This window comes from Canis lupus, chromosome 8 (genome assembly GCF_003254725.2).
Source record: "Canis lupus dingo isolate Sandy chromosome 8, ASM325472v2, whole genome shotgun sequence".
Classification (NCBI taxonomy): domain Eukaryota; kingdom Metazoa; phylum Chordata; class Mammalia; order Carnivora; family Canidae; genus Canis; species Canis lupus.
Window position 1 is genome coordinate 63256671 of NC_064250.1, and position 256944 is coordinate 63513614.

General features: G+C 42.4%; 4 protein-coding genes, 1 long non-coding RNA gene and 1 pseudogene across 14 annotated transcripts; 2 read left to right on the plus strand and 4 right to left on the minus strand.

The window, feature by feature from the left end:
• Positions 1 to 2932: 2932 nt before the first annotated feature.
• Positions 2933 to 23563, minus strand: DDX24 (DEAD-box helicase 24). Of its 3 annotated transcripts, none has more exons than XM_025444131.3 (9): positions 23435 to 23563; positions 20856 to 21572; positions 13439 to 13948; positions 12195 to 12348; positions 11404 to 11919; positions 9939 to 10014; positions 7204 to 7392; positions 5561 to 5690; positions 2933 to 3481 (listed from the first exon to the last, which is right to left on the minus strand). In XM_025444131.3, the coding sequence occupies exons 2-9, from the start codon at positions 21565 to 21567 to the stop codon at positions 3210 to 3212; spliced, it is 2559 nt and encodes an 852-aa protein (XP_025299916.1). In that variant the 5' UTR covers positions 21568 to 21572; positions 23435 to 23563; the 3' UTR covers positions 2933 to 3209. The 3 variants fall into 3 exon arrangements, with proteins under 3 accessions (XP_025299916.1, XP_025299917.1, XP_035576027.1); XM_025444132.3 differs by lacking the exon at positions 23435 to 23563 and adding an exon at positions 22975 to 23133; XM_035720134.2 differs by lacking the exon at positions 23435 to 23563 and adding an exon at positions 22533 to 22668.
• Positions 23564 to 39277: 15714 nt separating this feature from the next.
• Positions 39278 to 43814, plus strand: LOC112657265 (uncharacterized). The gene is made up of 4 exons (XR_003134935.3): positions 39278 to 39601; positions 41823 to 41852; positions 42927 to 43086; positions 43594 to 43814. It is a non-coding gene; the product is annotated as an uncharacterized LOC112657265 (long non-coding RNA).
• A 7435-nt stretch (positions 43815 to 51249) lies between these two features.
• Positions 51250 to 53179, minus strand: IFI27L2 (interferon alpha inducible protein 27 like 2). The gene is made up of 4 exons (XM_025443232.3): positions 53022 to 53179; positions 52856 to 52885; positions 52244 to 52405; positions 51250 to 51653 (listed from the first exon to the last, which is right to left on the minus strand). Exons 1-4 carry the CDS (start codon positions 53026 to 53028, stop codon positions 51454 to 51456), a joined length of 399 nt encoding a protein of 132 aa, XP_025299017.1. The 5' UTR covers positions 53029 to 53179; the 3' UTR covers positions 51250 to 51453.
• A 35911-nt stretch (positions 53180 to 89090) lies between these two features.
• PPP4R4 (protein phosphatase 4 regulatory subunit 4) lies at positions 89091 to 188023 on the plus strand. Of its 7 annotated transcripts, none has more exons than XM_025443048.3 (25): positions 89091 to 89351; positions 90847 to 90920; positions 121672 to 121774; positions 136881 to 136983; positions 140833 to 140906; positions 143246 to 143352; positions 144162 to 144269; positions 151740 to 151861; positions 152237 to 152359; positions 153577 to 153746; positions 154088 to 154207; positions 156505 to 156582; positions 157686 to 157769; positions 158357 to 158539; positions 163263 to 163368; positions 164448 to 164595; positions 167867 to 168011; positions 170139 to 170180; positions 170277 to 170351; positions 175999 to 176068; positions 176506 to 176592; positions 176877 to 176970; positions 178050 to 178120; positions 184364 to 184511; positions 186886 to 188023. In XM_025443048.3, exons 1-25 carry the CDS (start codon positions 89226 to 89228, stop codon positions 186908 to 186910), a joined length of 2586 nt encoding a protein of 861 aa, XP_025298833.1. In that variant the 5' UTR covers positions 89091 to 89225; the 3' UTR covers positions 186911 to 188023. The 7 variants fall into 7 exon arrangements, with proteins under 7 accessions (XP_025298833.1, XP_025298836.1, XP_025298835.1 ...); XM_025443051.3 differs by lacking the exon at positions 136881 to 136983 and adding an exon at positions 140166 to 140313 and having other exon boundaries at positions 152336 to 152359; XM_025443047.3 differs by lacking the exon at positions 136881 to 136983 and adding an exon at positions 140166 to 140313 and having other exon boundaries at positions 89092 to 89351.
• A 17222-nt stretch (positions 188024 to 205245) lies between these two features.
• Positions 205246 to 229907, minus strand: LOC112657444 (corticosteroid-binding globulin-like). Of its 2 annotated transcripts, none has more exons than XM_035720091.2 (5): positions 229700 to 229907; positions 216684 to 217312; positions 210171 to 210441; positions 207129 to 207276; positions 205246 to 205809 (listed from the first exon to the last, which is right to left on the minus strand). In XM_035720091.2, exons 2-5 carry the CDS (start codon positions 217291 to 217293, stop codon positions 205624 to 205626), a joined length of 1215 nt encoding a protein of 404 aa, XP_035575984.1. In that variant the 5' UTR covers positions 217294 to 217312; positions 229700 to 229907; the 3' UTR covers positions 205246 to 205623. The 2 variants fall into 2 exon arrangements, with proteins under 2 accessions (XP_035575984.1, XP_025299265.1); XM_025443480.2 differs by lacking the exon at positions 229700 to 229907 and adding an exon at positions 223072 to 223189.
• Positions 229908 to 243528: 13621 nt separating this feature from the next.
• Positions 243529 to 243920, minus strand: LOC112656888 (resistin-like beta; annotated as a pseudogene).
• Positions 243921 to 256944: the final 13024 nt, after the last annotated feature.

Genomic DNA, 256944 nt, shown 5'->3' on the forward strand with positions numbered 1-256944 from the left:
GTAAATGCGACCTTGATTTCTAAATTGGTGACGTCCTACCCTGCTCTGGGTAGGAGTGCTAGGATCTGTAACACACTGGGAGGATGGGGGGAACACTATGTGACTAGTATGTATCAGGATCTCCATTTTCAAACTGAAGGGTATGAACACAGCACGAGGCTGAATGCCCTTGGCTGCTCCAAGGCACTGCAGGATGGCCTGCGCCTCCAGCTGGGCTCTCACACACTGCACAGGCAGCAGGTGCCACTTTTCAGCATGTGTTCACAAAGGCAGATTTCTCTTTGGCAGACTAGCTGGAGAAATTCCATCTCAGACTTCCTTGCTGTGCTTCCAGGTCTGAAGCTCACCAGGGCTCCTAGGATCTCTCCTGGGAGGAGGGCCCCCAGTTTAGGCAAATTATGTGCTTCCCCCTTTTTTCCACAATATCTCTGGTCAAATCCAAGCCATGGCTCTCTGCCCTGATATCTGCCCTCAGATCTGAGGGCAAACACAAATGGAGAAAAGGCAGTGGCCGAATTCAGGAACTTGTTCAAATCAAGTCCTCTGGGGAAGTCACTGAATGCCAGCGGGACTGGCTGCTGTAGCAAGCATACTTCCTGCCTGGATAATTCTCCACCCACCTCACCAAGCCACCCATCTCATTCCAGACCAAAAGCAGGGAGGAGAGATGCTTTTAGAGCCTATCTTTATACCTGCATGTTTATTATTTTCTTTCTAAAGGAAACTTTATAAATAGGACTGTTTAGTGACAACAAACCATCCATGCTTTTGACTGGGTTCCTATTTTAAACACAAAAGGGAGTTCTGGGGCCAGACTCGCCTAGGTTTGAATCCCACCTTTTTACCTCTTTGAGCCCCAATTCCCACATCAGTGAAATGGAGACAATACCTATGCAGCACAGGATCATTGGTTAAAGTGGAACAAGTTTATGGCTGAGTACTGAGACCTGACACCCAATGCTCTGAATGTGGGGAAACAGAACACTTGCTGCAACATGGGCAAATATCACCTTGGCAGGAAACTGTAGCTTCCCACATGGGGAAGTATCAGGGGCCGTTAGAAAAGTCTAAGAACCATTCTCACACTGTGCAAAATGGGGACAGGAGCTATGGCTCAGTGGGTGGCTGCCCAGGGTCAAGGGGGGGGCCAGGCCCCATTGCTTCTCCCAGCAGTTGGTGGGAACATTTTCCTAGCATTAAAATGGTTTCCATGACAACTTCTGTCCTGGTTTCTTAGTATTTGGTATCCAGTATGCACTGAAAATCAACACTCTCCCACACTGCTTATGTATGTGAATGGATTAGCAGGGGAGAGTGGGCTCTCAGTTAGTGGAAGATTACGTACTCCGGAAGTTCTGCCCATGGGCTGGAGGTACCAAAGAAACCAGAGGAATGACCAAAGCTTTACCTCATCAAGTCAGAGCACAGAACTGCCTGTGAGGCTAACCTCCTTTATTTTTGCTAACCTTATCTTTTAAAACCTATCCCTTTAACACATGACCCCACCAAAAAAGAGAATTTGCTGCTGGAGGACAAGGGTAGGATGTCAGCAGGCATCAGTGGGTCTGTCTGGGCTGTAGCCAGCAGCCTCAGGCTTCTCGTTACTCAGGTACTAAGGTTCTTTAATGCTGCTCAAAGCTCCACTGTATCATTTGGATAATGGTGAGTCTCCTGCCATCTTCTACCAGCTGTCACTCAAGAACTCATCTCACAGATTAGGATTGTTTTCTACTGCATTCTCCCTGGTTCACTGGTGACCCTGGGGAGATACTTCCTGGCAATGATGCTACCCTTTTAAAACTGAAACAGTTTTCTGAACATGCACTGGGCCCACAAGGAAATACCCACAGTTTTAATCCCAGGTCTGCCACTTGGTGGCTCTGTGATCCTGATTAAGTCTTAACTACTCAAGTGTCCGCCTTCTCAACCACAAAAACGTATTAGCACTTGCATCTCAGAGGATTGTTAGAAACTAAATGATAAAATAGATGAAAATGACTAACAGTGCTGGGTATCTGGTCAGCACTCAAGGATACCCGACGCTGAGTTCAGTCAGGCTGTCCTGTTGTGGTTACCCAGAGGGGCTGAAGAACATTGCTGCCATCCTGCCAACCTTGTCAACAATGAAGCCAAGGGGATACCCTTGTAGAAGCCCAGACTTAGCTGTGAAGAAATCTATGCTTCTCTGGCAAATTGTGGCTACTCACCTAGACTAACCTAAACAAAGCTGGGGGGTGGGTGTACTAAGAGGTCACTGGTTCCCTCAGCACATATTTATATCATGCTCTGACGTAAGTTCCAGGGCTGTTAAGGGGTGATTTAAAAGCCTATGCTGTCAAGGAGCTCAGCAGAGACTATACAGTGTGCCAAGTGTTATGGAGAGTTGGTAAGCACAGCTACTATGGGAGCCTACCTGAGGACACTGTCCCCTTCAGGGACCTAGAGAACATGTAGCTGTGCTCAAGGATGGAAAAGGCAAGCAGGCGGAGGGAAAAGCTTATAGAAAGGCTCAGGACAAGGACATGTGGGACTGTGGGCAACAACCACTCTGTCACACAGAGGAGGGGAAGGGAGACAAGGCTGGAGAAATTGTCTAGTGCCAGACCCCAAGTGCCTCACAATGCCAGACTCTGCATACTGTTACTGGCTTCCCCACAAGTGGGTATGATGTTAAGGATGCCTGTGTTCTCTTGGAACCCAAGGATGGCAATCTCTTCCCTGCCCATCTTGCAGTGTGGCTCAGACAAGACAAAAGCTGTGAATAGCAGAGAGATAAAGAGCTATTAGGGTTGTGGAGAAAAGTGGGACCACAAGTGAAGACCTACCACTCCATCCACACTGTCCAGTGGGATCAGATGCACCCCACATGCATCCTGCAGGAGGATTAGGACAGCTATACATTCCAGCCAAAAATTCAAGAATAACATGCTGGTTCTGACTACTGTCTTTAATTGAGGAAAACAAGCTGAACATACTAGAAGTCTGTACACACTGGGACACAGAAATATATAAGCTGCTGCATAGAAATTTTACTCCAAAACAACACAAATATGCATGAAGTCTCTCCTGTGATGGGGGCTGGCATGGAAGAGGGAGATTTTTATAACCAGGGTTGATGATGGAGTGAAAGGCAAAGTGGGAAGATTTCCTGTATAACCAGAGAACACAGAAACAATGTGCAGTCACTAACAGACTGACCTGGAGGGCAGTTAATTTGCACTTGTACTTGGCTGCGGTTGTTCCGGCTGCTGCTCTTTTGGCTTCTTTTTCTTTTTCTTCTTCTGTTTAGCGAGGCAGCTCAAAGCAGACTCACCATTTCGTGGGGTAGACATGAGTGTGGGCAGCTTGCCAGACTGAGTTGGATACTTGGTTTTCAGGTCATCTTTGAACAATGGCTGGGAAAGTAAATGGCGCAGCTCCTTCTTCAGGACCTTCATCTGCTTTTGTCTCCTACGTTCTTCTTGCTGGTCAGTTTTTCTTCCTTAAAACACAATACAAAACAGACCATATTTACTATGATTTGTAGAAATGTTTTGTTTCCCTTGATGGATACTTGTGATGAAAAATGTTTTGGAACTCTTGGGGAATCAAGGCTCAAAAGTTCTCTAAAGACGCTAGTATTGGCTAACTTCTAGCACAGTTTGAGAGGGATACTGGGGGGGGGGGGGCCACTGGGTCCTTCACTCTATCTATTTATCTATCTATTTATTTTTATTTATTTATTTACTCCGTGGATCAATAATTTACTATGAGTTATGACAATACTAAATTTGGTCAATTATTCATGGACTATAAAGTATTTATAAATGCTACCTTAATTTAAAGCATTAGCCATTAGAATTCAAATATTAATAAAGCCGGTGCCAACTTAAAGGAGGAAAGGAAGGGCACGGATAACGAGGGCGGCTCGGGGAGGGGGAGGGCTCCTGGCTGTTACTACGATAATTCCGATAACGGGTTGTCCCTGGGAGCCCCACTTCTGGGGCAGGCAGAGGTGTGGGGGCCCCTGGGGTGGCCTGGGGATCCCCTCAGAGCGGGAGCCCGTGCCCTCCGGAGGGCAGGGCAGAGCCCCTGGCTGCCCAGAGCCTGGCTCCCCCTTCTTTTTCCTGCTGAGATATGCGGAGTCTTGCCAGGCCTCGCTGGGCACCTCCTTCTACCAAGTGCAGTGCCCCCATTAGCCTTGTCCACCCGCCACACAGGTGGTTCTCGAAGGGGCCACCCAGAGGCCATGGCGTGGAGGGATCCGGTCCTCAGAACAGCAGGGCCCCCACGGGTGGACCCCGCCTCCTTCACTCCATTAAAAAAAAAAAAAAAAAAAAAACCCTCTGAGACAGGAATTCTCTCAATTTTACCATCAAGAGCACTTGCTAAAAGGTCACAGAGCTAGCTAGCTAGCTAGCTGTCAAACTGCAATGAAAACCCAAGGTTCCTGACTTGAAGATCAGTTTTCTTCCTACAATTCACCCATTTGCTACTAGCTAGCTAGATAGGGTGACCTGACAGGTACAAAGCCTCCAGGAGACTGTGAACACCATCCGGCAGCCCAGCTCTCCTATACCTCACTACCAGCACTGTGACTACACCTGTGGAGGTGGGTGTGCCCATAAGGGCTCCATACCAGCTGGTCCTTAGGAAGTGAAGCTCAAGCCCCAAGCCTGAGCTATCAGGAGGAACAGCTAACTGTCACCAAGCCCACTGGTCTGGTTCCCAGCTTCTGTGTTGACAGAAGCAGACAGCTTAAGTCGGCCTCTGAATTTGTTGGCTTTGGCACTCAGATGCCACACTTGTGGGATGGAAAGAACACTGGATCTAACTCTGGTATTGTCAGTTCTAGATTTGGCTCTCACTTCTTAGACTCAAGAGCTTTCTTAGAGCAGGGGCCACACAGATTCATCCGTGAATCCTTAGGCTTTTGCCTATGTTCAGAGTAGGGGCTCAGGAAAGGCTGGTAATGGAGCCATTTCCCTGTGCAAACTGCTGCTCTTCTGTGAGCTTCTGGTTTCCATATATAAAAGGACAGTAATTCCTGCTCTGTTTATGTCACGAGACTACGGAAGTCACATGAGATGATGACTGGTGCAGGAGTAACAATAATGATCATAAATAACAATTTAAGATGTGTCAAATATTATTAGGCACTGGCACAGGCACTTTATTCTCATTAATCAATACATCTTTGCAATAACCCCATGAGGCAGGAATTTATGACCCGTACCTTATAGATGAGGACACCCTAAGTACAGAAGAGAGGTTAAGGGTCTTGAGCTAGTCACACAGCCAGTTAAGGGAATGGACCAACGGTGGTCACAGAGCCTACCCCTCATGTCACTACCTTTCCATATGAGGGAGACAGCTGAAGGCTCCAGACAAATAAGACAGAAGGAACAAAGGCCAAGGGCTGTATGCTTAACTGGGACTACAGCCTGTCACAAAAACAGAAAAGGTATCTTGCTGATTTTAACAGGATCCGTGGTAGTGGCAAAGTTCCAACAGGACAAAAGTTGAAGGAAAAAACAAATACTGAATGTATTCTTCAAGTCCCATCCAGCCCACCACTCACCCTTATACATCTCTTCTTCCAGCTCAATCTCAAGGGCAGCTGCTGCCTGTTCAATCCAAGAGTTGTGTAGACAAGCCTGGAAGTTCCGATACTCTGCTTTCTCAATCTGTCGAGCCAAATGGATTCGTTCCTGGGGAAAAGGAATAGAGTGTTCATTTGACAGAGCATTCAGGCCTCTGGGAAGCAAGGGCTCATATACTTTGTGTCTTTAAAAAAAAAAACTCTGGAGGGCAACCCGGGTGGCTCAGCGGTTTAGCGCCACCTTCAGTCCAGGGCGTGATCCTAGAGACCCGGGATTGAGTCCTACATCAGGCTCCCTGCATGGAGCCTGCTTCTCCCTCTGCCTGTGTCTCTGCCTCTCTCTCTCTCTGTGTCTCATGAATAAATAAATAAAATCTTTAAAAAAAAAAAAAAAGGATTAGCTCCCATCAAAATGAATTTGTTCTGGTTCCTGATAAAAGCAGAGGGCAGTCATCACATGAGTATGCACAAATGAAATCACAAGAGCTAGCTTTCCTAACAACAAATCAGGAGAGCCCCACTTGTTGGAAGCTCACCTTGGCTGGACTGCCAGTCTATAGGTGTCCCAAGGGAACTCTTCCCCAGATACCACAGATAGCTTCCATAGGGACCCTGACACACTCCAACAGCCCTGAGTTAGGGCCCCACTGTGACTGATCAGAGGGACTACAAACTCACAGAACTGCCTTCCCTTTCTTCCATGTTGTTCTTGCCAAAAACACTTCAACTCCGCTCATGGGTGATGGAGTCAGACCACAATGACAGTAAACACAGAAAAAATGGAAGAGATCTTGTAGTGTGAGGGAAAGGAGCCATGGGAAGAGTGGCTCTCAACCCTAATGGGAATTCTGTCACCTTCATCCTTCCAAGCTCATCTCCCACCATATTTCCCCACACAGCTAACATTCCTTCTGAGCCACAGGAGCCAAAAGTCCCTGAATTCTTCTGTGCTTTTGCTCCCCCACTCCTGGAATTCTATTTTCCTCTCTACCACTCCATATGCAAGAGGCTTGGAAGAAACCTCCTCTCCTACCCATATAACCATAATGCCCACCAGACCCATGGTGCTCCATTTATACCTGAACTTCAGCATGGGCTTGGTCTACATCACAAGCCAGTGGACCTCCATGGAGAAAATCCACCTGGTTTTGGTACCTAACACACGGTGCCCATAGTCAGCAGCACCTATTCCGCTGAATGCTTGCTGAGTTAAAATAAAACCAGCAATGGTAGGAATTCCTGGCATTTGCTTTACAGATGTGACAAAACTTAGTATCTGCCTCAGCAAGACAAGTTGACCTTACTTCCCTACAACTACCAGGTAGCCACACTCACTGTCCTTGTCCAGCGGAGGGAAGGATGGTGGTGGTGGTGGAGGCAGTGAAGGGCTCAGGAAGAAAATTCCTCATGTTTTTGGCCACTCAAAAAAACCTTTACCCTTCTGCCATGTATAGTACCCCTATTCCTTTTTTTTTCTTTTTCTTGTTTTTATGACCTCCCTATTCAGCTGTTGGCAGAATCATTAGTTTTCAAGGGTCCTGCTGCCAGGGCCTCACAGCAAGGCAAAAGTGCAGCGGCATTCCTTCCCTCATCAGTACTAGGTTTCTAAGTTTTCTTTTTACCTTGACCGCGTCCATGTACTTTGTTTGCACAGGGAACAGTGGGATGTCCTCATCTTTCTTGAGGGTTTTGTAAATCTTCTTAAAGTTGATCGCATCCTCAGGCCCAATCAGCATCAGGCTGAGGCCTTCATTGGTGGCACGAGCAGTACGACCACTTCGGTGGACATATATCTCTGAAGTACGAGGGACCTGCCAGAGGAACAGGGAAATCAAATGCATGGTTATCAGCCAGCATTGCTCTTCTCCTTAGGGCCAGCAACACAATGCTGGGTCTCTCTCCCTCCCTGCCAGGTAGCCAGAAACCTCTCCAGCACTGTGGACATATCCAACCCTTTTCCCTTAGCCCTCATGTTTCAGGCCTGTTCACTATGGTCACTAGGTCTACCCTCCACGCCCCCCGGTCCTGGCTTCAGGCCCTCATGACTACTCAAGAGAACAATGAGAGTCACTTATTTTGTCTCTAGGCCTCCCCACTCCCCTTGACCCAGCCCAAAGCTGCCACTGTAATCTTCCTGAGTCAAAGCTCTGATCTTAATTCCCACTCTAACTAAAGAAACTCCACTGATTCTTCATTAACTCTACATGAATGATTGACCATGGTAATCATAACCAACATTTACTATGTAATTACAACGGGCCAAGCAATTCCAGCACTTTACATGTATTATCCCACTTACTCCTCACAAACAAGAACGTGAAATACTTTCATGACTATCCATATTATAGACCAGAAAACTGACAGAGATGTTAAGCAATTCCTCCTAGGTGAAGAATTAAATACTGGAGCCAGTATCCGAACTGAAGCAGTCTAGCTCCAAAGACCATGCTTACCCCTAGGCTCCATTGCTTCTACTCTAATACATACTGGATATTATTCACAGATATGATATAGGTGCTGACAATGCCTCCCTCCCGTGCACCCATGGCAAATACCACTAATCTAGCAGTTTTCTCCACTGAACCCAGATAACACTACCAATTCCAATGAAGCTCTAAGTACTGCTCTAAACTGTTCATAATGGTGCTAGAAATGCAGTTTCTTAGACATTCTTCACTTTCTTTCCCCAACATAACCCCTACTTGTAGCCAACTGCCCACTTCCACACCATTCTTTCTCCTTCCCTTCTACCTCTATACGCCCAGATCTTCCTCATCCTTAAATGCAAAGCATCTTTTAGAAAGCCCTTTCCAACTTCCCAAACTAGAAGCTACCATTCTCCCCCATATTTTGCAACCTTCTAGTATCTCCTGCCTTAATTTATGGTTGTAGTCATCTCCTCTCCTTTAGTGGGTCTGAGATTTCTCAGGGGACAAAACTGTGTCTTGTTCATCTGGATATTTCCCACAAAGACTGGCCCAGTCTCTTCCCCAAAAACGAAGAAGAAAGATCTGCTAAATTGAATTGGCACCCTGAAAGATTTTATTTGAGAGAAAGAGGAGAGAGTGCATCTGCATGCATGTGGGAGTGAGCAAAGGGAGAGAATCTTCAAGCAGACCCCCAGTGAGCTCAGAGCCCAACACAGGGCTTGATCTCACTATCCATGGGATCATGACCTGAGCTGAAATCAAGAGTCATATGCCCAGCCAACTGAGGTACCCTGGTGCCCATACACCCTGAAAGATTTTTTAAACCATGAAGAATCAGAAGGAAGAAATAATAACACCACAATAGCTACCACTTCCTAAGTAATTAACACTGTGCGAGGGGTTTCATCAGCAGGAACTCATTTAATTCTCATGGTAACCCAAGAGGTTAGGCTGCATCATCACTTCCAGTTTACAAATAATGACAAGTGAAACCAGAGATGTTAAGTAACATAACATCTGGGTTAAGATGTTAGCCCAGCCCAAGCTAACAGACTATGAAGCAGGCTATAAGCATTTGAACCTTACAAGGGTAGCCCTGAAGCCTAGACTCCTAACCACCACTCTATGTTAGGATTTGCCAGGTGCATACACTAATATTGTCAGTATTAAGAGCAGCTAACATTTAATAAGTGCTCAGTGCTCAGGATGTGCCTGGTGTCTAAGCTGTTCACCCATTAACTTATTTTACCTTAATAAGAACTTAAAAAGGGACGCCTGGGTGGCTCAATCAGTTGTGTCTCCTTCAGCTCAGATCATGATCTTGGGAGTCGTGAGATCAGGCCCCACAATGGGCTCCCTGCTCACTGGGGAGTCTGCTTCTCCCTCTCCCTCTGCCTTTCCCCACCCTGCTCATGCTCACTCTCAACCTCTCTCTCAAATTGTAAAAAAAAAAACAAAAACAAAAACAAAAAAAAACTTAAAGTAGACACTGTAATAACTTCCATTAAACAAAGACTGAGGCAGAAAGAGATTAAACAGCTTGCTCAAGGTTACACAACAGGGATTTAAGTCTAGGCAGGTCCTATCACCACACTCTTCTATTTCTCTCTACCAGGGTAACCAGTTCACATGCTACTATGCCCATTCCATAAAGAAAGTAAGACTCTAACCTGCCAATATCAATTAGTTTGCCCAAATCAAAGAGAGAGGGGCTATGTGGTATCAGAAGTGCCAAGGGGTTTTTTGAGAATAAATCTCTTGAGCTTTCCAAAAATGACAGCAGCTAATCAGTCACGAGATGACGACAGTGGTACTCTGCTGCATTAGGCCTTGAGGCCAACAATTCCTCCTCCCTCTCTTTCCTCCCTTCCCAAACCTTTGCTTAAAACATTTCCCATTCAATGCAAAAAAATCCCTAATGCCCCCACCTGGTAATGAATGACATGCTGGACTTTAGGAATATCCAGGCCCCGAGCTGCCACATCTGTTGCCAGAAGAACACAACTGTGATAGAGAGACAAAGCTCGTTAATAATAACTAATAGCTATCATTAATCAGATTCTTAACACCTACTGAGTATTTGATCCTGATCAAATAAAACATAGAGGTAAACAGACTTGAAAAATGAACTATACAGAGTCCACGCTACCATGTGGCTAAATACAGACAGACCTATCAGGTGACCCCACCCCAACATACCCATAGGCTCTAAGTGACCAACAGACTACTTACAAGTAGGCACAGTTACTGAAAAAGGGAGAATGCCGTAGATGGCCATACTTCCTCATCTCCCTTTAAAAACATCCCCACTTACTGCCTCATTGCAGACAGCCTCTCCTCTGCTGGCCTGCCCACCCACTCCCTTGTGGTGTATTCAATAAACTCCTATCGCCTTTGTTCTCCCTCAGGTGAATTCTTTCATCACCTGCACCATTGGTTTCCCCCCGATTGTTGCCCCACATTTGGGGGCCCCCACCTAATCAGACAGATGCCCCACTTAGACACCACATAAACCATTAACTTCTACCTAGCAACATTCCCAGGGAGATAAACCTGATACTTGTTCTAGAAACTAATCACCCTGTAACTTGACATTATACTGGACAAAAGTCAACTTAGGCTTAACCTCCAATTCTCAGGCCCTAATCCTGAAAACATGCACACTGACCCTGGTCATCAGTCTGACCCAAAAGGAGATGCACAATGACAGCATGGTAGGACAAAGCATGAGCTCTGGGTCTGACTGCTTTGTCTGAGGCCCAGCTCTGTCACTTTCAGGATGAGAAACTGTGGGCAAGCTGATCTGCTTATCAATTTATAAAATGAGAATAATGACAATAAATGATAAGTGGTATTAAAGCTAACATTCAGCAAATACATACCTTGGGCCAGACACTGTTCTAAATGCTTTATATGTATAAATTCCTTTAATCTTCCTAACAACCCTCTCCATTAGCTTCTACCAATATACTATTATGCCAATTATGAGAAACTGAAACACACTGAGGTAATTTGGCCAGCTAGAAGTAGCACAGCCATGGCCCTGATCTTAAGCAGTCTGGTGCCTATCTGTATTCTTAACCATCAATCTATTTTACTTCTCAAGGATGTTAGAACTGAATGAATGTGGTACTGTATCTAAAATGACAGTATGATACTTACTCAATCAATTGTTAAATGTTCCACAAAAGTAGGTACTATTATCATCATTACTTATAGGTAGGAAAGTTTCTGTTGAGCATTATCAGCAACCAAACGCATTAGATGAGAGTAAGCCTGCTTCATGATGTGTAAAAAAGAGCTATCTTCTATAGCTTCCCACCATCTCACCACCATCCTGGCAACCTTGACCTAATGGCTAGAACCTGGGTTCTGGGTACAGGCCTGACTTACTCTTCCAGACGAGCAAACTGCTCCAGGTTTCTCAACCTCTGCTTCTGGTGCATGCAGGCATGTAGGGTCAGTGGCATGATATCCAGGACTTTGAGGAGCCCAGAGAGGCGTTTGATACATGAGATACTGTTGGCAAACACTAAGGTGCGGCCTGGATACTGCATCAGGAAGTAGTACAGATATAAATCTTTCTCATCAGTCTCACAATGAATCTTGGTCTCTGTCAGTGTCTCCACCGTGGCCTCATTTCTGGTCAGGTCAATGACCTTGGGCTTGCCCCGCATACCAATCTTCTGCACAAAGAGGTCAAGTTTGGCAGTTTTGTCAATTTTCTTAGTGTGTTTCTTGTGAAGGATTCGAGCAGGAGCTTGATGTACCAGGGTCAATGTGGCAGAAAAAATAAGCGTCTGTCTCTTTGGGTTGTACTGGGAGTCACCAAGCATCTCTAGCAGCTGTGAGAGCTCAGCAAAGTGGCCTTTCTCAACCATCCGATCAGCCTCATCGACCACCAGGCACCTACAGATCCAGAGAGATCCACATAACTTGAGGAGTCATTTATATAGCACACTTAACTACCATCTCCACCCTCAACACAGAAATACACAAACACCACCACCACCACCAGGGGCTCAATTAATCTCCCTCATGCAAGGTATTCTGAAGGCCAAACTCTGGCTGGTACTACACCATGGCACTTAGTGATAGGGAGAAGGCAGTGCATACACAATCATGTTACCTCAGGCCCACAATAGAAAAGGGAGTGAAAGAGAAGGGGAGGTATTGTCACTTACCTGAGCTGCCTAAGGTTGCTCAAATGAGGGTGCTTTTCTTTAATTAGCTCCCAGAGCCGGCCCGGAGTGGCGACTACAATCTCTGGCTGGCGGTTCAGCATCCTCTGCTGTTTCTGGGTAGACATTCCACCAACCAAAATAGCAGTTTTAATTCCTATAGTACACAAAATATAAGACCCTGTTATTCAGTTTGGCTGCCTATTTTCTGCCATGGCTGACACAGGCAACCCCAGATTAACAGAGACAATCAATCACCAGAATAGCTCTCCTCTCTTTGGGAGGTGTGGGGGATGGTGAGCCAAAAGAGCGAGCCTGGCCTGCCTCTTGGTACCACTCCTAGAAGGCATAATCAAATCTTCTATGGTCTAGGCCTTGCCTAGTTCCCAAACTTCATTTCTTTATATTCTCTCCCCTTTATCAACAATAGAAGAGCTGGATTTGAACCCAGGCATATATACATCCAAAGTTCCAGGAAAACAGTAGTGTACCACAATGCTGGAAATGATGTCACTCTCAGCTGTGACACATATCCCTAGAAAGTCCTGCCCATCTCCCTCAATTCGAACTAATATGAGCCTCCTCTAATGCCTATTGTCTGTTCTGTTCTGTTCTCTGGGATGACTTCTTAAGGTATCCAAAGAGGAAAGAAAACACAGGATCATGTAGGCAAAATACTTAGTAAAGTGCCTGGCACATAATAAGAGCTTGGTAAGTCACTGTTGCTTACTATAAAGTTGCAACTGTTGCTGCTTTAAAGTTAAAATTCTTATGGAGCAGCTTTTCCAGAAAGGAATTCCACGAGAAGATATATGTTAGTGCCTAAGACAGATGTCCGGCAAACTTTTTCTTAAAGGGTCAACAGTAAGCATTTTGGCCTTGTGAGCTAAACCTGTCAGAACTACTAACTTTACTTCATTCCTCCATCGTAATGCAATAGCCATAGACACTATGTAAATAAATGGGTGTGGCTGCACTTTACAAAAAAAAAAGGTACTTTGCCAACTCCTGCCCTAAGCATCCACCACATCCAATGAACTAACTTCTTTGCATCTAGAATGGCACAGAAATGTGTCATCCTTGGGAGAATGGAGAAAGTGTCACTCAAACAGTTTTCTATAAGGCTTAATTCTCTGGCAGGTAAGAGAGATTTCCCCTTAAGGGAGGAGCCACAGCTCATTCATCTTTGCCACCCCAGCATCTAGGATCCTCTCAGGAAGTATTTATTAAATCGAATTAAACCTCACCTGTAAACTTGGCCACAGCATCAATGTGTTGCTTGACCTGGACAGCGAGCTCCCTAGTAGGAGTCAGAACCAGTCCAAGGAGAGGGCGCTTTGGATGTACTTTACAAGTGGTCATTTTGCCACCCAACTCTTGCTTCAACCTTCCAGTCTCTTCTTCATCTAGCTTTTCCTCTTTGTCTTCATCCTGTTTGGGGATGGTATTCTTGATTAGGGAAGAAGGTCCTTCACCAGCATCATCATCACAGAAGGGTAGCATCTGGTCTGAGACAGCAGCTGAAGTCTTGACCTTGCTGGGTGTTGCTCTAGCCTTCACTCCAGCTTCACTGGGCAGGGCTTCACCCTCTATTCCAATCTCATCAGGCAAAACTTCAGACTCAGTTCTAGCCTCCGTTCTGGTCTCACCAGGTAATGCTCCTGTGTTACTTACAGCTGGAGTACGTTTATTTTTCACCTGCCACTGGAGTACTGTATGGATCATTGGAATGGCAAAGGCAAGAGTTTTTCCACTTCCTTAGAAGTAAAACAAAAACAAAAAAGTGTGAATCGATAAACACACTTACTTTTTGTCTAGGCATCTTTCTTTTACACAGAATAAGGGAACCTGATAGCCAAGTGCCACCATGACCAACCCAAAGCTCCTCCACTCAGCACAGGTTCCCCAACAGCACTGCAAGCAGAAGGCATCTGGAATTAAAAGCCTGAGAAAAAGTCTAGCAGACTAACACTGAGGCTTGAGGTCACCAATGTGCATTATACACAAAGTCCAAGCACCAAAAATCTAAACAAGTTTTGTCATTATTTTGAAAAAAACACCACCACATTAGGGTGTGGGGAATGGAAATCTATGTATAGTTTCCTAAGACCTTTGGTGGAGAAAATGGGAGTAGAAGACAATTTTCTTAGTTTTTGAGAAAATTTAAAATGACCACACTTCTTTCTATGCCTTAACATTTTCAAACTGATTTTTGAATGTGTATGAAGCCCAAATTCACATCCTCTGGGTGGTTAATACAAACAAGACAGCTCAAGTTGAGAATTTAAAGTAGTTACAAAGTTATAATCTCCCGGCTAAAGCAAATAAATGATCTCTGGTGGAAGAACCTTTATCATAGGCCTCAAAGAATTCTCACAAGAGGCACATGGGTGACTCAACTCCTGGTTTCAGCTTGGGTCATGATCTCAGTCATGAAATTGAGCCTCAAGTCAGACTCTACACTTAGCGCAGTCTGCTGGAGGTATTCTCTCTCTGCTCCTCCCCTAGCTGGTGTGTGCTCTCCCAAATTAATAAATCTTAAAAAAACAAAACACCTATTGAAAAAAGAATTCTCACAAGTAATTTTCAAAGGAAAATGAGCAGCACTCAGTAAAAAAATAACCCACAAGACACTATAAACAAGAATTATAAGAAATAAAAAGATCAAAGGCCCTTAACACTTCAGATAAAACAGTACTTTTCATCAGAAACCAAAACTAGAAGACAGTATCTTTATTTGAAGACATAAAAAAAGAACTGGACAACCTAGAGCTCTAAACTTAGCAAAAAATTCCTTTCGAAATAAATGCAAAATAAAGACGTTTAGGGCCACACAAAAGCTGAATCACTTATCATCAGCAAACCTGAACTACAAGAAGTAGTACTAAAGCAAGTCTTCCAAGCAGAGGATGCTACTGGATGAACTTCCATGTCTGTACAAAGGAAGAGTACCAGAAACAGTAATAGTGACATGGGTAAATATGAAAGATGTCTTTTTCTTAAATATATTATTAAGTTTAAACTTTTTTAACCTTGGAACTATTAAACATAAAAATGTATTTTGGATTTCTAACACATAAAGTGTAGAACAAAAAGCATAATGTAAAGGAGAAGGGAGATATAGTCTTGTAAGATTCTTGTACTATATGTAATATAACACATTACTATTTGAAGATGGACTATGACACGTTGAAGATCTGTACTATGAATCTAAAAAGCAAACACTAAAAGGATGTAACAGTTACAACTAAGAAGATCAATAAAGGAAATAAAATTCCATCATAAAAAACATTCAGTCCAAAGAAGAGGAAAAACAGAATAGCAAAATAACAAATTACAACTCAATTATTATCAATAATCACATTAAATAGAAACGACCTCAACAAATAATAAACAGCCAGAATCATGAGACAGCAAGACGCAACCTATGCTCTCTCCACAAACACCATTTTATTTTATTTTTTACTAGGCTCAGTTTAATATAAAGCATATGATAAAGGATACAAATGAAAAGCCAAATGAAGAGGCACATAAGACAAGGTCTGGGAAGGTCCCAAGGGCTTCTGTCCCTGTGGAACTGGGGGTACACCACCCTCTCAGCACAAAGATGTGTTTACCAACCTAGAAGCTTCAAGAAACCCACTTTAAATACAATGACGTAAGTTAAAAGTATAAGTGGCATCAGCAGGCTCAGTTGATAGAGCTTGTGACTCCTGATCTTGGGATTGTTAAATTCGAGCCCGATGCTGGGTGTGGTGATTACTTAAAAATAAAATCTGAAAAAATACAAGTATGCAAAACACACCATGCTAACATTAATCAAAATAATACTAGAAAAGGTACATTAAGGGGATGCCTGGGTGGCTCAGTGCTTGAGCATCTGCCTTCAGCTCAGGGTGTGATTTCGGAGTCCTGGGATCGAGTCCCACATTGGGCTCCTTGCATGGAGCCTGCTTCTCCCTCTGCCTGTGTCTCTGCGCCTCTCTGTCTCTCATGAATAAATAAATAAAATCTTTAAAAAAAAGGTACATTAATATCAGATTGAGAAGATTTTAGAAATACTATGGGGATAAAGAGGGCCATTTAGTAATCAAAGGAATAAATTAATTTACAGGATATAATAGTCCTCAACATTTATACACCTAAATATAACAGAGCTTCAAAACACAGGAAACAAAAACTAATGAACTGCAATGAAATCTATCACGCAAGAAAAATTAAGTAATACAAATATTTCTAATACATTAAGGCAATTAAATTCGTAGTTAAAGCCCATCCTACAAATTCATCTGTGCAGGCACAAATGAATTCTACCAAATATTTAAGGAAGAAAAAAAAAAAACCAATTCTGTACAAACTCTTTCAGAAAACGAGAATACTTCAAAAGTCATTACAAGGCCTGCATTACTCTGATTCCAAAACCAAAGACATTACTAGAAAACTACAAACTAATATCCCATGAACAGAAACTCAAAAATTATCAACAAAATTTTAGCAAATCAAATCCAATATATAAGTGGAAAAATACACTGTGACCAAATATGGTTTATCCCAGGAATATAAGTTTAGTATTTGAAAATCAGTGTAATTTACCATATTGACAGACTAAATGAAAAACCACTTCTCTTAATAAATGCAGAAAGAGCATTTCAAAAAATCCAACAACTGTTCCTGATAAAAATGTTCAGCAAACTAGGAACTGAAGAGAATTTTCTCAATCTGATAAAGGGTCATCTATGAAAAACCTAGAATTAACATTATACTTAATGATGAAAGACTAAGTACTGTCCCCCAAAGATCAGGAACAAAATAATGGTGCCTGTCCCCATACCACTTCAATTCAAAATTGTACTGGAGGCTTTAGTGCAGTAAGACAAAAACAAGAGGCATCTAGACTGGATAAAAACTATAGAACATCTGATGTACTCTTTAAGAAACTACTAGATGGGAGGCACCTGGGTAGTTCAGTTGGTTAAGCATCTGACTCTTGATTTTGGTGCAGGTCATGATCTCAGGGTTGTGAGATTGAGATCTGTGTTGCACAGAGTTGGCTTGGGATTCTCTCTCTCTTTCTCCTCCTGTCCTTGCATTTTTTCTCTCTCTAAAATGGATGAATAAATAAAATCTTAAAAAAAAAGGAAAAAAAAACCTACTTGATGGTACCAAGTTGCAGGAAATAAGGTCAATATACAAAGCTATCACATTTCTATTTTTTAAAAAAAAGATTTATTTATTTATTTATTCACATGATAGAGAGGAGAGAGAGAGGCAGAGGGAGAAGCAGGCTCCACGCCGGGAGCCCGACACAGGACTTAATCCTGGGACTCCAGGATTGCGCCCTGGGCCAAAGGCAGATGCTCAACGTTAAGCCACCCAGATGCTCCACATTTCTATTTGTTAGCAACAATCTGAAATAGAAAAATTTAAGTTGCCATTTACAATAGCATCAAAAATACGAAATATTTAAGGACAAATCTAATAACCAATGTGCATATACTAAAAACCACAAAACAAAAGACCCCCCCCAAAAAATGGATATACTACATTCATGGATAGAAAGATTCTGTATGGTCCAGACGTCATTTGTCCTCAGTTTGCTTTATAATCAATGCAATCTCAATCCAAATACCACCTGGCTCTCTGTAGAAACTGACAAGTTGACTTGATACAAAGGCAATTTAGTGGAGAAAAAGATACTTTTTTAAATAACAATGCTGGATATCCATATTCAGGGGAAAAAAAGGAACTGTGATCCACACTTCTCACTGTAAACAAAAGTTTACCCAATAAAGATCACAGACTGAAACATAAAACTTAAAACTAGTAACACTTCTAGAAGAAAACACTGGAGAAAATCTTTGTGATCTTGGGTTAGGCAAAAGGTTTGTAGATAATAAGCACATTCGTAAAAAGGAAAGTGATAGAACTTCATCAAAATAAAGAACTGTTCTTTTGAAAGGTACTGTAAAGAAAATAAAGACAAAGACACCGGGAGAAAAAAATCCTAAATCACATATCTGATAAAGGGGTATATCCAGCATATATCATGAATTCAGTAATAAGAAAACAACAATCCAATTAAAAAATGGGCAAGATAAGAGTGCCTGGGTGACTCAGTCATTAAGCATCTACTTTGGCTCAGTTCATGTGATCCCAAGGTCCTGGGATCAAGCTCTAAGTCAGGCTCTCTGCTTATGGGGAAGCGTGCTTCTCCCTCTCCTCATAACTCTCTCTCACAATCTCTAACATACCCAGTATTGGCAAGGACAGGGACCAATTCAAACTCATGACTTGGTGGGTATGGAAAACGGTATAATCTCTTGGAAAAATTCCTAGAAAGTAACATTTATTATAAAACCTAGTTCTTACACAGGTGTTTACCAAACAGAAATTAAAGCATATACCCAAAGACTAACACACCAATATTTATGATAGTTTTTTAAAAGACTTTATTTATCTATCTATCTATCTATTTATTTATTTATGGGGTGGGGAGCGAGCACACACATGCACAGGGGGTGGGGGAGAGAGGGGAAAGGAGAGAGAATATCAAGCAGACTCCATGCTGTGTGGAGTCTGATGTGGGGATCATTCTCACCACCATGAAATCATAACCTGAGCTGAAACCAAGAGTTAGATGCTTAACCAACTGAGCCACCACGTGCCCCTATTTATGATAGTTTTATTTGCAGAGCCCAAAACTAGAAAGAACAAAAATATCTATTAACAGATAGGTAAACTGTGCTATATCCTTACACTAGAATATTACTAATAAAAAGGAATGAACTATTAGCACTTGCAATAATATGGCTGAATCTCAAAGTATGCTGAGTGACGCAGCCAAACACCGACCCCCTCCCAAAAGTACATAGTGTATGATTCCATTATATAAAATTCTGGAAAATGCAAATTAATCTGGTGACAGAAAGTATATCAGAGGTTGTCCTGGGGATGGACAAGGAGTAGGGCCCAGGAGAGACTACAAAAGGGGCCCAAAGCATCTTTTGGGGGTGATGGATATTCATGATCTGTTTGCACAGCAATTTGTCCACAGCCCCAAAAGTCCTTGTGAATCTTGGACCTGCAGATTCACAGCAGTCTATGGGGATACCCAGTAACAACTGCAGTATGAATCCAAATGTCAGGCTCTAGCCACAGTGGCTGATACAACTTTGCCTCTGCCTCCAGACACCCATTTCCAGGCTTCTGCAGAAACCAAAGCAGTGTAGCAAAATGCTTAAGAGCACACAGACCTAGTCTAGAATTCAGGTACCACTACCTTCAGCTGCGGTTTTAGGGATATTGTCTTTTGTGAGGCTGAGTTTCCTCATCAGTAAGATGAGAATGATGCAACCTCTCTCAGGGTGATTTTGAGAACTGAGTTCATCAATATAATGTACTTAACACAGTGCATGATACATTTTAAATGCTAAAAAAGAGTTCTAATTTATTATTATTACTTCCATCCCCTGGGGCTTCCTCACTCTTCCACTTATGTGACTCTTCTACAAGACCTCACCGAGCGTTTTCTGACCACTCTTTCCAGAAACCCAAGGCACAAAGTGTCTAGATGGTCTAGTTCTATACCATACCATCTAACAGTCACTAGCCATGTATGGCTATCAAGCATGTAAAATGTGGTTACTCTAAATCGATGAGCATCAAGTTCGAAATATATGCTAGATTTTGAAAACAGTATCAAAATAAGAATTAAAATACCTCAATTTTAATTAACTACATACTGATATTTTTATATAATTGATTATATACATCATTAAAATTAACTTTTACCTGTTTTTTTACCTTTTTAAAATATGGCTCCTAGAAAATTTAAAATCATGTACGTAGCTCATGTTATATATTTATTTCTATCAGTTACTGCTGGTCTAGTTGGACTTAGTTACAAGCAGTACAAGCTCCTCCCTTCAGTTAGTAATTCAGTCTATCGAGGTCTAGTCAACCCATCATTGCTTTATAAAGTGTTAGGTGGCCCAGGGAATGAGGGAACTTTAAATACTGCCTAGACCCAACAGTCACCTCGTGCCAACATCTACCTACAAAATCCACCTAATGGTTTTCTATCACACAAACCCTTCCAATAACAATAAACTCACCAATTCCCAAAGCAGCCCTTTTATCTCTGGACAACTCTTTGAGAATCAGACATTTATTCTTTATACTAATGAAGATCTACCTCTCTAGATGGCTAATCTTAACCCTACTTTACCCCGAGCCATTTAAGGTGGCTCAAGAATACTAAAAAACCAAACCAAACCAAACCAAAACAAACAAAAAACTACCATTTGCAAGTCACTTACAATGTACTGTGTAAACTTTACTTTGGCATTTACATTTAACCCACAAGGCTAAATAAAAATAAATAAATAAATAAGCAAGCAAGCAAGCAAGCAGGTACCGGCATTATCTCCATTTTATAATAGGAACTACAGGGATCAGAGAGGTAAAGGGATCTATCTGTCCAGGGTACCAATCAGAAAGTGGCAGATTTCAATCCAGAGCTGCCTGACTTCTGAACACCTTCATTCAACATTGCTTTTGTGGTTATGTCTCCAAGCTCCTCTCTCCCCAAGCTACCCAACCCATTAGCAGCCGTAAGTTTGACCCAGAAGCAATCTTACCCCAGGCAGCTAAGGATGCCCTTACCCGTCTCAGCAGCCCCAAGGATGTCCAGTTTGTCACGGATGGCAGGTGCCAAGGTCAGAGCTTGGATTGGCGTGGGTGCAGAGAAGCCTAGAAAGCTGAGTGCTCGGAGAACTGGCTTGGGTACAAATAGATCTTTCCAAGCTGTTACATCTGCCTTATGGTCATGCATTTCAGGCATCCATGTCTTTGCTTTTTTGGGCACCTTTGGAGCAGTACCCTGGGAAGGCTCCAATTTTTTTTTTCCTTTCTTTTTTTTCTTTTTTGGCACAGTCGGAGCTGAGCCTTCCGATACCACCTCCTCTATCTCTGGATCAGGATAAACTGTGCCATCTCCCTGGGGCTGTGGCCCAGCATCTCTGACTTCAAACTCTTTCTGCACACTGGTTCCTTCAGTTTCCGTGTCTTTATTCTTCTTCAACTTTATCTTTTTCTTTGAGGAGCTAGACTCTCCTTCCTCCCCTCCTGAAACAGCTTGTGCCTTTCTCTTCTTGGGCTCCTCCTTGGAAAAGAGACTGGAGGAATTTTTGGCAGGGGAGACCAACTGGTAATCTGTCAGTTCCTCAAAGCACACCAAGTCATCCATCTGTCCATCTGCAAACATATTTGGGTCAATCTCCACCTGTTTCCATTTTCCCACAACTTTGATCCCCTTTGTCTGAAATCTGCCATAGCTTGGTGGCTTTGGCCTTGATTTTGTCTCCTTCAACTTCATGGTTGCTGAAAAGAAAAGGAGAGAAGTGTCCCATTAGGTCGGCAACTGCAGAACACAGGGTTTTGAGGCAACACATATTTTGTGAACAGCCTACAGAGTTATCAGGCCCTACAAAGAAGTGAAGACACAGAGATACAGAAAGAAGATCAGAGAGAAGAGAGATACCAACAGAGCAGGCAAGTTGGCCTGAAACAGAGGATACGCGGGCAGCCCCGGTGGCTCAGCGGTTTAGCGCCGCCTGCAGCCTGGAGTGTGATCCTGGAGACCAGGGATCGAGTCCCACACCGGGCTCCCTGCATGGAGCCCGCTTCTCCCTCTGCCTGTGTCTCTGCCTCTGAATGAATTAAAAAAACAAAAAACAAAAAACAGAGGATACTCACGAGATGGAGGAGCACAGATGCGAGCGCCAGATCTGGTTTGGATTCCAGATCCAATACCTACCGCTTGTGTGCCACTGGACAGTGGTGCTTGTTCCTCCCTGAACCTCAGTGTTCTCATCTTTTTTTTTTTTTTAAAAAGACTTTTTTTTTTATTTATGATAGTCACAGAGAGAGAGAGAGAGAGAGGCAGAGACATAGGCAGAGGGAGAAGCAGGCTCCATGCACCGGGAGCCTGATGTGGGATTCGATCCCCGGTCTCCAGGATCGCGCCCTGGGCCAAAGGCAGGCGCCAAACCGCTGCGCCACCCAGGGATCCCTGTTCTCATCTTTTTAAAAGGGAGAGGGATCCCTGGGTGGCTCAGCGGTTTAGCGCCTGCCTTTGGCCCAGGGCCCGATCCTGGAGTCCCAGGATCGAGTCCCACGTCGGGCTCCTGGCATGGAGCCTTCTTCTTCCTCCTCCTGTGTCTCTGCCCCCTCCCTCCTTTCCTCCCTATCATAAATAAATAAATAATAAATAAATAAATAAATAAATAATAAATAAATAAATAAATAAATAAATAAATAAATAAAAGGGAGAGGGAGCACCTGGGTGGCTCCGTGGTTGAGCGTCTGCTTTCAGCTCAAGGCGTGACCTCGGGGTCCCGGGATTGAGTCCGGCATCGGGCTCCCCTCATGGAGCCTGCTTCTCCCCCTGCCTGTGTCTCTGCCTCTCTCTCTCTGTCTCTCTCATGAATAAATAAATAAAATCTTAAAAAAAAATAAAAAAGAAAAACGTGGGGAGTTAAGGGGGGGTGAGGGGGGTCTGGGGAGGCCGGCTTCACTTAGAAGGGCTCCAGCCTGGCCCCCAAGAAGGCAAATGCCTATTCCCGCCATTCTGGCCTTCGCCCGTCCGGCTTTCTCGTGACACTGTCAGTGATCTGCAACACATTTCAACAGAGAGGCCCCTCGAACGGAACCGCATCCACGGTCTCTCCCTTTCCAGAAACACCAAGGGGCGGCGGGGACAAAGGTAAACGGCAGTGCACACCCGGACCGGCTCTGGGGCTGCGGAGGGCGTCTCCATCTGTGTGGGCCTCAGTCTCCCCGCCTGTCAAATGGGGATGACGACGGTATCCTTCCCACGGGGGGTCGTTCCACACACGCACAAAGAAGTGACGCACGTCAGCGGCCGCCGGGCATGGCGCCTCGCGGGCTCGGCACGTCGGCGCGCAGGGAGGCTTCACCCACCGCCGCGGCCCCGCAGCGACCGCACGGCACCGGCTTCCACCACGGCGGGGGCGGTCAGGCGCCCGGGGGCGAGCGGCCGGGCCCGCGCCTCACCGCCTCACGCACGACGCTGACAGGCCTGACAGGCCGACGCCGCCGGGCCCGGACGCTCAGGGCAGGGACCCCCGGCGCCGAGGCCGGCTGCCGCCCTCTCCGGGCTCGAGGACCCCACAGGGCCCCCGGGAGCCCGCCCCCGGCCCCGCTCGGGCCCCGGTACTCACCGCGCGGAGACCCCGCCGCGGCTCCCTCACGCGCCGGCCAACCGCCGCGCACGCTCCCACCCCTCTCCTCGGCGGCGGCGTCCACCGCAGTTCCGGGGCGGGGCTTGCGCTCACGCACGCGTGCGCCCTGGGGCCGGAAGTCCCGCCGCTTCCGGCTAGACCCCGCCGCGTCCCTCTCCGCGGGCGGCGCGTTTCTGCAGTGCGGCTTGGGAGGCGGAGCGGGGAGAGCCGCCGTGCGGCCTGCACGGGCCCACCTGGGGGCGCCGCTGTGCCCGCCGTGCGGCCTCCGCCTCGGAGCCGGTGCTGCGCTCCAACGCGCTTCCTTCTATTTATTTTTAGTGCATTGGCTGTCCGCGAATGCGGCACCTGCTGTGTGCCTGGAGCCTTGCAGATGTTTTAGCATCTAATTTACAACCCACCCAGCCTATATCAGAGGTGCTGTTTTCTTCGTTGTTTTTTTTTTAATATTTATTTATTTATTTATTTGTTTATTTATTTATGCATGAGAGACACAGAGAGAAAGAGAGGCAGAAACACAGGCAGAGGGAGAAGCAGGCTCCATGCAGGGAGCCCGATGCAGGACTCGATCTGGGGGTCTCCAGGGTCACGCCCTGGGCCAAACGCAGGAGCTAAACCGCTGAGCCACCCAGGCTGCCCCGTGTTGTGTTTTGTGTGGTTTTTTTTTTTTTTTTCATTCTGTTTTCTCCGGTATTGTCTCTGTTTTTTTTTTTTTTTTTTTTTTTTCATTGCTCTCTGATGGTTATTAGGCTAGGCCGGCCCGACTCCAAAATGCCAAGCTGAGCTGGCTGCTCTGTTAAATGCAGAGACATCAGCTTCACGCTAGACAACCACCTTTTCCATGTGGGCATCACCACCCCATGTGGGAAACCTTTCCCATAGGCTGTCTCTAGCTGGTGACCTTGGGAAGTCCTAAAGGAATTCATGAAGTTTAGGTCTAGTGAGCCTCCCCACCCTGCCTTGGAGCCACTGTATGACCGAATTTAACTCATTGGAGGGCACCCGGGCAGCTCAGTGGTTGAGCATCTGTCTTTGATTCAGGGCGTGACCGTGGGGTCCTGGGATGGAGTCCCCCAAGAAACTCCCTGCAGGGAGCCTGCTTCTCCCTCTGCCTGTGTCTCTTTGCCTCTCTCAAGAATAAATAAATAAAAATCTTAAAAAAAAAAAAGAATTTAACTCCTTTCTTGAGGGAACTTGGCAGTGTGCCCCTAAGAGCGTGGGTGCATAAAGCCTTTGCTCCAGCAGTGGTCTGAAGAAGTCTGATCATGGCTAGTGACTGAAGCTGTCCAAATGGCAGAGGGAGGAGGAAGGGCTGCATATCTCTACCTGGCAAGACAAAGGTTCCTGTCCCATCCAAGCTAGTTACACACCTTGGAGGACTATAGTGTTGTCCTGACGGAACTTTGCCTTAACAAGGCTATTTGGTGGGGAAAGGGTCTTCAGCAGAGACTGGCTAGAAATAGGGCCCTTGAGGTGGAACTTGAGGTCAAAATGGGTCATGGTGGAGATCCTCAGTGGAGGTCTCTGGAAAATTGACAAAAGCATCTGTATTAGAGTTTTTCAGCGGAACAGGGATAACAGGATTTGTGTATATAGAGAGGACTTTAAGAAATTGGGTCACTGTGATTGTGGAGTCTTGGCATATCCAAACTCGATGAGGTAGGCCAGCAGGCTGAAAACTCAGGGAACGGTCCAAAGACAGTCAACTAACAGAATTCCTCCTTGCTCAGGGGATGTCAGTCTTTGTTTTATTAAGGCCTTCAACTGGTTGGATGGGGCCCACCCACACTGTGGGAGGTAATCTGCTTTACTCAAAGTCCACAGATTTAAATATTACTCTCACCCAAAAAACACCTTCATGGAAATGTCTAGAATAATGTTTGACCGAATTTCCAGGCACAGTGGCCCAGTCTGGTTGATGCATAAAGTTAACCATCACAGCATTCTAGGAGAGAAAAGAGTAGCTTTTGTTTGGACACCCTCCATCTTGGAGGAGACAATTCTACGGATAGCCAAGAAAGATTTGCAAACAGCACCAGCTAAGTTAAAGTAGCTTTTTCCCCCTCCATCTCTTATGGCTTTGTTCACTTGACCTTGTAAAGGCACGAAAAGCAGCCATATGAGGAGGAAGTAGACAAAAGAGAGGTGAGCAGGGGCAGCCCGGGTGGCTCAGCTGTTAAGCATCTGCTTCCAGCCCAGGGTGTGATCCTGGAGACCTGCGATCGAGTCCCACATCAGGCTCCCTGCATGGAGCCTGCCTCTCCCTCTGCCTGGGTGTCTCTCTCTCTCTGTGCGTCTTTCATGAAAAAAATAAATAAAATCTTTAAAAAAAAAAGAGAGGTGAGCAGATTACCTCCGCTCTTCCCAAGTCTGTATTTCAGAGCCTGAATCAGACCTAAGCTGGGGAAAAGGGAGAAGTTATAAATTTGCACGTGAGAGGGAAATTTTGACATCAGAATAGTTGGTGTTTTGTATTCACCATTTTTTCCACATTATAAGAGGGGTTTTCCCCCTGATTATTACAGTCAGATATTAAAATGGCATTCTCTGAGTCAGTTTTAGTGGAACCACAAAGAGAAGAAAACAGTAAGTGCACAGTTTCCTTGCTCTCCAAAGCAGGTTCCCTGGAGAGTGTCAGACCTGACAAGGAAATCGTCTCCAAACCAGTGTCATGATACTTAGCTCAGTACCTAGTTCAAAGTATTAAAGGATTGAAATTGAAGAGGCCGAGAGACAGAATTTCCTTGCAGAAGAACATTGCTTACAATTTGTGGCTGAGGTTAAATAATGTATAATTTGACTTAATTTATTTCAACAAGCATCTCCTTCTTCCGGATTCCCAGAATGTACTCTGTGAAGTAGAGCACTTTCAACTCTGCAGTAGATTGGGAAATTTATTTTCTTGTCCTATTTCTCCTAGATTACATGCCCCTCAAAGAATTTCCCTCAGCATCCTCTTGGTATTCCCTAACATGCCTAGCCAGTGTCTGGGTGACATAGCGAATCATAGCTGTTTGTTGAATGAATGAGTGAGTGAGAAACCCATTGACCTTAGCTCGAGGACAGTTCTAACTTTTGCAGTTGAACCCATTACCAAAAGTGACAATGAGCACTGACTTTGGCATATAGCATCTGCTCAAAGTTCATAGCAGCTTTGTTACAGCCCCATACTAGGAACAACTAAAATGTCCTATGACAGGTGGATGGTTAAACTGTGGTATGTGCTAATCACTTTGTAATATATACATATATTAGGTCATTACGTGGTACACCCTAAACTTACAGAAAGTTGTATGCCAATTATATCTTAATAATTCCTATGGTACATTTATTCAACAACAGAAAGGAATGAATTAGTGGCACACACAGCTTGGATGGATCTAAAGGGTATTATTTTCAGTTAAAAAAGCCCTGTCTGCTGGGCATAGATAGAAGAGTCTGAAAAAGACAAAATCTGGGGGACCTGGGTGGCTCAGTCGGTCAAACATCTGCCTTCAGCTCAGGTCATGATCCCAAGGTCCTGGGATCAAGGCCTACATTGGGCTCCCCACCTCCTGATCAGCGGAGAGCCTGCTTCTCCCTCTCTGACTCCCCCTGCTTCTGTTCTCACTCACTCTCTCTGTCAAATAAAGAAATAAAAATCTTTTTTTAAAAAGAAAAGAAAAAATTGTAGGATGGAGAACAGATTCATGGCTTTCAGAGGTTAGGAAGGAGGGGATAGTTAGAGGTTGAACATGTGGAGTATCTTACCCAGAGCTCCTAAATCCTTCGAAATTTCCTAGGTGACAGGAACATCTTTTTTCCTAATGGGATGATTATTAGTGAGCCCTTGGGTGGGGGCTGGTCACCAGAAACACCAAGTCATGATTAGAAGCTTGAAGCTTTAAGCCCCAATCTTCCAGGGAGGGGAAAAGCACAGAAGACTGCATTGATCATGCTTACTTGAGGAAGCCTCCATGAAGTCCCTAAAATGTGGGGGTTCCTAGAGCTTCTGGGTTAATAAACAGGAATGCATCCATGCTTGTCCTGGAAGGATGGCGCACCCAAACCATGGAACAGAGGCTCCTGTGCTGAGGACCCCATCTTATATAACTTTTCATCCAATTGTTCATTTGTACCCTTTAATAGCCTTTGTAGTAAGTCAGTAATAGTAAGTCAAGCATTTTCCTAAGTTCCGTGAGCCTTTCTAGGGAATTGTCCAACCCAAGGAGGGGATCATGGGAACCCCCAGTGTGTAGCCAAGATGGACAGAAGTTGTGAGTAACCTGGAACCCATTTCTTAAGATTAACATCTAAAGGAGCCAGTCTTGTGCGCCAGAGCCCTTAACCTGTGGGGTTAATGGCAGTTAGTATTAGAATTAAGTTAAATTGCAGGACACTGAACTGCTGTCCATACAGAAATGGAGCATTGCTTCATATGAAAAACCCACGTGTCTGGTGTCTGATGGTTGAGTAACTGCAGTACAGAAACTGTGTTTCCAGGTGCCTGCGTGGCTCAGTTGGTTAAGCATCTGCCTTTGGCTTGGGTCACGATCCCAGGGTCCTAGGACGGAGCCCTGCACCTGCTCTGGCCTTCCTCCTCAGCGGTGTGTCTGCTCCTCCGTCTCCCTCTGTCCCTGCTGGAGTGCTCACTCTCTTTCTGTAGTAAATAAATAGAATCTTTTTTAAAAATTTAAAAAAAAAGAACTCTGTTTCCAAATGCTCAACATCACTCTTGGCATCAGGCAAGTACAAATCAAAACCACATTGGGATACTACCTCACACCAGTCAAAATGGCTAAAATTGACAAGTCAGGAAATAACAGATGTTGGTGAGGATGCGGAGAGAGGGGAACCCTCTTACACTGTTGGTGGGGATGGAAGCTGGTGCAGCCACTCCAGAAAACAGTATGGAGGTTCCTCAAAGAGTTGAAAATAGAGCTACCTATGACCCAGCAATTATACTTCTAGGTATTTACCCCAAAGATACAAATGTAGTGATCCGAAGAGGCACCTGCATCCCACTGTTTATAGCAACAATGTCCACAATAGCCACACTATGGAAAGAGCCCAGATAGCTATCGACAGATGAGTGGATAAAGAAGATGTGGTATATATGTATTATATATATGGAATATTACATATATGGTATATATTCAGCCATCAAAAAAAAAAAAAGAAATCTTGTCATTTGCAACGACCTAGATGGTATTATGCTAAGTGAAATAAGTCAATCAGAGAAAGAAATTTTTTTTTAATTCTTTTTGTTTATTTATGATAGTCACACAGAGAGAGAGAGAGAGAGGCAGACACACAGGCAGAGGGAGAAGCAGGCTCCATGCACCGGGAGCCCGACGTGGGATTCGATCCCGGGTCTCCAGGATCGCGCCCTGGGCCAAAGGCAGGCGCTAAACCGCTGCGCCACCCAGGGATCCCCGAGAAAGAAATTAACATGATTTCACTCATGTAGAATTTAAGAAACAAAACAGAATCATAGGGGAAGGGAGGGAAAAATAAAATTAGATGAAATCAGAGCAGGATACAAACCATAAGAAACTCTTAATCATAGGAAACAAACAGGGTAGCTGAAGAGGAGGTGGGTAGGGGGAGAGGGTAACTGGGTGATGGGCATTAAGGATGTGATGTGATGAGCACTGGGTGTGCTATAAGACAGATGAACCACTGACTTCTACCTCTGAAACTCATAAGACACTATATGTTAATTGAATTTAAATTGAAAAAAATAATTTAAAAACGAAACTGTTTCTCACTCAGATGGTAAAAGTAACTTACACATGAGTCTTCATAATTCATCCAGCACCTTGCCCAGACCTCTGAAGAAGCTTCATGCACCATGCATTAAAAAGTAGAAAACATACACAAGTACATACACATAAACACAGTATTTGGGTGTCCCTTTACCACCATTTGGTAAGTTGCCTTTTTTACTCAACAATACCTAATGAACAATTCCCCATGTCAAAAAATGTAAATCCACAACTGTGGAGGTACAACATTTTATTTACTTGATTTCTTCTTGTTTCAAACATTTGCTGTCATCAGCAACACCATGATAACCATTCATGTGCTGGTATCTTTGTATGCGTGTCTGATTCTTTCCTTTTTTTAAAGATTTTATTATTTATTCGAGAGAGAGAGAGAGAGAGCCATAGACACAGGCAGGGGGAGAAGTAGAGGGAGAAGCAGGTTCCATGCAGGGAGCCTGATGTGGGACTTGATTCCAGGACTCTGGGATCACACCCTGGGCTGAAGGTGGCGCTATACCACTGAGCCACCAAGGGATCCCTGTGTCTGATTCTTAAATGAATTCTATAAAGCAAAATTTCTGAGTCAAATGGAGTGGAAGTTTTTACTACATGTTTCCGTGTCATTAAGCAGAAAGTACATATCAGAATACACAGCACCCAGTAGGGTAGGAGGGTTCACCTCTCAGCCTAGGCTAACGCTGATTGTTATCAATCATTTACTTTCTGGAGCAGATTTTGAGGATGTACTCAATCATGTCTGTCTTGTCCCCCGTCCCAGACTCTATGACAGAAAGCTAACCACCGTGTCCTGCATAACACCAGTTCTGCAAATGACCTGGATTGTGCCACACTGGCTCCCCTGTGGCAGAGCTGGAAAGTAGAGGGGAGCAGGGGCAGGATGCACAGGGCTGTGCTTCCACTGCTTTTGCTGCCAAGCACAGTCCCAGGATCCGGTTCTCATCAAGATGCAGCATTTTTCTGGCATACATGACATGTGAGGCAGTTGGGTCACAGAGCCAACAGGTGATCACGGTAGTGGCTGCTGCACTGTTGGTGGTCCAGGTCTTCAGTGTCATTCTGAGGAGCATGTCCTTCCTGGATGTTCAACCTAGAACCTCCTCCTCCTCCAGTCTTGGAGCAATTTTGAAGGCAACTAATTCCCTGGGTTAAAAGCCATTCTGCTTAAGTTAGCTGGAGTGATTTCTGTTACCTGTGACCAGATCCTGACTAATGGACTCATAGGTGCCGAAACACCCACACACTGTTACACCTTTAGAAAATTGTTTTTCTCTTAGTGAGATTGAACATCTTTTCAAATATTTATTGGCCGTATGTAATTCTCTCCTTGGGAAGCACCTCTTCTAGTCTCAGAGTCTCTCTTTAAAAATAGTTGTTGTTTTGTTTTGTTTTTAACAAAAAATTGATTAATAAGAACTTTTTGACAATGGGATACTAACCGTGCAGAGATTTAGGTTTTTTCCCCCTTTGGTAGGTCACTTGTCTCTTAACCTTGCTCATGGTGTTTTTAGTACCACATGTGGTCTAATGGTACCATCTTTTTTTTCTGCCCCACACATTGGCTTTGCAGTTATCTTCTAGTGATGGAAAACTCAAAGAAACCAATCTGCTGTTTCTCCCAGTGAGGAATGTTCTTGATGCCTTAAATTCTGCCTGGAAGGTAGAGCCAATACTGATCCTATGGCTGCTCCCACAATCCATCCCTGCAAACCTCTCTGCTGCTCATCCCAAAGACAGTGGTCATGCAGGATCCCAGTGAAGTTGGAGCAGTTTGGGGGTTGTACCAAAGCTAAATGGGACAGGAGTCTATGAGTTGCACAGGGCCCTGGGTCTGGCCACCTCCTTTCTCATCTTGCACAGGAGGCAAAGCTCGGGACATTCAAGGGTATCTCAAGAAAGGCCTCAATTGCCTCCTGATTCTACCACTTGTTTTATTTCCTGCCTCTCCTTTTCCCCCCAACTTCACATCGAGATGCTCGTTTTCCTGTCTCTCCTTCATTCTTTCATTCAAAACACATTTACCGAGCTCCTGAGTACTGACCCAAGAGAAAAAGACAGAAAAATCTATGCTTTCGTGGGACTTATTCCATCAGGGACAAGAAACAGTAAATGTAATAACAGGCATATTTTCTGAGTGCCTGTGTGTCACCCGACTAAGGCACATCAAGCTTAATGAACTTGCCCAAGGTCACAGCTAGTAAGGATTCCAACCCAGGCGGGTGGCCAGAGATCATGCTCTTCACCACCAACCCATGCTGCCATATGGGAGTAGGGCTAAGTTCCTTTTGGTTCTGAGTTGTGTTCTCTTTGCATTGAGCTCCCCCATCGAATCGGCTCTCCAGTCTTGGGTTTAGCTTGAGGACAATTTGGCCTGGAACCTGAGTCCCTAGCCCATGGTTCAGTTCACAATTCCCTGGTGATTGGGGATTCCTTCCCAGCTCCAGTCTGCAGTCCGCATTTACTTGTCTGCTGGGTTAGTCCAGGCTGAGAATTGCTGGTGGTGTGCCTGGCCTTCTCTTGGCCAGTGGCAGTAACTTTTCCTGGGGACTGCTGGTATGTTGAGGCACACAGATTTATCTCACTTTATGTAGATAAAGGCTATTGCTAACAGGGATCTCCAAAGCCAGAAAGCCACAAAAATTGGTGGGCATGGGTTAAGAACCTAAGACCTATCACCACCACACCCAAAGACTCCTGTGTTAGGATAAGTTGGTCATGGAACAGATGAAACTGACACCACATCGCACACCAGCCTCACGAGAATTTCCATGAAACAGGGTACACTATAAAAACACTAAAACACCAACCCAGCAGTACATCCCTTTAAGGTATTAGTTTTGGCCCCGAGAAACCCAAACGCTTAGTCAAAAAGATCCTTAAACTCTAAAGAGTAAAATGCTCCACTTTCTGGCACACTTGCTCATTTTATGTCTAAGAACTAGAGTCCCGGAAGCTTTAAGTTTCTACAAAAATGGCAAAATCTTGCTATGCTCATTTTGTACTCTGAGAACTTGTCCTGGTAACCATCAGGTTGGGGGCCCCAAGCTATGACCAGATTGAAATGCGGGTTGTACCTCATTTTCAGCTAAGATCCTAGCAAATTGCTGCTAGCCCTTGGGGGAACATTACAATGGTCATCATGAGAAATGTTCCAGTTAGATAAGATCATTTAAGAAGTGGACTTAAAAGTCCCCAAATTAAACAAACAGAATGGGATACATATTTTAATGGTTATACAAATCCTCCAAAATTCCAAAATAGCTTTATTGAAAGATGTGTTGCAAAAACTTAATGAAAAATTGGGGGCTCCTGGGTGGCTCAGTTGGTTAAGTGTCTGATTTTTTTAAAAAAGATTTTATTTATTCATGAGAGACAGGCAGAGACATAGGCAGAGGGAGAAGCAGGCTCCCAGCAAGGAACCCAATGTGGGACTTGATCTTGGACCCCAGGATCCCCCCTGAGCTGAAGGCAGACACTCAACCACTGAGCCACCCAGTCGTCCCGAGCGTCTGATTCTGATTTTAGCTCAGGTTATGATCCACTCCTGTGCATGGAGCCTGCTTGAGATTCTCTCTCTCCCTCTGCCCCTCTCTGCATCCCCCCAACTCATGCACGCTCTCTCCCTCTAAAATAAAACCTTTTAAAAAGTTAATGAAAAATTAAAGACGAAGTAGGAAAATCTTAAAAAAAAAAAAAAGGTGTGTGTGGGGGGGGAGCGCTGCGTGGCTCAGCAGTTTAGTGCCTGCCTTTGGCCCAGGGCGTGATCCTGGAGACCCTGGATTGAGTCCCGCGTCGGGCTCCCTGCATGAAGCCTGCTTCTCCCTCTGCCTGTATCTCTGCCTCTCTCTCTCTCTCTCTCTCTCTGTCTGTGTCTATCATGAATAAATAAATTTTTAAAATCTTTAAAAAAATAAAATAAAGACGAAGTAGGTACTAGAAAGAAAAGACAGTAAGACCCACATAACTCCTACTGCTCCTTCCTCAGTCTAGTGTTATAGAACAAAATTAACTGAGGAAACTTGAAGATCGAATTGGCTTTATTCAAATATTCCTGACTAGGGTAGCATCCCATCTCGCAAGCAGAAAGGGTCTCTGAGGAGCTATATAGGTATGGGAGATGTTTACAGGCAGAAATGGGTGGGACAAGGAAACTGTTAGTAAAAGGAAACAAAAGATTGTTTCAGGCCAGGTCACCTTCCTTTGGGGTTGCAGGGGCAAGTGGCTCCATTAGGATCTTATTGTTTTTTTCTCTCTCTTTTTTTAAAGAATTGAGGAGAGAGGGTGGATAGTTGTAAGATCAACGTTTGATCTTTCTGAGTAGTCAAGAGGGGGTGAAATCCGCAGCAACTGAAATAGTTCATCCACAGCATTGGAGGGAAGACAGAGTATATGGATACAGATGCTGGGGGTTGGTGGAGCTGACATGGGGCAGAGAATTATTTTCTGATTGCATCTAACTCCTTCATGAAATAATAAGTAATCATCTGAGTGTCAGTTGGGAGAAGACAGTGGGAGACGCTTTAGGAGAAGTTGAATTTACTGTTGGAATTTTGTAGAATTGCTGGATAAAACAATGCCGACTACTGACCATCTGTCTTTCCACCCAGAAATGACTTAAGCCTCAGTACCCGTTGTGAACACCCCTGAGGAATCCAGTTGGACTCCCCAACCCCAAATGTTGTTAGAATGGTGAGACTGATGACACTGCATGCATGCAGGAATGCACACATATGATCATACAGACACACACACATTCTTTATGTGAATTAGCAAATTTGCTGGTGTCGAATGTAGCTGATGGGGAGTGAATGGGTTCCTGAACAGGGCTACGGCTTGCCATCAGAGTGTAGCTGAAGCTAAGAAAAATAACACGTTTATATCACACCACCCACGTTGAATATTTGAATTTAAAGCACAGAAATTTCTTTTCCATCTATTCTCAACACAAGAGCTATAGTGAACCTGATGGTGCCATTTCTCTGTAAGCTTCTGAAATAACTTATTCAGAGACTAAGACCAAGTCCTTGCAATGGCTTATGAGGCCTCACATGGCTTGGCTCCCTGTCAGCCTCTGACTTTAGCTCCCAACTCTCTCCTTCAACTGCCTGCTGTAGCCACACTGGCCTCCTCCCTGCTCTTCTCATGCCTGGCTCTTTCCCATCTCTGTTCCTTCTACCTGGAAGAGGGGTTTATCTTGTTTCATCTCTCCCGGGCCCTCCTTGCTGGCTTATAAACTGAGGACAGGTACTTTGATCTTGTTTGGGTCTTGCTCTATCTCAGTGCCTGGATCGGTGTCTGGCATGATGGGCCTTCCATATAGACTTTCTGAATAGCTGAAGGTCTGGTCACTGCAAGGATTACTATTATTCTTAAAACCACCTTCTTGTCTTTTTTAGAAATCAATGTTTATCCTTTTGTTGTATATAACTGATCAGATTTCTTATGAACTTATTATGCAAAGAGTACATCCTATTCCCAAATTAAATGACAAAGCATTTTATATTCGCTGATGGTGGTGGATACATTGAGCAAATCTCATCTCTATCATAACTAGATTTTTCCCTTGACTGGTGTAGGGGCCAAAGGCAGGCTACTGCAAAATGTACCACTTGGGTATATTGATTATTTTAAATAAAAGTTACTTAGGAAAAAGTAACTGTACCCCTGAAAGTATTACCGAACCCACAATCGATCTGCCCACCTCACGACCATTCAATAAGTTGAGTGACAAGTTGTTGAAGCAAGGTATACAATTTATTTGAGAAAGCCCACTGGATGAGAAGATGGTGGGCTAATGTTCCAAATAACATCTTACCACCTCCATACAGGGAAGGGATTTTTAAGGTGAAAGGAAGAAGAGGTAAGCCTCAAAGTTTAAGCAGATAAAACAAAGGTTAATTAAAATTCTTTAAAGGAAATTGTAGGCTCCAGTTGCACGGTTATCTGTCTATCTTGAACAGGTTCCTGGTTGTGGTTGCTTGGTTGTCACCTGCTTTTGAGTTGGTGACAGTTGCATTTTTAAAGTTCCTTATAGAGCATTAAATATTGTTGATTGATTACTGGTTATTACCTTGATTACAATTCAAGCTTTAGATTGTGTTTGAGAGTTACATGCAGGAACGTTAACATAGTTTGCTCCATGTTGTAGGTCAAGATTTCTCCTGTATAGATTATCTTACTTTCAAACAATTTGAGGCAGAAGGGGGTGGGGGTGCCTTCAAAGTAGTGGTGGTTTTGAGACAGAGCAAGGACTGGACTTGGATCCCCTCAATCCTGACACCCAGTGTTCCTTGATAGTGGAAACCCTCTGCCCTTTGAGTAGCATATCCTGTAGGAATGTGGAAGCAGGATGCTTACCAAAGAGGGAACTCACTATGAAGCCTGGAGAAGACCCAGCCAAACCAGTCTGCACTGAGGTAGACCCCAATGCTGACTTTTCACCAACTTTTTCCTTCATTATAATGCTAAAAATCATACCCAAGAATGGAGATTTAACATACTAATGAGACATGCAATGCATGACAAATCTGTTCTATCCACTGCACCTGCATACCCAACTCCTTGTATCTCTTCGCCTACATGCATAGATGTCACTTCTTTCCCACCTTGGCCTCCTTAAACACTTTCCCTGGATTTTGTTCAGGGAGCCAGCCTGAAGGACCCTTTCCTTTGTACTATCTCCTTGATACTTGAACAGAAGCCCCAATAAAAGCCTTGCCTAGAGGGACACCTGGGTGGCTCAGTGGTTGAGTGTCTGTCTGCCTTTGGCTCAGGTCATGGGATTGAGTCCCGCATCGGGCTTCCTGCAGGGAGCCTGTTTCTCCCTCTGCCTGTGTCTCTGCCTCTCTCTCTGTGTCTCTCATGAATAAACAAATAAAATTAAGGGGGGAAAAAGGATCTCTGACCAGAGCCCCTTCCCCATCCCAGCACCCTGAAGGTACTCCAGAGCCCCTGATCATTCTCCTCCCTTGTCTCCACACCCCATCCCCAGTGTTATCCATCCTCCTCTTCCTGAGTGGATGTGGAATCCTTGGAAACCCTGTGATCTCTGTCAAGCAGGTGGTTCACACTGGGCTTCAGGATTGGGCTCCAGGTCAACCCACACCCCCATCCATCTGTCCACAAACATCTGCTCAGCACCTGCTGGATGGGAGGAGGGCCGAGGGGACCCATCAGACACAGCCCCTGCCTCATGGAGGAGACGGCGGTAGTCCTGATGTGATGACGCCACGTGCCTTAGCATGTTAGCTGGGAAGCAAGCAGAAGGGCTAAGGGTGGGAGCCCCAGGGTTGGCTTCTGGAGGCTGTTGCCCTTGACCAGAGTCCTCAGGGAAGCAAAGGAATTGGTCTGACAAAGACAGCCTACAGTTCCAAAGAAGGCACCCCTTGCCCAATGCTGGGCACAGCTGCCTCATCGATAAATGGGAATAGCACCTGGTACAATGGAAGAACCAACACCTGAATGGAAAAATGGAAGCAGGCAGGAAACTGGGATGCCACGTGGACACAGGGGCTGTGTATCCGCACCAGTCATTTTTGTCTTATCCAAGTCTTGCTTGGCCCTTGGCTGTCTCCAGTGAGCTTGCAGCTTGTAACTCTCCCTCCCTTGACCTGCTTGCACATGCATTTGCAAGACCACAGGTGCCTGGGTCACCAATAAGAGTCCCCAGGGGGCTCCCCCCGCTGCTGACCCTGCCAGGGCCACCCTCTCCTCTTCCCTACCTTGGTCTTCCAGGAGGCATTTTAAGGGCCTTGTATAAGGCCCTTTAGAATCAAAGCTAGAAGGAAGGCAAGCCAGGCAACCCTAGAGGCCATCTCGGAGCTCCTAGAAGATTAAAGTCTGCGAAAGTGACCCCGGGGCGGCTGTGGGCACACTGCCCCCCCACCTCCCCTACTTCAGAGGGTGCTGGCCGGGAAGATCTCCGAGTCTGAGGTGAAGAGCACTGTCTGGATGTTGGCACTGCCCGGTCGCCCCTTGTCCATCTTTTTAGACAATACAAATGACAAGCTATTTCCAAGTTTCATTCTCTAAACAGGGTCCTCCCGGTCTGGGGCAAGGGTGGAGTAAGAGGCGACTCCCCTGCATGCTCCAGCAGCACCCCCTCCATGGGCTCAGTGAACTGTTCTAAACACCCCAGAAAGCACATTTATGTTCCCAAACCTGTGGTTCTTGCACGACATATACTTCGTTTTGTATTCCCTCCTCGCCTCTCCCAAGCACACTCCTCTTCCTCCAGAACAGGACAGAGCTGCTGCTTCCTAAAGACAAACCAGCTTCTGAAGCCTCTCTGGGGGGCTCTGGTTGGCCCAGGAGCCCCGCTGCCCCCAGGGCCTGGGCCCTGGATCCAGGGTCAAGGGCTCAGCAGGGCTTGGGGTGGGGGTGGAGGGGGGGTGGAGGTGGAGCTTTCCCTCCCTGGCCAAGGGGAAGGAGTGGGGCAGCCCGCTACAGGGGCGAGGCTGGAGGCTCACGTTCCTACCATGCTCCCTTGCCAGACTCCTTTCTTCTGAGGCTGCCCTAAATACCCATTTTAGCCCGATTCCAGCTGTATTTGAAGGTTGAGACCACCAGGCATGTCAGAATTATCTAGTAACACCCAGTGCTGTCACGCATGTGGAGGGATAGATACCCTCAAGGACTGTTGGTAGGAGTCTAATTTGGTATGGACTTCTTAGAGAGTATTTTGGCAGCATCTATTAAAATGTGAAAGAAGTCTGCCCTGGGATCAGCCATTCCACTTCCAAGAGTCAATTCTGCAGGAATGGGTGCCCAGGGGCCCAAAGACCTGTGCCTGAGGATGTTTGCAGAACATGTTTGCAGTTGCAAAGGAACAAACAAAAACAAAGACAAAAAGACAAAGACTTGAGATGCACACAGCGTGGTAGGTAGCCCAGAACGGTCTGTAGCCACTAGAAAGGACATCATGAACCTGCAGGGGCTGACTTAGCTGGACCTCAAGATGGGTTGTTTCATGAAAAAAAAAAAAAAAAAGTCAAAGTTAGGTGTCTAGTGTGACCTCGTTTATGTCAAAAACAATAAAAAGAAGGAAACAAGATAAAGTAAAAGGGAGTGCTTGGGGAGAGTCTGGGAGGAAGGGCCCCCAAGCTGATTAACAGTGGAGATTTAGGAAAGGTTGTAGGATGGGAGAGGGTTAAAGGGGATTTCATTTTTTAGTTTATCATCTTACATTTTCTTGGAAGTTTTTTCTCGATGAGCACATACGATTGACAGTGAAATCACTCAACCCTCAAACATTTCCGCATGTGAGCCTCTGCTAAATAAAATAAATAAATAAAATCTTAAAAAAAAAAAAGCCTTGCCTAGAACTTTCATGTCACAAGTACACCATGAAGCAGCACATGTGAGTGTGTCTTTTCACAATATCAACTTTATTCAATCACAAATCAAAGTTAATGCAATTATAAAGCAGGTTCAGGATTCTGAACTCAATGAATTTCACTCTGTGCTTAACTTGGCTCCTTTCGTGGCACATAAAGTACAAGACACAAACAAGATACAACAAGAGATAAGAAGTTAATGAACAAGGGGCACCTGGGTGGCTAAGTGGGTTGAGCGTCCAACTCTTGGTTTCAGTTTAGGTCATGATCTCAGAGTCATGGGATCGAGCCCCATGCCAAACCCCCCAGGTTGAGCCCGGTGTTGGGCTTCAGGCTCAGCAGGGAATCTACTTGAAGATTCTTTGTCCCTCTCCCTCTACCCCTCCCTGCGCTTGCCCTCTTGAGCTCTCATGCTCTCTCTCTTTCTCAAATAAATAAATCTTAAGAAAAAAAAAAAAAGGGAAGAGAAAAAGAAGCTAATGAACCAAATGTGAAGTCAATCCGTAAACACACAATTGAGATGAGGCCTCTGTCTGGTCCTTACTGCTTGGTATGTCCTAGCAGAGGAGGATCTCTGTTATGTTCAGAGATCAACCAGGCGGAGCCTTTGACAGCAGTTGCCTTTTTGAGATGGTCAGACGTGAAAGGACGGGCGTCTGAGAAGTCTCCTGGTTTGCAACAAAAATCCTCTCCTTTTAAAGAGATTTAATCAGTCTTGAACCTTGGCCAACCTCTGGCTCTGCTTGTTCTCAGTTCTGAGTGTGTCATCAGGCTGTGCCGGGTGACGTTGATAACTGATTAGCGGCAGCACCCTTGGCTGACTACATCACTGCATGATGTGAGTCATTCCGTCTTGCTCTCTACATCCAGTTGCCAAAACCTGAGTAACAATTCTTCTACAGTTTTGATTTCCAGTTTCCAGTAAACGAAACCTATCCCATTGGCTGTGCTCTAGCCAAGAGGAGGTTGTTATAAACATCCAGTCAGATCTTCGGAAACGCATTTAAGCTCAGACCTTGGGGTCTGTTACCCCCAAAATTTGCTTCTGGGTAAGACAGGGAGGGGTGGGCAGGGGCTGCTCTTTCCTGTGGCCTCCAACCTCTGGTAGGTGGTGAGTGGTGGGTGGTGGGTGGTGGGCCCATGAGTGCAAGGGAAGCCTCTGTGGAACCACTCCCAGAACTAGGTCGGTCAAGAGTCTACACCTGCCCCTTGGCTCTGAGACACTGGGACAGTGAGCCTTGTTCAAGCCTGGATGCAAGTGGCCTAGCAGGGGAAAAAGACAAGTGTTAGGAAGAACCAAATTGGAGTCATTCCAAGCCCAGGCTTTGGAAGCAGCTGGACTTGGGGCAAGTGGTTATTTCCTCATCTATAAAATGGGGAGAGTAAGCTCTTTATTCTCGTTATCTTAAGTGAGGATGACATGGGATTGTTGAGCCCAAAGGTCAAGAAAGAATTCTTGAGACGTTTTACTGTATAAAAAGGTGGGTTTTTTTTTGTTTTTGTATTTTGTTTGTTTGTTTTTTAATAGCGCAGGGACAGGACCTGTAGGCAGAAAGAGCTGCACTGGGGTTGTGACAAGTGACTGATTCTAGGTGTTTTTAATTAGTGGGGGAGATAAATAGTGTAAGTCTCTAAGGAATTTGGAAGTGGGGCTTCCAGGACCTTGAGGAGCCAGCTGCTCTTAGGATAGGGTTACCTGTGGTCCTTAAGAAACCGTAAACACCAAGGCATAAGGCAGTCATGAAGTCCTTGAGGAATATGATGCTGTACACGTTTCAGGGATCTATCAGCGGGCTATAAGCTGTAAAGAGATTTAGTTTAAGCTACCTTTTTCTCACCTTTGTTTTCTCATCAAGGGGGTGGCATGAGAAAAGGAGCCCGGAGCAGCTTGACTATAGGATATATCTCAAAACATAACTGGCTCTTATTACCTAATTCTGGTGCCTTTGAAACTCCCTGCAGAATTTTTAAAAAGATTTTATTTATTTATTCATGAGAGGCACACAGAGAGAGGCAGAGACATAGACAGAGGGAGAAGCAGGCCCCCTGAGGGAAGCCCAATGCAGGACCCGATCCCAGGACCCCAGGATCACGCCCTGAGCCGAAGGCAGACGCACAACCACTGAGCCACACAGGCGTCCCCATTTCCAGGTTTACATATAAGGAAAATGTGGGACAAGGTCAGTTTGTAGTGCAGATGGGCAGTGAAGGTCATTGTCTTGGGGCCAGTCTCAGGGTCTTAACTGCTGGGGGTGGGAGGTCATTTCGGTTCCCACCGTGGGATGCTTTGCCCATCCAGGCTTCACCTGAGTTAAAAGATAAGCTGTAAGAGAACTTACTGCGTTCAGGTGTTCAACAGTGCTCACCCTGACTTGCCAGGCAGTGCCAAACAAAGCACATCTCTCTCCATGAGGATTTATTGCTCTCTGGAAAGATTTGCTGGACAATAGGAGAAAGTTCCATAATCTCCCACTAAGAAAACATTGACCCTGAACTAACAGCCATATTCAGGGAGCGTGGCACCTGGTTCCTTTGCTTGGACCACACCACCAAGCCCTAAAGCACCCAAGAAGGGGTGTGGTGGCAGCATGCCTGCTTTCCCACATCTGTAGGGGCGTGTTTGTTTTTTGTCTGTTTTTTAAAGATTTTATGTATTTATTCATGAGACACACACACATACACACACACACAGAGGCACAGACACAGGCAGAGGGAGAAGCAGGCTCCATGCAGGGGGCCAACATGGGACTCAATCCCAGGACCCTGGGATCACGCCCTGAGCTGAAGGCAGTCAACTGCTGAGCCACCGAGGTGTCCCTTGTTGTTGTTGTTGTTGTTTTTAAACAAATCAGACTTGGAAGATAGAGACAAAGAGAGAATTTCTCATCTCCCCCAAACAGCCCCCACCACCCAATCTGCAGAAGGTTTGAAAAAACAAAGCAAACACTGTGTGTGATAACTGGGTTTTCTAGAACAAGGACTTCAAACCCTGTCTCCAGATAACTGGAGGTCAAGGCACGCAAATCCATTTGGGGCAGGTCATTTGCATCTGGAATCAGATTCCCCAAGCAATCCTCACTGGGATCAGGGCTGCGGGGCTCCCTCCCCCCCAAATCCCCCTTGTCTGAATGAAGCAGAGAGGCATCAGGTGAGGTCATTTCTTCCCATCTCCCAACATGGGCAATGCCCTCCCGTAGGTGGGCTGTAGGCTCAGGGAACCAAGGGGAGGCCAGTGTGGAAGCACTCACAGAATGTTCTTTTGGTTTCTAGCCAAGATTGCGGCAGCTGTGTTAGGAGGAGGTGAGTGTCTCCAGAGAAGGGGTTCAAGTTCTCATCTGACCCCTGAACCTGGGACCTGGAGGGGCAACCATCCTCATCCAGGCCCAGGTCTGCCCCGGACTCATGTAGATGATGGGAAAGAGGTGGATGGATGGAGATGGGCAGGAAGCCAGAAACTGGAAACAGACAAGACGCTTGGAACGAGGAGTATCATGGAAACTCCACATGGAGGAGTCCCTGTAGGGACCCCATCCCTCTTTGCAGGGCGTTCACTCTGTGACCTCGTGTGTGTCTTTGAACTCTTTTGAGCTCCTGTTTCCTCCCGTGAAAAATGGGCCAATATTGCCCATTCAGTGTTAATTGCGAATGTTGCATAAGATGAGACGCGCATGGAGTTTGAACATAGTAGATGCACGGAAGAGACACCGCTGACTCAGTGCCCCCGGGTCTGGTGGCTTCTGCGCTCTGTGGTGACACCACGGAGCCCCAGAGTTGGGATGCAAGCAGAGTTTGGAATGTGCCCCTTACTTACGCTAGTCCCCTGGTATTAAGCCCAGAAGCTTACACGCCTCTCCTTGATCCTGCGGAGTCTCACTAAGACAAATCTGAGCCCCAGGAGACAAGCGACTTTCCCAAGGAAGGTCCTGTGGCAGCAGATCAGAGCCCACGGGGCCCACAAGCCCTGTTCCTACTGACCTCACAGGCCCTTCCCTCCACCTTCCCCACCTAGTTATTCTCCTCTTATTTTTTAAAAAAGATTTTTATGTATTTATTCATGAGAGATACAGAGAGAAAGAGAGAGAGAGAGAGAGAGAGAGAGAGAGGCAGAGAGGCAGAGGGAAAAGCAGGCTCCAAGCAGGGAGCCCGATGCGGGACTCGATCCTGGAACCCCGGGATCACGCCCTGGGCCGAAGGAAGGTGCTAAACCGCTGAGCCACCCAGGGATCCCCTAGTTATTCTCTCTTGACTCATGGCATGCCCAGAGTCTCTCCTTAGTTCAGAGTTCACCCCCAGGTCTAGGCACCCCCAAACCTGACAGTGGGGGGCTCCTTTTCCCTGAGCCCTCCTCTTAACCCAGCTCCTCCCTGTCCACAGCCTGCCCGTGGTGGCTGTGCCCACGGTGTTGGGCTCCATGGGCTTCCCCGGGCAGGAATCGCCGCCTCCTCGCTGGTGGCCAAGATGAAGTCCTCAGCTGCCATTGCCAAAGGGGGTGGAGTCGCCACCGGCAGCCTGGTGGCTACGCTGCAGTCCGTGGGTAAGTGTCCCTGGCAGGCCTTGCTGTGCAGGGCCAGGAGGACAGGAGTCTCAGGACCTAGCCCAGATCTGAGCCTCACTGACCTTCAGTCTCTGCTCCTTTGTGTCACCCTCCCTGTGCTCTCTGGGAGGTGTAGGGGGCAGGGAAGGAGCCCTGGCCCCGGGTATGCTGGCTTCAGGTTGGCTACCAGAGCGGGTTGGCTGGGTTCCTTGAGGATCCCCCCTACTCCCCCACCCCCAAACCCCCACCACAGCTCAGCTTTCTTGCTCAAAGAGTGACAACTCCCAGCTCCCAGTTCTGGGTTTCTCCTTTGGAGTGAGCGCCACAGGGCTGCAGGCAGCTGCCCTCCTAAAGCAGGGCTTTGGGGGAATAGCAGGGTGCCGGCTGAGGTCTCTGGGCCTCAGATCTTCCTGAGGGGCCTTGGGGTCTTTGACCTCATGGTTTTGTCCCATGGAGCTTCTCCGGTTCTGCCCTTCCCATTCTGCTCACCCTCTGCTTCTCCCCCAGGAGCAGCTGGCCTCTCACTGTCATCCAAGGTCATCCTGAGCATCGCTGGATCTGTCCTCATGTCCCGCATGGTGGGCTTGTACTAGTTTCCCACCTCTCCACCTGCAGAGAAGAGGGCCAGGTGGAGCCCCGCCCACCAGGCAGATGCAGGGAGGGACCAGTCCCTGGGTGACACTGCACCCCCGGAGGAAAATAAAGAATAAAAATTGTTGTTGCAGCCCCTCCTGAGTTCTTTCCTTCCTGCTCGAAGTCAGGGGGTTGGTTCACTCCTTTTTCCTAGTCTTGTGGTCACAGAGCAACATGGTGCAGGGGTGTGGTCCCTGCCCAAACAGGGGCCCAGTTTATGACTCTGTGCGTGACTCTGGGCAGGCCACCTCCTTTCTGACCCTCAATTTGTCTCTCTTGGGGTGGGAAGTTGGTCTAAATGACCTCACAGATCTCACCCAGGGTAGGTATTTGGCTCAGTTCCTGGGCAGAGTCAGGAACAGAGTTGGGGCAGAGGGGATCTTATCTTTGGAGCCACTACCTCAAAGCTTCATCTGCACATTTGTCTCACCCCTACCTGCTGTAGGGCTGATGGCTCTGTTCTAAGTGGCCTGGCTTTATGAGTCACTGCTCCATCCTGAAGTCAAAGTCCACACTGCCCAGCCCTTGCCTTCTCTCTTCAACAGCTAGAAGGGAAATCTAGTTTTTCAGGGACTCTGACGTTTCAACTTTAGGGCCCTAATCTCTAAATGTCCTCCTCCCAGAACAAGATTTAATAGAAACTTCTCTTTGCCAGGATGAGTTCAAATGCAGAGCATCAGATTTGCTACGTGCTGATTTGTTCCTCCTTCCCACAACTCTGAGCACCTGCTCTGGGTCCAGCACTGGCAAGGTGCCAGGGAACTTGGGCTTTTCCTAGACAGCGCTTGTGGTCTGCTGGGGACATGGACCAACAGGGAGACAGCATCGATGCCGTGCTCTGGTAAATGCCAGGCCAGAGGCCAGCCCGGGGCTCCGGGGCCCAGCAGAAGGTATAGAGAGTCTGCTATAACAAAAAAACCATAAACTGGGTGGTTTGTAAAGAACAGAAATTTATTTCCCACAGTTCTAGAAGCTGGGAAGTCAGAGATCAAACACTGGCAGCCCTAGGTTGCTGGTGAGAAGTTCTTTCCTAGATGGGTGCCTTTTTGCTGTGTCCTCACATAATGGAAGGGCCAGAGCTCTCTCTGGCCTCCTTTGTAAGGAAACTAATCCCACCTGGGAGGGCTCCACCCTCATCATCTAAGCACCTCCCACAGGTCCCACCTCCTCATATCATCATCCTGGGAGTTAGGATTGCAACCTGAGGTTTGGGGTATACAAACATTCAGACCACAGCAGGCGTGCTGGGGAAGAGAAGTTTGGGTTCTATCCTGAGGGTTGTGGAGAGACAAGGGTTTCCAATGTGACATGGATCCAATCACAGACCTATACCACTGCACACTCTGATCTAGGTGCTGTCAGCAGCCTGACAAGATCTCGGTTTCCAGCAAGAACCAAACTTATGAATGTAAGGCTCTGGACATTGAAAAAAAGTTGACTCATCCATGTCCACAGGTGGTACTTAGCTAGGTCACTGAAGCACACTGCTACCTAGCCATAGGAATAGGGTATTAATTCAATGCTCAGTTCTTTTTCTTTCTTTCTTTTTTTTCTTTAATGCCTTGGAGAATCTAATAAAGGTTGTAAATCCTCTCCCCCCACAAAATGCACACATTCCCAAAATAATGCCTCCAAATGTAAGACCTTTATTAGAACTTCTGAAGGCCATCCTTGGAGCTGAAGCACTCGGGTCTGCCCTGGATCTGGAGAGTTGGACAGGTCGGTCTCACTCCCTGCTGAGGCCCAGCTGACTGCTATTTGAGGCCACCCCAGACCACACATTGTTCTGAACTCTGTGCCCTGACCTCCTTTGCCCCACAGCAGTTCCCAGAGGCCTATTTCTGGGCTCACCTGGTTCTTCACCTTTGGCTGTCAGGTTTGGCCTCTGTAGTAGGTGGATTTCTAAGCATGGTGCCCAGTGACGCTCACTCTCACATACTCCCCAGCCTTTGGGGCGTCGGTGAGTCCTGTGGACATAAGATACAGCTTCCAGAATTCTGTTGACAGAAGGAGATTATGGGCAGATGTGTCTAAACTAGTCCTAGGAGCCTTTTGAAAGCAGAGAATGGGGACGCATGGGTGGCTTAGCGGTTGGGCGCCTGCCTTTGGCTCAGGTCGTGATCCCAGGATCCGGGATCAAGTCCCGCATCAGGCTTCCTGCGAGGAGCCTGCTTCTCCCTCTGCCTGTGTCTCTGACTCTCTCTCTCAGTCTGTGTCTCTCATGAATAAATAAATATACCTTAAAAAAAAAAAAAGCAGAGAATGTTCTCCACTCATCACAGAGGAGGAATCAGAGATTTGGAGCAGGAGGGGGATTTGAAGATTCTTACCACAGGCTCCAAATGAGAGCCCCATCAGACAGCACATAGGATTTTGCTCTTGTAAAACCCTAAGCAGAGAGCTCAGTGAAGCCGGGCTGGACTTCTGGCCTACACTATAGCATAATAAATGGGTGTTACTTTAAACTTCTGGCTTTGTGGTCATTTCGTAAGGCAGGACTAGAAAATGAACACAGGCTTGATACCTTCTCCCTTAACCAGCCTGTGGGTTGTTCACTCAGGAGCTGAATGAACAGATTCTGGCAGCCGCAGGGTTCCTGAAATTCCTGGCTTCTGTTGGTCCCCAACTCCAGGTCCTGCCTCTGTGACATTCCTCGTTTGCCTGCAGGAGGCCCAGGGTCAGGGGAAGCCAGACACATTCCCTGCTAACCATGTCCCGGCACACAGTGGCTAGCGTGCTGCAGGGAAGAGCATTGGGAGGCATATTCTCACTATGGGGATCTAGGATGGCTTCCTGGCAAGTCGGGCACCTTCATCAACTCCTTTGCCTTCAACTTCATCATCAACTCCAACATTTCATCAACTCCTTCCTTCTGCTCACATGAAGAGAGCACGCTCCACAGGGAAGGACTGCATTTCTGGTCTATCTTGCAGCTAGATGTGCTGACTGGACTGGGTTCTGGCCAGTGGGAGACGAATAGAATGCAGTATGCTATTCCCTGGGCATGCAGTTAAAGGGAGCAGGTGGGCCCACCTTTGCCCCTTGTTTCCTTCCCATGAGTTCTACTGCAGGCAGGGTCATGACCATCTTGAATCTGCAGATGAAGTTTCAAGAACAGCACATTATCAGGAAGGCAGAACAAGACTGAGGGTCTGGGGAGTCTGGGCCTCCATGAACAGAGCCACCCCTACCCCACCCTCCCATCCTCAGCTGAGAATCATAGACTCAGTAACAGAAAGAAACGAAGAAACTTCTTCTGCTTAAGCCAAGAGGGTCTCTTTTGCAGCAAAGGTGCATATTCTAGTGAATATGCCTACGCAACATATTCTAATGAACACAGTAGGGAACCTTGATGGCAAGCAATAGAGGAATCAGCCCAACAAAGGGTTGCATTTACTTGTTCCTTCTCCATTCACCACTAAAATAAGAGTAATGGGCTACAGAAACTTAGAACCGTGTGGGCAAAAAGAAGGAGAGAGAAGATGACAGGAATACCACTTTGGAGGCCAGAAATCACATGGACACATGGTTTCACTTAGTCCCAAGAAAGCTGAATCTTAAGTTGTCAGTGGAGACAGGGAGAAAGAGGCCCCTCTCTTCCGTGGAGGACCCCCCAAAGGCTCAGCTTCTGGAGCGTGGCTTTGGGGTAGACCAGCATAAGTCTGATGGATGTCTGTTAGGAATGAGGCTAATCCCCAGGGCTCCCCTCCAGTAGACAACTGACACTTTATTTTTGGCAAGTTTGGGTCTCTGGGACCAGGGGCATGAAGTGAGGCTGATGAACAGGAGCTTCATATTCACGAATGTTGAGACCCCCGGTCTTCATCAATAGGCACCCAGAACACTGGCAGCCAGGTTACTATGGCCAGAACAAAGGAAGAAGGATTCTTCTCGGGAATTTTACCCACCCGAGAAAAGAAATGTTCACATTCTGACAGATGGGGAGAGGGGTGCTCAATGAAAGGCTCAGCCGGGGGCATCTGGGGGGCTCTGGTGGTTAAGCAGTTGACTCTTGATTTTGGCTCAGATCATGATCTCAGGGTTGTAAGATGAAGGCTTAAGATTTGCTCTCTGCCTCTTGCCTACCTCTAAAAAAAATGTTAAGAAAGAAAAAAAAGAGAGAAAGAGAGAGAGAGAGAGAGAGAGACACTCAGGCAGATCATAGTACAGTCATAGGTTTGACATAGAGCCACTACCGCAGCAGAGCCCGACATCAGACATCTATGAAGGCTCAGACACAAAAGGGAAACAATGTCGCTGGCCCTTTATCCCCTTTCACCCCCAACCTTCCAACAGAAACACAGTTTCATCACTGATTTCCCCACTGAGAGCAGAGGGACCCAAGGGGGACCACAGTGGCTGGTCTGAAAATACAGAAGACAGTGGGTGCAGGAAGAGGCCCTGCGGTAAGGGGAGTATAGCCGGCCTAGGAGAGATGCTCCACTCTATGACTTCCATTAGCACCCAGTCTGGGTGAGAGAAGAAAGGGAGCCCCGCCACCATCCTGAGTCCCCACGGCCACTTCGGAGAAACCTCTACAGCCCCCTGAAGACCCACAGAGCAATTCTAAAAGTGCTAGAACAGGAGGATCAAAATGAGTAACATTAAAAACACATCTACCGTGGCCAACATTCTTTTTTTTTAATAAATTTATTTTTATTGGTGTTTAATTTGCCAACATACAGAATAACACCCAGTGCTCATCCCGTCAAGTGCCCCCCTCAGTGCCCGTCACCCATTCACCCCCACCCCCCGCCCTCCTCCCCTTCCACCACCCCTAGTTCATTTCCCAGAGTTAGGAGTCTTTATGTTCTGTCTCCCTTTCTGATATTTCCCACACATTTCTTCTCCCTTCCCTTATATTCCCTTTCACTATTATTTATATTCCCCAAATGAATGAGAACATATAATGTTTGTCCTTCTCCGATTGACTTACTTCACTCAGCATAATACCCTCCAGTTCCATTCACATTGAAGCAAATGGTGGGTATTTGTCGTTTCTAATGGCTGAGGAATATTCCATTGTATACATAAATGTGGCCAACATTCTAAGAAGGGTGATGCTGCTGCCTCTCTTTTATAGATCTTGTTAAGAGAACTAGTTAAGAGGCACCTGGGTGGCTCAGTCAGCTAAGTGTCTGGCTTGGGCTCAGGTCATGATCCTAGGATCCTGGGATCCAACTCCAAGTCCCGCTCCTTGCTCAGCAGGGAGTCTGCTTCTCCCTCTCCTTTGGCCCCTCCCCTGGGTCATGCTTGCTTGCTCTCTCAAATAAATAAATAAAATGTCAAAAAAAAAAAAAAGAACCCATTAAGAAATGATTCAAAGATCCCAACTCCTGCTGCTATTAAGATGGGCATCTTCCCACAGGCTGAGAATGGCTGGCTTTATGGGTTATTTCCAGATTTGGAGTCTTACTCTGGCTCCTTGCCCACCAACGCCCTACCACCTGCCTCCTTGAACAGCCTGTCTGTATTCAGGGAGATAAAATTATTTTTGAAATGGATCAATTCAATTGATGAAGAGGTAGGGTAGGGGGTGGGGAGGTAGGAGAGTTGAACAGTTTCAGCCACCTTCCGGCCGGCCCCAGCCAGAATCTCTGGAGTGCCTTTGGTAATAGGGATTTTCTAGAGAAGGAAATTGAGAAGACATTTTTTTTTTCAAACAGAAATTGTGCCAGGCTTTTTCCTGACAATTGCAAAGACTTAGGGGGCAGTCCACTGGTTTGAGTGATTTACCCCTTGAGTCCTTACCCAGCCTCAGAGCTGAGCTGTTTTCTCTGCTGGAATGCCCACATTCCTGTGGCATTGGCTGGCTGTGGCGAGACAGACCATAAAGCCTCTTGTCTGAGCCTCATTCTGAGGCGGGGAGAAGGATAAGGCCTGAACACAGCCAAGTTTCAGAAGCAATCTAATATGGCACTGCAGTCGTCCTGGGCTCAGCCCTGTGGGCCCCTGAGCTGGCCTGAGGAGAGGGCGGGAAGTTGTCTTGGGCTGAGGCTCCACCAGGAGGACTGGAGTCCAAGTGCTTTGTTTGGGATGTGACCCCAGGGGGCACCAGCCAGGAATGAAAGATGAGGTGGGGAAAGACACAGCCAAGAAAGGGCCCATTCATGGGTTGGCTCTGTGGCCAACTGAGGCTTGATCTCAATAGCCCTGTCCCGTCCCCAAGGGTAGGAGTTTCTCTCTGAGCCCTGGAAGGTTTGGCATTCCAACCTTAGGGGGAAACGTGTTCTTCCTCCCACCCTCCCCCATCCATAGGGATTGTCATCAGTGCTCTGGTGGTTTAAGGGTTTACTGCCCTACCCCCAGCAATGTGAGGCTTTTGCTCCCAGGGGGAGCAGGAGCGTGGGGCTGTAGCTCCTTCCCTATTTCTTCTCCGCGAGGGAAGTTTTCTTCAGGGTTTCTGCCTGCCGTGTCTTTCTCAGTGGAGCACCCAGCAGGCCTGCTGCTTCAGCTTTTAGGGGTTCAAGAAAAGGTAATTTTCCTATATATTTTATATTCATTTTAAAAATTATTTTTTGTATGTTGTCTGGATTTTTCTCGTTGCAGGTTGGGAGTGATAATGCTAGCAGCCCTTCCTGTTGATAGGCACACAAGTGGTCTATAAAATGCGGAGGGTGCCCCTGGACACCTCAAGACTACTGGGTGGGGGCAGCCTGGGTGTCTCGGCGGTTTAGCGCTGCCTTCAGTCCAGGGCCTGATCCTGGAGACCCAGGATTGAGTCCCACGTCAGGCTCCCTGTATGGAGCCTGCTTCTCCCTCTGCCTGTGTCTCTGCCTCTCTCTATGTTTCTCATGAATAAATAAATAAAATATTTAAAAAAAGACTACTGGGGTGTAAGCAGAAGTTTTAGAATTTCTATTTATGTTATATCTCATCCTCAAAAACGAAGCCAAACCAAAACAACAAACAAGTACACAAAAAACAACTGCAGAGAATGAGACCTCTCTGGCAAGAGGTAAGCTGTCACCCGGACATGAGTGGAGACAGGGGACACCGAGAACACTTATCACAATTGGAACTGGAGGATTTTTCCCAACACAGTGAGGTGACCATTCCTGATTCAGTCTCTTGCCCGGAAGCTCCACTGTGACATTCAGCATACTATGTTGGCCTGGTGGCTTGCTTGTCAGCCTCCCCACTGGACTTTGAGGTCGGGTGGGGAAAGGCCTGTGTCTGGCTCATCTCAGGATGTAGGGTTCATGCATGAGGAAGGGCGAAGTGTTTTGGGGTCAGCGGCTCATTAGGTATCCTGGCTACCCTTCACCCTGGCTGCCTAACTGGAACGTTTGTCAACGTCAACCCCATCGTGGAACTGAGGCCCACAGAAGGTCTAAGAATGGCCCTGGGTATATACAGCCCATCCCTTGTAAGACTAGGACTAACCAAAGCCTCCTGCCAACTTGATTCTGTGCTAAGTCAGCCCTGTCCTGGCCCCCTCCTTGATGCAGGTTGGGAGGATGGGGGATTCCATCCCCCTACTCCCCTCCCCCAGCAGGGCTGCAAGAGGCAAAGACAGGGAGACGTGTCTGCACATGACCTTTCTTTGTTTTGTTTTAAGACATTATTTATTTATTCATGAGAGACACAGAAAGAGAGGCAGAGACACAGGCAGAGGGAGAAGCAGGCTCCCTCCCATGCGGGACTCTATCCCAGGACCCCAGGATCACAACGACCTAGACAGAAGGCAAATGCTCAACCACTGAGCCACCCAGGTGTCCCTGTGCATGATCTTTATTTCTCATGCTTCTCTGACCCGACTGGGGGGTTTGGAGGTTCAGCTTGGGATTCAGTTTCTTCTTGCTGTTCCCCTTCAGCCCTGGGTTCTTCTGGGGGAGAGGAAGATTCCTTTTTTGGTTTTCCAAGGTAGGCTCCTAAACCTGACCCAAGAGAGGCCAGGAGGACTTTGGTTGACGTGCAGAGCCCAGCTGCCCCTGAAGAAGAGACCGAGGGTGAGCAGGGAAACATGCAGCGGCCAGTGGCCCCCCATCCCCGCTGGAGGTGTGAGGCCCAGACACCTGGATCCCTCCTCTAAGGTTCTGAAAATCCCCAGGGCTTGGCCTTGGGCAGAGGTCGCTGGAGGTGGCTGCCAAGTGAGGAAGTGGGACGCAGAGGAGTCAGCCACAGAGCCTGAGAGCGACAGGTCCCCTTACGGTCACACAGGAAGCCACTGAGGCCCAGAGGGGAAGGGACCCTGCCGGTCCACCCAGGTGTCAGGTCCTGGTAGGGCTGCACCCAGAGCCCTGGGCTCCTTCTCCCTCCTGGAGCTCCCTATCCCTCCACTGCTATGGAACCTCACTCAGAAGGAGCCAGAGACAGGACAGTGAGGGAGGCAAAGGGCCAAGAAGGAGGAGGATGTCGCAGCCTGGGGGGAGAGGACAGGCCGTGCCTCGGGCTCGCCTCTGGCCCGAGTCCACTCCTGGCTCTGCTCGCGTCCCTCCCATTGCCCCCTCCCCTCCTCCCCGTCCCCATTCCCTCCCCGCTCCCCCCCCTCCTCCCCCCTCCCCCCCAGCTCCCAACAAACCCACGGACTGCAGCGTAGCCACCAGGCTGCCGGCGGCGACTCCACCCCCGTTGGCGACAGCGGCCGCGGACATCATCTTGGCCGCCAGCGAGGAGGCGGCGATTCCGGCCCCGGTGAAGCCCGCGGCGCCCAGGGCCACCGGCACCGCCGCCACCGCCGCGACTGCGGGCACGCGGAGCTGGTCAGGGCGCGGCCGGGCCGGGGACCCCCCCGGGACCCCTGGGCGGTGTCGGGGCCTGTCTGCGCCGCGCGGAGGGGGTCCCGGGGCGGAGACAGGGGTGGGGGTGGGGGTGGGCGAAGGGGTCACCCGGGCCGAGGCGGGCCGGGTCTCTAACGTGGCTGTGCGACCCGGGGGGGGGGGGCACTGGCCGCGCGGGGCCCCGTGTGCGGACGTGTGGGCGCTGAAATACCCCAGAGCGGGGTTTCGCAGCAATCACCCCTCCCCCTCCCCCTCCCCCTCCCCGCCCCCATCAATGGAAATCTCCACCTGCCGGTTCGTAGGCGGCCGGGAGGGGCGCGCCGCCGGACAGGTGTCCTCTGGGGCGCAGGGCTGCACCCCGGGCCTCCCTCCGTCCCTACCCTGCCACGGCCGCGAGGCTCCAGGCCACTCACCTCCTCCCACTACAGCAAAGGCCGCCTGTTCTGGGGAGACGAAAATGGGGAGAGAGAGAAGGCGTCAGCTGGGTAGGAGGGGGAGGGGCCGGGGCAAGGAGCGAGGGTGCAGCGCCGCGTGGGGCTCGGGGTCCCGGGGTCCCGGCGCCCCGGGGGGGAGACTCACTCATCATCGCGGAGAGCCCCGCCTTCTCCCCGAGCAGCTCTGCAAACGCCTCAGCTGCACCGGGTGTTATTCCCTGGGCCAACCAATGGGGACACCCCCATCCCTCCCAGGGCGGGCCCTTTCGCGGATGTCAGCCCCAGCAAAACCCGGGGCGGTCCTCCCCACCCGCACCCCAGCTCCACCCACTTCTCGCGGCTGCTCCCCCCCTCGGCTGGCCTCCCTGCGCAGCGCTGGTGGCCCCCCTGCCTGGTGCCCCCACCCAAGAGGGAAGCTCCCTAAAGCATCTGAACAACGGAAGAATTGTTTCCAGAAAAAAAAAAAAAAAAAAAAACCGAAAAAACCCCAAATGTAAAGAAAACACCCAATACAGATTACTGCTGCACAGCAAGGGTTTGAACTCTGGGGGGTCCACTTTTGTACTGATTTTTTTTTTATAGTACAGTACTGTGAATATATTTTCTCTTATGATTTTTTAAACATCACATTCTTTTCTCTAGCTTATTTTATTGTAAGAATACAGTGTATAAAACATGTAACTCAAAAGATGTGTGAATTGACTTTATATGAGTGGTAAGGGAGAAGCAGGCTCCCCTAGGGCAGGGATCCCCCCGCCCCATGCGGGACTGGGTCCCAGGACCCTGGAATCGTGACCTGAGCTGAAGGCAGATGCTTAACCGACTGAGCCACCTAGGCACCCCCCAGTTTTATTTTTAAAGTTAACAGAAGCTAATTATTTTCGGGTTTACTAGGCTTATGCAATCCTTATGTTATGAATTATCTTCGCACATTCTTGGGTTTTTTTTTTTTTAACATGGAGATGTTATTTTTTCCCTTACAATGTATAGGAAATATATATATATATTTCATTATATATATCTCTTAATTCACTCTCACAAATGTTGCAGAACTTTGTTTTGAGTTCAGCACCTTTTTGCTTTTCTTAACACAGAAAACTTTAATACCTATATAAATTTGTCAATATTTTACTTCTTTATTTTTGTCTTTGTTGCCTCAAAAGGTTGTTCCCGTCAGCTATCAGACATCATCACTTGCATTTTCTTTGGGTTCTTCTGGGGCTTCACTTTTTAAAATTAACTTTTTATCCATCTAGAATTCAGGTTGCTACATATACGGTGATTTGCATACCTATATATGTCCTGGTTTTTCCCGTGTCATTAATTAATCATCTTTCCTTTCCTCTTTGATTTGAAATTCTGTCTTTATATTCAAAATGCGCATACTGGCATATACACCAGTATAGGTGATTTGGAATTTCTCTTTTCTAATGAACTATCATTTCCTTTTGGCAACACAATCACACTGTTTCAATGTTTATAAATGTATGTTTGACTCCCATATTTTTGAGATAGAGATATTTTAGAGATAATATCTAAATTGGGCCTTAATATTTCTATTTTTTGGATAAGCACATGCTACACAAGGGGATACAGTGAAAAGTCTCCCTTGCCTTGCCATTTGTCCTTGAACTACCCAGTTCCATCCTTGAAAGCAATCAGCAATCAGTTTCTTATGTATCCTTCCAGAGATAACTTATGTTTATATAGTAAGATGTTTTTTTCCTTTTTTTCCTTTCTTGACACATATGATATCACCTTTACACATTATTCTGTACTTTGCTGTTTTTCCTTTATCAGTGTGATAAAGCAGCTATGTAGTTTCTATTGTATGGTTACACCATGATTCATTTAGTAAATTCTCTCTTGATTGACTTTAAAAAAAATGTATGTTTGATTTAATATCTGCTCGTTTTGGTTGAGGTTTTAAAAATATTCTGACTCTTCCTATTAATTCTTCAGATGAACTTTAAAAATATTTTTTTCAATTTCAAAAACAATCTTTCCTATTTTTATTGAAATTGAGCTAAGTTTTAAAATAAATATTCAGGAGAAAAGCTTTACAGAAACTATTTTTTACATCCAGGAACATGATAAACCTTTCCACTTATTCAAGTGGTTTTTTTAAAAAGTATTCCTTAATAAAATTTTATAATTGTTTTTATATAAGGACTAGATATTTTTAAGTAAACTTTATTTTTAAAGGAAGTTTTAGATTTACAGAAAAATTATAAAGATAGTGCAGAGAGTTCAAACATACTCCACACCCATTTCCCCATCATTGGTGTCTCATATGGTAGGGTACCTTTGTTAGAATCAATGAGCCAATGTTGGCACATTATTGTGAATTAAAGTCCATATTTTACAAGCTATCAACCTGGCTTACATGGTTGAGGTTAACCTTGAGCACCTGGCTGACCTTGAGACCTGGCTGAAGGAGTGTGTGTCAGGTTTCTCCACTGTGAAGTCACTTGTATCCATTCCTTTCCATACTGTCCTCTTGGGAAGAAAGTCAGTGCAGCCCACACTTAAAGATTGGGAAGTTAACCCCAAGACTGCTAGAACTCATACAGCAATTTGGCAGTGTGGTAGGATACAAAATCAATGCCCAGAAGTCAGTGGCATTTCTATACACTAACAATGAGACTGAAGAAAGAGAAATTAAGGAGTCAATCCCATTTACAATTGCACCCAAAAGCATAAGATACCTAGGAATAAACCTAACCAAAGAGGTAAAGGATCTATACCCTAAAAACTACAGAACACTTCTGAAAGAAATTGAGGAAGACACAAAGAGATGGAAAAATAGTCCATGCTCATGGATTGCCAGAATTAATATTGTGAAAATGTCAATGCTACCCAGGGCAATTTACACATTTAATGCAATCCCTATCAAAATACCATGGACTTTCTTCAGAGAGTTAGAAAAAATTATCTTAAGATTTGTGTGGAATCAGAAAAGACCCCGAATAGCCAGGGGAATTTTAAAAAAGAAAACCATATCTGGGGGCATCACAATGCCAGATTTCAGGTTGTAATACAAAGCTGTGGTCATCAAGACAGTATTGTACTGGCACAAAAACAGGCACATAGATCAATGGAACAGAATAGAGAATCCAGAAATGGACCCTCAACTTTATGGTCAACTAATATTTGACAGAGGAGGAAAGACTATCCATTGGAAGAAAGACAGTCTCTTCAATAAATGGTGTTGGGAAAATTGGACATCCACATGCAGAAGAATGAAACTAGACCCTTCTCTTTCACCATACACAAAGATAAACTCAAAATGGATGAAAGATCTAAATGTGAGACAAGATTCCGTCAAAATCCTAGAGGAGAACACAGGCAACACCCTTTTTGAACTTGGCCACAGTAACTTCTTACAAGATACATCCATGAAGGCAAGAGAAACAAAAGCAAAAATGAACTATTGGGACTTCATCAAGATAAGAAGCTTTTGCACAGCAAAAGAAACAGTCAACAAAACTAAAAGACAACCTACCAGAATAGGAGAAGATATTTGCAAATGACGTATCAGATAAAGGACTAGTATCCAAGATCTATAAAGAAAGAACTTATTAAACTCAACTCCCAAGAAACAAACAATCCAATCATGAAATGGGCAAAAGACATGAAGAGAAATCTCACAGAGGAAGACCTAGACATGGCCAACCGGCACATGAGAAAATGTTCTGCTTCCCTTGCCGTTAGGGAAATACAAATCAAAACCACAATGAGATACTACCTCACACCGGTGAGAATGGGGAAAATTAGCAAGGTAGGAAACCACAAATGTTGGAGAGGATGTGGAGAAAGGGGAACCCTCTTGCACTGTTGGTGGGAATGTGAACTGGTGCAGCCACTCTGGAAAACTGTGTGGAGGTTCCTCAAAGAGTTAAAAATAGACCTGCCCTACGACCCAGCAATTGCACTGTTGGGGATTTACCCCAAAGATACAGATGCAGTGAAATACCGGGACACCTGCACCCCGATGTTTCTAGCAGCAATGTCCACAATAGCCAAACTGTGGAAGGAGCCTCGGTGTCCATCGAAAGATGAATGGATAAAGCAGCTGTGGTCTATGTATACAATGGAATATTCCTCAGCCATTAGAAACGACAAATACCCACCATTTGCTTCGACGTGGATGGAACTGGAGGGTATTGTGCTGAGTGAAGTAAGTCAATTGGAGAAGGACAAACATTATATGGTCTCATTCATTTGGGGAATATAAAAAATAGTGAAAGGGAATAAAGGGGAAAGGAGAAAAAATGAGTGGGAAATATCAGAAAGGGAGACAGAACATGAGAGACACCTAACTCTGGGAAACAAACAAGGGGTGGTGGAAAGGGAGGTGGGCGGGGGGTGGGGGTGACTGGGTGACGGGCACTGAGGGGGGCACTTGATGTGATGAGCACTGGGTGTTATGCCATATGTTGGCAAATTGAACTGCAATAAAAAATAAAAAATAAAAAATAAAAGATTGGGGAGTTACACTCCACCTCTTGGAGGAATGAGTATCCTCATAAATTATTTGTAATTCATCTGCACAGATTTGTCTCTTCTTCCCTTATTATTAATTTGATCATTTGTTTATATCAGTATGGACTCACTGATATTTGTTTTATACTTTTTTGCATAATCCAACACTGTTTTGTTGCTCAAGTTTTTCCAGCTTTGGCCACTGGCAGTCTTTCCATTGGCTCCTGTGTCTCTTTGACATATCTCCATCATTGTGGAGTGCATACGTGTGTGTGTGTGTGTGTGTGTGTGTAGTGCTTCATCACTTTTTGGCATTACAAGATGCTCCAGGCTCATTTTGTATATTGCTTGTTCCAATCCTAGTATTGGAGTCTTGTTTTTTTTTTTTTCTTCTGATTGGAGCTTGGTATTAGCAACATCTGCAAGCTAGGTGTGATCATTGCTACTGGGGTATCATTGCTTCTAGGCCCTCTTATTTACAGAGCAAAGAAATATAGGTGTATATACTAATCCATGCATGTACACATATCTATACATATTTCTGTTTGTAACCACCTGGATCAATGTTGAGCTAAACAGGAGTTCATAATGATACCTCAAACTCCAACTCCAATGCATTACCTGTGGATCATTTTTGCTTCCTCTCTTTTCTTATCTTTTAATTCCCACTCCAGTGGGGAGAAACATTGCTCCTTTCTTCTATCATCCACTTACTTAAATGTTCAGTTCCACTATACAATAGCAGTATTAGAGCTGTTGATCCTAGACTACATATGTTTTTAAATTGTTTTTAAATATTTTATTTGTTTATTCATGAGAGATACAGAGAGAGAAAGGCAGAAGCACAGGCAGAGGGAGAAGCAGGTTCCATGCAGGGAGCCCGACATGGGACTCGATCCCTGGTCTCCTGGATCACACCCTGGGCTGAAGGCGGCGCTAAAATACTTTGAAACGTTTGCTACTATCCTGAAATGAAATTCATAGATAATATCATCCAGTTACATCCAATATATTTCCCAAACTTCAATATGAAAGAGAAATAAAAGGAAGTTACTTATATTAAACTAGTGTATATTTCAGTATTTATGTGCTTAAGCAGTATTATACCAGAAAATATAATGAATAAGGTGCTTGCATCTATCTAAGTTTTGAATGGACTTAATATTCAGCTGAAAATTATAGAACACTTTTTTATATTTTTATAATTTGAAACAAATGCTTAAGAAATATCTCCACATGTCTTTATCCAGTGATCTATATCTAATCATCAGAGATATGACAACTGCCAATACAGACTGATTCCAGTACCGTGAGTAACATTGCTACCAGCAACACGATTTTCCAAATGGTATCATTCTGGCACCAGTTATAACGTGTGGGGAATTTCACCCCACACCACCAAGTAATTCTCTGTACTAGTTGGGTGTCCTACAATTCAACTCCATTCTGACACTATCTCCCTAGAGATAGTGTCAAATCCCATGAGCTAAGGGCTCAGAAAGCCCCCCACTTCAGATGCCACTCCTAAGTCCGGGTTGTTACTTTGTGTTATTGACCAAGTGGAATCAGAGGTTCCCAATTAAATTGGATTAATTTTCTAGAGTAGCCTAGAGGACTCGGGAAACCAGATTGCCAGTTTATTACAAAAGATATTCAAAGATATGAATCAACTGTCAGGTCAAGAGATACATAGGGCAAGAACCCCACCCAAGGAGCTTCTGTCCTCGTGGAGTTTGGGGCTGGCATACCAGCAGGTGGAAGCATTTTGGCTCACCAACCTGGAAGCTCTCTGTACCCTCTCCTTTTGGGTTTTTATAAAGGCTTCATTACTTAGGCATGATTGGTGAGATCATTGACCATAGGTGACTGATTCACCTTGCAGCTCATCACCATTGCCTGGAAATGAAGGGGTGGAGCTAGAGTTCCAATCCCATGTTCCATTGTTGCTTCCTCTGAAACCAGCGCCCCCACCTTCGGAGGATTTCCAAACGTCACCACATTAACAAAAGCTTAGTAGTGTTTGAAAGGGATTTGTTGTGAATAACAAGACACGTATTTCACCTCCACAACTCTGAAGTGACTCCAGGGATTGAGCGCAAGAGACCAAATATTATGACAAAAGATACTCCTCATTGCTCTTATTGCTCAGGAAATCCCAGGAGTTTGGGGAAATGTGAGTCAGGAAACTTGTTCTAAGACCAAAATATATATTTAATATAAATCACAATTGTCACCAGTTATGAATAACTCTTGGTAATGTTCAGAACAAATCAAAGTACAATCTCGCTCTGGTTTGCAAGATAATTGCAATTACTGAAAATTCAAACTGTTATAACTATACAAAAAATACATGTAAAATTTGGTGACATTCTAGGCTCAGATAATTATGAGTTTTCTGCTTGTGTGAAAGGACTTTTGACATTTCTACAGGATGACTTTCAGTTGTGTGAGACAGTCCTGCATATTTCAGGATGTCAGGCATTCCTGGCCCCTATGTACTATTGGTAACATACTTCCATCAGTGGGACTACTTAAAAAAACAACAAAACCCCCAAATTTCCCAAATGTCCCCTAGAGGGCAGTACCATCTTATTAAAAACTATCTTCTTAGCTGGTAACTAAATAACGTAGGGATCTAGGGATGTTTATAATTATTTAAAGAAAAAATCAAGCAAACAAATGACAATATTACTTTTGGTACTAATTTTAAGAATACTCTGTGCATACTGAGTATTTAACTTGTGCATAAGAACTTGGTATATGTGACAGATCAGAATTATGATTTAGATTTTAATGGTACATACTTCAGTAAGAATTTAATACTGGGATTATAAAGTTGAAAATGATCCCATTTTTCAACCAATTTTGAAAATTTTGCTTAAGAATACTTGAAATTAAAAATTGTATAAGCTGGGATGCCTGGGTGGCTCAGTGGTTGAGTGTCTTTGGTTCAGGGCATGATCCCAGTTTAGGGATCGAGTCCCACATCAGGAGTCCTGTGAGGAGCCTGCTTCTCCCTCTGCCTATGCTCTGCCTCTCTCTGTTCCTCTCATGAATAAATAAATAAATCTTTTTAAAAATCGTATAAGCTTATTTGATTAGATTTCTATGATTCACCAATGTTTGCAGGCAGATTTTAAAGAAAGAAAATTTCTTTAAAAAGGCAATTGACTGTACATGCTAAAACCACAAGACAATAGGCTCCAATGGAGTCACTTATGCTAAGCCCCATGACACCAAACTGTGATTTAACTTAATTACAGTTTTGGCTCCTCCAGAAACAGAATCCTAACAGGAAATGGCTGTTAACCCTAGTTAAGTCATCCGCCTGATAGGTTCCTGACATGCCCTAAAGCAAAGTAACCTTGTGTTAATCATCCTGTTTTTTTGCATAGTATATCTTCCTTGTTCCTGCTCCCCTCTGCCTAGAAAAGTCTTTCATTTTATGCAGTTCACCAGAGCTCCTTTCTATCTGCTGGACTGGGTGGGTACTGTCCAATTTGAATCAATTCTTGTCCAGATCAATGCTTACAATTTTTAATATGTCTCAGTTTATCTTCATACACACACAGAAACTTTAAAAATTGATTACATTAATATATATGCAGCATTTGGTTAAGTTGTAAAGTCCTCTTAGATTTATATGTAGAATATTAAGTTTTTAATTAGACCTACTTAAGGAATATTAGCTTTTAATTCGTTTTTCAGTAAATTGAGTATTAACCTAAAAATCCAAGTCACAACTAGACTTTATTGTCTCTAGAAGCTGCTTCCAAAGATAACCTAAAGCTCACACGTGTACCAGTTACCTTCTCTGTTTCCCCTGAGCCTTTACTAATTTACTCCAAATTGCAGATAAAGACTATAAGCTTAAACCAAACACAAACAAGTATTTAATCACTAAGAGAAAAGATGATTAATTTTAATTTTTTTTTGAGAGAGAGAGAGACTGCACACACATGCACATGTGAGTGGGGAGGGGCAGAGGGAGAGGGAGAAAGAGAATCCCAAGCAGACTCCATGCTCAGCCTGGAGCCTGGGGCAGAGACTCCATCTCATGACCCTGAGATCATGACCTGAGCTGAAATCAAGAGTCGGCTGCTTAACTAACTGAGCCACCCAGGCACCTATTAATTTGAAGACATTAAAATTTAGAAGCTCTATCCAACAAAAGGCACCAAGAGAAGAAAGATAATCCAAGCCACAAGGTGGGAGAAAATATTTGCCGTACATGTAAGTAACAGTTGATAACCAGGATACATAAATTATTCCTACAAATGAATAGAAAGACTTCAGTTTAAAATCCTAAGCAATTTAGAAATAAAAGGAAGCTTCTACAATCTTACAAAAGTTTTCTATGAAGAAAATTAACAACAAATGTAATTCTCTATGCCTGCATATTGAGTGCATTCCCCTTTTGATTGGGAGGAGGCAAGGATGTGCACTTTGTCCACTTCCCTCCAGTATTGAACTGGAGGTCCTACCTAGCACAAGGAAGAAAGTCAGGGTTCATGGGGAAGATTGGAAAGGAAGCGTAAAACTTTCTTCATGTACAACTTTATGTTTATGTAGAAAGTTCTTAAGAAGTCCACAAAAAAAAAAAAATCCTGCTAAAACTAACAAGTGAACTCAACAATATTGCCCAAATCAGTTGTATTAATAAATGCTAGTAACAAAAGTCAAAATGATGCTTTGTAACACCAAAGGGGTTTCAAATGACATGATAGCATTGAAACTGGGAAACGCTTAGGAATGTATTATCAAAGGATGCGCAAGACGTGTACGTCGAAACCAGAAAATAATTGCGGAGAGAAATTAAATGGGACTTCCCCTCCCCCAAATGGAGAGAGTCACCATACTCCATACTCATGGGTTAGAAGACTGAATTTTAAGTGCAATACTTCACACACTGACCTATAGATTCAGGGCAATCCATCAACTCCATGCCAAGTGTTTATTCAGGAGAAATGAAGACATCTGTCCCCACTTACAGACTTGCACACAATGTCCCAAACAGCTTTATTCAGAATAGCCCTCTGGCTGAAAAAAACAAACAAACAAACCCAAAATGTACATTAATAAGTGAATTATACAAGCAATTATACAAGCATTAGAACACTTAGATGTTCTAGATTTACAACGTGGGGGGAAAATCAAAGCCGTCTGGTTTCCTACCACTAACCCTGTTCATGCTTTTGATGCAGAGCCAGCCTGCAATGTAGTCCTTAAGCCTCTACTATGGCCTCTACCTGAGGCCTCCTGCCTCTGTAGTTCTGGAAATTATATTGAGGTGTGAGTAAATCATCCAACTCCTAATAAAGTGAATGAATTCACCTGGGAGGTGTCATCCTTCAAGAGATGTGACAGCGGTGGGCGCCGTGCCAAGATTTCTGAGATCCTGGGTCCTCTGCTCTCACCAATACCTGCAGCCATCCCAGTATGGCCTCAGAGATCCCTTCTGACAGGGGACTTGGGGACAGCTGTCACTTCTGAGGAGTTGGTTTGGAGGGCCCTCTTGTGGCAGCGCCTCAAACTGAAGCCCAATTGCAGGTACACAGGGTAGCACACCTACAAGGCTGGCTCCACTGGGATGGAGATTTGTTTTGAGGCTGGAGCAGGCTTGTCAGGAATCTCAGGGTGAGCGGGCTGCTGGGGTAGCTTTTACTGGAGCAAAAGTTTGTACTGGGCGAGCAGAAGTGTCACAGTGACAGAGGTTTTCCAATACCATCTTTTTAGGACGGCTCCTCAACTCTCAGCCATGCCATTAAATGCTATTTCTTCCTCATTCACGGGGTAGGCTCCTGGAATCTATGTTTGTGAACATGGGCTCCCTTCCTGGACCACAGCAGTAGGACCTGGATGGGCACTTGGCACATCTGGACCAAGCAGGGTTGTTTTCCTGGAAACTTGGAAGGAGAGCAATACAGAGATACTAACCGGATAGCTGAGTCTCTGATAACATGGGGAATGTGGGGCAGCTGTTTGTTTAGTTCTACTTTGATATCTCCATGTGGGTTGAGTAAGAAAGAGAGCTGGGGAAATGGAGCAAACGTGCAGAAAGAAGCCAGGTGCCTACACGCACGTGAGAGCCTTCCCTGTGTTCTCCTTTCTGGAAGCTTCTGAGGTCAGGTTGCATCCAGCTTTTGGGCTCTGAGATGCTCCTAGAACTTGTCGGGCATTCTTCCTTATGTCTTAAGCTACCTGAAGCTACATCTGACCTTGGTGCTTATCTCTAGTCTGTTCATTCAATCACACGTTCATTTATTCATTCAGCAAGTAATTATTGACCATATCAAATAATACTGCTATAGAAACTGGGGAAAGAGAAGTGAACAAAATGATTTCTTTTTTACTGTCACGTAGGGGAGACGAACACAAAAAAAGCAAACCCATAAGTACATCACACGTCAGATGGTGTGAAGGCTATGAAGAAAAGTGAGGTAGAGTAAGAGGAACAGTGGATGTAGACAAAGCAGTCAATAAAGGCTTCTCTGCTTAGGTGGGACTTGAGCAAAGACCTAAAGGAACCAAAGAAGCAGAGGGAGCCATGTAGCAACTTAAGGAAGAACATCGGGTAGAGAGAACAGTAGTCAAAGGTCCTGGGACAGGGCGTGTTTGAAGAACATCAAGGAAGTAACTTTGACTAATGGAGTGAGTGAGGGCTGAAGATGAGGCCAGAGGGGTGGAGGGAACTTGAGGGGGTAGGCCGTGTGGGTATTGTCGGGTGGTGATACGGGGCCTACAAGGACTTTGGAAGGACTTTGGCTCTTGTTCTCAGTTGGATAGGGAACAATCCTATTGTTTTCAGTACATGTTATGATCCTACTACATTTTTAAAGTTAATAATCAGAATTTGGTTTTTATTTTGGGAGTCGAGGGAGATCCATTCAACATTCTGGAATTGCAAAAATTACCATAGGCCTGGTGGGTAACAACCCCTGGAAGGTGCAGGTCTGGGTCCTTGGGAGCAATTGGGATGTATTTGTAGGAAGAATGAGGGCTCACCCTAAAATGGGCTGGATTTCGGTTTTGTCCACTTGATATCTCTAGGCTTTCACACACTTGATTTGTTCTCTTTTAGGGGCTTTCATTTGTTTTCTCCCATGAGACAGAGCTGAAGGATGGGCCAGGTCTGATGTCCTCTTACTTGGGAGGAGAGACCCTTCACCCTGCCCAGTCTCCCTCCATGGCCAAGGGGGAGGGAACTGAGGGGTTATGGGGGGGGAGTTGGGGAGACAGCCTTACATTAGGACAGCACCAGAATCCATAGCAACAACCACACCATGTCCAACACAGTCTTGGGTAGGTCCAACCGCAAACCAGACCTGGGCTCCAGGCTTGGGGCAGGAGGGCTTTCCTCCACCCCAATCCCCAGTGGTCTTTCCCTTTGATGCCCCACGGAGCCCGGCTTGTGTCCTCCAGGAATGGCCCACTTTCATCTCTTCTACGTGGAGGGGACTAGCTTATTTTATGGTCCCCTTGGTCAGTTCCTTGCCATCCTGGATTGTTAGGTAGAACCCCTACTGGTCTGTGGGCTGAAGCCTCATGGTCCCAAAGTGGGTTAGTAGAGCCTGTGTGGAAGTAGAGTTCATTTATTTATTTAGTGACTATGTATTTACATATTCTACACATCAGACTTTGTCCCCAAAGTGGATTTAAGGGAGACTTGATCAAGAGCCTTTCTATGAGCAGTGGGGTAAAATATCACACATGCTGGATGCAAGGGAACCCTGAATCCCCCAATCTTCACTGATGCTCCACTGATGCTTCACTGATGCTGTCACGGGAAGATGAATGCCAAGACCATAGGTCCTCATTTGTACGATACTGAAACGTTTCCTCTTGAAGTGTCTATAATCTCACTATATAACCACTCAAAGAAGACTTTCAAAGTCTTGTTACCTGATACCTAGGACTTGAATGGTGAGACCACGCCTCCAGGAAAAATTCTTTAAAATTTTTTTTTTTAAGATTTATTTATTCATGAGACACAGAGAGAGAGAGGCAGAGCCACAGGCAGAGGGAGAAGCAGGCTCCCTGTGGGGAGCCTGATGCTAGACTGGATCCCAGGACCCCGGGATCACACCCTGAGCCGAAGGCAGACGCTCAACCACTGAGCCACCCAGGGGCCCCTAGTTTTTCAATTCTATCACATGCTGCATTGATTTGCTACAACCACCAGAATGCTGCAGAATAAGCTGTCCCTAACTATAGGGGCTTAAAACAACAAATTTTTTTTTTTTCCTGTGGCTCTGTAGGCTGGCTGGGGCTGTTCTGTTGATTTAGGCTTGGCTGGGCTGGGTGACTCTGCTTCAAGCTGTGATAGAAACATCTCTGCTTTTCCCTGATTGCCTGCGTGTTAGCAGGGGCAGCTCTGTTCCAGGTTTGTCCCTTCTGGCAGCTACCCAAAAGTGTTTTGTTTTTTTTTTTTTTAGGGTAATGGTAGGAATATGTGAGGCCACTTAAAACATGTGTGCTTGCAACTGGCTTCCTGTTGCTTCCATTCCCTTCCATTGGTCAAAGCAAGACACGAGGTCAGGCCCAAATCTAGAAGAATGGGATTACTCTGCCCCAAATGAGGCCATGGAAAGGGTGTGGATACAGGGTGGGGTAAGAATCAGGCCAGTAATTCAATCTCACACCTGGTCAGTGCTCAATATGAACTGTTCGTCCCATGTGTTGACTTGTATATTCTCTAGGTTTTGAATGTGCACCCAGGAGAATTTAAAACTACTGTCTCCGGGGACTTTAAGTTAAGGATGTTAAGTCCCTTGGTTTCCTCAAGGGACTGCTGTTAGCTGCCGAAAGCACAAGGGGCCAGTCTGCCAGTGGTACTCGAGAAAGATAGAGAAGCTCTTTCTGAAATATAAAAACTGAAAAGCCTCCACCAGCCATGACTTGGGGCTTTTAAGATCTGGGTCTGGAGCTCCATCACTATGGACCCAAAACATCCATTAACAGGGCCATTAGCATGCGGCTGCCAGGGACAAGGCCAAGGACGAGGCCTCTGGGCCAGAGGGAAGCATTCGATTCCTCTACAAGACTGCAGGGAAGACTAATAAGAGGCCTGTGCCAAGGGCGGGCCACACATTATCTCATTTAATGCTGGCCGCAGCCCTGGAAAGTGGTATTTTTAAACCCACGAAATGGAGCTCTTATATCTGTGCCGTTATAATGCCTCTCCCTGGGTAATTACTTGAATGGGATTTTGTTGACTGAGATGCACTCCATTTCCCAGCATTGCTGGAAAATTTTGAAACACAGGTCAAGTACCCTTACCTTCAAGTTATATCAGGAAGCTTGCTTCATAGGAAATCCAGTGTCATGAGAATATCTCCATTAAGTGAGCACGGAATGCCTCTGAGACAGGCTGCAAGACCTCCTCATCTGCCCCCTTTGGAACCTGGAGGATGGGGCTGCTTCACACTTCTCCCATTCCCTTGCTGACCTCAATCTTGGGTCTTTAAATTTTTTTTTTTTTTTTTTTATTTTTTTATTTATGATAGGCACACAGTGAGAGAGAGAGAGGCAGAGACACAGGCAGAGGGAGAAGCAGGCTCCATGCACCGGGAGCCTGACGTGAGATTCGATCCCAGATCTCCAGGATCGCGCCCTGGGCCAAAGGCAGGCGACAAACCGCTGCGCCACCCAGGGATCCCAATCTTGGGTCTTTAGGTGCCATGCACAGGATGCTCTGTGGTCTGGAAACAGGCTGAACGGGACCCGCCCCACCCCCCTAGCCCTCCTGGAGGTGTTGGAGGCCCTCACAGCCCTGAGCCTTGGGACATCTCCTTCCATCTGTGTTGGTTGTCACCTTTGGTTATCTGCTGTCTACTCTTTAGCTGCCTTTGTTCAACAGCTAATTTGAAGGTCCGTGTCGAGTGGCTTTGGTGGCTGGGGAAGAGATGGGGTGGAGGTGACAGAGGCCAGGCAGAAGGAAGCACTGAGCTATTTCCTGCTCTTCTGCATCTTTTATCTTTTTAGATTTTATTTATTCATCCATTATGAGACACACACACACACACACACACAAAGACGCACACAGAGGTAGAGACACAGGCAGAGGGAGAAGCAGGCTCCCTGCGGGGAGCCCGATGCGGGACTCGATCCCAGGACCCGGGGATCACGCCCTGAGCCAAAGGCAGATGCTCAACCACTGAGCCACCCAGGGGCCCCACATCTTTTATCTTCTTCTCCAACTCCCATCTGAGCTGTTCTCTGACTCCTCACTTAATTGCCCCCATGCCTGGAAAGTGCTCTCTGCCATTCCACCCTCTGCGTGCTCCCCTGTTCATTCCACATTCTCCTAAGACAGCAGTGAGGACAAGAGCCTCCAGCCATTTCCCAAGGCCACAAAGGCAGCCCGGGGCAGAGCTGCATCCCAGTTAAGGGGATCCAGGCTCCTACACACGTATCTCCCCATACCACTCACATAGTTGCCTATCGCAATGCTCCTCACATAAATCATCAGGAAGGGGGTGCGGGGGGTGGGTGGGAATTTGCTCCATAAAAATCAGATTCTGACTCAGCAGGTTGGGGGGGGGTCTGCATTTCTAATGAGCTTCCAGGCGCTGCTGGTGCTGCTGGCCCATGGACCACCCTTTGAGTAGCCAGAGTATATGGTGTTTTACGAAGAACTTCTATAAATATTATTCCTCTTGTTCGTTGCCACAACCCAGAAGTGCTGGCAGGGCAGGAGCTAGTGCATTTATATTTCATGGGTGAGGAGGCTTAAGATCGGAGAGCTGGCAGGCAGGACGTGTTGGAGGCCGTCTGGGTAGCATCAAGGAATTGGACCCCAGGCTTCTGATTAGCAACTCGATCCCTGGTTTATTCTGCTCAACGGTGAGGACACCGCGGCGTGGAGCTGTGGGCTCCAGCCTGCCCGGCACGGCTCTGCAGCTGCTACAGCCGCTGATGTGTTTGAGGTCACCCACAGCCCTGCCTCTGAAAGCAGCCTTGAAACTGCGGTGACTGTCCTATTATTCCGAGGTCCCGTTGTTCCTGGCCTACTGAGGTGCCCCAGTAAAACGTAAGACTTCGGGAAAAGTGGTGTGTGGCCATAGGTTGAGAACACGCACATCTCAGAGGGCCGAGAGCTCCCGGTTTCCCTGTATGAGATCAGGTGTGCTTCGTGAACTGTTCTTGGCTGTGGAAATGGGCCATATAAATTATACATCGACATAGCATACATCCTGCTGCAATCTGCCCGAAGGCCTTGCGATGGTGGAGATGACGGATCGCCTCACTGGGGAAGGGTGGGCTGTGCCGAGGCACCTGAGAGCATCAGAGAAAGACACCAGTTCGACAGGATGTTACCCCCTTTGATCCTTTTTTCTTGAGCCACTGTTCAGCTGGCATTTGCACCTGCCTCGCATTAGGGTATGTCATTTGTTCGTCGGTCCCTCAGGAAATGCCATCCATCCAACGAGTGGATGAGCTGAGTGCTCAGGCCATTCCTCCCTACAGCTCCTCTGTTTCTTCCCCGAGAAACCTGATGTCACATCTCGTCTCCACCAGCCTAACATGCATGCGACTGTGTTCTAGAGGGGCGCTACTCAGAGTGCCTGTCCGCTTCCACAAAAGCAGCTTGCACCATGCTGTAAACTAACACACCTATCACACCACTGAGAGTCTAGCAAAGTGGCTGACTTATCCTCTAGCATGGGGTTTTATCATCTCATGGACCCAAAGATAATTGTGGACTGCTGACCTGTGGGCCACATGCCGGGAGCCCTGTTCTAGAGCACTTTCTGGGCATCAGGCACACAATTAAATGCTGTGTGTGTGTGTGTATAGTATATACATATACATATATACATATGTATATATATTTAAATCTATGTGTGTATTAATTTCATTCATTAAATTATGCCATAAAATTAACTTTTTCTCCTTTTTGGTGTATAGTTCTATGAGTTTGAACACTTGTATGAGTTCATGTAACCCTGACTATAATCAAGATACAGAACAGATCCCTAACTCCAACAAACTTGCGCCTCCTATGCCTTTGTAGTCACCTTCCTGACCCATCCAGAACTCCTGGCAACCCCTGGAAGGTAGACATTTAGGTGGGGAGCCAAGTTGGACCATGCAGAGGAGGGTACTATCCTAGGGAAAGAAGGAGCATAGGGCTCTGAGACTGCACTGAGCAGAACTTAATGAGAATCAACTCCTACGATCAGGTCCCTTTCCTTACAGGCAGGACCTCAAAACTCTGCCCACATCTAACTGCAAAGGGCCTGGGAAATAGCACCTTTGCTCTGGACCGTCACTGTCTCGAACCTATCCTACAAAATAGGAGGGGTGACAATTATAGCCTCTGCCACAACAATGAAGTTCAGGAACTGTCTTGTTTCTTTGTTATTTTTTGCTTTTTGGAAACAAATCAAGTGTGAGGCTCCCTGCAGCACGCCCTGGCTCGACTGTCCAGAACCATGTGGAGAGAGACCCCTGGAGTTTTGCATTGTTCCCTTGATGCTTAGCCCAGCTGACAAGGGTGGCTCTTCATTCTCTGTGGCTCTGAGGAGGGGATAGAAGATACTTTTTCTCCCCGAAGGCCCGGCCACGGGACTCTGCCCTGCTCCCACCCCTGCCGTGAAGGCCACCGCCTTCATAGGATTGGCCTGTTCAGCACCTCCTCAGCCACCTGCATCCAGGGCGTTATAAGGCATTCTTGAGGAACACCCCAAATCTCAGGGGTTCCTGACATCGTCTCCGGAGCCTCAAGATTAAATATTTAAAATCAGTATGAATTCCTAAATTCACACTAATAATGATCTTAAACATCCATATATATTTAAAATAGTCTTAAAAAAAATAAATTGGACAGAGCCTTGGGGAAACTGACCAGCCTCTGACATTTAACTGAATCGAACATGGTTCCTGCAGATATTTACAAAGCAGATGTCTCGGTCAGGAGCCTGGCAAGAAGCAGAGTCAATTTGGGTAATTTCAGGAGAATTTAATACGGAAATCGCACTGTGCTTTGGAGGTAGTAGTAACATCAGGCGGGGGGGGGGGGGGGGGGGGGGGGGGGGGCGGGGGCTGTTCCCAGCACACAGAATTGTCCTGAGGGCTTTTCCCAGGGTCAATGATTTAATCCTGGGGGGGGGGGGGCAGGAGCAAAGGACCAGCAAAACCGCGGTGAGGACGGGGAGGCGTTCCAAGCCACTTTTGATCAAAGCTACAAGGAAGTGGATCCGAGCCAGTCCCTGCAGCGTGGAGTTGCTTGAAGACGACACGTTTATGTGAAACGCCCAGATGGAGGCCCGAAGCGGGAGGTAAATAACACTCCTGGATCAAAATGCACAATTTATGTGAGGAGCCAACAGTGGTGAGTGGCATTTCCCCGAGTGGGCGGGAGGGTGAGGAGGGGGGAGAAAGAGGGAGGAGGGGGGAGGAGGGAGAGAAGGGGAGGAGGGAGAGGAGGGGGGAGGAGGGAGAGGAGAGGGAAGGGAGAGGAGGGAGGAGGAAGTAGGAGGGGGAGGAGAGGAGGGGAGTGGAGGGAGAGGAGGGGGAGGAGGAGGAAGGAGTGGGAGGAGGGAGAGGAGGGGGGAAGAGGGAGAGAAGGGGGTGGAGGGAGAGGAGGGGAAAGGTGGGGGAAGGGGAGAGGCGGAGAGGAGGGGGAGAGGAGGGGGTAGGGTTGTGCATGTTCAGACAGGATCCGGATCAGCAGGAAGTCTGCCTTCCCGCCCTTGCTGGAAGAGAGAGAGAGAGAGAGAGAGAGAGAGAGCGTGAGCAGCGGGGAGGGGCAGAGAGAGAGTCTTAAGTAGACTCCACGCTCAGTGCAGAGCCTGAAGTGGGGCTCAGTCTCATGACCCGGAGCAGAAACCAAGAGTTGGGGGCTCAGGCCTGACTGAGCCCTCAGTGTGCACCAGCCAGCTCTCTTTAATCACCCCCTTCGAGAAAGGCCAGAAGAGGGAGGCCTCCGAGGTCAGTAAGGTCAGCGGTGGTCACCGTTTGCCAGGTCCCTCAATATGCACCACTATCCTGCAAAGTAGGCGTTGTTGTCCTTTTCTTATAGATGAGGAAACGGGAGGTCCAGAGAGGTTAAGTAACTCGCCCAAAGTCACACAGCTGGTTCTGGCAGAGCTGAGGCTCAATTTCAACCCGGTGAACTTCCTGTTCCACTATGTTGCCTTCCACAGCCGGAACAGAGACAAAAAACACGGGAGTGCCGGGGACTGGAACAGACCTCGGGCATATGGAATGGGAGGACACACACTGAGGAGGGGAGGAGCATTAGGGCTATCTGAGGTAGTTCCAGGAGGAAAGCAGACATAAATTGAACTTTGCAGGGCAAGGTGAGTTGCTATTAATGGGGCAAAGGGGAAAAGCATTCATGGTGGGGGAACAGCATAGCCAAGTGCACGGAGGCAGGGAGGAACACGGTGTCTACCACAAGCAGAGGCAACGATCCTGGTGAGAGCAGGAGGCTCAATTGAGAGGGACTTGCCTTAAAAAATATGGGGGCCAAGACAGTGGACTGGCCTCTGTGGTACTTAGGCATCGGCTCAAGTTCTTAATAGAAAGGCAAAGGGATGGAAACAGTGATTAAGGAAGACTAAAATCCGAGGTGCACAGCTGACCTGCCGCAGATGGGGCTCTGAAGAGTGCAGGTGATACAGCTCTATAAATTAGATATTGATAATAAACAATTTTCAAACCCAGTCATCATATGTTTTGCTTCTAGCATCAGGTCTATCTTAAAAAGGGCTGTATTAAAAAATGTAGCTAACATATAAAGTAGGTGTTTTTCCCTTTTTTCTGACTTAATTAATTTTTTAAAAAATTTATTTATGATAGTCACAGAGAGAGAGAGAGAGGCAGAGACACAGGCAGAGGGAGAAGCAGGCCCCATGCACCGGGAGCCTGACGTGGGATTCGATCCCGGGTCTCCAGGATTCAGCCCTGGGCCAAAAGCAGGCGCTAAACCACTGCGCCACCCAGGGATCCCCTGACTTAATTAATTTTATTTAATTGCCACTTACATTGCTTTTCTGGAAAACTACTCTTACCCTCTGTCCCCTCCCCACCGTGAAACCCATTGTGCCGACACAGCCATGAGAGGAGCCCCGTTGCTTTGACAATGGACATGGTGAGCACCTGTAGCTAACACCCTGCCGTCTGCCCCTGGACTGGCCTGAACCCCCAGCAGGTGCTGGAAAGGAAGGCTTGGTCTGGGGAGCCCCAGGGCGCTGATGCCTACAGTGGGCCCCAGGGTGTCAGTCTCTGCTTAAACCCACAGTGGAAGAGCTCCTCTTCCAAGAAATAGTGAGAGCCTGGAAGCTGCTTTTATTTGATTTTTATAATATTGTTAAATCAAAGTTAAACAAGCATAAACGAACTTTCCTCAGGGCTCTAGAAATGAGCAGGCTAGAGAGGGGTGGAAGCAGTGGCTGGGATAGTAAGGGGTCATCTGAGATGTGTGAGGGGGTGATAGTCCGAGACCATGGCCAGTCCATGTCCACGGAGAGTGAGGCTCTGTGCTAGGCAGGGGTAGATGCAAAGGTCAGTGAGGCCAAGTCTGTTCTTGAGTGGAGAAGCCACAGTTTGAGTCTTTAGTTGTCACCTTTTCAAGGGTCCCTTCTCTGCCACACACATACCTGTCCGCCTCAGGAATAGGTGCCTAATCTGGGGGCCCTACAACCCCATGTGTTCTATTGATTGTGTTGTTCCCCATACTGGATTGTCATCTGCTAACTTACATGTCTTCTGTGCTCTTGTCACTGCTCATACACCATTGCTTGGATCAACGTTTTAAAAAATTGATGGACCAGTGAAACAGGGTAAGGGAATTTAAATCCATGGAGGGAGTGAATGGCTGATGTTGAGTTATCTTAAGGACCATTGGCTTTCCTAAGAGAAGCAATTTAGGAAATTTCCTCTAGAAACTCAGAAAGAAACCATCTTGTGTGTTTGGGGGCTCAGGGTGGTTGTGGAATTCTAAGAAACTGCAGCCACTGACGGGCTAATGGATGCCTGGCCACCTGGCAGGCTGGCTGGTGGGACAGAGCCACTAGGAGGAAGCACCAATCACCTTTGACCCTCTTACTCCTGGGGAGGAGAACGCATCATGTACCCATCAGGCTTCATTCTCCAATGACCGGGAGAGGGAATGGCTTAGGGTGACATGACCACAGCCAGGGGAATGTTGCCCCTCTCTCTTCTGGTCTACTGACATAATGGTGTCAAGCCATAGGTGACCATGCTCGACCAGCATGATAGCACAGTATTTGAAAGGGAAAGAGAGGTGACCTGCTGCCACCCAGTTGGTAGGCATTTGTAGATTGTCATGTGAAGAATCTTTTGTCCTTTCCCCACATGATCCCGATTCTTCCTTGACCTCTCTTTTCTTTTACTGGTTCTGGAAAAGATTTCTTAGGCCTTGGGACAATAGTAGGCAAACTATAGGTGATGAAAATGCATTGCCACATTCCATTCTCCAATGTGACGTTCACTCCAATTATGTGGGCATAATGAGTTGACACAAGACACAGAGTGGTCATACACTCATACCAGGCGGTTATGGTTTCTTAGCAACAAACTAGAAACTGTTAAGTAGATTTTGTTTGTGTCTGGGCTCGTGTGTATCAGTAGCTGTGTAGTCACTGCTGGATGTAGATGGGCATTTTGTGCGTGTGTTGTTTTCTTCTCTAGATTCCTTTGCAATGCAGTCACCTAACGAAGAGTTTGAAAGGTCGTAGTGTTTCTGAAATTGTTTCATGGGTCTGGAGCTAATTTTAAGGGAAGCTAATCTTACCTGCTTATGTTTACCATTTAATGCGTGCTATGCTGTGAGTTAAAACAATTTACCTGGAGTAGCAGAGAGTAGCTATTCCTAAGAACTGCCTTAGTTTCTAAATCCAACAGTCCCCCCCTATTTTCTCTTGCTCAAATTATCTTTGAGGACGTACTTTATTTCTATTTTACCTCCTGCAATAGAGGTTCAGAGAGGAGAAGTCCCAGATCCCTTGGCTAGGATTAGGACTCAGACCCAGATCAGGAGGTTTCTCGTGTGAAACTTGAACCGCTATATATAGTGCGATTCCTCAAACATGATGGCCAGAATGATCTTGGGTGTCTGTGACACGTGTTATCACTAGGGCCCAGCATCAGGTGGTCATTGTTTTGGCAGACCCTACCTCTGGGTCAAGATGTGGGAGGGAATAAAGCCAGGCTCTAGACCCCATAGGCCACCCGGCCGGCCGCATCACTGGTAATCTATTGGTGTTGCTAAGTGAATGAATGCATACACGAATGAATGAGTGAGTGATTCCAATTCCATTCACAGCCAAGGTTCACACTCGCCCTGCACACTGAAGCAAAACATAATGGTTTCCATTACCCAATACTTGGGAGATAATTTTGCTGTAAACAATGGTACTTTTGCATGTTACCGGAGAATTGTAAGTTCTCATTGTTCAAATTATTGTTCTCAATAATTATTGTGGTGACACAGGGAGAGAAACGGAGCTGCCCCCTCTTATGAAACAGTGAGCCAGCATGAGTCAGGAATGAGCATTAGTGAGTATTGTTGCAAACAGGTGGCAACGGACTGCCTCGCTCTGTTTGCCAAGACAAATGCTATCGCAGTGCGCAGCGTTACAGATCCTTGCATGGTCTTGCTGAGAAATTGTGTACAAGCATTTGATATCAGCCGAATCCATTTTATCCTGAATGTGAGCCATTCTGACATAGGCTTACTACCAAGGTGCTTTGAGTCTTTTGGGCCACAGCATCTATTTATAGCTGGGGCTCCGAGTATAAAGGAACAAAAGCCCAGCTTCACCTCCTCATCCAACCTACACCCTCTGGAAGCACCTCATTGTGCACTCTTTATCTCCAACTTGCGCCTAGATGTGAGGTCTAGAGAGACCTTTGTGCTAGAGGACCATTATTCACTCTTTCATTTGTTTCCATTCATTAAACATGCCTATGTGTTCTCTCTTATAGTAAATGCTCATCAATTTTTTGCCAAGTGCCAGACACATTGGGAGATGCAAAAATGAATGTCATTCTTCACGGTGAAGAAGTCCCACTCATGGGACACAGTGCCTTTGGCAGTGGGGCAGATTTTATTTAAGATTTATTGGCAGAGAAGGGGTCGTTCCAACTCAGCAATGCCAACAACTCAACATTGAATATTGAACATCACTGTCTTTATTTTTTTTTTAAGATTTATTTACTTTTCATGAGAGACCCACAGACAGAGAGGCAGAGACAGGTAGAGGGAAAAGCAGACTCCCCACAGGGAGCCCGATGTGGGACTTGATCCTGGATCCTGGGATCACGCCCTGAGCTGAAGGCAGATGCTCAATCCCTGAGCCACCCAGGAGTCCCGAGCATCCACTGTCTTTAAAAGTCTTCCTAGGGGATCCCTGGGCGGCGCAGCGGTTTGGCGCCTGCCTTTGGCCCAGGGCACGATCCTGGAGACCCGGGATCGAATCCCACGTCGGGCTCCCGGTGCATGGAGCCTGCTTCTCCCTCTGCCTGTGTCTCTGCCTCTCTCTCTCTCTCTCTCTGTGACTATCATAAAAAAAAAAATAAAAAAAATAAAAAAAAAAATAAAAGTCTTCCTACTCCCATGGCTTGTGTTCCGGCTATTCCCACTCTCCCTTCTCTCTCAGCTGGGGATACTTGCATTCCTGCCTCCCGAAATAATTCAAGGAATACCTTTGATGGCTAAAGTTTCATTGATAGAATCCTCTTGAGTGTTACTCCCTCTCCTCCCTGTCCTTTTAAGGGAAAGGAATGAGAAGTATAAAGATTTGCTTTGGAAATAGCTATTTTTTTTTAAGCTCTTGAGTAACTACCATCAGTTTTGGTTTTATTTTTTTTAATTATTATTTTAAAAGATTTTATTTATTTATTCATGAGACACACACACACACACACACACACACACACACACACACACACAAAGGGGCAGAGACACAGGCAGAGGGAGAAGCAGGCTCCATGCAGGGACCCCGATGTGGGACTTTATCCCGGGACTCCAGGATCACGCCCTGGGCCAAAGGCAGGCGCCAAACCGCCGAGCCACCCAGGGATCCCCCAGTTTTGGTTTTAAAGCACTGTCATGGTCACTACATGAACCTGTACTTGTGAACAGCTTGCATATCTTCTTTCTCTTCTTAGATCGTAAGCTCATACAGGCAGAGACTTCATCATTTTGTATCCCTTTTCTTCTCTTAGCACCAAACATGGTGCTACGCAAGTATGGTGATGCTTTATCCATGTTCTTATTAGATCAAACAAGTTTTCATATTGGGGTTGAATAAAGGAGTCACTTCCTTTATACAACAGGATAAAGGATGTGCATGTGGGGCAGGAACCCAAACCAGCTTTCAACTCTGTTGTTGAAGGAATCGATGAATAAATCCAAGGTAAAAACGTAGCCTAGTGTGATCCTAGAGTCCTGGGATTGAGTCCTACATTGGGCTCTCTGCATGGAGCCTGCTTCTCCTCCCTCTGCCTATGTCTCTGCCTCTTTCTCTGGGTCTCTTGTGGATAAATAAGTAAAATCTTAAAAAACAAAAACAAAAACAAAAACAACGTAGCCCAGGAACAAATGTGTAATGTGGCCAGGTATATGCTAACAGAGAATGGTGAGGCTGGAAGCAACTGGCTGGCACTGCTTCCCTTCATTGCTTTGAAACCCAATTTACAAAACAAGACAAAATTTTGTGCTAACAAACATAGAATCCCAACCTCAGAAACTAATGAATGAGGGAAGCTCGCCTTCATAGACATATTGTGCTAATCTGCTCTGCTTGTGTGCGTGCTCTAGTGTCCCATTGGACTTGGCTTACAAAACACAGGTTCAAGGATAAAGTTAAGGACTTCAAGAACGTGACAGGAGAGCACGAACCTCAAGTCAGGGGCCCATCTGTGTTCCAGGCCCTCTCTGTGAGACTGTCCAGGCTGCAGGCCCACGAAGCTGGCCCTACCTGGCATATAGTAAGTACTCAATAAATATTTGGTTGATGAATGAACAGATGTCATCTTAAGCACAGGCCTCACTAACCAAAGCTCAATTATTGAAGTTAATCTAGAACCCAGTTACAATGGTGGAGGTGAGGGGCTTCCCTTACATGTCTGCCAAGCAATTCTCCATGACACCAGCTGGGTGTCCTACAATTTAGCTTAGTTCTGACACCATCTAACTGGAGGCAGCATCAGATCCTGTCCCATCCCACAAGACTGCTCCTCATTCAGATGGCAATCCCAAATCTGAGTTGTCACTGAGCTTCTGATCAATCAGCTACAAATCAGAGGTTCCCACAAGCCCTTCTTCAGGTTCAAGTAATTTGCTGGAGAGTCACAGAACTCAGGAAAAAAGTTTACTTCTGTTTATGGGTTTCTCGTAAAAGCATGTGATAAAGGATACAGACCAACAGCCAGGTGGGAGAGATGAGTAGAGCAAGGTATATGGACGGGGGGCTTAGAGCTTCTGGCTCTGTCTGGCTATGCCTCCCTTCCCACACCTCCCACCTGTTCACCAAGCTGGAAGCTCTCCGAACCCCCTGCTGTTGGGATCTTAGAGATGTTTTCTTACTTAGGCAAGGTCAATTGTAAACTCCATTTCTATCCTTCTTCCCTCTCTGGAGGATGGGGCTAAAAATTCCAAGCTTCTATCCATGGCTTGGTGTTCCTGGGGACCAGCTCCCCTCCATGAGCGCTCCCAGAGTCTCCTCAATAGAACAAAAGAAGCTCCTAGTGCTCTAATCACCTAGGAATTTACAAAGCTTTTAGAAACTCTATGCCAGGAACCAGGGGCAGAGAGACAAAGGTATATATTCTCTGTTATCTCACAATTGTCTCTTAACGGCAGACACAATAGAAATATTGGTCTCAGATAATTTTTAAAAAGAACTTCTGAGCCAAGAGTTTTAATCTTTTTCTTATATGAGTTTTGTTCATTAGCTGCAATACTGAGCAGATTTGTTTAATCAATTCTGTCCTTTGCTAGAGAGAAGAGGTCCTCAAGAGAGAGGAGGACAGAAATGGATGGGACATGAAAAATTCATAGTTGGGGGAAGCAAGTCCCTGCAAAGGAAAGATGAATTTTCGTGGTGTATAGAATTTGATCTATTAATAACCACTGTGCTGTGTATTACAGCCTCACCCCAGCTGATTGTCACACGGTTGCGAACAAATTTGTTGAGTCAATGCTTCTTCCAAACTTTGAGGGGCTGGTGAGTTGTACCTGTGTGCCCTGGGCTTTCATGCCTATTCACGTTTTGATGCCAAGGCAAATAAACACAACAGAGAGAGGTGGGGATGTAGTTTTCTCAAAGGGATAGAGGGGAAGACCCCAAATGGCAGACACCTGAAGTCCTAGTTTTATTTTGCCTATCTCCGAAATGAAGCTCATTGCTGATAGTCAAGAGAATCAGATTTATATCACATTTATTTATTCGTTCAACCACTAGTTGTCGAGTGTGTACTGTATGCCAGGCATTGTGTTAGGTCCCAGGGCTTTAAAGTGAAATTTGGCTAAGTCCTAGTTATCAGTCTATCCTCAAATGACAATGTGGTGGTGGGGATGGGGTGGGTGTGGGGCCCTCCCATGTCCTGGCACCTTGGTGAAATGACGGTTCCCAGCAGGAGCCCCCAGGTGCTGGAGGAAGTCATTGGACCCCACAGAGGTTGGTAAGCACAGGTCATCATGGCAACAGATGAGCCAGAGCTGGGACTGGGTGTGAGCGCCCCAGCTATGAGTGTATGTCTCCTCCTCCTCCTCCCCCTCCTCCTCCTCCTCCTCCTCTGCCTGGGTCCTCACCTGATGAGTCCTTGCTTCTGTAGGATCAGTATCCTGGTAGTGGGATTTGGCTGGAGAAGAACAAGCAGATGGAAGGGGGCTTCCAGGGCAGGGGAGAGGACACTAGAGACACTACATATTTGGATAAAATGAAAAGTGAAAAGCCTACCACTCATTGGCTCCTCATCGTGTGCCAGGCACTGTGCTATATACATTCCAGCTGCATCTCAGCTGATTCTCAGCATAACACTGTGTCCTTCCCCCATCAAAGAGGCAAGGAGACAGGTTCAGATGGGCTGAGCTAAGGTGGGAATCTGGGTCTGTCTGATTCCCACACCTGTGGGAGAAACGCCCATGTTGAGAAATGCCGTGTTTCCCACGTTGAAAAACATTGAATGGCAGTGGTTCTGAACTGCAGGTGTAGTGTACCTGGGGGTATGGCCAAAATCCAGATTCCTAGGCATGGCCCCAGACCTGCTGGATCAAGATGTCTGGAGATGGAGTCCAGGAATCAGAGCACCAAGGGATATTGGAGACTGCCTGGTCTGAGTGAGGCCTGGAGAGGAAGTGACTTGCCCCATGTCCCAGGGCTAGTTAGGACCAGGATCTGGGTCTTCTAAGAGGTGTGAAGGGGGTGTGTTCACAGAGAACCAGAAGAGGGTATGGTGGGCCCAACCACTGAAAATTGTTCTTCACTTATGATGCTAAGGCTCCATCTAACTGGTGCTCCAATCAAGAAAAAGAAAAGAGAAAAGAGCCCCAACTGGTGCTTTATTATATTTTCTCTCCAGCATTTCTGCCTGCAAGGCCAACCCACTTCCTAGCCTGGTCACCAGGGTAACCATCACTCCCACCTTGACATTCAAGTGCATACACAGCTTCTTGCACCCACATCCAGGGCCGTAGGACCCAGCCCTATAATCAGCCTCCTGCTGCCTCTATAGACAGCCAGCAGCATCAGCTCCCTGCTTTCTGGGCCCATCACCCCATCGCAGTTCTGCAGACACTCCCCCCCCACGCTCACACACTGAGTTCTGCTTCCCTCGCCCACTGCCTCCCAGGAGACAAATGTGCAATCTGCTCTCAGCGTGTATCATCACCTCTGGAGGGAGGAATCTGCCCTCCAGTTGGGACACAACCCAACACACACGGCCCACACATGAGGAAAAACACCCCCTCCCTGAGGAAGGGAGCGGTGGCAGTGAACGCCCTCTTTCCCTCCAGAGACAGCTGAGGGGGCAGCTGGAGTTTAGGAATGATTTGTGAAGTGATGATCAGGAGAGGGGCTGCAGAGACTAGGGAGGAGGACTGGGGGGAGGCTGGGGGCCAGATCCCATTGCTAAGGTAGTAGCTCCCTGCCTGCTGAGCCAAAGGGCTCCCTGCTCCGGACATCAGAGTCCCTCTGTCACTACAGACACCTGGCGTCTGACCCTGTAGATGATGAGTCTGGGTGCCCTTCTTCAAAGACCCCATCAGAACAGTTCCATGAAGCTGGGCTGCTGGGGCCTTGGGGTCCCCATCAGGACTTCAAAGGACCAATTCCATCCAGCTCCTGGACTCAGGGGCCCACCCAAGGGCCCTGCCAGCCAGACTGTGCTCTTCTGAGCTCCTGCCTCAACTGTTGGGGCTCATTAGAGCTCCCCACTAGCTCTCTCCTGCCTCTGTGCCACACACTCCAGCTGTTTCCCTCTTCTCTTATTCCTTCCCTTGGCCCTCCTGTCTCCCTTGTCTCCTAGGCGCTGAGCCACTTGCTGAGCCCTGGGGACCAAGGATTGGTTACCCTCCTTTCTCCTTTCCTTGCAGCCTCAGGCCGGCCCCTTCAGACACCTGCCCCATTTCCTGACTGGGCTAAAGCCTTCCTCCTGAGGGCTTGGGCTCCGGCTTCCCCAGAGGCTGCTGAAGGAACCCACTGAGACCATTAAAGTGCAAGAGAGTTGACTCCCCAGGAGCCAACTTTGACCAGTGGGAAGCAAAAGGCAAGAGGAAGCCTTACTGGTTCCCAAGCCTGGGCTTCCTCACAGCCTGCTTGGAGATGTCCTGTATGGGACCTGGCTGGGCCGCTGCCTGGGTTGGGGGCCCGCCTGGTAGTCCGAGTATTTGCTTCCCCTTCTGTCCTACCTCACCTCACTGTCCCTCACTCCAGCTGCCCTGGGATCTTACCTCTTATGGAAGTGTTAGCGCTCTAGCGTGCCCTCAGACTTTTCTAGAGAATCTGGGCTAAGTTGGCACTAAGATTCAATTAGAGCAGAATTCTCATTCCGTATCAGCTGGCCTAACTCCCTCATTCATTGGAGGGAGCTGAGGCCCAGAGAAGTTAAGTGATTTCACCAAGTTGACAGCCAGTTAGTGGAGATTCATTACTCCATTATTCATTACTTTCTGCCAATTCATTACTTTAACAAATAACTAATGAGCACCTGTTAGGCACCAGGCATGATTCTAGGCACTGGGAAGGCGGTGGGGGTGGGGGTGGGGGTGAATAAAATAGACAAAAATCTCTGCCTTTGTGGAACCCAACGTCCGAATGGAGGATTGGAGGAGAAAAACGACTATAACTGAGATGATTAGGTGAAATATTCAGAATGCTAGACTAATAAGTGCTGTTGGTGGTGCTGGGAGGTGTTATGGGCTGAATGGTGTCCCCCCCCCATTCATATGTTGAAGCCGTCACCCCCAGGTCCTCACCATGGGACTGTATTTGGACATAGGGCTATTAGAGATGCTTAGGTTAGAGTGGGATCTAATCCGAGATGACTGGTGTCCTTATAAAAAGAGAAAATTGGGGGGACACCTGAGTGGCTCAATGGTTAAGCATTTGCCTTTGGCTCAGGTCATGATCCTGGGGTCCTGGGATCGAGTCCCCACATTGGGCTCCCCACAGGGAGCCTGCTTCTCCCTCTGCCTATGTCTCTGCCTCACTTCCTGTGTCTTTCATGAGTAAATTTAAAAAATGTTTTTAAAAAAAGAGGATATTTGGACACACAGAGAGACACCAGGGATGCACACAGAAAGGAAAGACCATGTGAGGACATAGCAGGAGGGCAGCCACCTGCCAGCGTCAGGAGAAACCAGCCCTGTCTACACCTTGATCTTGGAATTCCAGCCTCCAGAACTGTGAGACAATAAATCTCCATTGCTTAAGTCACTGAATCTGTGGTATTTTGTGATGGCAGCCCGAGCAGACTAATATAGTGGGATTTTAATTTCATAAAAGGCATCCGGAGCTGGCCTCACCAAGAAGGTGACACTTGAGGAACATCCTGAAGGATGTGATAGCGGGAGTTCCCTGACAATCCGATGGAAGAGCATTCCAGGCAGAGGGAATTGCAGGCTCCGTGGCTCTGACTCGGATCAGACCTCGAGTGTTTTGAGGACTAGCAAGGAGGCCAGTGTGCCTGACAAGAGCAGCAGGGGTGGGGGAGAAAATGGGAGGATGAGGCAAGAGAGGTGAGAGGGGCAGGGGGGGACATCCTCTGTGTGAGATGGGGAGTTATTACAGAGTTTAGAGCAGTGGTTCTCAACTGGGAGGAAAGGGCATTTTGCTCTCAGTGGACATTTGGCAATGTCTGAAGACATTTCCATTTTTCACTTGGGTCGGGGGTAGGTGAGGAAAGGTCAGGATAGGATGCTGGCATCCAGTGAGTAGGGGCCAGGGGTGTTGCTAAATATCCTACCCTGCACAAGACAGCATTTCTCTCCCCTTCCCCAACTAAGAATTGCCAGGGCCCATGGAGTCACAAGGTTGAGAAGCCCTGTTGTTGACAGCATGAAGTGACTGAGTCTGACTTTCATGTTCATAGGATCACTCTGGCTGTGATTAATGGTACACTATGTTTTTCATGTTTTTTTTTTCTTAAATATTTTATTTGTTTGAAAAAGAGAGAGAGAGAATGAGCAGGAGGGGTAGAAGGAAAAAGAGAGAGAGAGAGAGAGAGAGAGAGAGAATCTCAAGCAGCCTCCATGCTGAGTGCGGAGCCTGACATGGGGCTCGATCTCACAACCCTGAGATCATGACCTGAGTGGAAAGCAAGAGTCGGATGCTTAACCGACTGAGCCCCCCAGGCACTCCAACAATACACTACATTTTTGTGTTGGTCATCTCCTTTTCTTTTCTTGGTCATTTTAACTACATAGGGATATTAGATGTGTATTACTGTTTTTGAACATTATGTAAGAGTTTCATACTGTAGGTAACTTTGCATTTATTGTTCAACACGTTCATGAGGTTTATCTTTATTGAATTATGTACCTGCGGTTCATTTCACCATCATAGTTTTCCATCGATTTGAGTATAAAATAATTGATCTATTCTCCTGTAGAGAGGCATTTGAGTTGCTACCAGGATTTTGCTGTCACAGTTTGTACTGCTGTGAACCTTCTCATGCAGATCTCTTTGTGCAGGTGTGCTAGAGTAAATGCCCTGAAGAGATTTGTTCCATTCAAGAAGTTAACGCCAAGTTATTTTCCAATGTGGTTTCCAATGTGGTTTCCACCGATCGGCATGACCACCAACGCTCTGCAAGAGTTCTTCTTGCTCTACATCCTTCCAATATTTGATGAGTTCAGACTTAAAAATTTTTGCCCATTTGGTGGGTGTGTCCATTTATCATCCTCTGATTATTAAGATAAGGTTGAGCTTCTTTTCACAGGTTTATTGGTGATTCCCCTTCTCTAAGGTGGTTGTTTGCCTATTTTGCCCATTTTCCTACTTAGTTGTCTTCTCTCACTGATTTTTTTTTTTTTTTTGGGAGTTCTTTCTGGACAGCAATCCTTTGATGAATTTGCCATGACTATCTTTTCCCAGCTGATTGTCTTGTCACACTGTCTTTGTGGTGTCTTTTGATGAATACCAGTTCTTAATTTTAAAGCAGTTAGGTTCATCAATCTTGTATTTTATAGCCTGTGCCTTTTGTTTTAAGAAAATGCTCCCTATTCGGACGTTGTAAAACTATCCTCGTGTATTTTCTTTTTTTAAAATTTTTTTATTTATGATAGTCACAGAGAGAGAGAGAGGCAGAGACATAGGCAGAGGGAGAAGCAGGCTCCATGCACCAGGAGCCCGATGTGGGATTCGATCCCGGGTCTCCAGGATCGCGCCCTGGGCCAAAGGCAGGCGCCAAACCGCTGCGCCACCCAGGGATCCCAATCCTCGTGTATTTTCTTGGAAGAGTTTGGAAGATCTTTCATGTTTAGATTTTGCTGTTGCTGTCATGGTGACATAAATGGACTCATCTAGGCTAGCAACGTTTCCAGTGGTGGAGCTTCAACTGGTCTTGCAACTGGTCAGGTCTCTGTGACGGTAGAAGAGGTGTGATAGGGTTCTTGTGGCACCGACTAGAGTCTTCATGCAGGAACCACAGTGCCAGATCCTCACAGCTCATCTCTCCATCTTGGTTTTGCCACAGAAGGAAAGAAAGCACTTGGTGTGCTGGTTCATTTCTATTTTCTTTAGCACTTTCCCGAGGAAGGTACCCTAATGGGTCCTGAATTTACTGACCTTCTTAGAGAATTTAGCCACGTCACTACCTATAGGTTCAAGCCCAGAGAGCTGCATTTAGGTTTTTAATTCACCTGACATTAATTTTTATGGATAGTCTGAGGTAGTCATCTAACTTAACCATTTTTGTCATATAGATAATTGCATAGTTTTAGTTTTGCTCTTGTAGCAAATTACCACCCATCTAGTGGCTTAAAAGCACACAAACAGTAACTTTATTATCTAACTTCTGGAAGTTATATCTGGGTTTCAGTGGGCTAACAGCAAGGTGTCATCAGGGCTACATTCCCATCTAAGGATCCTAGGAGAGTTTATTTCTTGTATTCCTTTTCCAGTTTCTAAAGGCTGTCCTCTCAGGTTCTGTTTTCAAAGCTCACCATGGCTGGTCAAGTTTCTCTTGTATCACGTCACTCTGATGCCAACCTTTCTGCCTCCCTCTTTCACTCATGAGGACCCTTATGATTGCATTGGGTTTAATCCAAGATAATCTCTCCATCTCAAAATACTTACATTAGGTACATCTTCGAAACCCCTTTTGCCAAGTAAGGTTACATAGTTGCAGGTTGGGGAGATGAGGACCTGGACTTCTTTTGGAGTATTTAATTCTAGAATCACAGATGGAACAGATTCAACCACAAGAATCAACAGATTCAGCACACAATTTATTATTATTTTTTTGATCCTGGGGATAGGGAACTGGTCTGATGGTAATAATGCTTGCTATGTGCTTGGAATTCCTCTAACCATTGTGTGCATAGTATCTCATTTAATTCATACAAGACTTTGTGCTGAGTACTACTGTTATTCTGATCTTAGAGATGAATAGAGTGGGGGATGGCATCGTTAAGTACCTTGCCCAGAGTAGGAAGGAGCAGAGTCAGGATTCTAGGCAGTTGGCCAGAGCCAATCCAGGCAGTTGGACTCCAAAGTCCATGCACTTAACTACTGTGCTTTTGTCGAATGAATACATGAAATGAATAAGTCTAGCTTCTCTTAGCTGTGTGCTCATGCCTAAAGTCATGTAGCTTCTCTGAGTCTAAATTTCATTACCTATAAAATTGGAATAATGGTGCAGCTCATCTGTACTTCACAGGATTGCTTCTAGGACATATTGAGATAAGTTGTAAGAAAGCGGTTCAGGTCAGAAAAACAGGGCTCCAAGACTCCTTCACTGCATGTCACTGGCAGAGCTGGGACTGGGACTAAGGTTTCCTGGCAGTCAGGCTGGGGCAGGGTATTTCTACCACTGGGTAATAAGCACAGCAGTTACTGATTCTAGTCACCAAGCTGACTTCGTCTCCTGCCCTGTAACAACAGCTAACATCAAAGCTATGTCTGTGGATTCAATCAGCTTTTCATTTAAGAATATTGTCAAGTCTCAGATCATGGTGTTGCAAAATATAGACATGAGGTAATACTTCTTAGGTGAAACAGGGTAAAGTTTAAAAATATTATTTAATATCAGTTACAAACCAAAGGGAAAAGAGAACAATTTCAGAAACTGGCAGAAAAGGGAGGTTCAGGGTATTGTTAAGGAAAACCATCTCCCCCTCGTCTCGGCCTCTTCTCCATCCTAATCTCTCCAAGCTTCCACCATCTTCTACTTTTTCCTTAATGTGGAGCAAAAATAAGAATACCTGGATTTTAGCCGTGGGGTCACCCACTGACCATTTTTGCTTTGAACTTCAGAGGCAATACTGAATTAAAAAGAGAGCAGAGTGGCAGAGCACTCACAGTACCAGATTTCAGGACATACAACAAAGGCATAGCAATAAAATCAGTGCAGAATTGGTATAGGAAGAGCTCTAGATAAACAGAGCAGTAGTGAGAGCCCAGAAATAGGGACATTTATCTATTAAGACTTGGCAAAGGACAGAGACGCTGTCACGTATCTGTGGGGAAAAGATGGATCATTTGGTGGGTACTGCTTGGCAAATTGGCTCACTACGTAGAGAACATAATATTGTGTTCCTGGTCATACCATATGCCAGGTGAACTGCAGATGAATTAAGACCTAACTGTGGGGGTGGAGGGCACCTGAGCAGCTCAGGGGTTGAGCATCTGCTTTTGGTTCAAGCCATGATACTGGGGTCCTGGGATCGAGTCACAACTGGCTCCCTGCAGGGAGCCTGGTTCTCCCTCTGCCTATGTCTCTGCCTCTCTCTGTCTCTCTCATAAATAAATAAATACATAAATACATAAATACATAAATAAATAAATATTTAAAAAGACCTGTGATAGGTAAAAGCATGAAGTTATTAAATATGGGAAAGTGTAGGAGGAGATTTTGAGTAGGAAAAATTCTTCAACGAGACCCAAAGAAATCTACTTCACCAGGCTAAAATTAGATGCATTTGTCTACATTAGAATAAGGATTTCCCCTATACTGTTGGAAAGCAGAGGTCAAGCTATCACGGTGCGTGAAAGATTGGGAGAAATACTTGCATTTTCCAAGGTATGAGATTAGTATTTAGAATATATAGGAAACTCCTTCAATTCACTCAGAAAATAATGGCAGAAAAATAGGCAGAGGATGCAAATAGTTAATTCTTCTTTTTTTTAGAAATGTAAATACACAATTTAAAAAAGTTTATATTTTAATTCAATTTGCCAACATATAGTATAACACCCAGTGCTCATCCCATCATGTGCCCTCCTTAATGCCCGTGACCCAGTTACCCCATCCCCCCACCAACCTCCCCTTCGCAAACCCTTTGATTCCCAGAGTTACAAGTTTCTCATGGTTTCTCTTCCTCTCTAATTTTTCGCCACTCAGTTCCCCCTCCTTCCCTCCTTCGCTTATGGACCCTTTCGCCATAAATAGTTAATTCACAGAAGGAAACAAATTTCAATGGTTCTTCAGTATACAAAAAAATGGGTCACATCACTTATCAATAAAAAAAAAAATTAAAAGAAATTACAATGTGATACTGCATTACTGATATCAGATTTCTGTAAATTAGGACACCAGATAATACCAAATGTTAGCATATGAAGTGGAAAACGGGAACCTCTCCGTCTTCATAGGCCACTGGTGGGAGTGCAAACGGGCGAAGCAACTTGGCAGAGTGAAAACAAGCATTGTAGACTCCAAGACCTGGCAATTCCATTTCTTTCTTATGGTCCATCAGGGACACGTGTAGTACCATTCCCGTATTGTCTGTGGTACAAGGAACTGCTGGCAACCTAACTATCCATTTTTAAGGAATTTTAAGTAAAATGTGTTAGATGCACAAACTGAATGCTTTTAGTGGTCAGGGCTAATGAGCACCTAGAATATATAGATAGCCCCACGGATAAATCTCCAAGAGATTACGTTAAGGGAAAAACAAGAAACAGAATGAGTTCTTGGCACGATACCTCTCATGCATTTAAAAAATAATACAAAAAAATACAGAAACTAACAGTATCTTTGGAGGATATACACATGCGCCGGGACGTAGCTTACACATACAAGAAAGGGTGCGCATGCAGCTTAGAGAAATGGGACTGCAGAGAGGGAACGTGTGGGAAATAATAAAACAGCTCTCGCTGGAGCTGAAGAGTATGATCAACATAACTTTCGCCCCTGACATCCAAAAAAAAATCGCTCCAGTCCCCTTCCCATTGCTTGATTCCATTCCATGGAATCAAACGTAGGCGACTCAGCGCGGCTGCCCAGAGCAGGGCTTTTCTCCATAAAGGACCTGCCCCTCCCTTGCACGCCCCTTGCCCAGCGCTCGCTTCCCTGCACCCCTGCACGCCTAGCTGCGCGTCACACAGTCAAAGCAAGCTCAGATTCCAGTTCGAAGGGGCTTCCTCTGACTTCACTAGCCAAGTCTCACTGATGGTTTAAGATTGGGTGCTTCCCCTCCGGGAGTCCTTTTCTGGCCGCCGCCCCGCCCCAAGTGCTCGCCTCATCCAGGACAGCATTCCCTGCACCCTTGCTCCCATCACCCGCTCGCACACACCACGTCGTAATTGCTGATTTGGGGTACACATCCCTCCCCCAGGGCCACAGCTGAGTTAGGGACGTCTCCTAACGCCCACAGCTGGCCTGCTGGGGTGGGCGACCGCGCGAACTAGCGGAAGGTCTCTCCCGCAGGTTGAAGACCACAGCAGCCCACCTCCCTCTGCTTTGCTCCTCCAGCCATTGGCTCAGCCTCGCCACTCCCGGCCCCCGCCCCCAGCCCGCCTCCGCAGGCTGCAGGAGGCGGGGGCTCTGCGCACGCGCCAAGGGGCGGGGCGCGCTCGGCCGGGGGCGGGGCCAGGGAGGCCGGAGGGCGACGCGCGGCGGTGCGGGCAGCCACGGCCCAGCGCGGCAGTTGCGTCGGGCTCGCGTGCGCGCGGCGCCGGGGGGCGGGGCCGAGGCGGGCCCGTGGCCCCGCCCCCGCCCGTGGCCCCGCCCCCGCAGCCCGCCCGCGCGCCTCGCCCCGCCCCCCCGCCTGGGCCGCCCCGCCCCCGCCCCTTCCCCCCCGCAACCCCGGCGGCGGCGCTCCCTCTCCCGCCGCCAGCTATAGCCTCCCGCCCGGCTCCCGCGGCCGAGAGCGGGAGAAAGTCCTGCCGGGGGGCGGCCGCGGGGCTGCTCCGGCCCGGGCGGCGAGGGGCCCCGGCGGTCCATGCATCCGCCGCCGCCCGCCGCTGCCGCTGCCGCGATGGATTTCGGTCAAAACAGCCTGTTCGGCTACATGGAGGACCTGCAGGAGCTCACCATCATCGAGAGGCCGGTCCGCCGGAGCCTCAAGGTGCGCCCCGGGGAGGAGGAACCGCCCGCAGGGCGCCCGGCGACGGGCCCGCGCCCCGACCCGACCCCGACCCCATCCCCTTCCCGAGGCGGCCCGGGACCCACTCGGAGTGCGGCTGCCCCCCGTCCCCCTGCGGCCGCAGTGTCACCCCGACCCGGCCGCCGCCGGGGCTCGCAGCCCGGACCCCATCCCCGGGGGAATGGCCCTTCGGAGCCCCGGGCCCCGACCCGACCCGACCCCGACCCCGACCCCATCCCCTTCCCGAGGCGGCCCGGGACCCTCTCGGAGTGCGGCTGCCCCCCGTCCCCCTGCGGCCGCAGTGTCGCCCCGACCCGGCCGCCGCCGGGGCTCGCAGCCCGGACCCCATCCCCGGGGGAATGGCCCTTCGGAGCCCCGGGCCCCCGACCCAACCCGACCCCATCCCCATCCCGAGGCGGCCCGGGACCCTCTCGGAGTGCGGCTGCCCCCCGTCCCCCTGCGGCCGCAGTGTCGCCCCGACCCGGCCGCCGCCGGGGCTCGCAGCCCGGACCCCATCCCCGGGGGACGGCCCTTCGGAGCCCCGGGCCCCAGCCCGCCCCCGGAGCGGACGGCCCAGCGTGGTCCCGGGCGCCCCCCGCCAGGCCCGGCCCCGCCCCCCTCCCGTCCACGCGGGATCCCCTTCCCCCAGCTCAGCCGGGCCTCCCTCCGCGGCTCCCCGCACCCGTGCCGCGGGCGTCCTGCCGCCGACCTCGGGAGCCCCCTGGATCCCCCGCCCCCGTCCTGGGTCTGCACAGGTCGGTCCTCCGGGACTCCGGCTGGGACCCCGGTCCGCCCTCCCTGGGCTCCCCTCCCCCCGCAGAGTCATCTGCATCCCAGCCCCCAGCCCCCGGCTGCTGGCAAACCCGGTTTCCCGACCGCCCCCTCCCCCAGCCGCCCTCCGCTGCTCCCTGGAGCTTTTCTCACTCCCACCTGCCGCAACGTCGCGAATCTTTGATTTCCTTCCAGCCCCAGAGTTTATTCCCTTCCCTTCCCCCACTCCACATTTCGTCTTTCTTCATTCTCTCCCGGCTGCAGTTTGCCTCCATCCCCTTTGTAGCATTTCCTGGGGGTGGAAAATGCTGGAGAAATAGCCTCGGGGCATTAGGGATTTTCAAAGTACGTGTGTATTTTATGCATGCATGTAAAATCGAGTTCGGCAATGTCCTGAAGCCACACTGTAATTCTCAAGATAGAACAGTTAAAAAAAAAAAAAAAAAGCAACGAACCCATACCCCCAACCCCCAAACTCCAAACTCCCCCCCCCCCTCCACCCCACAACCCAACGCTTCCTTAGAGACCTCTGTGGTTGAGGTCCGCACCTGGAGTCCGCAGACTCTTGATTAGTTTTCAAGGATGATGCTTAATTGTGAAACTTTTCCATTAGTCTGTACGTATATGGGGTTCGCGGAGGGTCACTGGGGTGGGGGGCAGGACTAACCCACGTGTGTGTGCATAATTTGTGTTTTGCACTTGACAGACACCAGAAGAAATAGAAAGATTGACCGTCGACGAAGACCTCAGCGATATTGAAAGGGCTGTTTATCTGCTCAGGTATTGGCCCCAAGTCTTTCCTGTGAATTTGTTGCTCGTTCCCTGTGGCAGCAGGGATGAACGCGTTGTGGTGTGTTCAGATGTAGTGTGAACCGCTTGAACAGAGTACTTTGGCATGCACAGCACGTAATTATGTTTTAAGTTAAGATTTTGAAAAAAAAAAAAAGATTTTGGTATGGGCTTAACGTTTGACAACTGAAATCAATTAAGACAACCAACTTCTAGACTATTTCTTGGAGGAGGAGGAGAAACAGAACAGCTAAGGATTTGAATTGGATCTCGTTTTATTTTATTTTATTTTATTTTATTTTATTTTATTTTATTTTATTTATTTCATTTCATTATTTTATTTTATTTTATTTTATTTTATTTTATTTTATTTATTTTAATTTATTTTATTTTATTTTATTTTTTTGGCTTTTATTTTCCAGCTTTGGTTGTTCTCCCACAGATCCAGTAAGTTGAGATGAGTCTTAAAGAATGTTCAGTGATTAATTTTAAGTTAATCATAGAGTATGAACTTATATTCTATTTACTAAGTAGAAAAAACCCACACACAAATAGAGTAGTTCAATTTGTTGCTCAGCATAGCCTGTTTATATTACTTCTGCTACGTAAGCTTTGTAATTTTGTCTGAAAGAGTTTAAAATTTAATTGAGCCTCTCTTATGCAAGTGTGATCTCCCAAGCTCTGCGCAATTGCTTAATCCAAGTGGTTATTGCAAATATTTATAAAATTTCTCTTAGCTGCTTAAGAAACTTTGGATTTAGCTTCTTAAAAGCTAATGCAGTGAACATTAATGAAATTATCTGTGAAAATACTTCAGAAGCAGAATTTTTTCCTAAGGTATTTTGTGTATGTTTGTTTTGAAATTTCTCTTTGACTTACAGCCACTTGTTTTTCGCTTTGGCAAGTTAGTTTTCACTTTTGTATTTTAGAACGGATTTTGAAAACTGCTGTTATTTACCTCCTGAGATATTTATCATCCTTGTTTCCTTAGCTTAGGTCAGCTTTGCCAGTTTCAGGTGCTGGCAAGTTTCTTGTTCTCCTTTCTAATTTATAGGTCATACTTCTAGTTCCATGTAATTCATGTAATTCAGTGGAGGGTCCTGTAAAAAGAAATCCCTCTCCATGACTTCCCTTTCCATGACTTCTCTTAATTATTCTTTAGCCTATTCATGGCCTCTTGGGTTTCTCTTCTTAGTCAGAATTGTAGCATGCTTATCATTTAGGCCATTCTCTCTAATAATTCTACCACTTGAAAATGTTTCTGGGCATTAGACCTTATGTTGGTGTTATTTCCCCTACTTTGGTAGTATGCTGTCATTATTTCTCCCCATTTATTTAAAAGAAAACTTTTATTTATTTATGAATTAACAGTATGTGTTTCTGGTGTTTACACAGAGAATAGTTCAATGCTTAACCTTTTTTGATACTTTATTGTGTTGTATTTGAATACTTTATTCTTTAGTAATTAACATGCTCAGCAGGGTGAACAATAGTTGTAAACTTCCACCTTTTCCCAGAGTTCTTTTGTTTGGAGTAGATAGACCATTGTTGAGAGTTTGGATAAGTTTTTAAACCTACAGCAGTTAATGATTTGTAATAAGTTCCTACTTATTCCTACTGGATTCTCTTTTTTTTGGCATAAACTCTGGCTTACAATTAGGAAATGGAGAGTCTTGCTCTACTTACTTGTGACAGCAGATACCTTATTCAGATATCAGTGACAAGGCTTCTTTTTTAGGAGAGCTTACTTGTTTTCTATTTTGCTTTTATTGTTAGTGAACCGGGTCATCTAAGTTGTCTGTATTTCTCAGACACAGAACATAAGTTTTATCTAGTTCTGGAATTTACAAAGCCCTTCAGAGACAAATGGGTCCTCTCATTCTTATTTTATTTTTAAAGATTTATTTATTTATTCATGAGAGACACTGACAGAGAGAGAGAGAGGCAGAGACATAGGCAGAGGGAGAAGCAGGCTCCTCACAGGGAGCCTGATGTGGGATTCGATCCTGGATCTCAGGATCATGACCTGAGCTGAAGGCAGGCACCTAACAACCGCTGAGCCACCGGGGTGTCCCAGGTCCTCTCATTCTTAGACAAGATTTTTTTTTTTTTAAAGAGATCTGATATTTTCTTTAGTTTCTTGTGGCTGGTCTGCCTTGAAGGAGGTTTGGAAGGTGACTCAGAAGGCAAACACTAATTTGGTTGTGTATAGGTTCTCCAGCAGAGTTTTTAGTATTTATACTACCTCACCGCCTCCTGGGGGAAAGTGGGATTTCACCTGTAGGCCAGCTTCTCAGCTTCTAAAAGCACACTGCCTGAACCGTTCTTTCTCCCTGGGATTCGGGGAGGGTGTGGGGATTGTCTTATAGATGAGTCCCGACTTTGTCTCTGTTACAGCCTCTTCTGCTATCTTATACTAGGCCTTTTATTTTAAACGTACTCTATTTTTTCCTTTAAATAAAATATTTAAATAAAATAAAAAGGTTTTATTTATTTATAAGAGAGAGCTCACATGCTGCATATGTGTGGGGTTTGGGGGGAAGGAGCAGAGTGAGGGACAAGCTAACTCTACTGAGCATGGAGCTCATGGGGCTTGATCCTAGGACCCTGAGATCATGACCTGAGCTGGAACCAAGAGTCAGATGCTCAACCAACCGAGCCACACAGGTGCCCCTTGTTTTTTTTTTTTGTTGTTTGTTTGTTTTTCATCTGATTTTCAGATTTTTGAGTGCTCTACCTTTTTCTTTGTATGGGATATTTAATATCCAGATTCCCCCCGCCTCTGTCTTTGAATGTCAGGTTTGTCTCTTTAGTTCTCTTATTTTGTATATTAAAACTCTTTCGGAATCTTAGGTTAAATTAGAATTCATGCAAATGTGTTTTCATCACACATGCTTTTATGTCAGTAGAGGTTCTGATAGCATTTAAATTGAATCTAATATCTAAAACATTATCTGTAGAGTACTGTCATCCAATGCAAAGCAAATTACATGGTTCATTATCTCACCCTAAAATATGGCAGATCAATTGTTAATGCAGTTTTCATAATTAAGCTTAGAACATTACGGTATTTGAAGACATGACACAGATGAATTTGTGGTTTTGCATAAATACGATGCTGATACATCCATCTGTGGCATTTAGTGCTGAAGCAGAACAGCTTTCCTAATAGTCACAGCTTGTGGCTTCGTCAAAATCATATCGCATCATCTTTTTCCTGTTCTCTGTCTTCTTTGCGATTTTGGCATACATTTTAGGAATGTACTTAAAATATGTGGATAATTTTGTTAAAGAGCCCTAAGTTTGTATACTGTGCTTCATTAGGTAGGTCTTTACTTACATATCTGTAATTGCCTACCAATTATTGTTTCCACTCAGTCCTTTACTTTTTGAAGCAGTCCTGCTGGCCTCTTCACTGTTATTCATATTCATTGTGTTCATCCTTAGCTCTGCTTTTTCTTGTCCTGGAGGACCTTTCATCATACCTGTTCAACATTTTCCATCTCCCGGATCCAGCTATGATCTTGCATCTTTCATAAAGCCTTTCTTAACTGCTGAAACCACATGGAGCCCAGACTTTTTTGAGCTCCCATATCACTTATTGATGCCTTCCCTCAAGTAGTGATGAATCACTACACAGTATTCCTTAACCTGCCTGTGCGTGAACATTTTCTTTCATTGTAAGCTCCCAGAGGGCAAGCCATCTGTTATGTTGTTGCTGTTTTGGTCTTTCTCATTCTGTGCTGTGATATAAATATATACTTCTTAAGGTGTTTTTATCAATTTAAGATGACCAAATGGATTAAGATACTTCTGAGTTTTTAAAAAATATTATAGGCAATAGAATCAATCAGAGTTAGGTTATAGCCTATTCTACTGTTTATTATCTGTGTAACCATGAACATGTTATTTATGGTTGTTATGCTCTCTTTTCTCATCTGTAAAATGGAAATAGCAATTCCTGTTTCCCAAGCTTGTATTATGTATGGAGCCCTGACACCGAACAGGTACCCAATTAATGTTAATTTCGTTCTGTGTCTTTCCCCCATCCCTACTTCCTTGTTACTTAAGTTCTCAGGATACATTTCAAATTTTTTAAAGAGGTTACGATATTAATTTTGCCTTCCAATAATTTAGTAAAGTAACTGGCAAGTAAAGTATGTCAACTGAAGTTTATGATCGATACTATTAACTTCTTTGGCTAATAGTCTTTATCAGAAGCCAGAATCTTCATGAATTATAATTAAACATTTTTAAGCCTGAGTGATAAGGCCAGCCTGTTTTAAAGATTTGTATTTTCTTACTAAATGACTTTATCTTAAGCAATATTTGCTCTTAACATATTGGATGCATTGTGTGGATTGGTTAGTGTTAACCTCACTTTTTTTTTTTTTTTTAAACATAACTGTTTTCTTTTTTTTTAAATTTTTATTTATTTATGATAGTCACACAGAGAGAGAGAGAGAGAGAGAGGCAGAGACACAGGCAGAGGGAGAAGCAGGCTCCATGCACCGGGAGCCCGACGTGGGATTCGATCCCGGGTCTCCAGGATCCGCCCAGGGCCAAAGGCAGGCGCCAAACCGCTGCGCCACCCAGGGATCCCTAACCTCACTTTTATGTGGGTTGTTTTTACAGTCGCTGTAACACTGCAAATTAAAAAAAAGAGATTATTTATTTTAGAGAGAGAGAGCACTCTGGAGAGGGAGCATGCACATGGGCAGGGTGAGGGACAGAGGGAGAAGCAGAGGAAAAGACAGAGAATCCCATGCAGACTGCCTGCTGAGGGCAGAGCCTGGAGCAGGGCTTGATCCTAGGACCCTGAGACCATGACCTGTGTCCAAATCAAGAGTTGCCTGGGTTACCAACTGTCCCCCCATCCCAGGCCCCTATGCAGTGAGTTTTAGATCATTTTGCACTTTGCCTTCCAGGGATAGCCAGGTAAAGTGCATCTTTAATTAGGAACTTTTCCCCTCTGCCCCGCCCCTGTCCCCTGTTTGAGGAGTAAGTGCTCCCCCTAGTGAAATCGTAGAGGGAGCTTTCTGCAGCCAAGTCTGAAAACGAACCAAAGTCCTATAAACTTGGCTACTGAGATACATATACAGTCACCTCTGGAGACTCTTGGCATTCAGGACTAGAACAGGACAGCAGTAAGATAGTGGGGAAGAACTTGAGGGATAAACTTGGCTACCTGGCTAGGTTTTGATAGTTTTATCTTTAAAAATACCTATTGTATTTGTTCTGCAAATGTGAAAAGTTGTGTGAAAAACTCCTTTGTATGGCCTTATTTCTAAGATCTTCTGTATCCCCACACTTCTTTTATTTTCACTAATGTCTTGATTTCTTTTTTTGATGCCTTCTGCCTTTTAGTACAGTTTCAGTAAAACGGATATATAAGGGATGTGTGTGTGTGTGTATATGTATGTGAGACAGAGGGAGACTGTGTATGTGTGTGTATGGGGGTGCTTGACTGTCTAGTATTACTTTGCCAAGTTTTCTTGAGTGATGTACAGAAGAGCATTTTTAATGCCTCACAAGTAGAATGGATAGTTGGTTACTTAATCCAAAAAAAATGGTCAGTGTAGGAAACCATAGAAATGATACCTACGTTCAACATTTTATTTTAATATAAAAATATGTTTTTGTTTGCCAGTCTTTTGTTGTAGGTCCACTGCCTTTTCTTTGAGCATAGGTCTGCTGATTATAGTTCAGGATCTGCTTTATTGCATTGATTACCCCCATGAAGCACTTTTAATGTCAAGTTTATGTTTCTTTAAAGCTAGGTGAGAATTGGAAGGTGGCTTAGGAAGCGTTTGGAAAGCATGGTCCTAGAGTTTTGTGATTTTCTACTCATCTTTTGCAAGTTGTCTTGTTTTTCCTAATTCAGTAGCAATTTTCTTTGGCAAGTTATCTTTACTGAGTGTTTCTAAAACTTTCAATTTAATTTTCATAGAAATGATTGTTTTTGCATCTCATGTTTCTGCAATATTTAATTAAATTATGTAATTGTAACAGCCAGTAAAATTGGGATAAACTGGTCTGAGAACAAATACAGGCAACTCTTGGTTACAAATCAACTAGAGCAGAAGCCTGTGAATATTCTAGAAAGTAGCCTATTAGCTATGACTTTCAGCCTGTCTTTGGCAAGGAAGTGGAAAGTGTTGTTTAGTTGGAAGAGTCTTTTAACACCATGCAGAGAGAGATACTGTTTTCAAAGTGTGCACTGTGATGACCTCCCTTCATCCTTGGTTATCCATGATATTTCTCTCTTGTTTCTGCATTGATTTTAGGCTGTGGTGTGGTCTGTTATTCATTTACGTTTGTATACTAAAAAAGAAAAAGAATTAGAAATCTTAAAGAGTTTCCTTCCTTCCTTCCTTCCTTCCTTCCTTCCTTCCTTCCTTCCTTCCTTCCTTCCTTCCAGGTGGAGAGGAAAGTGAAGGGGCAAAGGGGGAGGGAGAGAGAGAATCTTAAGCAGGCTTCATGCCCAGCAGATCATGACCAATCTCACGATCCTGAGATCATGACTTGAGCCAAAATCAAGAGTTAGATGCTTAACTGATTGAGCCGCTCAGGTGCTCCACAAAGATACTTTCATGGACATATGTTTTTGTCTTGTTTTTTAAAACAAGCTTTTTGAATATCTGCAGAAATGTGCATAAATCCTGAATATATAGCTTGTTGAATTTGCATGAATGAACACACCCATGTAACCAGCATACAGAACACAATCTACTATATATTAGCCTAGCACCTCTCTTGTACTTCTGTCCAGTTCCTTCTGTTCCTTGCAAAGGGTAACTACCATCCTGACTTTTAACATCATAGATTAGTTTGCCTGATTTTGAACTTAATATAGTAGGAACCATGTTTTATGCTTAGCTTTTACTGAACCTTTTCAAAAAGAGATTTGTCCATGTTGTTGCATGGATAGATTGTTCATTTTTCATTACTGTATAGCATTCCATTATATGCCACAATTTATTCATATAATATTCACATACAAGTCTCTTGGTGAATAGATGTGTGCTTTTCTTTTAGTTATTTTCATAGAAGTAGAATTACTGGTCATTCATGTATGCATATGATCAGTTTAAAAGATACTGCTAAACAGTTTTCCAAATTGTGTCAATTTAAACTTATACCAGCAGTGTATGAGTGACCCCAACCCTTAGTGTTTAGGAAACAAAGTGACAAACTTTCTAGTATATAAATTTTCTAGCATATTGATAATGAACTGCCTACTTAATCACCTGAAGAGGTTTTTGTTGGTTTTTGTTTTCCTGTGCCTGATTTTACTTATACCATTGAACATTTTTCTTTTCCTACAAGAATGTTCCCTGTAAGAGGTCCCATTTAAAGAAAATTGCCCAAATTATCATCCTCTGTGAAGATGATGCTCGAATAACTTGCCTTTCTACATTGAAGTAGGAAGCACTTTCATTTTTGTGTTTTAAGATAGACGGACCAGTGTTTCACATATTAAGAGGAGTATATAATGGATTCCGGTTGTATATCTTATTATTACTCAGGCCAAATTACTTAAGCCCTTGGCAAACCTTGAATTCCCTGTTTCGGAAAAGTACTAGGTCACTGAATGTAGGGGGTTTGGCGATTATTTCCATCTCCTTTGCCTTGCCTTTTGTTATGAGCATAACAATGACATGTTTCTTTTTTCCTATTTACTGAAGCTTCAGAAGGCTGTCTCTGTGACATCAGGAGAAAGCAGAATGCTCTCAAGGGATCTGTAGGAAAAGCTTAACAAAAAACTATTTTCATCAGTGAAAAGTGACCTATATCGTGTCATTGGAAAGATCTGGAGCTTACTAACATGATGCAATTATGAGAGATTTGGGAAGTTTTTATCTTAAGTATAGTCAGATATTAGTAATAGAAGAGATTTGTAATGTAACTATTACTTTAGAATAAATCTTATGAGTTAAGGTAAAAGATAGAGAATATTTATTGAGTACTTGTTAGGTGTTGGGCATCACCTGGGGAATGATAACATTACGCAGCAAATAACTTGTGTTCAGGAAGTAGTTGTTTAAGGGAGTGAATGCATTTTTCTTAGAGCTCAGTAGAAGAGAGGGCATCCCCAGTTAAAGTGTGTTGGGTGTTAAGAAGGCAGGACGTTGTGTCAGAAATACTTTATATTAAGACAGACCCAGATTGATTCTTAGAGGCTGGGGCTCACTCATTTACTTATGGAGAAACCTTGGGTAAGTCGCTTAGCTTCTCTGAGTCCAAGCCTCCTATTCTAAAATGAGAATAATAATACCTATACTGTAGGATTGTTAAGATTAGAGGAAATGTATGTAGAGGGCACAGTGCTGGGTTCAGAGTTGTATTTAGAGAAGGGTAGTTTTTTATTTTATTTTATTTATTTATTCATTCATGAGACATACACACACACACACACACAGATGCAGAGACACAGAGAGAGAAGAGGGAGAAGCAGTCCCGTGGGGAGCCCGATGCGGGACTCAATCCTGGCACCACAGGATCATGCCCTGAGCCAAAGGCAGAGGCTCAACCGCTGAGCCACCCAGGTGTCCCAAGGGTAGTTGTTGTTGGTCTTTTTAATCACCTGTTTGCAATTCAGTACATGATTTATAGATGTATGTATAGGGTATATGGAAAAATCCCATCTGGAAACTTCCTTTAGTTATAAAGTTTCTCTTCAGATGGTACCCCTTTGCAGTCAATCTTCCACTGTGACCCTGGGCAACCAGTGATCTGCTTTTTGTCATAGATTGATTTTTAGACGTATGTTCTAGAATGTAGACGTATGTTTTCATATCTCTTGGATGAATTCCTAAAATGGAACGCTGGGTTATGTGGTGAATATATGTGTGTTTTCATTTTTTATAGTTTTATGAGGTATAGTTGATATCCAATAAATTGCACATATTTTAGCTGTACGATTTGATGAACTTATATATATACATTTAAATATATTAAATAAACATAAATATGCATATATTTATATAAATTTATGGGTGTGTGTATATGTGTGTATATACATATATATAAAATGTATATATGTATATATATACACACTCATAAAGCTATCATCACAACTAAGGTAATGAACATATCCATCACTCTCCACAGTAACTTTTTTTAATATTCTCTCCCATTCCTCTGATCTCCCACTCTAGGCAACCATTGATTAACTTTCTGTCACTATAGATTAGTTAGCAATTTCTAGAATTTTATAGAAATTAATTGGAGTATCTACTTTTTTGTCTGACTTCTTTTACTCAATTGTTGTGAAGTTCATGTATACTGTTGCATGTGTCAGTTTATTTCTGTTTGGTGTTGATAATTATTCCATTTTAAGAATATAACATTTTGCTTATCTATTCATCTGCTAATGGACATTTGGGTAATTTCCAGTTTTTGGCTACTACAGACTTAAGTGGCTATAAATATTCAAGTACAAATCTTTGGTGGGTACGTGCTTTTTCTTCCTTCTCTGGTATACAGCTAGGAGTATGATGACTGGGTCATGTAGTGGATATTTACATTTATAAGAAACTGCTAAACTGTTTCCAATGTGAACTTATAATTTTACATTTCCAGGCAGTGTATGAGTTTGAGTTGCTCCATGTACTCATTAACATTTGGTATGATCAGTCTTTTTAGTTTTAAGCCATTTAATGGTGTTTCATTGTGTTTGTAATTTGGATTTCCCAAATGACCAGTGGCCTGTGAGCACCTTTACATGTGTTTATAAGCCAGCCATATATCTTGTTTGGTGAAGTATCTGTTCAAAACTTTTGCCCATTGGTTGGATATATGTTTTGCAGATATTTTTCCCAGTCTGTAGCTTTTTAATTTTTATAGAAGTATTTTTCCAAGAGCAAAAATTTTTTGCTTTGTTGCAGTCTAATTTTGATGGTCTAATTTATTGATTTTTTCCACTTTATAATTAGTATTTTTTTTGAATTATATTGAAGAGATTTTTATCAACTTCTAAGCAGTTTTAAGGTGTTAGCTCTTAATTTTAGGTCTGTGATCCATTTCCAGGCAAATGGTAAAGATAAGGTTCGAGGTTAATTTTTTTGCACTTGGCTGTAATGTGAAATGGAAAGGGCCAGTTTGCTAGTGTAAAAATCAGGGGACATAGCATCTTTGTCTGTGATCACATTTAAGTCACTTAAGTTCTTCAGGCACAGTTCCCCCCTCTTTCCTCCATATAATATAATGGGTTGTGCCTGACAGAATTTAAGGTTCCATCTTGCTTGAGCAGGGTATCTTCAATTGTAGGATAAAGATGTTGAATCCCAGTTTATTATTTCATCCATTGAGTGGTGCCATTGGTCATCCCTTTGGGCAGAAGGTCCTTGGAGAGGTGAATGGTTTCACAGTTTTTTAAAAAAGTGTCATTTGTAAGGTAAAGAGTCATATTTCAGAAGGTGCCTGTGTTTCATTAAGGATTGGATACAATAATATGATTAAAGAAAAAATACTGCTCATTTTGCTGAACTAGAAAATATCAGAAAATAGTTTTTCTTTCAAGAGTTCTACATATTATAGATTTGGTGTGGAGATGTTTGGGGCAGAATGAGAGTTATATGGCCTGCATAAAAATATTTTACATGTTCATGTATGAAAAATCAGACTTTTCAGTCTGACTGACTTAGAATTGTCATAGAAATTCTCTTGGTAATAAGTTTACAAACTTGTCTGCTTGGACATTCTCTTGGTAATAAAATTAAATTAATTTGCTTGAAAAGTAGGTAATCTTGAAGAGGGAAGGAATTCACAAAAGTACATACAACCTGGCCATATGGGGAAAAGGACACCTCTCCTTGAGGGTCTGATAATGGTGGGGAAGCGTGGGGTGGGGGGTTGGTTTATACATGTGGATGGTGTATATGTGTAACTCACATAATTTTCTAGTCATATGGAGGATTTTTCCAGAACTTTTCTGTTATTGGTTTCTAGTTTAATTCTATAATAGTCACAGAACGTTCTCTACTTTGCTTGACTTCTGAGGTTTTATGACCCAGAACATGATTGATCCTGGTGAATTTTCCATGCATACTTGAAAAGCGTGTGCATTCTGTTGTTGGGTATAATGTTCTATAAGTGTGAATTAGGTCAAGTGGGTTGATGGTATTTTTCAGGTCTTCTATATCTCCAATGTTATTTTCTATGTACTTATTCTATTAATTACAAAGATTGGAGTATTGAAGTCTCTATACATGCAGATTTGTCTACTTCTTTCAAATCTGTCAGTTTTAGTAGTTGTTCACATGTTTTGGTTTCTGTATTTAGGTACATATACAGTTAGGATTGTTTTCTTGGTGACATAACTCCTTTATAGTTATGTAATATTTATCTTTATCCCTAGAAATATTTTTTGTTTTGAAATATAGTTTATCTGATATTAATATACTCTAGCTTTTTTTTTTTTTGTTTAGTGTTTACCCAGTATATCTTTTACTTTCTTTTTTTAAAGTAACTTTGGAAGGAATTATTTTAGGTTTCTAGAACACTCACAAAAATAGTTCAGAGAGTTTCCATATACTTTTCATCAGTTTCCTCTAAAGCTAATATCTTACATAACCTTGGTACTTTTGCCAAAACTAAGAAATTAACATAGGCACATCACTATTAACTGAACTATAGATTATTTTGATTTCATCAGTTTTTTCACTAATGTTCTTTTCCTCCAGGAAACCACATTGCATGTAGTTGCCATATCTCCTTAGTCTCCTCTTGGCTGTGATGCTTTCCTAGTCTTCCCTTGCTTTTCAAGATTTTGATAGTTTAAAGAGTATTTGGTAGAATGTCTCTCAAGTTGTATTTGTCTAATGTTTTTCACATTATTATATTGGGGTTTATGGGCTTTTGGGAAGACTACCATGGAGGTGAAATACCTTTCTCATCCCATCATTTTAGGGGATACATGCTATCACTACAATTTATCACTGGTGATGATAATCTTGATTACTTGGTTAAAATAGTATCTGCCAGGTTCCTCCAAGGTAGAAGTGGTGAGAGAGGACGTCTCTTGTTTCTGATCTTAGGGGGAAGGCATTCAGTCTCTCACCATTAAGTATGATGTAAGTAGTCCTAATTTGCTGACAGTTTTTATTAGGAATGGATGGTGAATCTTGTTGAATATTTTTCTGAATCTAATTGGTATGATATATGGCTTTTCTAACTTAGTTTTTTTAATATGCTGAATTACACTGATCAGTTTTCAAATGATGAACCAGCCCTGCATTCTTGGGATGAAATCTACTTGGTATGAGTCTTTTAAAATATTTCAGGGCTCTATTTGCTACTATATTTTGGAGGATTTTTGCAACTAATGTAATGAGAGATATTGACCTACAGTTTTCTTATAATATCTGTGCCTAGTTTTGGTTTTAGGAGAATCCTCATGAAGTGATTTGGGAAGTGGTTTCCTATCTTCTGGAAGAGGTTGTGTAGAACTGGTAGGATTTCTCCCTTAAATGTTAATTTTTTATTTTTTTTTAAGTAATCTCTACTCCCAACATGGGGCTTGAACTCACAACCCTGAGATCAAGAGTCCCATGCTTCATTAGCTGAATCAGCCAGGTGCCCCATATTTCTTCCTTAAATGTTAGGTAGAATTCACCAATGAAACCATCTGGACTTGGGATTTTCTTTTTTGAAAAGTGTTTAACTAAAATTTCAATTATTTAATAGATATAGGGCTATTTGGGTTGTCTGTTTCTTCTTAAGTGGGTTTTGGTAGTTTTTTTCTTTCAAGTCCTTAATTGTATTCCATCTAAGTTATTGAATTTATGGGCATTGAATTCTCTATGCTAGTATTTCCTTTTATTTTTATTTTATTTTTTAAGATTTTATTTATTTTTTCATGACAGACAGAGAGGCAGAGACGCAGGCAGAGGGAGAAGCAGGCTCCATGCAGGGAGCCCAATGTGGGACTCGATCCCTGGTCTCCAGGATCACACCCCGGGCCAAAGGTGGTACCAAACCGCTGGGCCACCGGGGCTGCCCTAGTATTTCTTTTTAATGTTTGTGGGATCTGTACTGATATCCCCTCTTTGATTATCAATATTGGTAATTTGTGTTTTCTTTTTTTAAACTTTTTTCTTGTTTACATTTGATGTTTATCAATTTTATTGATCTTTTAAAAGAGCCAGCATTTGATTTCATTTTTCTGTTAATATTTTTTTTGTATTGTAATGTTTTCTGTATGTTTCATTGATTTTTATTCTGTATTTAATATTTCTTTCATTCTCCTTACTTTGCTTTTAGTTTTCCCTTCTTTAATTTCCTAAGGTGGAATCCTACTTTATTGATTTTAAATCTTCTATTGTATTACATGCACTTTAATGCTATGTATTTTCCTCTAGGCCCTGCTTTAACTGCATTCCACAAATTTTGATTTTTTTATGTCTTCATTGTCATTTAGTTGAAATAAAAAAACTTTCTTTCAGGGGTGTCTGGGTGGTTAAGCTTTCATTTCTGACTCTTGATTTCAGCTCAGATCATGACTTCAGGGTGGTGAAATCCAGCCCCATCTCAGGCTCTATACCCGCCCACCCAGAGTCTACTTGAGATTCTTTCTCCCTTTCCCTCTGCCCCTCCCCCTGCTCTTGCATGCTCTCCCCCCCTCTCTCTAAGTAAATAAAATGAAAAAAACCAGCAAAACCAGGGACACCTGTGTGGTTCAGTAGGTTAAGTGGCTGCCTTTGGTTCAGGTTATGATCTCAGGGTCCTGGGATGGAGCCCAGCATTGAGCTCCCTGCTCAGCAAGGAGTCTGCTTCTCCCTCTCTCTGCCCCTTTACCCCCAGTCACACCTTTCCTTGTGCTCTTTCTCTCAAATAAATAAATAAAATCTTAAAGAAAACAAACTTTCTTTCAAGACTTCTTTGACTCATGAGTCATTTAGAAGTTTATTAATTCCCACATATTGGAGGATTTTCCAGGTATCTTTCTGTTACTGATTTCTCATTTAGTTCCATTACAGTTTGAGAATGTACTTTGCCTGATTTCTGTGACTATCTCTTCTTTGCCCATAGCAGCTCTGATTTAATTTCTTAGGATTACCTTCTTTGCTTGGTGTGTACTCTAGCCATCCTATTCATTAAACATAACAGGTACACATCTACCTTGGATTTTGCTCTTGTTGTTCCTTTTGCTTTTAATATGTTTTCCCCAGAAATTTGCATTGCTAGGTCTATTATTTCCTTGACATCTTTATTCATATGTGGATTGCTTGTCCATCTCAGATAAATGGCACCATCATCTGCTCACAGGTTAAAAACCTGGGAGTGTCCTCAATCTTTCCTGTTCCTCATCTCTGATATTTAAGCAGATTAAGTCTTTCTATTACAAAATATGAATGCTTATAAGGTTTCTGTAGTTTTCTTGTATAGGCATTAAAAAGCCCCTGCATTTCTTTATTCAAGATGGTTTTTAAATATTGTATTAGCAGAAACCTGCTGAAGGGTCAGAATTCCAATGTTTTAGTCATTTCTTTTGATATATTAGTGGGTAAATAGATGTGACCTCTTATTTTCTTTTTTAGGAAAAATTTTCTTAATGTTCAAAAAAAGTATATATTTTATTAGTTTAGCTCTAGTTTCTTATTATAGGAATATATATGTTTATATGTATGTATTTACATACATATGTAAAATTAGTTGAGACTAATTTTGTTTCTTTTTTTAGGCAACAAGAGCTACAAAACTTGTGTTTTTCTTTTAATCCTTGTTGCTAAGAGACAGCAAGCACAGCCACTAACCAGCTGTGTGACCTTGGGAACATCATTTGGCATCTCTATTTTGTTAAGTGAGAAAGATGTACGTAGTCATGCTGTTAAGACCTTTTCTTACACTATGACTATACGCTTAATTCAGTGCTCACTGCAGCTATCAGCTAACCTCCATTTCTCTATTCCTTCAAAAATATTTACTTATCTGTAGTTTTAAAAAAAGCTCACAATAGGAGCACCTGGATGGCTTAGTCGATAAAGCGTTAGATTCTTGGTTATGGCTCAGGTCATGATCTCAGGGTGCTGAGATCAAGCGTCTGGCTTGGTGCTCAGAGCAGAGTCTGCTTGTCCTTGCCCTCTGTTTCTCTCCCTTCCCCATAAATAAATAAAATCTTTAAAAAAACAAAAAAAAAAGCCCAGGGTATATGTGTCAGCTATAATTCTTTTGACTTGTATTTTAAAAATATTAAAATGTTCAATATTTTGCATGTTTAAATGTGTGCTTCTCTAAATTCTTTTGTGCAGGTAAATAGTTATAAAAATAGAATGACTTGTTATTTCATCAAATCATTATTTTGTAAAAATAATTACATATTGTGATTTATAAGTCCATTTACTGCTTAGTATTTTTATAATTCCCACATAAGTAGCATGTGAACCTAGTCTTCTGGACAAGATACTAGAATAATTTAAGTAAGCTATATGTCATTTTTTATTCATATATAAGTAATACATTACTCATGTATTCCTATTTACTCACTGAATTTACTCACTGAATTATGTGGTATAATTAGCAACTGTATTTCCTTCAACACTATATTTCTTTTAAAATAATTAGAGGACTGGTAATTCATTTATTGCTGGAAGTAATAATAGGAATGTCTAAAATAATTCTTTAAGGGACAGAAGGGAGAAAATTGACTTTATTTCTCTTAAGAAAATATATGCATGAAATTAGTTAATTACTTAAAAATCTTAAAACAAAAAAAAAATAAAAAAAATCAAAGTCTTAAAACAGACTTTAATTTTAAGTAATCTCTACACTCAACATGGGGCATGAACTTAAAATCCCAAGATCAAGAGTCACATGTTCCACTGACTGAGCTAGCCAGATGCCCCTGAAATTAAATTAAGAGTTATTTAGGAACTCATAAGAAATACCATAGGACCAATAATTTTGTTTTATATAAATTAGATTCTTGCTTTACGGAGATATTGTCCTGACCCTGACTTGAACAACTTCCATAGTCTATAGGTGTTGATTTCTTCATTGTCACAATGTGAGCAGGTGAATTATGTTTTCACAGATTTGGAAATCATGTCATGGAGATGGTCACTGCTTCAGTCCCTCTTTAACACACTGCCTTCTATCCTATCATTAGCTTTAGAGAAGAGGAAGCTTTTCAAGCAAATTTTGCATATTGATTTTGGGTTGACCGATGAGCTTTTTACATTTTATAATTGACTTTGTTTGTGTTACATTTATTCTGATTTGGTACTTCATTTGCAGTGCTAATGAAGACAGGAACCACTGTATGTTGTTTGGAACTCTTTCTGGGTCATATTATCCACCCCTAGATTTCAATGACTATCTCCATGACATACTTTCCAAATTTGTGGTGATAGCCTTTGGTTTTGCTCATGAACTTTGGGCCAGATCTGCCTGCTGAGTGTCTCCACGAGGATGTCTCTGCTAGTATGGCTTGCTGGCTTTTCAAACTTAGTATGCCCAAAACTGAATTCACCACTTTTTATCTAATTGTGCCTTCCCTAGTCATGGAGCCTGACCATCCTTTCAAATCATCCTGGAGGGAAACCTGGGAATGAGTTTTACTCTTCCTTTTTCCTCCAGTAATTGGTTTTATATCAAGTCCTATTGATTTTACTTCTGCAAGAAGCCATTTCTTCTCTTTCTACTCTAATTCAGACACATAGAATCAGAATGCTTTGTTTTTATTGTTTTCTTTTTTTTATTTCCAGAGCACAGTGACTGGCAAATCATAAGCGTTCAGTACATCCTTATAAAACGATTGAATGATTCCCATCTAGCATGGAACTTTTGAACATACTGTTCCTTTGACTCTTTTTTTTCATCTATTTCTGCTCATTTTTCAGGTCTCAGCTCTTCAGGGAAGCCCTCCTGTGGCCTCCAAATTAAGTGATGTTCTCAATAGTGCTCTGTACTGTTCCTTGATAGGTCCTTGCACACTTGAGATGATTTACTTGATTGTCATTTAATACTTGTCTTCTCTGACTGTGAACTCTAATCAGGCAAGGGCTGTGTCTGTTACCACCATATCCCTGCCAAGGCTTAGTTCACTGTCCAGTATAGAGTAGGCGCTTAGTCTTTGCTAGCTAACAGGGTCTATGGCCAGGTATAAAGCAGCATTAGATTATGATGGAAAATCCAGAACCAGTGCCTGGCATCCAACAGGTCCTGATTAAGTACTTCCTGACTTATTAAACATATCAGTCCTCCTGTGTTCTGTAGGTCAAGTAATCAGGTCTCTTCCCCTTCCTGTGGTAGCAGTTTATCATCTTTTCTTCCTGTAAGTACCAGGGATTTGGCCTGCTTTTATCTCTTTTTTACTCTTCTATTTTCCCTCCTGGGTTTCTCTCTTACTAGGTTGGCAGCTATGTAAATGGAATCTTCTTAGCTATCCCTTTTTCCCTGCTTTGTCCTAATATGTCAAAATAGTCTTTAAAAATATTTTTAAAGAGATTTTTACTACTGTGTTAATGGAGAAATGGAAAGACTGATAAAAAAAAACCAAAAAAACAGATTACGGTGTTCCCGGAAATTTTCTGAGTTTGTGTAGTTACTCCTGACCTTATATTTTGCATACCTTTCAACATTTCTGCTGTAGCTTATTTATGTAGGGCAGACCTTGGTAATTTTTCCTTTTACTCTTTGCAAAACACTGTGGAACAATGATCTTTTACTGTTTTTTTTTTTTTTTTTTTTTTTTTTTTACCACGACCTACAATAAGAAATACATTTAAATTGTGACCTGACATGTACACACAAGTTTGTGTGTGTGTGTATATAACTAAAACTAAGTTTTAATAATTCTTCTTCTATGTATATAATAAGATAATATATCAAAGTTAACATGAAATAGTCTTGATATGGTTAATAATTGCCCCTTAATACGTTCATTCCACACCAGGACAAGTGAGGATAATAATGCTCATCTTGTAAACTGCTTTGAGATTTAATGTGGGGCACGAGGGAGAAAGGGAAGGTGAAAGTAATTCCAAGATGTATACCTGGAGAGTCAGAGGGCTGTTTGTCCCTGTGTTGGTAGACTGAGGGGAAAGGAGCTCATTAGTTGATATATGAAGTTGGAGAGCCACTCAAAAGGAAATGCTCTCGGTATAACTGGTGATACTTGGTTCCATCAAGAGAGGAGTTTGTTCTTCGCAATGAACATGCACCTTCTGCATATTCTATTAACGTGGCACCGTAATATAGAGTGGAAATTGTCAACTAAAGAATTTATTGTAACATGAATATTACTAAATCATGTGCTAATTTTTCTCTTGCAGTATTGTCAACTTAGACACATTTTTATTTAGGCTATGGGTTTAGCTACTTCTTATAATGTGATGTTATCCTGGGTATAGTGGCCCCAGGTTAGGTTAGGTATGGGCTAGAAGTCATAGGTTGGAGTCCTATCTGGCTCTAATCTTTAGTAGTTGGTTGGCTTTGGGTAAGTTGCATTTTTTGTTTTTCTGGGCCTCAGTTTCTTCAATTGCAAAGTATGGATAGAATATATTACTCTTATATTGTGAACATTAATGTGATTACATGAAGGGTCTTGACTGGTACATTGTAGATCCTTAAATGTTAATTTTTCCTTTACCCTTCCTTTGGTACTATAAAAAAAGTATAATACATTTCTCTATGATTCTAAGCATAATGACTAAGCAGGGTAGAATGGTTCCCTAACTATATATAAAGTTGGTACTTTGAAGATTTAACATTATTCAGAATTTGATTTTATAGTACTAACATAGGAAAGTATGCCACATTTGAAAGATGACTGCTATTGTGGGTTGGTACTCTGTATCTTCTGCTTTAGATTCCTGAGTCATCTTTGTCTTAAAAGAAGGTTTTGTCTTTCTTGGAAGTTTTTATTTTCTGAGGTAATCATTTAATTTATTTTGCTCTAGTCATTAAAATAAACTGTTTAATAATTTACTTGGAATAAAGAAATAACGTCAACTATGTGAAGTTTACTTTCTTGTTGGGAACTCAAAACAAGGCCTTCTGGCATCTGCTTCATTGTTACAAATTCAAACAGCATCAGTAGCTTCTGTGTTATATTTTTGAGTGTGAAATGAGAGCTGCTAGGATTAGGATCACAGACTGTGTATATACAAATCATAGTTTAACAGTAGCAAAGCTAGAGTTTTCAGATTAATTTCTCTGGTAGTGACTGATCATGATATGTCCTCATTTTTGCATAACATCTGTTCCTTCCCCTCTCCCTTTCCCCATGGTTTAAGATTCAATAAAAGGTGATGGTTGCTCTGCTAGGAAAAGAGATAGGACTTTTCCCTATACAGTCAGAATTCTTAGTGTCTGCATCTGTCCTCTTCATTAGAGTTTGAGCTCTTTGAAGGTTGAAGCAAGGTGCAAGGATAGAGAAAGGCAGTATTGTTAGTCTCCAGATGTGTTCTAACACTTGGCTCTAGTCTTCTTTGTGGGAAGGGCATGGGTTTCATAAACTAGCACAGATAGCCTCATTTTTGGAGACCCAAGATCATGTTTCTGAAAGTGCTTTGGGCAGTATGATACACTAAGCATTTCTGGTCCTTTTCTTGATTTCCCATGAATTATCATTCTGTTTCCCTCCGGCATCATTGAGGACCAGCTGTTTTTGAAATCATACGTTTTTAGAAGCATTACATAGCATAGTTATACAGTTTTCTCTAGTAATTCTCTATAGCTTAGGAGCAGGAGTAGGATAGAAAGCACAGATGGATGGGTTTGGTATTGGCCAGGTGCACAGGTTGAAAGAGAGGCAGTGTGGTACCTGGGTTTTGGAGTTATATAGTCTGGATAACTCTGCGCAGGCATCTTTCTAAGCTCTACTTTACTTCATCTATAAAATGGAGCTAATAAAAGTGTCTACCTCATAAGATTGTGAGCATTGAGTAATGTGACCACAAGCAAGGTGCTCATTTAGCATAATGCCTGACATACAGTGTGTCAGATACTATTTTTGTTGCTGTTGCTGTCAAGGAGGAGGAGAATTGAAGGAGGAGGTGATTGGTGAAGAGTGGCTGGAGGAAACAGCTGGGGAGATTCAGGTTGTGGAGAAAGAAAGTAAGGCATTATAGGAGGAGTATTAGAAACTGGAGAGTAAGAAGGAATTGACAGGTGGGATCTGGGTTAAAAAAATGGATTTAGTGATAGAGAAGTAGATGAGAATTATGGTCAGCAAGTGAGATCACAGGGTTTGAGACTCTAGAGATGAGCATTTCCAGGTAAAGGGAAGATCCAGCCTGTGACAGTGGTTGCTGATGTGAATTAGAGACAAATTCAGTTTAAATCAACAAAATATTTATGGAGCTTTTCCTGTGTGCTAGATATTGCACTAAGCGTTGGGGAATGGAAAATTTGGGCAACACATCACTGGATTAGAAGGGGTCAAGAGCTAGCTAGCTATTTGCCATTTACCTGAATGCTGAAGTTACCCATGACAATGGCAGGAGCTCAGGTGACAAGGAAGACTGGAACTTCGTTACAGCGGAAAATGCTTGAGTGGATTGACTTGTTTTTCATTGGTTTAAGATATTACTATAAATGGCTCTTTAAAATAGGTGCATCTCCCAATGGGAGTAAAATAATTAGTAACATTAATTTAGAATTTAGAAGATAGCTGTCCTAAATTCATTTATTTAACTAGTCTTTTTTTTCCCTTCCTCTTTCCTTTTTAGCCACTAGTGTACATATTAGATGATTAACCCAGTTCTTTTTGGTTTTAGAGGAGTGGTTTGCTGAGTGGGCTTGTGTCCTTTTTGTTTCTGAGTGAGTATCCTTGAAAGGGAACATGTCCCAAAGAATAGCGCAACAGAGACAAAAAGGAACAGCATATCTTGTAGCCAGAATGATGGTTCCTTGTGCCTTTCAGCTGAAAGGTGTAGGTTTTGAAGTTTAGGAACCTTACTTTTTTGTTGTTGTTTTTTAAAGTATGACACTGAATCAACATTTATTTTAAAATTACGTATATTTTATCAAATAGCAATAAAATGAATTTATACTGTCGATTTAAACCTATGCTGATTGTTTTTGGGTTCATGCCAATCAGTGGCACTCACATACTTCCACACGTGTTTGATTTATTTACCCAACAGGAGATAGCAGCAGGGCCATAGCACCCAGGAACTTCACAGGCATGCACGCTCAGTATCCCACTTTACTCTGGCCAGGTCTATCTTGTCCGTGTCTCTCTTGTCTGAGGCACAGCCCCTTCCCACGTTCCTCCTCCTGCTCTTCTCTGATGTGCATTTGAGATGACATGTTACTATACCCCTGCAAAACTGCTTTTGGCCACATTACTGTGAACATTGTTATGGAGAAGAGGAACCCCATTGCCATGACTAACAGCAGTAGCGCACAAATGCATTCAACATCAGATGGACCTTCTGCTTCATTTGGGCAAACTGCTACTGTGCACTTGGCTTGTTTCCCACATGTAGTCTAAAAAATGTGAAGAATTTTGCAGTCTCTTAAAAAATTTTTTTTTTTTTTTAAGTTCTTTTTCCATCATGGTGGCTCTCATACTATTGTCTCCAGACATGCAGCATCGGTATCACCTGGGGACTTGTTACAAATCAGGTGCTCAGGCCTCACCAAGATCTCCTGAACCTGACTCTTTCAAAGTAGGGCCTCGTTTTAAAGGTGCTCTTGGGGGATTCTGGTACCTGGTAAAGCTTGAGAACCAGCACATGGTGGTTACCAGCCTGTGTACATTTCCTTGAAATCTAGGACTTAATATATTTCTGCTAAGCTCAGGGTGTAAGTTGAAACTATGAAATGGTCATTGTAGGTCAACAATTACTGGATGTTGGCAATCTCACATGGTTCAGCTAATAGTTACTTTGTGTAAACCAGGGTTTCTTAGATATTTTTTGTTGAGTCGTGGGTATTCTTAGTTGTGGACCTCATTGTAGGATGTTTAGCAACATCCCTGGATTCTACCTACTGGATCACAGAAGCGTCTGTGAAGTTGTGATGATCAAAACTATTTCCAGATGTTGTCATATGTGCCCTGGTGCTCTGTAGGTAGGCGGTCGCTCCCAATTGAGAATCACTAGCTAACCCAGTTGCTTTCCTTTTCTAAGCAATAATAGCCAACGCGGTACCCATAATATATACATTTTTCTCCTTGAGTGGGAGAAGGGCTGGACATAAATTAACTATAGAAATTAGATTTTATGTTTAGTAGAGATTATGGTGATTACAGTTTAGCTTCACTTTTTTTGTATGTTTCTTCATGTCCTGTTTATGGTGATGTTACCAGTAGACTGTTAACTTGGTTCTCTAACATCTTACTGCTGTCAAAGTCTAATGGCATTCTGATTTTGTTTCTGAATAATTTGCTGAAGGATTTTTCTTTTTCTATACAGTCCAGTATTTCTCAGTGTTGGTTATGCTTGATTGATTTTCTCAGGCATATGGTGTGCTCTTTTAAATTCTTTTAAATTTAAAGGAAGTTTTCATTTTATAACTTTTTCTTTTTTAAATACCTCCCTTGCTTTGGATTTTTTTCTTTGGGGACTCCTTATTAAAAGTAGGAGCTGGTCTTTTTTCCTTACCTTTTATATTACTTTCTCTCAAATTTTTAAAATCTTTTTGTTTTAAAATTTCCCTTCTTTTCACCTTTCATTTTTCTTAAAGCATTATTTATTGTATTCATTTACCCTTATGTTCTTTCTAGTTTAGTGGTTTTTGAAATATTTTCTTCATTTCTTTCCTGAGTTCTATCACCTTATTTCTGAGTTTTCATAATTATGATTGATGTGGTTTTTTTCAATATCTTAAAACATTTTCTTTCTTTTCCTTTTTTGCTTGGGGAGAAATAGTAGTTACAGTTAGCTGTTTTGTGGGTATGTCTGTCTTTCACGGTCTTTAGGGATATTAGCCCAATCTTTATTCTCTTTTTCTTTTGGTAGCTCTATATGGAGTTAGATTATGATCCTCTGTGTTTCTCCTTTTTATGTGAAACTAGTTTTATAAACCTTAGAAGGAAGTGTGGTTCAGGGTAGCTTATCTAATTTCAGGATTCTAGAGCCCCTATATATTTATTTCTTTATTTTTACCTCATGTTTAAAATATGATGCTTTACTTTCTGAGGCTTCTGGGTTCTATTTCTCTACATTTATTTGGACCTCGTCTTCTTCCCTTTGTTGTCTTTTGTTTCTATCCTGTTCAGTTCAGATTCTGTTTCCTAGAATTTTTTTTTCAGTGTGGGCCTTTGTTCTAGATATTTTGAGAATTCATAGAAGACTACGATGTAACTCTTTGAGTTATTAGTATTATGGATGCATTGAACCCATCAGGTATTGGAGTGCACAAAATCATTCATAGTTTTAGCTGCTGTCTATACATGCAGGATCTTGGGTTTATGTGGGAAGTCTCACCATTTGGTTATGTTGTTGTGCATGAGTTTTTTATTTTACTCTCCTGGTTGCTCTTTTTTTTTATGGGAAATTCAGGAAATTTCAAAAACGGTGTCTACTATTGCCACCTTCCTAGATACCCTTCTACCAGTCTTTTTTTTTTTTTTTGTATTCATTTATTTTTTATCTTATACAGATTTATTGAGGTATTATTGAAATACAGAGAACCTGCATATTTAAAATGCAGTCTGATGAGTTTTGACATAGGTATATGCCCATGAAATCCTCACTGTGATCAAGATAATAAACCTGTCAGTCACCCCTGAAACTTTTCTTATGCATCTTGGCAATCCTAACTTCATTTTTTTTTCTTCTTCTCCAGGCAATGGCTGATCTGCTGTTACTGTAGTGAATTGTGCATTGCCTGTAAATTTAGATGAATGGACCCATACAGTAGTATGGCTTCTTTCACTCAGCACACTAATTTTGAAATTCATCCACGTTGTTGTATATCAATAGTTCATTCCTGGGATCCCTGGGTGGCGCAGCGGTTTGGCGCCTGCCTTTGGCCCAGGGTGCGATCCTGGAGACCCGGGATCGAATCCCACGCTGGGCTCCCGGTGCATGGAGCCTGCTTCTTCCTCTGCCTATGTCTCTGCCTCTCTCTCTCTGTGACTATCATAAATAAATAAATTAAAAAAAAATAGTTCATTCCTTTTTATTGCTGATAGTATTCTGCTGTATAAATATATCAGAACTTGGTTATCTACCCACCTGTTAGTGAACATTTGGGTTGTTTCACTTTTTGTCTATTACAAAACTATGATAAATATTAATGTTCAGGTGTTTCTGTGAACATAGGCTTTTGTTTCTTTTCAGTGAATATCTAAGAGTGGAATTTCTAGGTTGTTTGGTACGTGTGTTTGTAAGCTTTTAAGAGATTGTCAGACTTTTTAAAAATATGTACCATTTTCTATTTCCATCAGTATATGAGAGTGTCTTCTCTTCCTTGCCAACTTTTGGTTTGTTCAGTCTATAAATTCAGTCATTCCTAGTGGATGTGTAGCAGTTATCTTATTGTAGCTGTAATTTACCTAGTGATTAATTTTGTTGAGCACCTTTTTCATGTGTTTGTTTGCCATTTGTATATTTTCTTTGAAGTATTGAAATCTTTTGTCCATTATTATTGGATTTTCTTATTATTTAGTTTGAGTGCTTTATATATTCTAGATATAAGTTGTGTGTTGAGTATATATCTTGCAAATATTTTATGCCAGTCTAGCTTGCCTTTTTGTTTTTGTAGCAGTGCCTTTGGAAAGCAAATATTTTATCATTTTTTTTAAATGTGCTCATCACAAGTACCCTCCTTAATACCCAGCAAATGTTTTTAGTTTTGATGAGGTTCTTTTTGTTACATTTTTTCTTTTATTATTTATGTTTTTTGTGTCCTATTTAAGAAATATTTGTCAAACCCAGGTCACTGGGATTTTCTGCTAAGTGTTCCTTTGGAAATTTTATAGTATTAGCTCTTACATTCAAGTCTGTAATCTACTTTGAGTTAATTTTTTGTATATGCTTCAGCCTGGGGAGAGGTTTATTATGTTTTGCATATGGCTATCCATTTGTTCCAGCATCATTTGTTTAAAAGATGATCATTTCCTCATTGAATTGTCTTGTCACCTTTGTCAAAAATCAATCACGTATTTATGTTTGAGTCTATGTCCTGGACACTCAGTTCTTTTCTACTGATCTAAAGGATTATCTTTGTACTGGTGCCGAACTATCTTTTTATTGTAGCTTTATAATAAGTTGTGAAATAAGATGGTATTAGCTCTACTATTACCTTGTTTATATTTAAATTTGTTTTGGCTTTTCTAGATCTTTTGCATTTCCATATAAATTTTATTTTTGCTGTAGACAATTATGTTGTCTGTGAATAAAGCCGATTTGACTTTTTTTCTCTGCAATCCATAAGCCTTTAATTTCTTTTTATTGCTTATTGCCCTGGCTCAAACCAAACCTCCAACACAGTGTTGAATAAAAGTGGTAATGAAGAAAAAAGAAGAACATCTTTTTCTTGTTACTGATTAGGGAGAAAGCATCATTCTTTTACCATGAAATACAAAGTAAGTTGTAAGTTTTTCAAAGGAGCCCTTTTATGAAGGGCATTCTTTATCTAGGAATTTTTGGTTTGATGACAGTTTTAAATCATGAATGAATGCTAAATTTGTCAGATTTCTACATCTGTTGGAGATGCTCATATGTTTTTTTTAAAATTCTGTCGATTTTTTAAAATGAAACTTTTTATTTTGAGATAATTATAGATTCACATATAGTAGTAAGAACTAATAGAGATATCCACATATACTGTTTAGCTAATTTCTCTCTATAGTAACATCTTGAAAAACTATAGTACAATATCACAACCAGAATATTGATACAATCAAGTAAGATTTCTGTCACTGCCTACTCATGTTCATATCCCTCCTACTCTACACCTACCTATCTTCTTATAACAAACCCTGGAAACCACTAATCTGGTTCTCCATTTGTATAACTTGTGTCTGCAAGAATTCTAGTTACTTTGCCTTTCCATATAAATTTTAGAAAAATCTTGTCTGGGTCTCCCAAAATTCTTGTTTAGATTTTTGATATGAATTGCGTTAAATCTAATTTTTGTAGTTCATTTTTCAAGTAGTATTGTATTTGTAATTTCAATGTTAATTGTATTCAATTTGGTCAAATGTTTTTTCTGCATTGATTGATATGATCAAGGATATTTTTCTTCTTTAACTTGTTAATATGATGGATTACACCGATTCTGATTAATGAACCAGCCTCTCATCCCTGGAGTAAACCCCATTTGGTCATGGTGTGTAACTTTTCCTTTTACAAATCACTGTATTTTACTTGCTAATATTTTGTTAAGAATTTTTGCATCTGGGACACCTGGGTGGCTCAGCAGTTGAAGCAGCTGCCTTTGCTCAGGGCGTGATCCCGGGATCCCGCAATGGGCTCCCTACGTGGGAGCCTGCTTCTCCCTCTGCCTATGTCTCTGCCTCTCTCTGTGTGTCTCATCAATAAATAAATCTTAAAAAAAAGAATTTTTGCATCTGTATTTATGAATAATATTTCTCTGTAGTTTTTCTTTTTTTTTTAAAAAAATTTTATTTATTTATGATAGTCACATAGAGAGAGAGAGAGAGAGGCAGAGACACAGGCAGAGGGAGAAGCAGGCTCCATGCACCGGGAGCCCGATGTGGGATTCGATCCCGGGTCTCCAGGATCGCGCCCTGGGCCAAAGGCAGGCGCCAAACTGCTGCGCCACCCAGGGATCCCTCTCTGTAGTTTTTCTTTTTGGTCTTTGCCTGGTTTTGGTATTTCTGTAGTAATAGGTTCATAAAATAATTTAGGAAGTGTTTCCTCCTCTTTGTTTTCTGAAAAAGATTGTGTAGAATGGTGCTAATTCTTCCTTAAGTGTTTAGTAGAATTTTCCAGTGAAATTATCTGGACCTGGAGATTTCCTTAGGGAGTTTTGACATAAGAATTCAGTGTCCTTAATGATTGTAGGACTATTCAAATGATCTATTTCATATTGGATGAGTTATGATGGTTTGTGTGTGTGTGTGTTTTAAAGGAACTGGTCCAAAAAAAAAAAAAAAAAAGGAACTGGTCCATTTGGTCTAACTTGTCAAATTTATGTGTTGAATTATTTGTAGCAATCTCTTATTAATTTTTTGGTGTCTGTAAGGTTTGTAGTGATACCCCTTCCAACCTTGATATTGATAATTTGTGTCTTTTCTCATTTTTAATTTGCCAGTCTTACTAGAAGGTAGTCAATTTTATTATTTTATTGATCTTTTATTCCTTTTTTTTTTCTTGATAGAGAGCATGAATGGTGGGGGAGAGAAAATCTTAAGCAGGCTCCATGCCCAGTATTGGAGCCTGATGTAGGGCTTGATCTCATGACCCTGAGATCATGACCTGAACTAAATTCAAGAGTCAGATGCTTAACTGATGAGCCATCCAGGTGCCTTGATTTTATTGATCCTTTAGAAGGATGAAGTTTTTGTTTAATTTGCTTTCTGTATTTATGTCATTACTTTTTCTGTTTACTATTTCCTCCTGTTTGTATTGTGATTCCTTTGTTGTTCTAGGTTCTTGTGGTAGAAATTATTGTATATTTTTCCTGTTTTCTAATTTATGCATTTAGTATTATAAATTTCCCTCTATGCACTGCTTTGACTGTGTCCACAAATTTTGATACATTGTACTTTCATTCTCATTCAGGTAGATGTATTTTTTTTATTTTCCTGGGACTCCTTCATTGACCCATACATCATGTAGAAGTGTGTTAGTTTCCAAGAATTTTAGATTTTTAAATGATCTATTATTGATTTCTAGTTTGATTCCATTGTAGTCATAGAAGAATATGTATGATTTCAATTTGTGGCAACATATGTAGTAAAATATGAGACAGAGAGCATGAGAGACAGAGCATGAGCAGGAGGAGGGGCAGAGGGCAGGGAGAAGCAGACTCCCCACTGAGAGGGAGCCCACCACAGTGCTGGATCCCAGGACTCTGAGATCATGACCTGAGCCAAAGGCAGATGCTTAATTGGCTGAGCCACCCAGGCACTTCTTGATTTCAAGTTTTAAATATTTGTTGTGGCTTGGGATGTGGTCTTTTTAGACCTATTATCCTTTGGGCACTTGAATGTGCAATCTGTTGTTGGATAGGGTGTTCTAAAAATATCAGATCTTGTTGGCTGATGCTGTTGTTAAGTTCTCTTGTGTCCATGATAATTTTGTTTCCTTGTTTGATCAGTTGTTGAGAGAGGATTATGGAAATCTCCATCTACCTGTGTATGTGTCTATTTCTCCTTTTGGTTATATAGGCTTTTGTTTCACATATTTTGCAACTCTGTTTGGTGTATACACATTTAGGATTGCTGTGTCTTCCTGGTAGATGGTCTCTCTTATCATTATATGATAATGTTTCTGGTGATTTTCTTTCCTCTGAGGTTTACTTTATCTGGTACTAATCTAGCCATTCCTACTTTCTTTTGATTTGTGTTTCTGTGCTTTATTTTCAATCTGCTGCTATTATTCTATTCACGATTAGTTTCCTGTAGGCTGCATTTAGTTGAGTCATATTTTAAAATCCACCATGCCAATTCCTGTCCTTTAATTGATGTATTTAGACTATTTTACATTTTATGTAATTAATGCTATTTAAAAAATTAATGCTATTTTAGGCTTAAATGTGCCATTTACTTTTTGTTTTCTGTTTGTTTTTATGTTCCTTCAATGCAGCGTTTTGTCTTCAGATCTATTAGATTTCTAATACTATATTGTTTTTTGCTTAATTAGTGAACAAAATTCACCAGTGTTCTGTGCAATATTAAATATTCCTGACATCGGTTCATTTCATGAGTCATCCATTCATGCATCCTTTTAAGAGACACTTACTGTATCTCTGCTCTGGGCCAGGAGTTGTCTTATGACACATTACTTTCTCAGATGTTTCTCTTCTCCTTTCTCAGATATTTCTCTTCTGTCCCAGTTCTTTAGTGGCGTGTTTCCTGTGGCTGCCATAGGAAATCACCACTACCTGGATGGCCTAAAACAACAGAAATTTATTCCCTCATGGGTTTGGAGGCAAGAAGTCTGAAATCGGTATCACAAAGTCTAAATGAACGTGACAGCAGGACTCTAAGGGGGAATCTGTTCTCTGCCTCTTCCATCTTCTGGTGGTTGTTGGCATTCCTTGATTAGTAGCAGCATTGTTCCCATCTCTGCTCTGTGATCAGATTCCCTTCTCCTGTTCGGTCTGTCTTCTTCTCTGAGTGTGTCTTTTAAGGACACTTGGTATTGGGTGTATAGCCTACTTGAATAATCCAGGACGATCTCTTGGTCTCAAGATTCTTTTTCAAATTAAGATAACATTCATAGGTTCCAGGATTAGGATGCAGATGAATTTTATGGAGGGCCAACAGTTGACCCACTAGAAGTACAGTTGACCGTTGAACAACATGGATTTGAACTGTGCATGTTGGCTTACATGCACATTTTTTCGGTAAATACACGACAGTATTGTAGATGTATTTTTCTCTTATGAATTTATTCATAACATTTTATTATCTCTAGCTTGCTTTATTTGTAAGATTATAGTATATGATATGTATACAAAATATGTGTTAATCGACTATTTAGGTTATTAGTAAGGCTTTTGGCCAGCAGTAGTTATGTTTTGGGGAAGTTGAAAGTTATATGCAGATTTTAGACTATATAGGGGGGATGGCACCCCTAACTTCCATGTTGTTCAAGGGTCATCTAGAGTATATGTAACTTTAATTTCCCTTTTTGATCTTCTTCCCATCTTGGCATGGGTCCCTTCTTTTACTCTCTTCTCATTTCCTTTTTGGTTTTGTCGTCTTAAGTATTCACTTGGAGAGTGTCAAGGATGTCAAACAATTGTACTGACCTATATTTCACTGCCATATTGCAACGGGAAAAAGCCTTTCTTCACAACAGGCAGCTCCATTTAGAGTCAGAATATACTTCTTATTAACAGAATTTATTAAACTGAAGCCAATAAATGTAGTACTTTAAGAAATTATTTTTTTAATGTATGTTGCAAGTATGTGCACATGTCGCTTGACTAATGCTTTAAGAACAAAGACTTTTCTGTGTGGAAGTAGTTTCTCAGAGGAGTCCAAACACCTTTTCCAAGGTACTTAGGCCCCTAGAGTGTCACTGAGATTATTTTGGGAAAGCCTTAGTGACCTAATGAATGTTATATCAAAAAGGTACTGAATAAATATACCTCACTGACCTTTAAGGATAATTAATATATCTTTAAGAAATTTCTGGCAACTTTAGAGTCTAACTAAGTGCAACAGTGATTTTGTTGTACTAGAAGAAAGTTGTGTGATTCTGTGGTAGTCGATTTTGTTGCTGTGTGTGCTGTTGCCATAGTTATTAATATTTTACCATAATGAACCTTTACAACATCTCTATATGTTTTTTGTAAAGTTCAGTAAGTTGGCAGATCACAGGAAAAAATGAGGTAGAGTTTTAAAGGAAGTGTTTAAAAATCTCATCAAGACTTTCTGGACTTAAGACATGTATATAGAGAATCTGGTTTTAGCATAAGCATAATTAATATCTTCATGCCTTTGTTACAAGATTTACTTGATGAAATTTCAGGTCTGGTTTTATTTTTATATCTAAATGATGTGTTGAAGGTTTAAAACTTTGTCAGATGTCTGCATATTTATTATTAAAAGCAGATCAATCCCTGCTTTTTATATATAGTCGTGAGCTAGGCCTTCGGCTTGTAATCACGAATCTTAAATCTGTGTTTTCTCTGTAAGTGCTGGCCAAGATGTCCAAGGAACGAGTGTGATTGCAAACCTTCCATTCCTCATGCGGCAGAACCCTGCTGAGACGCTTCGGAGAGTCTTGCCAAAAGTCAGAGTAAGTTGGTGCCAAATAAGATTCGCATTTACCATTTTTCCAGTAGTGTGTTGCCATGGTCAGGAGGAGGTTTCAGAGTTTTGGATGGCTGATATTTTGTGCTTAATTGTGGAGCGGAGGAAGTATTATGATACATATTTTGAATCATAATGAAAATATTTAGGAAAATTAGCTGGTGAAAATGGGAAAAATCCAGATCTCAAGTTGTGAATGTTTCTTTAGTCGTATTCTCATGAGAGATATTTTATTTTCTTCAAAAAGACTGTTTATTTCAGAGAGGGGGGCTGTGGATTTGCGTGGTGGGGGTAGGGACAGGGAGAGAGGGAAAGAGAATCTCAAGCAGACTCTGTGCCAAGCATGGAGCCCAACATGGGGCTTGATCTTACCTTGAGGTAAGATCATGGACCCTGAGGCCATGACCTGAACCTAAACCAAGAGTCAGAATGCTTGACTGACTGTACTACCCAGGTGCCCTGAGATGTTTTATTTAAAAGTTAGCTTCTCAGTAGCTCAAAACAAAATCCTAATTAGTCTTAAGAAATCATAGCTATCTTAATTTGGTATTCTGTTGACTTAAATTTATATTAATAGTATTTCTACAACACTGATAATGAAATTTAACTAATATTACTAATAATCACCCTCTGGTAACTTCTAGAGAATCACTGAAATAAAGAGTGAATTGCGGCCATCATAGTTTTAGTTTTATATTTACTTATTGCGTCCTAAATTCTTTCAGAATTAGTTTTCTTGCTTTAAATTGAAATCTTTGATTTATTAGAATATTCTTTTCTCTGGCTATTTAATATTTACTGATTATTAATATATAATATTAAATTTTTGATAGTACTTGTTATTTATCTGTGGCTGTGTGCAAAGTGGTGTTCTTGTTTGTAAGAACCTGAGTGAGCAAAACAGATAACAGCCTGTGTGTCCTCAGGGAGCTCTACCTGCTATTTAGGGCCAGGGAGGTTATATACTAATGGGGACTATGTTTGTTGATAGGGAATTTTGTATATTTTGCTTTGGCTTTCTGGTTGGCTATAGCTTATTCGTAATTTTTTATTAATTTATATGCATTTAAAATATTATAATTATTAATGTGTTCTTGAGTTTCATTTTGAGGCCTCTGTAACATGGTTCTAGTTGCTGTGATTTAGGTCAAGGATATAGCATGTTATTTTTATAATGCCCACATTTCTATATAGGCATTGTGAGTGTTGTTGTTGTTGTTGTTGTTTTTTTTACTAGTTACAATGTTGAAATGAGAAAATGTTTATTTTGGATTTGCATGTGATTCAAAAGTGAATCAAGGTTTTTCATAGCTATTTCCCCCAGAATCATGCCATAATTTCAATGGAATTAAGTTTACACCATCCAGGTTTAATTTCATGTTCATTTTCAGTGATAGTAATTGGCTTAAGCTTCTTAGCATGAGACCTGGAAGTGCTAGTTAAATCATAGTAGAAGGGAACAAGTGGGTAGGTCCCCTTGACAAGGAAATATTGTAGATAAGTGAATTCGATGTAAAGCTAAAGACATAAAGCTTGCTATAACTCTGTGTTGAGCAGGCGAAATCTGGTCCATGGACAGCATACTGAGCAGCCACGGTTTCTTAAAGCAAGAATAAAAGATGAAGGGTGGAGAATAGTGGCTTTTAGAGGTTTCTAAATTATTTTGAAAAAATCCTTTTGTTAATGAGTTCACAATAAAGTTAGTTAAGTAATAACTCCTGAAAAATCTTAATTTCATGGGAACGGTATAAAGAATATTTTACATTCATATATGTGGCATATTTATACAGAGAATCAAATGTATATGCTAAAACCATATAACTGAGTTATAGAAGATAAGATTTTAATAAGCTTTTAAGGTAACTAAAGTTAATCCATAATATAGAAGGTTAACTGAATAAACGGATATAAAGAAAACGTATACTAATGAATATGTGCTAAGAAAGCCTTTACTTAGTGCTGAAAGATTTTATTCATTTCTCTAGTTAATCAACAAACAGCCATTTATTTACGATTCTCATTTATCCTGTCTTGTCCTAAAAACATACCAAAAGGGTAGAAGATAGTCCCAGATTAGATTCCATGTCAGGATGGCCTAAAGACTATGGAAAACAAAGAACAATCATAGGAGAATATTTACTTGAGTGATTCTGACTTTGTTTGAAGATACTAAAGAACTAAGTATTGAAAAGACTTAGTGGGGCAATAATAGTGACTTTTATAGAGGGTTTAGTATATAATGCAGGCGATTAAACATTTAAGCAACTCCATTTCAAGTTATAAAACCTGTATTATGTGCAAACCGTCACCATATTCAGATATTGTTAAGATTTATTGGTACTCACTGTTAGCATCTTCTTCAGTTCTACCTTGCTTCTGAAAGTGGTTACATTTCAAATGATAAAACTGTGACAGAAATCACACATAGCCACTTTATTCTCTTTTGCCATGGCCATAACTCCTTTGTTGATTTTATAAAAAAAATAATCTTGTATCCCAATGTGAGCATTTAGAAATAATGGTATCTCATTCATTCACAAATATTGACTGAGTACCTCCCATGTGCTGGACACTGTTGTAAGCACTGAGAAAACAGAGGTGAAAAAAAGAGAGAACTTGCCCTCAAGGAAGGTACAGTCCAGAGTCGGGGAAACAGACATTAAACAAGTAACTGTGAAGAACAGGATAAACAGACAGGATTGCCTGCTGTGCACTGGGAGGTCAAGGAAAGCCTCATTGAGGAGCTCAAAACCAAAGGCATAGGAGGAAGCAGCCATTTGAAGAGTCAAGAATGAATGGTCCAGGCAGAGGAAGCAGCAGATAGCCCTAAGATGAGAAAGCTGGTTGGAATTGGAAGAGGCACAGGTGGTTGAGATGCAGTGGGCAGGGGTGGGATATAACTTGAAAAGAGGTTAGAGAGACAGTCAGTGAGAGAGCACGCAAGAGGTGTTCTTTCTGAGGACAGCAAAAAGCCATTGAGCAGAACAGTGGCCTATCCCATTTACAGTTTATGATTATCATTTTGATAATTATGTGGTGAATGGCTTGGAGTGGAAGAATTAGGAAGGTACAGCACTAGTCCTTGTGATACGTGAAGGTGGCTTGGATTGGGCCAGCTAGCTGGGACAGAGGGGAGTAGTGGCTGTATTTGAGATATAATTACTGAGGTAAAATAAACAGAACTTCCTCATGAATTGGATGTAGGAAGTAGGAGATACCTTCCAGATTTCTGGCTTGAGCACCTGTATGGTTCTCAGTGTCTTTGCTGGATATTTATTAAATCCACGGGGAGCAATAGTTTGCATACTTACTAACACTGGTCTTCTATGAATGATTTACTTGTAGAGAATTTAAAGATGCAAACAATAAATATTTTGTATAAGAAACTAATCATTCCCAAAATTGTTAGCACATTCACAGCAGTAGGATAAGCAGCTTTTAGAGCTCACCCTTTGCTTTATCTTAAGAGCATCTGATGCAGTGATGGGGAAGCTCTTTCTGGCCTTATGTAGTGTAAAACGTCACCAATGATATTTTTATTGATTTTTTTTCTCGTTGTATTGCATTTGCATTTCATCCTTATAATACTATATTAACTGAACAATGGTTTTAAAAATAGGTTGCTATTTTCACTGTCTTAGAGATGAAGGAATTTAAGGTTAAAAATGGCAGAAACAAAATCAGGATTAGAATTGAGCTAATCCATAGTATTTTTACAATTCACTTTGTAAATTTTATCTGAAGTGTACAATGAATGATAATGCTATCAGGTCACTCATCTCAAGGTTAAGTTTAAATAAGACTCCAGAAAGGAAATATTTTGACCTCCAATTTAAATTTCTTAGATTGGAGATACTTTTAAATATAGTTGTTATAATGTATTCATGTTCTATGATTTAATCATACAGTATTTTTTGAAAAAGAAATAACTTTTTTCTATAGTCTATTGATTAAGTTTGAATTCTTTTCCACAATATAATCAATCAGGATCTTAGATGTTAGATTTCAATATTTGACTTGAATATCTCGTTATCAGGAAGGGAAAGAATTTGACTATCAAGATACATTTCTAAAATACTATGGTCCTTTATAAAATTTGAAGTGGTAGTGATATAATTATACCATGTAACATTAATGACTCCTTTTATAATGAATTGCAAAAAATGTCTCTGCCTGTTGAGTTATTGAATTCTTTTAATTGTTTTTATACTTATTTTGGGAACCCAAAATCTGTGGCATAAATTATATATTAGAAAATGCGCAATGCCAGGAACAGATAGAAATAAATATAGCTAACATTTGTTGAGGTCTTACTATGGGTCAGGCACTGTACTCTGTCAGACACTTTATGCATTTTTATTTTTTTATTATTATTTTTTTAATAATAAATTTATTTTTTATTGGTGTTCAATTTACCAACATACAGAATAACACCCAGTGCTCATCCTGTCAAGTGCCCCCCTCAGTGTCCGTCACCCATTCACCCCCACCCCCTGCCCTCGTCCCCTTCCACCACCCCTAGTTCGTTTCCCAGAGTTAGGAGTCTTTATATCAGAAAGGGAGACAGAACATTTTTATTTTTTGAATGGTTACAGCAGTTCTGTAAGGGGCACTGGATAGAGGAAGAAACAACTTAGTTGAGTAACCTGCCAAAAGTCTCAAAGCTAGCAAGTGGCATAATCGGGTTTGAACAGGAAGTCTGGCTCCTGAGTCCTCCCTCTTAACCATTATACAACCTCCTCATTAGCTGATCATGACTGCCGCAGATATATAATGTATAATTTTACTTCTCAAGCCTTAGTCTTCTCTCATCTGGTTATACAACAGCCTTCTTGCTGGACCTATCCTTTCTACTTTGGCACCTAGGGCCCACTCAGCCAGAGAAATCTTTTATTTATTTATTTATGTAGGAACAATCTACATTTTTTTGTGTATAAAGTAAAATTGTGTATAAAGTGTACAGCATAATGATTTAATATGTGTATACGTTGTGAAATGATTACCACTATCAAAACAGCCATCATCTCACATAGTTACCTTTTATTAAAACAGCCATCATCTCACATAGTTACCTTTTTTTCTTCAGATAGATCTTTTTAAAAGCATCAATCATATCTTCCTGCATGAAAATTACCGAAGTGGTGTGGTGGGCAGAGTACAGCCTCCCAAAGAGATCAGGTCCTAATTCCTGCGACCTTTAAATGTTCCCTTATTTAGAAAGTTTTTGTGACATAGTTAAGGATCTGGAGATGGGGGGGATTATCCTGGTTTGTCTGGGTAGGCCCTAAATGTCATTGCATGTATCCTTCTAAGAGGAAAGCAGAGGTAGATTTGACCCAGGCATAGAGGAGGGAGGAGAAGGCCATGTGAAGAAGGAGGCAGAGATTGGAGTGATGTGGCTGCAAGCCAAAGAATACCAGCAGTGACTAGAAGCCGAAAAAGGCCAGGAACAGATTCTACCCCAGGACCTCCAGAAAGCAGAACATTTTGATTTTGGCTAAATAATAGTGATTTAGGACTTATGGCCTTCAGAACTAAGAGAGGATACATTTCTTTTGTTTTAAGCCACTTGGTTTATTGTAATTTGTAATACCAGCCACAAGAAACCAATAAAAGTACCTTCCCATTTTAGGTAGAATAAAACTCCTCACCATGCCCTTAAAGGACCCTGTCTAGCTTTCTGAGCTCATCCTCTACCATTCTTTTCTCTTTCTTCCTTAAGGGTAAAATCTTTGAGAGTTGATTTGCCATAGTATTCCCAGAATCTAGAACCGTGCTTGACAAATAATAGACCCTAAACAATGACTTAAAAATGAATATCGAATAAATTTAATATTCTGAGACAGTAAATGTCTGCCTGAAAGACCAGTGGCACATTGGCCTGATCCACTGATGGCATTCTTGGATGGGAAGTAAAAAGAGGGTATCAGTAGAGTGATATGCTGATTTATGGTCCTAGAGAGACCTTTGTTTTGGGGAGTGGGAAAAAGATGTGTAATAAGGAAAGGATAAAAGAGACATAATCATCATGAGATTTAGTCATTTGAGATTAGCAGATGTAGTCTACCAGTCTGATTCTGAAAAAGATTCATTAGTTTTATTAATTTTACGTGGCATTATTTTCATTAATGGGAATAATAGAAAGAATATCATAAGTTTCTGCAAGTATGGTTATTTATTAGAGTATTTTATATCTACTGAGTGTAGGTAGATATTTTTTTAAAAAATACTTCATTTTAAAATTTTTAAAGAAAACCTTTACTGTGTAAATGTAGATATATGTGAATTAAAAATTTAGCTCTACCTACTTTTAAAATCTTATTTCAAGTGGCACAGATGTGTGGATAACCAATAATAATATAAGGAGCAACTTTCTGTGGGCCAGGCACTGTGCTTACTGCTTTAGACTCACCCTTTTAAACGTCTTACAACAACTCTATATGATGTGTTTATTCTCCTTTGGAGAAAATAAAGGCTTAAAATATTCAATGTTTGACTATAAATATTTTGTTAGGAGCTTTCTAGGAAGCATGAAATTATGTTTGTACAGTTCACCAAGAAAAAGAGAGATGGTTTTGACTAAAAGTATTAAAGAGCATAAACAGATGATACAAATTGCTTTTATCTTTGGCTTGCAGCTCAAAAGTGGAAGTACCTGTCTTCCTTAATGTAGGTGATGTTGCCTGAGATAAGTTAAAAGTTATGTTCTGAGATAACTCAAAAGTTACATCCTTAGAAAAGCAAAAGGATTTTGTGAAAGCAATACACTTATACATATATATAGCAAACAGAACATGGTGTTCCAGACACCACAGATCCTAAAAAGTCCACAGTGTGGTACTCTGTTGACAGGCTAAGCATTTAGAGACTCTCTAATGTGAAGGAAGAAAATGAAATAATGCCCATTAATGTAAGCTAATGGAAAACAACCATCAGGGTTAGAATTGACCTTACTAGGAGGTTTTATGGGCTAGGAAGCATAAAATTATATAACATTTTTTTCTAGTTCACTTAAAAAGAAAAAAAAAGAGGCTATATTAACCAAAGGAATTAGGGAAGATGAACAGATGATACAAATTACTCTTTCTTGTGCAGTTCATAGTTCAAAAATAAAAGTACCCCTATGCATTTTGAAAATGTTTGTGTTGTATCTTTTTACCTATTTGTACTTAAGGATAAGGTAGAGTAACATCATTAATTACATTGCAGCAATTAAATTCAATGGAAACATTTACCAAGTATATAGTTTTTCTGGGCATATATAAAATATTACCTAATATTCCTAATAAACCTAAAAATATTGCCTTTCAGTAAATTCTGTTGGAGACCAGTGTTTTCACATGAATTTCTTAGTCATGAATGACCTGCTATGTTTACCTTGCTTACCATAAAAATGAACTGGAACTTTTGAAATTCTTAATTAGGATATCCTTTAGTTCTGTGATAGTGGGACCATTATTACTATTTGAATATTGTTTCTGACATGAGGCACTTGAGTGATATGAAGGAGCAAATATAAATATTTTTATTTACAATCCTTGCAGAATTATAAAATAAAATATTTATATAGTGTACTGTAATAAAGATCTATAATGTTTGATATATAACTTGATGGATTAACTAACCTGTTGGCAGTGGTGAACCAAATATCCTAGAAATTTCTCAAATCAGAAACTCAAATCTAGAAACTCTAGATGCAATACAGCAAGCATTCTTTTAAATGTTTAGTGAAGCTTATAAGAGAGGAAGGACTATTCAGGGCTCAAAAACAAAGCACCCAGTTCCATATCTACTTAGGGTGTGGAAATGTGCAAGAAAACATTGCTCCTGTCCTAATAACAATAGGTTAGTCACAGAATCTATATAGTCATCACTTCTCTTGGCAACCAAGAAAGCTGAATTCACAATAGCAACACCCTTCTGAGGAAAGATGGGACACAGGGACACTGACTTTTGACAGAGTATAGAAGGAAGAAGTGGCTATCACATAAGGTTGTTAGAAAAAAATCACTAAAATACTGGAAAGTTTTTAAAGGTTGATTATGGGCTAGTACATCAGTTTAGAATAACTTGGAGCTCCAGACACAATTTTGCACCAACTAGCAGGCTCTTTTCCACAAGCCTCCTTGCCTTGTAGGACGTGAGACTTGAGAGACTCTCCCTTGCTGATGCAGCTGTGGCGATGAATGGGAGGTGTTTGGGGATGGGAACACAGTACTGTCCATTTCCTCAGACTGATCAACATGAACGTACAGGGAATTTCAGCAGAGAGATGAAAGCTACAAAATGATCAACTGAAAATGCTAGAAATAAAATGGATGATATCAGAGATGAAACATTCTTTCAATGGGCTTAGCAGGAGTTTAGACACATATGGAGAAAGAGTCAGTGAACTTGAAGGTAGAAATGATCCAAACTGAAACACAAAGATAGAACAGAGTGAAAAAAATAGGAGAGAGCATCAAATGGCTTTGAGACAGTGTCAAGTGATGATCTAATATATGTGCAATTGGTGTCTCAGAATGAGAAAAGAGAGAATAGGGAAGAACTATTTGAAGAAATAATGGCCAAGACTTTTCTGAAGTTAATGAACAACAGCAAACCAAAGATCTAAAATCCCAGAGAATCTGAAGCCAAATACACACACACACACACACACACACACGCATCATCCCTAGGCATATCATGATCAAACTGCTGATATTAAAAAATAAGATAGAATCTTGGGAGCAGCCAGAGATGAAAGAGACATTACAAACAGAGGAACAAAGGTGAGAGTAAAGCAGACTTCTGGTCAGAAATAATGCAGATTAGAGCACAATGGAATGTTAGAATTACTAAAAGCAAGGAAAAATATCAACAAGAAATCTGTACCCAGTGAAAATATCTTTCAAGGATGAAAGCAAAATGCTATTTTCTTTAGATAAACAGAAATTGAAAGGATTCTTTGTACCAGACTTATCCTACAAGAAATGCTAATGGGGGAGGGTTTCTTTTTTTTTTTTTTTAAATGAATTTTATTTTATTTTATTTTATTTTTATTTATTTATTTATTTATGATAGTCACAGAGAGAGAGAGAGAGAGGCAGAGACACAGGCAGAGGGAGAAGCAGGCTCCATGCACCGGGAGCCCGATGTGGGATTCGATCCCGGGTCTCCAGGATCGCGCCCCGGGCCAAAGGCAGGCGCCAAACCACTGCGCCACCCAGGGATCCCATGGGGGAGGGTTTCTAGGTAGAATTAATGTGATAAGAGATGGACGTTGGGTTTACATGAAGAAATAAAGATCACCAGCAATGGTAAAAATTAAGGTAAATATAAATGAAATGACAATTCTACACAAATTCTTCCAAAGAATAGAGGAAGAATTTTTGTACATGGTGTGAGGTGTGGACTTTTCCCCCATTAATCTATGTACAAAAATTTAAGTCAAAAGTAAGTGTAAGTCATCCTATGAGGCCAACATTGCCCTGATACCCAAATAAGACATAGACATTACAAAAACAAAAAAACTATAGGTGCATATCCCTCATGAACTTACATGCAAACATTTGAAAAAACAGCAAATCAAATTCAGCAACATATAAAAAGGATAATACATCATGACCAGTTGGGGTTTATCTCAGGAATTTAGAGTTGGGTCAAAATTCAAAAACGAATCAATATGAGTTATCATATCAACAAACTGAAAAAAAGGAAAAAGAAAAAAATACACTACCATTTAGTCATCTCAGTAGATTTAGGAAAAGCATTTGACAAAAGTCTAACAGTCATTCCTGAAAAACAAAACAAAACTCAGCAAACTAGGGATAGAGAGGAGCTTCCTCTGAAAAATTTATAGATAACATTGTACTTAAAAGGTGAAAGACCGAATGCTTTCCCCTAAGATCAGGAACTAGCCAAGAGTGTCTACTCTTACCACTTCGTTCAACATTCTACAGGACATTATAGCCAGTGTAGTATGGCAACAAAATTAGTGAAGGCACTCACATTGCAAAGAAAGTAATTATAGTCTTTAAAAAATATATAACATTATTATTTATGGCGGAAACTACAAAAGAAAAATAGAACTACTTAGTAAGTATAGAAAGGTTGGAGGATACAAGATCAAAATACAAATCAGTTGTATTTCTACACTAGCAAATTCAAATAACTGAACAACTGAACACTGAAGTTTTCTTAAACCATCATAGTAAGGTATAATAATACCTGGGGCTCAATCTGATAAACGATATGTAAGACCTGTATACTGAAAACTGTAGAACGTTACTGAGAGAAATAATGTAAGAACTAAGTGAATGGAAAGATGTACCATGTTCATGGAACAGAAGACTCTATATTATTGTCAGTTCTTCCCATATCAATCTATATATTTAGTGTAAAATAATAAAAATCCCAGCAGGTTATGTTTTTATTTTATTTATTTTTTATTTCTGGTAGGAAATGACAAGCTAATTCTAAGATTCATATGAAAACACACAGGACCAAAAATAGTCAAAACAACTTTGAAAAAGAGAAGCAAAGTTGGAGGGCTTTAACTGCCTGATTTCAAAATATAATGTACACCTACAGCAACTAAGACTATGTAATAATTATACAAAGACAAATCTGTGGGATGCATACAGAAGAAATATAAATCCCACATTGCTAGTGGATTTCAGCACAGGTGCAAGGGCAGTTTGGCACAGAGATGATAGTCTTTTCAAAAAATGGCACTGGATTAATGGGGAAAAAAATCCACACCTCACACCGTGTACAAAAATTTAACTCAAAGTAGATCATAAATTTAAACACTAAAATTATTAAAAAATTCTAGGAGAAAACAAGAAAATCTTTGTGTCTTTGGGTCGGTCAGAGATTTCATACATATGACACTAAAAGCATGATCCATAGAAGAAAAAGTTGATATATTTGATCTCATGAAAAATTTAAGCTTCTGCTCTTCAGAAGACACTGTCAAGAGAATGAAAAGAGAAGACCGTAGGATGGGAGAAAATACTGAGGGATCACATATCTGATAAAGGACATGTGTTCAGAATACATAAACAACTCTCCAAACTCAGGAAAAAGGGGGAGGGGTAACCAATTTTTAAAAATGGGCAAAAATTTGAACAGATATTTCACTAATAGTGAAATATCTGTTCAAAGAAGATTTGTGGATGGCCACTATGCATAAGCAAAGGTGCTCAGTCTCATTAGTCTTTAGATACATGCAAATAAATCTATATACTTGTTAGAATATTTGCACTAAAAATCCCTGACCATTATCATTTCACACATTTTTCTAATATCCTGCCTAACTCTCTCTCTGCTCTTCTATGACTCAAATTTCGCTTATATTAGACCTTTCATGGTATCTTCTATGTCTTTTACCTTCTTTTTCCATTGTTTTCTTTTTGTGACTCAGTCTGATTTATCCTGACCCATAGTTCAATTCACCAATTCATTTGTGTCTAAACTGATTTTGATTATTATACTTTTCCAATATAGAATTTCTGATTAGCTCTTTTAAAAATCTCCCACGTCCACTTGAGCCACATATACGTCAGATAACACCAATACCCACAGAATTTTTTGGTGCATTTCTGTTTTCTGTGGCTTCTTCTGGTTCTCATTCATCTTACCTTATCTCTTCGTGTGCCTGCAGTCATTATTAATTGTGTGTTTGATCTTGTGCTTGATAAATTGTTTGTAGAAATAGATTGAGTCCTAGAGTGATATCTTTCTCTAGAAAGGAATGTATTTTCTTCTGGGAGCCACTTAATTGCACTAACAATGAAGTCTCCGCTAATCCAGGGTCAGGCATTGGATGGTTTGAAGCTGGGCTGCCTATCCTGCAAATGCCAGTCAGCTTCAGGATCACCCTTGTCTTATCCCAGGATTCTTACTGGGGCCTCCATGAGACTCAAGCAGTCGCTTAACCTCTCAGCCTCTCAGGAACCTTTTCTAGAATTAGCAAGTGGCCCCAGAGGAAAAACAGCTTCCAAATTACATGCTTACCTTCCTAGAGTGCCATTGTCTCTTAGGTCTTGGATGGGTAATTATCCCAGTGATAAGTAATCTAGGATGGATAGTTTTGGCTGGGTAACCTTGTTAGTTTCCATATGCCTTTATGCAGATGAATTTTGTATTTTGTCCAGTTTTTTTGCATACTATCCTCATCAGGAGAGCTGATTAGATTGATCTAGTCTGTCATTACAAAGTTCCCTTTCATTTTACTCTTCTTGGTTTAATCTTGGAATAGTAACCCAAAATGTTTCTGTTTGTATATCTGCAATATACCCTGCACCATGACCTGCCTTCACCCTTACCCCCACAGAGAACAATTGATTGTTTTCTAATGATGTGTTAGGAATAACCTAGCACTTTAAATATTCTGCTAAAAGCATTTGTGATGGATCTCTTTATTTAAACTTTGAGTTCTTCAACTAAGTTCTTTTGTTGGGGTGAAATTGTGTTAACAGTAGCAGATCTCCACTTAAGTCTGTTTCTGTATGGGCCGTCTCATTGCCACCCAAGTCTTTATATATTGTCCACATAAATTGCATCTATTCTATGTAAATTCTCTATTTACAGAAACCTTTCGGAGCATCAGATCTGTAAGTGATAATGTTCTCTTTGTAAGCTCGACTTGGATGGCTCAGAGGCCTCTTAGAGTTGACAAGCTCAAAACTCAGCTCTGGCTGTGTCCCTGTGCCACATGGGGCTCCTCCAGTGTCCCCTGTCCTAGTATGTAACACTGCTAACCCCCTGGTTTTCAAGGTGGAATTTTGGGAGTCACTCTTGATACTGTCTCTTCTTTTATCACTCGCTTATGCAGTCCTGTTTATGTTATGCCTTAAATATTCTGTGGAATCATTCCACCTCTCCAACCACACCACCTCCATCCTCAACCAAGCTGCTTTGAGGGTTCGCTCGATTGAGGGGGATAGCTTTGCAAGTGATCCCTGCCCACCACCTCCCTCCACTTCCATCTTACCTCACTACTTGCTGACTCACTTTCATCTTTATAGTCAACATTGCTATTTCAAAGCATTTAAGACTACCATTTGAGTATTCTCTTGCTGAATGCATCTAAAGTCTTGCATAATTGGGGCTCTTTCTACTTTAGTAGCCTCAGCCCTTCCTCTCAGTCTGCTCTAGGCATACTGATCTTTCAGTTTCTGAATCCACCAAGCTCCTTCTTACTTCTCATTGCTGAGAGTGCTTGCTTTTTCACTCTTCTTGCTTTCCGACCTGTCTTTATCCCAGCTTTTGTCTAATTATCTCTTTCTCTTTGCACAGGTCAGTTGTCACTTCTCAGTGATCCCATCTCCCTAGAAGAAATCAGGTCACCTGTTAGATGTCCTTACACTGTCTGTGCTTCTCATCCTTAGCTCTTTTCACAGTTTTAACTATAGTAGTAACAGGTATATTAACATGCTAGTCCAGCTCATGGCTAAGTCTCCAGTGCCTGGCATGGTGCCTTGGATGTCACTAAATATTTGTTAAATGTTTGAATGTATAGAAGCAACAGGAGTCTCTCAAAGGTAGGGGCACAACGTTTTGGCTTGTCTCCAGTTTCCCAGAAAACTTAGTGTGATGCTTAATAAACAGTTGTGAATAAAATTAAAATTATATTATCAGAATTAGATCTTCATGGGGCTACTTTAAAGAAAGATCAGAAGGGACTAAATTAGGATAGACTGACAAGAAAGAAAACCCTATTTCTACCTGCTTATAGACGTTTGCCACTTCCCAGTGCAGCTTCCTCCCTCCAAGAAAACAGTTCATATTTTTATCAAAATATATTCAATTAATTAAATATAGTTACAGTGGATCTTTTGACATTGTTACTGACAGTACTGTATCCAGTAAATGAATATTTCTTTGATAAGTACATCTTTTCTTTGCAGTAGTATATAGATCTTTATTTACATTCTAGGCCTAAATTGTGAGATTACATGATTCTAATTTATTCTATGTAAAAATGGCTTGGCAGAGTGGTCCAATTAGAAGATCAGTTTTAAAACCATTGTTGTGAAATATATTTCTTTGTTTGGTGTTGTCATAATTTTCCACGGAAGGATACTTCATCTGAAGCATGTCTATAGTAGTGATATGAGAGTTACTGCTGGCATTGATATTTCCTTTATGGAAAGAGATTTTTGGGATATTGTTATGTGTACCTCCTCATGAACCTTGCTAATCACTGAAAAACAGATTTCAAGAAGGGTGAAACACATCCCTTTTATTCCTGTTCCTGTCTCCACTTTATTTTACCATTTTCTCTCTCAGATTTTGACTTTCAGGGTTCTTAACTAGTTTTCCCCACCCTTTATTTTAGTGTAGAGCATGGCAGTCAGTGATAGAAAAAAAAAAAGACGTATAGTGCATTGTTAAAGGTATCTGAATTGGCATGTTCCAATTATTCGTATTTAACGCAGTTTTAAAGTCCTATAAATATTACCATTTTATAGTGAAAAGAGCTGTTTACTGTTAGTCACTAAAAGTTCTCATGATTATGACCCTCAAAACCCCAGATATTTTAAATGTCCCAAGTCTTCAGTGTTTTACCATTTAAATTCCTATTATTTAACTTCAAAACAATTGATGACATTCTCTCTAGAAATATACAGAGACTTTGTAATGTTGGGCTCCTTTACCTTTAGCCAGCACCATTTGTTGTAAATATATTTCCAAATATGTGAATCCAAAATATTTGTTCTTGTAGAATACACCAGTGATTTATTCAATGCTTCTCTATGTTGGTATTGTAAAAAGAAATATCTTCCTGATGTATACAATGTGAGTTTATTGGAGACAGAGTAGTTGCCCTCTAGGCAAGGACTGTATTATGTTGTTTCACAAAACGCTCTCTTGTGCTATTCATGCTAACTACAGAATGAATTTAAAGAGAAGTGTCTAGGACATTCTCCTTCCTTGAGTGGGAGTCATTTTTTAAATTTGTGAAGATGTACCATGTACTCATTTATAAAATGTCTCATTTCATTTTTGAGGAATTCAGGTTGGAATGCCAGCCATACAATAGTATGAGGAGCATAACTGGCATTAAGGCATGCACTTAAGCAATAGAAGAATTTCCTTTTCAGTGTCTTCCAAGGTCCATGAGGATGCACACTTATTTACCCAGAGAGTATGGATCTCACTATGTTTGTCCAGAGGGTGTGACTCTGTGGAGGAGAACACTTACTGGTAAGTGTCAAACTCTTATCGTATTATTTTTCAGAAAAATATGTTTAGAAATCAGTTGATTTTTAGCAGTGATAAAATCTCTTAGTCTGTGCTGGTTTCTTAACAGTGGACAGTCCCAGATGTTGAAGTCAGCACAACAGGAGAAAAACCCAAATCCTGATAAGACTTGAGGATTTTTCGAAAATTAAATGCAAAATAGTTGGGGCAAATGTTGCTGCGGGAGTCAAGACTAAGTAATGCAGTAAGAAGATATGAAGTTGGAGAGCTTCTCATGTTCTTCTTTTGCATAAAGTTTGCATACGTACAAAACCCAAGACTCTAATGACTTAAAAGGGGGCAGAATTACATCTCTTGGAACTTAAAACAGCAGACTCATGTGAACCGGAATGTACACTGTGGCCCTCACAATATATTTTAATATTTCCTGCAAAGTACTTTCTGTTTCTAAATAAAAGCTGTGTGTTCTACAACCCGTAAGTGATGTATATTGGCCACATCAAATCTTTTAAGAGTGTTTTCCAAATCCAGAATGGTTAGTGTGGAAGAGATGTTTGCTTTTAAAACAGGGAGATATGGGAAGGCTGATTTCAGAGACTATTTGCTGCTTTTGCTTTACACCTATCATTCCTTCTCTTTTTCTTTCAGCCAAGAACTCTTAAGATATGTAATTGACTGTTGGTTGAAAAACTTTGTAAAAGTACACTTGTGTGTGTGATACAAAAGTCTGAACATGTGGTAGGGGTTTCTGGGAATTAACCATGCTGCTTAAACATTTGCTACAGTGAAGCCACCATCTGATCTCCCGTACTACCACATGAAGGATTGGGATTGCTTTAAGCCATGCCTTAATAAATGATGAATGGAAGTACAGAATCCACGAGGAAGAATTCAGTACTTAGCTCTGGCATCAGGCAGAAAGTTTTAAGAGTTGCCAGTCACTGGCTTGCTGACCTTCAGCAGAATATCGACAACTCCAAGTCTGTTTCTTTAGCTATAGAATAATAAACATGTTATCTCCTGGAATAATGACTGGTCATGGTGCCACCATATGAATCAAGAAGTCTGGGTACTTGGTATGCATCATGGTTGCAGAGATGCTGGGGAAGAAGATAGCAGGAACATCTTATTGACATGACAGAGGATTGAGTGCATTTGTATGGATCCATTTTTGTTTTGCCTTGTGTCTAATTCTACCAATCCCTAATCTTTAGGACTCAACTCAAAATCTCTTGAGGCCACCTTTTAGGAGATGTGGAAAATATATGTGAAGGGAGAGAGCATCAAGAGCAGAACGTTTAGGTGAAAGGATGAGAGATAGTCATCTGGCAGTTACTTACTGAATGCCTGCTGTGTGCTAGGAGGCAGGGTACAGCTGTGAGCACAACAGCCAGGAACTCTTGCAGTCCTGAAGTTCATGTTTAGATGTGGGAGATGGACCATAAGCACATGATCATGTTGGATGGTGGAGATAATACACCTATGATATAAAGGAGCTAGTGAGAGCTGGAGCCAGGGAGTGGCTTTCAGTATAAAATCAGGTCATCAAGGAGGAGCTCCTTGGAAAGGTAATGCTTGAATAGAGGCTTGGGAGAAATCAGGGAGCCAATCATGTGGAAATCTGGGAAAAGTGGAAAGTGGGAACAGATCTGGGAAGTCATTGAAAGGACTGGCTTTTACTGTGTGTGGGATGGAAAGACCCTGGAGGGTGTTGAGCTGAAAAGTGCTGTGATCTGATTTATTTTTATAAGAATATCTCTGGCTACTCTCTAGGAACTAGTCAGTAGAGAGGAAGATATGGCGACTAGTTAACAAGTTACTGGGATAATTCAGGCTGGTGGTGATGGTGGCTTGGAACAGGGTGGTGGTGGTGGAGGTGGCAAGTGGTCAGACTCTGTCGCAGGATCGGTTGGCCATCTGTGGTGAGTGAGGGTCTGAGAGGAGCTAAAGACTGGCCTCAGAGTTTTGGGGCCAGTGACTGAAAGGAGAAGGTTGTTGTTCAGCATTTACTGAGGTGAAGATTGGAAGAGGAGCAGGTTTTGGGGAAAGGTTGGTTCAAGTGTGGACAGGATGAGATTCCTATTAGATGGTCTCATGTAGAGGAGACCGGTGGATCCGGCCAGTGGTCATTATTTAAATGCTGAGTTTGCACAAGTTACTAAGTCGTAAAAGTTCTGCTTAAATGGTTTAAATCTCTGAGAAGATGGTATTACAAGTAACATTTTATAGAAGAGGAAAAAATACAGAGAGATTAATTTTCTTAAGGTCACAGATACGAAACTTTGTTTTATGGCTGCAAGTTTCATGTTCTACCAACTTTATTATGTTAGTTACAAAATAAGCATTAAAGGAAATTCCCCTAATTGACATAACTGATTAAGCAAGGTAATGCTTTTAGCTACCTTTATGTTACAAACACACACACACACACACACACACACACACACACACACATACATACACTCTCCTAGAGAAGTCGAGGTAATATCTTTGATGAGGTTTATATGAAAGATTTTCTTTTTTACTTTTTGATGTGTTGAAAACTAATCTCATGTAGTTTTTAACTTTGAGTATATGTTAAATTTTTTAAAAAGTGAATGGAGATGGCTATGAATATAATTTTTAGAAACATTCTTATATTTTAAAAATTTCTTTTAAGAAGTTTACTGCATGGTAATTTACGTGCTCATCATGGTTTCAAGGGGAAAATACATTTGCACAATCTTAAGTGTATTCCTTTTTTATAGTAGAATGCATATGTTTATATTTTGAATCAGAAATACAAGTAATGAAAATACATGTGATTGTCTGACCTTGCTCTAGGTATGGTGGCAAACTGTACAATACAAATAGCAAAAATAGAAATAGAAATCTATCAAAAATCTTTACTGTATTATTTAGAGGTTTATCTATATTTATAATTTTCATTTTAAAAAGCAATGGAATCTTATTTTATTTCATAAATGCCTAAGACATTTAAACTTTTCTGTGGTGTAACAAATTAATAAGGAACAGATTAATATAGTTTTCTTAAGGTAATAATAGAAAGTACATATCCTTAAAGGTCATATAGAGATATTTTGTGAAATATAACTTTGTTTGGTTTCTCTGACCTTGGATTTTTAAAAGCTTAAGAGTTTCTGATCTCTCATCTCAGTAATAGCAAACTCTTTCTGATTATGCAGGAAGTCCTGCATGTTGCAGGAGTGGAAATGCAGTTAACAGCTGCAGTGTCGTTCCTGACCATTCTACAGGAAGAATCAGTGTCAGTTCATACATATGCCCACTCCTTTCTCCAAGTCATCCTGCTACATCTGGAGCACAGGGACACAGGTCAGCAGCCTGGTGTGCTTCATTCTTTACCTATTCATTGTGTCTTGGATGTGGCTGTGATGTTTTTTGAATCTTGTTAGCCTGATGAGGATTACTGACTGAGGCCATGCTGCCCAAGAGTTAATCATTAGTGTGACTTAAATCAGCCATGGCTCTTTCCTTACAAAACCCGCAAAGTTCAGTGTCCTTAAAAGCGGAAGACTCATCTCATTAATTCGTCTTATGATCTATACTTTCTTCTTAGAATTTTTGAATTTTACAATATTTGTGTGTATAGTATTATTCTACAGCAAAAAATACACATTTTGGCTGAAAGGTACTCCCCCCCCATATTATTTTTAAAGATATAAATGTTTTCTAGATGTTGGCTAAGGAAAAAAAAATAGGGGAACTTCTTCAAATACTGATAAAAATAATAATCCCATTTTATCATTAAATATTGTTGTAACTTAATGACTGAGTTGAAACAAAATTTGTGGGCATTTAATTTGGCACTTTTTTTTTTTCTGTGTCAATCAGGTGTCAGCAATGCATGGCTTGAGACTCTTCTGTCTGTGATAGAAGTATTGCCCAAAGAAACCCTAAGACATGAGGTAATACTTTTAATTTTTTTTTTTAGTAGATACTATTAAGTGAGTCACTCTAAGGTTTTTTGTTTTCTTTAAAAAAATATTTAAAAAGAAAATAAGTTTATTTTCTACTCTGAAAGCAATGCATGTTCATTATAAAAATATGAGTAATACAGAAAATAGTAGGAAGAAAAATCATGGTTCCGGACTTAACCTAAAATCTGAAATATCATTTCAGATTTTTTCCCTACACACCTTTTTTGTTTGCCATATTAGTAATCATGTTGAATTTGCATATGGTAATTTTTCACTTAGCATTATTTTTCTGTTATTTTAAACTCCTTAGTAGTATATATAAAATATTTTACTTGTTAAACATTTAAGCCTGTTTTCAGTATTTTGTTATAAATAAGGCATTAATGAGCATCTCAGTAGAGCTTTTTAAGTTTTTTGGATGATTTTCTTAATTGTAGATTCCAGAAAAGTAGAATTAGTAGAGGATTTTCATATTCTTAAGACTCTTACTAGCAATATGTGAAAATTCCTGTTTCCCTAGACCTTAACAATAGTGTTCCAATTTTATTTACTTATTTAGATTTTTTTTTTTTTTTACTTATTCATTTGAGAGAGACAAAGTGAGAGCATAGGCAAGGGTGAGGGTCAGAGGGAGAAAGTCAGAGAGAGAGGGAGAAGCAGACTCCCCACTGATCAGGGAGCCAGACACAGGGCTTGATCCCAGGACCCCAGGATCATGTGCTGAGACAAAGGCAGACACTTAACTGATTGAGCTACCCAGGTGCCCCAGTAGTGTTCCAATTTAGTTTTTCTGGGCCAAAAAATTGAATTATATTTTAATTGGAATTTTTTTATTATTATGCTGTTGAACATTTTTTCATATATTTATGTCAATTCTATTCTTTTGGAATTGTCTGATCATATCCTTTGATCACTGTTTATACATGCTGTTTGTCAAGGTTGTCAATCTTTTGTTATGTTTGTTGCCAGTATTTTTACTAATTTATTGTTTGTTCTTAAACTTTTAACACAGTTCATTATACCTATCGCTAAAAGTTTTAGTAAATTAAAATGAAGGAATGAGAAAATTAGAAAGGAAATTTCTTCTCTAATGAAATGATTTTTCATTCTTTGAACAGCATCCCAATATTCTTTTCAAATATATCATGGTTGAAAAAAGTAATTGTCAGTGAAATGTCCTCTATATACTTCGTACAGTGTTTTTGTCCTACTTTGCCCACATATGGTTTGTGGTCCTATCTTAGTGCCAGAATACTTGTTTGAAAATGGAAGATTTACCCAGCTATGAGACTGTTTGTAAACTTAATGCCAAACATCTAGATGATTACACATATTTAAGTGTTGTATTTAATGTTGACATAGTTATTTATATTTTTTGAAGAGTGCTATATAGTAGATTGCAGTTTTTACTCTAGAATGCCATATATTATTTTATGTGATTTTTAATGCACAGTTTATTTCACATCTTCAAGTTTTAAATTACAGTTATCATTATGTATTCAGCATTTCTGGCTACTTTTTTGAGAGGTAAAAAACCAGTTGACTTTTTTATTAGAGTCCTAGAGTTTTAGAACTTGGAAGGTTCTTGGTGTGACATATTATTATTAAAATTGCATTTGTTATTTAAATTCAGTTAATTAGCATATAATGCATTATTGGTTTCAGAGGTAGATGTCAGTGATTCATCAGTCTTATATAACACCCAGTGCTGGTACAGCATATTCTAATTTCCATTTTCATAGATGAGCAGCATGGGACCAGAAATAGCAAGATTACATGGACAGATTAAAGAATGGAGGCCAGAATCAGGATTGGATCTTCATAGTTCTTCACAGTCTGTCATGCCGTTGCATTTTTTAGTGCCCAGCATTGCATAATACAGTATCAGAACTGCATCCAAATGACAGAAGTACTTAGTAGAATCTATTTGAAGCTATATTGTTTTGTATCCATTTAGGATCAATATAAAAAATTTATATGGAATAAAAATAAATTTCAGACTATGTGATAATTTGCTTTTTTTCTTTTGAAAATGTACATTTCCCAACAATACTTTACATGCATACAGATCACTGCCGAATTCACCATAAGCTTTAATTCAGTTTTTATGTGCCTGATTGGTATTTAATTATGTAATTTATCATCACCTTTACCTTAACAAGCCAGAGGCAAACAAGGTGATTCAGGTTATGAGCAACCTTACATTTTAATTCAGGTTCCTTAAAAACATTTGGGACCTTAAAATATTCCTTGAGGAAAATAGCTGACATTAGTGGTAAGAATATATAAAACTTTGTGAATTTGTTCTCTAAATCTTTTCTCTTTAGATTTTGAACCCACTTGTTTCCAAGGCACAGCTTTCCCAAACAGTCCAGTCTCGTTTAGTTAGTTGTAAAATTTTAGGAAAATTGACCAACAAATTTGATGCCCATACGTGAGTATTTGTATATAATTTTTGTCTACTTTATTCAATTAAATTGATTTAAAATGTATGATGGTCATATGATTAACAATTATATTAGACTTCTATCGTTCCATACTGCATACAAGCTTAGCTATTTTAACTTTATAGAATTCTTGGAAGTCTACTTGTTCAGGTGCATTTCCTCTGATCTCATGGTGTTTCAAAATCAATATGGTTAAATTTTTTTCTATTTCTCATCTTAGTCTTATCTGTCACACACCTAGTGTAGTTTTGAGCATAAAATGAGCATTCTATATATAGAATATATATATATATTATATAGACTTCAAAAATTGTTCAAAGCTGACCTAAAGATGGACTTTCTGATTTCTTCCATTATTGTTATGAATTTATTATTTTGAATAACTTACCTATTTTGAGATTTCTATGGAGAAGCTATTCTCTGCCCAGATGATAAATACCAAGTGGAAAGAAAGGAATGTTGTATAATTATGACATAAGAGTAAAATATAAAATTGAAGCATATTTTGGTTGATGGTTGTTAGACATTCCATTTGCCTATAACCTTTCATCTTAGCTGTTTAACTGTCAATCCAAAATTAACCATTACTTTAAAAAGACCCAGACATATATATAATTTACAAGTAACAAAAGATAACATCCAAATGGGATGACATATGTAAAAATACCTTGTAAACTATAAAGCTTTCTATTAAGGTATATTTGTTGTTATTAAGCTAAGATTTTGATGATAATTATTTGAAAATTTTAAGTATTCTAAAACACCCATTTGCATATTCCTTTTCTTCCCTTCTAAGCATTAAAAGAGAAATACTTCCTCTGGTAAAATCACTGTGTCAAGATGTAGAATATGAAGTTCGGTCTTGTATGTGTCGGCAATTAGAAAACATAGCTCAGGGCATTGGGTAAGTATACTTTCAATTCCTTATGTCATATTCTTATTTCTGGATTTTCATATGCATATTCTGTTCCTGTGTTCCATGAGAGTGTGCTGTTGAAAGGCTAAACTTTATATGATCTTTAAAAGTGATCGTAACAAGTACCTACTAATGTGTCTGGATTAAAAGAGATTAAAGTAAAATGCTTATTAGATTTACTTCACGTTAATTTCTTTTTCACCTTAAGTTGTTTAGTAAACATCCCAGATTCAGGAAGGGAAAATGTCCTGATATAAAGCATGTTTGCACTATTACAGTAGCTCTTCTTTGGGCTAGCAGCATATTATTGGGTAATCTCAGATGGGATTACTCAGTGGAAGTCTTTGTTTCCTGTACAATTCTCGATTCCACTGCCTATTATGTTGCTTTTCTTGTCTTTTGGATATGTGAAGCTCGGGGAAGAGACACATAGGGCAGATAGTCTTTTCTCTTCATCCATAAAAACTGATCTTGTGTCAAAGTAGATTAAAGGAAATTTTATCTAAGAAACATTTTGGGAAATGGTTTCTTTTAAAAGAACCTAAATTGATACAAAAAACATCAGACCTCTCATTTTTAGTAGAAGTTGCGCTGTTTTCACCTGGTTCTTTGTTTCACAAGCAAGGACAATCAGGTTGTTGCCATTTGCACAATTGTTAATAAAAAAATTGGGGACCAGCATTTAAGGCTTTAGAATGGCTTCAGAATGTCACACAGATTCAGGTCCTCTGTCTTGTCCAATTTGCTGAGTTGGATTTAAGTGTGCAGGAAGCTTAACATTTCAACAGAGTAATCATTTCTTTAATTTTGATTTCAGAACCAGCTTCTTTCTGATAAATCTTCAAAGGCTAGGGTGACTCTGGATCATTGTGGACCATAAATAATTCAGTTTTGCCCAATTCTGTGTTCCTTAACCAGGATCAGAACCTATCAGGAGAATATGCTGTTGTCTTTTGGTATTCATTTTTTGTCATCTGACATTTTACCACTGTTAAAAACAGCCTGATCAGTGGGGTGCCTGGGTGGCTCAGTCGGTTGTGTCCGACTCTTGATTTCAGACCAGGTCATGATCTTAGAGTCCTGAGATTAAGCCCTTCATCAGGCTCCATGCTCAGTGGGGAGTCTGCTTGGGATTCACTCGCTCCCTCTGTTCTTCCTCCAGCTCACACTCTCTATATTGCCCTAAAATAAAGAAATAAAATCTTTAAAAACAAAAAACCCTAAAAAGCTCAGCCTGGTCAAGTGTGTTTCAGTTAGTCTTCTGAATAATATAGCATTATTGCTTAAAGATTAATTTACAAAAAGCAAAACTACAATCTACCTGGCTTGTTAACTTAGAATTCATTTAAGAAACTAATTTACCTGATTAAATGCATATTCATTCACTTTTGAATTCTCACATACTATTAGAACATAATCATAGGACTTTCATGGTATATTGGCTGAATACGACTAAGATCTAATTCATATTCTTTATTATCCCTTTGATAAATACATAAAACTAAAGATAGGTACACTGTTCTGTTTTTTTTTTTCTTTTGGCATTGGAAATCAGGACTGTTGATAAGATCTGATAACCACAAACAAGAATTTCCTAATTCAAGGATAGAAGAATCCCTGAGATGGGTAAAAGGAGGTGGGAAGAGATATTTCAGAGATGGCTACTGATTTAAGAGAGAGGCTGCTCACTACTGCACTGGAAATTGTGTTCTACGGCAAAACCTTCCTTGGGAAGAGGCCCAAGAACAGTACAGATCTGGGTTTGTAATTCTCTATTTGCTGTGGCTGGCAAGGGAACAATTACTGACCACTTTAATCAGCAATGAGCACCAGAAACTGTTATTCATTAATAAGATAATCAGGAAGCAAAATTATGAGATTCTTGTCAAGCTAGCATAGCCATATGAAATAAAGGCTGCACAACACTAGAAGGCTAGCTATGGGTTGTGCACAGCTTAGGGTCAAAGAGGACAGTTTTCAGAATAGTATAATGAATAGTATAATGAAGAGGTCACGCACATTTGTTTATAGAAAAACAACTGTATGGAATGGACCTAGTACAGGGGTGACTAAAGAGAAAAAAACCCACAAATGTGGGATCTACAAAAAGATCCTTTAGTGTTAGAGGGGAAGAACCTTCCCTCAGCATCCAGATTGGAAAGGAAGAACATACTTTTGAAGAAGTCGATCAACACTTCTAATTCTGGTGACACAGCAAATAAGATAACCTGAAAAATGGCCCCATTATGAATATCTGACAAAATTCAATATCCATTCAAGATAAAAACTTTCAGGAAGCTAGGAGTGAAGTGAACTTCCTCAATGTGATATACGGCATATGTGAAAACCCTATGGCTAACATTATAGTTCATGGTAGGTATTGAATGCTTTTCCTTTAAGGTAAGAACTAGTCAAGGATAGTTTTTTCAATTCTATTCCACACTGTACTGGAGGTTTTAGCTATTGAAATAAGGCAAGAGAACAAAAACCTTAAAGATTTAAAGATCTGAAAGGAAGAAGTAAAAGGATGACTACTTACAGATGACATCATCATTTACGTAGAAAGTTCTCAGTAATTTACAAAATGGTTAGGACTAATAAATGGATTTAAAGATGTTTTAGGATATATACAAAAATTTAGATCAATGGAATGGAAAAGAGTCCAGAAATAAACCCACATATATGTAGCCAGTTGACTTTCAGCAGAGTGCCAGAGCAGTTCAGGGAGGAAAATCTTTTTGAAACCCAGTAGTGGGATAACTGGATATTCATGAAACAGTGAATATTGATCCTCACCTCACACCATATACATAAAGACTGATTTGAAAATTATCAATTCCTGAATATAATCAAATCAACAGCTTTCCAATCTGACATGATGTAATATTGCTGATTGGCATTTACTTAAAAAGTTAAACATCTCCTTTATGACCTAGCCATTCTACTTTTAATTATTTATGCAAAGAAGTGAAAATACATGTCCTCAACAAGAATTAGATTATATATACATGTTTATTGCAGTTTTGTTTATAATAGCCCAAACTGGAACAATCTAAATGTCTAACAATAGGTGAAGGGAAAAATAAAATGTGGTTATGTTCATACAGTGAACATATTTAGCAAGAAAAAGAAATGTACTACTGATACATGCAATATAACATCATGGGTACATCTCAAAATCAGTATGTTAAGGGAAATAAACCAGCATATGCTATATGATAAATACAAACTGAGTGATAAAAAGCAGACCCACAATTTACCTTTGTCAGAAGCAGATTGTAGAATTCAGATATAATGGGATTGATGATTGGTTCTTGTCCTCTGCCCATAATTTTTGTCTTTTGTCAGATTAGAAGGTCATTGGGATCCCTGGGTGGAGCAGCGGTTTGGCGCCTGCCTTTGGCCCAGGGCGCGATCCTGGAGACCCGGGATCGAATCCCACGTCGGGCTCCCGGTGCATGGAGCCTGCTTCTCCCTCTGCCTGTGTCTCTGCCTCTCTCTCTCTCTCTCTCTCTCTCTGTATGACTATCATAAATAAATAAAAAATAAAAAAAAAAAGATTAGAAGGTCATTGATGAAGGGGAGCCATGTAGAGGTGGGCTAAGCAAGAACACTAGAGGCAACTTCATCTTCTTAACAAAGAGATGGGGATGATTAGGTTCCCCAGTATTTCTTTAAGCCTAGGTAGGCTTCTTAATATAGGCCAGTGGAAAAGGAACAAACAAATGAGAAGTTTCCTTAAATTGCTGTTGCTGTCCTGGCCAACCATTGAACTCAGTCAGGATCATCTTCATCAGTATCTAGCTTGAGGAGATAAACCACCATCAGATGACATAGCCAGCACCTGGGTAGATTTGTTATCACTCAGCAAGACTCCAGAATTGCGGGTTGGCTCTCTGGGCAAGCTTGCTTATTTCATCCATCTTGTTATCCCTCACCCTGTATTTTACACACCTCTCCCCTTCTGACATCATGAAAAGGTTATATTGTAACTGGAGGTTATATTTATTGACTAATAAAACTGGACTTCTACGCAAATAATAGGATCAGGCTGTCCTGATTTTTGTTCCGAACACTTAAATGCCAGAAGAGTTTTTAGTAGAAAGGATAATGACCTAGAATTCTGCCCAAACCGGGCTGGAGTTTACATGTAAGGTTAAGAAAAAGATACTCTCGGGATCCCTGGGTGGCGCAGCGGTTTGGTGCCTGCCTTTGGCCCAGGGCGCGATCCTGGAGACCCGGGATCGAATCCCACATCGGGCTCCCAGTGCATGGAGCCTGCTTCTCCCTCTGACTGTGTCTCTGCCCCCCTCTCTCTCTCTCTCTCTCTCTCTATTATAAATAAATAAAAATTAAAAAAAAAAAAGAAAAAGATACTCTCATAAATATATCATCATAGGCAGTGTACAACCCGTATCTATTTCCTGAAAAAGTTACTCAGCTATAATCCAGTTTGTTTAGAGGAACTGAGAGAGAATATTTGTAATTTACATGTGTGGGTCTGCCATGATGCCTTATTTCCACATAACTTTTATAATGTGACAAATGGGCAAAGAAAACAAATATATACTTCATAAAGAAGAAATACAAATGTCTAATAAACAGATTCAACTTCATTATTCAACCTCATTAGTTGTGGAGAGATGTACTTATTGAATGCATATATATAGAGCGTCTATCGTAAGCACTGGATTAAATATGGGGGATGTAGGGACACCTGGGTGGCTCAGTGGCTGAGCTTCTGCCTTCAGCTCAGGGCATGATCTGGGGTCCCGGGATCGAGTCCCTTGTTGGGGTCCTTGTGGAGAGCCTGCTTTCTGCTCTGCCTATGTCTCTGCCTCTCTCTCTGTGTCTCTCATGAATAAATAAAGATCTTAAAATATCTATGTCTATGTATGTCTATGTCTATATCTATCTATATATGTAATAGTGAAAAAGCACCTGTCTTCCAGGTGCTTAGAGTTTGATAAGAGATGTAGTCAAGTAGACAACTATTGAATAGTATGTGATATTTACAAAAACAATAGGGATGCTACTTTTGCCAATGAAATTTGAAAAGTTAATGATAAATGTTTAAGTGTTAGCAAAGGCCTACAGAACATCTTCACCTCCTACTGGGAGAAACATAAACTTAGAGTCCTTTTGAGTTCTACAACATAGGAAAAAAGTTTGCTTATCTTTTACCTATATTCCATTTTTAGAGATGAGTCTAAGGAACTAGTTTATATTAAAGTTTATAAATAACAAGTATACACTTAGATAATATTTACTCTGTGTGAGATATTGTTCTAAGTGTTTCACATAGATGAACTTTATTTATATCCTCACAACCATCTGTTGGATGGATAGTATCGTTATTCCTTTTTTACAGATGGGGAAGCTGAAGCCCAAAGAGGATGTTATATAATATGAACAGGATTGAAGTCTGGAAGGCCATACATTATCAGAAACTTTCAAAGTTTCTTGAAGTAGAGGGCTATAGGTCATTTTAATTTTTATACTGCTTATGTTTTTAAATTTTTGATAATGAACATAAAATATGCTATTTTAATACATAGTACAGTAGTTTTTAGTGGCTTTATCAGAGTTGGAAATGAGAAATCCTCATCTGTGTTGGTAGGTTGAAATTGAAATGTCCCTGTTAACCACTAATGCAATACAGATTTGATTTTATTCTCTTTGCCTTTTTAGCATCAAGAAATCATTATACAGTTTATTAAAGACCTCTTGCTTCTGATTATCTTTAACACTTAGATAGTTGGGATTGCATCAGTGTACCACTTTTGGGGAGAAAAGAAAAGTCTGTTGAAAGATTGAATGGAAATAATTAAATGGAAATAATGGAATGAAATCTTAAACGACTGTCTTTCATTCTTAATAAATTCAAGGTTTTCAGTGGTATACAAACACTTTTGAGGAAGATTTGTATGAAATAAATTTTTGTGACCTTTGGGCCAGAATGTATTCTTATCTTTTCTCCTTCTTCACCTCCTCTGTCTACTTCCTCCTATGTTTGATAAATGTTGAACTACTGGTCATGCTAACACCTGTATTTGTGATCTAGATCCACTTCTTTTTCTTCCCCTTCTCTTAGCCTATTGCTAAAGAAATGGGTATTGGTGATTTTCCTGGCAATTTACTCAAAATCTCGCATGAGTATTTTATATTGAAGAATAAGTACTATTTAGAAGAAAATTTTTTTTGAGGTATAATTGACATATTAGTTTCACGTGCATAAAGATTTGATATTTGTACACATTGTAAAATGATTATCATAGTTTAGTCATCACCTATCACATAGTTACAGAATAGTTTTTTCTTATGGTGAGGACTTTCAAGATTTATTGTTTTAGGAACTTTCAAATATGCAACACAGTATTGTTAACTCTAGTCACTATGCTATACATTTCATTCCCATGCCTTATTAGTAACTGAAAGTTTGTACCTTTTGACCATGTTACCTCCTTTCATAGATTAATTTCTTAAAAACAGTTTTTGGCCCTCTGCTCACTCAAGTCCTTAGAGCTCTGCTGTCCAGTGTGGTAGCCACTAGCCATGTTTGGCTATTTAAATTAAGTATAATAAAATTAAAACTTCAGTTCCTCAGTTATACTGACCTTATTTTAAATGCTCAGGAGCCACATGTAGCTACTCTACATATTATAAACATTTCCATCATCACAGAAACTTCTGCTTGGCAGGGATGTCTTAGAGTCTTTGTGCTCTGCCCTGAATTTAAGGTTTTCTGCAGCTCCTATTGACTTTCTTGTACTCTATCAAATTATAATTCATACCATCTTCAATCAAGTGGTCAAGAAAGCTGGCTACCTTATATGCGTCTCCTCTATCAGTGTATGTCATTGTAATAACGTCTTATCATGGTGAATAAGCAGAATCTTAAAGTCTTGAATAAGAACCATTTGTGACTGTATTATAAATGTTGTATATCCCCTGAAAGCATGTACATTGTGTCTTGTTCTTTTAGAGGAAGCATCTGGTATCATATATCATTCTGCTATATAGAAATTAGTTCCTGTAATAATATATTTGGAGTGAATGAAAAAATTCTTTAACCCTTTAAATCTAGATAAAAAGATTTTATTAAGGTTTCTATAATCACTGCTGTAAAGTTTTTCTAATTAGTCCAGATCATTGACTGGTTGCTTAAAATGGAAAACCATGTTAAAATTTATAAAGTTTAATATACTTCTAGTCATTAGGATCTCTGTAGGTAATAATATTATCCTGGTGGAGCTAGAATTGTTTAAGTAATTATACAATTACTGTTAATGTTTCTTATCATGCTTTTTATCCAGATTGGAAGCTTCTGGGGAGCAGGAGCTATGTCTTTTTGATTTTTCCTATTTTCTACAGCACCTGGCACCATGATTTGTTCTTAATAAGTTCTTGTTATAGTTTACTGAATTGATTTATTTTCTTCTGTTGCTCACTGTGCAGGACAGAACTTACAAAAAGCATGGTGCTCCCTGAACTAATAGAACTCTCTAGGGATGAAGGCAGCAGTGTACGGCTTGCAGCTTTTGAAACTTTGGTTAATCTACTTGACGTATTTGATACAGGTACATCTTCATGTGGACACATCTTTGCTTCTGGGTTGTGAATTCAAGCCTGCATTGGGCTCTATGCTGGGTATGGAGCCTAATTTTAAAAAAAATCAATTAACTTCTTAAGGAAGGGTCTTCTAAGAAGTCAAGGTGAAGAAATTCAGTAAACAGGCTCACCGAAAGTCTGAGCCCCTCCATCTGGCATTAAAATTTTTGATGATCTCAACTCTCTTCTCAGTGCTGCTTCTCCCACACCTCCCCCACCAATGCTGGCAGATATTTTCTGTTACTGTATGGCTAACAGAGTAATTTTTCTTTCTGGAATCTGTGTATGTCTTAATTCTACTTGTGTGGGTAACTAGATCTAAAGTCTTTTGTTTTGTTTTCCAGATGACAGGAGTCAAACCATACTTCCCTTAGTGAAATCATTTTGTGAAAAATCTTTCAAAGCAGATGAATCAATTCTTATTTCCTTATCTTTCCATTTAGGAAAACTATGCCATGGACTATATGGTATGATATATATTAAGAATTTTAAGATTATAGATATTTTTTTTCCTTTTTGGGGGCACCTGGGTAGCTCAGTGGTTGTACATCTGCCTTTGGCTCAGGTCATAATCTCAGGGTCCTGGGAACATCAAGTTCCCTGCAGGGAGCCTGCTACTCCCTCTGCCTATGTCTCTACTTCTCTCTGTGTGTCTCTCATGAATAAATAAATGAAATCTTTTAAAAAATATTTTTTCCTTTTTATTTTACCCCAGCCATTAAATTTCAGCTCTCTAGTTATAAAACCTATCCTTTAAGTGTGTGAAATCATAAGAGGCCTTAGATTTTTGATAGCATAATTTAGAACACATTTAAGAATGACTTTTCCTCTAATAGAACCTATTTGAAAGAATAGCGACAGAATGAAGTAGGCCTGGCCTTTTAAATTTCTGAATATTTTATTTTTATGTATCAGTTGACATATGATAAAAGCTCAATTGACTATTGGTACATAGTAAATATACCCTTATTAACTATTTGTTGAATAATTAATATATCATGTGAGCAGTTCAGCTTAGAATTTAACATAATACTCACAACCTGGCATCTTGAACATATTACCCAGTTCTTAGCTTACTATAATAATGTAAGCATAAATTAAGTTACAACCATCTGGCATAGTAAAACATTTTAAAAAATGTATGTTGTAGACTTTTAACAGGCTGTTGAAAATAAGTACTGCAATATATGGTGAGTTCCCAGCTCCCTAACATAGTTTATGAATGTGGAATCAGTCCATTGATAAAAATATTTCAAGTTTACTTTGCCATCTTTTAAATCAAGTTTTTAAGTACCTTCTTTGCAGAAACATATGTATGTCTTTTCTACAAACAATTTTAGAATATTTATGATAAATAAATAGCATTAATGACCCTGATATATTGTAGTGGCTTGTTAGTGGTCTGTGGTATGATACATCCTGCAGAAATTAATGCAGTTGTAATTTTTGCATTGCATAGTTTATACTATCAAAATTAAGTTATTGTGAAAATTGACATGAAGTGAAACAATAGATCCATTAGATTTCTTCATAATATGTATTCTTTCCTCATTGTTGCTTTTATTTATGATCTTTAGCCATTTATTTGAATATGTGGTTCCAATTATATATGTATTGTACCTTGCTTTTCTCTTTGTTTTTGTTCTCAATTAGAATGTTGAACACAAGTTTTACATTTTTTTAGGAATCTTTACTCCAGATCAACACTTGAGATTTTTGGAGTTTTATAAGAAACTCTGTACATTGGGTTTGCAACAAGAAAATGGACACAATGAAAATCAGATTCCACCCCAAATCCTGGAGCAGGAGAAGAAATATATTTCAGTACGGAAGAACTGTGCTTATAACTTCCCGGTAATAAATTATGTATTTGAACTGACTAAACATTTTGATTATAACTTTAAAATATATGAATAGATAATATTTAAAAATGTGGCCATATTTGACACCTGCTGCTTAATTAGCCTTATATCTGGCATATACAGGAGGTACTAAGTAATATTGGTGTAATTTATGTTTGTCTTTATGTATAAATTAGAACTATATGCATGCATCTGGACCTTCTAAATATGATCTCTATCTAAATTATTATTCAGAGGACATGATTTCAATATAAATGAAATGATTATAATATTGGGTATTGATGCATGTTTTTCTCTCCTTCCCATTCATCTTCTCCCTTCCACCTCCACCAGGCCATGATTGTTTTTGTTGATCCTAAAAACTTCCACCTGGAACTCTATTCTACATTCTTCTGCCTTTGTCACGACCCTGAAGTACCAGTCAGATACACTATTGCTATTTGTTTTTATGAAGTAAGTCTGAAAAAGTGATACTACTTTACGTTTGTTGTTAATTCCACCCATATATGCTAGATGATTTTTTTTGATATTGTGTACACTTCCATTTATAAAGGTTTATTACAAGATATTGGCTCCATATGTCTTTAGTATTGTAGTCCTGAATGTTAAGATTCCCATAATTCTCTTAATATGTTTATGGAATTCATTTACATAAGCATATTATAATAATTTATCATGTATTAGTCCGTTCACTCCATATATCTATACTAAGTGCTTACTTTAAGTCAGAGATTATGGTGTAAATATGGGTGTTGCAGCTTTGGAAGTAAAATGAGTTTTTATATGCTTTGCAATATTTATTCTTGACTTTGCATCTAAACTCAAGACCTTAAGAATAAATGGAAAATTGAGAGATTATTTAAATTTATTATTTTTACTGCACATGGATCATGTTTCATGAACATAGCTGTTAGGTTCGGCTATTACAACAACTCTCTGTAATGTAAGAGCCAAAAGTGAATTTAAACTTTTATGACAGATTAACTGTGTAACACTTGAGGTTGAAATTTGGATATGTGTCTTAGATGATCCCAGTAAGCATATGTATGCTCTAGTGCAGTAAACATGTATAAAGTATAACTTACCAACTTTAAAATGTAAATATATCTTTATAAATAAAATAGCATAATAAGTTATTTCCTTTCTTTATAAGAAATATCTATTCTTAGTCTCAGTGAGAAGATTTCAGCCACTTCCTTGCTGTGTTCCTACAGCAGAGCATTATGAGATTAGGTGAAAGTGTACAAGGTATCTATAGCATCATTATTATGTTGCTTAAGACTAGGAAATATTTCCTTAAAAGATGTAGTTAATTAAAATAATAATTAAAATAATTCCAATGTTGCACAATTAACTCATCTTTGTAAATATACTTATAGAAATATGTTTTTGGAGAAGGGGAAACAACAGAGGGCACTGACTAGCTGAGTGAAATATCTGTTTCCATTCTACATTAAGTGGGCATTTAGCCTTGGTTGTTGTGTGTGCTTGTATTTGTTAGATGAATGGTCTCTAGAGATGGTTTCATAAGGTTAGTGTCTGAGAACACAATATTAATACAATATTAGAATTTTTACTTATGTTTATCTCATCCCCTTAATATTTCATTTCTATTTGTGTTTTATAGTGGACATAATATGTTAACACCCTATACATAAACATCTTGAAATGTGTACTTAAAAATACTTCACTGTTAGAAGTGAGTTTGGAGATTGTTGATATAGTTCCTTGCTGGGTGGCCAGTTGCCATATTCTCTCAATCAGGCCATGTAGGTAGGCTATTATTGATACTCCACAAAATAGATTGTTAGTCTAGGTTTATCCTCTAGAATAGTGAAAATTCGCTAGTGGGTTTAAATTTTTCTCACAGTGTTACTATAAAATTCTGATACTTACATTACTATGTTCTAACTTTATTCTTGTTTTTCAGAAATATATTATTTTGAAAATATTTTGAAAAAGTCAGAAACAACCCTGTAGAACAAAGGTTTTTTTTAAACTCTGTCTTTATCCAGGAAGCCTTCCCCCCCTCAAATAAAAACTTACCCAGAGGCCCAGTATGTAAAACAAAACAAAGCCCAAAACCCTAAAACAAATTCCCCCCCAAAAAAACAAAAAAAGAAAGGAAATAAAAAAGTGAAGTAGAAACTGGTGAATTTACAATTGTGGGTTCTGAGTTTACTTGAGGAAATAAAACAAACCTGTTCACAGGGGAGCTAAATAAGACAGTTCCAGCTCCTCTTGTGCTGATTAAAGTCTTTGATGGGAAAAATCTTGGATGTCTTGCTTGCTCAGGAGTGTCCCCCCCCCCCCCCCCCCGCCCGTCCCTGTGTCACACAGATCTTCTGTAGTGCTTCCCCTCTTTAGGAGGCACTGAACCGAGATGAATGCTTATATGCCTGCAATGTCCTGTAAGACCCTCTTGGCTGCTGTTAAGACTTTAAAATATGAGCTAGAGATGTCCTTGGACTTATTGCTTGTGATATGAAAATTGTGACTCAGATAAATCCATCTTGTTCTTTATACACCCACGTGGGCACTTACTTTCCCACCCTGTGTGTCCATGCTCCAGAGTATTAAAAAGCTGTTTTTCTGTGCACTGTTTTTTTAGAAATCTAATTTTCATATTTATGTTGTAACCTAGTTTCCTTTTAGAGGAAGCATCTAACAGGCATGTATTTTATAAAATTATTATAACCTTTAGATGTCTAATAGTTTTAGATCTGAGAGACTTTATTGCTCCTTTTTAGGTATCTAAACTTCTGAATTCTGGAGTATATTTAATACATAAAGAACTAATAACATTATTACAAGATGAATCATTGGAGGTAATATCTTCTTACTCTTCGGTTTTCACTTCTTTATGTTAAGTCTGAATGTATCAATGCCTCCCCCCCTTCTTAGGAATTGCATTAGGTCTGTCAGCAGACTAGCCCCCAAACCATCAAGACAATGTATCATTGTATCATAGACTGGAAATTGATATAATACCATATATATGTTTAAATACATGTATTTAATATATGTCTTTAAACATTATATGTATTTACATACATAGAAACATACATAAAATACCATATATGTATGTTTGTTTATTAAGAAAAATTTAGGGGGTGCCTGGGGGTGCTCAGTCATTTAAGTGTTCTGCCTTCAGCTCATGTCATGATCTCCGGGTCCTGGGATCAAGCCCTATGGTGGACTCCTTGTTCAGTGCGAAATCTGATTCTCCCTCTCCCTTTGACCCTCCCCATGTTGTGCTCTCTCTCTCCCTCAAATAAATTATAAAAACCTTTAAAAAAAGAGAAAAATTTAGGAAATGCCAAAAAGTAGACAAAAAAGGACACCTTTAGTTCCAATTACTGTTTGTTTGTTATATTTTTAAAAATCTTTTTGCTATGGAAAGATTTTTGTTTTATACAATTGCAGTCATATTTTATATCACATTTTATGCCTTTTTTCTCTCCTAGCTTATTTGGGGAGTATATTTGGGGAGTTTGTGGAAACTTTGAAATACTTTATTATGATGCTGCATTTAGTATATCCTATTCATCCAAATGACTACTAGCTTGCCAAAGCTCAACTCATCAATATTTACACATTGCTGAGGGTGTTATCCAACATAAATTGCTTTTTAAAAGTTGAGAGGCAGTTTCTCAGCATATTGGTTGTATAGAAGTAGCTGTCTCAGATCTAAAATGAACAATATCAAGAGGCATATCTACTAACCTCTTTTCAAAGGTAGTTTTGATCAAGGCAGTTGATGATATTTCTGAGATGTTCTAGTAAGAAGATGGCAATGTAGGAAAATAGAAACTCCCCAAATGTTGTTTGGTAAATAATACTATTTCTGCACAGAAATTGACATATGAGGCTAATCTAAAATTAGAAAAACAGTAGTTGCTGTAACAATAATCAATATCTCTATTAAAAGGTACTAGATGCTCTTATAGATCATCTTCCAGAAATCCTTGAACTTATGTCTACTGGTGGAGAAAGCAGTGTACAAGAAAATAAGGTAAATCCCATTATCAAAGAAATTCCTGAATGTTATAAGTATGATCTTACTTTACAGAGTTGTGGGGAATCAATGAGAGAACGTACGGAAAACATTTAAAGTAGTTCTTGCCCTGTAATAGCAGGTGCTTAGTAAATGTCTGTTTGAGCTTCAACAGTGTGAATTCCCCTACAATTCTTCCATTACCATGGTTCTTATTTATTGTCCTTGGAGTTTACATTCATATTTTCAGTTTTTATTAGCATTAATTATTATTCCAAGAATAGCATCTGGTGTGGACAGAAGAGTAGGAAACTAGAAGGTCAAAATTTTCCAACAGTGAAATAGAACCAATTTTACTGTAGTTCAAAGGATTGAGTCCTATTCTCTCTTTCAAAATTTTGTTTTCTGTAAACATGAATTTTACTTACACATTTTTTAAAACATTTGATTTTGCCAGATAATTACCTCCTTGGGGCAGCTGAGATCCTCCTAGGTTCTCAAGGGAGTGAGAATATTCCTCTCCTCAGGTTGTAAGACTGAATAGTTTGGCTGAATGTTGCAGTTGATTTATTATCATCAATCCTCTGATGTGCTTTCTTTTTCAGTTATCATCTCTGCCTGACTTGATCCCAGCCCTCACAGCCGCTGAGCAGCGAGCTGCAGCCTCCTTGAAATGGAGAACTCATGAGAAGCTCCTACAGAAATATGCCTGTCTGCCGCATATCATATCAAGTGATCAGATTTATTACCGTTTCTTACAAAGAATGTTCACGATCATGATGACAAATGTGAGCCCAGTACCTTTTATCTCCTTCTTTTGAACTCACATCTGATTTTGGAATTATCAAATTCTTCCCATTCTCAAGATAGTACAACAAACTCTGTTTATTCCATTTTGCCCTAGAAGGATGTTATCCTAGAAGGATGTTATCTCCCCAGGTCCTCAAGGGGGAAATCAAGTTTCCCTGTGCTTCTCCACTAATGCTTGTTTTTGAACATTGTCTGTATAGCTGGATTGAAGAATGAACAAGTGTTATCCTTACTTACCCTTTTGCCATATGTTGCCAACAAGAGTGTGAACAGACTCACTTCAAACTCAATATAGTTCTTCTCAGGAGACAGGTTGGCAGGAGTCTGTGATCTCTACTGCTAAGTCCCTTTTGCTCTGACATACACCTTTTATGTGGCGTGGTCTCAGAGCCTACCTCAGCTATGCCATATTGTCAAGATATCCCGTAAGCCCCTAAATCTTAGTGGAGTTGCTTTTTCTTTTAAAGTACCTCTAAAAAGTGGCTGTGTAATAGGGAAAGCTTATATTAAAAGCATGATAACCTGCTATGGATAGCCTTAAAATTAGAGTGAAAAGCAGGAAGAAAAAAAAGTTTGTACTCAGAAATCCCCCAGAGAGTAAGTTGTCTATCTTTTCACAAAAATTTCCAGAGGTTTATTTAACCCACAGCTCACTGTACATTTAATATGATGTCTTCCTACCCTTTTAAAGATTAAAAAAATCTTTAAGAAAATTTTTATTTATTTATTTGAGATAGAAAGAGCAGTGAGAGCGAGCGAGCTAGAGAGTGCATGAGCAGGGGAAGGAGCAGATGGAGAGGGAGAAGCAGACTCCCCACTGAGCAGGGAGCCTGATTCTAGGCTTGATCCCAGGACCTGAGCTAAAGGCAGACGCTTAACCCACTGAGCCACCCAGGTGCCCCCTTATCATTTTTGAAATATAAAAAAGTTCTGTGTATTGTTTATGTTTTAGAAGCTGTTAAAAATCACTTTATATTCTCATTGTTCTAAATAAGAGGGAGGTAATGAAATCTAATAGACATCTCAGAAACCCAAAATCAGCTTTTGCTTCAAAGATGAAAAAGAAATAAAAAAAATAACATTATTGGTGTCATTTACAACTTAAGTAAAAAAAAAAAAAATAGGCCTACATTTCATGAGCTAACACTTCTACAAGTTAATTTCATTCATCAAAGCCTAGAGGACTAAGGTTACATTATATAGGCTTACATTATAGGTATAACAGTCTTAAGAAATGATTTTGACAACAATGACTCCCTTATTGGAGGACAGTGCATGAGTGTACCACATAGGAAATTTCACATAAAATTGAGCAGAATTGATGGATTATTTTACTCAGAAATGACCTATTTGAATGTCTTCTATGTGTCAGGGACTGTTAAGGACTTAGGGATATAGGAGTGAATAAGACAGACTCCTGCTCTTAACAGAGCTTGTGTTCTGAAGGGGTGGTGGCAGGATAGATAATAAAACAGGGTCAGGGAATATATTAACAGCTGCTAGTAAGTGCTATGAAGTTTGATCTTAATTGTTTATCTCAGCCTGATGATTTAGTACTGCTGTACTTACAAAGCTAAGAAGACATAATTATGCCATATTTTTAACTTCACTTATCAAGAAAGAAATGATTTACAACATAGAGTATGAACAAAGTACTTGCAAGTCTAAGAGATTTGTTTTACCTTCTTTTACAAGACAGTGATTCCACACTTAAAAGGAGATACATGGTTATTATAGCATGTTTTCCATGATCAAAGAGGATACTTTATTCTGCTTCAATATTCTCTGGAGAAAAGAAAGATTTATATTTTCCATTCCATACTTAATGGCTAGAAGACTCATGCATTCATTCAGCAAAATTTATTGAGTGCTTACTATGTGCCAAGCACTATATCTAGGGTACCTAAAAGAGACAAAGGAAATATTATCCTGGAATCTGAAATTTCACTGGAGACAGACAGTAAGCCAACATATGTAGATAGTATGTCAGGGAAGAACAACAGTGAAGAACAGTAAAGCAGGGTAGAGAATGAGGAACGTGACAGTGGGTAGTAGGATGCTCTTGTGGAGAGATAGTGGTCAGGAAGGAGTCCTCTCTGATCAAGTACACTTCATGCAGAGGTTTGAACCAAATAAAGGAGTTACCGTGTGGATGTCTGAAGGACAGGTGGCCTGGGCAAAGGGAATAGTGTGGTTGCGTGAGGAGCAAGGAAGCTGGTGTGGTGAGTGGCAGAGAGATGAGGCAGGGGGTGGTGGGGCCCGCAGCACAGTGCACTTTCAGGGCCTTGACATGGAATCAAGCTTGTATGCTCTGAAACATGGAAAATCTTTGGAAGGTTTTGAGTAATGATTTTTTTTCTACTTTTGTTATAAAAAAATTGTAAAGATACAGAAAGGCAGAGAAAATGATGAACCCCCATGTAGAACTCAGCTAGACTGAATAGTTATTAACATTTTGCCATATCCACTTTTTCTGTTTCATTGTGCTGAGGAATTTTAAATTCTAAGTATCATTATATTTTATCTCTGAACATTTCAGTGTTCGTCTCTAACAAAGGACATCCTCCTATATAATCACAATATAGCCATTGCATTTTACAAAGCAGACAATTATTCTTCAATGTTGTTTCATATCTCTGCAGTCCACATTGGCCCCCTAAGTATATTTTATAATTGTTTTATTCCATATAGGATCCAATGCATATCCATATAGGATCTACATTGCCTTTGGCTGTTACAACTCTTAATTGTCTTTTAATTCAGAACAGGCTCCCACTTCTCCCTTTTGCCACTTTTTCATGACATTGAATTGTGGAAGAGACTTTGTTGTCCTGTAGAATATTCTGTCAGAGTGCTGCTTCATGGTTCACCTATTCTCAATATTTCTTGTAAATGGGAAATTAGATCTAATAGAAAATTAACCTAAAGCTCACTGAATTTTAGGTTACACATTTTTGGTGAGAATACTTCTTGGACACCAATTTACATTTTATATTGCATCCTATCCAGACATGTGTTTCTCTGTCAGTGAGCTCAGAGTGTTTGTCCAGGTGGGGACAGCTTTATCAGTCTGGTGCAAAATTATGTTTTCTCTTGCAAGGTACACTGTACCCTGAAGCTGATGGTTGGAACACTATGAACACCATTTTTCCATCAACCTTAACACTCATTAGGCAACCACTGGTGATCCTTCCTGAATCTGTTTTCATTAGAACTTGCAGGAGAGTGATTTTTAAAAATTCTATCACTTCTACATTTTTCATGACATTCTTCCATGAAGAGATATTCTTCTTTATCCATTTGGGTAATTTGATTACACTGAAATATATTTCCTCATGTAATCCTTAGTTTTTTCCTCCTGCTGTCAGTTTTTAGAGTTAGGAGCTGGTGCAGTAACCACTCCCAGTGGTGACAACTGAGTTTTGTTTTGGTTTTGTCTCCCTTTCAGGCTTATTCTCTAATATTAGATATTGTTTTAATCAAATGCAGTCATTGTTTGTGTACTCAGATTGTCACAATTTACTCAGGCAGGGCCTGACATGTTTTTGATACGATTACCTTCATCTTTGATTTCTGGCCCAAAAGATAGCTTATGTTATACTGTGAGGTAAAAAAAAAAAATTTTTTTTCATGTGACTAGTATTGATGTGTTTGAAATTCTATTAGTATACACAAATTGAAGAAGAGAGTAACATGTTTTTATTCAGTTCATTTATCTAAAATTCATTTTTAAAATGCCAGTGATGCTTCTCTTTATGTACCTTTCTTAAATTTTCTGTTCTAATTCATAGGGAATACTCTCCTTTTACGTTTAACACATCAAAAATACCACACAGAATAGTACTCTAGAGAAAAAGAGCTTGTATAAAACATGAGAGGAGGTAGTAGGCTACTCCCCGCAGTGTAGTAAGTTTTATTCTACTTGAATTTCAAGGATCCCCACTATAATACTCTGAATCTTTGAATATTAAATATGATGGTATTTATATGTAAGCCAAGGTGGTAAATACGAATTTTTTACTGGTTGAGAGATTTTTTTTCTAATATATAATTTGAACCCAGTAAAGATAGATAATTGAATTCATTTACAGTTGACAAATTCTGCCCAGTGATAAGATGGAAAGTCAGAAGACAAAGGATTATAGAACACTAGTCAGAGTCACTGACATGGTGTCCCTTGGATTCTAAATTTTATCTGTGATATAGGCCAGGGATCTCGATGAATGGTCGAAGAGGCAGAAGCAAGCGGAAGGATTGAAGGGTACACTTGATCATATGATTTCTAGATTTCAATTTAGAAGTGGCACATTTTTGGTGATTAGGTCTAAGGCAGGGCATGTTCTTGCAATATTTGTTGAATAAATGAATGACAAGGTCCAGGGAATGGCTAAGAGAATGGATGGCTGAGATGTTTTTGGGGAGAATGCCACTTAACGATGAAGTGGCAGAGAAAGGAGAGTCAACTAAAAATCAGATCTGGATGATTTGGAAATGACTGTGCCAAACTAAATTAACTTTGTAATGTGATGCATTAGTTGATCTGCCTGAGTGATATTCACACTGAATTAGGAAGACACTTCCTAGGTGATTTGAGAGGCAGACAAAATTGCTCTTACTTTTAGCCAAAACTGAAAATTGATCTGTGGAGCAAAACTATGCTATAAGATTAGTCTAATTGTCTTTCCTACCTGTTTCTTTAAGAATGTCTTACCTGTCCAAAAGGCAGCTTCACGAACTCTATGCATTTTTCTACGTTATAATCGTAAACAAGAACAGAGACATGAGGTCATTCAGAAGTTAATTGAACGTAAGTAATCATTGCCTTTTATTTGGAAAAGCAGAAAGTAAACTGGCCTTAGTTATCTTGGGCCGACATTATGTATCATTTTTCCGTGATGTTGATAAATATCTAGAGTGTGTATTTGAGTTTTGTAGGTTATTTATTTTTTTTTTTGCTTTAGAAATTTAAATGACAGGATCGGTCTGTGATTGAATGGGAGAAATATTTACTCTGGGCCTTCTTTAGTGAGTTTCTACACTTGAGAAATTAAAATAATGTATATATATATATTTTTAATTTATTTTTTATTGGTTTTCAATTTGCCAACAGATAGAATAACACCTAGTGCTCATCCCGTCAAGTGCCCCCCTCAGTGCCTGTCACCCAGTCACCCCCACCCCCCCCCGCCCTCCTCCCCTTCCACCACCCCTAGTTCATTTCCCAGAGGAGTCTCTCATGTTCTGTCTCCCTCCCTAATATTTCCCACTTGTTTTCTCTCCTTCCCCTTTATTCCCTTTCACTATTTTTTATATTCCCCAAATGAATGAGACCATATAATGTTTGTCCTTCTCCGATTGACTTATTTCACTCAGCATAATACCCTCCAGTTCCATCCATGTCGAAGCAAATGGTGGGTATTTGTCATTTCTAATGGCTGAGGAATATTCCATTGTATACATAGACCTCAACTTCTTTATCCATTCCTCTGTCGATGGACACCGAGGCTCCTTCCACAGTTTGGCTATTGTGGACATTGCTGCTATAAACATCGGGGTGCAGGTGTCCCGGTATTTCATTGCATCTGTATCTTTGGGGTAAATCCCTAGCAGTGCAATTGCTGGGTCGTAGGGCAGGTCTATTTTTAACTCTTTGAGGAACCTCCACACCGTTTCCCAGAGTGGCTGCACCAGTTCACATTCCCACCGACAGTGTAAGAGGGTTCCCTTTTCTCCGCATCCTCTCCAACATTTGTGGTCTCCTGCCTTGTTAATTTTCCCCATTCTCACTGGTGTGAGGTGGTATCTCATTGTGGTTTTGATTTGTATTTGTCACATATAATTTCATGCAGGAAAGATTAAACTTATCTTTTTTGTTGTTGTTTCTAGAACTGGGCCAAGGAAAAAGTTATTGGAATAGACTTCGATTTTTGGATACCTGTGAATTTATTATAGAGATCTTTTCCAAATCATTTTTCTGTAAATATTTCTTTCTACCTGCTATTGAACTGACACATGATCCGGTGGCAAATGTAAGGTATGCTACTAATCCAAAGAAATACTTGAAAATATTGTACATTTAACTTTATCTACTATAATTCATCTTCTGATCTACTATAATGTACTTACACTTTGAAATTCCTGGTAGTCTTAATTCATGAGCCTCAATAGGACTTGGAGGCATAATCTTTTTAAACAGTGCCTCATGTCTTTGATTTATTGGGTTAAGAGAGTAGTAGTCAAAGCCAGAATGGCAGGCTTCTCCTGCCACTTGGATAAATACATAACATTGGTGTCAGGAGAAGGTTGAGTAGATATTCTTAATTTATGGATTTTCTGAGACTAAAGAGAATAACTTAAAGTTGGCTTGGCCAAGTTCTGTCCATTTTTAGAGGCAATCAGGATTGGATTTTGTTTCGTATTTTTAGTGTAAGAAAATACAGAAAATGCTACTGCATTGGCTTCAGTATTTTTACATCTATGTTGTTAATATTTTGCAAATTGAAGTTGTGACTCTAGAAAATCAGCTCCCGGTGTGATGAATTATCATTTATCAAGCAATTGACAAAGATTATTTGAAAGGAAATGAAATCATCTCTACTCTGGTCAATATGACTAAATGCATAGCATTGACCCTAAGAGATAGCAACCTGACAATTCAAAAACCAAATGAAGATTAATTGAACATTGCTCCATAAATATTGGTTATTTTTGGAGGGTAAGAGATCATTGCATAGCAATTTGTCTTGGTTTCAGTTTTCTTCTTTTTTTTTTTTTTAAGATTTTATTTATTCATGAGAGACACAGAGAGAGAGGCAGAGACACAGGCAGAGGGAGAAGCAGGCTCCCCTCGGGAAGCCTAATGTGGGACTCAATCCTAGGACTCTGGGATCACGACCTGAGCCAAAGGCAGACACTCAACCTTTGAGCCACCCAAGTTTCAGTCTTCTACCTGGGCAGCTGCCAGCCAAACAAATGGATTCAGCAACACAGTATGCTAATTGGCTTTTGGATACAAAGCATTTGCCCAACTCTGTAGAGATGTTATTTAGAATGAAAGCCATCACAGGCAAGAGTGGTGGGATCATGCACTTAGTAGGAGGGTTTCTGGAGCTATACCACCTGGCCTGATTTCCAGCTATATACTAGCTGTGGTCTTTGGGCAAGTTACATAATCTCTCCGTGCACTAATTTCCTTAATTACCCAATTCATAGGGTGTTCTGAGGAATAAATACCTGAGATAATGTATATAACAAAGTTAGCTTACCAGAAAGATGTGATATCTAATCTTAAAATCTTTATAATCTCACGGGTCCAGGAATCTCACAGAGATAACTCACCGCTGTGGCTTCTTCTTCTGTACCTTCTGTTGAATATATGTTTTCTAGACCTACTTTGAGTTATGAAGAATGAAGTATGCATAATAGTCTGTTGTTTCTGTTTTTCCTTAAGTGAATGTTTAAAATTTGAATTCATTGATTATAGACAATATGAAGCCTGGAAAGACCATTGGTATTCCAAAGGAACCTTCCCCTTTGCCAGAAATGCAAAAAATTCTCTTTGGGGCAACTCGGGCCTCTTAATTTAAAGAAAGCATCACCAGGATCCGTGGTGAGCTCTGAGTGAGTTTAAGACCATTATTGCTATGAACAGAGCTGAAAATTCTGGAGGAAGAGCCTATTTAGCCTTTTTGCTTGAATAAAAAGCCAATTTTTTTTTTTTTTTTTTTTTTTTATGAAGATTCCTCAACTGTGAGCTTAGCTGACAAAGTGTCCTGGAAACTCTGGGAGTGGAACTTGGTTGTCTCAAATTGGCATAAGGAGTAAAAAAAATAGTATTTGGAGAGCACTAAGATGAATGAATTGATACAGCAGCTAAAACATAGGCAACCACCTAGCATCCCTCTTTAAAGCCAGCCCTGGCAGAGTGGTAGGGTAGTAGCTTAGCAAAGCAGAGAATTTTTTTTGTACTGCTTCTTCCTAGGAAGCTTTCTGTACTTCCCTGGATTGCTTCTCTCCTCTTTGGCATTCTTCAGCCTGCGTGTTGCTTCCTTATCCATGTGGTATAGACTGGGATGGCACCTAGACTCTGTCCTTTTATCTTTTCTTGAACTGTACCTACAGCCTTGGTGATCTGTCCAGTCTCATGACTTGCATATCATCTGTGTGCTAAAGATTCCTGACTATATGGATATCCCTCCTGGACGGGAGCCACGTTGAGCTAGCTGCCCACCTAGCATTTCCATGGCATGTCCAACAGGTGCCTCAGACTCAGTCTGTCCCAAAGTAAATCCTCATCTCCTGCACCTGCACACACCCTTGCTCCTTCTGCAGTGTTCTCCCTCTGAGCAAATGACCATCGCACCTTAGCACCCACTCAGGTCAAAACCTTAACCTCTTTTCTGCCAACCCACTGCAGTCCCTCAGCACATCCTGCTGCTTGCAAAATATACTGAGTCCAACTGCTTCTCCCCACCTGACTGCTAGCACTGTAATTCAGGCGGCCACCATCTACTGCCTGAATTACTGCCAGAGCTTCCCTATCGTTTCCCTTCCATCCCCAAACACCTACAGTCTCCTCTCTCTTAGACTCAGTAGTCAGATGGTCCTTCCTGCATGTTAAGTCGGATCCCTTCATTCCTCGGTGCAAAATTCTCCATGACTTCCTATGGTGCTCAAAGGAAAAGCCAGTCTTCAAGCAGTGGTCTACAAGGCCCTACAGGAGCTGGCCTCCTGTTGACAGTTTGGGCCAATTTGCCGATTTGGAGTAATACCCTAGGCAAGCTCCCCCTGTAGAGCATTTGCACATACTGCAGGCCCCTGCCTGTCCTGTTCCTCTCCAGATGGTCACATTACTTCCTAATTTTCTTTAAGTCTTTGCTTAAATATTCTCTTTTCAGTGAAACCTTTGCTGAAACCCTCTGTGACCACGTGTTTTAAAAATGTAATGCCTCTCTGGTACTCTCTCATCTTTTCCTGCTTTATTTTTCTCCACAGCCCTTAGTACTATCTGATGGACATTTTACTGATTTCCTTATTCTTTCTTCCCTGCCCCATACTACAGTGTAAGCTCCCTGAGAGCAGAGAAATTGTTGGTTTTATTCAGTTGTATTTCTGCACCCACAATGAGTGCTTGACTCATCACAGATACTCCATAAACATTTGCGACATGATAAAACAACAACAACAACAACAACAACAAAAACTCCCAAGCTATCCAGAGTGTGAATTTTCTCTCAATTTCATGTTACTATTATTTTTTAGTTATTAAATGTATTCAAAAGCAAATACTGTTTAATTTATTGTAGAATGAAACTTTGCTACTTGTTACCCAAAGTGAAATCTACCCTGAAGATCCCTGCAGATAAGCATCTACTGCAGCAGTTAGAAATGTGTGTGAGAAAACTCCTCTGTCAAGAAAAAGATAAGGATGTTCTGGCTATTGTGAAAAGAGTAAGTATCACTCTTACCACCACATCTGTGTGTCTTGCATGTAGATAGTGTCAATCATGGCTTCCCTGTTTTAGCTTGACAAGATAGCAATATGTTAAAATATTCATATCGTTGCTAGAGGAGTATCAGTAACTGACTTGGCTGATGGGTGCTACAGCTAGTAAAGTTCCTACCAAGGGGCACTCATTCAACTTCCATTACTAGTAAGACAAGCACCATGAGAGGGAAGCTGGCACATTTGAGGCACTTCAATAGATACTGTTCAACCAAATACTTCATCCACCAGACTTGATTTATAAGGGATTATAATCCAGGAGAACTTTATTGGTAAAATTAGGAAAGTCACACTTCATGGAAATTAGCCCTGGAAGGGCCTTCATGATCTCTTTGATTTTGCAAAAGCTTTAGGCCTAGAGGTAGTAAACGTCTGCTTGAGATCTCATTATCAAGTGGCAGAGCTGGAGCCAGAATATGGATCTCTTACCCTGAGTACATTTCTTTTTCAGTAATGTAGCGTTGTGTCTTACAGGTTTGTTGTTTGTTTTGTTTTACATTGGATTTTATATGGATTGTTTGGAAATATTAGAAACTAAAACAGGAAAAGTTCGGGTTATTGAAGTCAAACCTGAAAATACTTTATAGTCTTCAAAAACTTCTTGCTTAAAATGTGTAACTTATTAAGTCAAATTAATAGTGGTTACTTCTATGAATCTGAATGTGAACTTCAGCTTTCTGATTTGTACTGAGAGGAATGAATTTATTAATGTCTTTAACTTAGCATCAGTGATGAGGAAAAAAAAAGAATCCTTTGATTTTTTTCCCCCTTTGGTTTCTAGAGATCATTACCAGATGTCACACAAGGAACTTTTTAATAAAGTGATTTGACAACTTAGTATTAATTAGTATACTCTTGTTTAACTGAAATATGAATTCCTCTTTTACCAACTAAACTAACCAGAAATACCCAGAGTCTGGATATGTAGCTACATCTAAAAACATACATAATATGTGTGTATTACATGTATTTGTTTCTATCAGCTATTTCTGTCCTTACCATTTAATTACAGAAGTTTAGGCCATAGTTAACTTTTAAAATAATAAACATACGAGGGTTAGTTACTTTTTTGAAAGAATTTATTAACTCAAAAGATATATAAACTAACCCTTTAAGTAGGGACAAAAATGATGGAATTAATAGATTATTAATATGCAATAGATTATTCTGGACTAGAGCTCTTTAAGTATATGTCATGTGAGGAAGTCAGATCAATCCCATGAAAGTTCTATAGTATAATGTTTATCAAACAAGTCTTGGCATGGGAACCTCTGACTTCAGTATAAAAATGGCATGGCTTATGCTACTCAGTTTTTTAAGATGGGAAGTAATTTCATTTAAAAGGGATATTTCATGGCATAAATTGTAATATTTTCACAAATTTCGGCATAAAAATAGGCTTCAAATAAATACTGCATTTGTAATGGTTATCTTTGGGCATAAGAATATACGAATGTACTTTATTTAGGCCATGAGAGTTACTCCTGGAGGGAAGTATTGTCCTCTGTCACAGTCAGAATCTTGGGTTAGATGGACCATTGTTTGGTTGAACAGTTTGTTTTAGACTAACGTGTTCTGAAAGAGAAATAGTAAGTTGAGAAATACTTTTAGGGCAAAGTCTTTCTTTATGGTTAGAATGTCATAATGGTCAAAAGTTTCTGTAGAAAGGAACTAAGGATTTTCAGGCAAATGAGAGTTTGCTTTATTATATAGTTAGCTAAAATTTTCAAAAATTCAAAAATTATCTTGTATTCTAAAATTCAGAGAAGAGTGGCCCTGGGAGTTATTAGAAGTTTGTTAATTTACACGTGTTTTGTGTGTTCAGTGTCCCTTGAGACTTGCTCATCTTAAGGTCAAAGTCTTTTACGAGTGTAAATGGATCCTGGCATTAGGAGACTAATTAAAAATACAGTGCAAAATTGGAAAGAACCTCAGAGATTTTCTAATTTAGTCTTCCACAGAGTAGAGAAGTCTTCTCTTTGTACCTCCCTCGTGGAGAGGAATCTTTCCGAGAAATGATTGGTTGGTTTAATTTAATTACTGCTGAATAATTTTCACAACTTTGCTTGCAGACTGTGTTAGAGCTGGACAGAATGGAAATGTCAATGGATGCGGTAAGTATACACTTTACCTTAGCCTGAAAGAATATCTTAAAATTGGCAGAAACTCATCATAATGTTTCATAATTTCATTTTAAACTTTAAACTTAGTTTCAGAAAAAGTTTTATGAAAAAGATTTGTTGGATCAAGAGAAAGAAAGAGAAGAACTACTTCTTATGGAAATGGTATGTTGTTTTCACATGCGCACACACACATACTTATTTCTGACCACTATGAGCTGTGCTTTGTTATGGAACCTAATAAGTAATTTCCTGCAATTTCACACTGCAGTTTTTCTTTCTAAATGACTAAAGACGAGTCCTGATCTTTTGAAATCTCTTTTATGAACTACATAAACAAATGTAGGAAAACTACACTTGAGAGTTTTTAAAAAAACAACTACTTTACTGAAGCATATAATTGGCATACAATTAAACTGCATATATTGGGGATCCCTGGGTGGCTCAGCAGTTTAGCACCTGCCTTCAGCCCAGGGTGTGATGCTGGAGTCCCAGGATCGGGTCCCGCGTCGGTCTCCCTGCGTGGAGCCTTCTTCTCCCTCTGCCTCTCTCTCTCTCTCTCTCTGTGTCTATCATGAATAAATAAATAAAAGCTTTTAAAAAAACTGCATATATTTAAAGTGTACAATTTGATGAATATTGACATATAGGTAATCCATGAAACCATTGCCACAATTAAAATGCCAAACATTTTCATTCCTTCAGAAGTTCCTTTGAGCCCCTTTATAATCCATATCTTCTACTCTGGTCCCTAAGGACCGCTAATCTAGTTTCTGTCACTAAATTAGCTTGCAACTAGAATTTATATAAATTTATTCATATGTAACATTTTCTGTTCATGCTTCTTCTCACCACAATAATTGTTTTGACATTCATCCATGCTGTTGTATGTATTGATAGGTCATTCCTTTTTATTTCTGAGTAGTATTCCATATTATAGACATACCACAGTATTTACCCACCCCTTAATGAGCACTTGGGTTACATTTAGTTTGGAGATGTTAGAAATAAAGCTGCTATGACCATTTATGAAGAAGTCTTTGGATGGACATATGTTTTTGTTTCTTTTGGGGAAATACTTAAGAATGGAATGGCTAGATCATATGGTAGGACACGTTTGACTTAAAAACAAACAAAAACTGCCATTTTACATATCCATCCACTTGGTGGATGGCTTCAGTTACCCCATATCCCCTCAGCTCGATAGGGTGATTATGTAATCGTGTCTCATTGTACTTTCAAATTGTGTATCTCTGACGCCTAATGAGATCGGATGTCTTTTTGTTTGTTTATTGGCCATCCTTATCTCTTATTTGATAAAGTCTGTTTTCAGATTTTTAATGGGTTATCTTCAATTCTTGAGATGTAAGAGTTCTTTATACACTCTCAATACTATTTGTCAGATATACATTTTATGAGTGTTTTCTTGGAGTCTATGGTTTATCTTTCATTTACTTAATGCTGTTTTTTGAAGAGTAGTTTTTAATTTTGATGAGGTCAACTTATCAGTATTTTCTCTTATTGTTTATGCTTGTTTGTTACAAGAATCCTTTGTCTATCCCAAAGCTACCAAGAATTTTTCCAATGTTTTCTTGTAGAAATTTTAGTTTTAGGTTTTACGTGTTATGTATGAATTATATATATAATTCTGCTCAGTTTTATATATTTTTCCCATCTAAATATTCAGTTACTCTAGCATCATTTGTTAAAAATTTCCCTTATTGAATTGCCTTAGCACCTTTAAAAAAAAAAAAAAACCCGATTGTCCATATATGTATGTGTTTATTTCTTGACTCCCTATTCTGTTCCACTGATTTATATATTTATACTTTTGGTAATTCTAAACTGTATAGCCATAACATTATAGTAATTCTTGAAATCAGGTAAGTTAAGTTTTTCAACTTAGTTCTTTTTAATTGCTTTGGCCAATCTAGGCTCTTTGCATTTTGATAGAAAGTTTAGAATCAGTTGTCCATTTACATAGAAAGCCTGCTAGAATTTTTGTTAGGGTTGTGTTAATTAGGATTGATCTATAGATCATTTCGAATAATTGCCATCTTAACAATGAATTTTCTAGTCCATGAACATTGTCTACCCATTCCATTCATTTAATCTTTACTTTTTTTCTATGTAATTTTGGTAATTGTTAAGTGTGAGTTTAAGGAAGTCTTTTGTTAGATTTATTTCTAAGTATATTATCTTCTTTGGCATTATAAATGGAATTATAATTTTTAATTTCACTTTCTAGAATTTTGTTGCTGTCAATTACTGTTGATTTTTGTAAATTAGTCTTATATTTGTTCTAGAGTTTTTTTTGATTTAATAGGATTTTATACATGAGCCATTACAACTTCTTCAAGTGTAGCAAGATTCCTTCTCTCTAATTCAAGTGTTTATGCCTTTTATTTCTTATGTCTAGTTGCAGGGTCTAGGACATCTCATAAAATAAACCACTTCCAGTTGAATAAAAGTAATGGAAGCAGTCATCCTTGTCATTTTACTGATTTTAGGGAGAAATATCTAATTTTTCACCATTAAGTATGATGTTACCAAGAGGTTTTATGTGGATGTCCTTTATCAAATTGTGGAAGTTCCCTCATATTCCTAGTCTACTAAGAGTTTTTATGAATGTTTATTGGTTTTTGTCAAATGCTCTTTCTGCATGTTTAGAAATGATACTTGTTTTTTCTACTTCATCCTGTTAAAACATTGAATTACATTGATTTTTTCGGTGCTAAATCAATCATATATTTTAGGGATGAACTCCACCTAGTGATATGGTGTTCTTTCCTATTTTGTTGGATTCTTGGCTAATTTTTAATATTCATCTATATTCATAGTGAAATTGGTCTATAATTTCCTTTTTTTGTCATTTTGGGGTCTTTTAAATTTGATAGTAGAATTATTCTGGCCTTATAAAATGAAATGTGTAGTATTTAACCACTTCCTCTGTTTTCTGATGGAATTTGTATAAAATTGGTCTTATTTTTTTCCTTGAGTGTTTGATAGAATTCACTGGTGAAACAATCAAGGATTGGAAAGGATTTTGATAATTGATTCAACTACTTTAATAGATATAAAACTCTTCAGACTTTCTATTTCTTCTTTTTTAAATTTGATGATGTTGCTTCCCACACCCAAAATTCTCTATATCATTTAAGCTGTCAAATTTGTTGTCTAAAGTTGTTTATTCTTATAGTCTTCTTCTAATGTATAACAGACCCATGGTGATAACCCTTGTTTGATTCTTCCCTTAGTGGTTCTATCTCTCTTTCCCCTTCTTTCTCTTTTTCTCTTTCTCTCTTGGAGTTATTTTTTGGTGGTTTCTCTAGAGTTTACAATATACTTAACTTTTCAAAGTCAACTTATTATTAATGTTATACCACTTCGTTTAATAATGATGCAGATCTCTACCCTTTCTTTATGTTAAAATTTTTATGTGAATTATATTTGTGTTGAAAACCCCACGAGTCAGTTATCTCATGACCACTGGATCTAAACTTTGCTCTAAGTTGTAATATATATCTTTGAAGCATTTAAGAGAGTGAACTTCTGTGTTTACTTTCTTATTTTTACCATTTCTAGTACTCTCATTCATTACTGAGGATCCAAAAGTCCCTCTGTTATTTTTTTTCCTTCAGCCTGAAGAACTATCTTTAGTTGTTCTTGGGGTGTAGGTATTTTGTGACATATTTCCTTAGTTTTCCCTAATCTGAAATATTTTGTTATCTCCCTTTGTCCCTGAAGGATATTTTCACTAGATATGGAATTCAGGGTTGATAGCCTTTTTCTTTCTGTACTTTATATATGTGTTCTTGTCTCCAGAGCATCTGATAAAATATTAGCTCTAATTCAGATTATTGTTGCGTGTATTGTGGCTTTTCTCTGGCTACTTTAAAGATTTTTTCTTTTTATCCTTTGTTTTTAGCAGTTTGCTTTTGATGTGTTTAGGCATAATTGAGTTCAAATTTATCTGTTTTGGGATTTGTGTAGCTTCCTCAATCTATAAATGTGTATTATTTCCCAAATTTGGAAAGGTTTGAGCCATTATTTATTTAAACTTATGTTTACTCTTCAGGGTGCTTAGGTGGCTCAGTTGGTTGAGCATCCAACTCTTGATTTCAGCTCAGGTCATGATCTCAGGGTTGTAAAATTGAGCTCTGTGTTGGACTCCTCATGCAGCAACAAGTCTACTTGAAGATTCTGTCCCTCTGCTTCTCCCCCAACCTGCACATGAGCTCTCTCTCCCTCTGTCTCTCAAATAAATAAATAAATAAATCTTTAAAAAAATAAGTAAACATGTATTCACTCCTACTTCTGGGTCTTTGATGTTAGATCTTTTGATATTGCCCCACAGGTCCATGAGATTTTGTTCTTTTCTTTTTTTTCCTTAAACTTTGTTACTCAGAGTGAATAATCTGTTGATCTGTCTTCAGTGTCACTCTTTCCTGTCCTCTCCATTTCAGCTGCCAGGCTTATTCAGTGTTTTTATTCCCAGTGCTGTATTTTTCAGTTCTCAAATTCCCATTTATTTCTTCTTTATATGTTCTATCTCTTCATGGAGAATTGTATGGTAAGATTAAACACTTATGTGGAAATCTTCTGAAAACGATCACATTGCTTTAGCAGCCTTCTGAGACAAAGATCGAAGTTCAGGATTCCTAGTGATAGAGGTTGTAGAACATAAGCAGGCTCTAAAAATTTTTAGGACTCAAATGACCTAAACCCAAGACAAAAATCAGGTAATAGAAAAAGACCTACAGATGATCCTGGTTTTGGAGTTAGCAGATAAGGACTTTAAGACAACTCTGATTAATATGATCAAAATAGAGGAAAAGGTGGACAAAATAGATAACACTACTTGTGAGCTCACTTAATGACATTTTATTTTTCAATTTTACATGTTTTCAGTGTTAGAGATTCCATTTGATTCTTTTTTATGCAGACCAGTTCTGTGTGGAAGACTTTTTAATCTATCGTCTATTTTCTTCCTGTTTTTCTTTACATGTGCAATCAAAACGCATGCATGTTCTCCAAGTTGTTGAGTATAGTGGAGTTTTTGTTTGTTTGTTTGTTCTTAAATTTTAAGTAGGCTCCATGGCCAATATAGGGCTTGAACTCATGACCCTGAGATCAAGAGTTGCATGCTCCACCAACTGAGCCAGCCATGTGCTCTGAATGTAGTGTTTTATATGTGTCAGTTATGCTACATTTGCTCAGAACTTGGTATGTTTATTGATGTTCTTGCCTACTTGTTCTGTTTTTTTGGGATAAAGGACTTCTCTGAGTTTTGGTAACATTTTGTTTCTGGATCTGGAAGCTGGTTATGTAGGTATGTTCATTTTGGGAAAATTCATTGAGCTGTGTGCACTTATAATTTGTACACTTGAGTGTGTTATACTTCAGTAAAATGTTTAAAAAATACCGAAAAGACCATTTCTTTTTTCCTCTGTCCTTTTAGAGAAGGACAATTGGTAATTGCCACTTACCAATCAGAAGTGAAAAAGACTCCTAGTAAATAGTTTGATGATGAGAATTGGCAAATGTCTTCTAGAATATAAAGGCGAATTACAACAATGATACTAAACTCATTGTTTTAACTTGACAAAACCCCCAGGGTACAATTCAGTGGATGTTGAAAGCACACAAATCCAAAAGAACCTTGACTTCTTTTGACAGTAATTTATATTAAAAAATTCTTTTCTAAGGCATTTTTGTAAACTGTATTTGTAAAGCTTAGAGTACTTTCTCATTAGAAGAGTTTTCTAAATCTATGCTTACTTTTAATGCTAGCATACTGTTTTAATAATAGGAACAATTAGAGAAAGAGAAGCAACAGAATGATGGGAGGCCCGTGAGTGATAAGACCTTTGAAAAGAAACGTAAGTAGTTTTCTTGTGTCTTCACCACTAAATCGTACAATTAATGTTGCATCCTGGCATTTGGAAAGTCCGTGCTGATTTTCAGATTTGATGTGGAAGATTGCTTCATTTTCTTTCATTTTCTAAAAAGTTGTTTTAAAAAATTGGCTACTTCATATGGTACTGATTGAAGAATACATGAATAAATAGTGGGAGTCAGTGTGGAGATTGAGATCCTTCAGAGGAAAACTTAAAAGTCTGATAACAGACTTTATGAGTCTGTGAAATTGGTCACTGAATGGCTAAGATTGAAATATGTAAATATATAAAATAAGAATATTCGGGAAAGAGCATGCTGCCTAACTAGGGACAGTGACTCATGTTCTCTGTGTTTTCTTGGTTTATGGAGATTAGGAGCTCAGAGGAAATTACAGCATTTAAAATAGAGTTTGTTTTAGGTAGAGACACTAAGACACCAACAACTCTGCCCAAGAGCATCCCTATTTCTGTTCCTGGACCCTCTGGAACAAGCACCCCATCGACAAGTAAGAAACAACTTCTTTTTATGTCTCCTTTTTCCCTTTTTGTAAAAATTAATTACAGGGAAAATCACTCCACTAGATGAGATTCTCAAATGCCTTTTACCTGTATCATTCATTGTTTTGGGAGTTCTTGACAGGCAGTAGGGGTAAGAGATACTCCAGTTAGCTCTCTAAGGAAAGGAAGCTGGGCCACCTGTATCTAATGAAAGAGGCGGGGAGTTGGTGAGGGGTTGGGGCAGCTAAGGATGAAATGAACAGCTGCATTTTCCTTCTGCTTATTGCTCTAGGCAAAGAAATCAAGAAATCCAAACTGATTCGAAGCCAGTCTTTTAATAATCAAGCCTTCCATGCAAAATATGGCAACTTAGACAAGTGTGCTAGGTATGGTCTGTCAGCTATTCACGTTTTAACCCAATTTTTATTTTGTAGTTGCACATCTTTATTATGTGAAATATTTACATTATGTAAAATCAGGATTAATTTGGGGTTTTGTTTATGTCAATAAATTGTAAATTTTTTTCCATAAAGATTCTCTATGAAAAAAATTGGACTCTACCAATTTGTATAAGAACAGGTTTTATGGCATTCTAGGAAGACTATTGCCATGATGCTATATAATAATGTCATGGGATCCATATATTGTTTTATGGGGGAGGTGGTGCTCTATCACACAGGTCACTCAACCTCTAAGTGTATATGGACATGCCCCATTTGCTAAGTGGATGTGAATATCCACATACTGTTGATATTGTTTCTATATAGAGAAGCCACAGGTATGTTTCTGTAGTAAAGTGATCACAACAATTCTTAAAATAGTTGAATGTCTGGTTTCTCCTTTGGCCCCACAGACTGAATTATAAACAGCTAAGATTAGGAGAGAATTAGCATAAATTCAATGACAACTTTTTATAAATGTTGTAAATATATAACAGGTGTATATCAATCAACAAAGGTAATTTTAAGTAAACATAATTGTCCTTGAAAGTATTTATTGAGAAAAAAAATGATGTGGGAAAAATAGGTTTTTCTTTTGTTAAAGATAGCTGGCTCTAGATTGTTAGCTGTATTTTGGGACATTCTCAATATATCTATCTGGAGTTCGAGTCGATAGGGTGATCTTGCAATGGACAAAAGAGATGAGAACTGAAGATAAGTTATTTCTAGGAAAATTTTATCCATATCATCTGTCTTAGCTGAGCACCAAGAGAAAAACTTTGATTCTGATGTAGCAAGTTTAAGGAAATTAAATTTGTCTTTTAAACTTTGTCTTTTAAATTAAAGACAAAGGAATTGTCAGGAGGCATGGCATGTAAACAATAAATGAGAAGTGAAAGTAGCATGTGTGCTTCATCATAAGTAGAAGAGAGCATTTAAAAAAGATTAGAAAAGACCAAGCGCCTAATGACTGAAGTGAAAGAAGAATGTTCTTGTATTTTAAACTAAATCATGTTCTTTTCTAGTAAAAGTTCTACAGCAGGATATACATCTTCTGTCTCAGGGTTAGGAAAGACTTCTGTGATTTCACTACCTGGTAAGTAGAAATCTGAGTTCTTCAAAAAAAATGCTAAATGTAATGAAATATTATTTTTTTAAGGACCAATTTCTTTATTTCTAGATATAGTGTTTTCCTGAAACTTACATCTTTATCAAATGCCCAAATAATTGAACTTTTCCCTAGCAACTGCGAAAATACTTGACTGTGCCATTTTGTTTTTATTGTGAAGACTCCGTATTTAATACTTTTGAAAGAGAGAAAGGACAGTAATAGGGTAGGTTGTTCCATAGTCTGAGGGCCTCTTGGGGCACAGATTAAAAGTTTTTGTAGTAATTTTTAGGGAAGTTAAGAATACTAGGGCTTCATGGTAGATCACATGCAGCCGAACATTTACAATATTATATATTTGAAAGTTTATACCAGGGATCAGCAAGCTTCTCCTGTAAAGGGCAAGATAAGTAAATATTTTAGGCCTTGTTGGCCAAATTGGTTTCTGTCACAATTATTCAACTCTGCTGTTGAGCAAAAAGCTGCCATAAACTGTACATAATGAATAGGTATGGTTGCATTCCAATAAGATTTTATTTACAAAACCAGCAGCAAGCAAGAGTTGGCTCACGGACTTATAGTTTGCTGACCTCTGGCTTATATAATAGAACCCAGAATTATACTATGAATAAGGGGAAATATATTGCTAAAAATTACTAGTGGCTCCTAAGTATATTTTTAAGTTTTTGCCTTAGCATATTGGCTGAAAATTATAGTACTGATCTTTGGTAAGTTTTTAGTGTAAAGAATAGCAAATCTACTCAAAGGTCAGAAACTTTTTAAAGTTTGGTCACATTTCCTTCCCAGGTTATGTTTTGAGTATTTTGTCTTCCTCTTACCTCTTATTATATTCTTATATTATAAGAATATATAATAGATATACACTATCTGTGTAAGAATAGATATACACTCACTGGCTGTTCTATAAACAGTATATTTTCATTTGTCAGATCAGAAAAATCTTTCTAATAAAGCATTGACATTCATATGCCGTATATAGAGTGGTTTTACAAGGTAGACTAGGAGTAGCTTAAAAAACCTGGAAGAATTTGATAATGGGAAGTTTTTGAGCTAAAAGTTATCAACATTTCTTGAAGTGGGGGTTATAAATAATAAAATTATTGATTACTTTTATCATAGCAAATTAGTGAATTCTTTAGGAAATACTAAGAGAACATTCGGGATTTGTGAAGTTTATAATACAGTGTCTAAGAATTTCATATATATGAGTCAGTTTGAATTAGCTCAGATTGGAGCTAAATGGTGCAGATGATTCTTGATAGCCTTAAGTAGTTCTTCAGACTTGCATGGATCCAATCTGGCCTCTTGGAGATGACTTCATATGAGCATATTTATTCATGAACTTGTAACAAGTCTTGCCAAGAAATTTCTTTGCTTAAGTCATTAAGAATATTGATTTGGAATAGGTTTTTTTTTTCAAGTTTTAATTATGTGCACTAATTTCTTCAGTTTTGACTTTGCTTGTTCTTAAGTCACTTTGAGAATCAAGAGTGATCAACTGATCCTAAAACTTATCCAGAATCTTAAGTAAAATAATTTTATAAGGGTAAATCTTTTATTAAAATATTAGAAAAATATTCTGTCTTAAGGGTTCAATGTTATTTTGGGGAGAGGGAATATTGGCTGAATGAATGAAATCTCTTCCAGGTTATTATGTATTACTTAATATATATATTATATATTGCTTTATGAAGTACAGACTGAGGAAAAATTATATACCTGATCTACAAAGAGAAAAAGGGAGCAAAATGTCTCTTAACAAATGCATTAGGTGTTCACAAGAGAAGAGATTTTACAGACTTTGGGACTTAAGGCAGGTTTTAAGATACTTATATCATTTGGGATGAAGCCTGAGGCATGCTAGGATTTCTGATAGGCAGAGATGGGTCTGGAGTAACATCCTACTCAGAGTGCCTGTAATAAAGAAGACATGTCAATGTCTTGAGGAAGCAGCAGTAGGCCAGTCTGACTGGAGCACAGAGTTGAGTGTGAGAGAGTGGGATAAATAGAGCTGAAATGAAAGGTCAGTTACTGCTTGGAAGGCCAAATTGAGGACTTTTTACTTACCACGAGCCCATCGTTAATATTTTGGTGACTTTTGCCTGTTGTCAATTCCAACATTTATCTAAGGCTATGTGAGCACAACAGACTGGGAGAAATACATGGAGAATGCCAGTAAGGAGTCAGGGAAACCAACTGTAATGTATCCATTATTAGTGGGTATGAAAATCTGTGGAGCCCTTTTGGAAAACAGTTTGGTGAAGTTCATCAAGAATCCTAGTTTTAAAAACTAGTCTTTGATGCACGCAATCCCATTTCTAGTGACCCATCATGAAACAGTGGGATAAAATACATAAAATGTGATAAAAAATATCATAGCATATGGTATGATGTGATGAAAATGACACTTTACCTCTGTCACCCTTCCTTAAACCTATAACCTTAGTCTAATTCTAAGAAGAGCATCTGATAAATTCTAATAGAGGGGCATCCTGCAAAACGTTTGGCCAGTACCTCTCAAAGCTGGTAAGGTCACCAAAAACAAGGAAAAGCTCAGGAGGGCCAACAAGTAAAGGTAATGTCGTGTACTGGATGGGACCCTGAGACAGAAGCAGACATTAGGCAAAAACTAAGGCAATCTGGACGCACTGTGGATTTTAATTAGTAATAATGTCTCATTACTGGCTCATTCACTGTAACAAGTGCAGCATACTAGAGTGAAGTGTTAGTAGAGGAAACTGAGTGAGGGGGTGGATGAAAATTCTCAGCGTTATCTTCTCAATTTTTCTGTAAATCTAAACATTTACATAATAAAGCCTATTTTAAAAAATCACTTTTATAGTAACTCCAAAAACATTAAGTCTTCAGGAATAAATTTAACAAAATGTATATTCTGTATACACTAAAAAATTCAAAACATTGCTGGATAAAATTAAAGAAGACCTAAACAAATGGAGACATATACTGTGTTTGTGAATGGGAAAGCTTAATATTGTTAGGATGTCAATTCCTTTTAAATTGATCCAGAGATTTAATGCAATCCTGATCAGAATTCTAGTAGTCTTTTTGTAGAAATGCATAAGCTGATTCTAAAATCTCAATCGAAATGCACAGAACTGTGGATAGCTAAAACCATTTTGAAAAAGCAAACCAAATTGAGAGAGCTTAAACTGCCTCATTGCAGCACTTACTAGAAAGCTCCAGTAGTCAAGACTATGTGCCTACACTGACATACATGTGCAGCTGAGTTTCCATAAAGGCTCCAGGATAAATCAGCAGTAATGGGATAGTATTTTCAAAAAATGAAGCTGGAACAATTGGATACCTATATCTTCTTATTAGTTTCAGAGGTAGAATTTAATGATTCATCAATTGCATGTAACACCCAGTGCTCATTGCATCAGGTGACCTCCTTAATGCCCATCACCCAGTTACCCCATCCCCCCATCCCCCCATCCCCCTTTCCTCCAGTGCCCCTCAGTATGTTTCCTAGGTTCAGCATCTCTTAGGGTTTGTCCCTCTCAATTTTCATTTTATTTTATTTTTCTTTCCCTTCCCTATGGTCATCTGTTTTGTATTTAAATTCCACATGAGTGAAATCATATGATATTTGTCTTTCTCTGACCAACATTTTGCTTAGCATCATACTCTCTAGTTCCATCCACATTGTTACAAATGGCAAGATTTCATTCTTTTTGGATGGAATAATATTCCATCCAAGTATATTCCATCCATTCCAATATTCCATTCCAATATATTCCATATAATATTCCATCCAATGGAATAATAATCCATTATATAGTTATACAACACATCTTCATTCATCTGTCGATGGACATCTGGGCTCTTTTCATGGTTTGGCTATTGTGGACATTGCTGCTATGAACACTGGGATGCAGGTGCCCCTCAAATTACTGTTTGTATCTTTTTATATCTATAATAAAAAAAAAACAAAATGAACCTCAATCCTTATCTCACACTACACATAAAATTCTCTTAAAATGCATAATAAACTTAAGCATAAAAGCTAAAACTATGACATTTCTGAAGAAAATGTTACAGAAGGAAGTCTTTGTGGTTTTGGAATAGATTTCTCCAGACCATGAAAGAAAAAGTTAACATATTGGACTTAGTGAAAATTTAAAACTCTGCTCTTTGAAATAAAGCATACAAAAATAAAAGGCAGGACACAGATGAGAAGAAAATAATCATATTACATATACCTGACAAAGGACTTACAGTCAGGATATACAAAACAAATCTTTAGAACTAATTAGTCAACTAATTCTAAAATGGAGGAAAAATCGTGTATCATCATCTTCACAGAAGAAGAAGAAGATACACAAATAAGTACATGAAAAATGCTTGACATCAGCAATCTTTAGAGAAATGCAACTAAAAAGGAACAAGAGAGGCATAAATAGAACCGAGGGTTGCCAGGGGTGGAGAATGGACAAGATGTGTGAAGGTGGGTAGGAGATGCAGGCTTTCAGTTAGGGAATGAGTAAGTTACAGGGAAGAAAGTCACAGCATAGGGAGCACAGTCAATGATATTGTAGTAGCTTTCCCTGATGACAGATGGTGGCTACCCTCATGGTAAGCACAGCATAACCTATAGTGAAATCACCGTTGTGTACTTGAAACTAATGTGCTGTTGCATGTCAACTATGCTTTAAAAAAAAGTTAGTTTTAAAGATGGAATTCTATGCATTCCTTAAAATGTTTAAGAGGAAAAAAAGTGTTGACTACATAGAAAAGTAGTCATGAATGGCTAAATCACAAAGTATGTTATAAAATAGAATGCACAGTAGGTCTTTATAATTTAGATGCATAGGTGTGCATATACATAGCCCACTTAGGAAGAGAGATTGAAACAATTTATATTAGAATGATTAAAGACTGTGGCTTTAGTTGCTAGAATTATGGTATTATAGAGGATTTTAATTTTTATACTGTTTTTGTGTTCCATTTTTAAAAATTATAGGTTATTCTTGTAATGAAAAAATATGTGCTTAATGCTGTAATTCGTTTCATGATGTCAGACAGATATGTTACTATATGTTCATCTTTTGGAAGATTTGGTAGACAGAAGATCCAGACAAATATATTAAATCAAGAAAATGCTAATTTAAAAATTTTTTAAAGTTCCAAATTAAAAAAAGCAACGGGAAAAAACACGAGGAGATAACACTTTACGGCCACTAGAATGCCTAAAATTAAAGACATAATATTAAATGTCTGTAAGGATATAGAGAGCAACTCTCCAGAATGCTTATTTGTTGCTAGTGGGCATGTAAAATGGTACAACTGCTTTGGACAACAATTCAACTGTTTCTTTTTTTCTTTTCTTTTTAAATGTGTTTCATATTTTTTAAAGATTTTTTAATTTATTCATTTGAGAGAATGTGAGCATGTGAGTGAGAGCATGAGCAGTGGGGAAAGTCAGCGTGAGAGGGAGAAGCAGACTCTCCGCTGAGCAGGGAGCCTGACACGGGGTCTTGATCCCAGAAGCTCAGGATCATGACCTGAGTGGAAGGCAGACTCTTAACAATTGAGCCACTCAGGCGCCACTTGGCAGTTTCTTATGGAGTTGAATGTACACTTATTATGTGATCAGCAATTCCACTCCTTGGCTTTTATTTACAAGAAATTAAAACATGTATCTATACACAGACTTGTACGCAATCGTTCATAGCGGCTTTCTTTGTGAAAGTTAAAAACTGGAAAAAATCCATATGTCTGTTGACCGGAGCCATGTATAAATGAGTTTTGGCATATCCGTACAATGCATATCAGTCAGCAATAAAAGGGAATGAAGTATTGATATACACAAACAATAACGAGAATGAACCTCAAACTGATTTTGCCAAGTGAAAGAAGACAGACACACTGTGTGATTCCGTTTACATAAAACTCTAGAAAATGCAAACTAATTTTTAGTGAATGAGACAGATTGCCTGGAGTGTAGGGGAGGGATTGCCAGGGTGCAGGAGGTACAGGGGTGGGTGCATTTTTATTCTTGATGGTGGTGATGGCTTCATAGGCATGTTATGCATCTGTCAGACCTTAAATTTGTGCAATTTCTTGTACCTAGGCTGCACCTTAATACAATCGATCTTAAGAAAAGTCAGCTATCATTAACTTTACTTCTCTTAGGTTAACATTTCTTAGCGCATTCAGCATGTCTGACTGTACTTGAATTCCTTTCAGATGATTCATTCCGCACTCGCAATGCCAGTAGCACTCCGACTTCCTTTCCCTCCAATCCTTCCCTACCGAGCACCTCCCGGGGGACAGGTAACTCAGTTGATCCAAAGAGCAGTGGAAGTAAAGACACACAACCACGAAAGGCTACCTTGTAAGTAATCCAGTGATGTGCCAAGTGTATCATTCTGCTCTTTAAGTACTTTCCAAAGAAGAGACAAAGTCTGTAATGAGGAAAAGGGTATAAATTAAAAGGAATTCTTTTCACCCATGCCTCTTTTATGTCTGATACTTTACATAAGATGATACAGATATGGCAAAGACACTGAAACCCTAGGGGATCAACAGGAAACTTGAAATGGCTGCCATTCAAATCTGAGGTCCATTTATTTTTTTGTGAAGTGTTTGCATTCAGGGCATTTATCTCTGAGAAGACACTGGGTATAATTGCATCCCTTTTGAACACCCAGCTCAGATACACAGTATGTAATCAGCCAGTGCTTAGAAAGGTCGGTACAGCTAATGCTCCTGAAGAAATATGACTGCAGCCTTATAATCTAGGATTGTGGCTCTGGCAAACTGAAGATTTTCTACAGACCAAATTTATGCTTTCATGTTATGGTTATAAAGGGCCTCTACTCAGCTTTTCCCTTGTGGTTCCTTTTTGTGAACTATTTGTATCTTGTTTGAATTGTTGAAGCCTTTGGTACTTGCAGTTGAAACATTGAACAGGGCAGACTATAAAAATCCCCAGGGTGAGAGAGGAGCTCAAGGTAGAACTGATTCAGCCAGGATGTCCAAACCATTGTTAGGGTTTATACTTTCATACAGAACTCCCAAACCTTCTGATTAGCATGGAGTTTAAACAGGACTCAGGCTTTCTTTGAAGCATATTTCACTGAATGCATGAGTATTTTTTTATGTAATTTCTCAAATGCCTCTTTTTTTTTTTTCAGAAACTACATGCTATTACTCCCTTTTAGGAACTGAATTTCATAATTCTAAATTTTAATTGGCTGTTGGTATATAAAAATACAGATGTATTCAAAATTCATTCAAAGATTAGGAAAAAATGTATTGAATGGAGCTCAAGGAGAGAGTAGGAGGATATGATAGAGAAAAGCAATAGTAAATAGCAAAGGTGATATTGATAGTACGGATTAGTAGCATTTAATACAAAGGGTACTTTCATTTGCAGAGAATGTTCTTTGCCCCCCTACAATTACTGCTCAAACGATGACACTTTGAAGTTCTGTTTATAAGTCCTGCGGAGAGAGGCAGGACAGGACGGTGGTGTGTGGAGGTATGGAGTAGCAGCCCTGTGCCCTGGCTGCAGTGGCCACTCAGAGCTCCGTGTGGTTCAGTAAGATGGAGTCTCCCTTCCGGAGCCTTCCAGGCCGGGCACCCTGGTCCTTCCTGTCTGTCACCCTATGCTTTCTTCCTCTCAAAAGCCTGCCCTGGAATCCTTCTATTGAAAAGCATAGTTAATAACATCAGAATGTCATCCATTCTATTCTCATTTTTCTAAATGCCAGAGGCATTTGTAAAGTAAGGATAGCTGAAACCTAATATTTACACCAGTTCTCCTTTATTTAGATTACCATCTTCATCTGTTCTTGCTTTGCTGTGTTTTTCCTTTTATAGACTGAATTTTCTCTTGCTCAGTATACACCCTATGTAAAATATCCATATGGATATTACATATCCATAGAATTGTATACTCGATTACATATAATTGAGGGTTACAAAAAAGAATCTAGAAACACTCTAAAAAAATCACATCATTTGTTTATTCTTTTGTGAATGTTCTGAAGGAGGAGGAATGTTGGTTTTTTAACAGGAGACTGGATATCAAGTCCATAACTATTTCTATATAACATGGTTCTAGTCTAGACTTTCTCATGAATGCACACCTGCTGCACAACTGGAATAGCTGAGTGAGATGTGCATTGGTCTGGTTTCTATGAAGTATTATGCACAGTTCGGTGATGTGCCATATTGAAATGAAAATAAGCTTATGAAGTGATTTCAGAAAGTATTAGTTATTTCAGTATTGCTTCTTCAAAAAATTCCATGTGATACATTCTCCCACTTTTGGGTGTTATAGAGATGATCCATTTGGTATTTAGGGGTATCGGAGTCTTAAAGTAGGTACAGGAAGGCATCATATCTTATGTCCTTTAAGGCCAAACAGTTGATATATTTGGGTCTATGTTCATTTCCATTGTTGTTATACAAAAAAAGTGGGGAAATTGTATGAACTGAATTGAATGCTATATTAAATGTACATAGGATTTGGTAATTAAAGAGTTCCAGGTAATCCTTAATGCGTGATTTCTTTTTCACTTAATCAAACTTAACCAGAATCCTCATATTTTCAGTTTATTTGAAGTAGATTATATTTCTTACTTACTTTGTAAGCATTATATGTACCAAATTTTTCATGTTTTGTTTTTTCTTTTTCTCTTCTCTTTTTCCTTCCCTCCTCCCACTCCTCCCTCTCTCCCTCCCTTATTTTCTTGACAAAGAAAATCGAGAAAATCCAATCCTTAAATCATCCACTTGATGAAGGAAGCAAAACAAAGACAACTGGAGATAATGTGATTGATGGACAGAACCTAAAGCAATGGCTGGGCTTTTTCTTTCTTTCTTTCTTGTCTTTTCTTTTTTTCTTTTTTTTTTTTCTTCTTTTTTTTTTGGTTAATGAATGGAAAAGAGACACACAATGGCAGCTGATGTTGATAAACTTTCCATGTTTGAAATTAGATTCCCTAGCAGGTATACTATGTATTTCTCAAGTAATAATGTGGTTACAGAATTCCAATGTCATAGTGAAGTGCAATGAAAAACAACTTTAGGTATGCGCTTTTAGCACCGCTACAGAAGAGACCAGTCTGCATTTATCTGTGCAAGAAACCATCTATTTAACTGTCCTAGAGTTTTAGCACTCAAAAGTTATATGAAAGTCCAAATCAACTGAAATTGCTCTAGCTAATCACTTGGAAAGGCCTTGGAAGTAAGAAAGACATTGCATCTTCTGGAAAATCTCCAAGCCCAATTGAAAAGTCACATTGAAAAGGGTACGAACAGCTGTCAGCAACTTTATCATTCCTGCCGGTGAGGCGACAGTGTTGTACCTGGACATTCTGAAATTTCAATTTGGCAATGAAAATTCTACCAAGATTTCTGATAACTTTTAGCTACGACTATCTTAAAAATAATAGATTGATGATTTAATTTCCTAGAAGACTTTATTTTATAAATACTTTGTTTACATTTTAGATTGTATTTGTCCTTAATTTAAAAATGATGAATCTAGTTTGAATCAGCTGTTATTCCAAGCTATCATGCTTAAGCTATGTCAACAGCATTTATTTGTACTAATGCTAGTATTTCCATCAATAGTTGCCTGTGGAACATATACAATTCTTAATTTTAAAATGTCAGTTCTTGAGATATACTGTATGAAGCTATTGTCAGCTTCTCGATTTCAAAATGCAATCAGCATATAACTATATTGATATTAGAGAGTGTTTGTTTTTTAAAATATATTGATGTATGATAAAGATGATCTAATTTGTGAATGCATATGCGTGTGTGGTTACTTTTTATAATGTGAAATAATGAATAATGAGTTTACTCAAAATAAAACATAGGTTACTGAGATACCAGTGTTCGTGAAAAAAGTTTTAAATCTTTCCTGCAGTTTTTATTCTACAATTAAAGAGTAAGACAGTTCATTTTTCAGTAATGAATGAGAAGCGCACCAACATCAACTATAAATTAATTATTCAGGGGACAGCTACTCAGTGTGAGACTTCTCCAAGACATTCGTTTCCCCTTTTTCTTTCGTATGGCCTCTTCAGGGCTATTTTTAGCAAATCTTAGTGTCTTTTCATTTAAAGATAGGTAAATGGAATTGTCAAACTACTCATTTTGTCAGTAATTAAAACTAGGGTAGATTTTTGAGAGACTGGACAATATGGGCTCAGTGAATCCCCTCTTCTTTGTGGCTTTCATGTCACTGTCAGCACCTGTCACATGGAATGGAGTACATGATTAGGAGAGAATGCATGTGTGCATAGCAGCACATCCAGCACTTTCCTTCATACTCATCATTGTGTTGCTTTAAATAAAATGGAGAATTTCAGTTTGCTTGTTCAATAATAACTAATAATAATAAAAGAGTTAGGGGCTTTATTTCCCAGCATGCACGCAGGAGAACAGTGAAGTGTTTGGCCAGGGGAAGTCACCACTGTGTGTAAAGTTCAGGAGTATGCCCAAGTCAGCTGCGGTCTTGTTCCTACTTAACTAAACTGTCAATTAAGACGGTGATTTTAATCAGTGTTACTTTCGGATTTTTTTTTTTTTAAGAAAAAAGAGCACAATTTTTAAAACCATTGACCTATTCGCTAAGATTATACTTCCAAGGTTGGATATATATAAAAACAGTAAAAACCAATTGGTGACAGTTATGAATATCCGCATATATCTCGATTTATACCAGAAGCAAGATTGATAGTCTTATTAAAAGTTCTCAGTGTAACAACTCACCAAATAGATCCTTTAAACTAATTGTGTAACATCTGTCACTCCAGAGAAATAGGGATGGCTGGCTCCTGTATCTTCCTGTTAATTATGAAAACTCGCATTTTAAGGACAGGTTCTAGGATGTCCCTAGTTCACATTACAAGTGAGGTAACAGACCCATAGAACTCTGTCTTACTGGCAGATCCAGAGATCAGACTAAAAGGGATTTTGCTTGTGAGAGAGGAGCATAGGGAGTCTTTCTGACATAACCTCATACACATTTAAAAATCATTTCCATTATTTGACTTCCTGAGTTCAGACATCTTATCCTGGAAGGTGGATCCATTAGCCCTGCAGTTAGTGGGCATATGTGAGATACACAAACTGAAGTAGGATAGACTCTTCAGCTTGAGTAGGAATCTTGCCATGAAGATAAAATGAATTGCAGCAACCCAGTAATCTGTTCTCAGTTGTTACAGTGTGTGTGACAGTGGGTGAGTGTGGGTGAGTGTGTATGTGTCTGTGCCAGGGTAGTTTTTAAACCTGACACTTAAATATAATGAAGACTTGTTGCAATGTTCAGATTTCCCCCCTCAGTTGAAAACTTGAATTTTCTTGGTAAGATCTATTATATTTTTCATTGGCCTGCATTTTTTCACCACACAGAGATACTTGGAAAAGCTGAAACCTAGTGTCTTAGGGACTTCATCAAGTAAATGGAGGGGATTTTTTTTTTTTTTAAGTTTTTTAAAGCAGGGTATAGGGCCATTTTCTGCCTCCAAGTATAATGTGTTAGATATAATTTTACACTGTCATTGTTTTGCCATGCATATGATGGGCGAATTTGACCTGCACGTTCTAGGAGTCTTTCGATAGCAATGAAGCTTCTTATAACTGGGTTTGGCCATATTTATTTCAGAGGATATTATATTTCCACAGACTTTCTTTTTTAGATTTCATCCCTTAAAGGTGGGTAATTTGAACTCTTATTTCTTTTTCCCACCATCTTTTCACAAACACACTTGACTATTAGAATACCAACAAGTCAGTTAAGAATGTCAGTTGGAGTTAGTCCTCTCTGTTTGCCTCGTCCTAGGTCCTAGCACTGCCTGGCCATTCCCAGGTGTCAGTGCTCATGGAAGGAATATAGGAATGAAGTGATGTACACACGTTAATATGATGAAAAGTCCATCTCTAAACTGCTTAATAGTATTTCCTGAGATACGGTTCACGTTACTCTGATTTATATTTATAACCAAGATGACAAATAAATCCATTTTAGGTACATTTAAACATGGGATAGCAAACAGATGGAAATCCAGTTAGGCATTTAGTCTACACATTTGACGCTCCACAAATTAGCTAGCTCAACCCATGGTTTTCTGAATTTGCTCCTGAAATATTTTCTTATCTCTGTAACAGAAAATAAGCAAGAGAATTTTAGAGGTATTTGCTAGTCTCCTTTAACCCCCGGACAAAGCCCATGCTCATGTTCTATTTGAGCAAAGTGGGTAATAGAGGGGAGTATGTGTGGCCTGTATATTTAGATTCAATGTTTTCAGTCGAGGGAGGAAGAGTGAAATGGGCCAGAGGGTTGGGGTCAGGAGAAGCAGATCTCCAGCTGTCACACCACGCCACATGGGGTGACCTTGGGCAAGGGTTCTTCTTTCTCTGAGATGAGATCGTTGCCATGAAGCCAGAAGTGCCTGGGACAGTGACCGTCCTTGGACCTGTGACCCAGTGTGTGTCCCCCAGTTCCTGCCTGTGTGAAATGAAGGAACTGAAGTCCATCTGTAGCTCGGCTAATGCCTCTGTCAAAGAATCTGTCACACCGCAGAATAGCCAGGGCTGCACAGAGTCTGCGGCCCCGGTCAGGGATGCCTACAGCTGTTTTCTTCTCCTTTTAGTTCCCAAGAAATGATTCCATAATGGATTAAAATAAAATGCTTCCTTTGCTCCAGAGAGAGGTAAAGAGAGCAAAGCTCATGACTCCTAGAGAACGTGTCTTTCTCCCAAAGGCTTGGTCTTGAAATGGGGTTCTGGTCTACCATTTTTTAAAAGTCCAGATACGTGAGTAACAGAGAGGGGTAAAGATCTCCTACCAACCTAGTCTTGAGCCAGTAACAAGGGCTCTGAGAAACAGGCTTAAAATACCAGACAGACGGTACAGACCTCTCCTTAAGAGTGAATGTAATAGTCGGGTTTATCTGAGAATGGCCCAGACTAGTAGGGGACAAGGGAGACACTCTCTTCCTCACCACCCCGTGCCACCAGCTGCACCAGACTCCACCTCTGCTGAGCACTTAGTACTTAGCATGTCTTAAATCATAAGAGAGAGTCCCCACCCTGCCCAGAAATAAAAGAATTCTGGAGGTTTCTTCATAGATCATGAAGTGAAATGGCTGGTCCACCCTGATGAGGGGAGGCATGGAATAAGCAATAATTCCCTAAAGGCTTCCCACACTGCCTCAGTTCTCTTCTCATCCACTTCCATCACTGTTCTTTGTAAGACCTAGAAAAGGAAATAATGTGGCAGACCATTCCTGTGGCAGTGGTGAGGAGGGAACTAATTGAGCCCCTTGATATGTTCGGCTATGGTCCTACCCATGGGGCCATCCACGCTCCTGAGATTGAGTGGTTCAGGCTCATCTGTGCTGAGAGGACTGGTTTGAGGTTGTACCAGGGACTGCCTTGGAAGCCCGAAATAATACCAGGGGACCCCAGACCACAGTGCGGGTGTGGATCAGGGGACACCGCCTAGCCAATTTGTGCATGCATGCATCAAGTCAGCAAATACTTAGTGACCATATACTTTGTGCTACTGATTCTTGAATGAGCTGATGCTCGTCCCAGAAGGTTTTCATGCTGCCCGGTGCTCCTGGATGGCAGGCGAAGTGGGAGTAGGGGCATGGTTACTTTTCCATAGAAGCTTTCCCAGTCCCTAGTACTGCTGTGAGGCAGTCCCTGGGGACCCTGAAGTCTCCCTGGACTCCAGTTGCCTGGACTCAGGCTGCTTGTCACGTTTGGGAGGCCCTTTTGTCCAGAAACCTCATGTAATATAAATGATGGTACCCACATAATTTTTTTAAAGAGGAGATCAAGCAAACTTCTGTGTCCCAACACCTGGAAATTCTCTCATTTCTGGAGTGGAATTTACTTTTCAGATTAAATGGGGGGTGAGGGGTGGAATATTAAACGGTTTGCAAATTAAACTGTAAAATAGCATATTTCTTCATTTTTAACTGTGTTTATAGCAGAAATTCTTTCAGGTGCTGGTGTGCAGGATGGTCCTGTTTGTTTACCTTATTTTCCCTGAGCTGGTAAAGCCTGATGGGGAAAAAGGCAATCAGATTCCGTATCCCTGGAAAGCCTGTAGTAAGATATCGCTGCCATCTGTACTGTCTGTCGGAATAGTTTCTTGGTTGTAATCATGATTGGGGGTTACTGCTGGCTCCTTCGTGCATACGGACCAGGCATGTTCGCTCAGCAGTTCCCCAGGATGCACGGAACTGCCCTGGACAGCAGATGACTGCTTCTCCAAACCAGTAGCGCTTGCATTGAGAAAATGGATTAGCTGGGGCAGGGTTTGGGGGGGATTCCATGTGGAAGAATGACTGACCTTGCTCTCCATGGCTTCAGAGGCAGAACTAAGGTGAAAGAATCTGAGTTAGCTAGTGTGTGTGTGTGTGTGTGTGTGTGTGTGTGTGTAACAAAAACAATTTTAGCCATTTGTGGATTGAACTGCTTTTCAAAGAACTGGCAGTTTCTCTCTCATTGGAAGCATTGAAAGAAAGAGAGCGAGGGGGCTGTTTTGTAGGGCTATTCTAGAAGGACTTCCACAAAGGGGTGGGAAATTGGCCTGAGTGACCCCTGGGGGATGCTTTCATCTTGAAAGTGGTGTCATCTCATGCAATTTTAATGAATCTGTGACCCAATTCCATTTCGGGGGTAAATCTTGAGCATTGAGAGAGAAGAAGGAGAAGTCCACATAAGAGAAGTCACATGAGTTAAATGTGTTAATAAAGTAGCTTAAAATTATAAAAACATCCAACCTAGGTGCTATTTCAAGTTTTTTGGAGTTTTAAGTCCAATTTTCTACTACAGCTTTTCTACTACACCATGGTATTTTATCAATGTTAAATGGTTTGAAAAATATGTTGGTTTTGGCCACATTTCATACTTAGGGATTAGGCCTAAATGAAGGATTTTGACTTATTTTGGGTATTTTGGGGTTTCTTGAAGAAACTAGGGCTTGCTGAGGTCAGCCCGGGGCAAGAACATTTCTCTGATTCCCATCTACTGAAGCAGTTCACACATCTCATACTTCTGATCTAGCTGGAACTTTGGGAAGAAAACTTCGATGTTTCTGCAGTAAAGCTCATACAATGGTGAAATGTAGACAAAAGCCATAGACTCTGAACACCAAAAAGGGTTACACTTCCTTCCTTTTTGCTTTGGTCCTAAATTATTACCATGATGGAATTCCCTCAGTTGACTGTACGTGTAGCTCATCCCATTCTTTTGTAATGGTCTCGCTTGGAGAAGAGTTCTGAAGCACATTGCTTCAGCTTCGGTGAATCTATTTCCCAGCCAATGACTCCCCCCTCTTTAGCAGAGAGTGGCACACTTTGTGTCCATTCCTCTGATTAGAAGACGGCCCAAACCAACCAGGTAGCTGCTTCCCACCATCCCGCAGACCCCAGGATGGTGGCTGTGTGCAGTCTCTAGATTCTGCAGATCGACCAGATTCCAGGAGAGCCTTAGGAGGCAGGATGGACAGCAGGAGGGGCATGAAGGAGACACTTCAACCCCCACCCAACTTTAGCCCAAGAAACTCTGATGTTACCTACTTTATATATTGGTGTTTCTCCTTTGAAAATATTTTGTTTGAAAAAACGAGTTCAGTGGCTCAGAAATAAAAAGCTTGAAAATACTAATTGATACTAGATCAGTCGTAAGGGAGTCCCGATGTCTTAACCTGTGATGTGTAGCCCAAGATACCAACACCAATTTCACTAGGCTGTTCGGAGAATTACATGAAATTATGCACGTGAAGTCCCCAGAACAATGCCTGGTGGATAGCAGGGGCTTAACAAATAGGATTGCCTTCTGTTCTCTCTATCCCCTTCATCATCTCCTGCATGTGGCATTGGGCCAGGCTGTCAGACGAGAATATAACCACCAAGGACGTGACCTGCTTGGAAGATTGAGTTATAAATTGATTTGGTCAGTACAACATTCGTTGAGGGCTTATCCCGTGGGAGGTCCCATGTTAGGCACAAAGGATCTGAAGCTAATACTGAGCACCAGCGGGAGGGCTCGTCTGTGTCCCACTGTGGACTGACCGGACGCAGAAGGCGCCTCCACGGGATCCTCTCTGCCTTGTGCCCCAGTGGCAGGTAATCAGCTCGCTCGACAAACATTGAGGGCCTTGCCTGTGCTTCCGACCCTCCTCTGGGCTCCTGGCCCCTCCCCAGGTCACCTGGTGCAGTGTCACAGTTCCCACTGCGCTGATGGGCTGGTGACTTGTGCACATGGGCGTCCAGCCGGGACCTCACCCTCAGCTCCAGAGCAGCTGCCCCTGCCACCTCCACCTGGATGTCCACAGACCTTCCTGATACCTGTGCTTCATATGGAACCTATGAACTCATGCCCTGATCTGTTCCTCTCACGGTCTCCCCGTTTCAGTCAGTGGCAAGCCCACCCTCCCCATTGCGAAGGCCAAGCCCCTGGCCATCATCTCCGACTCCCCTCTTTCTGTCTCTCACCTGCATCCACTCCATAGCTAACCACGCCACCTCTACTTCCCGACTGGCCCAGGATCCACCAGCTCCCCTGTCCCCTGCTGCCACCCCCATGCCCAAGTGTTACAGTGACCTCCTGAGGGCCCTCGCTTCCTCCCTCATCCCCTCCCCCCCAAGTCTTTTCTCCGTGTAGGAGCTTGTGAGACCCTTTCACACCCAAGTCACACCATGTTGCTCCTCTGTTCCAACCCCTCCAGGGCCTTCCCATCTCTGCCAAGACTCTTCCAGGGCCTGTAATGTAGCTCCTGGATGACTGGGGCCCTGACCTCATCTCTGTGTTAAGTGCAGGCTGAGTGGGTGACACAGTCCAGGGAACACAGTGGACAACGGGACAGATGCAGCCCCTGGCCTCAGGGAGGCCACCTACCCACAGGGGAGATGGGCTCTGGGCAATCTTCAACCCTGTCTGGGCCTCTGGCACCTGGGGGAGGAGGCTGAACCAGGCACCAGCCACATCTCAGCCAGGAGGCAGGGGCGCGGGAGGCTCAGCGCGGCCTTCCCCTGGGCAGCGGGGAGGCCACGGGAGCACCTCCATTCAGCAGCGAGCCTTCCTCAGGGGAAAAGAGGGAACAGATTGCATTTAATGCCCAGTACCTGTCTCCTCTCGGTGTCAGGGTGCAGTTCCACCACTGACCCCACTTTCTTCCTGGGTGGGGTGGTTGGGCTCGCATCCCCTCAGGGAGCTCCAGAGCGAGTAGGGGTTCACATTTGCCCACCCCGGGAGCAGCACTATTTCGTAGAGCAAAACCTCCTCTGGTTCCCATTCCTGGCCAGGCCCCAGGCAGCTCAGGGGCCCCTCCAGCTTTGCCCCCCTCTGCCCACTGCCTCCCAGAGGGCAGAGGGGTTAACGAGAGTGAGGGTGAGGGTCCCAGCAGAACTGGGATTGATCCGCTTCATCCGTTGCCTTTGACCGGTGGGCAGGCTGTGGGGACCAGTCTGGGGCACGTTTGGCTGGGGGTTTGGAGGGTCTGGGGGTGGCCGGGGAAGGAAAAGCAGAAGTGCTGAGTGCGCCTGCTTTTGTGATCCAGATTCTCTCCCTGCTCATCTCCTCCAGCCTCCCATGCAGCCCTGCGCCCAGCTACGCGGCCCTGCCTTCATTGCACCCGGAGCACCCCACGACGGAAGCGGGTGACTCACCGGCCTGGGCTAAGCTCCCCTGGGACGCTTGCAGCCGATTCCCATCACACATTCTGGTGGAGCTGGCCTTCCAGCAAGGGGAGCGGATCCCCAAACCCCACACTCCCCATCACTAGCTGCCTCCACCCCCACCTCTCCTGCTCCCCTGGGCTCCAGAGCACCTGCACGGTTCCCATCTGAATAAATGCCTGTGGGCCGGAGGGTGCCACCTGGCTGTCTCCGCACTCAGTTCCCGGGTGTCACTGACACGCACCCCTTCTCTCTTGTGGGACCCCTCGGTAGGGAGCGGGGAGGCTGCGGTTCCCATCGGCAGAGACCCTCATTCTGAACCAGGCCACCTGTAGAAACTGTGACTGAGTGAGGTTCTCAGGCCTCTCCTGCCTGATGCAGGGGGCTGTGTCCGCTTCTGTGCCCCAAAGAAGACAACACCCAGCCCTGGGACTCGGTCCGTGGCTCCTTGCTGATTCTAAGCTGTACCTTTAGGACTCAGGGCCCCACTCCTCCTGCGGCCTCTGGGTCACTCCCTTCTTCTGTTGTGCTTGCTAAAGGTCTGTGTTTGGGGAAGCCTGTCTGGTTCTAAATGGCAAGCCTGTGTTCGGTGGGTCGCTCCTGAACTATAAGCACCGGGCAAGGCTTCCTGGGGTGTACTAAACGTACTCCAGGTTCACACCTTCATTATATGACAGTATTAGCACTACCTTGTAAAGTAATACAGAGTCACTTCTGGTGACAGGCATCAGGAAACGATCCCGGCACACCCAGCAGATGTCACTCCTTGCTGATTGTTAAGTCTTGCCTTGAAGCTCCTCCTCTGGTCTGGAGGGGCAGTCCAGGAATACATGGGGGGCCCTGCATGCTGCTGACTGGACCGTCCCATGTAACCCCTAAAGCACGTGTTTATCAGCTGAGCAGAAGAGAATGTCTGCAGGGGCGCCTCCCCTCTCTAGGCACCAGGCTGCCATCAAGCATCCTAAGGATGCACCAACCCAGATAGAACCTGAGATCTGAGAAACCAACTGCTCACCTGCCACCCCTCAGCCCTGCATTGCTTAGAGCAACGGCCCTGCCACAGCATCCTGCTCCCAGTCCTGGAAGGGGTGGGCCAGCTCCCTGGGCAGGAGGGTCCCTGGGAAGAAAGCCAGGGACTTGATTGAGTGTGGTTTGCACAGTGAGTGTGATGGGCATACGATCTCAAACCCTAAAGCCTCTTCCTCTGGCCACCATCCTGCAAAGGAAAGCCCTTGGGTCTATAACACACCTCCTGCCCCATCCAGTGTCGGGGCGGGGGGGGGGCTCGGCACTGCCCGGACACCCACCCACCCCCTCCCCTTGTCACCCACCCAGAGCCAATGAGGGCATCTCTCCCCCACCCTGTCCTGGTTGGACTCTAAAGGTCTCCTTTAATCTGCTGGCTCTTACCAGCGAGTGGCCCCTTGGTGCCTGGGAAGGTCCTTCACTTGGAGAAAAGACAGGGAAGGTTAGGGTTTGCAGCAAATATTTGCTATTCCAAAGTATGCTCCCCAAGGGACTGTTACTGATTAACATCCTGCTCAGAGATGGTGGTTTTTCTGGAAAAGCAAAGACAGAGAGACAGGCTTCCATCTTCCCCAGCTGTTTCTCCAACCTGGAATGTGACTGGAACCCCACTGTGAGAGCTTCTGCTTTTCAGTCCAAGGTGTTGTTGCTCTGGTGGGATCCAGCGCCTTGTGGGATGGACTTGCTCCAGGGGCTGAGTTCCTCATATGAAGGAAGGCGATGTGGGTCCCATGGAGGCCCCCCTGGGTCCCCAGGGCTGGGCACCATGTGAGGAGCGAGGGCAGAGATGATTAAGACACCCCCCCCCCAGCTCAGCCATAAGGTTTGCTGCAATGTGAGTCATACTTGGTAGAGTTCCAAAAACCAAAATACGAACCTTCCTCTGATTTACATAGTAGTTGTCTTCACAGAAAATTCAGTGAGAATGAAAATCCTGGGGGAAATTGGCGTTTTCATATGAAATCAAACCTCCATGGGACTGTGAGGGTCTGGGCTCAGATGACTTGTGGACAGGATCTTCACCCATGCGGACTTGCAGTGAAACATCTTTCATGTGGGACACCTGAAGTGGCACCAAGGGTCACTTCACCGAGAGGGGCGGTCCTGCGAGTTCCAGACGTCTGGCACCTCTGATCCTCGTGCACTAAATACCAATCGTGTTTCCCCAAACCCATGTGAAAATCAAGGCGCCCCAACATGTCTCCAGAATGTTCCTTTGGGGCAGTATCTACTCTACTGGGTACTCGATGAGGTCAAGGTGAGGGGTGCAGGTGGGCTTCTCGGCTCGGTGCAGGAGCCGGCCTTGACCTTCCCATCTGTGTTGTCCTGTAGGGGATGGAGGAGGGTCTCCTTCCTGGATACAGTTGGGGGAAGTCAGCTTGGCCGTATGTCTGAGAGGAACCAGCAGGCCCAATGCTGTGGAGCCTGGTGTCCACGGAGCCCTTCAGAAGCATCGTAGAAGTCACTGTGCTGCCCTTGACCTTCTTTGAGGCTCTTACAATGCCCGCCAGGAATTCAGGATGGATCTTTCTAAGGGAAGGCAGCGGAATATAGTAGGAGGGCTCCACCGGCCACCCCCGGGTCCCCCACTCTATTCACTGGGGAATGCAACTCAGCCTCTCGTGGTCGCTTGCCCCCTGCACATAATGGCCAGAACAGAGCCTCTGGCCTCTGAATATCTCAGCAGCACCCAGAAGGCCGGCGCTGGCCCCCAGGAAGTGTGGCTCAGCAGCTCTGTGCCCTCAGCAGGGACCTGAGTCCTGCACTGCCTGCAGCAGGCCACACTCAGGGCTACCCCTGTAGCCGGGGCTCCTTCCCAGCTGTGCGCCCTCAACCAGCTCCCCAACCTCACCCTGCCTCAGTTTCCCCATCTGTAGAATGGGCTCCCGAGGCCAAGCTGCTGGCACTGCCGTGAGGATCACACAGGGTGGTGCTGGGAAAGAGCTTGATGTCTGGTCGGACGCACCAATGAACGGTGGTCGTCGTGTGACATTAGAGCCAGAACGAACGTCAGAGGTAACGCACCCCCCAGATCTGGACTCTAAGGCCTTTCCTGCCAGTGTCAGAGCCAGAATAGACGCGGGCCATCTGCCTCTCTGATGTCGGCTTGTCCTGGCCTCCGTAGAGACAGAGCTGGCGGGAAGGCTTCTGGGGACGATGAGATCGGTGGAGACGCTCCCCTCAGGCAGGAGGCGTTGTCCGAAGGCCACCCCGCAGGGTCAGATCGAGGGGGCCTCCGAAGCAAGAGCATCCTCACACCCAAGGGGCTAAATGTCTGCAAAACAAGGCAGGCCAGTCATTGGCGTAACCAGGCTCCGGGACAACAGTGAGAGACCACAAGTGAGTGTGCACTCTGTGCACCAGATCGAGAACAGAGCTTGGGCACGGGGGTAGCGCCTTGTAGACAAGAAGAGGCTTCCCAGCCTCCACGTCCACGTCCTCATCCACGTCCACGTCCGCCTCCAGCCCGGGCCCAGGAGAGCCGCTCCCACCGCCCGTGCCAGAAAGGCAGGCCCGACGCTGGGAGCCCGCACGGCTTAGCCCTGGGCGTAAGGGGCACGCCTGTGACCAGCATCAGCCCAGCGGCCGGCCTGGCCATGGGGACCATTGTCGGCATGACTGAGGGATGGCCCGACAGCCTGCCCAGGATCCCAGGGGTCTGGGGGGCAGTGAGGATGGAAGGAACGGTTGCCTAGTTACCGAAAGATCTTAAGGGAGCTCGCCCAGCAGGACCTCACAGGAGCCTGCCCCGGGGGGCTGGAGGGTCCCCGTCCAACCACGTGGCCCCTGCCCAGCCTTCAGCGCCCAGGACACGGGGGCCAGAGCTGGATCCTGGGCTGCGGAGGAAGGAGCTTTGAGGTGGGTCGGGAGCTCAACTGCCTGCAAGGAGGACACTTGTAGGGTGCCACCGAGCGTCTGATGTCTCTCCACTCCTACCGCACACGCATGCACACACACACAGGCATACACATACACGTGCACGTATACACATACACACACGCAGGCATGCACGCACACCCACACCACGTATGTGTGCACACACCTGTTCTTAACTGTAGTCCGTCTGGGTTATATCCTTCCCCTCTTTTTCTTTTATGCTGCTGGTCATTACTTATTTATCTCCATTTTAACTTGAAAAATTTATTTTTAAGTGATTTCAAACTTTCTTTTCAAAGATTTTATTTATTCATGAGAAACACACAGAGAAAGGCAGAGACACAGGCAAGAGGGGAGAAGCAGGCTCCCTGCGGGGAGCTTGATGTGGGACTCGATCCCAGGATCCCAGGATCACGATCTGAACCGAAGGCAGACGCTCAACCAGTGAGCCACCTGGATGCCCCATAATTTCAAACTTTAAGTAAAGTTGCAAGGATAGCCCCTTACCCAGAATCACTTACTTTTTAAACCTTTTCCATGTGTTTTACAATTCTCTCCTCTATGTCTATATCCGCATGCACCCCTCCCCCTCCCACCCCGCATTGTCTTATTCTGAACCATTTGAAAGGGTTAGGTATCCTGGGGGATAAGAATACTATTTTATGTAAATGGCAGAAAATGATCAAATCCAAAAATTTAGTATTGTTACGATACCTGAAGCTACAATCATCCTCTAGTTTTGCCAATTGCCCCAGAAGTCTCCTTTGTGGCATTTCTATTTGCTATTTAGGAACCGTCTACGGCTCTCTGTTGCATTTGGTGCCATGTCCCCTTGGTCTCCTTGAACCTGGGATGCTTCTCCAGCTCATCCTGTGCTTTTCATCATGTTAATATTTTGAAAGGCTCGGTCAGCTATTTTATCGGTTCTCAGTTTGGGTTGGTCTAATGTATCTTGATTAGCTTCTGATTATACATTTTTGGTGGCAGAAATATGAAAAAAAATTGGGTCCTCAGAATATCACCTTCAGAGGCACCTGATGTCTGTTTGTCCCTAATTGATGATGTATATTTTAATGACTTGGTTAAGGGGATATCCATTTCTCCAAGATACACTTACCATGTCTCCTGCAATAAGTCATTTGTGAGGAGATACTTGGAAACAAACTTAAATATCCTGTTTTTCATCAAACTCCTCATGCCTCCCTGATGTATATCCATGGAACGCTCTTGCCTGAACCAGTTTTTAAGATGATGGTCTAAATCCCTATTCCTTTTATATTTATCGACATTCTCAGTAAAGATTCATGGGCTCAATTTTATTTAGTGCATTTTAATCCATTACTGATCTTATTATCAATGTACATGTATCCATGTTTGCATTTATTAGATGTTTAAATCATCCCAGGCATACCTAGATATTAGGAATGTATTAGAAACCATGCTTATACCTTCAGTTATAATTTTTTAAAAGATTTTATTTCTTTTATTAGAGAGAGAGGGGGAGAGCAGGAACAGGGGGAGGGGTAAAAGGGAGAGGGAGAGAGAATCTCAAGCAGACTCCACACTGAGGGCAGAGCCTGATGCGGAGCTTGATCCCAAGACCCTGAGGTCACAACCTGAGCTGAAACCAAGAGCCAGATGCTTAACTGACTGAGCGACTCAGGAGCCCCTTATGCCTCTAATTCACACCCTACCCTACAGGATTCTTTCTTGCTTCCTTATTCTGTATGTCACCTTTCCTCTTGCTTAGCCCTACAAAAGATACAAATAATGTCATGTTTGCTATACCTACTCCACTTTGAAAAACAAACCTGAAAAAAAGCCTTCAAGGTTTGTTTGTGGTCTTTTACTCTTCAAACTGGGGGTATATCGTCCAAATACTGTGTTCAAAGTTCCTTGGGTTAATCCTTTTTCTTCCCTGCAGTGTGGTTAGGTTATCTTAAAAAAAAATTTTTTTTTTTTAGTTTAAATTCAATTTGCCAACACATGGTATAACACCCAGTGCTCATCCCACCTAGTGCCCTCCTTAGGTTATCTATTTGAAATACATTTGAATTCCTTTGTTCTTCTTTTCATTTGCTTTTAGGGTTCTCCTCATCTTGTTCATTTAATTTTATTTTTGAATATATAGAACATTAACATTATTCCAAGAGTCCAAACCACAGGAAGAGGTCCCCGAAGAGACATGTCATTCCTCCCATCCCTTCTGCTCTGTACCCCACCCAGTCCCTTGCAGGGAGGTGCACGCGTGCTTTATTTCTTTTTCAGTTTGCAGAAGTCCTCCTTATTACTATTACTTTTTACAACTTCATAGTGCTCTATTGTTTGCTCAACCAGTTGCCAATATTTGCTCATTTAAGTAGTTTTTCGTAGTTTGTAATTACAAATAATGCTCCAATGAATAACCTTGTGCAGATTATTTTTAAAAAATTGGAGGAGGTTTTTCTTTAAGTTAAATTCCTAGAATTCCTGGATCAAAAGTAAACATGTCTGAATTTTTGTTATATGTGTTGGGTTGAATCCTGGTCCCCGAAAAAGCTACAACCAGGTCCTAACTCCGGGTTAGGACTGTGAATTGTGACCTTATTTAGAAAGAGCGTCTTTGCTGCTGGAATTAGGGCAAGGACTAGTAGATCACCCTGGATCTAGGGCCTAACTCCAGTGCCAGCTGACCTTCCAAGAGCAAGGCCTTCCCGATGCCTTCAAGAGGCCCTGTGAAGACAGGGGCGGGGACCAGAATGTGGGATGCCGAGGACGGTGGCAGCCACCAGAGCTAGGAGACAGGTGCAGAACGGATTGTGTCTCCCAGCCTCGTGCTTGAACAGACCCTGCTGACACCTTGCGCTCCCACTTTTGCCCTCCGGAACTGTGGATGGACTCACTGCTGCGTCTGAAGCCATCCCCCGTGCACTGATTTGTCGCATCAGTTGGCTTTTAGCCTTCCCACCAGGGATGCGTGCACCACGGTCTCTGCGCCCTTGGCGGGGGTGGTGTGACGCTCTCACGACTTTGCCAATCCGACAGTCAGGGAGTGGCACCTCCGTGGAGTTTTAATTTGTATTTTTAAAACTAGGCATGAAGCTGAGCATGTTTTCATATGTTCAAGCAGCACGCAGGAGGGACGTCTGCTTTTCCCCAGTGACGGACCTTGCACGTGTGTTCTCTCCAGGTTTCAGTTTTGTTGACTTTGCTTATGGGTTTTTGACCAGGCAGTTAAAAAAAATACTTTTTATGGAGTCCAATTTGCCAGTCTTTTCTTTAATTTCATCTGGGCTGTGAGTCATGCTCAGAAAACCTTGTCCTACGCCTAAATTGTAGAGGAATTGACTGGTGCTTTCTTGTGTTCTCTCTAGCTTCTTTTTTTTTTTTTTTCCACGTAAATCTCTGACTCCTAGTTTATTCTTACATATGGTATGAAGACTAGGTCTACTTTTATCCTTTCCTCCCTCTGGGGACTGTCCAGTTGTCCTAATACCATTTATTTAAAAGTCTTTCTTTTTCGAATATTAAATTTCCATGTGTACTGGTATCTATTTCCAGTCTCACAAACCTGTGCCATTGGGCTGCCCACGGATTTATGTACCAGGGCCACAGAATTAATTAGAGGATCTGTGTGGTTTGCTTTAAATGTCTGCTCATGCTGGTCCTCTATCCTCCCTACCTCGCCCCTGCCCCTCCCTCCACACCCCTGTTTTTCCTCATTAGTGTTTCCTGGCTTCTTGCATGTCTGTCTTTCTGTACGGACTTCAGGATCATCTTGTCTGTCTCCAGAAAAAAAAATTGCTAGTATTTTTTATTGGAATACCATCAAATTGTTAAATTAACCCAGAGAAGATGGCTATCCAGGTGATACTGAGGCGTCTTATGTAAGAAGGAGTATCTTCCCATTTGTTCAAGTCTAATTTTGCTTCTTTAAGGAGTCATGTCATAATTGTCTCAATGTAGATTTTGAAAATTTCTTGTTTCTTTTTTTAAATAAATATTTATTTATTCATGAGAGACACACAGAGAGAGAGGCAGAGACACAGGCAGAGGGAGAAGCAGGCTTCCTGCGGGGAGCCCGACGTGGGACTCGATCCCAGGATCCCGGAATCACTACCCAAGCAAAGGCAGATGCTCAACCACTGAGCCCCGAGGCGTCCCAATTTCTAAGTGGTGTGTGTGTGTGTGTGTGTGTGTGTGTGTGTATACATATATATTTGGTTGCTACTGGGTTTTCTCCTCCATTAGTTACCTGGTTGTGATTTGTGTGGATGAAGGCTGTTGGTTTTCCATGTTGATGCTATAGCCTGACGGCTTGCTGAATTCTTTTGTTACATGAGTTTGTTTTATCACTAATTTGTGAGAGTTATACAGCTATGTGACAGGCCATCTGCGTGTAGTGTTGTACTTCACTTTTTTCCAATTCCATCCCTCTGTGTTCTCTTGTCTAATTGTATTGCCTAATACCCCCAGCACGATGTGACATGGTGGTGGATATAACCAGCCCTGTCTTACTCTTGACCTTAGTGGGAATGCATTTAGTGTTTTCTTATTAAGTAAGTTGATATATATATACTATCTATATAATGTGTGTGTGTGTGTATATATATATATATACACATATATATATATACTCTATATATTTTTACTATATATACTCTATATATTTATATTTTTATATATATAAAATCAGTCATCTTCCCAGCTATCTATAAATTTAATAATTATTTATCTATTAATATCTATCTATCTATCTATCATCTATCTATCTATCTATCATCTATCTATCTATCATCTAATTCTTCCTTCTCTCATTTAATGCTATTTGCCCTAAACCAGGAGGGTAAGCCTCCTCCTCAGGCAACGTTTCTCTTGCGCCCTCTATTGACAAAGCTTAACATCATGTCCAGATCAGGTTTTGCAGGGCAGGGATAAAGGGAGCACAGGAGCTTGAAGCAACAAACTGTTAACTACTTTTGCTTTAGACAGTTAATTATACTTTACATTTTCTATTTGTTCACATATTTACCCTTTCCAGGTAAATTCATTCTTCATTCTTTTGTGTGGGTCCAAATTTTCACTTCGAATCATCTTGTTTCAGGGACCCCTGGGTGGCTCAGCAGTTGAGCGTCTGCCTTTGGTTCAGATTGTGATCCTGGGGTCCCGGGATCGAGTCCTGCGTCGGGCTCCCTGCATGGAGCCTGCTTCTCCCTCAGCCTGTGTCTCTGCCTCTCTCTGTGTGTCTCTCATGAATAAATAAATAAAATAATAATAAAAAAGAGAATCATCTTGTTTCAGCCTGAAGAGCTACTTAAAATTTTTCTTATAGTAGGATGGTGACAAACTTTCTCAGCTTTGGTTTGTCTGGAAAAAAAAAACACGTTTTTTTGCCTTTGTGTTTGAAGGATTGCTTTGTTTCCTTCTTTTTCTTTTTTGAAGATGTTACATCATTCTCCCCCAGCACATCAGAGATGTCTTTCTGTTGGGCCTTGCGTGATTTCTCCTTTTAAATTAAAAGATTAATTTTAATTAAAAGATTTAATTAATTAAAATATTAAAGAATAATCTCAGACTTCGCAAAAATTTACAAAAGCAATTGTGTTTCTGTTACACCCTTCACCCGGCTTCCACACATTACACACCCACAGCACAAGGATCAAGACCAGGAAATTCTATCCCCTTGCGATATCGCATTTCTATCATTCCGAGTTTGCCAACTGCCCCACTCCATCCGCACCTGCCAGCGGTTGCAGTGATGGTTATTTATTTGGACAGAAGAACCTGGAGAAGACGGTGCGGGGGCGGGGGGGGGGGCACTGCTGCTCCTCAGAGCATTTCTGTGGGGTCCCTGGTGCACAGGCTCGGCTGGGGCTGCGGCTTCCCGGGGTGGGGGGTGCACCCTTAGGTCGGATTCACAACCTTTCCCAGGAAAAGGCTGCTCCATGTGAAGTGGTCGAAGATCATGACAATGAAGGGCCGGTTGAAGTGGAAGGCGAGAGGCTCAGACTTCACGTTTGGCATGACCCCGGCGGGGCCAGCTGCCTCCAAGCCCTTCTCGTGGAGTTGCAGCACAGCCTTATGGACCACCTGGTGGAGGCCGAAGGTGAGGTCGGAGGTGAGGGCTGAGCACCTGCTGCGTGTGGGACCTTGCCACCCTCCCACCCTCGCCTTCACGGGGGGCAGAGCCGAAGCTCAGGGAGGGTCACTTGCTGGCTCCATGTCTAAGTGGCAGCCCTGGGACTAGGGCCAAGGCCTGTCCACCTCCAGAACCAGGTCACACCTAGGAAGTGGGCGGACGGGGCCCACCACGGGGAGACCGGGGGTCTCAGGGTGCTAACTGGACGTCAGCATCCACACCAGGCACTCCTAACTGGGTCCCGGGGGGAGGGTGAGCTTGGCTCCTTTTGCACCCTGCTAGCCAAATGGGAGGGACCCCTTTAGGCAGAGCGCCCGCACCTGCTCAGAACCGAGTGGGGCTGTGGAGCAGCCTCTCGCTGTGACCACAATTAGGAGCAGTTCTGAGACCAGCTCTGCAAACCCTGGAGGAGCTTGCGTCAAAGGCCTTCCGTGGATCAGAACTGGCTGATTATCACCGTCCTATGGGGGGGGGCACCCTCCTTGACTGTACAGTGAGGAGCCACAGGCTCTAAGAAGCTCCATAAGCAGGTGCAGGAAGAAGCCGAGCTGGGATGGGGAGCCCTGCAGTTTGTCTTGGGAAATGAGGCTTTGAGTCAAATAGACCCTAAGCTGAACGTCAGGGTGTCACTTACTACCTGTGTGGCCGGGGCGAGTGGTCTACCTTTGCCAAGCCAGAGGCTCCTCCTTGAAGAAGTTATGCTCCCCTTATGAGGAGGCGGCTGTTTGCCTCAATCCTTCGCATACCATGTGTTTTATTGAGCATGTACTGTGTGCACCGCGATGGTCCATGTCTGTGCGCTCGTGGGAAGGGCTGCTGCCACGATGGCTTTCTCCTGTCCCCTCTCTTGTTTTGTCACCCACATGACCATGAGAACCCGCGAGGGCAGGGCCATGTCTCAGTATTGGAGGAATACCCAGTGCCTCGCAGTGTGGGGTGCAGAGTGGGTGTCAATAAACGTTTGCTGAGTGACTGAGTGACCGACAGAGCATGAAGCTAAAGACTGAAGGTAAAGAATGTAGTGGGTAGACGGTGTGATATGACTTCATTCTGACATTTCCCATGTTCCTGGATCCTTTCTGGTGGGGCCACACACGGTCCTGCCATGACCACTCTGTTTTCCACGCTGCACGCTCTGTATGACCTGACACAATGGGTAAATGGGCTTAGAGACCTATTCATGAGTGAGCTCCATGTTGCTTATTATTATGCATAATAAGGGCGGGGGAGATGAGAGGGGAAAGGATGGGCTCTACGGACCGACACTTACCTTTGACAACTTCGGCTGGGCCTCTCGGGTCATGCCGGAGAAATCTGCCCCATTGTCCAGCAAGTCTGCAATGCCCATGTCCCTCAGGATGGCCCTGAGGTCGTAGGCTCCAGAGAGGGACACCTTTGGGATGTACAGGTTTACCTGGCTGCTCGGGGGTAAGCAGACAGGGTTAGATTTTCCTGGGTCTGGGCCTAGCCAGCCAACTTCTGTTACCCCTGTGATCCCTCCAGACCCTGCCTCACAGCCGGACACCATGATCTTTGGGGAAAAGGGGAAAGGACAGAACGAGAGGCAGGATTTACCTCTCTCTACATCACTCAGGCAGCTTCCTCTCGGGGCCTCTTTCATTGAGCAGATTCCACTGTGGTCTAGCTGGACCACTGGACATTGAAGAAAAGCAATCCTACAGAAACCCCTGGGGTACCCCAGGCACCCCCCGGGCAGAAGCAGAGGAGTGGAGGGAACTCCCGCTGGGAACAGGGTCCTGGCCCCAGCCTTGCCACGAATGCTGTGTGGCTTTAACCAAGTTTTGTCCCTCTCTGTGCTCATCCTCATTTACACAGCAAGGCAATGCAGGGCAACAAGGGCACTTCTCAAAAACAAAACAAAACAAAACAAAACAAAACAAAACAAAAAAAAAAAACAAGGGCACTTCTCCTCTAGATGGAGAAGAGCAAATGGCAGTTGGGGATCCTGGCCGATACCAAACACCAGCTGGGTTCCTTTAGCTTCTGTATCACAGTCTAATGCACACATGCACACTCAGCCCTGGGAAGTTGGGACCAGTATCCTCAATGTCCAGACAGAGAGAACTCAAGAGGAGCTGAGGGATTCCCCCAAAGTCACACCACTGGGAAGCAGCAGAATTGTGAAGAGGCCACAGACCCTTTGCTTCAAAGCTCCATTGCCTTGTGGGAAAAGGTAGAGGGAGGGAGGGAGGGAGGAGGGAGAGGGAAGGAGGGAGGAGACAGAGAGAATGAGGGAGGGAGGGGGAGGAGGGAGGGAGTAGGGAGGGAGGGCGCCCACCAGCTCTGTGTGAGGGCAAGGAGACTTCCATAGGAGGTGAGCTAGATGGACCCTGAGGGATGACACTTCAGGGCGGGGAGGAAGGAGGTGATCCCAGGAGGGGTGAGGCGGGAGGAGGGGAGGTGAGGAGCACAGGGTCTGCCTTCTGGGGCTAGGAGAGCGTCATTTGGATAGAGTATTCATCTCCAATCATATATGACGCCTAAAGGTACAAGAATCTGCCTTGGATGGATTATTTTTTAAATCTAGATGAAAATGGCATGTGTTATTGATGTTTTTTAAGCTAAAGTGTTTTAGTGAAAATATCATTTTTGGTGTAAAAAGAAAAGATGATCCTTGTCATTTACAACAGAATAGGAGCCCGAGAGGCACATAATTACCCCCCTGGCAGCACTGTTCTGGAATCACAGGCTCCCTTGGAAGGGCAGGGGTGTAGGGGGGACGGGGCAGTTGCAGTGGTGAGGAGCCAGCCAGGGATCCCTCACGTGGCCTAAACTAGGCCCACGTGCACGCCTCCCCACCCGACCCCCACCCCCATGCTCAAGGTTAGGTGCGGTGGCTCCAGGACTCTAACGACACCGCTGGGTCCCCACGTGGCTGTGGCCAGTTTCTAGGAAACACGGAGCTGACCGCTCAGCTCGACCCTGCAGGGGTGAAGTCCAACTCCTGGCTCCTCCCTGCAGGGGTGAGGTCCAACTCGCAGGCGCCTCGGCCTCTACTCATGGAATTGGACCAACCTCTCCAGAAGCTCCAGCTGAGCAGCAATCTGAGGCTGCCACTCAAAATAAAAATAACTGGAAACCGTAAAACACAAAACCTGCATGTGTATTAAAGTAGAAGAGCTTCTTTCTAGATTTTTTTTGCCTGCAAAACTCTTGGATGATGAATTGCATTCAAGTAGAATTTGCCTCGTTCTTGGCAGCTGCTGCCCGGCCCTGCTGGTGCTCTGGGTGCAGCCTCCCGTGTTTGGTTTGTGCCCTCTCCTCCTCCGTGGGCGCTCGTGGCCAGGCCTCCCCACCTTCCTCCCGCATCACACTTCCTCTCCTGCTCTGACACAGCTGACGTCACTGCACACCATCAGCTCCACCAGAATCTGGTTTTCTGCTCTGGAGTGAAATATAGTCCGCTCGGGAGGCCTTCCTGAGCCACTGCACATCCAGATGCCCACTTCTCCTCCTGTGTCCTCTCCGCCCTTTGGGTCTCCACCACCACAGCCACCACCAGGTCCCACCCTGATGGCACTGCTCTGATTGCTTGGGCACAAGCAATCTCACAAGAGTGAGGATCACGTTCACGAACACCTGGCCCCTCCTCCAAGGAGTGGGCTGGGGCTGTGCACATGCTCTACCATAATTTCAATCGCTGTCTGGCTCAGGGGTGCCTGGGGGCAATGGGTTCAATCACTCATTCATTCATCATTCATGCCAGGACTCCCTGCGTGTGTGCTCGGAACCTGCCCTTGGTGTGGGCTTGAGGTTGGGCATTCACGGGCTGGTTCTCCTCCCGACCACCAGCCCCTCTGCATTTACACTCCTCGCTCCCTTTCTTTTACTCATTTATTACCTACTTATGCCTTTCCTTTCTTACGTATTTACTGATGGATTGATAGATTGAAGAAGGGCTACCCCCCTGAGTGACTTGAGAATCATTCATAGGCTTTGTGCTCTTTCCGTCATGGACGTGACTGCCATTTCGTTAGATTTTGGCCTCTGCCGGGAGTCCTACCCATCCAGGTAAGCAAGATAATAAAAAAACAGATAAGCGAGGGGCTGGGGGGTTGGGGAACTCAATTTAAGCCAATGATGCAAAAATGTGATAACGCAGAGGGGTCTCTTAGCTTTCCAGGAAAGGGGGACCTCCCCTTGTGGATGCCCCAAAGCATCTCAGTGACAATGGACAGGCGGGTAAACCAAGGTGACCTCTTGGTCAGAGAGCTTCTGCCCTTGGGGACCCTCAGAAGAAAACATATGAGCCCTGCAGGGTGAGTCGGCGGGGACAAGGAGAAGGACTTACCTCCTGGTAAAGGACTCAGACCACCTCTGAATGGTGTCCCTGCTCAGCGCGGCGATGACTGTGTCCATCTTCCCCTCCTCTGGGAGGATGAAGAAGACGGTCCCGTTGCCCATATACTCCAGCTGGACCAGCTGGCAGGGGAGCACCTGGTCGTTAAGGTGCTTGATGGTGCTCGACTGGAACATCGTGGGCACTCTCACCACGGTGGTCTCGTTCACGTAGAAGTCCTCCTCCCTGGTGCTTTCCGGGTCAAAGGGGTGTTCCCAGGTGCCTGGAGAAGAAGGAAGGGGGTGGCAGGAGACAGGCCCGTGAGAGCCCCAGGAGAATGCAGTTTGGGTGGTGGCAGAGGGCTAAGCAGGTGTCACGGTGGCTGCTCCCTGCGAGGTCCCCACCAGAGTGGCTAGGATTTCCTCGAAAGTTGTGAGATGCCCAGAACTTTAAAGTCACCTCTGTCCTCCATTCTCTGAAATGGATTGAGGATTAATTCTGTGTTTGAGCCTCTAAAAATGGAAGAAGGGCGACAAAGGAGAATGCTGGCCCTTAGATTTGGGGGTACGATTCAATAAATCAGACTTTGCCTCTCCCTTCCCCCGCAACTGCCTGGAGTGGATCCTGGGCAGGAAGGCCCTGGACGGAAATGGTGCCAAATGGAGCTTGGGCTGCAGATTCAAGGTCGGGGTGGGAGAGGTTTGGAGAAACAGACCACGCATTTCATGCCCACGCCTTGACGTCTGGCCGCAGAAGCCCAGCTGCCCGATGGGTTGTGTCCCCTCTCCCGAGGGAGGCTCCTGACCTCCCGTGGGGCCCCAGGGGCCACACTACATTTCCTGGAGGCAAAGTCAGGGTGAGAAGACGCCTTCAAGGTCACAGCCTCCTCCCCACAGCTGGGCTTGAATCCCTCTACTGTGTTCTGGGGTGGCATCACACAGCCTCTTTGTCTGCCTCGTGATGGGGAGCTCACTACCTTCACAGACTAGACTTTCGGCTACTGGTCAGCTCTAATGGGAGAAAAATTGCTCCTTAGAGCCAAAGCCTGCCTGATTGCGAGGCCCATCTGCTGAGCCTCTTCGGCCCCTCTGGGTTTATTCCAAGCAACTGTGAGTCCTCTGGTGATAGGACTCTGAATATTTAAAGACATGAGTTGACCTCACCAGGGCCTTTGGTGCTCCAGGTTTAACACCTCAGCTCTGGAGGTGAGTGAGAACCATGTGTCCAGGGGCTCTTGGCTGTTTTGACCTCAGAGCCCTTGGCAGCTGTTTCCCAACTGATGCTGGTTGAGGGGGGCTGGTGCAGAGCTCCAGGCAGACCCTTCTCCATCACACTGCCTGGGATTTAGGGACCCCAGGGTCAGAACTCTTATTCTGAGCCCGCCTCAATCCCCTTAAGGGCCGCTAAGGGAGGCAGTAGGGAGAGGCAGGAGGATGGAGGATGGAGGGAAAGGCTGTGGATGCAGAACCTGGAGGCCCAGGAGCTGTGTCTGCCCCGTTCCTGATCACTGATGTGATGTCATAGTCTGGCTGCCTCACAGCAGGTGAGATAATTTGAAGGTTCTCAAACCATCCTCCAGAGGTCTGGGATCTCCTAGGCTGAAGGCTGGTGGTCAGTTGTGGCTAACTTGTCCAATTCACAGCAAAAAAAAAAAAAAAAAAAAAAAAAGAAGAGTATTTTTCAGTGTTAAGTTTTTCATCCTTAAAAATTTGCTGTTTGCTTTTTGCTGAGTATTCCTTTTCTAGAAGAAAGTGTACCATATCTGGTTTGGCACAAAACAAAATGCAGGATGGGGCCTAACCTCTCCTTTAAGTGATTTCTTCTTGAAAATTCGCCTTCGCCCAGGAGAACTCATGGTAGGGAAGCTTAAGAATTTATGGAGGCAAATTGGAGACAGCAAGGATGATTCCTGTGGAAAATCTTTCAATTGTATTTTTCATGTTCTCCAAAAAAAAAAAAAAAAATGTCAAGATAGTTCACTAAGTAAGGAAGGAACATGCCAGGGATGCTTTACATGTCTGAGGCTGAGTGATGATAGCTATGTCACTCCTTATTGCTATTTGCTTTGCTGGCTTGCTGGAAACATGGTAGGGGATCCCCAGCTTAAGGACAGGCCTGCCAGTTAGTTTTTCTGCGTCCTAGAAAATCCGTGTACAGCAAAGCAGCACAGAGCCTGGTTGGCGGCTGGTCCTGCCTCCAGAAGTCCAAAGCCTCTCTGATTTTCTTACTGGGAGCGATCATTTCCTATCAACTCAGCCCTAGTGTAGTCATGAGAATGCTGGCAACCTGTGAGAGGAAAGCCCTGTGCCAAATGACACCACAAATGATGTGCTGGCACTTGGTCCACAAACCCCCTCTCAGGCTCAGGAGTACCTTCCCTTCGTACCTGGGTTTACTGTCCTTCTCTATGCCAGAATCTCTATGAAGACACTATGGAGCTCCTTCCCCATCCCATGCATTGTGCAAAAGCACTGGGATCTTGAAAGAGACAAGGATATTGTGCATGAGCACATAGTCTGTGGGAGAGATGACGTGTGGAATTTGTGGAAGCACCCAGGAACATTTCTGGGCACACATTCCCAGGCTCCTTGACCCTCCCATGGTCAAGGGTAAAGAATGTTGCCTTTTGTATGGAAATATAAAAGACCCTGAGTACTCAAAGCAATTTTGAGAAAGAGCAAAGCTAGAGGCATCATGCTTCTGATTTCAAACTACATTATAAAGCTATAGTAATCAAAAGGGTATGGTACTCACATGAAAGCAGACACAGAAACCAATGGAGCAGCATTGAAAGCCAAGAGATAAACCTTGCACATACAGTCAACTTATATTTGACAAGGGAGCCAAGACTACTCAATGGGGAAAAAAATAGTCTCTTCAATAAACAGTGTTAGGAAAACTGGATACTCATGCAGAAGAATAAAATTGGACCATATCTTACCTGACTTGCAAATGTTAGCTCAAAATGGATTAAAGACTTAAACACAAGTTGTGAAACCACAAAGCTCCTAGAAGCAAACGTAGGGAAAAAGAAGCTCCTCAACATTGGTTTTGGTGTTGAGTTTTTGGATGTGACTCCAAAAGCAACAAAAGAAGATATAAATAAGAGGGACTACATCAAATCAAAAGCTTCTGCACAGGAAAAGACACAATCAACAAAATGAAAGGCACCCCACAGAATGGGAGAAAATATTTGCAGACTGTCTACTGGATAAAGGGTTAAGGAACTCATGTAACTCAATAGCAAAAAATCCCAAATAATTGAATTAAAAATGGGCTGAGAACTTGCATAGACATTTTCTTTTTCCAAATAAGACATGCAAATGGCCAACAGGTACATGAAAAGGTGCTCAACATCACTAGTCATCAGGGAAATAAAATCAAAACCACAATGATTTATCACTTCACACCTATGCACATGGCTCGTATCAAAAAGTAGAGAGATAACAAGGGTTGGTGAGGATGTGGAGAGAAGGGAACCCTCCTGCAGTGTTGGTAGGAATGTAAACTGGTGCAGCCAACTGTACTTGGAAAATACTGTGGAGGTTCTTAAAAAAATTAAACATAGAAATTCCATATGATCTAACAATTCCGCTCATTGGAACATATCAGAAGGAAATGCACACACTGTTTCATAGAGACATCTGTTCTCTGTCCATCACAGCCTTATGAACAATATTCAAGATGTGGAAGTAACCCAAATGTCCACTGATGCATGATGGATAAAGAAAACATGGTGTGTGAGTACACACACATACACACACACAGTGGAATATTATTAAGCCACAAACAAGAAGGGAAACCTGCCATTTGTGTTGATATGGATGAACCTTGAAGGTATTATTGTAAGTGAAATGACCCAGGCAGAGAAAGACAAATACTGAGTGATCTCACTTATAAGTAGAATGTGAACTCTGGAACTCGTAAAAACAGAGTAGAATGATGGTTTGTCAGGGGCAGGAGGTTGGGAGAAATAGGTAAAGTGGTCAAAGTTATAAAGTTCTGGTTATAAGATGAACTAGTTCTGGGGATCTAACGTAGGTGTGGGAACTACAGTCAACAACACTGTATCATATCCTCAAAGTCGCTGAGAGCACATCTGATGGATTCTCACCACACACACACACACACACACACACACACACACACACACAAAGGTAACTATGGGAGGGGGTGCATATGTTAACTCCAAATGATTTTGGTAATCATTGTGCAATTATGCATATATCAAATCATCACATTGTACATCTTAAACTTATGCAGTGTTATAAGTCTATTATGTCTTAGTGAAGGTGAAGGAAAAAAAATGATGCCTTTGTCTTGTCAGCTTCACACCCTCCAAGGTCAGCATCATGCCTGCCTCCGCCAGATGGGTTCCCAGACTTGTGCAGAGGTTGGAGGATGGAAGGAGGGGGGCCTACCAGGATGGTAAGTCTGACAGGTAACAAATAGCTGCAGGGTACTGCTGGCTCATGGGAGGCCTCTTTTAAGAGAAGCCACCATGTTTGTAGTAATTTGTTACAGCAGCCATAGGGAACTAATTCAGGCTTCCATGAGGACAGTCATGATTAAGGACCTGGAAGAAATTTGGTGTGGTGGAAGCTGGGGAGAAAAGGAGGGTGTGTAGAGATTCTTTCTGGAGACTGTGCTCTGGATGAGCTTAAATGCTGTTGAGAGATACACGTTAAATGTGGTCATTACATTTTTTTTTCCTCTTTCACATTCATTTCTTTGAATATGACTATTTAATTGAAACCAAACCACGTTGGTCCAGGGTTACAAGGTCTAACAAGATGATTGTTAAGATGAGGTGTGGGAAGACTGTAGGGGGTATGGATGAGAACCCAGGATTTGACTGAGGGAATCAGGGAAGCTTCATGGATGAGGTAACTTTAAGGCCAAGACTTGAAGACTGGGAAGAAGTTTTAGGATTAGACTAGTTGAGGGAGGGCTCAGGCGACAGAGTAAAGGTTTTGTGGCAGCAGAATGGCCCTCCGAATATGCCCATTTCCTAATTCGTGGAAGCTTTGACTATGTTATATTACATGGCAATAAGACACTGAGGTTCCTAATCAAATGATCTGGAGATGAGGAGATTATTCTGGATTATCCACATGGGCCCAGTATCATCATAAGGGTCTCCTTAAAAGTGAAAGAGGAGGGGCAGGGTCAGAGGAGAGGTCATGGGGATATGATTACTGGCTTCAAGAGGAAAGGGGCCACATGTCAAGGAACACAGGTGGCTTCCAGAAGCTGGGGAAGGCAAGGAACAGGTTCCCCCTTAGAGCCTCCAGAAGGAACACACCCTGCCAACACTTTAACTTTATCCCAAAGTGACCCATTTTTGGATTTCTAACCTCCGTAATTGTAAGATAAGCCACCATGTTTGTAGTAATTTGTTACAGCAACCATAGGGAACTAACTCAGGCTTCCATGAGGACAGTCATGCTCAAGGACCTGGAAGAAATTTGGTGTGGTTCCACACTATGCGTGTGTGTGTGTGTGTGTGTGTGTGTGTGTGTGCGCGCACGCGCACTGTGTGTTGGGAACTGGAGGAGAGAAAGTGTTGAGACACGAGGCTGGAGAGGACAGAGAAGCAGATGACTCTAGGCCAGGGTTTCTCAGCCTTGGGATGATAGCCATTCTGGAGCAGATATCATTGTGGGGTGCTGTCCAGCTCACTAGGAGGTTTGGCAGCCTCCCTGGCCTCTACTTACTAGGTGTCAGGAACACACCCCACCTCACCCTCAATCGTGACAACGTCAAGTATCTGTAGACATTGCCAAGCGTCTCTGAGGCTAGAAGGGGGGGACGATCACCCTGGGTTGAGAACCAGTGCTATAGACTAAGGGGTGTAGATTTTCTTCTCAAGGACAATGTATCCCCAAATTGTCTGATCATAAAAATGATTGGGGGAGGGGCCTTGTTAAAAATACAAATTCTAGGACTTGCTTGCAGGAGCTTTGCCTCAGTAGTTATGGCATGGGCTCTGGAATCTTTAATTTTAACAAGTTGAAATGGTAATTCTATGAACAAGAACTTTGGAAAACCCTACTCCAAATTGGTGAGGAAGGGCTGGAGTTTGGAACTTGGTCAGAGCTGGTTGTGAGCGCTGGGGAAGTGTGTGGCATAGGGGCAATCTAGGGGAGTTCCTGGGGGGGGCAGGAGCTGTGTCTGTCTGGGTGGGCTGTGTCTGTCTGCTTCTATGCTGGGCTTCCAGCCCCTGACTGACTCACAGCCAGAACTCAGCCAATATTTGTAGACCATGAGGCAGTCAGTCTATTCATGATTACATAGTTGAGCTTCAAATGAACCTACATGAGCTTGGGCAAGTTGGTCAATTCTTTTGGGTGTCATTTTGATCACATGTAAGAGGATATAGTCTACCTTCCAAATAGGATTATGGTAAAGATGGAGATTCACAGATGAAAACATGCTTTGTAAAATCAAAGGCTTTGCCCAAGAATGCACCCTGGGTTTTGATGACTCTTATTATTCTTGGCAATGAGATGGGTAGAAGGGTACCTTTGAAGAAGATGTAGTTGACCAGGATGACCATGGCTGAACTATCCAGCTTCGATAACAAGTCTACAATTTTCCCTTGTGTCTTATTTTTGATGTACTCATTGATTTGTCTGCTGGCTCCAGTCCCATCCTGGAAATCTGTAGCCCAGGCCTCCAAATCATAGTAGTGCTTGGTGTCTGCAGAGAATGGCTCCAGGAGCTCCAGGCTGCGGTCAAGGAACAAGGCATTACCCATAGTCATTTCCAACATGGTGTCTGACTTCTCGAGGAGGTGGCGGAGGTGCCGAAAGCCCTGGTGGATCTCAGCTTCAGACATCTTGGTGAGGTTGAAGCCCAAGCCCTGGAGAAGCTGGACCCGGGTATAGCCACAGGCACCCAGAGACAGCATAGCTAAGGCCATGGAGATGCTCACAGGGGAGATAAAAACATTCTTGTCAGGAGATGAAGCCACTAGATGCCTATACAGGTTAAAGGCAAAGTCAACATTCTTTGGAGCCAAGTCCCGGTGAGAGCTACTTGTGCTCACGTCAGTGTCTGGGTCCTTCGCCTGGACAGTCAAGAGGTCACTGGTAGACAGCCAGAGGAAATAGGTGCACAGAGCAAGCAGCATTGTCCAGGATGATCAGGCCCTGGAAAATCAGGAATGCTCATTAGGTAATGTAGGGCCTCTGAGGCAGTGGGGGCATGGTGAAATGGTAGGCAAAAGACCCTATGGAGGATCTTATTCAAGTCTCAGTTCCTTCCTCCACATTGGCTATGTGACCTGGGACAAGTCAGGACCCTGGACCTCAAATTCCTCATCTGAAAGTATGATTATACTGCTATGATTTATCAGGTACCTCCCAGATGCCCAACACCGACTTATGTGTTTTGCCTATATTTTCTCATCTAATCCTCATCAATAGGCTAATAAAGTAGGTATTATTATTATGAATTGAGGTAGGCAGAAATGGAGACCCAGAAAGGTTATATATGCAACAAATTGAAATATTCAAAGGACTGAAAGAAAAAAAAAAACCTGTCAACCAAGAATCCTGGATCAGGCAAAACCATCCTTAAAAAATGAGGGAGAAATCTAGACATTTCCATATAAACAAAAGCTGCGGGAGTTCATTACCACTAAACTCACCCTACAAGAGATGCTAAAGGGAGTCCTTCTGGCTGAAATGAAAAGGACACTAGAGAGTAAATACAGTCTATAGGAAGAAATAAAAATCCCTGGTAAAGGTAAACACATGAACAATTAGAAAAAGTCATATTATTGTAATTTTGCCTGGTAACTCCACTTTTAATTTTTGATATATTTAAAAGACTAATCCATGAAAAGCAATTATTTGTCTATGTTTTTGGATACACAATGAATAAAGATGCAATTTGTGACTTAAATAACTAAAAGGAAGTGTATGTGGATGGAGCTACATAGGAGAGGGGCTTTTGTGTGCTATTGAAGTTAAGCTGGCATAAATTCAAATTAGAGTGTTATAGCTTTAGGATGTTAAATATAATTTCTGTGATACCCAGAAAGAAAATAGCTATAGAGTGTTCATAAAAGGAAGTGAGAAGGGAATTAAGATGTTTCACTACAAAAAAAAAAAAATAGACTAAACCTAAAAGAAGATAGTAATGCAGGAAATGAGGGACAAAAAATCTGTAAGAGAACAAATAGGAAATGGTAGAAGCTCTTCTTTATCAGCAATTACTAAATGTAAATTAATAATTACTAAATGTAAATGAATAAAATTCCCCAATCAAAGGACAGAGATCAGCAGAATGGATTTATTTTTTATTTATTTATTTATTTATTTATTTATTTATTTATTTATTTATTTTTAAAGATTTATTTGTATTTATTTTTGATAGACATAGAGAGAGAGAGATAGAGAAGCAGAGACACAGACAGAGGGAGAAGCAGGCTCCATGCCGGGAGCCTGACAAGAGACTCGATCCTGGAACTCCAGGATCGCACCCTGGGCCAAAGGCAGGCGCGAAACTGCCGAGCCACCCAGGGATCCCCAGCAGAATGGATTTAAAAAGTGATCCAACTATATACTGACTATAGAAGACACATTCTAGATCCAAAGACATAAATATGAAAGTGGAAAGATGGAAAAAGATATTCCAATTAAATAGTCACCGAAAGAGAATGGGGTAGCAGAAGGAAACAATAAAGATTAAAGCAGAGACATATAAAATAGAGAATAGGAAGACTAGAAATATCAATAAAACCAAAATCTACCTAATCATTATAGTATAATATAGTATGATGATATACAATATAATATGGTCTTCAAAAAGATGAACAAAATTTACAAACTTTTAGCTAAATTGAGTAAGAAAAAAAGAAAAGTCTCAAACTACTAAAACCAGAAATGAAAATGGGGACTAAAACTAACAATTCTACAAAAATTAAAAGAATTATAAGGGAGGCACCTGGGTGGCTCAGTCAGTTAAATGCCCAACTCTTGATTTTGGCTTAGGTCATGATCTCAGGGTTCCTGGATCAAGCCCAGCACCGGGCTCTGTGCTCAGCAGGGGGTCTGCTTGAGATTCTCTCTTTCTCTTCCTCTGCCCCTCCCCCCAACTCTATCTCTAAAGTAAAAATAAATAAACTCTAAAAAGAGGATTATAAGAGAGTATTATGGAAAAAATTACATACCAACAAACTGGATAGCCTAGATAACATGAAAAAAACATTCTGGAATCACAAAACATACCAAGACTGAATCACAAGAAATGGAAAATCTGAATAGATCTATACACAGTAAAAAAAAAAAAAAAAGAATCATTAATTGAAAATCCACTAACAAAGAAAGCCCTGGACCATATGGCCTCACTGTTGAACTCCACCAAATGTTTAAAGAATTCACATGAATCCCCCTTCCAAAAAGATCAAAGTGGAGAGAACACTTCCTAACTTGTTCATTGCCCTGATAGCAAAATCAGAGAAAGAGCATATAAGCAAAGAAAAGTACAGATGAATATTGCTTATGAACATTGATGCAAAAATTCTCAACAAAATACTATCAAATAGAATTCATCAGCATATTAAAGGGATGATTATACAACATGACCAAATGGGATTTGTTTCTGGAATACAAGGATGGTTCTACATACAAAACTCAACCAATGTGCTATACTACATTAACAGGATGAAGAAAAAAAGAAGATGATTATCTCATTTGATGCAGAAAAAGCATTTGGCATAATTCAACACATCCTTCCAAGATAAAAACACTCAACAAACTAAGGGTAAAAGGAAACTACTTCAATATAATAAAAAAAATATGTGAAAAGCCCATAGCTAATGTAACAGTGAAAGATTGAAAGCTTTCATCTAAGATTCAGAACAGGGCAGGATGCTTACTTTTGCCTCTTGCTTAACACAGCACTGGAAGTTCTAGCCAGAGAGAGTAGGCAGAAAAAAGAAATAAAAGGCATCCAAACTGGACAGGAAGGAATAAAATGATCTCTGTTCATAGGCAACCTGATCAGCATCACAGCAACATGTAGAAAACCCTAAAGTTTCCACAAAAACCATGCAAGAGCTAAGAAATGAATTCAGAAAAGTAGCGGGCTACAAAATCAGCACACACATACAAATCAGTTCTGTTTTCATATACCAACAATTGAACAAACTGTAAAAGGAAATTTACAAAGCAATTCCATTTACAATAGCACCGAAAAGAATAAAATACTTAGGAGTTAACTTAGCAGGTACAAGGCTTGTGCTCTAAAAACTACAAAACATTGCTGAAAGAAATTAAGAGATTAGTACATGGACAGGCATGCTGTGTTCATGCATTGGAATACTTAAGATGTCAGTGTCACCCTAAGAAATCTACTAATTCGATGCAGTCGAAATCCCAATGAAGCATTTTGCAGAAATAGGAAAATCCACTCTAGAACTCATACAGAATCTCAAGGGACCCTGAATTTCCAAAATAGTCTCGAGAAAGAAGAATAGAGTTGGAGATCTCACACTTCCTGATTTTTAAATTCAATATAAAACTACAATAACCAAAACAGGGTGGTACTGGCGTGAAGGCAGATATGGGAACCAATGGAATAGAATGGAGATCCCAGAAATAAACCCTTGTATATATGGTCAAATGATTTTTGACGATGGTGCTAAGACTATTCAGTGGGAGAAAAAAAATAGTCTTTTCAACAAATGATGGGAAACTGGATTATCCACATGCACAAGAATGAAGCTAGACCTTTACCTTACATCACATGCAAAAATGAACCCAAAGTGGATCAAAGACCTAAATGTAAGGACGAAATAAAACTCAGAAGAAAACATAGAGGGAAAGCTTTATGACAGTAGATTTAGTGATGATTTCTTGGAACACAACACTAAAGTTATGAGCAACAAAAGGAAAATTAGACACATTGGACTCTTTAAAATTAAAAACTCTTGTTCACTAAAGGACACTATCAACAGAGCGGCAACCCACAAAATGGGAGACAATATTTGCAAAGTCCATATCTGATAACGGATTAACATCCAGAATATGTAAAACTCAAGTCCAAAAGATTGATCATTTTAATCATTTTTAAGTGTATAGTCAGTGGCATTAAGTACATTCCCATTGACATGAAGCCACCACCACCATCCATCTCCAGAACTTCATCATCTCAACCAGAAGTCTACCCATTAAACACTAACTCCAGGAGGGGTTGGTCCTCACTAATGTGGCCTATGGGGTCTGCATGACTCCATGCCTGGTGACAGCCCCACCTCAGCCTCTAATTTGGCCCCTTGAGGGCTGAGGCACAGCACTGCCAGGTGTGTTGAGGTTTCTTCCAGCACACACCAGATTATCATCCCACTGCCAAGGTCAGGGCAGGGCAGGTCATCTCAGTTCCTTGCTTATGGAGCTTGGCTCTGACCCGGGAGCTAGGGACAAAGATGGACATGCCCCCATCCTGTCCCTGTGACTCCACTCTGTAGGGCCATCCCTTCCCTGCCTTGCCCTGCTCACTGCCTTGTGTCCTTGGAGACACAGGTCCCAGCTCTCCTCCAACACCCCTGCTCTCTGTGCTTCCCTGTGGCGGTCCCCCTTTCCCCCATCACACTGCAGTGAGATTTCTGCTAGCCCTGTCCCCTTCACAGCTGTCTGGAGCCCTTTTGGGCAAGGACCTGGTCCAGCGTGCAGCCCCAAGCCGGGTGCAATTGCCCCATTACGAGTTCTGCTTTCCCCTCCTCTTCCTGCTGTCTCTGGGATTCGTGCCTCATCCCCTTTTGTGTCAACCCCCCAAGGTAAGGATGAAAACTCCATCCAGCTCCTGAGATTGTCATGAACATCAGGCACGGTGGTTATGAGTACTTTCCTATGTGGCCTCGCTCAGCAGGTCATCCTGGGCCCACTTTACAGATGAGAAGACTGGGGCCCAGGGAGGTAGAGGGTAACCTGTTGAGAGCTGAGATTCTAAGCCCTACAGCCTGGCCTCAGGGCCTGTGCCATGCCGTTCTACCGTTCTCTAGAGAAAGCAAAGCAACAAGAGTCAAGCAGATCTCCACAAAGTACCCAGCAAAATTACAATGCAAAATACTGATATTCTTCATGAGTTTCACTTATGTCCTCTTGTCTCTCATTTTTGAAATGAGGCTCCAAGTAAATGTCCACTGGGTTCTTTCTTTTCTTTTCTTTTCTTTTTTAAAGATTTTATATATTTATTCATGAGAGACACAGAGAGAGAGGTTAGAGACACAGACAGAGGGAGAAGCAGGCTCCATGCAGGGAGCCCGATGTGGGACTCGATCCCGGGACTCCAGGATCATGCCCTGGGCTGAAGGCAGGCACTCACCCGCTGAGCCACCCAGGGATCCCCTGTGTTCTTTATTTTCACGAACACCCCTAGGGGCCGGGTAGAGTCTTGGGCCTTCTGCACTTAAGCCTCAGGACATGTGGTGTGATGCAAGGCATCCTGTTCCATCTGCAGTATCCTTGCCCCAGGTGGACCAGTGAGGAGCAGGCGTGTGCGAGGCTGAGGCACGCACAGTCCACTGTGCCAGTGGGCACACTGTCCCTGCCTGCACCCCCCAGCAGGGGTGCTGCCCTGCGGCCATCCCGCCCAGCTGTCAGTCTCGCTTGTGTTACTTGGCTGGGCTTTGGAGCATCAGTGGAGCAACGGATGGGAATGGCTCTTAGCTCAGTGCCAACCCCTGCAAGGCTGCAGGCCGGGGAGAATCAAACCCCCAGGGGTGACCCGCGGACTGTGAGACCCTCTGCATGTCACTGCTCATACACCCGGCCTCAGGTCACTGCTGGCTGCCCTACTGCTCAGTGCCCATTAACAAAATCAAATGAGCAAGAGGTACATGGCTTCATTCTGGCAGCCGGGCAGCAGCAGGAGGGATGGACAGTGTCCAGGTGCTACTCACGGTCTGCAGAGGGCTCAGGCTGCAACCGCTGGCTCGCCCGGCTGTCCTGGGTCCTAGTATGTGTACAGTAGGCCTGCGGGGCACCACCGCTAAATCTTGTTTGCCGGCTTCCCTGCTGGTTAATGGTTAGAGGGGGGCCAGTGGCCTTCACCATTTGGTGGTCCCCTCCCCCCAGACATTAACCAATGGGAGTCTTTTCCAGGACATTTGAGCAAACACAGCAATGCTGCAAGTTAACTTTCCTCTGCGTTCAGTTCCCTGAAGTTGTATTTTTAATATCAAAATGAGCCTGAAGTTGCGTCACTGCTTGTGGTTGCCTGGCGGCAGTTGGCACGGAAGCCACAGGTGCCCTTAACTGGCCCAGTGGCACAGACACCTGTGAAGAACCCGGTGCTAAGCGTGGGCTGGGGATGAGTCTAGCGAGGTCCTGCCTCCAGTGGGACCTCCTTCTGGTAGGAAAGAGACACGGAAGAAAAGCAACCAAGTGCTTCCCATGGATTATCTCATCTAATCTTCCAACGACATTACAAAGTAGATACTGTTATTATCACTTCTGTGTAGATAAGAAAACTGAGGCACACGGAGCTCAAGTGAGAGCTTCCCTTGAGATTCAAATCCAAGACCGTTCTACTCGAAAGTCTAGCACCTTCCCTCTTTCTGCATTTTTATTAGTTGTCTTGATTGGAAGTGGCAGACAACAAACTTTTTTAAAGCGAAAAAGAATATATATTGGGTCTCATGGAGGAGATTTCTGAAGGGTGGGGAGGGCTTCAGGCTTGGCTGGATCCAGGGGTTCCAAGTTGGGTGCCATGTTGCTCTCTTTTTAAAAAAATTTCTTTTTAAGCTCTTTATTCGGCTTTCCTGCTTTAGCCATATAGGTGGAGACAAAGGTGGCCACTGCAGCTCCAGGTTATTTGGTTCTGACTGGTTATGTGATATCAGAAGGAGAGAAACTCACTTTTTCTCCTTGTTCATATCAGTCTCCCAAAGGACTCCGGGCAGGATGGCTCATCACAGGCCTGATCACAGCATGCAGAATATGGCCTCGCGTGAATGCCCAGGGTCCTGTGCCCTCTGCTGGTTGATGACATTATTACTTCCTTCCAGGGATGAGGGGCGCTGTTTCCAGGAATAAAGAGAAGTTCCATCCAGAGCTGGTGTAGAGTTTTGGGGGCACTTCAGTTTTATCAGTCCTTATCAATCTTTTGAAGTTTTTTTATTTATTGAGCCGATTTTGGAATTTATAACTAGAAATTTATTATTTTTAAATCTCTGCCATAACAGTATTTTTTTTGGTTTCTATATTTTATTTACGTATTTTCTCTCTCTCTTCTTTTTTCCCCTTGGTGAGTCTTATTAGGGAGATCTGTCCAGTTAATTAATCTTTTCAAAGGGTTAGCTTTTAGTTTTTAGTTTTATTAATCCTTACTGGTTTTTTTAAAATCTATTTTTTAAATGGATTTCTTCATTAATTTTTATTTTTTACCATCCTTTCAAATTTCTTGTTTTTTAATATGTTCTTTTTCTATTTTCTTGAGTTAAATGGTTACCTAGCTTTCTTACTTTTTAACATTTCCAGTCTCCCTATAAATGTATTTAAAATTAAGTCTTCATCTAATTTTTGATGCCCCTCAAGTTTTTGATATTGACTGTTATCATTGTCATGTTCTGGTATGTTTCTTAATACTCTTTATGGTTTTATTTTTAACGCCAGGGTAACTTAGCAATAAGTCATTTAGTGTATTTAGAACCTTAGGCTACTCTTTTGTCATTTACTTTTAAAAAAAGGATTATTTATTTATTTGAGAGAGAGAGAGAGAGAGAGAGAATGGGGAAGAGGCAGAGGAGAGGGAGAAGCAGACCCCCTACCCTGTGCAGAGGGCCCGATGCAGGACTTGATCCCAGGGCCCCGAGATCATGACCTGAGCCGAAGGCAGATGCCTAACCAACTGAGTCACTCAGGCGCCCCTCTTGTTATTTACTTTTATTTCATTATGGGCAAAAAATATTACCTACAAGGCATACCTAATAGATGTGGTTGGTTTGGTCCCAGACCACCACAATAAAGTGCATATCACAATTAGATGAGTCAAGTAAAGGTTTTGGCTTCCCAGTGTATACGAAAGTTATGTTTATACCTCACTACAGTCTATTAAGTGTCCGACAGCATTATGTCTAAAACAATGTATATACCTTAATTAAAAAGTACTTTATTGCTAAAAAATGCTGAACATCATCTGAGCTTTCTGCAGGTCATACTCACTGATCAGATATGACCCTACAAAATATAATAATAGTGAAAACGTTTGAAATATTGTGAGAATGACCAAAATGTGACACTGAGACATGAAATGAGAAAATGTTGTTAGGAAAATGGTGCCAATAGACTTGCTTGATTCAGGATTGCCAGAAACCTTCAATTTGAAAAAAACACAGTATCTGTGAAGCATGTAAAGTGAAGCACAATAAAACGAGTTATGTCCATATATGATATTGAACATGTGGAACTTATTTATGATGTTTTGCAGTCATATATGCTTTATCTTTATAAATGCTTGATGTTTTCTTAAAAAATAATGGGTAGTATCTGTTCAGTATGCATAAATGTGTATACATACATGTATATGTATAATTACTTGAGCTTATTCTTTTTTTAAGATTTTTATTTTATTTATTCACGAGAGACACACACACACAGAGGGAGAAGCAGGCTCCATGCAGGGAGCCCGATGTGGGACTCAATCCTGGATCTCCAGGATCACACCCTGGGCTGAAGACAGCACTAAACCGCTGAGCCACCAGGGCTGCCCAAGCTTATTTTTTTGTTTATCATCTATGCTGATTCTCTACTTGCTTGACCTTTTGGTTTCTCAGTGGGGAATGTTAAAATCTCCTATCACAATTATTCATTCATTTATCTCTGTCAGTTGTTGGCTGATGTACTTTGAGGCTGTTAAAGCAGAAGTTTTGATAATTATATCCTCTTTCTTGCTTATTTTTTGCTTATCTTTGTTTCTCATGACACATTTTGCCTTAAATTCTATTTTGTCTATGAGGATTGCTTTCCTAAGTTTGTTTTGGTTCACACTTGTCTGTTATATTCCATCCTTTCATTTCCAAGCTGTGTTTTTTTTTTAAAAGATTTTATTTATTTATTCATGAAAAACAGAGAGAGAGAGGCAGATGGAGAAGCTGGCTCCCTGCAGGGAACCTGATGTGGGACTTGATCCCCGAACCCTGGGATCATGACCTGAGCCAAAGGCAGAAGCTCAACCACTGAGCCACCCAGGTGCCCCTGTGCTTTCTTGTTTTAAAAATGTCTCACTTATATAACATTTGGTTGAATTTATTTTTATGAACCAAAAATGAGAGTCTCTGTCTTTCAATTGGCAAAAATCACCTATTTACATTTATTTTTAATTATTGTTGTATTAGCACTGACATACCATTTTATTTCATATATTCCATTTACTATCTATTTTTTTTTTCTTTTTGTGTCTCTTATTTATTTGCCTGGAAGAGATTGAATTTTCTCCTATTGGTTCAAAAGATATTTATTCTATTTTTGGTATTATGGTGGTTGCCCTTTACTGAAAAACCTTCAGCGGAGGCCTTTAGCCATCATGAGGACAGGGACAAGCCACTCCTGCCATGCCTTGCCTGAATTCCTGTCCTTAGAATACAAGAGCACGATAAACTGTTGTTTAAGCTATTAAAATTTTAGATAATTTATTATTAGACTATAGTACCTAGAATAGATTTAGATACCTGGGAGTGGGTGAGGTGCTGCATAACAAAGAGAATGAGGTAGTAGTTGTGGGGCAGCTGAGTTGGAAAGGTCTTATAATGACAGTTATTGGACACCTGTGACCCTTTTGGAGGTTGTTGTTAAGAGCTTAATGAAAAGTAGAGTCCAGGCTATGGGAAGGAGGAAGAGCATTCTTACTCCATGGAGTCAGAAAGTTTAGCAACGCTGTCACCTGCGGTAACATGAATGTGGAAAGTGGAACAAATGAGCTAGTAGATGATGAGATTTCCAGGTGAACTGTGGGAGGTATGGTCTGGTTTATACTTTCTACTTGGAATAAAACATGGGAGAGCCAGATAAGCTTAAACATTTTTGTTAAATATACAAGAGCTGGAAACTACTGGGTTAAAAGATAATCTAGTTTCTCCCTCTTAGCTAAGGGTATTGTCTTTTGAGAAGTACCCTGTTTAAGTAAGATTGGGGAGAAGTGACTGTTTCTGTCAGATTATTGTTTTCTTATTGATTGGTAGGAGTGCCGGGGAGAGAGATAAATATATTGCGAAAAAGCTTCTCTAAGTTTGTGGCCTGACTTTTTGCTATCTGTATGGAATCTTCCGTGAACATAGTGCATAGTTCCAGTGGGGCCCAATCCTTCTGTTTATTCTGCAGTCAGGGCTGCTTAAATCCTGCTTAAGAAATCTTTGCCTCTCCTGATGTTGTGAAACCTATATTCTTATATTTTCTTTTTAGAAGCATTTATTTCTTTATTTATCACATTTAGATCTGCAGTCCATCTAGATCTGGCTTGTGTACATGGTGTGAAGTGGGGGTCAAATTAGTCTTTTCCCATATGTATGTGCCATTTAATGACTTCAGGGGTTGTGTTCTTTAAAAGTGTCAGTGTCATAAAAGACAAAAATGTGTTACCACTCGGAGGAGATCAAAGAGGCATGGCATCTGTAATGGTGTGATTTCAGAGGAGGAGGCAGTGATTCTGGGAGGTCTTCAGCAAGAAGCTTCTCCCCAGGGTTTGAGGTGACCCCTGAAAAACCAGCAAGTCATCCCTGATGGCTACGTCAATGCATCCTCCTTAACTGTGGGAATGTGTGCTATAAAGGGCATTATTGGGACAGTTGACAAGACTGGAATATGAACGGTACATGAGAGGAAAGGGTTGTAGCATGGCTGACTTTCCTGAAGTTGAGAGCTTTACTGAAAAAGAATACCCCAAATTCTTAGAAAATAAACATGGAAGTATTTAAGAGTCAAAGGTTATGTGTATAAAATGGATTCTGAAAGAATTCTGAAAATACATATACATGTATATACACATGGTTAAGGCTGGATGCATCCGTGAGCCTAGCGCAGCAGTGAGCGTGTGGTTAGGCCTCACTCAGGACAGCCAGAGCTAAAATTGTTGTTATTTTATCTCCTTAGTGACTGGCACCTACCAAGGACTGGCTATTATTAGCCTGACTGTCTTTAACCATGAACATGAGGACCTTAATGTGGGGGACTAATTTTCTACATGAACGTTTCTCTTAAGTACTTTTGAGTCAGATGTTCATTTGTTAGTTTCATGTTCCCTGAACCGCTGGTCTGTGTGCCAGACCATGGCTCAAGACCTTCGGGTGAGTGAGATCCATTCCCTCCATACCAGGGGGCCCTGTTCAGCATTGATGCATCTGAGTCTCATTCAGGAAAGGTCTGCTGGTCTTTTAGGGTTCACCTCAAATCCTGGGAGGAGCTTCTAGCTGGAGTCCTCTAAGAGTAACCAACACCCTCGAGTGAAATCACTCCATAGCTTGGGTTCCTCTTGCCCAACTCTGCCAACCATAGAAGGTGGGACTGGCAGGGTTGCTTAGGGCCTTCTAACTTCTGTAAATTTGTGGATAAGGCAGTGCTGCCTGAAGTCCCGTCTGGTGTGGGACAGGTCAGGTCAAGCCAGGGACCTGTGGTGATTAGAATCACCAGGTGGGAGTCTTGGCTGGCCTTTGCTGAGCCCTGGCTGGCTGTTTACCCAAGGAATCATGAGCCATGTTGGCATCCTACTGTGCCTATGTGTTGGCATTCCAACATGGCACAGTAGGATGCCAACCTGTACTGATGGCCAGTGTGGGGTGGGATGGGCTAAATCTTGAGCTTTGCAGACTAACCTGAGATGGCCCTTGCTGGTTCCAGAGCCTGCCTTTTAGTTGTGGTAGGTCAGGGGAACTGCTTGACCCCCTTTCTTGCAGCCTTGCTGGCCCACATTGCTGAGGCTACCTGTTCCACCTGTATGCTCAGCCTTCGGGCTTTTCCTGGACTAAGCAGGACTTTAACTCTCTCTGGGGCTGTCTTCTCCTGGACAGGCAGGAAATCAGCCCAGGGAAGCCATCAATTCACCGGTAAGTTTCCCGTTTATTTCCCTCTAGACTTCCTACCTGCCAGTTCCTGCTCTGCTCTGGTTTCATAACCATGTGTAAAACACTGAGCATAGGGTCCAGTGCCCAGTGAGGACAGCAGTCAGCATTTATCAAGTCCTCACTGGTGCTGGCTCTGGTGTTTTATGAGTATTCATCTATTCGATCCTCACAAGAACCCACAGGGTATTATTATCATGTAGGATAGTACAGTAGTCAAGAGCACGGATCTGGGTTCAAATCCATACCCCAGCTTTGTTATGTTGGGTACCTTACATAAGCTCTCTATACCTGAGCTGAGGAACAGAAATCCTAATATCTAGAATCTATTAGGTTGTTGTAAAGAATGCCTGCAGTAATATGTGGAGAGAGCCCAGAACAGTGCCTGATGTACTCCAAGGCATAGGAATACTAGTGATGATTGATATTCTCATTTGCCAGATTGGGTGACTGGCAAGAGACAGGTTGGAGGGCTTACCTGAAGTCACGCCAGTACGTAGAGGAGTCAGAATTTGAACCCAGGTGCCTTAGCCAAAGTCCTCACCACAGAGTTCAGCTACCTCCAGCTTCATGCATTCCTTCTCTACCCGGTCCCACAGCAGAGCAGGGGTTATGGGCACTCCAGTCTAGATCTGTAGGAATTCTGCAGGGCAGATTCCTAAGCCCAGGAGGTTGGCGCATGGTGTGGGGTGGTGATGGGAACGCCCTCTGGCGGTCCACGTATGGCATACTTGGCAGTGGCTTGAAAGAGTCCCAGGAACAGGGGATGCAGTGGGCCAGTTCTGCACGTCCTTTGCAGGGGCCTGGGGCACAGTCCCAGCCTGCCTCTTGCTCTGTCCCCAACTTATTCTGTGACCTTGAACAGGTTGCCTGACTTCTTCGAGGCTCTGTTTCCTAAGCTTCTGTCTTCCCTGAAGTCAGAGAAGGCAGGAGGCTAGAATTGAAACAGTACAAGGAACTGCCAGGGACCTTTGGAATTTGTCAACCCTAACTCCAGGGTTGCTCCAACAATTACTCATTACGTGATTTTGGCAAATCCCTTACTGTCTGCAGACCTCAATTTTCTGGTCCATTAAGTGAGGTGAAGAATTGTGCCTGCCTACAAGGGGTATCGTGCTGATAAGTGGAAATAATCAATGCAATGTGTCACACACAGCGGTCACAAGTTGCCCTTTGACTACTGCTCTGGCCATGTTTAGGTATCAGTTTCAGGTTGGCCTCATTGAACAATTTGGGAAATGTACCCTGTTATTCTAAAAATCTGGAAAAGTGTGTATATTTGGTGTTACTTTTTCCTTAAATGTTTGGCAGAATTTGCCAGAGAAATCATTTGGGCTTAGAGTTTCCTTTCAAGAAATTTTTTATTTTTATTTTTTTTTAAAAGATTTTATTTATTTATTCATAGACACAGAGAGAGAGAGAGAGAGACAGACAGACAGAGACACAGGCAGAGGGAGAAGCAGGCTCCACGCAGGGAGCCCGATGTGGGACTCGATCCCAGATCTCCAGGATAAGGTCCTGGGCCGAAGGCGGCGCTAAACCGCTGAGCCACCCGGGCTGCCCCCCAAGAAATTTTTTAGACATGGACTTAATTCTTTTCATAGTCAGAGAGCTACTCAGATTTCCTATTTATTCAAGTAGGATATTTTAAAAATGTCCATTTAATCTACCTTTAAAAATTAATGTATATACAGTTTCTATAACATACTACTTTTTTTTTTCTTTTTAGCATGTTCCGGATGCACAGGAATGGTCCATTTTTCACTTCTGGCCTTAGTTATTAGTGTTTCTCTTCTGTTTTTCTTGATCAGTTTCACCAAGAGGTCATTAATGTTATTGTATATTCAAAAACTGACTTTTGAGTTTCTTAATCAGTCTTACTCTATGTTGCTTTCTCTTTCTATTTCATTAACTTTTGTCATGTTTATTTCCTTTCTTCTACATTGTTTCATTTGTCTTTTTTACACTTTTTCATTTTATTTGTTTCATTTGTCTTTTTTACAGTTTCATTTTATTTATGGTTCTCCTTTTAATGTCTTCAGATGATGATGATTTTATCATTTTTTTAGTGTATGTGGTGACATATGCATTTGAAGCAGTAAAATTTCCTCCTCAATGCTGTTTCATGTATCCGTAAAGGTTTGTTTTAAACAGCTTTATTGAGATATAATTGATGTACCACAAGATTCACCCGCTGACAGTGAATGATTCAATGATTTTTAGTAAATTTAGAGTTGTACCAATGTCATTAGGTTTTGGATCATTTCCATTGCCACAAAGAAAAAAAATCCCATAAACCATTTTGCTATCAATTCTTACTCTGATGTCCAACTGTCGGCAACCATTGATCTGCTTTATGGCTCCATACTTTTGCCTTTTCTGGTTAATTTGTATAAGTGGAATCACATATTTTTGGTCTCGCTTCTTTCTTTTTAAACTTTTTATTATTTTTTTTAATTTAAATTGTTTGCCAACATATACTATAACAGCCAATGCTCATCCCATCAAGTGCCTTCCTCAGTGCCTATCACCCAGTAACCCCATACCCCCATCCACCTCCCCTTTTGCAACCCTCTGTTTGTTTCCCAGAGTTAGGAGTCTCTCATGGTTTGACTCCCTCTCTAATTTTTCCCCATTCAGTTCTCCTCCTTTCCCTTATAGTCCCTTTCACTATTTCTTATATTCCATGTATGAGTGAAACCATATGATGTCTTTCACTGATTGACTCATTTCACTCAGCATAATACCCTCCAGTTCCATCCATGTTGAAGCAAAAGGTGGGTATTCATCCTTTCTGATGGTTGAGGAATATTCCATTGTATACAGACCACATCTTCCTTATCCATTCATCTGTTGAAGTGGTCTGGCTTCTTCACTTAACATATTGTTTTTGAGATTTATCCACACTGTAGTACACATATCAATGGATATTTTTTTGTTGTTGGTATTCCACTATGTTGATAGACCATAGTGGTGTGTATGCTGGGGAGGGGGGGAGTGATTATATTTATCTCTACTTCTACATCTATCTATCATCTATCTATCTATCTATCTATCTATCATCTATGTTTGTGTCTATATCTAGCATTGTGTGTGTGTCTATATACCTATACCTAATCTATGCATGCATGCATCCATCCATCTCATGGAAGAAATAGGAGCATGTTTGCATCCTGATAGAACAAGCCCAGTAGATAGGGGGGATTTGTGATTGAGGAGGTGGAGGGGCAGGATTGCTGGTGTGGTGTCCTTGTGTGGGTGACATAAAATACAGCCAGTGGTGTAGGTGAGGCAGTGGCCTCAGCTAGGAGCACGACCAGATTCTCCATGCTGATAGAAGGAAAGGTGGAGGTATGAGCAGAGCTGCAGGTGGTGGGCAGATGAGTATTGCCTATATTTTGCCAGGGAAAATGGAAATGAGGTCATCATCTGAGAGTGATTTGGGGCAGGAAGCGTTAGAGGTGAAGGTATGAAAGCCAGGTTATAAAGTATTTACTTAAGGCAGTGGGAGCATAAAAGGGCTCATGTAGAGAGTGATTGCTCCTAGGATCAAGCCCTCTTTTGAGGTTTAGTGATCATGAATTTGAAATGACACCCATCAGTGTCAGGTATATTCAGCAGTTTGCATGTCAGCTTGGAGCAAGGGGAGAATTAGGGAGTTTTGATAAAGACAGAGAAGGGCAAAGGAGCTGAAGGTACAGCTGGTTATGGGATTTAAGCAGGGCAAGGAGGAAGCCAGGGCCCGAGGAAGAGAGGGAGGGGGTAACTGGTAGGCTCCATGGATCATGCATCCCAGTGGGCTGAAGGCTTGTTGGGGTTGGGTGCCAAAAGGAATGAGCTGGAAAGAAAGAAGGCGGTGGTCAGAGAGGGGACACTTGAACCTGAGGCAGGGTAGCTGGTGATAGTAGTCAGTGATCCCAATGACTATGGGATCAGAGTTCCCACGGACTCCCACCAGCTTGCTGTGATCTGCTGGCTCCAGTTTGCCCTCAGGCTACACCTTTACCATCTTGTCATCATGATTCAGATTCTGGCCGTCCTGGGCTCCTTGACCATTCAGCTTAAAATTCCACCTGACATGCCTCCCAGGGAGGACATGTATCCTATTTGTAGCAAAAGAGAATATATTATACTCCCAGACCAGGAGTGGTTGCAGTGGGCGGCATGCCCCGTGCACACCTTCACGACGAGCTCTTTGAGGATGGGACTGCCTCCTCTGTTCCTTTCAGCCTCAGGACCATGCCTCGCGCACATCAGGTACTCGGTGGGTGCTTACTCAGAGGATTTACATAGGACTGACTGTCCAGTGGACTGGGTCTAGGGAGCATTGGGCTGGCTTAGCCTTTGCAGGAGCATTGTTGAGGCATGCAGGTGCTTCCAAACACAAATAATATTAAGTAGTCTTTCTTGCCAAAGAGAACCTGAGAAGTTCCTTGAGTGCTTCCTTCTCAACCACTTGAGGATGAGAAACTCAGCTGGCCCCTCGTAAACGTCTGGGCCTATTGGATGCCAGCAGGTGGTGTTGATGACACAGTCCTACCCTCTATGTCACACAGATGGCGCCTGCGCCACTCACAGCGGGTTCCCCGAGTCATGTGGGGGAACCACTGGCCCAGTGGCACCAAAACACTCTCACACAAGGCTGCATTTGCTGCTTCGTTGAGCCACTTCTCCAAAGGAACACAGGTCTGCCACGGTTCAGGCAGCGCATGAGAGAACTGCAAGCAGAGGAGGAAGTCCAGATGTGAAGCTGCCGGAAGGTCATGAGAGTGATCTGAATCTGCAGATCCTCCCAGAAATGTTGGTGTTGGGGCAGTGAGTTTGGCTTGTGATCGTGCAGCTGTTCTGGACCTTGGTGTGCTAATCTGTGCAATGGGGATAATGACTCAGAGGGGTTTTGTGCAAAGCCCAGAAGATAGACCCATGAGCTGTGTGCTCAGTAAACTTCGGTCTTGGTTTTCCTTTCTCCTCAGGAGCCCAGGATGGTAGAGGCGGAGGGAGGCAGGTCCTCTGGCCACCTGACTATGGCTTTGCTATGGGATTCATCACTTTCCCCATGAAGAGGAGGCTGCGACTGCCTTCCTCAAACATTAATAGCAGGAAAGTCTGGTTGAAATGAAAGGGGGTGGGGCATGGGACCTGGGGAGGGCCTGGGACCTGGGGAGGGCCTGGAAGCCCAAGGTATCCCGGGCCTCTTCTTTCTCATCCATGGTCAACTCTGCTGTGTGCACTGCCTGCAGGGACGGAGGTTCAGAGCACTGATCCAAGCAGGAGCTGCCCCTCCTCCAGGGGTGGCCACACCGCTCTTCAGTCTGAGCTCTGACCCTCTGTCTGCCGGGGAGAGGCTGTGTCCTGGGGTGCACAGAGTACCGCCAGTGCCCAGGAGACTGGCAATCGACTCCCCATTCTATCAAGACGAGATGCATGACCTGGGGTGTTCTGTCCCCTGGTAGACACTGATTCCTCATCCAAACGGGTGGAGGATGCTGTCTCTCCCCATCGGGCTTGGCACCCTTGGTTGCAGGGCTCACCGTGCTGCTCTGCGCAGTCCCTCCTCTACGGCAGGGTCCCCTCTGCCCCTCCACGGTGTGTGTTCATGGGATGCTCTTGCCTTGCATGGATTTCCCCTCGCCTCTCAGACAGCTGATGTCCTTTTGGTTGACTCCCCACCCCCAAGCCAGCCACAGTCCTGGCATTTCCACCTGCAAGTGCCTCTTCTGCTCAACACTTCTCACTGTCCATGTTGCCTCTCTCTGAGCCCTGCCTGTGTTGTCACCAGCTAGCTTATCCACCTGCCACCCTCGGATCCTCAGGCTCTGCTGTGATCTCCTTCCTTGGGACATCGGCCTGAGTTCCTTGAAGCTCAGATGCAATCCCATCCTTGCTTACAGCTCCCTGGTGGTCTTCCTTCTTCCCCCAGTTCACAGGGTGACTGTCCCAGCACCTTAGCCTGGCTGACAAGGCTCCTCTGGAGCCAGATCCAGCTCACTGCAGCCCCACTTCCCATCCTGCCTGTCACCACTCACGCTGCCCCCCCCCCCCCCCCCCCCCCCGCACAGTACTTGCCTTCTCCTAAAGCTGGTTAATATTTCCAGATAATTCCCCTTTCTACCCTCTGGAGATCCCACAGTGGTATTAGGACTTCAGGACTCAGTCTAGGCACCACAAGGTGACTCCCCTGCTCTCCCGGGGGTGGGGGAGAGTTGCAGAAACACACCTGGTCTCCTGCTCTCCATAGCTCCTCCCGGCTCCCCAAAGCAGAAGTGCTTGCTTTAGTGGAGAGCTTGGGAAGGAAGCATTACCCCTCACTCCCAAATGAAGCTCAGCCCTCTCCTCTGGAGCAGCTGTCCTCAGGACACCATGGGGGGGTTGTAACTCACCATTTCCATGTTTGACTTGCCCACCAGCTAGGGAGCCCTGTGTACCCCCCGAGCACGGCTCAGACATGGCATTGCCTCCTCTTCGCCCCGTGCATGTTGAATGAAGGAGGAAGAGAGGTGCGTTACATGTTGCCCAGACACCTGGGGTGTAATTTAACTCACCCTGGAGATCCTCATGGGGATGCTTTGTAGGGAAATGCCTGTGATTCCTGCGTGGTAATGGGACATACCCACCATGTCCATTGAGGGCAAGAGTTGTTCCAGTTGACTGTTTCCAGATAAAAAGAGTTTTGGAAAATATGGCCTCCTTCTGCTATTTAGGGGAATGAGAGGCGAGAAGAGAGCTGAAATAATATCACCTAATAAATGGCCCTGGCCAGCAATTTCACCACCTGTCAGTTAATAGCATAAAATCCAGGTCAGCTGTGTCTACTTGGTGTCTTCAATGAACAGACCTGTGCCTGGTACTTTGTAAGGTGATTTCATTTGTTCTCACAGTGGTTCTGGGAACTGGGTGCTACCAATACCTGCTTCTCATCAATGGGAATATGGAGCACCCAACAGGCTAAGTGATTTTCCCCAAGTCATACAGTTTCTAAAGAGCAAGGAAAGAACCCACAGCCAAAGCTTGCTCTCCAGCCATGCTGCTGCCTCTCAGACTGGCCTGCACTGGGCCTCATAGTCCAGGAGGCTGTCTGTCTGTCTTAGGCCCAACATATAGCATTGCCCTGTGTCCCTGCCTGAGGGTGGCTCTGGGGGAGGGCGGGGACCCAGGCTTTCCTATTTCCTCCTGGCTCACCTTTCCATGTCTGCCCTTGAAAAGCACACAGGGGCTCTGCCCATGGCATGACCTGATCATGGCTGTCTGGGTTCATGGCTGCAGGGAGAGACCGAGTGCTGAGAATCCGTCTGTCCTTGGCCTCCTTGTCTCCACTGGGAGCTGAGCCAATGGTTTCCTCACCTCTGCTGGTGCCTTGCAGGGGGCCAAGCAACGGGGAGGAGAGCTGAGTCTCAGTCCTCTCTAGGGGCAGGACTGAGAAAGTTCTGTGGGGGTGAAAACTTCAACCCTGAACTCAGTGTGGTTCACTCCATGTATAGTCTTGGGCCAGGTCTTGGGTGGTGCTGAGAAAGAACCCAGGGAGGGCAGGGTGCAGGAGCCCACAGTTTGCACCTGGGTTCATCCTGTAGCACAAAGGAGACTTTGTCTTCCAGGGGATAGCTTGCAATGTTTGGAGACTTTTCTGGTGGTCACAACTGGGGGTGGTGGCAGGTTGTACGGGCATCCAGACATGTTGCCAAACATTGCATGATACGCAGGGTATAGCACCCTCCCCCTCCCCCACCCCAGTGGAGAGTGTCTGGCCCATTATGTGCTGAGACAAAATGATGGTTGTAGAGATGGCTCATGTGAGACAGCACCTGGTGATTTGTAACGGCTGGGGATCTTGAAGATCTACCCGGAAGCAGTGGGACTTCCCTGGAGTCCCAGTCTTCAATGTGCATGGGAATCCTCTGGGGTCTTGCTAAAATAAAGACTCTGAGTCAGTAGGTGTGGGATGGGGCCTGAGGTCCTCTATTTCTGACAGACTCCCAGATGAAGCCAATGATGTTCGTCCGTAGACCACATTTTGAGTAGCAGAGGCTCCAGGTACCACAGGGGAGCAAGCGAGTTGATGAAGGACATGGCAAGGAGGAGGGACGGGAAGTGTGGGTGGCTCATTACACCATGACCAGGTGTAAAGGGGCCTGGTCTTGGCTCCCACTGGGACATTCACTGGTCACAAAAAGTAAATCAATGAATAGCTGGGAGGCATCTCTCTCCAGCCATGGCTTCCATAGTAGCATAGTTGGTTTCTAGGTCTTATGTGGAAATGCATGGCATGTTCAAATCTTCTTTGGGAAACACTGGGTAAAGCTAAGTGAAATGCTGCTCGGTCCTTTACAACGTCTTAGTGCTTTGAAACCCTCACATTAACTGTAAATCCCTCAGAGGAAGATTGAATGTTTTATTGTGACAGCACACTGCTTTCCATGGCTTGCAGGAGTGTTTGGCTGAATCCTGCCTAATGGTTAGGGTGTGAACGGGCCCCACTCCCTCCCATCATGGGCCCTAAGACCAGAAGGGTCACAGCCTCCCAGTCACAGGGGTGGAGAGGGTGGCCACTGAGGTGGGTTCACTACATTTGGGAGCAGAGACAGCTGGGGTTTTACCTTAGTGGCAAGGGCTGAGTCCATGTGTCAAAATGCTCTGTCATGAGGGTCTCTTCTGTGTCCCTGGCTTTTCCTGTGTCGGGTAGGATGAAGACAGCATCCCAAGACAGTGATGTTGCAGCTGCATGGCAGCCAGAGGACGTAGCTTTGCAGGTGGTAGAAATGCTTAAGCTGGAACCGGCCCAGCTGCTGCATCATGGGCACTAGGATCTTGACCCCCTCACTCACTCACTGAGAAGGGTCTGATCTCGGTGAGCTTTGGGTCAAAGAGGATTTTCCATTTCCCTGGTAAGAGACAGGACACCGCCAACATTCCCAGCAGAGGGCACCTGATGCCAGGGACTTCATTCATTTGGGAGGTAGTTTGGGAGGAGCTCTTGTGTGCCAGGCATCATTCTTGATGCGGGCAATACAGTCGTGCACAAGGGACCCGCTGTCAGAGGGGAGCTTTACATGTCAGGGCAAACAAGGAACAAGTAAAATAAGGAAAAATATGTTTGATGGTGGTAGTGCTGAGGAGAGAGATAAAGGGAAAGGAGATAGGAAATGTCAGGAGAGGGGAGTTATCGGTTCGCATAAAGCCTTCCTGGAAAGGTGATATGGGGGAAAGACCCAGTGGGGTGAGGGAGTGATGGAATGAATGGTAGGGAGAACATTCCAGAGAGGGGATGGTATGTGCAAAGGCCCAGTGGCAGGAATGAGTCTGGCGTGTTCAAGGGACATTGGGAAGCCTGTGGATCTGGAGCTGAAGGAGTGATGGAGAGGGTGGTAGGAGGTGAGGCCAGAGAGAGAATGAGGACCACCCACCTCTTCATGCGTAAACCGGAGGTGTAACAACGACCTCGTTGGATATCTGTCAGCATTCAATGAGATGCCCTCTGTGAAGCCTGAGCCCAGTGTCTAGTACATAGTAGTTGCTCAGGAATTGTTAGCTATTAATTTTACCATTACGGTGCTCACTGCAACTCTGCAAAATATGACACTATGCTCTCCCCTAATATCAGTTGGGTGCCGTCTACAGGTAAACGTGGGCTACAGGGCCTGAGGAGCTTTGTCAGGGTTGGGCTGAGCCCACCCCTCCTCCTTTGGAGCTGGCTTCCTGCCTTCCCTTCTCGTCTGGCAGCTGAGGCTCCCATCTAGAAGTTGAGGGGTTCAGCTCTGAGGGGCCCAGAGCCAGCCTTGCAGTGCAGGAAGTGCCGAGAACCAGGGAGCTGAATTTCCGAACACTGTAATCTTGACAGTGTCTGGATTCTGGGTGTGATACAGAATAATAGCATCTCCCGTATGAAGAAGCCCACGGTCTTGCGGGCTAGAGGTAAATAATTAGAAAACTCTGATACTGCGTGTTACGTCTTCAGGTTAAGGAAAGGAGGTGGAGCCACAAGGACACAGAGGAGAGAGAGGCATGGGTCCCCTCCAGCAGCTCTACTCCTCCTGTTCACTGAAGACCTCCAACTCTCTAAGCACAACCCACACCTCTTATGAACTCCAGACCCAAATCCCCACTGGCCACCTGGTCACCTCCATCCAGATATTCTAGAAGCATCTCATGCTCCGCATGTTCAAAATGAAAACTAGTTCTCTCACCTCCACCTACTTTGGGGGGATGGTGTGTAGGGTTGCCAGACAAAATTTCAGAGAAACAAATTGTTTCTAATATAAATATAGCGGAAGCCTGGGTGGCTCAGCAGTTTGGTGCCTGCCTTCAGCCCAGGGAGTGATCCTGGAGACCCGAGATCAAGTCCCATGTCGGGCTCCCTGCATGGAGCCTGCTTCTCCTTCGGCCTGTATCTCTGCCTCTCTCTCTGTATCTCTCATTAATAAATAAATTAAAAAATAAATATAATTATACCCATGTTTTGTTTTATTTCTAAATGTGGCGACCCCAGTGGTGGAGGATATTAAGGAAGACTTCCTGGGGTTGGTGACTTTGAAGCTGAACCCTGATGGGTGGGTACCCAGTGGTGGGGGAAGTGGAGAGGAGATGGGGGGCAGAGGAGTGGGTGGCCTGTGTAGAGAGACCCATAGGGCAAAGGGATCATGCAGTTCAGGAAAGGGGTATTGTTTCATGCGACTAACCTGTGATGCACTCAGAAAGAGGGGAGTCGGGAGGGTGGCAAGAGGTGCGGTTGAAGCGATCAGCCGGGAGCAGGTCACTGGAAGGCCTTGGGGTCTGTGCCAAAGATGTGGAGCACGGTCCTAAGTTGGGCTGGGGCGACTCACAGGTGTTCAGCAGTGGGGCTACAAGGTCAAATCTGGTTGATGGAATGGTTACCCCGACAGCAGCATGGAAAATGGGTGAAGGGAGACAACAGGAAAGCCAGTTGAGAAGCAATTGCAATACGTCTGGTAAAAGATAATGGAGCCTGATGAGGCTAGTGGCAGTGGAGAGGGACAGTGGCACAGCCTGGAGAGAGATTAGAGAGGAGGTCCCCACAGGTCATGGCTTCTGCTTAGAAGTGTAGTGGGGGGAGGGGGTGGAAAGAGATAGAAGATCTGCCCAGCTCATGGTTAGAGCTGGTTTGGCAGATGCCCTGACACTTAAAGGAAAAGAAACAGAAGAGGGGGATTTGAGGGGTGGTAGGGTCAGTGGGAAGGGATTCTTGTTTTGAACATGCTGAACTTAGGGCATGTCTTGGATATTTGGGTGGAGGTGACCCGATGGCCTGTGGAGGTGTGGGTCTGGAGCTCATGAGAGGTGGGGGTGGACATAGAGAGTGCAGGAGGGGTAGGGGCCGCTGGAGAGCCAAACTTGCCCAAGGAAGATGACCAAGGGAGGACTCTATGGAACACCATCTTTAACAGGCTCCACATGACAGGGAGATACACAGAAATGGCAGAGCTAAGAAAACCAGCAAAGCCACACTGAGCCCACAGGAGGAGTGTCAGGGAGGAGAGTCCACAAAATAGAGTTAAATGTAGCAACGCTGGGGGGACGCCAGGACAGGATCCTCAGGATCCAGGGACATCCTCAGGACAGGATCCCCAGCTCAACAAGGAGTTTCTTTTCAAGGGTGGGCGGGAGGCAGCTTGCAAAACCCTTTGGGATGAACCCTGGGACCAGAAGCAAGACCTGTGATGGGTGGCACGGCCGGCGAGCTGGGATAGCCCGAGGGGGCAAGGCTGTCACAAGGGCCCTGAACGTAGCCTCATGTTCTGCAGTTACAACTTGAAAAAAGTGAGTTTTTTGAACAGGGAAAACTGAATGAGAAGTCAACAGAGAGGCAGAAAAACCATGAGAGACTCTTAACTCTAGGAAACACACTGAGGGCCGTTGGAGGGGAGGGAAGTGGGGGGACGGGGTAACTGGGTGACGGGCAGTAAGGAGGGCGCGTGATGGGATGAGCACTGGGTCTTGCACACAACTGGTAAATCACTGCACACTACATCTGGGACTAAGTGTGTACTTTATGTTGGCTAATTGAATTAAAAAAAAAAAAACCAAAAAGCACGTGTTCATTCGCTGCGAAACACACAACTTATGTGCCTTCGTGGGGGCACCCCGACCTAAAATTTTGGTTGTGATGGGGCTACCGCCTGAGACAGAGCTGGGATGTTCAGGAGAAGGTACCAGAAGAGGGAGGGGCTGCAGGTGCAGGAGTGATAAGTGATTGAATTCTCGGAGGGGCAGCAAGAAGGTGGAAGGAAATACTCCTCTTGGGCAAAAGACGGATGAACTTTGTAGCTTACTGCAAAGGGATCTAAATAATCTCTAGAGAATTTCTTAAAGAAAGTATGATTGGCCAGGATTGAGACAGTGCCCAGCTTCCCAATGGGTCCTCCTGCTTATGAGGTGGTCCATCTGCTGCCTGGGCCTGTGGTTGTTCCCGAAGGGAGCGAGGAAGACCTCAGTGTGGTACAGGTTGTGGGCAAGGTGGACAAAACCACGTGCCAGGCTCCGCCCGTGACTGGCCGGCAGGCCTCCAGGGCCAGCAGGAGGGCAAGGAGTTGCTGGCTGTAGTGCGCACGGACCCCGCTGTCTGGGACCTGGGCGGGGGCGAAGCCAGACCCTCTAGGACCTGGGTGAGCACTGCCCGCGTGGCCAGGAGAGCCAGCAGCGTGGGGGGCATGGAGGAGCTGGGGGTGGGGAGAGGACGTTCTTGCTGGGTTTGCAGCCTGTACAGGCTGAAGGCAAAGTGGGAGTTGTTCAGGGAGATCGGGGAGGCCGACAGGGTCACTGGGCTCCCGTGATTTTCTTGGTCAGGAGCCCCTTGGCCACAGGCGTGAGGACCCAGCCTGGCCACCAGTAGCCAGAAGAACAGCGTGGGGTGTACCGTCCCGGACAATTAGAGACGCAGAACGCGGCCAGCCAGTCCCAGGAACTGGCACCCTGGAACGCTCCCTGCTACTTTCCTCCACTGAGTGCCCTGGGGTGAGACACAGGCTTTTGGAATCAGGCGGACCTGGGTTCGAGTCCTGCCTCTGGACCTGTGTTAAGCTTGATGCGAACACATGGTGGGTGAAACACAGGGGGTGTTTGGTAAAACTATAGTTGTTAGGGGAGAAAAGTCCTAGCTGTACCCTTTAGGCGTCTTTAGATTTTTTTTTTTCTCTTGAAATACAGAATTTTATTTAGAAACTGTTTAAAGTGGCAGCCCTGGTGGCTCAGCAGTTTAGCGCCGCCTTCAGTCCAGGGCCTGATCCTGGAGACCCGGGATCGAGTCCCACGTCGGGCTCCCTGCATGGAGCCTGCTTCTTCCTCTGCCTGTGTCTCTGCCTCTGTCTCTCTCTGTGTGTCTCTCGTGAATAAACAAAATCTTAAAAAAAAAAAAAGAAACTGTTTAAAGTAGAAAAAAAAAAAAAAAACAACCCTGTCAAGAAAGACCAGGTGGAAAATGGGTTCCTAATAAAATGGAATTTTAGGGCCATAAAAGTCTAAAAGGGCACAAAAGAGAAATAGCACCACTATTATTTGAACAATGGCTAGTTACTTGCATTTTTTGGCATTGTTAATCACTGAATCTGGGTTTGCCTCTGAATTCCACTCAGAGCATGCACTACACAACAGTTTTATCATAAAATATCTGCTTTCTTTAGATTTTAGTTATAATAATACATTCTACTTGAAATATAATATTCACAATATATAGATTCAGCTCCCCACCTGCTCACCCGATCCTGCTCCCTGCCTCTAGCTGTGCTGATTTATGGGAAATGGGCACCTGATCCAGGATGTCCAGACTCTTCCTTCAGAATTTGTAAAAGCTTTTTTTAAAAAATTTTTATTTATTTATGATAGTCACACAGAGAGAGAGAGAGAGGCAGAGACACAGGCAGAGGGAGAAGCAGGCTCCATGCACCAGGAGCCCGACGTGGGACTCAATCCCAGGTCTCCAGGATCGCGCCCCGGGCCAAAGGCAGGCGCTAAACCGCTGCACCACCCAGGGATCCCCTTCCTTCAGAATTTGCACTTGGGACTGAGTGGGCCTGTCCTCATCCCGTGGGTGACTTCCCTGTCCTGTGAGCATGGGAACAGTGGTGTTTGTCCCCATGGAATGGAGAGAATCTGGCTGCTTGGTCTGGAGAGACGGGGTTGGGTGGGGAAGGACTAAGTAGGCTCCCTGAGTGAGGGAGAGAGAGAACTCCTGGGTTTCCCATACAGTCTAGGTCCTACCCTGGGGATCACGGTGCCCTGCCTTTTTTTTTTTTAAGTAAAAATTATCTTTACTACCCAAGAGGCGGGTTGTAACAAATGAAAGGAACAGTTTGAGGCAGGTGTATGGTTTCATTACAGTCATGGTCACACCATTGGGTTCTCGCCCTCCTCCCCCTCAGGTCAGGGGGCAGCAGTGAGCGGTGGTCCAGTCGATAATGCTGCACTGGCAGTGGCATGTAGTTTCGCCCCGGATATCCCAGGAACCACAGCCATAGCCACAGGCACAGCCAGTGACAGTCATCCCTGCAGGGCAGGAGGACAGTCTGCCTGAGTTCTTGATACTGACACATGACACATGACATCCTTTGTGTTGGGGAAGGATGTAACTCTAAGCCAGTGAGGGTTTCCTTTATCTTTGTATCCAGAATGAAGTCCAAGGAACACGGAGCAGTCCCTGGGATCATCGGCTGGAGGAGGAAGAGAGGGAGAAGGAAGCAACAAGTAGTCTTCATCCTGTGGAATGGCAGTGTCCTGGGCCTATAGACTTCCCTACTTGATCATGGTGGTGACAGGTGGGGATTCTCAGGAAGAACTCTACCAAGAGACTCCTCTGTCCCTCTCTGGACTCCAGCCCATCCCCCCACTGTCCTCTGCTGCGGTCGTGTCTCCCCATCTTCAGAGACCTTGCACACAATGCTTTATGATTTGGTAAAATACACACCTTCATTCTAAAAAAAGTTGTTAAGGAAAACTTGGGGCTAGGGGTGTGGTGGGGGTCACTGGTTCCCCCATTTCTTAAAAATGTCCAGGATCTGAATTCGCCTTCCAGGTCAGTGGGAAACCCCATTAAACCAATAATACAAGTTATATTGTGGGGAACACTTATAATGCTCAGGGCTAAACTCCTTGTGAGTCAAAGTTAAATGAAATAGTGTATGTGCTCATGGCATGTAGTAAGCACTTGGCAAAAGTTGGCTGTTCCTACCTCTCCTGGCCACTGGCTTCTTCTTATGTTTGGTATGGGGGGGAGTGCTGGGCAGGAGGAAAAGGAGGCTCCCTGCTTCAGCTCCACGCCTCTTGAGCAGCTGCATCCTTCTACCATCTTGGGTCCTTCCAGAAAGCACCTCCTCTGTGGCTCCTGCCCTAACCATTTCTTCCCTTTACTGCCTCAGCTCTGGGCAAGTGAGAGCTCCTTGGTTTTGCTAACCTCTGGGTGTCTCACCAGAGACCCTGTTGTTTTCTCCTCTAACTTTTCCACACCTTTCTATGCAGTCTCTTCATAAAAGTCTCATCCTTTGAACCAATACTCTGAGTAATGCTCTTTTTAATTTTCACAACCAACTCCTGCAGAATCTCAAGATATCTATCTCCCAGGGAGATAGAGTGGCTTGCTCAAGGTCTATAACTGGCCAGTGACTGAGCCAGCACCTTTGATTCCAGGTCTGATGCCCCCAAAGGCTTGATTTTATCTTTCACTGGCTCCCTATTTCAGAACAAGGTGACCTTCTACGGTAAGACTCACCTACAGGTAAGCCACCTGTCCTGTGGCACTGCTCTGTTCCCTCCCCATGCCGTACCCCATAGCCGTGCAGAGACAGCTATGCCTCAGGAGCTAACTGGGAGCTAAAGAGACCACACATGAGGCTAGAGGAAGAAAATTTTTACTTACAGACCCAGTACCAGTATCCACAGCACCCTCCAGGCTGGTCCCTGTGGGCAGCTGTCCTCAGCTGAGGAGAAGAGGGGGTAGCCAACATCGACAGCTGATTCTGGTGGTCATGGAGGCAGAAACACACAGGAAGGGCAGGTCGTACCCTCCTTAGGCAAATATTCCAGCCCTTAGCCCACTGCACCTACATCTTTTGGGTGCATGATGTGCGGTGCTCACTGGTCTGTGGGGAACTAGAGGAACAAGGAATGCTGAACTGACTTGGCCATGGAGGGTGGCTTTGCTACACTGTCAGAGAGGTTAAGGGGAAAGGAAAGATGCCACATTCCCCAGTGAAAGTGTTTTTCCATCCTTCCATCTATTATCTATCCTCCCATCCATTTATCCATATTCCCATCCATCTCCCATCTATCTTTATCCATCTCCCATCCATCCTGCTATCCTTCTATCTACCCATTCTCCCATTCATCCATCCATCCATTCATCCATCCATCCATCCATCCATCCATCCATCCATCCATCCTCCCATCCATCTATCCATCTTCTCATCCATCTATCCATCCATCCTCCCATCCATCTATCCATCTATTTATCCATTTTTCCATTCATGCTCCCATCCATCCATCCATCCATCCATCCATCCATCCATCCATCCGTCCATCCATCATGAAAACATTGTGAGGTGGCTACATCGGTAAGAAGAGAATTGGAAAGGTGGTTTGAAGGCTTACCTAGGGACAGAAAAGAAAGCTTTCATATGGCACTGGTTTGAAGCTGGTACCTATCAACACACACACACACACACACACACACACACACACACACAGCTTGTCTTGGTTCGGTAATTTCCTCTAGAGTATCTCTGCACATATTTTCCTATGATGAAATGGCCAGTGGTTTTTATCTGATGCATCAATTTTAAGCAATTGGTAGGCCCTGGCAGAGAGGCAGAAGGCATTCGAAACTCCATCTTTCTGTATGAGGGTGCCTTAATCCATTAACCAAGACTGTCGTGGGCATGGGCAGAGGAAGCCAAGTGACTTAAAATAATGGAGACACTAACATCTAGGATGCTTGTGAGGATGTTGGATATTTGGTCTGGAAGGAGGTAAACTGAAGCCTAAGGACAAGTCAAAATATAAGACCCCAGGCAGTGAAATGTCCCAAATAATTATCAAATGAATATCTTGAAAAGTGCAAGACAACGTCATCTCTGGCCTAGGAAGGAATCATACTGGGCAAACAGAAGAACTAGTAGGCATCTTAGAGACCATCTAGGACAGGACAGTGAATGGTTTCTGTCCCTGCTGCCATCTTGGATTTATTTTTAGTGATTCTCAGAATCTTATCTTGAGAAGGATTCTGAGGCTGTGCCTGAATGAAGATGAAAATAGGGCCATGGCTGACTGGTGATGGCTGTGTGGATGTGAGAGCAGAAGAAATTGTGCATGGTTACATGTTTGTCTTTTTCAGTCTAGACCATCACTCTCATTGTATCAATGAGGAAGTAGAGGTTGGGAGAGCTAGAAAGAACTTATCAAGGGTTACACAGTCCAGAGCACAGTGAGAATTAGAATCCCTTCCCTTGGCTCACAAGCAAGTGTTCTTCCTACTCCAGCACACATTCTGTCAGGATTGACAATAAACCATAGTCAATTCTCGCAGTGTCTAATATGGAAAAACACCTGATATCAGCCAAATATTGATTTTGCCATCCACAGGCTTGCTGACCTTCACCGGCAGCCATTTGTTTGTTGTACAAACAAGCCTTTGAGCCTGTTTGTTAGTCCTCATGGGGCTTATCTCAATTTTGTCTCTGAATTTTTGCCCTCATTTCTTGAGCACTTACTATGTGCTTAAAGCTTTACATGAAATACCTTCGTCTTCCCCAAAACTTGTGTCTTTGCAAATGAGAAAATTGAGTTCAAGTGGCTTACCCAAGATGGCATAGCTCATGAGTGGTTAGTACCAGGAACAGAACCAGGCACTAACAAATCTTTTCCCTGGTTGCCAGGTCTGGTTGATTGCTTGGGTTCCTGTGTTGTTGTTGTTTTCAACAACCCTGTCTTGCGTCTTTATATGTGGAATACTGTTGGGTGTCAAAAGTCATCAGTGACAAAACTCTCTGCTTGTAGCTCCATTATTGGACAGCAGCTGGTCTTTATTTTTTTTAAGATTTATTTATTTATTTATTCGTGATAGACAAAGAGAGAGAGAGAGAGAGAGGCAGAGACACAGGAGGAAGGGGAAGCAGGCTCCATGCCAGGAGCCTGACGTGGTACTCGATCCTGGGACTCCAGGATTGCGCCTTGGGCCAAAGGCAGGCGCTAAACCACTGAGCCACCCAGGGATCCCAGCAGCTGGTCTTTATATGTCAATGAATAATGACTTCTTTTCACTATCACTCACTTATTTCTGAGGCAAACATTAGCTCACGGTCAATTCCCAGCAACCCAAACCCCACAGTAGGAAGTCTCCCCACTAAAACACTAAACCCCAAGCCTTCCTTACATTTGTGTGTACTCTAAGAGTTCAGGGTGAGGATCTAGTCTCTGCTACCCTTCAGTGACCTCCCTCAGTGCAGATGAGGAAAAGGACCTAAATTAGTCTGCTAGGACTGTCGCAACTAAGTACCACAAACTGGGCTCCTTAAACAACCAAGATTTATTATCTCACAGTTCTAGAGGCCAGATGTCTGAAATCACGCTGTTGGCAATGTTGGTTCCTTCTGAGGGTTATGAGGGAAAGATCTGTTCCAGCCTTTTCTCATTGGCTTGTAGATTGACTATCTTCTTGCCCACATGCTATTCTTGCTGTATTTTCATATTGTCTTTCCTCTGTACTCATGGCCCAGTGACCAGATTTCCCCTTTTTATAAAGATATCTGTCCTATTGGATTAGGGCCCACTCTAATAACCTCATTCTAAGTTGATCACCTCTATGAAGACCCTATCTCCAAATGAGGTCACATTCTAAGGTACTGGGGGTTAGAGCCTCAACATATAAATTTTTGAGGGGGCACAATTTAACCCATAACAGCATCTTTCTGGCCCATGCATAATTTGGCAAAGAATGACATGCCACTTTTCCCTGCCTCAACATTTTATTATGAAAGACTTTTACAGTGGCCACTTTAAATCTACCATATTGATTCAATCATTAATATTTTACTATACTTATTTTATCACATACTCTCTGAAGTAATAGCATCTTTGTGTAAAGTAAAAAGAATACGTCTCATACCAGATGGATGTCACCATATACCAGGATGTACCACTTGGCAAGTATAGCATGGCCTGGATTTCAGGGCCCATTCTCTCTCCATCAGACATCCATGTGCGGTGAACAACTTGTCCCACCGCCCTTTATGATGAAGACAATTTGCTAAATAAACAGCAGTGCAATAGGATATCTACAAAGCCCTTGCTTCTTCTTATAAAGAAGTTTGAATTAAAAGTTATTCACTGAATTTGCATGGAAATTACACATAGCATAATGTGTAGCCCTGGACTGGCATGTGATTGGAATTTAGTATAAGATGGTTGGATAAAAGAGTGATTAACTTAGTATTAGTTGGTTGAGTAAAAGAATGGTTGACTGAATCTACTTCTTCCTAACTTTAGTTTATGTGAACAATGAGTAGGAGTCAAATATGTATTCAGACACTAAAGAAAGGGGGTGCCCACCAGGAAAAAATACATTTCTAGGGGCAGCTTTGATGGCACAATTATTGAAATGGATTAAGATGACAATTATCCTGAAGCCCTTTGGTTGCCCATTCATGTTGCTTCTGCTGGGTTTCTACTTCCATTTGGGCCTTCACCAGATATTGCCCTGCCCCATGGGAGGACTGTTCCCTGACATGTAATCATAGGGGATTAAAGCTGCTTATTTATGGGGGATTCAGCAGGATCACAATCTAAGGCCAAGAGAGAATCATTGAAGATCCAACCAAGAAGATGAGCAAAACAATATTTATCAGGGCAGTGACTTTAGAGATTGCCGGTGCTCCCCCAGACTAGAGATTGAGTTAATATTAACAAGCCCAAGGTGATGTGGGTTTGTGCAATCCTGGGCCTGGCCACCTCCTCCCCACCTGACAATCCTGTTTGTCCACTCTGCCTCTTGCACCTCAGCTGCCCTCCAGTTAATGCCCAGGGAGGAGGTTGGTAGGCTGAGTCTCCGGGCAACACCAGATGGTGCTGTCACTCTGAAACAAAAATGTCAAATGCCACTCTGCTGCATCAGCGTGCTTTCAGTGGGCGCCACTGAGTCTCTGAGTGCAGGGGCATCTGGTATTCAAATCACTATCTTCAAGAAGAGCGGCATGTTAGCCCAGAAGGGACAGTGTATCACAGGGGAGTAAGCTCTCTGACCTCCTCACCTTACCTTCCCTCGCCAATTGATTCCCCTGATCACTGCCTGAGTGACCCAACTAAATGCAGTTATACCCTAGTCACGACCTCACCTAAGGGCCTCCTCACCCACAGCAGCATTTAGCAAAGTGTGTTCCAAGGAACCCTAGAGATGATTCATAGGGAAAAAAGATGGGGCTTCATGGTCAAATAAGTTCGGGAAACACTGCATCTTCTCCCTCCCACTTGGATGGTAATATTTGAAGGATGTTGAGAAGTCACACTTGTCCAGAGTTTTCCAGATCCACTTCACCAAGGACCCTTTTCCCCGATAATACAAACTAACAGCATGGGGAAATGTTTTGGAGGGAATGTCCTCCTTCAGGACAGGCCCCCTTGCTTCTTTGCTTAACAAAGAACTGCTTCCTTGAGCTTCTTCTTGCCCGCCCATCTTCCTAATCTCCTAGAACCTCCTTCCATTTTATTCTTAAATTCATACTTAATACTTTAAAAAATTATTTATTCATTTGAGAGAGAGAGAGCACGCACAAGGGGGGAAAGGAGCAGGAGGAGGGGGAGAAGCAGACTCCCTGCTGAGTGGGGAACCTGATGCAGGGCTTGATCCCAGGACCCTGGGACCATGACCTGAGCTGAAGGCAGACGCTTAACTGACTGAGCCACCCAGACACCCCAATATTTAATACTTTTTAAATATAGAAAACCATAAAGAAGAAAACAAATGGTTTATGATTCTATCACCCACATCTTTTTATGATTCTGTCAAAAAGTAAATCACTTTGTGCCTCTGCTGGATTCCCTCTTGGGGTTCTAGCTCACTTAGAACAAAAGCCAGCCATTACAGGTGTTCAATGTATGACTCCCCCACCCCCACCCCAAGCCAGGGATTGCAGTTAGCATTGTAGCCTCTTCTGTTTCTCTCTCTCTCTCTCTCTGTCTTATATTCTCCCCTATTCTAGGCACACTGCCTCCTTGCTTCCCTTGACCATGCCAGACATTCCTGCCCCTGGGCCTTTGCATCACCTTATTCACTATGCCTGACTGCTCTTCTTTCAGATACCCGCATGGCTTACTTTCTCATATGCCTTGGGTTTCTTGGTGAGGCCTTCCCTGATCACTCTGAGCATGTCTCACATCCAACTCTTCCCATCCCACGTACCTGCATTATTTTTTGCTCTAAGATTTGTAACCTTTCCCTATTCTACACATGGTATTGACTTGCCAGGATTATTGCCTATATCCCCAATTGAGCTCCTGTGGGCAAAGATTTTGTCAGTCTTGTTCACAGCTGCATAGTAGATGCTCAGTAATAATTGTCAGATGAATGAATGTGTGTGTTCACAGGAGAAATCATACTTTGTACACTATTCTGTGTTTTGCTTTTTACCCTATTTTTTATTTTTTAAATTCCTGTGACTTTTTTATTTTATTTTATTTGTATATTTTTTTTATTGGAGTTCAATTTGCCAACATATAGTTTAACACCCCAATTGGCAAAGAAGAAGTCAAACTCTCCCTCTTTGCAGATGACATGATACTCTACATAGAAAACCCAAAAGACTCCACCCCAAGATTGCTAGAACTCATACAGCAGTTTGGCAGTGTGGCAGGATACACATCAATGCCCAAAAGTCAGTGGCATTTCTATACACTAAGGATGAGACTGAAGAAAGAGAAATTAAGGAGTCGATCTCATTTATAATTGCACCCAAAAGCATCAGACATCTAGGAATAAACCTAACCAAAGAGGTAAAGGATCTATACCCTAAAAACTACAGAACACTTCTGAAAGAAATTGAGGAAGACACAAAGAGATGGAAAAAATATTCCATGCTCATGGATTAAAAGAATTAATATTGTGAAAATGTCTATGCTACCCAGGGCAATTTATATTTTTAATGAAATCCCTATCAAAATGCCATGGCCTTTCTTCAGAGAGTTGGAACAAATCATCTTAAGATTTGTGTGAAATCAGAAAAGACCCCGAATAACCAGGGGAATATTGAAAAAGAAAACCAGAGCTGGGGGCATCACAATGCCAGATTTCAGGTTGTACTACAAAGCTGTGATCATCAAGACAGTGTGGTCCTGGCACAAAAACCGACACATAGATCAATGGAACAGAATAGAGAATCCAGAAGTGGACCCTCAACTTTATGGTCAACTAATATTCAACAAAGCAGGAAAGACTATCAACTGGAAAAATGACAGTCTCTTCAACAAATGGTGCTGGGAAAATTGGATGTGCTATCCACGTGCAGAAGAGTGACACTAGACCATTCTCTTACACTAGACACAAAGATAAACTCAAAGTGGATGAAAGATCTAAATGTGAGACAAGAATCCATCAAAATCCTAGAGGAGAACACAGGCAACATGTTTTTTGAACTAGGCCACAGCAACTTCTTGCAAGATACATCCATGAAGGCAGAGAAACAAAAGCAAAAATGAACTATTGGGACTTCATCAAGATAAAAAGCTTCCGCACAGCAAAAGAAACAGTCAACAAAGCTAAAAGACAACCTACAGAATGGGAGAAGGTATTTGCAAATGACCTATCAGATAAAGGGCTAGTATCCAAGACCTATAAAGAACTTTTAAGGGATCCCTGGGTGGCGCAGCGGTTTGGCGCCTGCCTTTGGCCCAGGGCGCGATCCTGGAGACCCGGGATCGAATCCCACATTGGGCTCCTGGTGCATGGAGCCTGCTTCTCCCTCTGCCTGTGTCTCTGCCTCTCTCTCTCTCTCTCTCTCTCTGTGATTATCATAAATAAATAAAAATTTTAAAAAAAGAACTTATAAAACTCAACACCCAAGAAACAAACAATCCAATCATGAAATGGGCAAAATACATGAACAGAAATTTCACCAAAGAAGACATAGACATGGCCAACAAGCACGTGAGAAAATGCTCCTATTTTTTCTTTTAGAGATCTTTCCCTATCAGCCTGTATAGATCTAGTCCTATGACTTTGAAAGACTGCATGACATTCCATAATAGAGATGTACCCAATTTTATGTAGTCATTCCCTTATTGGTGGACATTTAGGGTTTTGTTGTTGGTTTTTGTTGTTGTTTTGTTTCTGTTTTTTTTTTTTCTCTTCAAACAATGCTGCAATTAAAAAGAACTTTGTTCCCTTACTTTTTTTTTTTTTTTTTTGGTAAATATTTTCATGGGGTGAATTCCTCACAGTGGAATTCCTGAATCAAAAACTTGGATTTTAGGCACCTGGGTGGCTCAGGGGTTGAGTGTCTGCCTTTGACTCAGGTCGTGAGCCTGGAGACCTGGGATGGAGTCCCACATCAGGATCCCCGCAGGGAGCCTGCTTCTCCCTCTGCCGCTGTCTCTGCCTCTGTCTCTGTGTCTCTTATGAATAAATAAATAAAATCTTTTATAAAAAACTTGGATTTTTTCTACTTTTAACTCAATAGATGTCACAAAACTATCTTCCTGTGAGATAACATCCCCCATCTATTGCATGATATCTGTTTCTTCACGTGGAAATCAGTAGAGTATCGTCAACCTTGCACATTTGTGTCGATCTGATAGGTGGCAGGCGGTGCTCTCATTTATGTTTTTTAAATTATGAGTGGGGTTGAGAATTCTTTTCTATTTCCATCGGCCATGTGTATTTATTTTTCTGCATTCTACTTGCTTAAGTCCTTTGCCTGTAATCCTACTGGATTACTTCCTGTCTCCTTAGATTTGAGAGAGTTCTTTAAAGTTAAAATGATCCTCTCTTTGTCATATCACCTACAAAATTTCTCAGTCTGTCCTTTGGCTTTGTTTATGGCATTTTTTGGTATCGAAGTTGAATAAATTTTTAAAAAATGAATTAATGTGAAATTATCACTAAAACCATAGAATTAGGAGTAACAGCTTCATATATCAGGAATTTCACTGGCTTGTTTAGAAAATAGTGGTCATGCAGTTGTCATTACTATTAAATTTAAACCTGATTTGTATCCTGTTGTTCTTCATTGTGGTAAGACACATACAAAATTTGCCATCGTACCATTTTTAAGTGTACGGCTCAGCAATACTAAGGACATTCACATTGTTGTGCAACCATCACGAACGTCCATCCCCAGAGCTCTGCCCATCTTGCAAAACTGAAACTCTGTCCACGGTAAACACTGCCTCCCCATCTCCTCCTCCAACCCCCAGCCCCCACCATTCTGATTTTTTGTCTCTGTGATTTTGATATTCTAGGGATCTCGCAGAAGTGGAATCATATGGTGTTTGTCCTTCTACGACTGGCTTATTTTGCTTCCCCAACTATGTTAAATGGAAGAGGCCAAAGCAGGCATCCTGGGCTTGTTCCTGATCTTGTTCCTGAAGCAAACGTTCAGTCTGTCCCCATTGAGTCTGATTCTAGCTGTAGGCTTCTCATACATGGCCTTCATGATGTTGAGGGTAGTTCCTTTCTATTTCTTGTTTTTTTTTTTTTTAGTGTTTTTATCATGAGAGGGTTTTGAAATTTTGTCAGATATTTTCTCTGCATCAACTGCGACCATCTTGTGTTTTTTCTCTTCATTCTGTTGATGAGATGAATTATAATGATTGATTTCTGTATGTTACCCCAGGTTGCATTCCAGGAATGAACCCCACTTGGTCCTTGTGTATGATCCTTCTACTGTGCTGTTGGGTTGTCTTTGCTAGTATTCTGTTGAGGAGTTTTGTATCCATATTCATCAGAGATGTTGGTCTGTGGTTTTCTTATAGTGCCATTGTTTGGCTTTGGCATCAGAAGCAATTAAAATAAATAATTTTATTTTACTCTGATTGGCATCAGAGTAATAAGTGAATTAGGAAGTATTCCCTCATAAAAGGAATTAGGAAGTATTCCCTCCTCTTCCATTTTTGGGGAAGAGTTTGTGGAGGATTTATGTGAATTCTTTTTTGTTCCAAGACAGTGACTAACAGATCTCTACATTTCTCAACTCCTACCATGATAAGTGTGATCACTATCTGTCACCACACAACATTATTACTGTGTTATTGATTGTGTTCCCTATGCTGTATTTGATCTTCTTGACTTACCTGCTTTATAACTGGAACTTTATGCCTTTTAATCCCTTTTATCTGTTTCACCCATCTCTTTATCCCTCTGCACTCTGACAATGACCAGTTTGTTCTCTGTGTTTAAGATTCTGTTTGTGTTTTTGTTTGTCCATTTGTTTTATCTTTAGGTTCCACATAGAAGTGAAATAATATATATTTGTCTTTCTCTGTCTGACTTATTTCACTCAGCATAATACCCTCTAGTCTAACCATGTTGTCACAAATGGGGTGATCTCATTCTTTTTTATAACTGAATAATATTCTACTATATATATGTATATACCACATTTTCTTTATCCCCTCAGCTATTGATGGACATCTGGGTTGCCTCCATATTTTGGCTATTGTAAATAATGCTGCACTAAATGTAGGAGTGTATATATCTCTTCCAATTAGGGTTTCATTTTCTTTGGGTAAATATCTGATAGTGGAATTACTGGATTGTATGGTATTTCCATTTTTAAGTTTTTGAGGAAAATGTTTTTCCACAGTGGCTGCACCAGTTTGCATTCCCAACAGTACATGAGGGTCCCCTTTTCTCCACATCTTCACTAACACCTGCTATTACTTGTCTTTTTGATACTAGCCATTCGGACAGGTGTGAGGTGACATCTCTTTGTGGTTTTGATTTGCATTTCCCTGATGATGAGTGATGTTGAGCATCTCTTCATAAATCTGTTGGTCATCTGGATGTCTTCTTTGGAAAAATGTCTACTCAGGTCCACTGGCCACTTTCAAATTTAGTACATTGTTTTTTTTGGGTTGAGTTGTGTAAGTTCTTTACACATTTTGGATATTAACTCCTTATTGGATATGGCATTTGCATATATCTCCTTCCACTCAATAGGTTGGCTTTTTGTTTTGTTGATGGTTTCCTTTGCTGTACAGAAGTTTTTATTTTGGTGTGGTCCCAATGGTTTATTTTTACTTTTGTTTTTCTTGGACATCTGCTAAGGCTAATGTACAAAGGATTACTGTCTATGTTTTCTTTTAGGAGTTTTAATAGTTTCAGATCTCACATTTAGATCTTTAATCCATTTTTAGCTTATTTTTGTGTATGCTGTAAGAAAGTGGTTCAGTCTGTGTAATTCTTCTTTAAATGTCTGGTAAAATGAGACAGTGAAGCCGTGGAGTCCAGGGTTTTCTTCGTTGGGAGATTTTGATTATTGATTCAATTACCTTCCTAGTTACACATCAGGTGTAACTAGTATCATTGTCAATCTTCTATCTCTTTATGATTCATTCTCGATAGATTGTGTGTTTCTAGGAATTTCTTTACTGTATCCAGAGTATCAATTCATTGGCGTTGGAATTTTTCATGGTATTTGCCTTTACCCCTTTACACTTGGAAACTGAATGGGAAAAAATCAGAAAGGAAGTCAAGCCATGAGGGACTTTTAACTCTGGAAAATAAACTGAGGGCTGCTGGAGGGGAAGTGGGTGGGGAGTTGGGATAACTGGGTGATGAGCGTTAAGGAGGGCGTGTGATGTCATGAGCCCTGGGTGTTATATGCAACTGATGAATTACTGAAAACTACATCTGAAACTAATGATGTATTTATTATGTTGGCAAATTGAATTAAAAAAAAAAAGAGGGATGTCTAGGTGGCTCAGTAGAGAGTGTCTGCCTTTGGCTCAGGGTGTGATCCTGGGTTCCTGGGATGGAGTCCCACATTGGGCTCCTCATGGGGAGAACTGCTTCACCCTCTGCCTGTGTCTCTGCCTCTTTCTCTGTGTCTCTCATGAATAAATAAATAAAATCTTTTTAAAAATGTTCCCTCTTTCATTTCTGATTTTAATTGTTTGATTCTTCTCTCGTTTTTTCTTAGCCAGTCTAGCTAAAGCTTTGTCCATGTTGTTGAATTTTTCAAAGAACCAACTCTTGGTTTTGTTGATTGTTGCTATTGTTTCTTTTAAAAAAATTCTTTATTTTGTTTATTTCTGCTTCAACCTTTATTATTTTCTTCCTCTGCTAGTTTTGGGTCAGTTTGTTCCCTTTTTTCCCCCTAGTTTCTTAAGGTGTGAAGTTAGGTTGTTGATCTGATTTTTCCTCTTTGTAATGTAAATGCTCACAGCTACAAATTTCCCTCTGAGTACTGCTTTGGCTGCATCTTGTGAGTCTTGGCTTGTTGTATTTTCACTTCCATTTAATTTCTAATTTCACTTCCAAATAGTTTCTAATTTCTCTTGTGACCTCCTCTTTGACCGATTGGTTGTTTAAGAATCGTAATCTCCATAAATTTCTAGATTTTCCAGGTTTCCTTCTGCTACTGATTTTTTAGTTTTGTGGTTGGAAAAGTACTTTGTATGATTACAGTCTTTGCAAATTTCCTAAAACTTGTTTTGTGGCCTAATATATGGTCTACCATAGAGAATGTTCCCTGGGCATTTGAAGAAAATTTCTATTGTGCTGTCATTGGGTGGAGCGTT

Bases quoted from the DNA above. Each gene is read 5' to 3' on its own strand.
- DDX24 (XM_025444131.3), bottom strand. From the start codon at position 21,567: ATGAAGTTGAAGGAGACAAAATCAAGGCCAAAGCCACCAAGCTATGGC. The intron at 12,349-13,438 runs GTGAGGTTTAAT...TGTGTACTATAG, and splicing joins TGCTGTGGCCAAGTTTACAG to GAATTAAAACTGCTATTTTG. The intron at 3,482-5,560 runs GTGAGTGGTGGG...TTGTGTTTTAAG, and splicing joins GGAAGAAGAGATGTATAAGG to GAAGAAAAACTGACCAGCAA.
- IFI27L2 (XM_025443232.3), bottom strand. The intron at 52,406-52,855 runs GTGAGTGGCCTG...GCGTGCCCGCAG, and splicing joins CTTTGCTGTAGTGGGAGGAG to TCGCGGCGGTGGCGGCGGTG. The intron at 51,654-52,243 runs GTTTGTTGGGAG...TCTCTTCTTCAG, and splicing joins GGCTACGCTGCAGTCCGTGG to GGGCAGCTGGGCTCTGCACG.
- PPP4R4 (XM_025443047.3), top strand. From the start codon at position 89,226: ATGCATCCGCCGCCGCCCGCCGCTGCCGCTGCCGCGATGGATTTCGGT. The intron at 163,369-164,447 runs GTAAGTAATCAT...TGTTGTTTCTAG, and splicing joins CATTCAGAAGTTAATTGAAC to AACTGGGCCAAGGAAAAAGT. The intron at 176,069-176,505 runs GTAAGTAGTTTT...AGTTTGTTTTAG, and splicing joins TAAGACCTTTGAAAAGAAAC to GTAGAGACACTAAGACACCA.
- LOC112657444 (XM_035720091.2), bottom strand. From the start codon at position 217,293: ATGCTGCTTGCTCTGTGCACCTATTTCCTCTGGCTGTCTACCAGTGAC. The intron at 210,442-216,683 runs GTACCCTTCTAC...CTTCTTCTCCAG, and splicing joins CAACTACATCTTCTTCAAAG to GCACCTGGGAACACCCCTTT. The intron at 205,810-207,128 runs GTAAGTGTCGGT...GGCCTCCACCAG, and splicing joins CCCAGCCGAAGTTGTCAAAG to GTGGTCCATAAGGCTGTGCT.